Source organism: Lissotriton vulgaris, chromosome 9 (genome assembly GCF_964263255.1).
Source record: "Lissotriton vulgaris chromosome 9, aLisVul1.2, whole genome shotgun sequence".
Classification (NCBI taxonomy): Eukaryota; Metazoa; Chordata; class Amphibia; order Caudata; family Salamandridae; genus Lissotriton; species Lissotriton vulgaris.
Genome location: NC_141697.1, coordinates 1,062,005,594 through 1,062,293,951, shown reverse-complemented (window position 1 = coordinate 1,062,293,951; position 288,358 = coordinate 1,062,005,594). Strand labels below are relative to the sequence as shown.

Sequence of the window (288,358 nt, the reverse complement as noted above, 5' to 3'; positions counted from 1 at the left end):
CTCAACCTATAAGAACCTTGGGGTTTGGATCGACCATAAAGGAAGGCAGTCCACACACACCATAGCAATGCACAAGCTGGCACAATCCCTAGAGGTCGCCTTCTGTAGAGCAAGGAAATCTATGTGCTACCTGACCTCACAACTTTAATCCAAGCATTGGGGCCAAAATTCCTACCGTCCTTTTCCCATGGCGCTATTGTCTTTAAATACAAGATGTCAATTTGGCTGGACAGAGCACAATCTGCCTGCTTCCGTAAAGTTTTTCTTTTACCCTCGTCCACTTCGCATGTGCAAATCCGTAAGGAATTCAACTTGATGTCTCAAAAGTTGATACTTAAAGCACGATTCATAGCATACTGTCTAAAGGCCAAACAAGCACGGGAGAACTCATTCAAAAATTACATCTGGCTAATGATAATAAACCCGGGCCAATCTGGCATAATTATATTACGCATTCTATTGAATCATTGGAAGCCAGCTAAATATGGGCCGCCCCATACCGGCGGCAGCAAAACTCTTAATGTCAGGGGTCAACAATGCAACAAGCTTAAAAAACCTTAAGCATGGAAGCTGGGCTTTAAATCTATACAACAGCAGAGGGGCTTACCACACTATCTGTCATCTCCCATAAAGCCAATAATGAAGTGGCAACTGATGAGGCCACGATTCGGCTTGATCCCTCAATTGACATACAAGTATGGGCAAGGCTACAAAGAAATCTCATCCACACAGTGCTGTGCCCATGGGCGAGAAGAAACCTTAACTCGTATTATGTATTTGCGAGACACTGCGCCCTTTAAGAACCTATTGGCTTCGACCCATCTGGCACATTTTAAACATTCAGACCTGGTGGAATGCTTGAAGGGCTATTCAGCAGTTGTTGGCGCGCTTTTTGAAATTTCTAATGGCTGTAAAGGACATTTTGGCCTCCAAAAAACTCAAAGAATCACAAAGCTCATAAACCACGATCAGGTTTTTAATTCTTTTTAATGTAAAGGCTAAAAACTATTAATATCGAAGCTCATGCATTTTTATTCTGTATCTTAGTATTTGTGAGTGCAATGATTTTAATTAATTGTGCAAGGAGGTGGATTTGGCAAACTGTTACACACCAAAATATACTGCAGGACCGAACAAGCAAAGTGCCCGTTCAGACAGACCTGACTATGCAAGCAGTAGTTCTTTCTGAATGTATGCAGAGAAGCCGGGACCGAAACAATGCATGCTAATGCAGTGGTCACTGCCTTAGCTCTGGTGGGAAGAGCACGCAAATCTTCAGGGGTTGCTTCTTGGACAATGTGTTGCCGATTTTAATACAAAGCACAATCCATCTGGAGATGGCCCATTTCTGCAAGGCTTTCCCCTTCTTTGCTCCAACATCCCACAAAGAGTTGGTTGTCCACCCAGAATGCTTTCGTGCATTCAAGGTAAAACGAGAGCGCTTTTTTTGGGTGCAGTCAGTGGAGTCGCTCCTCTTCCTTAGATGAATATGACAAAGCATAAAAGGTAGGAAGGGTGATGGGTTGGCAGACATTAAGGGCTCGGACCACCTTTGGAAGGAAGCTCTGGTGAGAAGGACCAGCTTGTCTGGGAAGGTATTGAGGTAGGGAGGCTTAGACAACAAAGCCTGCCACTCAGTGACCATCCGGGTGGATGTTATGGCCACTAGGAAGGTAGTCTTGATGGTAAGGAACCAGAGAGGACAGTTGTGCAGTGGCTCAAAACGTGAGTACTAGAATGAGGTCCCACAGAGACATGATGAAGGGTAAAAGTGAGAACACGTGTTAAACACCTCTCAAAAACCTAGTTTCAACAGGGGATTTGAACAGGGATGGGTGATCTGGCAACCGCAAAAAGGCTGAGATGGCAAAAAGATAGCTTTTTAAGATGCCCAAAGCAGAGCCCTGCTGGGCAAGAGAAAGAATAAAAAGAAGGACCTGAGAAACGGGAACAGAAAGGGAGGTCAACCTGTTTTTCTGCACACCATGCTACAAACTTTCTCAAACAGAAGGCGTATACTGTTTTGGAGGAGAGACACTAGATTGCCAAGATAATATTGTAGTCTTTGGGTGGAAGGTTGAAAGCGGTCAACTGCTGCAGCTCCATCTCCATGCATGAAGGCTGAGTGGTGCCAAGTTTGTGCAGAGAACCCTCCCTACTGCTGCAACAGAAGATCCACCAGATGGGGTAGTCTGAGTGGAGGGCAGATGGCCATGCTGAATGGATCGGAATATCAAATTCTCTGAGCCCTTTCCGAAGCGATAAATATGACTTGGGCCTGGTCGTTTCTGATCTTCTTCAGAACACTGGGCAGGAAAGGTATAAGTGGAAAGGCATATAGGCGGCCTGAGATCCACTCCAGATGAAACGCTTCTCCAAGCGAGAACTGCCTTGGAAACTCCAGTGCACCAACCTGCTGACATTGCACGTTCTTGGCAGTGGTGAACAGATCTAATCAAGGTCCTCCCCACTGCTGAAACATAACTGCACTACCTCCAGATGGAAACACCATCTGATCTACTAGGCATCTTCTGCTGCTTTTGTCTGCCCTGGCGTTCAGAGACTCACTAGGTGTTGAACCACCAGCGATATGCCCGGACATTCCCGCCATGTCCAGCGGTACAGGGCCCCTCAAAACAGGGTCTAAAACTCCACCCCCTTCTGTTTGTTTTAATACCACGTGGTGGCTGTATAGTCTATGAACAGCTGCACTAGCCTTCCCTTGATTAAGGGTAGAAAGGCTTCCAACGCTAGCTGGATTACTCGGTGCAACAGTAGGTTGATGTGGAGTCTGGGTTCCACTGGAGATCAAAGACCTCTGATCACCACTTCTCCCAGATGACCGCCCAAACCCACAAGGGATGCATCTGTCAATACTGTAAGATCTGGTTAGGGAAGGGAGAGGGGTCTGCTGCTGACTCAATTGTGGCTTGTTAAACTACTGCAGATCTTTTGCGGGTCCCTCTGAGATCTGGACCATGTCGGAGAGATTCCCTGGATGCTGCGCCCACAGGTCCTTCAGGTCCCACTGCAGAGACCACATATGCTGGCGGGCATGCGTCAAAATCAAGAGGCCATGAGGCCCAGCAGCCTCAGTCCAACTCACCAAACCTCAGGATAGAGGCTGAAACATTAGTATCATAGCCTGAATTTCCTGGACTCACCGTTAAGGGGGATAAGCAAGGTAAGAAAGTAGGATCTGCTTTCATAGTTACCCACACTTTTTGCTGGTATCAGTGCGTTTTTTTGTTTTACTAGTCTGACTGGGATCCTGATAATGAGGGGGCCCCAGTCACTGTGCTACCTCCCTAAATGGACCATAGTAAGTACTGCTGTACATCCACAATTGGCTACTGGTGTACCCATGTAAGTCGCTAGTGTAGGGTGCTAAGGTACCCAGGGTATAGGTATACCAGGAGTCTCCCATGGGCTGCAGCATGCATTTTTGCCACCTGTGAGAGACCACTCAAACTGTGACTAAAGGCCTGACATTGCAACCTGCGGAGTTGGTGCTTGCACTCTTAACGAAAGATACGTTTCCTCATATCGGAGGTCACTACACTTAAAGTCGATAAGTCACCCCTATGGCAGGTCTTTCAGTCCTGAAGGCAGGGTTATTGTGAGGGTACCCCTCCATGAGCAGGACACACCTACAAACCCTGGAGTCGATTCTCTAGGCTGTGTAAGTGTTGTCAGCTGTTTTGATACATATAGTGGACAACAGTCATTATGAGATGTCTAACTATATAGTGACTAACACAAGGAGATGATGGACGGAGCGCTGACATTTCTCAGACACTCACCCCCAGTCACAGATCTGGGTTGAATCAATCATCGTTCTTTAGCTCACTTCGCCACAGTCCATCCGATCTGCCAAGCAAGGTCTTCACTTGAACGGAAATGAGCATCCTGGGACCCGTTTCAGGGTATCACCCCTCATTAGCCAGGCTAGCTTGAATCCAGTTGCAAAGTGAGCAAGGGACCTACATCTGGGTATATCCTGCCAACTTAGGGCGAAAAAGCAAACACAAGGTGATGATGGACGGAGACACTCCCCTCCAGTCACGGATCTCGGTTGAATCCATCATCCCACCACCACCCCAGCTCAGACCCAGCCATATGCATATCAGTCTTGATGCTGTGCCTCATGGGAACAGTCAAGCCCAAACTTCCAAGCCACTAATTTTATAGTGGCTGCCCCAAACCTGGTCATGTTTGGTATCATAAACAAAAGGATTCTATCAATGTGCACTTGGAAATAGTTTTTATTTTGTAATATTTATCTGGAGTTGTGAGGACGGCTCCCTTTGCTGGTGGAAAAGGCAAGCACTATGAGTATGGAAGGCGATGACAACAGGGGCATATGAAAACCCCCCTTTCCAACAGGAACAACATGCCAAGTCGCAACCAGACTGCTAGATGGATTTGTACAAACGAATTGGTACATTATCATTGCGCTGACCATTTTCTAATCACTTACACATTAGATCACCAGCGCAACTATCTTTATATGTTACTTTTAACAATTTGTTTCTTCAAAGACGTTTTTCTTGGCATTTGACACAGTAGAAAGACATTTCTGCTACGGAAGGTGCCGTTCTTGGCGGCCATTATGAGTAGCGTTCTAGTTTTTTCCTGATATCACAGTCGAGCAGTGGATGACTAAGCGCTAGGTAAAATTCAATAAATATGAAGTCCTCGCAAACGCTCCCATAACCCACGGAGCAGCACAAGGGAAGGATCGAGGCAAACACTCAGCAGCGGTAACGTAAGTTAGACTATGGCCAGAAGTCTTTAAAATATGGCCATCAATGCACCGTGAAAAAAAAACCAAAAACGAAGCCTCTGAAATGACTTTACTATGCGTTTTCTTTTCAGTGACTGCATGAAAACCTTTTGATGCTGGCTCATGGGGCACGCTAGATTTCGCATGCCAGTATGTATACTCGACATTTATATACAGTATGCGTGGAATAGATCGCTTTCTTTTTAAAAACCCTATTGCCATTAACAAGAACTTTTACTTCAAAAACAGACAATCGTTCTCAATTAAAGCAGTAACCCGATTTCGGGACTTGTTTCATTTCCTTACCTCCCGTTTGGGTGCGATGTATGAATGCAGTGTGGCACGTGTTTGTGTGTGGAATCTAAAGAGGTATAGTATATCAAAATCCTGAGAATTACCTGATAATAATTTATTGCACCATGGCTCATTATAGAAATTACGTATAGAATACGAGAAAAATATATCATGATATTTCTCCATATGTGATGCAACACAATGAGGTTACCATTGAGTAACGAAAGCAGAGATAGTAACGCACGCTAAAATGTGACTAAAATTAACATGTGAGCATTGAGAACTGTGTGTAGAGATACGTATACTAATGACTATATGCGTTTCTCCCCCCCCCCACCCACCCACCCCCTTTTTTTCCCTTTCTCTTACAGAGACCATAATAGGTCACCCCTTTTTTTGCTTTTAAACAAGGGCCGACTCAAGCCCAGGAGCAAAATAAAGTAGCCTATTTTTCCTGCTTTATTTTAGGACAATAGGCATACTATTTAGAGAGTTATTTGAGTATAAACAGTAGGGACCAATAGAGGTCCTGATGAGTAAGCAGTAGGGGACTGCTTATGAAACATGTCGACCTGGTAGAACATATCAATGCTCTACTATAACCCCTTTTTAATGTTCCCAGCCAGAGAAGCCAAAAAATCTTTGTTTTTCTACTAGCCAGGGAATTTCTAATGTTTAATTAACAGTCACATATTTAGGTCCCTACACTTCACCTTCACTGCTTTCACACCACACATAGCCTATCGTCACACAACAAAGTGCTCCTGCATAGGTCGTAGCACGCCCGCCCCGTAGAGGGACGGGAAGACCCCTATGATGAAGCATGACACTAAGGGATTCTTAGTGTGAGGGGTATTTTAAAACACATAGTGCTTGCCTTTGCCACCAGCAAAGGGAGCCGTCCTCACAAATCCAGATAAATATTACAAAATCAAATTAAAAACTATTTCCAAGTGCACTTTTTAAAAAAAATATTTATTTATAATTTTTTTCATACTAAGTAAGTAGGCATTCAGCAAGGCATTTCATTATTACTGCATATACTGGCAAAATCAATACAGTGGGGTAACGTTTGGAAGGACAGTCCCGTACATGTATAGTCAGGAAGAGGGGGATATTAAACCAAGGAGATGTGCAATCTTCATACATAAGACCAGCATTCATATAGAAAAGGTGGCACACCAGTAATATCATGAAACAGTAAATGCAATAAAGCAAGACAATCATCATCCTCCACAGTGTTAGATGATAACGTTATCCGACGACAGGTCCAGAACTATCGTGCAGTATCTCCTCCCCCAGGACCCTCCGGTGATCCTGCATCATGTTGGTCCCCACTACCCTCATTGTCTGCCTCTTGTTGTAGTGTGTATTTCTGGAGCGGTCCCCAGATATCCTTGGGCCTAAACTTTATAGGTTGTTATTCAGCATAAATTGTCTGTTGATCCTGACTATGTAACATATCCTGGAGCCACTTCTTGAATTTCGGGGCTTTTCCCCTCCCCCATCTGCATGTCAATCTCTGTTTGGCCAGTAAAAGAGCTGTGTCTATAAATTTCCTATGTGGTCTGGGTATGTGGGGAGTGTGTCCTAATAGAAACAGCAGTGGGTCCCTGGTCATCTCGATGGGCACCATTTTTCCCAAAGCCTCATGTATCAGTTCCCAGTAAGTTGAAACCTGTGGGCATAGCCAGGCGAGGTGGAAGAAGTCGGCCCCCGGTTGCCCACATCTCTCACATCGGTCAGAGCCCGTGAGGCCAAACAGATATTTCCTGGCAGGTGTATAGTAAACACGTTGGAGAAATTTATAATGGATGAATTTAAATCTACAGCTAGACGTGATGCGACCCGTCAGTGTGCAACAATACTCCCATGCATCATCAGGTATAACCTCTCCCAGGTCCTGTTCCCAGTAGCTGCGTGCCCTCCCACCATCCTCCAAGGAGTGTGCCCGCAGACTGCCATACAAGCCAGAAACCATATGTGCACCCTCGGAGCTATTAAGCAGTATGAGCAGCAGAGGAACGACCTCGGGTTCATCTGGGTATTCTACCAGTAGTTTTCTCATTCCCTCTCGAAGCCGTACATAATAAAAAACCTCCAGGGTGGTAGGGTCGGTGTCACCAAAAAATTATTCTTTAGTGCAGAATTTTCCATTATGAAATACATCCCCCCATGTGGATTTCTGTAGCTTCCTGCACATGTTTTGGAAGCCAGTCTCCTGTAGCACTACCAGCGGTGGGTGGTATGTCAGGGGCATGTGTGGTGCGTACAGTAAGGGGAGTCTGAGCCTGCAGAGTATTCTGCGCCACGCGTCTACCGTGCACGATACTGTGTTCGGGTGCATGTCCAGCACAGCAATCGTCCCATGTACTACGCCGGTTAGGGGAAGCGGGTGCGCTATCCAGTCCTCCACAGCCAGCTGTGGCATAAAGGGAGTAGGACGTAGACAGTGGTATAAGAAGTGTGCCTGGGCACTGAGATAGTAGGCCTCAACGTCAGGGATATCAAACCCTCCCTTAGCGTATGGTTGCGCCATCACACTCCATCTGAGTCTAGGTTGCCGCCCTCCCCAGACCAGTCTTATGAGCTCCGTTCTTAGCGTTTTGAAAAAGAAGCGTCCCGGATAGTAGGGGATGTTTAGGAAGAGATATAGAAAACGTGGGAGGACTACCATTTTGACCAGGGAGACGCGCCCCGCCATGGACAAGGGTAGCGCTATCCAGCGTGTCACGGTTTCTTGCAGCTTTGTGACCGCCGGGCCATAGTTTATACGCAACGTCTCTTCCCGGTCTCTGGACACCCGTACCCCCAGATATTTCAGGTCTTCATCGCACCACTCAATCGGGTAGTCCAATGGGAACTTGCTCACAGCAGGCGTAAATGGCAAAAATTGGGATTTGCACCAGTATTGACGTCTGAGATCCTGCCAAATACCAGGAACTCGCGCAACATCGCATTCAAATGAGTTTGTGGGTCCTTGACATAGAGCGTGACGTCATCTGCGTATAGTGACACAGATATCTGTCTCTGGAAGCATTGGAAAGCACTATTTTTGTGTATCTGCCTCAATCTGCAAGCCAAGGGCTCTTTTGCGATGGCGAACAGGAGATGGGAGAGTGGGCAACCCTGCCTGGTGCCTCTCGTAAGTGTTCTCATGTGACAGGTGGCCATTGATGAGGACCCTCGCTGTGGGCGCCGTGTAAAGCAGTTTCACCCATGCTTGAAACACTGGGGGGGGGGGGGGGGGGGGGGGGGGGGGGAATCCCATTCTCTGTAACACCGTGAATAAATGACACCACTCCACAGAATCGAAAGCTTTGGAAGCATCCAAAAACACCGCTGCCAGCGGGGTCTCCGGTGCTACAGTGTTGATTAGGGAGAATAGAGTTCCAAGATTATGGCTCGTAGCTCTCGTGGGCACAAACCCTGATTGGTCCGGAAGTATGATTTGGGTCATGAGCAGTGCTAGCCTATTGGCCAACACTTTAGCCAATATCTTTGCGTCACAGTTGATAAGTGATAGTGGTCGGTAGGAATCACACATTGAGGGCTCCTTCCCGGGATTCAGGAGGGAGGTAATAACCACTTCGCACATAGAACGAGGTAGAACTCCCACCTCTAGTGAATCCTCAAAGACGTTGCGTAGCACTGGTGCTATAATATCAATGTAGCACATGTAAAACTCGGCCGGGAGGCCATCTAAACCCGGCGCCTTTCCATTTTTCAGGGACATAATAGCATCTTTTATTTCATCGAGTTCAAAAGGGGCACCAGGAATTGCCTATCCACATCGCTAAGCCAGCAGAGGGCCACATCTCCCAGAAAGGGATCAAAGTCAACGTTATCACTGGCCTGGGAAGTGTAGAGCTCCTTATAATGTCTAGTAAAGGCCTCCACTATTTGAGCATTGCCCCTTAGCGTATCCCCTTGGCTATCAACTACCTCTAGCACAGTGTTGGTACCTCGGGTATTACGTACAATGGTGGCTAGCGTCTTTCCAGGCCTTTCCCCTTCCCCATATCGTCTGGCACTCCAGTATTTGTTACGAAAGCACGTCTCGCGCTCCGCCTCCGCTTCATATTCTGTCAACTTACTCCTAAACAAGGCTTGCGCTCCCTGACTGTCACCGCTCCGCATGCTGTGTTCCAAGTCTCTCAGTTCGGCCTCCAATCTGCTAATCGTCCGTTGAATGTCCCGCAAGACACCAAACCCCTTTGAAATACACCATCCACGCACCGTGACCTTAAAGGCCTCAGAGGTATATTGTACGCTTTCGACAGAGCCATAATTACGTGGGAAAAAGTCAGCAATGTTATTACGCAATTACTCCCTAAATATTAAGTCCAGAAGCGCCGTGGGTTGTAAACGCCAAGGCGGTCTGGGACGGTCCAGGCCAGGAATCTGTAGTGTAAATACCACAGGGCAGTGGTCCGAGTATGTGCGGGCTAAGTGTTTCACCCTGGATACAGTGCCTGCCAAGTGATGTGTCAGGAGACAATAGTCCAACCGCGCCCAGGTCCCTGTATGTGAGGTAAAGTGTGTACCTTCAAGCTTCCAGGGGTGTAAGTGTCTCCAGCTATCTACTAGCATGCCATCCAGCATTATGCCCTGCAGCACCTCTCTTGATTTAGGGTGATATTGTGCCATGCCATCCGCCCTGTCCATTGTAGGCACCATTGCCACATTAAAATCACCCCCCCCCCCCCCCCCCCCATATGACATGTGTGGACTCAATATCTAGTATTTTACCCCAAAGGAGTACAAAGAACTCAGGCGTATCCACATTGGGAGCATAGCAATTCACTATCGTAACTGTGGAGTCTCCAAGCCTGCCCCAAACTATTGCATATCGCCCGCTGCATCAGTGGTCTTACCCTGTAAAAGGAAGGGAACATTACGTTTAATCAATATTGCAACTCCCCGGGAGTACGAGGAATAGGACGAGAAGTATCTGCACCCTGCCCATCGGCTCGCTAATGAAGGAGTGGTATGTGGGGGAGTGTGTGTCTCCTGCAACACCACCAGTTGTGCACCATGTCTATCTAGGTATGCCAATACCGGTCTACATTTCCTTGGATTGTTGAGACCCCTAACGTTCCATGACAATATCGTTAACAATTTATTCAAATTATCTCCTTTGGTAACCATCAGTAAATTTCGTCTCCAATGTCTGTAAAGTCATCACTGTTGGGGATCATCCCAACCTCCCCATCCTTTCCCACCTTCTCGAGTTCTGCCTGCCTTGTGCCCTGACCATAACAGTCAACTATTCCCCTCTTTCCACTCATACCGAGAGGTAACCCCCCTCCCACTGAAGCATCCCCAACTTGCCAGTATGTGTATCCCTCCCTGCCACCCCCATGTTCTTCCCAACCCCAACAACTGCAACAGAGAAAAAATACCCCGTGGGGGAACACCCTCTAGGGGAACCTCCAAAGAGCATCACGACCCCTCTTTTCCCCTCTCGCCTTCGGACCTGTACCACCCCTAGGCGTCAGTCAAGGAGAGAGAGCGGTCCCCGGCATACATTACCACTGGACCTACTTAGAGCCTGTTGTCTTCTGCGCTCTGGGCTCTTTTGAAACGTAGACCAGTAATCGTGAGCGCCCTGGGAGTGTAGTACAATCCTAATTGTCAATGTCATAGCGCCATGGTAAATCAATCCATGTTATCCCCGACAATCCATTTGTGGGTGTCAATCTTCGTTGTCCATGCTTTGGTCCTGGTCTCGCTGTGCAGCATCTCGAGACGGTCCGCCCTTGTTTTCTCTCCGCCAAGACCGCAGGAAGTCCTCCACCTGTTGTGGGTTCATAAAGAAATATTGTTTAGCTTGGTGCGTTACTCGGAGTCGGGCGGGGTATAACAAAGCGTAGTCGATTTGTGCCTCACGCAGCTTTTTCTTCACCCCAAGGAATTTGCGCCGCTGTTCCTGCACCATTGGGGTAAAATCCAGGAATATGGAGAAGGAAACTCCATTATATGTCAGCTCTTGATAATAGGCCTGGGGGGGGGGGGGGCTCCGGGCTTTGGTCTGGGGCCCAAGGACCTATGCACCCTCTCAACTATAAATTGCGTAGAGAACTTGTCGGCACCTATAGAGGCAAGGAGCATCTTCTCGATATAGTCTTCCATACGTCCAGTGTCTGTGGATTCGGGAACGCCCGTGACGCGGATGTTGTTGCGTCGCCCCTGGGCTTCCAAATCCTCATTCTTAGCGGCAATATCTCGCAGTAGCTTGTCCACCCTTGCCAGCTGGGTGGAGTGGCCGGCCGTTATGTCATCCGTTTCAGAGATTCTCCTCTCAGCCTCTTTGATGCGATCCTCATGCTGGTCCACCTTATGTGCAAGCGCATCTAGTCTAGAGGACATCCGGTCCACCTTGTCCACCACGGTGGCAAATCCCTGCCGCATCTCCAGTAGGATTTGGCGCATGTCCAGCTCCGATGTATCCTCAGTTCCTCCCTGTGCATCCGAGCTCTCTGAGGTTCCCTTACCAGCCGGTGGTTTAGGCCCTTTCTTTGCCGCTTCGAAGGTGAGCTTAGGCTGCCGCGTATCCGGCTTCCCCATCTTTGCACAATAGTCAGGAACGGACCGAAGGGGCGTCTCGCACAGGTCAGGCTGCCGCCTGGTGTACAATATCCTCTACGATCATATCCTCCGTGACAATGAGCGTCAGAGGTTAGCCTGTGTGCCTATCCGGTGGCTGCACCACAATGCACGTTAGCAGGAGGTGGTATTCACAGCATATGCAGCTTTTTTTTGGGGACGTGTGTTCTTCACTGTCAGCAGTCAGCCACCACCTGCCCCCGCCAGGCCCCAGTATCAGTACCTCTGCGGTTGCTGTGTTACTCCAGTAGGCGCTTCACCACCTCAAATGTGGGCACCCCCGTCCTGGATTTAGTGAATAGGCCGTCGCCTTATTAGCACCTTCAGTCCTTTTGCTCACTGCCGCTGCAGCGGCTCCAGGGTCTCATGCAGTAAAGTCCGGGATATGCATGGCAGGGACATGCACACACGTGGACCTCGCAGGAGTCTGCCTCGTAGTTCAAGTATCCAATCAGGCCTTACAGTTCACTCAGTATTGTTGTCAGCAGCACTACGATCCGAGGCCCCAGCACAGTAGTCCTCGCCCCCGCAGGTCTGGAAACAAGACGTTTGCGTTGCGGCGCTGCAGTGAAACTCCAGCCCCCAGGCGCCGTCGGGCCGCAACAGTCCTCCGATTGTGTGCTTACGTTTATTTTCGCGCTCCGTAGAATGTGGGCATGAGGGGATGTACCTCTGATATTGCGGAACAGTGTCCGATAGCTCGCCGAGAGGAATACGCGCCGTCAGCCTTACTCAGTGCCGCATCCACCCGTAGCGACCTCTCTGTCTCTCTCAGGGCCTACTACCCTTGTGGTGAGCCGCGGTCTTTCCTGCTCTCTGTCGCCGCTCAGCGCCACTCTACGAGCTCCGGTCCCGGAGCCGGTCGGCACTTCAGCGCCTCCGCCCGCCGGCACACAGCGGCCGATCCTTCCCAAAATTCTAGCGAGTGTGCTTCAAGATATAAGGAAGCTTTGTAGCGCACAACAGCTCATTTTCGTCCCAGTTTGGCAGGATTGATGAAGGATATTGGATCCGGGGAGTAAGAGCCTCACCTAATGGCGGCCATTCCACTCGTGCGCCCTCTAGTGCCCCTATTTCCAAGTGCACATTGATAGAATCCTTTTGTTTATGTATACAGTTTAGGAGGGGGATTCTATCACCGTTACCTCTACACTTCCTCATTTGTTTATTTGATCATGTTTGGTATCAAACATTTCAGATTTACACCTAAACACTGATTCCAGTGTTGGACATATGACCCCCCCCCCCCCCTCCATCTACTGGGGGGGGGGGTCTCTTGGTGTACCCCCCTGTACTCCCAGTTAAAGCCATTCAGGGTTTGACAGCAAGCTAGGAATGCTGCTGACCACAGACACGATCCCGCTCTCCTGCTGCTGAGCCAAGTTCGAACAGGGAAAGGTAGAATAGGTTTCTTGTCACAGGGAGGTGTGGCCACTTCCCAGACAGGACTGAGTGTATGGGGCGGGGTTGGTAGCCCTTGCCAGGGCCACCAGACCGCTTTGAAGGGCACATTTGGTGTCCTACTTGCATACTTCAGTTTGAACCAGTTCAGGGAGCCCTTGGCTCACACTCCGGCACCATATTGGACAAAGGACATGGGAGTATCCTCCCCTCTGCCCAGCCCTTCCTCTTGGAGGGAACCCTGGGCTGTCCGAACCCCCTTCCTAGGGTATTTAAGGGCTTACCTGTGGGTAGATCCTCAGATTCGTTATGGGACAAGACTTAAGCTTGAAACCACGTCACTCTTCGATCGTCTGGATACTTGGATTTCGCCTGGAACCAAGAATGCATCAAGTAAGACTCCCGCTGCTCCTGGTCTCGCTGTTCTGCAAGTCTTCTTCGTTGTCTGTGTCTGCGCTTCTTCCAGGAACTTTAACAGGCCTGTGGGCATCAGGGACACCCAAAGTGATCTCCCTTGGAGTGAAGGAGTCACTCCCCTGCATCTGCAGGCACCACAGCGAAGATGACCATTCTGCTGTTCCTGATGTCCTACGGACTTCGAAAGGCTTAGTAATACATGTGTAGTTCTAAAACTCCCTCGAGACCTGACCGGTCCTCCTTGCAATTTTGAGGCCTGTATCCCTTGTTATAACAGCTGGGACCAAACCTCTGTGCACGGTGTCGACTTTCCGTTGTCAAGACTTGTTGGCTTTGCACACCAGAAATCTTCGGGCTACAAGAAGCTCCACACTCCAGCATTTCATCCGGCCAAGGACAGTGTCTTCACTGCATCCTCTGCACTATGGGCCTTCCTTCTTGGTGAGCTGCTAGAGGTCCTCTTTTAACTCTTTTGCCTTTGGCCTATGGGTCTTCCTGAGGGTCTTCTCCTGCTTCAGTAGGCTCCCCTGCTTGCTTGGGCTTGCTCTGACTCTCCTGCTTCTGGTGAGTCCCTTGGACCTTGCTGGTCCCAATGTTGCTCCTTCTTTGTTCTCTGAGCCAGTTGTGGCTACCAAGGCTTGTTGGTGCTCCTGCCGGACACCGACCACCTGATTCTTGACTTCCAACATAGGACAGCTTGTGCATTGCTCCTGGTCCTCACAGCTGCTTCAACAAGGGCACCGTCATCATTTCTGAACCGTCAGACATCGGTGGGCATTGCTCTTCCGTGCCTTCTGGTCACCTCCAAGTGGCATAGACTCTGTCCCCTCTGCTTAAATGTTCTTCACTTCACAAATCCACCCTTGGATTCCACCGGACCCCTGCACAGTCGCCTTCAATGGCATCTTTACGGAGGTCCGCCACTGCTCTACGGCAGTTTTCGGCATCACTTCACACGAATGCACCCGGCTTCCCTGGTGTAGGTATCTGGTTCCTGGGGTATCCACCTTCTGTCTTCCACGGGGTGCCTTCAGGGTCCACTGGGAAGGGTCATTTTTCTCCAAAACTGCATCAGCGACTTTCCTGTTGACTTCTATTGGACACACAGCTGTGTTTCCACTCTGCACATAGCCCCAGTGAGGTTTCTGGGTACTTAAATTGGGTGGTTCCTGGGGTCCCCAGCTGTTTGGTCTCCCCCTGGAGACCACTGTATTTGGTACTACTTACCTTATTGCAATTGAAGTAATATTGTGATTACTGTGTATTTGTGTATATATCTCCGGGTAGGCACTATACCAAAGTGTTAGTGTTGTGCAATAAATAGACATATTTTTATAAATACACTGAGGTTCTTTTTCATTCTAACCTACACTATGTGATTACACTGGTAAAACAAGCTGCTTACCACTCCTTCAAGATCGGCCTGAAGGCTGCTCTACACAGCTACCACTTTGAGAGCTTTCAAAAGGTTTTGAAAGACCACTAAAATCACCATAACAGTTGCCTGGATTAGTGCAAGGTTCTTCCCTTAAATAAGTGCTCAACATATACTAAGCCAGCCATCCTACAAGCATTAAACTGCAGAAGTCCAGAACAGCTCGAATGAAAGGGAGCGTCTGTAAGGGAGTAAGGTGTGACTTTGGCAAACTGGCAGTGAACCCCAGCGAGTGCAGGAGGTTCACCACAGTCTGGAGGTAGGAGACAACTACCTTTGGAGAGCCTGCCTTTAAAAGGGAGTTGTCGACAGATGGGAAGACTGGTACTATTTACCTTCGCAGATGAGGTGCAACCACCGACATCACCTTAGTGAACAGGATGTTGCGCTGGTAAGGCCAAAAGGTAGCACATATGTGCCTGTGGCCCACTGTGAATCACAGGTGACGCCTGTGGGCAGGCAAGAAGGGAATGTGGAAGTATGCATCCTGCAACTCCAACGCTACCAACTAGTTTCCCGGGTCGAAGGCAGACAGAGCTTGAGTGAGTGTGATCATTTTGAATTTCTCCTTTTAGGAAAAAAAATGGGAATGCCCAGGACCAGGATAGGACACAGGCATCTGTTGTTTTTGACCATCCGATATTGTCGGGAATAACAATCACAACCTCTCTATGGCTCCCTTGGCCAAGAGCCACCACTTCATGGTGGAGTATGGAGAGATGATCCTCCATCAGCCTGTTGCAAGTGGGTGGCATGGGTGGAGGGGTAATCATGAAGGGGAGGGAGTAGCCCCTTTGGACAATCTGATGTTATGGACTCCCAGTGGTGCAGCTGATGGTGTATTCTGTTTCCCACTGGCTGCCCATGGTGGTTGGACAACAAACCACAAAGGTTTGGAGGCTGCAGCTCCAGGTAGGGGGGGGAGCGGGGGGTAGGTGGACTGGCCTGACCTCAGGCTGCCTGATCCACAGAATCGGGATGTACCGAGTCCTGGGCCATGCAGGGGCCGAGGAGTTTGCATGCAGTGGTGACTGGGAGGGTAAAGATGTGGCTGGAAGACCGACTGGAGTTTGTGGGGAGCCAGGGAAAAGCGCAAGCACCTGGCCGTAGCTCTGCTATCCTAGAAGCATTCCAGCACTTTGTCCAGCCTGTCTCCAAAGAGATGGGAGCCATCAAAGAGCATGTCCATATGCGAAGCTTGGGCATCCCCTGAGGCCACAGACCAAGAAACAGCTCTGCCTAGCAAGTCGGTCGTCTACAGCACTCATTGGATTGTGAACTTCGTTGCATCTCTCCCGTCTGCCATAGCTTGGGAGAGTATGGCCCAGGCCTCCTCCGGGAGCCTGAGCAGCACCTGGGGCAACTAATCCCTAAGTGAATGGGAGTAACCGCACAAAAGGCATGCTGTGTTCACAGATCGCAGTGCCAGGCTGGAAGAAGAAATTATTTTCTTGCTTAAGATGTCCAGCCTCTTGAATTCCCTATCCTGGGGGGTGGTAGGGAATGCACCAGGATTTAAACGGGAAGTGGAGGCTTGAACTACCAAGCTCTTGGTGGTAGTGTGTTGAGTGAGGAAACAGGGGTTCCCTGGGGTGAGGCAAAGGCGGCGGGCAATTGTCTTGTTCCAGGATCAGGCTAAGGGACAGGACCTCTGCCGCCCTTCTCACCACTATAGCAAAAGAGGCTCTCTCCTCCATAGCCACGGTAGGAGGATTAGAGACCAAGTCAGTATGTGGGGAAGTGTCCAGTTCACTGGCGTATGAGAGTTCCTCACACCAGTCCATGTTGGGGTCTAGGGGTTGGTATTCTTCAGGGTCCAGTGGCCCCTTTTAATCTTCCCCCGGTCCAAGCCCATAAGAATAGGGCTCAGGTATGGTTTCAGTTGGCTTTAGGCGACGCCCTCCGGCTCCGTGTCGGAGTCAGGGATGAGAAAGGGGATGGCACCGCCGGCACAGGGAGTGTCGATATCAGGACCGGCATTGGGGAGGGTCAAGAAGGTATGACCTGTGCTGGTGCGGATCCATTCATGGATCCAAGTTGCCTGAGTGGTGCAGGGGCGGACCCACCAGTGGGGGCCCTTCCCAAACTCTAAGGTGTTCCAGTAGGGACAGTTGCCCAAATATGAAGTGCATGGCCTCAAAAAATTCTTGGAGCTGGGCGGGGGTCGCTCCAGCTCCTGCAAAATTCAGGGAAGCATGGAGACTGCCCAGGCTCAACCACGGAGAGAGGTCTCAAATGAGGACGCTCCCTCATCGGATGACTTTGAGGAATGATGTGAAGTCGAAGACCTCTAACTACTTCCTCTCTTTTTCTTGTGGGACTTACCGGAGTGTGATAACTCTGATGAAGATCAATGGCTCCCCCACCGATCCTTGGACTTTGCTCTTAATCAAGACTGCTGTAGCATCTCATGTAGAATGGCAAGAAGCTTGAGGAATAGCTCTCTCAAGGCCTTGGGGTTCATGACGCAACAATCAACGCAGATCTTAGCATTGTGGTCACACTCAATACACCAGAGAGAGACGAGTTGTGGGTCGGTCACTGACATTTGTCGGTGACAGGCGCCGCAGGGCTTGAAACCAGCCTTCCTTAGACATCCCTACCACACTAGGAGACCAATCTCAAAAACTTCGACAAAACATCGACAAAGCACAGTCATAAAATTACCAGGGGTAGCTCTCAGAAACTGCGCTGACTGGAGCGAAAAGAACAGAACAGAAATTCGTGAGCTGGGCTGGCACTTATAGAGGCACCTTGCATGTCACTTCCGGTGTTTTTATCTAGGAACTTGAATCAATATTGCTATTTTATGCCCTTGTACGGCTATAATCAATAATATCCCTATAATGGCATAAGAATCCGTTCCATATTTAAGTAAATAACCCTTGCAGTCCAAGGCACGGCAGAAGCTACTTCCTTGGATTCCTAGAAAGCACAACGAGTTCTTTCGACACACCAAACCTCCAGCAACCTGGGAAATCCCCATTTGCTTTGTTTTGATTTGTCAGAACTCCTGCGAACACTGTAAGAACGGCCAGTTCTTAGTGACATCTTTATTGACGTCTTATGTCCAACCTTACGTCAAACCCGACACCTTTCAGGTATAAATATACCAACGTTGCCTTAAGCAAACACACGGTGGTGTTGGAGCAGAGCAGCTATCTACTTGCCCGAGAGCCCAGCTAATGCGAGAGCCCACGGACGCTCCCCCTCTTCTTTGACGCGCTGAGAAAGACGCTGTCTTTTTCTCCAGCCGAGAAAATCCAGCTCTGGCGTTTCCAGCCTACCCTTGCGAGTTGCTGGAATATCGAGTCCTGAGGAAAGAGATACCAGACCTCCCACATTCTATTACCAAGGTACGGAGCTGACTAAACCCTTAAAGAGAATTCTTGAGTCAGATTCTTGGCAAAACCAACTTAACTTAAACTGCTACTTACTTACTCCTTCCCACGTATTAGGCTTAGGTCAGGTACACTGGGGTAGGCATATTTAGAAGCACCAGTTGAGTACGTTAGCCAATGTATATATGTATGTATAGATTTTATCCATTTTAAGTATCTTATGGCTAAGAAACCATATCAATGTTTTTACAGTATTATTTCATAATACTCCTTTTACTGTACGCACTTTCCTTTACATTAAGTATTGCAATTGTGGCAATTCATTTCTCTTGCATGAGAAGGTAGACTGCTCAATAAATTATACCTTTTATTGAAAACGCCCGTCTCTCTTCTCTGCACTCTGGTGAAACTAAGTACGCACATTGGACTGAGTGAAATAGCGGTCTATTGTTTTCACACGACTCTAGAGATATACTCTTATTCTGAGGGAGCAAAGTTGTCATGTTATATGGTTGTCGGAAGCTAATCCCTTCTTGTCTATTCAGGGAGGTTAAACTCCTCCTCGTTTATTCGAGAAAGTTTCTAGTGACCTCTGAGCTAGCTGGCAAACCTTAAGTCTAATATAGTCAGTAGAGACCTAGTCGACATCAGTCCTACGTCTACACTGCTGAATATATTATTCCAATGCGCAGAGCCTATTGGGAATATAGGAACTACACTACATGGCGCCCAACGTTTGGTAAGGCGATAAAACTAACGCAAGACGTTAGAGTAACTCCGTCGTGCTTTTTCACACAGAACCTTTTTCCCGTAAATACTCCAATAGACTTCTGGAGTGGGTGAAAGGTTAAAATCCGCCGGAACTTAGTAGGAAGAGATTCCTATGTATAGTTTTTGGTTTAGTAAACGTTGAAGGATACAGTGTTCAAAAATATTGTGCACCTAATCTTTGTTTTCTTGAAACTTGATCTGTAACAAAAACTGTTCCGCCAGTAAAATGGTGGACAGTGAAGACGAGAGGGAGGCAGCTAGAATAGCAGCTCAACTCATAGAGGAAGACACAAGTCTCCTACAGACTGACCCGAATGCTATACTCATTCCGGTCAACATAAGAAAAACTATAACTCTTAAACTTATAGAAAATGGACTGACATCACGAGGTGGTACAGTCATATTCGTGGTAGAGGCCCATGAATGTCGGCAGACAGAGGTATTCTATTCATGGTTAAACTTTCCAGCAGCAAACGCTGTAACACACAAATTCCACTATCACAAAATAGAGGAACCTCCAGATGAATACACTCCTTTCGAGGATGTTGAAATCCCACTAAATTACCAAGAGCACCTGCTCTGGTTTAAAGGCGCCCTAAAACATAATAATCACATCACCAGGCTCGGTCCACTAGGTAGACCAGGAGCAACGTGGCCGGTTCTAGCCAGCTACACACCACATCCAGAAATTGATAAGATGTCAAGCGAAGAACTCTTAGTTAAAATAAAAGAATAAACAAAGGCATATAGAGAGTTAGTTCAATTGGCAATGGAGGATATAACTTACCTCCAGAAACTGAAGGAAACAGATATAGCAGACCAACCAATTGAACTTGCCAGAATCATAGAAAAATCCTATGAAGAACTAGGTAGAGATAGTTTGGTGGGAAACCAGTAAAACCCCAACTAACTGAAAATCCTGAAAAGATATTTATTAAAAATAATCTAAACACTCTGAAGAAGAGCTGGGATGGAAATAAACAATCCACTCCCAAAGAAAAAAGATTCCAGTCCAGAGGACGGTCTCCTCGGCGGAGAGATAGATCTCCAGATCAAGGACACAAGTCTCCCCAGAGGGAGCCCTCTGAGAAAAGATACAACCTTAGAAATAGGGATAATTTGAAAAAACCTGATAGATATCAAGATATTGATACACGTCCTTCTCGATCTTTTCAGACTTCCTCGCAGAAATCGGAAAGAAGAGGACGGTCAGAACACAGGGAAGAGCACGTCAAGTCCAAAGACAAGGAACCTGCTCAAAGTAAAAAAATTAAAATTTTCCAAAAAAGAAGGTAGCCAGTATTAAAATAATCAAACATGCCGAGGATACTGAGGACACAGCTGAAAAACGGAGAGTGGGCCCAGACAATGCTAGACAGCGCAGCAGAAGTGACAATAGCTCGCAAGATCCTGATGAATCATCTGGAGACAGTGGACACGAATGAATATGTTCAGGTGGAAACTGCAGATACCAGAGTTAGCGAACCTCATAAAATATACGAAATAACATTGCGTATAGAGGGAGATAAGACTAGGAAAGTAAGGGGTCTGTTTTGGGATAACCTTTCAAAAGGCTATGACATCCTTCTAGCTGAGAAAGACTGGCCATCAGAGTTTGTCAGGGAGTGCCCTCATGGCGAAGAAATGATTATGCCTACCTTCTCAAATCATATTCCAATTCATAGTAAATACACATATGCAACAAAAAATGGGCAGTAGCTCAAGCACCTGCATTATATAAAAATCATGTAGGATGGGATGAGGACTCTCCTCCTCACAAAATCCAGTTAAAATGTCAACCAACTGCACAAAGGCAGTACCCAATTAAGCAAGAAGCTAAAAAACAAGTCGTGGAGAAATCAACTTGAATACCAAGGGGTGATTGAAACATGCACCTCTCAAATGAACAATCCTTTGTTTCCTGTCTCCAAACCAGACAATTCATATCGTCTAGTCTTGGACTACAGACACCTTAACTCATGTTGCAAGACATTTGCGGTATTAAATTCGCACAGTGCAGCACTAATGAATAACATCGTTCGCAAAAAATACAAAACCACATTAGACATCTCTAATGGATTCTTTTGTCAAAACATTGCACCCGAAAGCAGGTATTTAACCGCTTTCTCAATAATGGGGTCACAAAAAAATGTCTGTCGACTCCCACAGGGATTCAAGAATAGCCCAGGATTATTCTCAGCAAGGGTAACAGAGTTACTACAAATGTATGATGATGAGGCATTATCTTATGTCGATGACATCTATCTCACAGATGATGACCTGGATACTCACTTGAAAAGAGTGAACACCATAATACTTGGGTTTGCAGCAGAGGGTTACAAATTCAACTTTAAAAAGTCACGAATTGCCCATCTAACTGTCCTGTTTTCAGGATATGAAATATCAAGTGAAGGCAAAAGCCTAGCAGACAACTTCTTAGAGAAGTGCGCTGTACTCCAAGCACCAAAAACGCTGAAGAACTTACATTCTAAATTATGCAGAGAGGGTTAAACCTCTCTACGAATTAATAAAACCCGATTTTAAACCAATCAATTGGACTCCGAAACACAGAAATTTCGGGATCATTGCAAACAGACATGTTAGCTAAAACAAAATTACAAACTCGCGACAACACACGCAACCTTGTAATCCGAGTCATCCCAGGAAAATGCGGATTCACGTACCTGACCTCTAATGAGGGAGAAACTGTACCAATAGCTTACAAATCACATTTGTACACAGAAGCTGAAAAAACATTCAGTCTTACAGAAAATACTGTAAATGCGGTTCAGACTGCTGTAGCAAAAGAAAGAGCCCAAGCCCAAGGCAAAAGAATAACTGTTTATACAGCAGAATCAGCCTTTGAGGCGTTATTCAGCCCAGTTAATCAAAAAATGGTGGCACTAGATCCAAAATGGATACAGTGGGAAAATTCTCTTGCTGCAGAAGACGTGAAATACTATTTTGACCAGAACATGAAAAAAAAGAAAGATCTGAAATATGAAGAAGAATATCCTCTGCCAATCGAAATTCTGCCTCTCCAACAGTACTCTTGTATAATCTATACGGACAGATTTGTACAACATTACGATGTAGATAATAAATCCTACAATGCAGCGTGCGCGATTGTTAAAGGTCGCTGGCGCTGTGGTAAATTCAGACCAAAAATAACAAAATCTGAATCACTGAGAAACTGTTCGGCTCAACGAGCTGAAATCAGATCTTTAAAGATGGCGCTTGAAAATGCAGATTGTGAATTCCCGACACTAATAGTGAGCGATTCGCATTTCTGCGTCAGATCTTACAATAAAGAATTGCAGAACTGGGTTCAAAACGATTACAAAGATGACACAGGTGCCACAATAAAGCATAAGAAGCTTTGGGAACAGGTAGTTCTTTTGCAGAAAGAACTACGAAAGACTCACGTGATACATACACTGAGTCATCAACGTGATGGCGTTCACGTTGCAGGGAATTCATTGGCTAATACAGCCACAGCGGAAGCAGCGCAACCAGCTTCCGTAGCCACAAAAAAGCGTTCCGAAAAATACATAGACGGGGAAACCATGCTGGCGGTAAAAAAAAGTCTTCAAAAGGCGACTGTGCAGCACTACCCGTGAACTATCCACTCAATTATACATAGGTAATTGACGCAAACTCCGTTCCCTTTGCTCAAATCCCTGGAGTGGGGGATAGAGTAATTCCAAACACGAACAGGAGAGTCTTATTAATAGCAGACGTACACATGGGCGAAGGTCCGAGGCACAAACAGATGAAGGAATCTCTGAAAGAATTACAATCAGAATACTGGTGGCCGGGGATGAGCCTGCAACATTACAAATTTGCAAAGAGCTGTCCAAACTGCAACAGAAATCGCAGTAGCGAACCGACCGGAGTATTGCCATGGCCCTTCTTGTAGTTAGCATAAGGCTAACTATACGTAAAATCCAGCATAGCATTAATTTCCTTTTAAGACCAGATTCACTTAAAAATACAGACCCCAGCGCTCGGCTGATACCAGAACTGTTATAAAAGATTTGCGAGTCTTTATCGGCACATATGCAGTTGCCATGCTACATTCTGACCAGGGTCCTGCTTTTAGCTCTCGAGCTTATAAGGAGGCCATGACCAGCATGGGCATTGCGTTGCGGTACTCTTGTCCCTTCCATCCTGAGGGAAATGGGATTGTGGAAAGAAAAAACCGGGACATAAAGCAATCTATAACGGCAAGGATATTAGGTTCGGCTGATGGGTGGGTCCAATATTTAACAAGTGTCCAACGTAGTCTTAATAACCTGCCAAGAAATTCTCTAAAAGGTTTCAGCCCGTACAAACTATTGTTGGGAACTAGAATGTATATTCAGGACTTAGATAGTCAAACTTCAGTGGTAGAAAAGAAATGCTTTGATATCAAAGATCGTTTGGCTGTGTTACAGGACTTAAATGAAACAAGAAAAGACCTGAGCAACATGAAGTTAAAACAGCAGCCAACAGCCACTGAAGATAAACCACCTGTCCCAGCAAGGTCTGTCTGGATTCCAAAGATTGGGGATCTGGTCAGAGAGAAGATCGCGGTGAAGAAGGAATTTGGGCCTTCTTACAGAAAAGCAGTACCTGTCTTAGCTGTCAGCGGAACAAGATCAGTTGTACTACCGCCCCTTGCTGGTAAAAAGGAGAACCGAGTTCTATCCATCGACCTGGTAAAACCACAATCATGTGGCCAATAATAAGTAGTAGGCCCAGTGGACTCCCAAGAAATAGCAGAATACCACAATTTGCTACAATCCAAGAGGTTCAAACGGAGAGACTAATCACATTTGATAAACCTGCATTGAATAAAAAAGGACTATGCAACAAAGCCATGGAACTTGTGCCTCTTGAAACCCAAATTGAAACAGATCGTCAAGAAACACCTCTCTACAACGATGTAGCCTCAGACTATGCTAATGAAAGAAAAAATGAAAAAACAAAGGAAAATTGGGAAGCAATTCCAACAATTGACAGAACTGCATCTGGCTACTTCATCAATTTCGATAACTTTTCTGAAGATCTAAGCGAACCTGAAGAAACGCATGCAACAAAAACCTTCAAAGACAAATTAACTGAACTCTTTCATCAACTCAAAGAAACATATCTGATTTCTCCATGGATTGAATTTTGGATTGTGTTAGGTGTACTTTACCTCCTGCTTTGGCTCATCATGGTACTTTGTTTGGGAAAATTCATTGAGGGAAAATACAGTACAATGGACACAGCAAGCCAGAACATCAACTTGGTCCTAAAGCCACACCATTCATCTCACATAGAGAAAAGAGAACTATCATCAGTGAATGTCACAGCCAATCCAATACCCGGTGGGGTAGCGTGGGACAAAACGGATTACGAAATCTATGGCCCGGTTGAACTCTTGAAATATCCAAATCAGTTCAAGGTTTCTTTAAGTGACTTTGTAAAACCAAGTACATTCTCTGATGATTGGGACTTTGAAAGTATAAATAATATGTCAGATTTAGTAATGTCAGCAAAATTTACAGAACATGATTACTTACAAGGTTCGTCGAATTATGAACAAATGTATTGCTATAACCACTTTGCACATCACTATTTACATAAATCTGCTCAACCTAGAAATGTTTTAAAGTATAATCAATGGGAACATTGTGCAACTCCACCAAAAGGCAGTTCGAAAACATTTTATGAGAAATTCCCATACTTCTCAGGGTTTAACACGTTTTATTTTAAACTGTTGAATAAGACGGGGATAAAAACAATGTTGACAAATACTAAATTGATTTATTCTGAAACATTTTATGAAAAAATGATTACATTTGGTTTTGATTTCTGGAAAAATAACATTGAAACGAAAACCATCTGGGGTACAAAAAATTGGCAAGTCCAAGGTTTAGAAGCATTATTTAGAGCCTGCATGATCCCAGAACAAATAATATTTTTGAATGACACCATTCAACAGACTACTTGTCGTGGCCTAGCTAAGATTAAGGACTTAAACAAACCGTCTATTCCAAAGCCATTACCTGATAGTAATACCACTACAGATGTTGAGATAGACGTACACCATATTTTACACCAAAACAGAACACATCCTGATTGGAAAAAATGGTTGATCTGGCCAATTGACACAAATAACTGTCAAGATAGATTCCTGAACAAAATACAGGGGTTCAAAATGACCAGACTAGACCCTAGATACTCCCAGAGACAACATCCAGGGATAGTTACAACATACAGTGTAGGGAAACTATGCCTTGAATGGCTACAAACATCCACACTGGCTGAAATTAAGCAACACTTGACTTTACTTAAAGACGGTGCTGACTTGTGTGATTTCTTAATGGGACCACGCAAACAGCGTCAAAAACGTTTCATAGCGGCCGGTATATACGCTGCGTACAACAAAGCTTGGAAAGTAACTCAAATTGAGACGGCAGAGAAAATACGAGAAATTGATCGTATTAATTTGGAAAAATCACTTTCTGTTGCGGACAATGGGTTAATGACTCTGTCCTCCAGAATATATTCACTGGACAGTATTGTATCATCTGCTATCGATATATTAGATCAGGACTTACTAATGTTACAACACGGTCAGTCTCAATTACGTTCTATTGTACAGCTAGGCTGGACGTTGCAAAATCTGCGTTCAGGATACGTGCCATGGCGTTTGATAAACACAACGTCATTATTCTCTATCTTTAACCTTACTGATAAACAAATCAGTTTAGCACAAAAAGGAGTAGACTATACGATTCTGAGCATTGAAAAACTTGAGAGATTACCGTTGACAATGTCAGAAAGACCTGTCATTGAATGGATAATACACGGAATAATCAATTCCGATAACAACTTTCCAATTTAAAAATTGCCAAGAGTATATACCAGCAGGCCAGTATGAAAGGTTGGGTAAAGGGTACATTAAGTCATCATGGAAATTACCTTACACACACACATGTTATAGTGACAAGAAACAATGTATTTCTTAGTGGTAACAATTGTAAACGATCACTAAGCGGTATACTTCTGTGCCAAGGTATTAATTTGCATGGGGCCTGTGAGGGGACTTCAAATAACCTTTCATGCCACCAGCACGGCACACCTGCAACACAGATAGAGCCATTCTTTAGACAACTTTCTAACGGGAGTTACGTTCCTAATAACGGACCACAGCTGTTGTGGCATGGTGCCAGGGAAAGCCTATCTCGTAAGCGTTAGTTCCATGGTCACTTGCTATATGCAAGTATTGTATCCAAACGGCTATCCAGATATGGAGGTGACGATTTGGCCTTCTTTGAATATCTCTTGTATACGAATTGATACTTTAAGCAGAATGAAGTCTGTTCTTTTACAGACAACCGTGCCTTTAACGTCATCAAAAGAAACGTATAATCTTCAAGTTGCAAGGACAACAGCAGAGATACATACACTTTTATCAACTATTTGCCCCGTGCATTTCGTAGAAATGCTAAGCCAAATTCTAAATATTTCAAATACCAGTGGCATCGCACATGTATTTAAGACAATTTTTTCGGAACTGTGAACACCATTTGAAACAGTTCTGGGCATCTTTCCCAATTTTGTCCATTCTGTCTTTGGCGGTCTACCACTACTTTTGGGACTCTTAGCAGGAATTTTATTTTTGATCCTTCTGCTCTGATATGGCAAGCCAAATCGCAGACAAGACTCCAGCAACGATGGAAGAAACGATCCTAGCTATACGCTATCGGGACCGCATAACTAAAGTCCTTGGATCAGCCCGGCTAAGAGATTTGAATATGACCTGGTTTCTTTCATTCAGACCAATCTGCCAAAATTGCATCTTACCTGTGCTTCGATGTATGCTATGCAGAGAAGAATGAGTGTTGGACACCTGTCTTACACTACAATCAGCAGTACCAATGGATATCAATACTTTGCTAAGTCCTGTAACGGCTCATGCATCGTGTTGTCCCCAGCGGTGACCAATCCTGATGACGGCATTCGTTGAGACTTCACCACTACGATTAGGTGGCAGTGAAGTACGAGATGAGAGCAACATCAGCCAGGTACGACCTTCTGTGAGCATTGCTGATCCTGACATCGATGATAGCAATCATTCTCACGACTGCACTGTTGCGGCATTTTCAAACTTAGTCGAACTTTCACCTGAAGCTGTAGACTGCTTTTTTGAACATCTGTCTGAAATGATGTTCTCCCCTGAACAGAAAGAATAGCTTTTTACGCAACGAGCACAAAGCGTTCCCCTGAACTCTGAATTCGGCCTTCAGCTTTGATAAACAAAAGCTACTGAAAACATTTGGAACTACTTTCTCCCCTGAAAACGAAATTATTTTTTTTCAACTTCCAAAATATTTACCTTTTTTCTGGCACATGTACTGTGCTTAAAGTAGAACTATTCTTAAAGAACAGAGCTTCTATTTTTAGTAAATCTGGAGACAATATATTACCTCAGCCTCTAGCACATTTACAGCAACTGTATTTATATGTGATGGAATAGTCTCGACCTTCTTTTCTGTATTAAGAGACATTTCATGTGTAATTTTCGCAAATCGTTCAGCTAATATATATGCATCCTTTTTTACTGAATGATTACACTGCTTGATAAGCGTACAGTACCAATAATCTTTCGTGTATTTCGCAAACACCATTTCAAATGCAAAAATGTATTTTGGGGTGGGTTGGAATACACATGCACCTTTAAATGTTTACTATTGCTTAGTTTTAGTAATGATGGACATTAGATCGTGGAGTGGGTATTGTGTTTTTATCTAGGAACCTGAATCAATATTGCTATTTTATGCCCTTGTACGACTATAATCAATAATATCCCTATAATGGCATAAGAATCAGATCCATATTTAAGTAAATAGCCCTTGCAGTCCAAGGCAAGGCAGAAGCTACTTCCTTGCATTCCTAGAAAGCACAACGAGTTCTTTCGACACACCAAACCTCCAGCAACTTGGGAAATCCCCATTTGCTTTGTTTTGATTTGTCATGGAACTCCTGCGAGCACTGTAAGAACGGCTAGTTCTTAGTGACATCTTTATTGACATCTTATGTCCAACCTTACGTCAAACCCGGCACCTTTCAGGTATAATATACCAACGTTGCCTTAAGCAAACACACGGTGGTGTTGGAGCAGAGCAGCTATCTACTTGCCAGAGAGCCCAGCTGATGCGAGAGCCCACGGACGCTGCCCCTCCTCTTTGACGCGCTGAGAAAGACGCTGTCTTTTTCTCCAGCCGGGAAAATCCAGCTCCGGCGTTTCCAGCCTACCCTTGCGGGTTGCTGGAATATCGAGTCCTGAGGAAAGAGATACCAGACCTCCCACATTCTATTACCAAGGTACGGAGCTGACTAAACCCGTTAAGAGAATTCTTGAGTCAGATTCTTGGCAAAACAAACTTAACTTAAACTGCTACTTACTCCTTCCCATGTATTAGGCTTAGGTCAGGTACACTGGGGTAGGCGTATTTAGAAGCACCAGTTGAGTACGTTAGCCAATGTATATATGTATGTATAGATTTTATCCATTTTAAGTATCTTATGGCTAAGAAACCATATCAATGCTTTTACAGTATTATTTCATAATACTCCTTTTACTGTACGCACTTTCCTTTACATTAAGTATTGCAATTGTGGCAATTCATTTCTCTTGCATGAGAAGGTAGACTGCTCAATAAATTATACCTTTTATTGAAATCGCCCGTCTCTCTCTTCTATGCACTCTGGTGAAACTAAGTATGCACATTGGACTGAGTAAAATAGCTGTCTATTGTTTTCACACGACTCTAGAGATATACTCTTATTCTGAGGGAGCAAAGTGGTATATGGTTGTCGGAAGCTAATCCCTTCTTGTCTATCCAGGGAGGTTAAACTCCTCGTTTATTCGAGAAAGTTTCTAGTGACCTCTGAGCTAGCTGGCAAACCTTAAGTCTAATATAGTCAGTAGAGACCTAGTCGACCTCAGTCCTACGTCTACACTGCTGAATATATTATTCCAATGCGCAGAGCCTATTGGGAATATAGGAACTACACTACAGATGACTCCATGCGAAGCTGAATGACACCATTTACCAGTATCAAACACCTTGTCTTGATAAATCTGTACGGTTGCCAGTACAAGATTTATTGTACTTATTATCACTATCTAGTGTGCTGGCTGACTGATATCACCCCCTTAACGCCCCATAATTTAGTATTAAGGTGGCCCCTTGATACCAGCAACTCCGATTAGTCTGTCTACAAGGACAAGGATGAGCCAAAGACCTGAGAACTGTGCACCAGCACCTACCTTGGTGCAAAACCCTGCCCGACTGCATATCTCCTGATAATCACCAACAGCAACTTGTCAAAAGGTGGAACAGCCTCCCCAAACCCTTGGAGTTCTGCCCAGCACTCCCTAGACCCTGCAACATCTTGCTTGGAGGAGATACTCCCCTGCACCAGCAGACACAGACTGCAGCTGGCCGGTACACCGTTCTGTTGACCCCCTGGCTCACAGAGGGAGCAGCACCCCAGCAAGAGGTATTCGTGCTCCAAGAAGTTAGATCTGTTTTCCTGCCAAGTTGAAAGATGCCAGGACCCCCAGGAGCCGTCCTTCACCTATACCCAGGGTACCGAAGCCAGTGGCAAGCACCAAAGCTTGTGTTCAATCATGGCCGCCAACTTACCTGTCGAGGAACTACAAGAGAGGTTAGCTCGACACAGAGTGGCCCTGTGGTGTTTCTTTTCCCTCTCTTGCAGGAACATCCAAAACCGTGAGAGCCTCTAACTCACTGACCTGCGGGACAAAACACCAATGCACCTGACCTCCACAGTCCAGGCTCACCTAAAACAACGGTGTCTCTGTGGTCCCGAGACCCTCAAGAGGAGAACCCCCCCCTTCAGTTCTGCTGGACTGGTCCTCCCCGCCCAACCCATGCAGCCTTTTCTTAAAGGTACTTTACTCCACTGACTTTAGCATGTAGAGTTCGAGGCTACTACAGCTGAAAGCACCTCTGCACCCCGACACCCCAGAGCAGATAAACTTGAACTCTTGGTGCTTTTGTGAACCCCTACTTACCTTAAGAGCAGAAGAACAGTCCTGTAAGTGTGTCAATGCACTGAATGTTTCTCGCCTAGGATAACATTACCGCATTGGAGGCTCATGCCTCTGACAGCTATCATTTTCTACAGTTTTTACGGTAAGATTTGACAAGGTCTAAAGTACTTACCCGATCCCAATGATCTCGGGTCTAAAATTATATAAAAATATGTTATTTTTCTAAATTGGTCTCAAGTTTCTTCTTTAGTATGTGTCGCATTTATTGACTGTGTATACAACAAATGCTCAGCACTAGCCTAGGATAAGCCTAAAGAGCTCGCCCATAAAAACAACAAAAGAGAGCATTTGGGATTATTAATTTAAGCCCAGTAAATCAATAAGAGTTGTCAATACTTTCTACATAGTGTACCTCATTTTGGCGCACTACATATTAGGACAGCTAGCTACACTGGGTATGAGAACACTGTTCAAGTTGATCCCAGAGTGGATGGGGAGCGGGGTAGGGGTTATCCTAGAGGTTAAGAAATAGAGAATCTAGGAGTTTTTTTCTGTCCAGCCTCTGTGCTCTGGTGCATTATGAGTTTATCCACCTCAACCGCTGATACGTAGATAGAACTAGTATGCAGAGCATGGGTTATCTACAGCCACACCTTCTGCAAAACAATTGTAATTTCCAAGGTAACTACATCGTCCTACAAGATAGAACCTTTAAAATTCACTCCAAGTATAATCTAAAGTCCACAGATCTGGAACCGCGCAACCAGCACACAACTTTCTATGTTCAAATAAGTTATGAAGGGCTGACCTTCATCTAACCAGGATATTAAATTCATATATAACCCTCCTCGCTTGCACTAATCCTAATATCGTAACACTCAGAGGTTGGGCAGGAGACTGTAGTTCATGCAGATTATATAATAGTAATTCCATTAAACTGCCTGAGCCTCTTACACTTGCGTACGTAAGAAAATTGTGCTATGGGTCATGTCCATCACAAAGACCCGCAGCCCGGGGAAAGGGATACAGAGAAAAAGAAGACTAGGCTTTGGGAAGTAGATACGTTTTCAGTTTCAACCTAAAGCGCGATTCTGAGGGTTCCATCCTGAATTCCAGCGGAAGTTCATTCCAATATTTGCTGGCAAGGAACCTAAAGGATCTCCCACCCATCCGAACACGACGGATGCGGGGAACCATCATCTGCATGCTCCCCATGGATCTCAGCAAGCGCTTAGGACGGTATATGGACATCATCTTCTGTAAGTAGATGGGGCCACGGCCATAAGCAATGCAATGGGTGAGACAAGATTTTAAACCGAATGCGCTCACGCATGGGTAGCCAGTGCAAGGTATGAAGTGCCCGCTTACCCGATGACCTCCTAGGCATTTTTAGGACTAGCCTGGCCACCGCATTCTGGACGCATTGCAATTGGCTAAGGTCCTTTCTGCTGAGACCACCGAGCAGGGAGTTCCCATAATCAAGATGTGGGGTGACAAGGGCGTGGACTAGGGATTTCCTAGCTTTAAACGGAAGAAGATCCAAGATCTTACGAATTACCTTGAGTATGCCATAGCATTTCCCGACTACATTCCTCACATGTTGGGAATAAGAGAGGTTAGAGTCAAGAATAATCCCCAAGTTTTTCACAGTGGCAGATGGAAGAGGCACAGCACCCAAGTCCGCCGGCCACCAGGCCGAGGTCCAGACGGAAGGGGACGGGCAGATGATAAGGAGCTCCGTCTTATTGCCATTAAGGCGCAGACAGTTACCCTTCATCCAACTGTTGAGTGTTACAAGACAGGAGGAAAAGTTCTCTGCAGATAACGTGATCACCGGTTGGGTATCATCTGCATACGAGACAATATCCACCCCATAGGACTCCACTAGTCTTGCCATGGGCTCCATATATAAATTGAACAACGTAGGGCTTAATATGGAGCCCTGCGGAACCCCCTGTCTAAGCGATCTAGGTCTGGATTTAAATGGGGGGCAATGCACTTGAAATTTCCTATCCGCCAGAAAGGAGCTCATCCAATCAAGGGCTTGGCCCAGTACCCCGATCTCACTGAGGCGGGCAAGAAGACCAGAGTGCGACACGGTGTCAAAAGCCGCACTCAGGTCCAATAAAATTAACGCTGCAGTGTGACCATCATCAGCTTTACGGCGGAGCAATTCGGTGGAAAAGAGGAGAGCAGTTTCTGTGGAGTACTTCGCCCTAAAGCCAGATTGAGAGGGATGGAGAAGAGAATTATCCTCCACAAAGCTAACCAACTGGTTATTCACCAATTTCTCAACTACCTTAGCACAAAAAGGTAGAAGGGAAATGGGACGAAGGTTGGCCAGCTGAGTCATGCTCAGATGTATTTTCTTTTTAATCGGTACAACCTGGGCCAGCTTCCATTCCTCCAACACCCGGCTTTCTCAAAAAGATAAAGCGGCCAAATTACCAATGTGGTCACATAGGAGTTGAAGATGATTTCTAAGAATCTTAATAGGGGCCACGTCTATTGGAGATCCAGATTGGATGTCAGAAATAATTTTCAACAATTCTTCCTGTGGGGGAACCCTAAATTCCTCAAGGGTGCAGCTCGCCCTGGGTCCTTCACCGACGACCTTAACTGGGATATCTGATGGTGTATTCTGTAGAAAGGACTCATATATTTTTTCCACCTTGCATACAAAATACTCTGCTATATTTTCACATGTCTCTACGGTGGGGAGATCTTGAGGCATAATCGCCGAAAGGGAGGTGAGCTCCTTGTATATAAGAGAGCTCTCTCGATGAGTTGCTCGAGTTCTCAATCCACTCTTTAATATGGTTCCTCTTAGCCTTTCTGATCAATTTATGGTATGCTCTCAGGCCGTTTCTGTAAGACTCTATCAGCCAAGGCGTAGTTTTTTCGCCATTGGCGCTCAAGAGCCTTACAGCTGGCCTTAGCAGCACACAGCTCCTCATTGTACCATGGGGCCGATCGGGACCCATGTACCGGAGCTTTTTGGGTCCAGGGTGCCACCTTGTCTAAGGCCTTCGTTATCCAATCCTCAATCTTTCCAGGCTTCCCTGAGAGTATTATTCAAAGGAGGTATTTCCTGACTAAGGGCCGCACCAAATGACTCCTGTTTGAATTTTCTCCAGTTCCTACGTATGGGAAAAGGCAAACTTTTAGGTTTGTCTCCTCTATATAGGCCCTGAACACTGAACGGGACAAGATAATGGTCAGACCATATTATTTTCACTGGGGTAGATACTTTAATATCAGCCCAGTTTGTAAAGATGGGATCAAGCAAATGGCCAGCTTGGTGGGTGGGCCTTTCATCCAGCAGTGTAAACGTCATAGCTTTTAAAGAGCTGATGACAGATTGTGCTTCTGTGCAGCCGAGATCCTCAAAGTGTAAATTAAGGTCCCCTACTATGAGGAATCTATTGTACCTAAGGGAAGGCTGCATCACCGCTTTGAGGAGACTCCGTAAATTGTGAAGACCCCCTTGGTGGGCGATAAATAAGATAGCCCATAATAGTGCACTCCGGGGAGACTTTGATAGAGAAGAGTCCTGCCTCACAAGAGCTAATCGATACTTGCTGTAAAGAACAATCCAGGTCGATTTTATACACGATCGCTATGCCCCCACCTATCTGAAGACCTCTATCAATTCTAATGAGGCCATATGATGGTGGAAGGGCCTCCCGAATATCGGGGGCGGATGCTACATCAAGCCACGTTTCCGTAAGAAATAATACATCAGGGCGATGATCAACTAAGAGATCATAGATATTCAGACAGTGTTTTTTAAGTGAGCGGCAATTCAATAAGTACATGGAGAGTTGGTCAACCCCCTTCGACCCCGCCGGATCACTAATAGGGAGAGTATGACAGCCTCAACACATAAGAGATATACAGTCCGGTAACATACCCGAAGTACACTCAGCCTTGAGTAGGGGACGAAGCATGACTAGTTCTTCCCTCAGGTATCGTAGAGCAGCTACCTGATCCAGGTGGACAGAGACAGGGGGTTTGGCCCCTGGCCGCGATAGGAAGCGGACGGGGCACAGACGGGCTTGCCTTGTGCGCGCACTCGGCGCGCCAGCCCGCTGCGCGCGGACGCTGCCCCATCTGCCTGAAATAAGGGAGAGTACGTGGGAAACGCTAACCCCTAGCGCCGGAGATGCCGGAAGTAGTAGAATTCCTCGCCCTCCGCTCAAACGCCCACACTGGACGCAGCGGACCGGGGCGGGATCAAGGAGCAGGTAGGGTAAGGTTAAAAAATGTAAAGTTGCAAAGTGCGGACAGTGTTCTCAATTACAAACAGTTTAAAATTCAAATTTTCATCACACATCGAAATTTAAAAGAAAGGCACGGGCAGAACACACCGCGCTATCCCCCTAAACCCCCTTGTGCTGAGGCTTTACCCCAGAGTTCACACACGGAGGTAACTGTCTCTGCCACAGACAGCCAGCACCACTGAAAGGCAGCGCGATCAACTCCCCTAAATAAACAATGAGAGGGAGAAACTGGAACGCTAACCCCTAGCGCCGGAGATGCCGGAAGTAGTAGAATTCCTCGCCCTCCGCTCAAACAATTGCCACTATAAAAGCTGTTTTGATGGTAAGCAGCCGGAGGGGGCAATTGTGCAGAGGCGCAAATGGAGCGCATATTTGGAAGGTGAGAACCAAATTAAGGTCCCACTGAGGCATAATGAAAGGGAAAGGTGGGAACATATGTACAAGTCCTTGGAGGAACGTTTTAACAATGGGGGATTCAAACAATTAGGGTTGGTCAGGCAGCCGCAGAAAGGCAGACAGGGCTGAAAGGTACCCTTTTAGAGTCCCCAGAGCAGAACCCTGCAGGACAAAGGTTAAATAAAAAGCAAAACATAGAAAGGGAAGCTGAAAGAGGGTCGATAGAAACCCGGTTTGTTGCAGTATCACAAGGCAGTGGTTTTGTCCTTGAACACTTGCACTAGCTTCCCATTGATGGTAGGAAGGAAGGCTTCCAATGCCAAACGAACAGCTTGAAGCTCCAGCAAGTTGATGTGGAGTTCGGATTCGGCGAAGACCAGAGTCCTCTGATCTCAACCTCTCCCGAAGTGATGCATCTGTCACCACTGTGAGATCTGGCTGGGGAAGGGAGAGAGGTCTGCCGGTGTCTTGATTGGGGGTTTCTCAGCCACCACTGCAATTCCTGTGCTGTCCCTCTGAGATCTGGACCACATCGGAGAGATTCCCCCGATACTACACCCACTGGAATTTCAGGTCACACTGCAGAGCGCTACACCGTCTCTGTCTCTGTTAATTAGCCTGTCTCACTCTTGACCCTCTGATACCCTTTTGTGATTAATGTTAGGTGGGCATGTATTCAGAGCCGGTCATTAAATTGCCCATGGGTCCCCTTTACTGTATGTAGTTTGGACACACTGCAGAGCTTGCAAATGCCACCTGGAATGAGTCACTAAGAGGTTGACGGAGGCCATGAGGCCCAGCAGTGTCAGTCAGTCTCACCAAAATACACGATGGAGGCTGAAGCATCAATATCAGACTGAATACCCTGGACTCGCCGCTCGAGAGGATAAGCCCGCAACAACACTGTGCCCAAAACAGCTCAGATGAAAGGAAGCGTCTGAGAGGGAGTCCGGTGTAACTTCAACCCGTTGATAGTGAACCCCAGCTTATGCAGGAAGTCGCATTCTGGAGGTGGGAGATGACGTACTGGTGCGAGCCTACCTTCAACAGCCAGTCGTCGAGATAAGGAAAGACTGACATCCGTAATCTGCGCAGGTGAGCTGCGTCTGCCGCCATCACCTTGGTGAACACCCGAGGGGCGCTGGTAAGGTCAAAGGGAAGAATGGTGAACTGAAAATGCTCATGGCCTACCGTACACTGAAGGTAGCGCTGATGAGCAGGCAGGACGAGAATGTGGAAATAAACATCCTGCAAGACCAACGTTACTATCCAGTCTCCCAGGTCCAGGGCAGACAAGACCTGACCTAATGTGAGCATCTTGAACTTTTCCTTTTTGAGGAGGTAATTGAGGGCTCCAAGACCAAGGATAGGACAAAGGCCTTTGCCCTTTTTCAAGACCAGAAAGTAGTAGGAATAACAGCCACTGCTTCTTCTGGTGCCAGAACTCTCTCTATGAATCTCTTGGCCAAGAGTCATGATCCTCCCTCAGCCGGTCAAAAGATTGAGGCATGCGGGATCGGTAGACTCGAAGGGAAGGCAGAAGTCCATCCAGATTATCTGGAGGACACACCTGTATGACGTGATGGTCTGCCAGTGGCAAGGTGATGGCTGATCCTTCCACCAACTGGCCTCCCATGATTGAGAAGGGGAGGACTTGGAGGCAAAAACTGCAGGCGGAAGGGGGGTGAACATGACCGGACCTCTGGCTGGCCGACCGACCCATGGGGTGGGAACAAGCTGTGCGCTCGGCCATATGGAGGGTGTGGAGCTTGCACGGTCTTGTGGCTGGGATAGGGCAGGCATGGGGTAAAGCCCCTTCCGTAGCCACGAAAGGGGCAAAATATAGACTGAGGATGTGTGGCCACTGAGAGGCCCAATCACTTGGCCCTAGTCTGCGAGTCCTTAAAGCACTCCAGCGCCATGTCTACCCTGTCTACAAAGAGACCGTGCCATCAAAGGGAATGTCCATGAGAGTGGCCTGGACATCCCAGAAAAGCCAGAAGTTCTCAACCAGGCATAGCGTCGACCAGCCACCATCAAAATCGATATGCCCTGTGAGTCAGTTGTGACAAGACCACAACAAATGGCAAACTTTGCTGCATCTCTCCCATCGGACACTGCTTGGGAGAGGATGGCCTGGGTCTCCTTTGGTACCTGTGGCAACAGCTGCGCAACCGTTTCACACAGGGAGTGGAAATAATGGCCCATCGAGCATGCAGTGTTCACCGAACGCTATGAAAGGCTAGTGGAGGAAAAAATGTTCTTACCCCAAATATCCAGACTTTTGGATTGACTGTATGGGGGAGCAGAAGGGAATGTGCCATCCAAGGTAGAGGCTTGAACCATCAAGCTCTGTGGGGTAGAGATGGTAGTGAGGAAACTTCGGTAGCCCGGAGCAGGGAAGTGGGGGTGGGCAATTGTCCTATTCACAGGAGCCGCTGGGCTTCGACCTAGTTCCAAGTAGGACATCAAGCGCCTCATTAAAGGACACCAAGGGTTCCGAAGAGGAGACATCAGGCTGCAGGATCTCCATGAAGATAGTAGTCTTGACCACCAGAGAAGGAAGCTGAAGGTCCAGGACCTCAACCTCCCTTAGTAGCACCATAGCAAATGACGCTCCCTCCTCCATAGCCATGTTAGGGAGACAAAGCATGCCAGAATCTAGACAGGTGTCCAGTCCATTGGCATCCCCCAATTCCTCATACCAGTCCATTTCCTGATAAGGCTGGTCTTCTAAAGGGTCCAGCGACCACACCCAATCTTCTCCCACTCCTAGCACCTTAGAACAGGGCTCAGGAAAGGACCTAGGACCTGGAGGTTCTATTGGCGCTGTATCGGTCGACACAGTACCAGCTCTGGGTCGTTTAAGATCAGAATGGGGCTGGAGCTGCCATGGGGAACCAGCAGCACAGTGAGCATAGGCGTCGTGGAAGGTGGCAATGGCACAACTGATTACAGACAGTATCAACTGCCGACTAGGTCGGGCCGGAGCTGCCAGCACAAAACTCTATGGAGCCCCCTATTACGCCACGGGGTCCGAAGGCGGGTTGGAAGGGACAGGCTGCCCAAAAATGAGGCACATGGCCTCCTAGACCTCTGGGAGTTGGGTAGGGGTCGCTCTGGCTCCCAGAAAATCAAGGAAACGGCGAGCCGACCCAGTCTCCAAAGAACGAGGTCTAGAACGCCGAGACTCCTCCGGCGCGTTTGAGAGACGAGGAGAGGTCGAAGCGTGCTTCGACTTCTTGTGCCTCTTACCAGAGTGTCCTGATTTGGAGTGGGACGGAGAGGTCTTGTGACTCCCGGAGCGGCGCACAGACCTTCCTCTCGACTGGGATCACAAACAAGATCTCCAAGGAGTCACATGACTTGGGCCGAATGTCAGGCCGCAAGTAGCTTTAGGGACCGCTCCCAAAGCCTCGGGAGCCATGACCTGAAAATCAGAGCATGATTACGAGTCAAGGTCGAGCTCAAGGCACCACAGGAAAGCCAGGGGCGGGATCCGTCATCAACATGGCACGGTGACAGGTGTCACACGGTTTGAAACCTAGAAGTCTTTCTAGACAGAATGGAAAAGAACTACACACCAAAAAGGGGTCGACAAAAGTAAAAAAATGCCTGTCAGAAAGTGACATAGGGTAGCTCTCTTCACAGATCAGCGCTTGACTGGCGGGAAAAGAACTGAGCGCGCGCCATGGAGGTGTCTATAGAGGTGGCGTGGATGCCACTACAGCGCAGACAACAGATACGTCATGCGGAGCCAACCGGTGCGCAGGGGTATTGCTCGAAGAAAAATCTTCCAGATACAGTCAGACGCCTGGGAAATTCAAAGGTAAGGAATCTGCAGCTAGATGTCTCGATCAGATACATGGGTGTGCCAGGTTGCAGAATTCATAACAAACAGGTAGGGAACGAGAAGCATGGGCAACTTCTGGAAAAAGGTAGGAAGAAACTTCTGCAAAGACAATGGAAATTAGTGAGCTTATACGGGACATGGACTAGTGGTTAAACTGTAAAATTCGAATCAGATCAGTGTATTCATTTTACCTTCCCCGCTTCCCAAATTGTGTGTACCTGAAAGAAATGACTATCTCAACGACTCCAATGCTTTAACTTCCAAAATAAGGAGCACTGTATCTATAGATAGGAATATGCTACTTACCAGTATGCATCTGTTCTTGGCATGTAGGGCTGCTGACATTCATATCTGTGCATAGATCGCCGCCTAGTGTTGGGTCCGGATGATTGCACATTGTTGTCTTGGAAGAGTCTTCGAAGTATCACGAGATAGGTGGCTCCTCCCCCGGACTACAGTCCTCATGGGCATCCTCTCCATCCTCAGATTGTTTTTCGCCATTGTGGCAGGGATGGAGTATGATACAGTAAGTGATGACCATGCTAAGAATAATTCTGAGTGCTGCAGCTACGACAGGCACCGGGGAGGATGGAGGGCGATATGAATGTCAGCAGCCCTACATGCCAAGAACAGATGCATACTAGTAAGTAGCATATTCCGTTCGAGGCATGTGGGCTGCTGAATTCATATATGTGAATAGAATGTATAGCAGTCTCCCCCTTAGCGGTGGTTGCCCTTGCCAGCTGCAGCAGCCTGAAAATGAGTCCTGAGTACAGCCTGCCCTACAGCTGCTTGCTGTTTGGAGTGTACATCTACGCAGTAGTGTTTGGTAAATGTATTTATGGTAGTCCATGTGGCTGCTCTACATATGTCTTCTAGAGGAATGTTTCCCAGGAAAGCCATGGATGCCCCTAACTTGCGTGTGGAATGCGCTCTTGGGGGAACTGTTAAAGTGCGTTTAGCTTTTTGATAACAAATTTGTATGCACTTAACAATCCATCTGGCTATACCTGATTTTGAAATGGGGTTGCCTTTATGCTGTGGTGAAAAGGCAACAAACAGTTGTTTAGTTTTTCTGAAAGGTTTTGTCCTGTCTATATAGTACAGGAGAGCTCTTTTAACGTCCAGTGTATGTACAGCTCTTTCTGCCACTGAATCTGGATTTGGGAAGAACACTGGCAGTTCGATAGTTTGATTGATGTGAAACTGGGATACCACCTTTGGCATAAATTTAGGGTTTGTACGCAGTACTACTCTATTTGCATGAATTTGAACGGCTCCTGAATAGTTAGGGCTTGTAGCTCACTAACCCTTCTAAGTGATGTAATCGCCATTAGGAAAGCCACTTTCCACGTTAGGAACTGTATCTCACACGAGTGTAGAGGCTCAAAGCGTGGTCCCATCAGTCTGGTTAGAACCACGTTCAAGTTCCAGACAGGTGAAGGTGGGTGTCTTGGAGGAATCACTCGTTGGAGTCCCTCCATAAAAGCTTTAATAGCAGGAACTCTAAAGAGTGAAAGGTGTTGCCTGTTCTGAAGATAAGCCGCCACCGCAGCTAAGTGTATAAGTATGGAGCTATACGCTAGATTGCATCTATGTAAATGTAACAGGTAACATATGAGGTTTTGAGTAGATGCATCTAGCGGATTTATGTCAGTATTGGTACAATAGATGACAAATCGTTTCCACTTCGCCGCATAGCAAGCTCTGGTTGTAGGTCTTCTTGCCTCCTTGATAATGTTCATACAGTCAGGAGGCAAGTTCAGGTAACCAAACTCTATGACTTCAGGAGCCAGATCGCAAGGTTCAACTGTTGCGGATCTGGGTGCTGAATGTCTCCATGGCTCTGCGTTAAAAGCCTGGGTGTTAATCTCAGCCTTTGATGAGGCACCACGGAAAGTTCTAGGAAAGTGGTGTACCACGGTTGCCTCGCCCACGTTGGAGCAACTAGGATGAGTGTCATGGAGTGTTGTCGCAGTTTGCATGCCACTAGTGGTATGAGCGGGGCTGGTGGAAAAGCGTACGCAAACCTGCCTGACCAGTTCATCCATATCGCATTGCCCTGAGACTGTGGATGTGGAAACCTGGCGGCGAAGCTTTGGCATTTTGCGTTTTCCCTTGTGGCGAACAGGTCAATCTCTGGGTGACCCCACTGCTGGAAGTACGGTTGTAGCACTGAGGGATGTATCTCCCACTCGTGCATCTGGTGGCTGTGCCTGCTGAGCAGATCCGCCATCTGGTTGTCCCTGCCTGGAAGGTGTTCCGCCATGAGGAATATGTTCCTCTGAATGGCCCACTTCCACATGCTTTGCGCTAGATGTGACAACTGTGGAGAGTGTGTCCCTCCCTGATTCTGTATGTAGTACATGGCAGTCATGTTGTCCGTCCGGATCAACACTACTTTGTTGCACAGATGTACCTTGAACGCCTTTATTGCCATGAAGATTGCCATCAGTTCCAGCAGGTTGATGTGCATCTACCTTTGCTGTGTCGTCCATAGTCCCTGCACTGTGTAATGGAGGACATGCGCTCCCCAGCCCAGGAGATATGTGTCAGTTGTCAGCACGATTTGTGGTACAGGCTCTTGGAACGGTCGTCCCCTGCAAAGGTTTTGTGGGTTCCACCAATGCAGAGAGTGGTATGCACGACCGGTCACCAACACTAGGTCTTTAAACTGTCCTCGAGCCTGGTTCCACTGCCGTGCTAAGCATTCTTGAAGCGGACGCATGTGTAGCCTCGCGTGAGGGACTATGAAGATGCAGGAGGCCATCATGCCTATCAACTGCATAAACACCTGTGTGCTGGGAGCGAGTATTGGGGTCTGAATTTCTGAATCAGCAACTGAATACTGCTGATTCTTGCTGAGTTTGGCTGTGTCTATTGTTGCTCCTAGGTACTGTTGTACGTGAGCAGGTGGGAGATGAGACTTTGCGTAGTTTAATGAGAATCCGAGGCTGTGCAGGAGGTGAATAGTGTGCGACATGTGGCTGGCACATTGCTGGACCGACTTTGCCTGGATGAGCCAGTTGTCCAGATAGGGGTAAACGTGGACATGGTTTCTCCTTAGGTACGCCGCTACTGTCGCTAGGCACTTGGTAAACACCCTGGGGGCTGTTGTCACCCCGAAAGGTAGTACCTTGAACTGGTAGTGCCGATTTTGTATGGTAAACCTGAGATACTTCTTGTGTGCAGGATGTATTGGTATGTGGAAGTACGCGTCTTTTAGGTCTAGTGTTGCGAGGAAATCTCCCTGACTGAGCAATGGTAGAACCTGCTGTAAAGTGAGCATGTGAAAATGTTCTGACAAGATGTATTTGTTTAGGGGCCTGAGGTCCAGTATTGGCCTGAGAGACCCGTCCTTTTTGTGAATTAAGAAGTACAGCGAGTATACCCCTGTACCTTTTTCCTGTATAGGGACGAGTTCTATGGCCCCTTTTTGCAGCATGCTGATGACTTCTTGCTGCAATAAGTCTATGTGCTCTGCTGACTTAGGACGGTGTCTTGGGGGTATGTTGGGTGGAGTGGAGGTTAGCTCGAGACAATAGACGTACTGAATAAGTTGTCTCACCCACCTGTCTGTGGTAATGCTCTCCCAGACTGTCAGGAACTGTTGTAATCGCCCCCGACCGGTGTTACATGGTCCGGGGGTAGTGACAAGGCATCACTGTTTAGTATTGGCGGAGGATCTGGTGTTGTTATTCCCCCGTCCTCTGCCTTTGCTGCTGTTGCTGCTGTTGCCACGGTATCCACCTCTGTTATTTTTATTGTAGGTGGTTTGCGTGCTCCCTTTATTGTATGGAATTTGTTGTGATGCCTGGCCTCGTGTTGCTCCTCTGTTACTGGAGCGACGAAAGGAACCTCCTCTAAATTGTTGGGACTGCAAGGCACCCATGGACTTGGCTGTTTCTGTGTTTTTTTTTAAATCTTTTCTAAGATTGTGTCCACATCAGGACCAAAAAGATAATCTGGGTTCACAGGCTGATTTAGTAATGTGGTCTGAATCTCAGGTTTGAATCCAGAGATGCGCAACCAAGCATGCCTCCTGAGCATGACGCTTGTGTTGATGGCCCTGGCTGCAGTGTCTGCTGCGTCTAGCGCACACTTAATGGATGCGTTGGATATGAGTTTACCCTCCTGGATTAGCATCTCTGCTCCCTCCTTGTAGTCCTCAGGCAAATGTAGCAGTTGCTCTAGAGTGTCATAATGTGCCCTATCGTATCTGGCTAATAGGGCCTGTGTATTAGAAATCCTCCAGATATTAGCTGCTTGAGCAGCTACCCTTTTCCCAGAAGCTTCTAGTACTTTAGATTCTTTGTCTGGAGGAGGAGCATCACCCGTAGTTTGTGAGTTGGCGCGCTTACGAGTATTTGACACCACCAAAGAGTCTAATGGCAGCTGTCCCTTAATATATGTAGAGTCGACAGGCGCCGGTCTGTATTTCCATTCAATCCTGAGGTTAATAAACCTTGCCCTAATGGTTTCCTTGAAAATGTCCCCTGCGTGTTTAAGGACACCCTTTAGCATTGGCAAAGTTTTAACAGATTTCTCTGAAGTGGAGAAAGTGTCAAACAGGAAGTCCTCTTCAACTGGGTCAGCATGCATGTCCACATCATGATTTAGTGCTGCCCTTTCAATTAAAGCGTTGAACACAGCTGTATCTTCCGTTGGTGAAGTTTTCACAGGATAAGAGGGAGTATCAGGAATAGTCTGTGATTCCCCCTGGTCAGCAGGGTCTGTCCAGGCTTGAGTTTGGTGATCCTGATCATTGTCCGCAGGGTAATTATATTGTTCATCATCATCATACCCCATATCCTCATTAGTGGGTGTGGGTGAATATGCCGAAGTGTCCTGGCCATAGTACCTCACAGTCTCAAAAAGGACAGGTGATGTTGCAGAATCCCTTTTCTTTTTTAGTGGAATTTTGTATGATTCCAAAGTATTTTCTGATCTGATTTTCCTCTGATAAATAGTAAGTTTACGAGATTCCGAGTCAATATGTAACTTGGACTGGTCATCATATGAGGGCTCCTGGTACATAACGTCCTCTTCCAGAGGATGACTCCTTTTTCCCCAATGACACCTGTTTGGGGGTTTCAACCCCACGTCTCGGATAGAGCGCCTTGGGGCATGCAGTTGGTGGTAGTCCGAATTTTATCTGTGGCATAGTGTCTTTAGACAGACTGACCTTCTTCGGCGCCGGCGTCGATGTAGGCGCGACCGACTTAGCCTTTTCGCCAATAACTTCTTGGGCGTGCGCCGACTTCGGTGCTTGTGGTGTCAGAGGCGCACTCTTCTGCCTCGATGGCCTTCGAGGCGCTTTTGGCTTTCGACTCAAGGCCTTTGACAAGCTGTGGTCCGTTGACCTGATGCTTCAGATCGAGACCCTTGCGAGACTCGAGTCCCTTGTTTGTGTCGCCGTCCATCGACGTCTACTTTTTCGGTTCGACGTGCTTGGTTTTAATGGCGGACTTTAGCGCCCCGATCTTCGGTTTGACACTCTTTACTTTCGACCCCGCAGGTTCGTCGACACCTGATTTCTTCGTCGACTCCGATGGGTTTGAGGTTTTCGACCCGAAGACTGTTTTCAGCACTTTCGGTTTCGTTATTGGCTCGATGGCTTTCGGTTTCGGTTTGAGTAGTGGAACCGATGGCTCATGTGATGTTTTCTTAGCCGGGCCTTGACGCGGGGCTACAGAATGTTGTTCATGATCTCGGCTAAGGCCTTCTGGCGATGCCTCGACCTGAGCCTTTGAAAGTGTTTGAGTGTCTGTTTCGGGCCCCGTACCCATTGTTGGGCCTGTTTCATCGCTCGAGTCATCAACGGGTTCGATGGGGGGATACGTCGTCCCTTACCTCGGCGACGTTTTCATATTCAACGTAGTCTTAGTCTTCCTCATAATAGTTGGAGCCATGCTCCGAACCGGGATCCGACTGCTGTTCTGGATCCTCTGTGTCGACGACCTAATCGTCGTCTTCATCAAAGATGTTCATCGGGTCGGGCGCTGGCTTCGACATAGTTTGCCTCGCTGCGCGTCAGAGTCTAAGTGTCTTCTTCGACCTGAATCGAGCACAAGCTAGACAGTTGTTCTCGTCGTGCTCCGGTGATAAGCACTTGTTGCACACCAGGTGTACATCGATGTGCGGGTACTTAGAGTTACAGAGGGGGCATCGCTTGAACGGGCTCCGTTCCATCGACGATCAGGCCTCCGGTGTCGAAAAGGCCACGCGGCTCTCCTAGACGTCCTGCTCAAGAAAACTGGAACAAGAACTCGGCACCGATCAAAACAATACCGACGACCCCGAAGGCCTTTTGGCCTTTAGAAAGTTTTCGAACTTGAGTAAAGAAAAGTACATCCGAACCCAATGGCGGAAAAAAACAATCGGAGGATGGAGAGGATGCCCATGCGCACTGCAGTCCGGGGGAGGAGCCACCTATCTCATGATACTTCGAAGACTCTTCCAGGACAACAATGTGCAATCATCCGGACCCAACACTAGGCAGCGATCTATGCACAGATATGAATTCAGCAGCCCACATGCCTCGAACATTATATTCTTATTATATTATGTATTATAGAGAGAGGTCTGAAATTTCACATTTAACTCGAAAGCATGCACATAACATCAAAATGTTCAAAACATTTTAGAGAGTGCTCGCCTGATGACTGCAAAATGTATAATGGGACGGCACTAATAGACTTAAAGAACAAGGAGATTGTCGACAATGTGATAAGAGAAGAGAAGGGAAGCACTTAACAGGTTGGGCAAAGTGGCAGCAAAACGGAAAGTATGATGTTAGAGATGTAAGTGAACATTTGGCACATCACTTTGTAGGACATGCAGGTGTGATAACGTTGTAGATTTAAGTTCTGAAATGAAGGGCTAGTCCAGGTCTTGTAAAAATAAGTGATTGTCCTCCTTAAGTGTAGATTTAAAATTATAGTTGTGTGGCTACAAGGGGCGGATGAGAATGAAAAGTAATGCAAACACTGATGCCAGGTACAGTGTACTAAGCACTGAGTAGGTTTATCAAGAAAGAATAAAACAAAAAAGCACAATAAAAATCTAGCACCCCAGTTTTACGTTCAATAAATTGGATTGTTATGTGGATTCATTCTTACACATTATGGATTTGGCAGATCTTTTTAAACCGTTTTGTAAATTGTGTTTAAAACAAAAACAAACAATTCATGAATATCACACCAAGCTGTAACATACAGTTAAAGTCTTTATTAATAAATGCTTTAACCACTGAAGTGATAAGGATTTAAAAATAAAGCTGCATGCTTTAAAGTGCAATTACACTGAGAAAGTCACTAGGTAAAATGCAACTCTTGGACTGTGTGCACACCTTTGAAATCTGCTTATCTGGGTCACAGAACATTTCGACTTTATGTACTAAAACAGGGGTGGGTGGTTCGCTTCGGCACTCTCCCACACAAACGTAGAAATGTTTGCCATTCACTAATAGAGGTAATAAATGAACAGAGAACAATGTAAAGCTGAACAATGCATAATGTTCATGTACTCTCAACGGAGAAAGGACAGAAAGTCATGCCAACGGTGAAAGTAAGATAATATGCCTCCAAGCTACTGGCACAGACACACCCAATGAGTTCAAAGTTCTCATTTGAGTAAAGAAACTTAATACTATGAGGGCGTGAACTGCAATAATATGCAAAATGTCTGACATCTAAGAAGCCCCAAAGAAAGCCATATTGGTAATTTCATGGATACGTTTTCAAGTCTGTTTACACATTTTTCAAAATGAATTCTTTACATTTTTGCCTAACTGGCACCTTTGTGCAAATGATATTCATATTAAATAAAACTAACATATGTTTATTATATACACCGTTACCTGCAAAAGTTTTTAAATTAGGACACCGAGCTGTACATTTAAAAAAAACTCCTTAGAAGTAGATTCTGTTCTGATGCATAAAGCAGGGTCTCAAATACAAGGAGACACATGCTCGTGTTCCATCACAATGCGTTCAGGCTTTGACAGAAAAACTATTTCGTCAAATGTGAAAAGCCACCTTTGAATGGCATGTCACCGTTTTCCTCATGAATCTGGACCGGTACGAAAAACACTTGAAGAAACAATTTCAACAGAGTACATTGTGAAAAGTCATTCACAAAAAATCTAATTTGCAGCAACATTAGAACTACTGGGAGAAGTCAAGTGAGTTAGAGCACCCAGTAAGTGTTCATAATTTTGGAGTTTTCCGGGACGAAAATGTATTTCTGATTCAAGTGCTGAAATGAAGTTTGAACAGCACAGTCTGTGGTGTAGTGACATCAGCTACTGCAAGTTCCTGCCCGTCGGTGAGACCCAGTTCTGAAAGAAAAAGTAAAGCATGTTAGGTCTAACCCTTATAAATTCAGGCTGGTCATAAGTCTTTCAACTGAAGTCAGTTGCAAAATATTTGCTTTTCTAAGATATTCCTATCTTTGATGGCCATCCGGGGTACAGAACCAGACACACCATCCTTCCAGAAAGCCTGCAAATCACTTTCCATGTTGTAGTTCGATCAGCAGTGAGTGCAAATTGAACACATTGGTTGTAATGCTCTTTCAAGTGGATTTTCTATCTAAATGCAGATTCCTCACCTTAGAACAGCCGTCTCCCATGCGCCGCTAGGGAGTGCTATGTAGCTCCCGTCAGGTCTGTAACACCCCCCTTCCCTCCTCCCCCTGCCAGAAGTGATGCAGCTGAGCCACACATAAGCACCAACCCTGCATGCGAATGTTAATTTCTTTTTTTTCCCTTTCCGTACACTCGGACATGGAGTTTGAACAAATGTTAGTACCAGTGTACTTAATACTAATGTTAATACTCAAAAAGTCGATGTGAATAACGATCCATTCACGTACAAAAATGAAATGCCATCCTTATTGACAAATTAGCCTGATGTGAACTCCACTTCATCCCCAACTCAGAAATACGTGGTCAGACAGGCCCTGAGATCTAGGCCTGAAACACTGATTGACAGATCACAGGTGGGGTTTCATGTAGCCAGCAGACAAACGTGCGAACAGAAAATCCCAGGTCAACCCAACAGATAGGCACAGCGACACGACAATGGTACGGTGAGAATGTCCCCAATTAAGCACACATGGCCAGAGGGGTGCGCGCATATTCCCAAAACACAATAAAGTTAGTCACATGAAGTTAGGAACACTTAGCCAATCAGGAAAAAACACATGCAGTGATTACGCACTCCCCATGCCGGACATCTGGACACGTTATCTACTGGCTGCATTGTGTCGAGACCCACCTGGATTCCTCATCTAAAACATTAATTTATGGCTCCAAAGAGAACGGCCCGCATTCCTTCCAAAAAAAAAAAAAACTGGCAGGACCATTTTATTGCATCCAATGAACTGCATAAAAATCTTTGTTAGACCGATTGTAAACTGAGACGGTCCTCAGACACTATGCTTGTAACTGTTCTTCCGGCCACACTGTTTAATTGAAGATCCTGGCGGATATCAGAGCACTATACAATCAGTAAATGTTACTTATACAGTAAATAAGAGAAAATCCAAACATATGTACAAAGCATATTGTAAAAGCAGCATAGTAGGATGCTCTAACTTGGGACCATTTTAGAAGTTAGAGTGAGGCCACTGTGCAAAATGGGGATGTGAGGGGCCAGAGAGGAATTTGCAGATGGAGTATCCACCAGAAAAAATGTTACCAAAGTTAAGTAGCTTGAGATGAACACCACTAACCATTTATTACTCATGTTAGGAAAGACACCAAAGCAGAACCTCCCGAGGTGAAGGGTCTGAGTAGTGGACTTAGACAAAACCAGAGCCAGAGTGTTTGGTTATCTGGAGAGGTAGATTTGTTTTTTGTCTTAGCCCTTTAGCTCTCTAACGTGTTCCCACCTTAGCTGTGCGCTATGGAGTTTTTACAATATAGAAGCTACTAAAACTCTCTTTTCTTCTCTTGCATAATGGGCTTTCGTAGACCATAGTTCAAATCTTCTAGCACCAAGAACTTGAACAGTTATGTAAATAATTTATAAAACAACAGATAACCTCCAGCTACAGGATGTGTTGTTTGATCGCTCAACTGAGGAAATACTCAGTGATGCATCAGTGCAAAAAAGGCATGATCAGTGGCGGCTGGTGGGATCTGAAAGTAGTGAAGGGTAAAAGTCCGAAACAGTAACACACAGAACCTCACACAGAACACACAGGACCTTACACAGAGCACAACCGTAATACACAGGAAATCACACGTAACAAAGAACACAACAGCAACACACAGGACATCACACAGAACAACGGTTGGTTGTTGGGAGAATACTTGTCACAACACGCATCACACAAAACTGTCAGTTGAATGTTTTTGGAGCAGGCCCAACATCAAATATTTTAAACAAAAATCTCTTGAAAAGATTTTCAAGGTTGAACTCAGGTTGTGCCGACCCTTGTAATACTTTTATGATGCCGGTGCCCCAGGACCAGTAATGACAGTAATTATTCCGCCTTCCCAATGTAAACACTTTTATCGGTGCTCGGAAGATAAGGGCTATGACAGGAATAAAAAGCTGTTTTATCAGATGGGGCTGAAGTTTGGAAATGCTTTACTTTTTTGAGGAAACGAGGAAAATTAAAGCCCCCACTGCCCCAAGCCATGACTTAAAGTACCTTTGAAGGCAGCAACACGAGGGACGCTGAAACTCATCACTCAGGCTGCATCGTGCTCCGAGCTGATTCCCTAATATTGTGCTCCTAGTCTCCACGCACCACAGACAGATTTTCCTCCGCAAGCTGAAACACCAATATCACGGGAGCTGTGCCCCATCGCTACCGTTCACCTCAACCACCAGCATGAAAACAACGTCAAATTGGATCTTATTAAAAAAACACTGCATAGTGTCCCTACCTCCAGGCTCCATGCTGAAATTCATGTCTGAAATACACCTTTCTGCTCAGCATAAAGACCTGTTGATATGCAAGCCTCGGAAGTATTTTCCATATTGCTTGACAATATTCCAGGTGGAATGCCTGACGTCTGTATGCGTCTGCCTGACTTTTTTAGGGGAATTTGTTTCACAGGGCGATGCAAACTGAAGCCCCGCATGGTGCCAATCTTGATACTCTCGAAGCCACCAAGAGACTTGCATGAGCTTCGTGCCCCACCGGCAGCTGCCATTCTTGTCCATCTGGCGGCGGGACCGGCCTCCCATCAGAAGCACATGCCCCCCTGGAATCGCCCAACACCTCTGTGCTGACTGAGAGATGCCCAGCCTTGATCAGCCCCCACCTGCCCGCTCGTTCTTTCAGCCTGCACGCTCCCGCTCATTTCCGTTACACGTCTTGATATGTGTTTTACTTTAGGCATCTCCCAGTGATGTTAAGGCATCCCGTGCGTGTGCAGACCCAGCCCCGCAGGCTATTAACAAGAACTCGTAACCCACAATAAAATAGAAAACCAAGCGGATGCCATCGAAAATATAAACCTGTCTCCTCTCAAAGAAAAAAACAAATAAATCAAAAGAGTGGTGCGCACGCCTTTCCTGCCATATTCTTTGAATTATCGCGCACAAGTCTGGCCCAATAATTGAAAGCAATATGTCAGGAAATGCGCGTAAGACACCAATAGGCCAGGGGCAGAGCTATGCACCCGCCTCGGACCTATGGTATGCTCGCTATAAAACAAAAACACACGTGAAGGCCAATAGCAGATCGAAAAGGAAAAAACACACGCACGAGCGTGTGGAATTTGTGGAATTTACAGGTCCATTTTTAAAACGCCAGTAAAAGGGCTTTTCGCTTCGCGAGCCCTAAAAAGTACTACAGGACCAAACAAAGTGCCTTTCTGGCTGTCGATGCTTGCACAAGCGCCTATGCCTCAGCCTGGCAGTTAAGGACAGGCACACTACAAACCAACACAGTAGTAGCAGCCTTATCCCTGGTAGATTCAGCTCTCTGACCTTCTGGGTGCTGCTTCTTGGCCAGTGCAAAGCAGATCTTGATGCAGAGAACTATTCACCCAGACAGGGTCCTCTAATGCAGAACCATTTATTTCTCCTCAGAGAACCCAAAAAAAACAGGATTGCTCACACAGGGTTCCTTGGTACTATCAAGGTAAAAACTCAAAGCTCTTTTGAGGTCCAACCAACATAGCATCTCTTCCCGTTTTGATGGGTGGAAAGTTCCTTAACCCCTTGTATGCTGATGACGAACCCCAGCCGTCATGCACTACGGTGCTCGTGTGCTGATGACGGCTGGGGTTCGTCATGGCCCACCCCTGTTCTTTTGTTTACCGCACAGCGGCGGAAACGGGCCAGCAGCGAAGGGGTTAATGTAAGTTTAATTTATTTGAAAATAAGGATGGTGAAAACGCTGCTTGTTAATAGGGAGAAATGTCTCGGAAGTAGTAGGCCCAGGCTGCAAAATGTCTGAGAGGACAACTGTTTGGTCTTAACTGATGGTAGCTAGTGTTAAGGAAACTAGCTTCTTGTAAGTTCATGTAAAAGGCATCTGTGAAGTGAAGGGGACTGGGTTGTCCATGATCCCGAATCAGAGCCAAAAAGATAGTGCAGTTTCTGCTGGTCTGTACACCTTGGTAAAGGCAAGTCAGAGTCGGGTGTATGACGACCAGTTGCACTTTTGTAATCTCTTAACACATCTGTCGAAATCTACCTGAAGCCAGTTCAGTGCCCGATAGTCAGCACTGGTATCAGTACTGGGTCCTCTTCCTGCGCCAGTGGCATAGACAATGCAGATGTGGAAGAGACCAGAGCAGGTCCTGGAGAGGAGGTGGAAGCTTGTACTAGTGCCAGAATAAGGCCCAAGGTAGGTCTCACTGGGTCAGATGAGACAGAGGTCTGGATCTGCTGGGAGCAGTACCACTTGGGGCCCCTACAGTTTCTTAGGGCCCGAAGGCACTCAAGAGGTATATGAAAGCATGGCCTCCTTGAAGATTTAAATCTGCTGCGGCATCATCGATGGCTGGGAAACTTGAGGTACCAGATCAGCTGAGAGATCTGTTCCATGCCCAGAGATCTCAAAGGTGAGCGGCTCATATCATGATGCCCTTGCGACTTCTCTTGGGATTCAGAATGGCAAGATGGGGTTGAATATCGCTTTTATTTTTAGGTCGAGCCTATGGCAGAGCACATGCGCTTCATAGGAAATCGACCTCAGGGAATGACTTCAGCTTCTGTAGAAGCTTGTGCATTTACGCCCGTCCGCGCTAAGGACATGCTCAGCGCCAGGCATGCTGCTCCTTTAGGCCCGGGACTTGGGCCTGCTGCAGAGGGGGAGCCCAGATGGTACACCAGTAATGAACTTACTGTTACTGGTGAGAGGGGACGTGACAGAGGACCTTTACGCTGTCCAACATTACTTTCCCTGTGTCGGATTTTCTGAGGGGTGACACCATAGCTGGTGGGTTTTTGAATGCGAGGTCTCTCCCTAAACTCAGTGTTGATATTCAACTGGTGTTGTAGACTCACAAACTTGACTTCTTGTGTATGACTGAAACTTGGACTGCGCCGGGGTGCGAAGTTGATGCTGGGAATGCCTGCCCGCCAGGGTTTAAAATGCGCCACAAGCCCAGAACTAGTGGGAGGGGTGGGGGGGAGGAGCGGGGTGGGTGTGATTTTTAGAGACACAATTGACTTGAATGTCATCAACATTGAAGTGTGCAATGGCTGTGAATTATTTGGCTTCTCTCAAGAACTCACAGAGGCTTTTTTTAACGTGTATGAAACAAGTTACTTACCTGTAACTTTAGTTCTCCAGTATTGGTAACTTTCATAGATTCCCATTGCTTGTATCATTCCCCGTCGTCGGAATGGGAGCCTCGGTAATAATATATATATATATATATATATACCTAGGTAAATACACCCTAATAGGTGTAAAAAAGGTAAAAAATTAGGCCTAGGCCTCATTATCTTTTGCAGCCTATTGCTGTCATTATGTAAAAGGACCCAAAGTCCCCTTAGCAACCAATCAGATCAGCCTCACCCTGTAGAACCTTCCTGAGAAAGCTCAGAGCCTCAGATTTTCGTAGCCGTTGCTTTGCCACATAATCACCTAGCCCTAAAGTGAGCTTTCCCAGGGGAGGCGGGTGGGCGCATGGGAATCTATGAAAGTTACCAATACTGGAGAACTAAAGTTACAGGTAAGTAACTTGTTTCTTACTCCAGTATTGGAACTTTCATAGATTCCCATTGCTTGTATCAGAGTAGATAGCAGTTAGCATACCTCAAACATTTCGTGCACAGTTACAGAATCATTACAAACTAATGACATCACAGATTATAACAACCATAAAGCAGTAACAAAGCATAATAAACGAAATGTTTGAAAAAACAGGAGGAGGGAAGAGAGGAAAGCTCACCTCTTATTGGAAGAGATTTCTCAGGACTGCCTGTCCTACAGCCGAATCCTCCTTTGCAGCCGCCTCCAGGCAGTAATGTCTCGTGAAGGAGTGCGTACTGCTCCAGGTGGCTGCTCTGCAAATGTCCTTTATGGATACTCCAGCAAACAGCGCCGCTGATGCTGAGACTGACCTTGTGGAATGTGCCTTCACCTGTCCTTGTAAAGGTTTGCCTGCCGCCTGGTGGCAGAACCGGATCGCACTAGTTATCCATCTAGATATCCCTTGTTTTGACAAAGGAAATCCTTTCCTTGGGGCTCCGAAAGCCACAAACAGTTGGGGTGTCTTTCGAAATCCAGCTGTGCGTTGTAGATAGAATTTCAAACATCTCTGAACGTCCAGAGAATGAAGTGTCCTCTCAGCCTGGGTTGAAGGCCGAGGAAAAAAAGATTTCAAAATCACTGGCTCGTTAAGATGAAAGTCAGTCGGTACCTTCGGAATGAACTTGGGGTTCATCCGTAGGATAACTGTATCATTTTTGAACTGTAAGAAGGGTTCTTTGATGGTTAAAGCCTGAAGCTCTCCGACTCTCCTTGCAGAGGTGAGTGCCAAAAGAAGCGCCACTTTCCATGATAGGAACTTCAGGTCCGCTTTATGTACTGGCTCAAATGGCGGTCTCATTAGCTGGGCCAGGACCACATTCAAGTGCCACACCGGAGGTGGGGGCCTGACTGGCGGGAAAACTCTGAACAGTCCTTTCAAGAATTGTTTGATTACTCTCGCTGATAAAAGAGAGGGACCCGATCTTGTTCTCCTATATCTGGAAATAGCTGCCAAGTGGACCTTGATAGAAGCATGAGCCAGACCTGCTTGTGCCAATGAAAGAATATAAGGTAAAAGTTGATGCGGAGCTGACGAGAAAGGATGCACTTTCTCCCTCTGACACCACAAATGGAACCTCTTCCATTTCGCTCTATATGTCTTATTCGTGCTAGGGGCTCGTGCCTGTGCCAAGATGGTCCTGCATTCTTCTGGGAGGTTTAAATCCTTAAACTCTCTGTATTCAGGAGCCAAGCCGCCAACTGAAGCGAGCTCGGGTTCGGGTGAAGAACTTGGCCGTTGTACATAGAGAGCAGTGTCAGTTTGGGTTGCAGATGAATGGGCGGTGTCTCTGATAGAAGAAGCAACTCCGTGTACCAAAATTGGCGAGCCCAGGCAGGCGCTATTAGTATCATCCTGCACCTGTCCATCTTGAGTTTCTTGAGGACTCGAGGAATCAGGGGAAATGGCGGAAAGGCGTAAACAAACGCGCCTGACCAGGACATCGAAAGGGCATTCCCCAGTGACCCTCGATGGTGTTCCCTGCTTGCGTAACACCGGCATTTCTTGTTCCCCGGTGTTGCAAACAGGTCGATCGCTGGGGTCCCCCAACGGGAGAAGATGTCCTTGATCACTGCGTCCTCCAATTCCCACTCGTGCGAGACTGCTCTCAGGCGGCTTAGCGTATCTGCCTTCGTGTTGCATACTCCTGGAAGGTGTTCTGCTACGAGTGTGATGTTCTGCGCTATCGCCCATTCCCACAGTATTTGGGATTCCTGTGAAAGCAGTGGCGATCTTGTGGCTCCCTGCTTGTTGACGTAATGCATTGCGGTGGTGTTGTCCGTCCGCACCAGGATTGCTGAATCTGTAATCCTTGGGAGGAAAGCCAACATTGCCAGTCGAATAGCTCTTAGCTCCAGAACGTTGATATGTAGACGACGTTCTTCCGGAGTCCAGTGACCACTGACCTGGAGGTCTTGCATGACCGCCCCCCAACCTTGAAGAGAAGCGTCCGTGGTAATGACCTGAGGAGCCCTTGCCGCCTTGAAACTGAGTCCCACAGTGAGGTGAGATCTTCTCATCCACCATGAAACCGACCGTTTCATCCGCTGGGTTATCGTCACCCTGTCGTCGAACGAACCTTCCACTTGTCTCCACTGAAGGTCCAGCTCCTCCTGCAGGGGGCGCATTCGCAGCCTGCAATGCGGAATCAATTGAATACAGGATGAAATCGACCCTAGAAGAGATTTGTACATCCTGACCGTCATCCAACTTCTCCTTTGGCAACGGGTGGCTGACGATATGAGTTTCATCTGTCTCTCTTCCGATGGGAAGGCTTTGCACTCCTGAGTATTGAGTATCGCTCCCAAGAACTTCACCGTACTTGCAGGTTGAAGAACTGACTTTTCCTTGTTGAGCTGTAAACCCAGGTGAATAAAGAGGTTCAAGCACGTGTCCACTGCCTTTGATGCCTCCTGCACGCTTGGGGCCTTCAGCAGCCAGTCGTCTAAGTACGGGAATACTTCCAGCGACTGTCTCCTTAGAAATGCTGCTACCGGTGCCAGCACCTTTGTGAATATCCGAGGAGCGGACTTTAATCCAAATGGGAGCACCATGAACTGGAAGTGACTCTTGCCTACTGTAAAGCGAAGGAAACGTCTGTGAGCTGGATGGATCGGGATATGAAAATAGGCATCTTCCAGGTCTAATGTTGCCATGTAGTCGCCTGGGTTCAAGAGGCGCAATATATCCTGGAGTGAAATCATCCGAAACGATAGTTTCGTGAGATAGGTGTTGAGCTCCCTCAAGTCCAGGATAGGACGCCACTTTTGTTTTGTTTTTCGGATCAGAAAAAATCTGGAATAGAAACCTTCTCCCCTTTGTGATAGGGGAACACGCTGGATCGCCCCTTTTTGAAGCATTTGTTGAGCTTCCTCTTGAAGAAGGTTCAGATGGTTGGAAGTAGTGGCGTGGGGAGCTCTTGTAGGTGGAAAGTCCTGGAATTCTAGAGTATGCCCATTCCGGATGATATTTAATACCCACTGATCCGATGTAATCTCTTCCCAGCTGCTCAGATGTTGTGAAATCCTGCCGCCCACTGGAGATCCCAGAAGCGGAGGAACAGTTGGCAGAGTCGGGAGGCCGCTATTGACGCTTGCCAGCGTCCTTGCCCTGACGCCCCTGTCGTCCACGAGCGTTCTGGCGAGAGAAAGACTGGGATTGCGACTGCCGCTGATAGTATTGATTGCCGTACTGTGGCCTGTAAGACTGCGACTGCTGTGAATATCGCTGTTGCTGATAACCTCCTCTAGGTGAAGAGAAACCTCTTCCTCGTGCTCCACGGAAGGGTGTCTTTCTATATTGCAGGTTCCCCAGAGCCCTTGCTGTCTCCGTGTCCTTCTTTATACCCTGTAGGGTGTCGTCGACATGTTTCCCAAACAACATGTCCCCGTCGAAGGGCAAATCCAAAATCCTATTCTGGACCTCTGGCCGGAAGTATGTAGCTCTCAGCCATCCTTGTCGCCGAAGAACCGCTGCACTGCCTAGGGCACGGAAAGAGATGGTGGCGATGTCCATCGCGCAATCAATCATCTCTGAAGAGGAACGTTGTCCCTCTTCCAGAAGTTTCTGTGCTTCCGCCTTCTGGTCATCCGCTAGCAGATTCACATAGTGTGCCACATCACTCCACATCTGGCGGTCGTACCTTGCTAGGATCGCCAAGGCATTCGCCGCTCTGACCAGCAAGCTAGCCATTGACGAAAAACGCTTCCCAGCGTTGTCCAACCTTCTACCCTCCTTATCCGGCGGAGTCGTGAGGGTGGCCGAAGGATTCCGCGATTTCTTCTGTGCCGCCTGCGATATGACCGAGTCAGGTCTAGGTTGTCCAATCAAACAGGCGGGACTGTCATCCGGAGCTTTGTACTTCTTCTCCAAGCGCGGAAGAGTTGGAATGACCGTCGCTGGGGTCTGCATCACTTTCTTCCCTTCCTCCCATATGTGCTCCACAATGGGAATCGAGCGCACGGCCTTACGGTATGCCTCCTTGAAATCGTATAAAAAACAATCCGTAGATGTTGTAGGCATCGCTAACTTAAAACGCGCTGTGGCTCTTTCCATCAGGCTGAAGAAACCTCCTACATCAGCCGGAGGCGAGTCGACCGGGTCTGGCACTGGTGAAGCCGGATCCGGAGCTATATACTGGTTCCATTCACTGTCCTGGTCTTGATCTTGGTTTTGCCCCGTCTCATCCTCATCCGAGGTATCCACTTGGACTTGCGGAGGATATGCCCTCTCATGTTCTTCCTGTGCAGGCCGTACTGACTGTGCTGCCACCACCTGCGGTTGAACCTGTGCTTGACCTTCCACAGGTTGCGACCCTTTCTTGCTCCTATACTCCTCCAGCATCGCCCTTAAGTCTGTTAAAAGACTCATAGGCATCGTCACCATGCCCTGCTGTGGTTGGGTATCTTGGTATGCAACCTGTTCTTCATCCAACAAAAGTGGTGGAGGTAATGATGGTACTTTCCTTGGAGAAGTCATATCTGGGGTTATCCTCCTCCTTCTGCTGTTTTCTGGCGCCCCTGTCGTCAACGGCGTTGAAAACAAATCCACTGTTTCCTTGTTCTGAATCGTCGTCGACGGGACCGTCGACGAGAGTCCCTTCACCGTCAACGGCATCGTCGACGGAACCATCGTCGTCGCCGGGTCCACCGTCGACGGCATCGCCGACAGCACCGTCGACGGGTTCATCGTCGACGGGCTCGTCGACGGAGCTGTCGTCGTCGACGGGCTCGTCGTCCTCGTCGACGGGATCGTCGTCATCGAGATTGCCACCGTCGACGGAATAGTCATCGTCGACGGGATGGTCTTCGTCGACGTGGTGGTAACCGTCGACGTGGTCATCGTCGACGACGCCGTCGTCGTCGATCCGGTCTTCGTCAACGGAATCGACATCGAGGTCCTCGTCGACGCTCTCGTCGTCGTCCTCGTCGTCGTTGGTTGGCTCGTCGACGACTGAGGAGACAAAATCACCTCAGATGTTTTAGAGTCCTTTTTGACCCCTGTAGAGGCCTCTACAGTCGGTTTTTTGACGGACTTGGCTACTTTAACCTGGTGGGAAGGCCCAGCCGAGCCCTCATCCAGTTTAGCCTTTTGCACCTGCAGTGCCTGCCTTTCCCTCTCCTTTACACTCACGTGAGGAGATTCGATAGGCCCTGGCTTGCCAGACCTATCAGAGGTCACACGCACAGCCTTTAAGGGGGGTTCAGTTGAAGTGTCCACAGACGATCCGCCCCTCTTCAATGAAGTTTTCGAAGATGTTGATCTGGCATCTTCCTCATCACCAGAAATTACTTCATCCCTCCTTTCCAACTTCCTGAGCCACAGAAGCAGCCGTCCTTCACGATCACGGAGGGTTTTAACAGACATTCTCCTGCATATACTACACTTATCAACCTTATGGTCTGGGTATAGACAGTAAATACAGTCTTGATGTTGATCCTCTGTATAAAGTCGTTTTTTGCCACAAGTGGCACAAGACCTGAAAAGGCTCTTCTTTTCCTTATCAGCCATGACAAAGCTGAAAGAAATCCTCAAAGAAAAACTGTTTAAACAGTACCTCAAGTTGAAGTTAGAGCAGAGCTCTAAGGAGACTCCCTGTCACCAACGAAGCGGTAGAAAATCTGAGGCTCTGAGCTTTCTCAGGAAGGTTCTACAGGGTGAGGCTGATCTGATTGGTTGCTAAGGGGACTTTGGGTCCTTTTACATAATGACAGCAATAGGCTGCAAAAGATAATGAGGCCTAGGCCTAATTTTTTACCTTTTTTACACCTATTAGGGTGTATTTACCTAGGTATATATATATATATATTATTACCGAGGCTCCCATTCCGACGACGGGGAATGATACAAGCAATGGGAATCTATGAAAGTTCCAATACTGGAGTAACATCTGTTATAGACCTCCGGGGGTCTTTACGCTAGCCCAGCAGCAGGCACTATTGGGAATTGTTTTCCAATATGGCTGTCATTCATAGCCATCTGGTGATCCTTGGTGATTTTAACCTGTGGCTGAATGGCACTTTGAATACAGGATCCCTTAATATGATTCACTCGTGTGAGGCCCTTGGTCTCTCCCAGCGAATTCTACAGGCTACCCATACAGGAGGTCATCGACTGGATCTGATCTTCTCTGACACCAACTTCCTCACTGTTGGGGATGCGCTACCTATGGCCTGGACGTACCACTCTCTGATTAAGTTTTTTGTAAAGGCAGGCACGCCTATTGCAGGGACATCTGGTCAAGTAAGGGAGTATGTCAGCAGATCGAAATGGTGAACTACGCTGATGACACGCAGTTGATTCTTTCCTTGGAGGGAAATGAATCTACCTCTTTGGAGAAATTTCACAACTGCCTGCGAGCCACAGCGGAATGGTTGAAAGCCAACTCTTTGCAATTTAACACAGGAAAGACAGAGGTGTTATATTGCCCAAGGCCCAGGGCACAATCTCTTCTACCCAGCAACTTCTGGCCAATGGATTTTTCCCCACTGGTCCAGCCTGTGAAGGTAGTACGGAATCTGGGTGTGATGTTCAATAGTGACTTCGCCCTGGAGGCTCAGGTTTCAAAGGTGGCAGCTGGCTGCTTGACCATCATTCGCCTCCATTGAAAAATCCTGCCATTGTTACCGCCCCTTGCTCGGATAGAGGTGGTGCATTGTACCGTGCTCAGTAGGTTAGACTACTGCAACGCCTTGCTGCTGGAGTCCCCTAGCTATCTCATGGACAGACTCCAGAGACTCCAGTCTGCAGCTGCAAAATTAGCCCTGGGGTGGCCAACTAGATCTTCCTCCTATGGGGCTCTGGCTCAGCTGCATTGGCTCCCAGTGAGGCAGAGGGTGACATTTGAGTCCCTCTGTCTGACCTTTAACCGCATGCGCGCTAGCGGGTTTTCCCGGCGCTGAAATTTAAAAATCGCGGGTAACGTGACAAAGCCAGCTCGTCATGCGCGCAGCGCAGGTAACGCCCATGACGAGCTGGCTTTGTCACCAGCATCGAAGGGGTTAAAGCCCTTCACGGGTTAGGCCCTGCCTGCTTACAAAGGACGTTTTCATGGCATGTCCCGGCCTGCAGTCTACGATCCTCCTCGGCCAGGTTGGTGACCGTTCCGAGGTTTAGGAGTTCCAGAGCAGGAGGTCGATCGTTCAGTGTGGCCGCGGCCAAGCTCTGGAACTCTCTTCCCACTAAACTCAGGCAGGTCACCGGCCTTCTTGCTTTTAGAAGGCACTTGAAAACCTGGCTTTTCCCTAATCCTTAGCCTGTTATCAGCTGCCCCTTCCTTTTTCTTTTCTTTCGAGTCTGCCAGCGCTAGGATGCCTCTTGAGGTGATAGCGCGCTTTATAAGCGAAATAAATAAATAAATAAGTTGGTGCTCACACGCAATTTTGCGTCTGGGTTTAGTACACAATTGGCCAAAGGCGTGTGGAAGTCCCAGCTTCTTGGGAAATATTTTCTCCCAGAGCGTTTTGCTCTCGGGCGCCAGTAGTGGCGCGCAGGTTGCCATCTGTTTTGGGTCAGCTTTCACTTTCGCGGCAGCGGGCCCCGCTTGCTTTCATTATGGTCCCATTTATCACTTACTGCTTTGGCCATCTCCGGGCTGAGCTCTCACTCTTCCCCGAGCCTTATTTACTCTCTCCTCGCTAAGGCACACCGTGGCTGTTAACAGTGCTTGTCGGTAAAGAAGCCTCTTCCAATAGAAGTGGCGCCGCTCGTCCTCGGTGGGGAATGCTGGTAATAACTCATGGTCTTGTGGGATTGGATGCAGCTAAGTGACTGTAATTACCATCTGGTCGCACCAGTGTTCCGATATTCGTCTTTCTCGACATCGGTACCAGCTAAACAATGTAATGCGCAATAATAAGATTCACGCTGGTATTACATTTATCTGTGCAAAAGGTTGCAGTTGGGATCCTGATCTCCTTTCTTGTACACCAGCAAGAAGTTTCTTGTCCTCTTTGCCCGTTTCTCCTCTGTTTCTCTGACCTGTCCTGCTCGCGATTCTCTCATTTCAATTCTCTTTCACGCATTTGTTATTATTGTTGTCTGCTATTTGACTTTTTTCTCTGCCTTTGTGACAGTCTTTCTCGTTCTATATCTTTCCCTTGTCTGTCTCCGTCTCTCGCTCTCACTCTGCTGCTCGCCGCTTTCTTTCTGCATCGCCTGTCTCCCCCCCTCTCATAAAGTTGGTATAAAAAATAGATTTGTAGACCAGCCAGCAGGCTTTCAGTCACAGCCTTTGGTTTATGGTGCAATTAGACTGGAAATTGTCGTTTTCGTGGTTTAGACATTATCTGCCACAAAACAGCAATACTAAGGGGGGTAAGACTGGTGACCGGGTTAGAGTTTAACATATGCATGCACCAACGACCTGACCTAGTTTAAAAAAAAAAAAAAAAAAAAAAAAAAAAGAACTGAAAGCCCTGATGTATATTATGCAAATGAGCTCAGAGCAGGCAGGCCTTCACTGCAGTGTTTGCGTTAAGACATTATTTGGAAATCGTTTGAATACAGTCAATGACTTCAAGTACCATGCAGTTAAATTAAAAACAATACAATAGCTTTAGAAATGTCTCAGAGAGTGGATGCAACACCTGAACTAGGAGAGGCGTCATAGCCGACCTTAACCCAATTCACAGGAATGACGAAGGCAGCAGAAGTTCTCCACCTTTCACAAAGGGGAACCAGACACCGAGTAGCTTGGTGAAGGGCGATTCATTTACATGAAAAGGCCCATGGTATATCACAAATGTCTACTGCAGTTGACAGCACCCGCAGCTGCGGCCGTTACTGCGAATGGTAGCGCCAGCATTACCTACTACCGACCTTACGCACAAAAGAGGGACATTTTGGAATATTTTAGGGCACCCAAACTTGTAGAGATGGCCTAGATATCCTTGCATGTGCAGCATGGCTTAACACTTAAAAGGTACCAAAGGGGAGACCTATTGGCTATTCCAATGCTTGTTTGTGTGTGTGCTTGGACTTCGATTTTGACTTACCAGAGAACTTTGAGCGCGAAGATGATCTCTCACGGGAACGACTTGGGAGGGGGACCGAGCCTGTGACGAGGAGTGGGACTTTTGCTAAGGCAGAGACGGTGGTGCTTATAACAAGCAGCTCGCACAGTCACTTCTAGGGAGGACAGACCAATGCAAAGCAGCACAGTGCCACCTACTGGCGTGCGCGAGAGTCTGTACTTTGAAATATCGGTCTCACAAAATATGTACAATTTCTCCAGCGGATGTTAAATTGCCGCTTCGACATTCTGCAACGAGGTGTTGAACTGCTAATGATTTTTAACACCCGAACAGCTTATGCAGTGTGTGAACTTTACCAGTCATAAAACATAAGCTGTCCCATTTGCTACCCGCACTTATCCTATGCAATGTTCTGTTCCGACAAGTCTCAATTAACCATGCTAATCCTTGCACGCATCATCCTCTGAATTCAGAGGCTGTCATCACAACTCAGAGTGCCTTTCTTTCACATCATTTTTCACCGTGAACAGTGTTGTGTATGTTTAGGCAAAAGTGCTGTGTGTAGCACTAACATGGGGCCTTTCCATGTTTTCTGAGCACTCTGAAGCACCATAGTCATGCACAATGCTAAAGCCAAGCAGAACTTAGGCAGTCAGTGAATTTAGCACACAGATTAACCAGAGACAACATACTCTACTCCTGGTGCTCTACACTTCTGTAGCTACAAAGCGAACAACTGCCAGGTTTGATGTGCAGGTAAGCTACAATGAAGAATCGACGCACTCACGATGCGGACACGCTTCTGCTCACGTCCTACGAGTATAGAGGTCCGAACTGGCATGTAGGAGCATTTGTGTTGATGGCAATCCTTGGGAACTGTAAATCTCTTAGGCTGGATTTTTGGCTAAATATGAGCTATCGGCAAATCTAGCCACTCCACCTTTACCCCATTAACTCCCTGTCCTACAGTTATCAATTTGGGCCAAAACAAGATTTCAGGGTAACCCCTAAATTGCATAAATGACAAGTAAATAAATGAGAACCCTGCCTTTAACTGGTGTCTCTGGCCGACTAAGAGGATCTACTATTGGTACAGCTGCAGTTTCAAAGCACACACATTGAGAGTGGAACAGGGGATACTCTCCTGAGCAGCCAGCAGAGAAAAGAAACATGTTAAGTATATATACGGTGAAATTGACATTTAAGGTACTGGCTTACGTTTAAACGTGAACAGGAAGAGAGCTACGTAAATGGGAAGTTTTTGTTTTTTGTTGTTTTGTTTTTAACAGTTTCCATGCAGTTTCTTTTATTTCCTATTTGCTTTTTCTCACACAAATGCCCTCTTGGATGATCAGTATTCAGTCACTCATTCACATACTCCTACTATCACATTTTCTGGATTCAGGGAGGTCATTATAAAGAAGAGGCTTTTAGTAAACACATTTTTAGTTGCCTTACAATCTGTAATCAACCTGCTGATTGCTTGTGGCTCGAGTGTGGTAGCTTAGTGGACTAAAACATGTCCACTCAGCCTTCCGTCCTGAAATCGATAAAACAATTGGCTAATGAAACTTTTTTGTCTTTCAATAGCTACAAAAGACAACAGTGGGGAACACATACACTCTCTTCAAATACTCCTGCTATTGACCTTTACTTCAGTACACTGCATATGCTGTATATTGAAGGAAGCATGCATAACATTGATTTATGCAAATGATACCTGTTCACATTTCAGACAATCCCTGTGGAAGGGCTCCCAGGTTTTCAAGTCACTGCAGAACATCAGAAGTTGTCTAGTACGGTTCTAATGCAACCAAAGAAAGCCAGGTCCACAGTGTCTAGGTCCGTCAGCTAACCTCTAAGAACGCGGCCATTGTGGCCCAGGTACTGAATGGGGGTAGTCACTTTTGGATTCTACAAGTAGGGGAGGGCACACATTGCTTATGCTAGTGTTTTAAAGTATGAAATGGTTCCGCGCATATTTAGCATTGATAGTTAAGACTCCTAAGCAATTATGGGTTTATAAAAGAACAGAGAGAGCCTACACACTCTGGATTACTCAATGAGGACCAATGGACTAATGTAGACCTGGTGCAGGCCAGCAAGATAAAAAGGGTGGAAGGTGATACCGAGAAGGTCTACAAAACACCCATATAAAGAAATAATCCGAAGCCACTCAAACCTCCCTTCAGCACCCCAAGCTATCTCACAATTTAAAGTGTATTGTCTCCTGCCAGCATCAGGAACTAAGATGGAGTTCAACTTCCCAGATGCAGAACTACTCTCAACACATCAGAAATGTTTTTTTGATAGATTTTATTGGATCCTAAAGTTGATAAAAATATGAATATGGATTTGTAGTATGTATGGTCCGCCTAGATGGACTTGGAATCCAATGAACACCATTCAACTAAAGCTTCTTCAGCTTATTTCTTGAACCACCATTACAATCTCATGGGGTGACACAGTGAACCTCACGACCGGGGTAGCGTTTACTGCACTAAACAAAATAGTCCTGCTCTGAATTATTTGGAAGGGTCCCCATAACATAATTAGCAGTCAAGCTATTTTCATTGGGGTGAATGGAACCAATGCATTCACTCTTTCCTTTTTCCACATTTTAGTTAATCTTGGATTTACTCTTATATGCTCCATTTATATTCTGAATTTTGTATTGACACGCTACAACACTCACTGCCACGCCAGCTTGCTGCTCCATACGGGAACAGTCCACGGGGGACTGCCACGCTGCCCAAAGCGCCCGGGACTCCATTTCCCAGAGTCCCCGGGGGCGCCTACTTGCTGCATCATCTTTCTGCGCCGGGGGGGCACTTTAAATCTCCTGCAGGGCTCCCGCAGCGCGGGACGCTAACACTCACTGCCACGCCAGCCTCCTGCTCCATACGGGAACAGTCCACGGGGGACTGCCACGCTGCTCAAAGCGCCCGGACTCCATTTCCCAAAGTCCCCGGGGGCGCCTACTTGCTGCATCATCTTTCTGCGCCGGGAGGCGCTTTAAATCTCTTGATGGGCTCCCGCAGCTCGGGACGCGGGCCCGTCCTTGCCCATCATCGGCTGGGCTGGGCCACCCCTCTAACTTTTGGACTCTTGGGCTCCATATCCATTCGCTAAATATAAGGTACTGTGAGTTTTCTAAGCCACTTGGTTGGACCGCTGTTTGCACTTTTTTAGGTTTTGCCTCGCCAAAAAGATGCGCTCTGCGCATCTTTTTCGCGCAGGCGAAAACCTGATGAGAACTGTAGTGTGGCTTTGGGTCGGCCCTCGTCATTCATTGGCTGGCTCCATAAATGGAGCCTAGCCATTGGACGAGGGGCCTGTCCGTCAATGCCGGACCAGACACGGGGGCGTTCCCGACATTCTTTGGCTTTTGCCGACGTCACGCGACGTCAGGCGAAAGCCGGGAACGCCCCCGAATCTGTTCCGGCATTGCCGGCACTTCTGCGTCTCTCCTTCCCTGTTTCCCGCCCCGCGACTGGCCGGCCGGCCAATCCTAGCGCGGCCGGCCGGAAGTGCCCGCCCCCGGCAGCCCGGGGGAAGAAGGAAGACGGCAAAAAGTATGGCGGCGCCCGCGGGGCTCCCGTGGCCTGGAGGGAACCCCGGGAGATGCGGAGGACGTTGCCGGTCTCCCATGCCGAAGAGGGAGACCGGAGAAGTGCCAGAGAGATTGCCGCCGTCGACGTTGCCGGTCTCCCATGCCGAAGAGGGAGACCGGAGAAGTGCCGCCGTCGCAAGGTGCAGGTGAGTCGATTTGTTTTTTTTTTGTTCCTATGGATACCTGCACAAAACGGTACCAGTTCAAATCACTCCTCACTAGCTGTCGCCATCCCTCCTCGGTTCCGCGCACAAAGAGCATTACGCCAGCGCTACCTTCACTGCTTCAAAAGATTACGGCCCGTCTCAAAGTTACTGACGATGGAACTTCACTACTCCGCTTCACAGGCAGCGCAGCAGCCGCATCAAATTTACCCTCCACTTCACTCGTAGACCGTCATCACATCCCAGCATCAGCAGCAGGACGGAAATTCCATGGACGGTCGAATCAAATGCCGGTGCCGCTCCAACCATCGCTTGTTGCCATTTGTAAGAAAGTTGCGCTTTACCAGGTAAGGTTGGCAATGTTTAGTTTTTGTAATTTCAAGCTGAGCATTCGGAGCGGCATGGCGTTCAGCTTAACTCCATCTCAACCCGGACTAGTGGGGAGAGGCGGGTGAAAAGGTGAGCAGACTTCACTACTCCGCTTCACAGGCAGCGCAGCAGCCGCATCAAATTTACCCTCCACTTCACTCGTAGACCGTCATCACATCCCGGCATCAGCAGCAGGACGGAAATTCCATGGACGGTCGAATCAAATGCCGGTGCCGCTCCAACCATCGCTTGTTGCCATTTGTAAGAAAGTTGCGCTTTACCAGGTAAGGTTGTCAGTGTTTAGTTTTTGTAATTTCAAGCTGAGCATTCGGAGCGGCATGGCGTTCAGCTTAACTCCATCTCAACCCGGACTAGTGGGGAGAGGCGGGTGAAAAGGTGAGCAGAGGACCAGTGAGTGGAGCAGGGACGGCCTGCTGAGAGAAGCGCAGCCAGGAGGCAGTGTGGGAGCGGGGACAGACGGATGAAATGCAGAGCGGATACCAACGAGGAAGAGGCAGGACAGACGGATGCGAGTGAAAGCAGGGGTCCGGGGGGGGGGTCGAATGGTGAATGGATATAAAATACCAGCGTGGGGAGAGTGGCAGACGGGGGAAAGGTTCACGGGAGCTAGTGAGCAGGAGAGGGCACGGTGAAGAAGAAGAGCGCGGGGAGAGTAGATATGCGGATGAAAGGAGGAACGAGCAGGGAACACTGACGGGAGAGTAGACTGACTGACTGGGGACAGACTGGTTAAAAGAGAGCAGGAGCTAGTGAGTGAGAGGCGACAGGCGGGAGGTAGAGCGGGGATGTGTGAGCGGAGAGTGGTCGGCTGGTGAAAGGAGAGGACAAACTAGTAGGGCAGTTGCGGGCAGATGAGTGAAAGAGAGCATGGACTAATAAGAGAGGCGGAGGGCAGACGTATAAACGGGGTGCAGAGACGAATGAGCAAGAGATAGATTTTAGACTGATAAAAAAGGACAGTAGGAAGAGATAAAGGAGTGAGAATACGGATGAAATGGGGAGCAGGTACTAATGAGGGCGAGGGGACGGGCGAAGATGAATGAACAGGTGTAAAGGACAGCAGGGGCCAGTGAGGAAAGACTGAGGACAGGGAGAGGGCGAACTCATGAGAAAAGAAAGGTGAGCTATGTCTGGGAGTAGAAACGGTGGTGATGCTCAGCTCAAGTTATGGCACACACTGGATGCTGGTGTAACGCAGCCCCAGCGACGCGATGGAGTGGGGCGGGATATCCACTGAGTGCCCCTACGTGTCAGGGGCCCTCCATCAGTCCTCCGTGTGCCCCTGTTGCCTGCTTGTGCCTCCGTGTGCCCCTGTTGCCTGATTGTGCCTCCGTGTGCCCCTGTTGCCTGCTTGTGCCTCCGTGTGCCCCTGTTGCCTGCTTGTGCCTCCGTGTGCCCCTGTTGCCTGCTTGTGCCTCCGTGTGCCCCTGTTGCCTGCTTGTGCTGTGTGGCTGTGTGTGTGGGGTGCTTTGTGTGGCTGTGTGTGGGGTGCTTTGTGTGGCTGTATGTGTGGGGTGCTTTGTGTGGCTGTGTGTGTGGGGGGCTTTGTGTGGCTGTGTGTGTGGGGGGCTTTGTGTGGCTGTGTGTGTGGGGGGCTCTGTGTGGCTGTATGTGTGGGGTGCTTTGTGTGGCTGTGTGTGTGGGGGGCTTTGTGTGGCTGTGTGTGTGGGGGGCTCTGTGTGGCTGTGTGTGTGGGGGGCTCTGTGTGGCTGTGTGTGTGGGGGGCTCTGTGTGGGTGTGGGTGTGTGGGGAGGCTGTGTGTGTTTGTGTGTGTCATTTGCGAGAGATAAAGCTAGTGGCATTGTAAATGACAATGCCATTTATTTATGTTAAAAAAAAAAAAAATGTCAAGAGCAATGCCAATAGCTCTAACTTTAACAAAGGCAAAACCATTGCATTGTAAATGCTTGTTTGTGATGGCGCCACCAAATCCCCCTTTACGTACCCAGGGGAGAGTGCTTGTGCAGTCAAGCGGTCTGGACCAAAGTCCAATCCTCCTTCACCATTAGTGCCCACAGCAATTGACCTAATGCTCCAGAAGGAGATAGGAGTTGTTACAACCGAAATAGAAGGGACTGAAAGACGTCTCTCAATTACGCCCAATTGCTTTCTTTTGACGCCACCTGCTTAAACTGATCCAACAAACTTTTTAGAACAGAGCGATTGTCAAAAATGTGGTTCCATCTAATAATGAACATACTTCTATACCAAGTATTGAGTCTAGAACTGAGGGCACTACTGCTATGGCCCGTAAATCAAGGAAAAGAAAACAAGGCAGTAATGGGGGCCCTAAAGGGAAAAAAGCAAGGGGAGGGTCCGCCAGAGGTATTGTGAAGTCAACCAACTGTGGAACTCCTCCGACCAATTCCTCCAAGTCCCAGCTAGACCAGACCTATCCCCCCTGGGCCCAAGTTCTAATGGCTGATTTTTTAGCCCAGTGTAGAGAGATCGTGAAGGAAGAGATTGCCCCCATTCTTCAACACCTACAGAACCTTGCACTCATTAAGAATCTACCGTAAGCCCACCCTAACCAGGAATTCACTGCTAATGCTACATCTATCCTATATAACGATGGGCTTCCTATTACACAGGAATCACTTTCCAGTTGGGCATTGCAGCCATCTAAAGTCAGTAAGTTGCCCCAAGATCGAGCTCTCCTAAATCTTGAAGTTAGTAGTGTAAATGACATTGGAGGGACTCCAGTTCGTGGACAAGGGCCTGTCCGATTGCCATTCCAAAGTTTGCAGGAGAATAATCCCAATATTGTGAGGGCGCCCTCTATCCGCAATCCACCAATAGTCAGAAATGCAACCGTTATTGATATAAATGTCCTGTCATCTGCTGTAGAGAACGCAGAGGGAGATGGTTGTGTGACTCAACAATCCTGTCTTCCTATAATCAATCTCCCCCCTGAGGCTGTCCCCTATGTAGTTATTCTGGCAGGAATATCGGAACTTAAGAAAGGGCATAAAGAATCGCAGCTAGAACTACGCAATAAGATTCTGTTTTGGCTAGCTAAAAATAAGCAATTCCCATATGAAAAGGCAGGTGAGATTTTGATGGTAAGGAGGGTTGCTTGGGTGGGCCCCACACAAAAGTCCATCCGTGGGGATTGTGTGATTATTAATTTTAGACACCCAGAAATTACCCAAAGACTAGCATTTCAAGCCTCGTTCCCGATGGATCATCCCACGACTATCAGAGCCCTTACCCTAGATTTTTTTCTATCCATGTTCCTGGAGGGTGGGCATCTCTCAGTTTTCCAATGATTATGAAAGACTGGGTATGAATTCTTATATCACTCCTAATAGTTCCCATCAAAATCTTCCTCTCTTTAGTATCCCTGTATCTAATAGATATGCCCCACTGGAGGACGTAGATTGACTGGGAAGACTGGATGTATTAAATACAGGTAGATATTAAGCCTCCCGGATACATCCACCCATAATGGTCAGATCATTAGTATCTCTGGGACTGGAATCAACCTACATAATAGGGATACTCCAATAAATGTGGATGTAATAGGGCATGGTGCAACTTAAGGATTACATCAGTCATCTTTTGCTCTGCCTATAGGGCCACACAAGGAGAATGAAACTATCAATTCTGTTAGTGAAAATAATATTAGTCCTCCCATTGAACCAGCTACGGTTACAAGGATCTCAATTGATAATGGTGGAGGGCAGATGACATTTGATAATAAACTTACTATCCTGTCCTGGAACATGGCAGGGCTCTCTAATAATTTATCCTGCCCCGATTGGGGAATTTTTATAGATCAGTTTGAGGTCTGCCTGTTCCAGGAGACCTGGGCCAGGGAACATTTCTTTAGGCTGGGCTTTTTGTCAGTCAATAATCTGGCTTCGATTGGTGAGAGGGGTAGACCGTTTGGGGGTATGTCCATCCTGATTGGTTCGCACTTAGGATGCACAGTACGCACAAGTTACTTACCTTCGGTAACGATATATCTGTAAGAAACAGTAGTTAGTATTAGATTCCTTACCTTAGAATATCCCCAGGCGTCAGACTGGATCTAGAAACTTTTGCGTAGCAGTACCCTTGCGCGTCGGTAGGCGTCGTCTGCAGCTCCGAGTCAGTCGTCGGCACCATGATGATGTCGAAGTACTTAGACGCCGCCCTCGCGCGCTGACGTCAGATCTTATACACAGCTTTTCCGCGTCAGAAACGCAGAGCCATGATAAAAACCAACACTGGTGCCATGAAACAAGGGCCCTGAAAGGGGATGACCTTAACCCTAGATATCGGTTCGCAGAACGGGGAGGATGGGTGGGGCGGTATGGAATCTAATACTAACTACTGTTTCTTACAGATATATAGTTACCGAAGGTAAGTAACTTGTGCATCTGAAAGAAACAGATATTAGATTCCTTACCTTAGAATAGATACCCCAACAATACCAACCCCGGTGGTGGGTCTGCGAACCAATAATCGCACCAGAAAGTCCTAGAGGACGGAACGGCCAAAGAAGCCATCCCTCCGGACTTGGCTGTCCAGGCAGTAGTGTTGTGCGAACGTGTGCAGCGAGGCCCACGTAGCCGCCTGACAGATGTCCTGCAAGGGGACTCCCCAGCCCAGGGCAGTAGTAGCCGCCGTGGCCAAGTGGAATGGGCCCTCAGCCCAACAGGAGGCTCCTTGATGCACAACACAACCCACCGAGAGATGGTCCGTTTGTGCACCGCCCGTCCCTTCTTAGCACCCACGTAACCAACAAAGAGTTGGTCATCCACCCTGAACTGGCGTGTGCGATCCAGATAGAATGAAGATTCAGAAAAGGGGGTGGTGATGAACAGAGTGTCTGAATTAAGCAGACCACTCTTACCCAGTCCAAAGATCAGGGCTTGATCCATCACCGTTATTTATCTCATTGCACCATCCCAGCTCAGAACATGGCTATATGCAAATCAGTCTGTCCCTGGCCCAGTGCATCATGGGAACAGGGCAGACTAAACTACCAAGCCAATTCTTCACCAGAAAGGAGACAAGCTACCGGGGACCGGTTTCTGGCATTTCAGCCGTTTTCGGCCCAGCTTGCTTGAATCCTGATGGTGCAGTGAGAAAGGGACTCATGTCTGAGTATACCCTGCCACACCTATAGTGGCCAAAAACGATTCAGAAAAGGGGGTGGTGATGAACAGAGTGTCTGAATTAAGCAGACCACTCTTACCCAGTCCAAAGATCAGGGCTTGATCCATCACCGTTATTTATCTCACTGCACCATCCCAGCTCAGAACATGGCTATATGCAAATCAGTCTGTCCCTGGCCCAGTGCATCATGGGAACAGGGCAGACTAAACTACCAAGCCAATTCTTCACCAGAAAGGAGACAAGCTACCGGGGACCGGTTTCTGGCATTTCAGCCGTTTTCGGCCCAGCTTGCTTGAATCCTGATGGTGCAGTGAGAAAGGGACTCATGTCTGAGTATACCCTGCCACACCTATAGTGGCCAAAAACGATTCAGAAAAGGGGGTGGTGATGAACAGAGTGTCTGAATTAAGCAGACCACTCTTACCCAGTCCAAAGATCAGGGCTTGATCCAACACCGTTATTTATCTCACTGCACCATCCCAGCTCAGAACATGGCTTTATGCAAATCAGTCTGTCCCTGGCCCAGTGCATCATGGGAACAGGGCAGACTAAACTACCAAGCCAATTCTTCACCAGAAAGGAGACAAGCTACCGGGGACCGGTTTCTGGCATTTCAGCCGTCTTCGGCCCGGCTTGCAGATAGAATGAGAGCACATGTTTTGGTTCCAGACGGTGGTGCCGCTCTTCCTCTTTAGAGGAATGCGGAGGCGGAAAGAAGGCGGGCAAGTTGATGGACTGCCCGATGTGGAAGGCTGTGACTACCTTGGGCAGGAAAGAGGGTCTTGTCCGCAACACAACCATGTCCGGATGGACAGAAAGGAAAGGAGGCTTGGAGGAAAGAGCCTGGAGCTCACTCACTCTCCTGGCAGAGGTGATGGCAACCAGGAAAGCAGTCTTAAGAGTAAGAAGACTGAGAGGACAGTTATGAAGCGGCTCAAAAGGAGCGCACATCAGGTAAGTCAAGACCAGGTTCAAGTCCCACTGGGGCATCACGAAAGGAACAGGGGGAACATATGAGTGATGCCCTTCAAGAATCTATTAACAATCAGGGACTTGAACAAAGAAGGCTGATCAGGTAGCCTTAAGAAGGCTGAAAGGGCAGAATGTAAGCCCTTGATCGTGCCCAGAGCAGAGCCCTGTTGGGCAAGAGAAAGAAGGAAGAGGAGAACCTCAGAAAGAGGGGTAGAGAGTGGACCCACAGCCTTTGCTGTGCACCATGCCACAAATCTGTTCCACCTGCAGGCGTATACCAACTTTGTGGAGGGACACCTGGCTGCCAGAATCACATTACAAACTTCAGGAGGCAAGTAAAATGGCCTCAACTGTCGCCGCTCAATCTCCAAGCCTGGAGGTGGAGACTGGACAGGTTCGGGTGGAGGTCCGTCCCCTACTGCTGCGACAGAAGGTCCTCCTGAAGAGGCAGATGAATCGGGGGATCGACAGACATGCTGAGTAGCTCGGGATACCAGTATCTTCGTGCCCAGTCCGGAGCCACAAAGATGACTTGGGCCCGGTCGCGCCTGATCTCTCTGGGCAGAAGTGGTATCAGCGGAAAGACGTACAACAGACCGCAGCTCCACTCGTGACGAAAAGCGTCTCCGAGCGAGTGCCGCCTTGGAAATTCCAACTCGCAGAACTGATGACATTGCGCGTTCTCTTCGGTGGCGAATAGGTCTAACCAAGGCTCTCCAGACTGCTGAAAGAGGCCTTGCGCCACGTCAGAGTTCAGACGCCATTCGTGATCCATCATGCATCGACGGCTGAGTTCGTCCGCCCTGGCGTTCAGGGAACCTGCCAGGTGTTGAACCACCAGGGTCACGCCCTGATGTTCCAGCCACTGCCAGAGGCGCAGAGCCTCCTGGCATAGGATCCACGACCCCACCCCGCCCTGTTTGCTGGAGTACCACGTGGTATTGTCCTTGAACACCTGACCTACACTCCCCCGGACAGAGGGGAGGAATGCCTTCAGTGCAAGCCGGATCGCCCGCAGCTCCAGAAGGTTGATATGGAGCCGGGACTCCGCTGGAGACCAGAGACCTCTGATCTCTGCCTCTCCCATGTGACCCCCCAGCCCTGGAGGGACGCGTCCGTCACAACTACCTGCTCCGGTTGGGGTGGGGAGAGGGATCTGCCGCTGACCCAATCGCAGTCCGTGAGCCACCACTGCAACTGTCTTGCAGTGCCCTCCGAGATCAAGACATGGTCGGACAACTTGCCCTGATGCTGGGCCCACTGAAACTTCAGGTCCCACTGCAGAGCCTGCATCCGCCACCTGGCGTGATGCACCAGAAGGATGCAGGAGGCCATCGGCCCCAGAAGCCGCAGTTTCAACCTGACCGAGGCTCGTGATAATGGCTGAAAGATCGGAATCAGAGCCTGAATATCCGGAACCTGTTGTTCGGGAGGATAAACCCGAAACTGCGCAGAGTCTAGAACCGCTCGATGAAGAGGATCTTCTGAGAGGGACACAGGTGTGACTTCGGCACATTGATGGAGAACCCCAGCAGGTGCAGGAGGTCGGCCATAGTCTAAAGGTGGCTGACGACTGTCTGGGGTGAGCCCGACTTCAACAACCAGTCGTCGAGGTAGGGGGAAGACTGAAATCCCTAACCTGCGCAGATATGCTGCGACCACCGCCATCACTTACCGTGAACACTCGAGGGGCGCTGGTAAGGCCGAAGGGGAGCACGATAAACTGAAAGTGCTCGTGGCCTACCGTGAACCGTAGGTAACGCGGTGGGCCGGCAGAACAGGGATGTAGAAATAAGCGTCCTGCAAGTCCAATGCCACCATCGTCTCCCGGGTCCAGGGCAGCTAAGACCTGAGCCAAAGTCAGCATTTTTGAACTTCTCCTTCTGGAGGAAACTGTTGACGTTCCAAAGGTCCAAGATAGGGCGTAGGCCCCCTTTGCCCTTCTTGGGTTTCAGAAAGTAGTGGGAGTAACAACCACACCCTACTTCTGGCCCAGGAACGCGCTCGATGGCCAAGAGGGCCGTAACTTCCTCTTGTAGAAGTTTCAAGTGATCCCCCGACACACGGTGGTAGTGCGGTGGCATGGCTGGAGGGGTCGCCTCGAAGGGGAGAAAGTAGCCCCTTCGGATGAATTGCAGCACCCACATGTCCGATGTGACAGTGCGCCAGTGGAGGTGGTGATGGCGTACCCTGCCCCCCACTGGCATCACATGGGCCTGAAAAGCTCGGACTAGGTGGGTTTCGAGGCGGATGCTGCAGGGGCAGGTGTGGACTGGCCTCGCCGTTGTCCCCGACCGCCGCCACGGCAGTTTCCACGTCCGCCACCGCGCTGGATGTTAGTCTGCGGCCCGTGGCTGGCAGGACGTGTGGGGCGCCCCTTCCTTGGCCACGAAAAGGAGCGAAAGGCAACCGCTTGCTGGCGCAGGGTCGAGAGGCCCAAGGACTTGGCCGTAGCCCGGGAGTCCTTAAAGCGCTCAAACGCATGGTCTGCCTTGTTGGCAAAGAGGCGACGGCCATCAAGCGGCATGTCCATAAGAGTATTTTGGACATCTGCCGAAAAGTTGGCAGGCCTCAACCAGGCATGGCGACTAATCGCCACCGTCGTTGCCATCGCTCTGCCCAGTGAGTCCGTGGTATCCAGCCCACACTGGATGGAATACCGTGCTGCATCTCGACCCTCCACAAGGGCTTGGGCGAGTTTAGTCCGGACCCCCTCCGGACATTGTGGCAGCACGTCTGCGACCGTGTCCCACAGAGAGTGGGTGTAGCGGCCCAAGAGGCACGGGTGTTGATTGACCGCAACCCCAAACTTAGGGAGGAGAATACCTTTTTCCCGTATTGCTCGTACCTCTTGGATTCCCGTTCGGGGGGAGCCGTCGGGAATGTGGTCTGTGAGTTAGAGGCCTGGATAACCAGGCTCTCAGAGGTGGGGTGGGTGGACAGGAAGCAAGGGTCGCCGGGAGCCGGGCGGTGGCGCCTAGCCACGTTCCTATCTACAGGCAGACCTGTAACGGGCTTGGACCAAGTGCCCAGAAGAACGTCCGACAAGGCCTCAATAAACGGTAGCAGAGGCTCAGCCGAGCTTGCCTGCGGTTTAAGGACCTCAGTGAGGAGGTTAGTCCTCACGGCCGTGACGGGGAGCTCAAGGCCCAAGGCTTCGGCAGCCCACGTCAGCACCACACTATAGGCAGCCCCCTCCTCCGTAGCCACGGTAGGAGGGAAGACAAAACCAGTGTCGAGCGAAGTGTCAAGACCACTGGCCTCCCAAAGCTCACCTGCCCAGTCCTGAGAAGACTGGCACTCGCGTGCCAGAGGGTCCACGGACCCCTCCGAATCCCCGTCACCCATCACCTGGTACTCAGGTTCAAAAGATGGGGCCGGGTCGTAGAAATAGAAATCTCCAAGCAGCGTCGAATACGGCGCCGAGCAGTGCCGCTCTGACGCCGGACCCGAATCGAGGGTAGGACCGGGGATGGCGTCGTCCTGGGACGGCACTGGAGGCGACACCCTGGGGGCCGGGGCCGGCGAGGTCGTAAGGTCGACCCGCGACAACCCAGAACCGGCGGGGTACTGCGGCGCCGGGGCCGAAGCACCCGGCCAGTGAGGGGACCTAGTCGGGCCGCTTGGCCCGAAGGCGCCGTGGAACCAGACGGAGGAGCGAGTGACCTCATGGCCACGAGGAAGGCCTCGATCTCCTCCGGCGCCGCATTTTGCCCACGGACCGGGGGGGTGTGGAACAGGTCGCGACTCCTGCGGCTCCGGCAGAGCCGCGGGGGCGGTGTCACCCGAACCCCCGGCCGTGTCGCGCGATCGTTGGGGGGAGTCAGAAGAGCGATGTCGCCTCTTCGACTTCTTGTGCCTCTTACCTGAGGACTTCGAGCCCGAAGACTGACGACGACTCCCGGAACTGTGGTGACTCTGGCCCCGCGAACGGTCCCTCTACCTCCTTGCGGACCGGGACCTCGAGCGGCGCGGGGCTGACTGTCGGATCTCGAGTGTGCTTGCGGGACCGCTCCTGTCTAGCTTTTAACGTCAGGGCCCGGCAGTCGGAGCAGGACTTGTCGTCATGGTCGGGGCCCAGACAGTGAAGGCACCAGCGATGGGGGTCGGTAACCGACATCCGTCGGTTGCAGTCGTCGTAGGGTTTGAACCCGGGCATCCCTACCGGCACCGTCAGAGTAGATAGACTTCGAAAAAGGATCAAAAAGGATCGAAAAAGTTAGTAAAAAATTGACTAAAGGCACTACTTTTTCCTGAATCGGCGCTTGCTGGCGCGGAAAAAGCAGAACTGACGTCAGCGCGCGAGGGCAGCGTCTAAGTACTCCGACGACGTCATCACGACACCGACGACTGACACTGAGCCGCAGACGACGCCTAAGGGTACTGCTACGCAAAAGTTTCCAGATCCAGTCTGACGCCTGGGGATCTTCTAAGGTAAGGAATCTAATACTAACCTGTTTCCTTCAGATGCAACTAGATACCCCAACCCTAGATCTGCATTGTATTAGACTTTCCTTCTTGTCCAAATTTAGTGTGATCCTTATTAACGTCTATTCCCGTCCCACTAGAATGGGAAAAGAATCACCAACATTGGATATCTTAGATAATTTTATTTCAACAGTACAGGGGGAGAGCACTTTGATTGTCGCAGGGGATTTCAACTGCCAATATGAGCCACTGCCGGGCATCATAGAATCTATTACTAGCAAGGAGGATTCGCTTTGGTCCATTCCAGATCTTCAAATACCTCAGAATAAGGCATGGACACCACTAGCTCTTCAAATGAATTCCATCACTATGGCTCACTCTTTGAGAGCCTGTAATGGCCGTGCCCAATCTGACCTGGAGGGTAATGCTACTTTTAACCGCCCAGGTCAGTTTTCCCGCATAAATTACATCATGGTAGAGGTAAGGATTTGGACCAAGGTCATTGACTTTCTGGTTCTCCCACGTCACGATAGTGACCATAATGCTTCGGTACTTGACATAAGCCTTCCTGAAATGGGTTTAAATAAGGGGGACAGAGTGGATAACAGAGGGACACCCCTTCTTTCAAACAACAGAAGAAGGCTTAAATGGCCAACGGTGAAAAAGTCACCAGATAAAATGAGTTCCCTTTACCAAGTTGTCCATCAGGCGTTCTTTGAACTAAGTGGTCATATAGACCATGGGCAGGAAGTGTTCTTTAATCAAATTTACAATATACACACAGGTCTAGTGACTGCCCTCGATGAATTATTAAATCCACCAATGGTTAAACCCAGGAAGTATAGGAAGGCCTCTACATGGTTCGATTCCAACTGTAAGAAAGCCAAGGGGGAACTCCTGGACTCAATTAAAACCCTGAACAGACCACTAATAAAATGCAGGAGGTTAGAGTACATGAAAGTGCTAACCGAGGCCAAACAGAACTGGGAAAATAGCAAATGGGAAGCCATAAAAAACGCCCTGGGGAGTAGGGATATGAGGGAATTCTGGACAATAGTACGATCTGGCAGTAGGGATGGACAAAAGGCTGATGATCCAAATATCGCACCGGAGAGATGGGTTGAACACTATCAGATGCTTTATGCCCCTCCGGTAGAAGTTAATCCCTTTTATGATCCCTCTGCACAGCCTTTGTCACAGAATACCGATGAGGCATCAAATTGCTTCCCTGATAATCCTCCCTTAGTCTATACTAATGAAAAATTAGATACTAAAATAACATTGATGGAGGTCGAACTTGCTGTAAAAAGGCTCCCAGTAGGTAAGGCGCCTGGGCTCGATAAAATCCCTGGAGATCTTTACAAAGACCAAACAGAGATATGGGTGCCATATCTGTTTGTTGTTCAACGCTATACTTAAGGGTTCTAAATTACCGGATACCTGGGTGGGTGCTGAGATTATACCAGTGTTCAAGAAAGGATCTCCACTACTCCCGGCAAACTATCGTCCAATCAGCCTGATTGATGCAAGTCAAAAACTACTTGCACGTATCATTCTCGATCGGCTCCAGATTTGGATGGAGGAACAGCTGATCCTGAGCCCCTATCAGGCCGGTTTTAGGGAACAGACATCCACGGTCGACCAGTTACTAAGGCTCCAACTTTTGCATTGGAAAACTGTGAGAGTAGAGGGTGGCAGCCTCTTCTTCATTTTTGTTGACCTTAAAACGGCCTTCGACTTGGTACCCCGTCAAATACTTGGGCAGTATTGGAGGATATGGGGATCCCTGCATATCTTCTTAACATCATTAGGAGACTTCATTCTGATAATTTTGCCCAAGTTAGGAGTGGTAAATGGGGAGGCTTAACATCTAAATTCAATAGAGGAGTAAGACAGGGGTGTGTGTTGGCACCCACCCTATTCTGTCTCTTCGTCAATGCACTGATTGCCCACTTCAAGGGGGTCAAAGACATCGATGCCCCAAAACTAAAAAACGAACAGGTGGTGGCATTAATGTTTGCTGACGATACTCCCCAATTGTCAAAATCGCCAATGGGAATCCAATATGCCCTAGACAGCTTTGCCAATTTGTCATAAAAGGGGGTTGGAGATTAACTCACAAAAGACTAAATTTATGGTCTGCAATCCACCAAAGACCAGATGTGCTAATCGCTTTGGATAGGGTAACTTTTTTTTTTAATACTTGGGAATCACCCTTACCGATAGAATGGATTGGGGCCCACAACTTGCTAAGGCTAAACTTAGACTTGCTCAGACCACAGGTGGTATTTTAAAACTCCACAGGGAATCCACCTCTAAGCCAGTTGCTTCCATCATAGAAATATATAAAGCACAAGCACAGGGAGCAATTTTATATGGGCCGGAACTGTGGGGTCATCGTCCGGTAGAAGGTATCAGTAAGACTGAAAATCTTTTTTTAATATCACGGCTGGCTCTTCCAACTAGTACCCCTCTTATCCCTATGAGAATGGACATGGGTATTAGACCAATAGAAGAAAAAGTGTCTCTACTGCCCTTAACCTATTGGCGCAGACTCTGGGTAACCCCTGAGCTGATGCATTTTAGATCTGAAACTGAAGAGTAATTGGCCCTCCCTGGGACTGAGAAATTGTCCTGGTTTGCTTTTTATAAAAAAAGAAAGTAAGAATGAGTTTACCAGGTCTTTGCTCTAATCCTGCAGTAGCCTGTGCTGAGTTGTCGCACGCGCTGATTTGGTCAATTTGTATCGCATGAATAGAATCACGGATACCCTTAGTAATTCTGGCCTGGGTTCACTTACCCATCAGTTTTTTAATATAAAAGACGAATATAAAGTGGAGCCGTTCTTAGACGAGGTCCTACCCAGTGCAGAGAGAAAACCTTATTTGCAATTTAGATATGGCACACTCCCGCTTAGGGTCTTCTCCTATAAATGGTTGTCCAACAAGTCAGTAGAATGTCCAGCTTGTGGGGCCAAGGAAGAGACTGAGTCCCATGTTTTCTTCTTCTGCCCAAAGTATAAATCCCTACGGCAACGTTGGCTTGTCCAACTTTGCAGAAATCTGGGGTTTAGATATCATAATGAGGCCCTCCGAATACTTAAGTGTAACACCTCTACTCCTCTTGTATTCTCTGTTTCGTGCTTCATCGATGCTATGTGGCGCAGGAGAAGATCCTTTTTATAAAAAAAAAATTTTAATATATGTTTATCTCCCAGAAACTGAACAAGAATTGCAAACCTGTGTCCTTTTTGATGTTTCTTAAACTTTTAATATTTTTATATAATGAATGATAACTGGATTGTGCTCCTATTTTTAAGACGGTGTAAATATTAGTAATGATATTGATTGTATGTATGTATCTTTTATGGTCTATGACCGAAATAAAGATTATTTGACTGACTGACTGTAATGACAAGCTGGCATGCCGTCTACTTAACCCCATAGGATTCACTCCATGAAGGTTTTTCATGCAACTCTAGGTGAGTGGTTGCATGCAAAAGCCACTTATTTTAGAAAACACTCTAGCCTTTTTACTCATGCCCTCGCAAAACGGTTTGCCCATCACTCACGTCCTAATGAAGACACACCCAGATGGTTTTAAGTAACGGGGTCTTGGTTCGAAACGGCAGTGCTCTCAAAATTGCCTGTACTAAGTCCTAATCTTATTTGGACATCTAAGACAGTGTTCTACTTGCCCTAGTTTATAGGGATTTTGTATTCTGTTATACCAGACAGTCAGCACGTTGGCAGCTGAAGCCCTGCAAACTTCAACTTTTATTGTATTGTATGTATGCGGTCGCCTCATTTTTACTTTTCACGCTGCATGAGCACTTTCGTTATAATTTGCACAGTTTCATGTACTTGCCCCATAATACATGCATTTGAAGTCATTTTTTCTCTGGTTGTGTTTTCATTTTACTTTAAGTAATGTTTTCTGCCATTAAATATTTTCTGATGAAATTTCCTAGTTACTGACAGGACTATTTTGTTTACTATTTCTAAAAGTAGACATGCTATTCGATAGTGCAAAAAGTAGCATTGAGGAGGAAAGATTAGATAGTTAAAATAACAAGGAAGAATATCAACCAGGTAAAAAAAAGACGCCTTTAGCATGAAGGTGTAGTTGATCCGCAATACCAGTTGCATGCCTGTTTGAACTTTCTATGACATCAGACCTAGAATAGTAATAGATAACATGTACATTAGACATAATTTTGCAAGCTCTGAACTAGGCCTCTTTTCTTTTTTTACTTAGTTTTTTATTTTTATTTATGCACGCTTCTCTTAATTATGAATTCTCAAAATTATGGATGCTGTTAGTTACAAATAACTATTTTAGGTTTCTTCAGTACTTGATGAATAATAGAGGTTATTATGTAGGTTACCAGGCAAGACTGTCTGTCCACTATGTGACTCCACCCTACCATTCCTTCCAGTAATAGTAGAAGCTCGCTATTCGCTATCCAATGGCATCCTTCCAGATTTCTTACTATGACGTGCGAGGAAAGGCACCACTCTAAGCTTGCCTCTTTCTCAGTTTCCAGCATGTGTGTTTGCCACTTGCTCAAATTTGTGCAGCAAAATCTAATTCTGCAAACAAGTTAGATTATATAAAATGTCTCCATTATGGTTTACTCGCATGGGAATGCTTCAGTGGTTTCCAAACGTTAATCCACCACTGAAGATTTTCTTGACAGTGTGTCACTGTAGCTTCACTCACTGGAGTTTCCTCTTGTTTGATTTAGAGTCTGCTTTTTTGTTGTTTATCAATTATAGACACTGTGCTTGCAAGTTTACTTCATGTTTAAAGAAGAACATGCTACTTACCTTCAGTAACTCTTTCTTCTACAGGTGGCTTCTTACCTCCACAGATTGAGGTATTTTGTACTTGTTATATCTTAATAAAACATAATAAATACATTTTCTAAAAAAGCTCTTTCTCGTACAGACTATAGAGCCTCAGATTCTTCACCTTTTGAATATTTCCCTGGCATTGGAATGGATCAGGAAACAACTGGTTGTAATCAGTGTGCACATTCTTAGACTTGGGATCTCATTAATGGATGGATTCCAATCACAGAACAGAGAAGATGGGAGGGCAGATGATGAATATGTGGCTAGATAGAGTCTTTACCGAAGGTAAGTAACTTGTACCTTTGATAGAGCACTCTTGCTGCAGATTACTCATCTTTTAAATAGCTACCAAAGTAGTATCTAGTTGAAGGATGGTCCGTGACTAGACTCACACCAGAAAGTACTGCAGAACAGAGGCAAAATGCTTCTCTTGGCAGATACAGCTGTCCAGGCGACAATGCTTCGTAAACGTAAAGAGGGACGCCCATGTAGGTGCCTAGCAGATGTCAATGGCGGGGACTATGCATGCCAATGCCGTGGTAGAAGCGATTGGCCCGGGTACAAAGAGCACATAGTCCTTCCAGATGTTGCTTTTTGGCTAATGAGTAGCAAATCTTAAAGCAGAGAATAATCCAACCGGAGATGGTTCTCTTTTGCACAGCGTTGCCTTTTTTTCACTCCAGTGAACCCCACAAAGAGATGATTTTCCACATGATGTTCTCCAGTATGATCAATGTTGAAACAAACTGCTATTTGCGGTCCAAAGGGTATAGTCACCCCTCTTTCTTGAAGTGGTGAGGCAGAGCATAGACCACAGGCAAGTTGATTTTCTGACCAACGTGGAACAGTGTCACAGCTAAGAAAGATGCACATGATTAAAGATTAAGCTTGTTTGGGAAGGCTGTGGTGTATGGCTAGTTGACACAGAGAGTCATAATTTCCCTCACAAGCCACAGGAATGTTGCGGTGACTAAGAACACTGCCTTAAGGTTGAGAAGCTCAAAGAATAGCTATGAAGCAGCTTGAAGGCAGCGCACATTAGATATGCGAGGACCGGACTAAGGTCCCACTGTGGCATGACAGAGGGGCTATAGACAAAAATAATAAACCCTCAGATAACTTTGCATAAAGCGTGTTGGTGTCTGGTTCGCACAGAGCCACAAATCTGTCCCAACGACAGGAGTATACAGTCACTGCCAAGAGGCTATCAACCACCTACAGAGGAAGGTCAAAGTTGTTCAGCTGTCATTGCTCAATCTCCATGCTTGAAGGTGGAGGTAGGAAAGGCTAACTTGGGACCGGTCAATCCTTATCTTCTTGAGAACTCTGGCAGGAGTAGTATCAGCAGGAAGGCATATAAGATTCCCAAGTTCCACTTGAGGCAGAACGTGCCCCAGAGTAAGAAATGCCTCAAACTCTGATGAGCGAACATTGTGCTCTTAGTGGTGGTGAATAGATCAAACCAAGGGTCTTCTCACTCCCGTAAAAGACTTTGCTCCCACTCCAGGTAACGGTCACTTGTGATCTGCTAGTCACCAACAACTGAGCTCATCCGTCCTTGCTTTCACAATTCTGCCAGGTGGGTTGTTAGCAAAAAAATTATTTGGCGGTCCAGCCTTTTCCAGAGGGGTACGGCCGGTAATCTCGACACGGAGTCCGTGACTCCATCCGCCCTGTTTTTGCATTACCACATGGCAGTGGAGCAGTGAATGAGGACCTGAACAAGCCTTCCCTTGATGGTTGGGAAAGCCTTTCAACGACAAGCAGATGGTCCACAACTCCATAGGTTGAGATGGAGCAAGGACTCCACCGCAGACCAGAGGCTTCTGATTACCACTTCTCCCAGATGGCTGCCTTAAAAGGTAGAAGCGGCCTGCCCAGCTGGAGTACCTTTGTCAATATATTTCTCTTTATCTCCAAGGAAGGGAGCTGGAGGTTAAGGACTTGAGTCGCCCTGAGCAGTTCCAGGGCATAGGAAACAGATTCTTCAGTGGCTGGGCCAGGGTGGTGAGTGGAGACCTGCTTCAGGAGAGCTATCAAAGCCAATGGGCTCCTGCAAATTGTCATACTAATTATCCCCATGATCGGGCAGAAGAGAGGTGGCATGTCATCATAGAACTCTTCAATCAGTTTTGGGGGCAGACAGCCACAGAAACTCGGGTTTTGGTATGTGGGTGTTACAGATTATTTGTCTCATTAAAGGGTACATAATACTGTGATTGGGGTGCTTTCTCCGACACTCAATCTGAAGATATTTATAATATGTGTGCGTGTGAGATATTACATTTTCTTTACTATGTGGACAGGCTGTTCCGCAATGAGACTCTCATATAGCATATATAATTCATTACGAGATGGTGGAATTCTATATTCTGAGGGTCGGAAATATTCACATGACATTGATCGGTTTGTTAAAACTGAGTCCAATTATAGTGCACATTTCTGCATAGGTAATAAACGTGGGACTTGACTCTTCTCTGTACTAACTGCAGGCCATTAAACAATTTGAAGAGATAATGTGGAAGACTTTCTATATTACACCATATGGATAGAATATCAAACTACATAGTCATTATAAATAAATCACTGTACACAATTTAGAGGTGAGAATTTTTCTCTAAAGAAATTGCAGACGTACTGGTGAGAACTCTGCGGGTAGTTTGAATTGTAACTCAACGTAGCGCTCATGTATAGCCTGTATTGTCTTTGAAGGCCCTTATTATATATTGTGTGTACTGTGCATGTTTACAAATGTTTTGTTCACTAATGTTTTTATGTTTGTCCTGTGCTTATGTTTTTGTGTTATGAGTATTCTATTTAGTTGTCCTCTGAGGTTGATATCTTAAGATGTGTAATTTGAGTTTATTTATGTGTAGCCTATGCAATAGGGGGTATTTCCAGGACAAGATCCTTGTTAATGGAACTCATGTTTTAGATGTCATTAATTATTTACATATTGATATGTGTATCAGTCATTTGTAATGTGTGTGTATTTTGTAGGTCTATAATATTTTGTGGAGTGTCTTGTTTTATGTTATTTTTTATGTAATTGATTTCAGCCCTGATGAAGTTCCAGGTGTATATGGACCGAAAAACGTTGACTGAATTTTAAACTTTCCTATATCGAATAAAAATAATAAAGGAGATACTTTGAAATTCATACTGGAATTGAACTTTTTTCTGGTGCACCTCCTATTATCTTGTAAGCCACAGAAACTCTGGTTGTGCTGGAACCAGTTGTGGGATTGGCTACAAAATCGACTGACTCCGGAAGAGAGATTGAGAGGTGTAGGGCCACCATTGCAACTTCTCAGGTAAATGTGAGCCGTAAGAGGGGGCAGAGTCCAGCTTCATTTTTTATATTTCTTCTTCGACTAACCGTATGATTTAGATCTGGATGAAGACCGACCTCTAGAGCGTTTTGGTCTGCTTACTGGACTAAGAAAAGCAAAAGCTTTTGATTTGGACTATTCCCGCTAAGGAGTCTTCTTAGGTCTGGCGATGTAGTATCGCCTCTGTCAAGATTGCTTTTGGGCTCATCTATGTGCAGTCACTACAGGCCTTAGCGTTGTGATTTGACCCAAAGCACCACAAGTATACCCAATAGGGGTCTGTTAGACATTTGTTTGTCTTTTGGGGTGACATTCCCTTGCACACTGTAGGATTTTTGACAAATCTCAGAGGTAAAAAATCTCAGAGATGAGAGGGAGCGACAGATCTGCATCTGGAGGTCAGCACACCAGGATGGTGCTTTTTTATAAAGCCGCGCAGATCATCTCCGGTGTGAAACCGCGTCAGCGCAGAGCCGCACAGTGGCACCTACTGGCACGCCGAGGTACTACTGAAAAGTTTCTGGATCCATCGGACTCCTGGGGCATATTCAAAAAGTAACAAATCATTTGGTAGAAGTCTCTATCTGAAGAATGTTTTGTTGGACATTCTCAGTGACTTTGTAGCCCTGGTTAGATCTCGGCTGTCGAAAGCAGCGTGCATGCGCTGCTCTCGGCATCCGAAAGCTTCTTGAAATCAATACGGTTGAGGAAGGGGACTTGAAGCCCCACCCCCTCTTCCCATTGACTCGCGTCATAGCTTGGGTTCAACGCAGGCTTCTCATTTTAACGGTGGCTTCTTAGTCCCTCCTTGTTGCCGCCTTGTCTCCTTTTGGACCCACCCACCAGGATTGGATCTTTTACTGGCAGCAGAACACAGACTCCTTTAATTATTAGGTAAGCACTTTTTTCCCCATTCGTGTTATGTGTTGCAGTAACAATCGTTGGCGCTTGTCTTTCCTCTTGCGATGCCTTCCCCCACCACCATCAGTCCGTCTGAACATTTTATGCTAATGTCGGCACCCACTGGTGGCCTGCGCAGCAGCGCTTCAGGGACACAGCGCTGATTATTTATATATTTCTTAACTTTAACACTGAGCGCGGGGCCCGCTTCAAGGACACAGCGCTCAGTGTTAAAGTTAAGAAATATATAAAGAAACTGAGTGAAGTGTCCATGAAGCGGCGCCGCTCTGCTTTAAACTTAAGCATTTGCAATGCAAACTGACCTATTGCATTGCAAATACTTGTTCTTTTTCCAATAGGAGTGCCTATGTTTCCCCTATTCTCACATTTCATCATTTGTGTTGCATCAGGTACGGTAAGATTTTTATTTTTTTAACTGTTTGCTCCTTGTTTTCCTGTGTGTTTACCAGAACTTGCTTCCTGCTCTCTTGTAAAGCGCTCTGACATCTAGATACAATGTGTATAGAGGGTTTGGCATGCTGGGAATGAACACTGGAGGGCAGGCTGAGCTCCTTGTCTTACCACCAGGGCTAACATCCCACTCCCAGTGCGTGCTCACGTGGAACCGGTTCTTACAGGAGTCGAAGGTCTAATGTACCAGTGGCAAACAGGACAGCAGCTCCGCGGTTTATGGGCCTGCTACGTGACTGGCTGCATGACACGACTGCCCAGGATCACCGCAGAAACAATACGAGTCCCAAACTGCTGACTTGTGGGTTTCCTGGATAATCCGGCCCGGCTGGTTTCTCTTATCTGAGGCCGGGTTCTCTGGGACGAGCCTGGGGGAGGGGCAGGCCTAAGGTCAGACTGACCCGTAACCTCTTGTTTTGATCATTTCTCACCTTTTCTGATGCGGGTGGTCGAAGGGATCCCATTGGATAGCAGAGATGTGCGCTCCAATGGCCGCCCCACTCTCCAGCACACCCATGTACATTCCTTTCTAGTCACTCGCCCGCTTTCCATGTCTCCATCACCCTACCCCCTTTGTTTGTCTGGCTTTGCCCCTCTTAAATATGTCATGTCACTATTTCAAGTTCGTGGATTCATTCTACCTCCACTGGCCTCCTCCAAGGCCCCCCATCTTCTGAAATGTGTCTTGGGCAGTTTAGCGGCTGGCAGCCCCCACCCCACGACTGACAGCGCCGCAAATACTTGCTAATAACTGGCTTAAGGAGATAGTGTGGGGGACTAATGGAAATGCCCCTGGGGATAAGCTGCGAACATGTCATGAGGTGACACCCCAGTCCCTGTGACAGATCACACTGTGCGGGTCAGGGAGATCTCTTTTCTCAACGCCATGCAGACCATCTCCAGCCCCGCTACATACGAGGGATTCCTGGGTCCGGTGGAGAGCCCCCAGGGTCCTGGCTCTCAGCTGGGAGGCCCTGTGCACCTGCTGACTCCTTACTTCATAGACCGCATCCTCGGGCCATGAGTGTCGGACGAGTCGTCCCCAGAGGGACCCAAAAGGGAGTGCTGCTCTCGCGGGGTAAGTGGTATTCGTCTCATAGCAGGGGGGCTCCAGGGGCTTATTGTAGTGAATTAAACTTATTATTGAGACTGCACCCAAGAGGTATGAGCTCCCTGCAATAGCAGCCTTCTCCCAGTACGAGAGAAAAACACACAATGAAACATTAATTGTTATCATTCTTTTTTATTGCATGTATTAATATTATCGTATTATTATTAGAAACACTAATAACAATAATTTAACATTTAAATAGTTTTTTGTATAACACATCTGCCTCCTAAGGCGCTATATCAAATGCACTCTTCCAAGTACTGATTTTTTTTACGAGTATATAAAAAGCTCCAAGTTTCTCGACCTAGTAAACATGGTACGGTTATGTTGTGTCTCTTCCTGCTTGTGCAATAGGCTGTGCCACTTCAACTGGCCTCTTAATCTTTATTTGAGATTGTTTAGTTTCTTTTGCGCGCTGGGCTTGAGGGCAGTGTAAGCGCTCTGGGCCTGTGAAAGCCCATGAGGATCACATTATTTTCCCTGCAGTGCATGCAGTACTGCCCTTCCCTCGTGGGTTCTGAACAATGAGAGGAAAGAGCTGAGGTGGAAGAAGTGCTCTCCCTCTCCTCTCCCTGGCGGCTGCTGTGCTAATGAGCCCGTCTTGTGTGCCGGCTGGCATAAGTAAAGAGTGGCTCTGTGGCAGCCGTCCTGCTGCCCTGAATTTGCGGCGTCTCTATCCCCATGGAGACCAGGACGCGGGGGCTTGGAGGTTCTGACCTATGTGCTTTGTGCCTCCATCAGCCACTACAGGGCTGGCCTCGCTTCTCCAGTAAGGGAGAGCCAGCAGCAACACGGAGGGCCACAGCCCAGAGAGGAGCCCTGCGGGCTAGGTGTGGTGACCAGGGCTGAGGAGGAAGGGTAGGGAGATGCCCACTCAGCCCCCGGTGCTTGTGGAGTAGGGCTGAGCTTCACAGCGTATGTAGCAGTTGCACCGCTGGGTCACGGGCAGCTGCTTGATGTGAGGGGACCTAGGGTGGTCTTCCCGGTGACGGGCATGTATGCCCTTTCGTCCAGGTCCATACCTTGAGGGTGCATCCCTTCAGTGGTGGCCATCTCTCCTAGGCCTGCTGCAGCTGCACAGCACGTTCACTGGCAGCTGCATTTTTCTAAAGTTACACTCGCGGGGAGCTACGCCTGCCTGAGGGGGCCTTAATTGAACGTTGTCATTTGGGGTTTATTCAACGGCTGCCCCGATCCCCATCGGAAACTTGTCGCACTGATTGCAGTAACCACCGGGTAGGAAACAGGAATACTGTATTTCTTGTATTAGGAGCGCAGAGGCTGCTCCTTGTATGTTTAGATGAACCCAAGAGAGGAGTAAGGCCCCTTTGGACAGGACTTAGGTAGGGCGGTGTAATGAATCTTAGAAAAAAGATTTGCCAAAAGTCCTATTTTTCAATTAGAAAAATCACACTATATACTTTTTGTGATTTGTGTTATTTATTTACCCTTTATTTACTTATTTCTTTTTTTCACAAAAAGATATCCTCTTGTTTTTAGAGAATCACACAAAGTTTACACTTACATTTACTAAAAATCAAAATCACAAAAGACTAAGATCTACACACCATGAGACAAATCACATAATCACTACATAAAACATACAATATGTCACCAAGTTATTCAACATTAATTCAACCATATACATGTAATGTATATAAGCTCTCGCATACGCCACCAACTATTTGGGCATATGTGCACAACAAACCAATTTGGCGGATTTAAAAAAAACACCAATATTCGACATCAAACATTGACTCAGCCGATGCGTTTCAAGCCTCGTTTTCCTTACGGGCTTTCATCAGGGCTTCTTAATTCAAGAAGTTTGGACATATCTTTTATTGGTTCGTTGACCGCCAAATCACTTCATGTAAATAATTCCAGCTTTGTGCAGCAAGATGACACCTTAAACATTTTACAAAATACCTCTCTGCTTTTCTTCTTTTTCACGTCTGCATCAATCTAGTTTTTTGTGTATCTTATTTCAATCAGGGGCACGTTTATAGACCTCGACTATCTGCAGCACATCAATCTCTCCTTTAGTGAGGGATCAGGTATACCGACTTCACCTTTCGGGAGCACTTCCCGCGTGTTGATTCTAACCGCATTCTCTGCTTCACCTGACAAGCCGCTTGTCAGGTGAAGTGATTTGGCGGTCAACTAACCAATAAAAGATATGTCCATACTTCTTGAATTAAGAAGCCCTGATGAAAACCCGTAAAGAAAACAACAAGGCTTGAAACGGGTCGGCTGAGTCAATGTTTGATGTCGAATAGTTATGTTTTTTTATATCAGCCAAATTGGTTTGTTGTGCACATATGCCCAAATAGTTGGTGGTGTATGCGAGAGCTTATATACATTACATGTATATGGTTGAATTAATGTTGAATACCTTAGTGACATATCGTATGTTTTATGTAGTGATTATGTGATTTGTCTCATGGTTTGTAGATCTTGTCTTTTGTGATTTTGTGATTTTGATTGGTAGTAAATGTAAGTGTAAACTTTATGTGTGATTCTCTAAAAACAAGAGGATATCTTTTTGTGAAAAAAAGAAGAAGTAAAGAAAGGGTAAATAAATAACCCAAATCACGAAAAGTATATAGTGTGATTTTTCTAATTGAAAAATAGGACTTTTGGTAAATCTTTTTTCTAATATTCCTTGTGTGTTTAGGGCATAACTTACGTACTATGTACAAGTGGGAGTCATGTTGGCGCCTTAACTCGAGTTAGCAGTAGTTTTGCTGAGTCACGATTACTTCATATCTTGGTGAATACCACCCTAGCTAAGCAAACTGTCCACCAGTACGATGGAGACATTAGCTCCCTTGGACCATAACTGTGCACATGCCTGCTGAGTTAATGTTTAGGGTTGAATATAGCACCCAGAAGTCCCGAAAACCCCGATTTACGGCATTCATAATAGCTAGAAGATTAGATAATTAGGGCAAAGCAGGATGGTTCGCCAAGAATCACACAATTCGGCAACTTCAAGGAAGCCATGCTTAGAAGCCGATTCCTTTGATACTGTAGGGCATGTAATCTAAGATTACAGATACAGGCTGTTTGTGTATTTATCCCTATTTATTGTTTGTTGTAGCGCGGACAACACAAGTGCACAACAGAGAACGTTTTTATTGTAGAAGGAGAGTTTCTAAAATCGCGCGTAGACTAGTGTGGTGTGTGGTTAGATGAGGTTCAGATTACAGAACCCGTGCATTAAAGGCGAGGAGAGGGCAGTCTATCATAGTTTTGTAATATTTAACTACATGCTGGAAATTTCAGGTTAAATTTGCACAAAATCATACACTTTTTGGTGAAGTACCAAACTGGGATATGAGTCAAGTTCTGCATGCTCCAAGCCAAGTAAGTAAGGCACTAGATTTTCACACTCTGGATATCTCTCAATCGGTTTGGGACACATTGCAACACTGCTGCTCCTTTCAGAGAGCCTGTTAACGTCAGCAGAAGTAGTCCACGTCAGTTAAAGACATGGCAGTGCTGCCTTGTGATGCTATTTGGAGAAATTGCACTGACTGGCTTTTTTTAAAAAGCAGCAATGCTACCCAACATTAATAAGCAATAAAAATTCAATAGGTCTGACCTTTGATTAAGTTAAAGCCATTTGCTTTGCTATACAATACCATTAGCAAAGCAAATGGCTTTAACAATCAAAGGCGAAACCTATTGCATTTTCAATGCTTGTTTTTGTATGTTAGTAGTTATAGGATAGTCATCATGTTGCCCTATATTTCCACTGTACAGCCTTACAGTACAATCTCATTACTATATGTTCTAAAACAATGTTGAGCTTTATTCCTGGGTGCTCAAGCCACTTTTAGCGGATACAATTCTAGGTTTTCGTGCCTGTCACAACTGATCTGGGTCCACAAAAGTGACCTATAATCTAGAGACCTGCATTGTTCTTATGAACTGCTAAGACCCCTGAGGAGAAGGTGCCCCGAGCTTCATGTTGCAGATAATGTCCACAAATTAGCACAGTGAACACGTGACATAGGATGGTTCTAAAACTGCAAGCACATACTATAGGATGTCTAATCTAATAACTGATTCTGATCCTGAAACTCCAAGTACTCAGTCTTCTTTGGAACAGTACAATGCAAAACAAGAAACATCTCCTTTCAAATTTGGACGATTTGCTGAAGTACTGTCATAAAAATAAAGGCTTGCATCTGAATTCAGAAAAAAAAAGCTGGTAATTGAAAAATAAACATATAAATCTAAGGGAACTACAGTACGGGAAATGTTACTTGCCCTCGAGGCATCCATTTGTAGTGTTTAGTGTTGTAGATTCACCTGCTCTCCATACTCCTACCATCGAGGTTTCTGCCCAGAAATTCGAAATTTGCTTTCATCTGAATTAGTCTTTCGAGTCCAGAGGTATAGTGACTACTCCTTTGGCTAGCAATGTGCATGGGCTTCAGCTCCATTGTTAAGCTGCTGTTTTGCAGTGATGGAGCATTACATAGGGCATTTTGATGGCCGTGCGTTAAAGTGTATAGAAAGTTAAATATGTAAATGAAAGATTCCATAGCAATCGATCACTAGCTTCAGGGGAGGTAGGTGGGCACATTTGATCTACAGCACTACACACTATGTACAGATGCTTACATGATAAGCAACATTTTTCATTTGTAGTGTGTGACAGTAGATACATATGCTCTGCATAGAAGGTAAATAAGTTCTTAAGCAGTGGTCAGTCAGTGGAGGGTATAGATGCTTGAAATAAAGTCCTTAAGACCGTATGGCCAACTTAAGCTTGTTGTCAAGCTTAGGACATTCACACAGTAGAGTTTAGTAAAAGTGTGTGGAGCGGACCATGAAGCTGCCTTGCAAATGTCAGCTAAAGGGATTTTACTCAGGAAAGCTACAGTGGCCACTTTCTTACAGGTGAAATGTGGCCTGGAAAGTGCAAGCAATGTTCTTCTAGTTTTGAGGTAGCATGTTTGGTTGTGCTTGACACTATTTAGCTATACCCACTTTTGACAGAGGGAGAACCTTGGAAGGTTTAGCAAATGCAATGAAAAGAGTTTTGCAGAAAAACTTGGTCCTGTCAATCTAGTACATAGGGGCACATTTTATACCAGAGGTGTGAAGCACCCTTTCCGCTAAGAGTCTGGGTGAGGGAAACAGACCATTTGGTTGAGGTGAAAGGGGAATATTAACTGTGGGAGTGAAAGGGGAATATTAACTGTGGGAGGAATTTGTGGTTGGTCCTAATGTCAACTCTGTCATTAATGACCCGAAAAAAAGGCTCTTCTAATGTAAGGGTCTGAAGCTTGCAAACACGTCTTAGGGACGAAATAGTGACAAGGAAGGTGACCTTCCAAGAAAAACTGTAGTGGGCATGATTGAAGTGGTACTGAAGGAAGGCCCATAAGTCCGGTAAGAATGACATTAAGGTGCCAGACAAGGGCAGGAGGAACTCTTGGTGAGATGATCAGTTTGAGCCCATCCATGAAAGACTTGAGGACCGGGATCCTAAACCAAAAAAAAAAAAGTGCTCCCCCTTCTGCAACAGCAGCTATTTCTGCAGGTGACGGAGGTTTTAGACAAAATCCTAAACATCAGGTTTGTGAGAGTCCAAGCATTTAGAAATGTAATAGTGAATAAACATTTTCCACTTGGCAGCGCAACAGGCGTGTGTAGTGGGCTTGGGTGCATCTTTGAGAATGTCTATATATTCTTGTGGGACATTAAGGTAACCAAATTCTAGGACCTCAGGAGCAAAATTGCTTGGTTGAGCTTCCTGGGGTTTGGGTGTTTGATCTTGCCTTGATCCGGAGTAAAAAGGTCCAGCCTGTTGAGGAGATTATCACGGGGTATGGCATACATCTTGAGGAGGGTTGAGAATCAGGATTGTGTAGCACATGGGGGAGACACCAGGATGAGGGTAAGTGAGGTATGCTGAAGCTTTCTAACCACGTACGGAAGGAGTGGGAGTGGAGGAAAAGCTTATGCATAGATCCAAGACCAGTGATCTTGTGGCTTGTGCTGCTTCTCATTTGCTAGTGGTGGCAACCATAAGGCGATCTGGGAGGACATGCCCTCTAATGCACAATGGGTTGGAGGGAGGTTTGTATTTTTTTCAATACTGGATGTGACAACCAGGTATTTCACTGGCTCCTTGAACATCACCTTGAGCATGCCCTTCAAAATGGAAAGGGACTGGGACAAATGCTCCACCCTGGGGAGCGGATCTATCAAGTTGACGTCATCCTCAGGAGCGTGTGCATGTCTAACCTTTGGTAGGGTGGTGCACATTGGATGATCCAGTGGGGGGCAGACTGCACACAAATCCTCTCCAGCAGTTCTTGTCGACACAATGGCCCCAGGCGGAGGATCAATGGGAAGATCTAGTGTTGATACGGGCTAGACCTATTGCATTCTGCAGTGGTGGAATCACAACAACCTGTTGCAGTGCCGGCCCTTATGGACCCCTTTTCCGCAGCTGACCATCAACACAGATGCCTCACTCACAGGGCTTGTGCTCATTGGGAGAGAATCTCTAACTGACATACTCGAGGTCTAGGTGCCCTGGGGGCTCTATCAGTCTTCCCAGGAGTCATCAGTAGGATGTGGGTAGAGTGGTGCATCAAAGTATCCTACAGAAGAACAGGGACTGGGACTGCCTGTGGCTGAAATGAACGGAGGTTACCCCTGAGAGGAGCTAGGAGGAGGGGTTGTGGGTGGTGATGGCGCAGTAGGTTTGAACAGAGGTGGAGGGACAGTGGCCTTATCTGTGAGAGACTCCCTGGGAGTAGGAGTGTAGGGTGCTAAAGAAAGATCTGGTGCAAGGAGTATCCTTGAAGGCGAGCTTGTGTTTCTTGGACACTGCACTGGGGCAGATAGAAACCTTAAATGTCTTGAGGTGGATGACAATAGTCTTTTGTTGCTTTTTACCTTGTGCTGCAGTTGTTCTAAGATGTGGCTATAGTGAGCTGATGAAGTCACTGTAGAGGCAGATGGAGTTTTTAGCACAAGCACTGCTGGGGCACCGGCAAGACTTTCAGCTTTGAAGTGGGTTTGGGAGTTTCAGCACTATGGTGTTTCTTCGGACTCATGCACATTGCCAACTAAAGGAAGAGCCAATATACCTTGTGGCTCGATAAGACTTCTTTAAGAAAAATAAAGTCCGAGCCCAACAGTAGACTGCAAGTGAATGCAGAGCATGTGTGTCTATGGCCAAACATGCTGCAAACAATTATTTCTCCAATTGTTTTGAATTGTGAGTTGAGAATAATATGAACCCAACAAACAACTGTTCATTCAGGGTGGTCCAGCCAGTGTAGCCGTTCCTCCTCGGTGGATGGATGTGGAGGAGAAAAGAATACTAGGAGCATGATGGACTGCCCCACGTGGAAAGGTGTCAATGCTTGTAAGAAAAAGAACATACCAGTCAAAGAAATCAGCTTCTCAGGGGAAAAGATAGTTTCTGGGGGCAGATCTGACAAGACCTGCAGCACACTGTGATGCACAGTGAAAAGTGTTCATGTTAGTTGCACTTATAAAGCGCACTGTTACCCTGGGGTGTCCTGATGCTTACTCCCTGATTTAGACTTACTAGGTTCCTAGTGACCCATCTGGCATCTACTTGCTGAAAAGCCAGTTTTCCAAGGCCTTCCTAAAGGCCACTAAATTTGGGGTAGTTCAGATAGTCAGAGGTAGTTCATTCCAAGCTGCAATAGTTCTTATGAAGAAACTTCTGCCTGCCAAGTCATTTTTGGGTCTCGGCTAGAAGCGCGCTAAGTGCGTTCTCGCCAGAGACCATAGTCGTCGCGTGAGCTTGTAACGTAGACAGCTCACGGGCGCGTCCCAAGGCGCGCGTCGGAATGTCGGGCAGGCACGGAGCTCACATTCAAAGACTGCTTCGTAAGCAAGTAGTAAATTACAACTTTTATAATCTAGAAATTTACAAATGTAATGTTTCATTTTTGATGTTACTAACCCAACTCAGGTTGACCTAGATGCTCAAAGCGAACATAAAAGTCATACAAAAATGGATATGATCCTTACATATTGGAAATCACCTGATCGATCTTATTACCTCAAAAACCTTCACGAAAGAAAGCAGCATAAGAAAAAAGTGAGAATGCCTACCGCTAAGTTGGATAATAGCGCAATTGTTATTTACAGCCCTACTAACAGCAAAACTACAAACGCTTTATAAAACAAGAAGCTAGCAGTAGTCCTGCATACTAGACGCAGTTATTATTCACACAGCTCGGATGATGCACCTCTGATGCGCTCGCTAATACTCTTTACTAATAATTCTCTCCTACTCACTATCAACTTCTCACTCTACTACTTACTCTAAGTGTGGGTGCTAATGCAATAGGTCTCGCATATGCAAGCGATGAAGCTATTGGCAATGTAAATGACAATGCCATTTATTTATGATAAAAAAAAAAAAATGAGCAATGCCAATAGCTCTACCTTTAATGCTGCCGAGACCATTGCATTGTAAATGCTTGTTAAACCTGGGTACTACCAAGGATTTGGAAGATCCAAGTGTCCAGTTGGGTACATACCACTTGAACTTCTGAGTGAAGTTTGATGATCCCAGGTTATGTAGAGCCTTGTAAGCAATGCATAGTGCTTTAAATGTTACCCTGCTTTTCACTGGCAACCAATTAAGCTTTTGGATGACATTTCTCACAGAGGTAAACTTTGGTGTGTGTGTGTGAAAGTAATCTTGCAACCGCATTTTGTAACAACTACAGCATTTTCAGGTGTTGTTGCTGTAGATTCAGATACTGGCTGCTGCAATAGTCTAGCCTGGTCAGAAAGGCAGAAATTACGATTTTGGGGGTATTAGAAGGAATACAATCTAGGATCATCTTGTTCCTTCTGAGAATAAAGAAGGGAGATGATAAGGCGTTCCACTGACTCGAAAAGGAGAGCTTATTATCCACAATCACTCCTAAATGTTTCGCTTTATCCATCGGCCAAGATATGCAGCCTAGCTCTTCTGGCCACCAACTCTGGGACCAAAAAAGAGGGATCCTCTCCGAACAGTACCACCTCTGTTTTATTGGAATTACGTTTTAGGCAGTTTCTGCTCATCCATGTTCTGACCACTGCCATACAGTCATGGAATTTTTTGCAGATGGTACTAAGCTGATTTGTGACAATGACTACGATCTGAGTATCGTCAGCGTATGAAGTTAGAGCAAAGCCGAAATATTTAATTATCTGCTGATGGAAGAACCCTGGGGGTCTCCACACAGAAGATGAAGGTTAAGACTTGAAAGGTTCTTAGGCTACAAATTGCTTCCCATCTTCTAGGAAACATCCCATAAGATTGAGGGCTGACCCCTGAACACCTATGGCTTCTAACCGTTCCAAGATTGTGTGGTGGATGGTGTTGAAGGCCCTCAACAGGATCAGGTCTGCCGTACCTCCCACGTCAAATGCTACTCTGATTTCCTCCACAGATTTAATCAGTGCTGATTGTGTGCTATAGCCACCTCTAAAACCGTGTTGTGGGTCGTCCAGCATGGTATGCTCTGTGATGTACTCCGAGATTTGAAGATTCATGGCCTTCTCCAAACGTTTTGCGGGAAACAGAAGACAAGAATTAGGGCGAAAATTTTTAGTGTCATTGGGGTCGAGGTTAGGTTGCTTTAAAATTGGTAGAATAGAAGCAACTGTGCATATCTTGGGAAAACGGCCAGAGCGGAGAATCGGAATGAAGTCTGTAGTAAGGTTTTCTGCAACGACTTCCTGTGCCAGTTTTAAAACTGCCACTGGGCCGAAGGTAAACCCGATTTTGCCTTGGGAATAAGATCTCCCACTTGCCTGACGTCAAGGTCCGCTAATTTAGAAAAACAAGAATGTTCTTGGTTGGCTTTAGGTTCCCGCCAGTCTGGAGTGGCAACACCCTCCTGTGATATCCTAGGTTGGTAAACATCGTTAAAGATATTTTCTACTTTACCCTGAAAGTTTTCGCGAAATAATTGCACGGTTGCTGTGTGCATACAAATTTCGGTGTGTGAGGTGATGTAAAGGTCATGACTGTTTTAAACAGTTCTTTAGATTAATTCTTGGTGCTCTCGATTTTCTGGGTGAACTACCGTAGGAAGCTAGCTCTGTGTACATACTATACCAAAATGAGGTAGAGTGTGCACAGAGTCCAGTGGAACCCCAAAGGTAGGCAGAGGTAAAAGTAGATAGCACCTTACTCTCTATTTGTGGTAGTTTGGGCGAGCAGGAGGGCTTTATCAGAGGGTAGTGTTCAGCCTTTGTTGGACACACTCAATTAGCAAATGATGTCACACACTCAAAGACTGAACTCAGACCAATTTGATATGTATAAAAATATTATTTAGTTGTATTTATTCTCTAGAACCAAGCACGCCTGGTACAGGTAAGTGTAAATGGTACTTTTCAACGCTGGTTGAACAGTACAAGCAAGCTGAATGAAAATGTCTGTTACAGGTTTGTAAATCATTTCAATACAGTGTAAATTATGGTTACATTACTTTTGATTACTTTATGAATTACTTTTTCTATTCAGTGTGACAGGCCCAAATATCACACTGGGACATTTCCTAGAGAAAAGGTAAGTAAAACAGTTTTTTTTGTTATTTGCAGTTTTTTAAGTTCTCATACAAAACCAACTCCACACAGAACAATTTTCAAGAAAAGCAGTCAATGCAATCCCATGAAAACTAATTGAGTTATCGGTTTAAAGGTAAGTTAAAGGTGGTGGGAGTTGGTATTCTGGGGTTAGAACCAGGGTTCCCCCAGGGTCAAGGATGCACTGTTGAAACTCTCAGTCACTAGGGTGACTGGGTGCAGAGTGCTGAGGCCCAATGTTATCCAATGGGGGATGGGGGCCTCCGGTCAGTGGCTGCTCACAAGCAGGCCACAGGGTTGTGGGAGCGAAACTCCTAGTGTTAGGTTCAGAGCAAAGGGGGACCAGAGTTAGCACCCTAAGTACACCTGCAGCGTCACAGGGGCGGCTGGATGCAGGGTGCTGTTCTGGCGTTGGGTGCCCTGTTTTCAATGGGGATTCTCCGGTTTCAACAGACTGCAGGCTCGGGAAAGAAGATAGTCTAGAGGTGACCACCGGTTGGAGAGGTAAGTTGGGATGCCTGCGGATGCTGGACACTGTTGGTTGGGCCACCCAACACCGTGGGACGTCGGATGCAGGGTGTCTTTAGGCATCAGGTTTTCCTTCCCAACTCCGATCGCGGTCAAAGGGATCCTCCAGAGAGATGCTGCAGGCTTCACTTTGAGATTCGAGGCAGGTCAGAGATCACCAGATCTCAGGTCAGGATCACCAGGGAGACCTCCTCGTGGTGTTGGGCCACTAACTCGGGCCGTAGGCGTCGGGTGCAGACTCGCTGAATTGGCCGGAACCACAGTCTGTGGGTGAGCAAATCCGGTGCTCACGAGAAACAAATTCTTTGGCTTGGAAGGCAGGGCAAGTCCTTCTGGTTCCTGAGACTGCTGGCTGCAGGACACACAGGAATATCGCTGAAGCAGGTTTGAGGTGGGGACAGGTCAGTAGGGCTGAGGCCAAGTCAGTGGGCGTCCTCCTCCTCTTAGTTTCAGCATGGCTTTTCGGTCCTTCTCTCTTTTTGGTCAGGCCCCTAAAAGTTCTAGATTTACGGCAGTTACAGGAAAGTAAAGGCTGGGAACAATGGGGCCCTTTCTTGGCGTGGGTACCCCTATTATGTCGCTCTCCAGTGGGAGGGGGCATATGCCTCACTCTGGTTGGCTGGGTTCCCCCATCTGTAAGATGGCGGGGACTGAGAGTCGAGCTTCACCTCGCCTCCCCCATCCGAGGGGTGGGGTTGGCAAAGGTGGGCACACCTCCCTTCCTCACTTGGTTTTCCCGCTGATTCTCCTGCCCAAAGTAGGGTCAGACCGGTGGGGGCCAGTTGCTGGAAGCAGCCAAGGCCTGGGGAAGCTCACAAAGGTGGCAAAGGTTGAAGCCCCGCCTATCCTTTTAATTGGCCGTCATCCTAAATGCAAAATGCTGGCTTCTGATTGTAAATGAGGCTTCTTTGTTGCCGCCTTGTCTCCTTTTGGCCACACCCACCGGGAATTGATCTTTTACCGGCGGCGACACTCTTTCCCTCATTAGGCGGGACGCACTTTTTTTTCCCACATTCGGCTTTGGCAAAGCAGCCGCGTGTTTATTTTCCCATCGCGATTTCACTTAAAGTGAAAGCACTATGGGAAAATAAACATGCAGCTGCTTTTGCGGCATCGCGCTGGTTTGACCATCCATTCTGCTCCAAAGAAAAGAGGTACATTCTGCTCTTGAGAAAAGAGGTAATCAACTGCGTGTTTATTTTCCCATCGCGCTTTCACTTAAAGTGAAAGCACAATGGGAAAATAAACATGCGGCTGCCTTTGCTGTATCCCCACATTCGGCTTTGTCAAAGGCAGCCGCATGCTTATTTTCCATCCCGCTTTCACTTAAGTGAAAGCCTGATGGAAAATAAACAGCACCTGCCTGGCAAACGCTTGTTTCCTCCTGCAAATATGTCTGTGTCTGGGAAGAAAGAGTTTGATGTGAAGCAGATCCTGAGGCTGCTCTGGAGATGGTTCAGCGATCCCTCTCAGGGCTCCGCCGGCACTGGAGGCTGCCTGTAGCAGGAAAGATATGAACTCCGGTTCATAGCTGGCTAAGAAAACCATTCGTGGGACAGGAATGGACTGAAGAAAAACAATAGCCCCGCCCACAATATACTACCATCGGTGCCAGGGCCCACCCCTGTGCACCACCGGGCTGTGCAGTCGTGGCCCCTGCAGAACCTCAGAGCACATCCAGGCCAGAGTGGAGAACCCAAAGAGCAGCGCCGAGGAGCCGCTCGACAAGGAGGCACTAGACAAAAGCAAGCCCGACTCGCAGCTCATCACAGATGCGAATCCAGATGTGTCTGCTGAGAGGTAGGAGGCGTGCGAGGCTCCGCCGAGAAAGATATACTGCTTGCCGCCAAATAAATCCGCTTTCTGCCTAGTCCCCCATCGATTGCGCTTTATATATACAAAACAGAATGCAGTTAAATCAATACTCTTGTAGGAACCACAGATTACTGGCCATAAAACTCCATAATCTAGCACATTGTCCACAAAGATAGGACATTTGTGTATATTGTATTGCCTACTATTCTTTCTACATTTTAAAGCGTTGCATACCTCTAGTCGACTCACCTGCTTCACAGCACTTCGCTCAAGAAGCAGGTAAAACAAGGGGGCGAGCGAAAAAAAGGTGTGAAGTAAAACATGCAGTGAAATCCTTTACGTTACAGTGTTGTTCATGCAAAACTGCATTGAATATTTTAGCATTTGTTTATTGGTATTTGTTTATATTAATAAAGAGCTGCGTGACTCCATGTGACTTCTTCCGAGTGCTTCACTAAAGAAGGGGATTACACATGTAGGGGACTGGTGGGGGCTTTAGATAAAACATGCCATAAAGGCATTTTAAGATTCTGGAATTTTCAGATAGGACAGTATTATTCACTTATTTGAAATGTATATATCCGGGACGTAACGTAAAATGATACCCCACGCAGAACATGAAGAGAGGTCCCTGAGTTTCCCTAATCTCACAAATATTCATTAGCTGTGGGCGAAATGAATCCCTCTGATGGGTTTGGGGGCCCTTGAATGGTTGTCCCTCCTCATGCTGCAAAGGACTATATTATGCCCCTGTATTTCTCTATAGAGCTTCCTGTGTTCAGGTGCTAAACATAAGACAGTAACTCAAGTTGGAAAGTTTCAATTGGAGAGAAAGCATCCTAGGCTATGAGTACCAAAGCATCTTTCGCATACATTCTAGTTCACCTGTTACAAGTGCTACAACCAACACCCCATCGCCTGACCCGAATAGAAACCATCGGTCATTTTCCACTTCGATTTTCAAATTCTGGCAAAACGTACTTCATGAAAAAAGTATATATTTTATGTTTTTTTTGTCTCCCTCAAAAAGTCTCAAAGCTGTCAACATCCTCCCCTGTCCCTTAGCAAGCCACAGTGTGCTTCTCCAACCCCGGTTGAAGTTTTCCTTAACAAGCTGTGACAGCCCGGCTGCAGTCAGCTAGTCACAGCACAGCTCCTGGAGACTGCGGTCACTGTGCAGCAAGCGCACGCTAACACCCGCACCCTCCATCCATCCACCAGCATCAATCCCTCGCACGGCATTGTTCTTGTTCTTAAATGTTTATATTCTGTCACTAGAGCACGAAAGGGAAAGATGGGCGGCGCAGGTGCCGCGCTCAGGAGCTGGTGCGGTTATCGCGGGTGCTTGGCATCTCTCTTTTGGGCTGCAATTAACCTTGAGAACTGCAAAATGGAGCGTCTTGGCTGGACTTTAACCATGGGTGACGCTACAGTTGGAGTAGAAAGCAGTAGAAAGTAGGTATCTGGGTGGTGGGGGTTGGTTGGAGGGTGCATTGTCAGAGGGGGGGGGGGGGGGGGGGGGGGGGGGGTCACATTGCAAAGTATTGGCCGTAGTATATTTTCAAGATGGAGAAAGAAAAAAAAATAGAGAGGTGTAGGTCTTCAGAAATAAGCAAGAGTACCTATCATTCAGAAGGGTGGTTGCATATAAACTATACTTGATTTAGTCTTTAGACTAGGTATAAACGCTGTCATTAGTCATGATTTGTAAAGTGCTGCACATGTGTGCTGAAATTTATTTCTGGAGAAAACAACCAGTTCCCTTCAAGTCAGGATAACTGATATTTTAACAACCCCCCCACCCTCCCCTGCAACCCTTGAACCCTGCGCCCTTTGCAACACTGCAGTATGGGAAGTGGCACACATATGTCTTACTCTGAAATCTCTTTTCTGCTGTAGCCTATGAAGAGCATTTTTGAGATAAGCCTGGGCGTTAATGTTTGAATAGTACAGGACTTGGGTGCGAATAGTGGGAGATTTCTTTGGCATGTGGAAAATTCACTTCATGCCTTACCCTGAGAAGATAACACTGCAGGCTGCAGCATCGATTCCCTTTAACATGTTATTTACTGTTATCCTTGTTCGAGGTCCCGCCTGCCGACTGTTTCAGCTGGATCTTGTTGAAAGGCCTGTTTTGTACAATACAAACACATACTCGGGTCAGCCTACTGCTTCTCATGTTGAGAGTATGATCACTATTCTGAATCAGTGGCGTAGGTCTTCCCCGGTAGCACTTTTAGTGTTGTGTATCTCTCGGTCTTCTCTGTCAGTGACTCTGTGTGTTGGTGGTTTTGTATGTATGAGTGACACCACAGGTGTCAATGCAGTTCTATAATATGCCTAATAAATATATTAGCTTTCAACCACATTAATGCAAAGCATAACTAAACAAGCATTAAAAAATAGGTCTCGCCTTTCATTAAGTTAAAGACCTTTGCTTTGCTATACAATACCATTAGCAAAGCAAATGGCTTTAACTTAATCAAAGGCGAGACCTATTGCATTTTTAATGCTAGTTTCTTAAAGATATGCCCAATTAACCTGATCACACACCTTCTGTGCATCTAGCGAGAGAGAGTAACTAAATGTTCTTCTAAGTTGCTTTATCATTTACTTTAAGGGCTCATCTGGTATTGTCATCAATCTGTCTGTCCCTAATAAATTCAGCTTGGTGTTGTGAAATGAATCTAGGCCATATGTTTTTAATTGTGACTGCCAGGATCCTGATGGACATCTTGGCATCGCTATTTAAAAGGGCAATTGTTCTTTGTGAGCTACAGGACTACAGGTCTTTGCGGGGGGGTCAATATTAGGTGAAGAATTAACTCCATCAATCTTGGTGTGACTATTTGTTTTTAAGCAAATGAGTTAAAAACATTCGTCAGGAAAGGCGACAAAATATCAGCAAACTCAAGAACCCATATGGCCCAGGAACTATATTGTTCGGTAATGATTGGATAGCCTTTTTGACCTCCTCTACCAAAATCAATTATCCCAGTTCCTCTTTCAAATTGGGAACAATATTTAGAAACTGGATTAGCTATAGAAAGTACTCTTGCAAGGAAGAGTTGTTCTTTCCCACAGTGGGTAGTGTAAAATTGTGAATCCCTACAAACTACTATGGGAAAGATGCACTCTCCTCAGTGGGAAGCCCCAAGGCCGAATTTAGTTTGTATTTCAGTGATGTATCCAAACTACTGGTGTTGCAAAGGCCAGAATATAAACTGCCATCAGTGTAATGGTGTAGGAGCAAGCAATCTTTCTTCTCATCATGTTGAACAAGCTCAAGGTTTTGGAGAGTACCAGAATCAAATCTAAAAATGTTGTCCAAATTTGGCTAGAACTGATGCCAAGCTAAGAAAGTATTCTTCAACTGGAGGTTGGGTTTTATTGATTATGTAACAAGACATAGGGGTAGCCCAACTTGAAAATGGGTGTGGATCCTAGATCGGAGTAAGATTCAATGCTTCTGGAGCCATGGATGCTGCTAATGGCAGCCGGTGGGTGCAGCCAATGGCAGCCGATGTAGGCTTTAGGTGGAAACCTCTGGGTACAATCCGGCACCTAATTGGGCTGACTTCATGCAGGGTCAATCAGTGCCAAGAGGCTACTGGAGGAAACCCGTTCTGCGGTCTGGCATCCACCGGACCTACAGACTTACCAGATGGATCCAGGATTAGCTTGAAATTTTGCAGCATTAAACCTGCAATTTGCTGCAGGTGGTGATGGCCCCCCAGGGAACTCCAGGCTTATCAGATCCAGATTTTCACTTGGTTCGAGTCAGAGTTGAAAGCCAGAGTCAGGTTCTAGAAAGTAGGCTGTGAATTCCCCTTGGAACTGGAACATAGAAAAAGGTTTATATATTTTTCTTGTAGTTCCTTTTCAATGTGTCCCTCGACTTCAACACAAACAGGAGAGGCATTGGGAAGGGACAGCCCCCAATTCTTCTGGTCGGTGCCAACCGCTTCCTGCACTGTGGTGGTTTCCAGCTGCATCTTGGACCATTTGTCACAGGACTTGAAATCATGTTTGGTGTGGAGATACCAAAGTCAGACATGTCTGAGCTATAACTGCCATTTGTTTGCAACATAGTTTAAATCCTGTTTTATGTGTTACATACTGCCAAACGGTTTGGACAACAAATTTCATTAAATACAGCAATCAATAGTGGCATAGTCTAGATCCCTATCGAACAGCACAGAAAAAGAAGAATTGATGCCAGCACAGAGGGTAGGCACCTATACGCACTGGATGTCATCATGTCTGCAGGAGGGATAGAGTTCCAGAGGTGACTGATGGTACCACTGTACGTGGGCAGGGGCTATTGCAAAGAGTTTCCAAATCCATTCTGCATGGGGAGATTTACATGGGGAGGAATTGGCTATTAAAAGTAAATCCAAAAGAATTGTTTTGTGTGCACTACATAAGAGGTATCAAATGATCCCGAGAAAAAAGAATACATACATCTAAAGTCATCAGAACTGTGCCGTTGCAAATGTATTAAAAACGGTTAACAGTCCTGAATGGCATCAAAAACACTGACAACAAAATCTCAAATGACCAATAAATAGAGGACCCTTTCATCAGAGATTATGAGCTTACCATGATATAACCTTTATCAGCCAATGCCAAGTTATTTCTGCTCAGTGTCTATGGTGTCCAGCACACACAGGATCACAACTTTGCAGCTATAGGTTTGGTGAACGATAGAGCTTTGACTATGTTAACAGAAAACTATCTGGCTAAAGCAACATATCAATTTCAGCTGAAAGTCGGCTAATACTGAAGTTGGGTATCCTTCTTGTTACATTCTTACTGAACAATAGCATTTGCCTACCTTGATGCAGATCTCTCTTCCCAGTTGCTGGCACATGGCACCCAAGAACAAAGTGAACATTTTCCTGAGAAGCTATAGCTATATGATGCTCCTAAGACAGATGGCATCAAATAGGCAATCATGCTATCCCTACACAAATTAGGCGCTGATAAAGTACCAAATGCTTAAGATGCAGACCTGTGAAGGTCAGCCAAGAGAACATCTCAAACTTTATACACTTTGAAATTGATTGAAAGGCGCATTGGTTCATAAAAGAGATAAGTTAAAAGCTATGTAACACAAAGGAAAAAAACTAAAAGAAAAGAACGTCCTAGATGATGCTGCATAACAAATATACATCTCCAGAAATGTTCCAGTTTTCAATGAGTTGTAGGAGAAACATGCAAGGGCATGAGAGTTGTGGCTTAATACAACGTATTAGTAACACATTAGCCCTCTCTAAGCCACTCGCCTCAATACCTTAAAATGTATGTACACTTTCTGCAGAGCACCCTATTTCTTTTAGGAGTAGTCCTAGTCTTTCAGTAAAGTACCAATTTTAGCTAAAGACAGTTGTTGTTTGGAGTACAACAATTTTTAGCGTGTATGCAGAGATCGGTCATATCAGAAAAACGTTTTAATAAAACCCAGATGAGACTGTCTAAGTCACCACAGAGTATATACATACTTCCAAACCTTATAGTCACACTTGACAATGTCCCACCCAATTAAGTCTTACACATAACCCCCTCCAACAGACCAGAAACTGACACGAGACATGTAAAAAAAAAAAAAGAATGAAAACACCTAAATAGAGTATTTTAAAAATATAAACTGCTCCATTTTCTGCTTGCGGACATAAAGCTTTGGGTTTGTTTCACTTAAATTTTACCTTTCAATGTCTTGGAGAGATTTGGTCTTGTCCGTTCTTCAATTGAAACTACAGTCTGTAGACAGAAGTAGTTTGTTTAAGCTGAGGTCAAAATATATCATACACTCACAATATTTTGTTTTGAAAAAAAAAAAAAGATTACTCACAGGTAAATACAATGTTTTGTTCTTTCCTTCCAAGGTTGCTGTGATTGCTGGAGACTTCATTTGTCTAGTGAATGTGAATAAATAGAAAAACCAGATCTAAATAAACATGGCTACATGCAGAAAGAGAAAATTGCATAAAACAAGTAAGAAAAAATAATTGAAGTGTAAACATGAAACAGTTACTTAAACTAAACATAACCATCATAGGCTAACCACTAGATATCATCAGAAATAAGTGGGTACCCAAGAGCAACAACCTCCAATTGAAAACAACTGGTGCGCAAATATTTCTATTAGGACACCTTCCATGAGCACTAGTAACCTCTATAATGATGAAATAATCTTAGCACATATCAATGATGCATATTTTGTACATTGTATTCCCACTGCAAGGGGAATCAATAAAAAGTGAAAGAAAGAAACATTACAATACTAGCTAAGGGACAACTTAATGAACACATCATGGCAGCCTGGAAAGCACTGCTAGCGTAGGAAGCCTACTACTCTCATCGACTAGGTACAGGATTCAAGGCCTACATCTTTTCTGGAACTCAAGTTTTGAACTTACTATGGGAATGATGGCAAATCACGACTATCTTAGATATAGTAAACACTTAAGACTGTTCCAAAGAGTATTTGAGTGCCAGGTCCCTGCAGTTTTTCTATTTCCCAGAGTTTGCTGTTTTTTAGCAGTTAAACCTTTATTTTAATATTCGTGATGTGACTCACACAGTAAAAACAAAATTAACAAGGCATAACAGCGCTTGTTGTGATGATGGAATATAAGGGCAAGCAATTATGATCAATTCATTGACAGCAGAAATGACTAGCGCAAGTCTTAAAAACTCACAATGAATTATTTGTTGTTAAATAATCCAAGACGTCCTGCAATTTTGCAGATGGTGGAAACTGTATATTCTGGGGAAGTTGGCTGCATGCTGGACAATTATCCTAGGGAAAAAAACAAGTAAAACAGTGTTTGAGTTACAGTATTGTTTTGATTCTATGAGTAATACTTAAAAAGCGTACCAATGTAGTCCATAGTCGTAACTTATGTACAATTCAGTAACAATCAAATCACCAAATCCCTTCAAAAAGTAAAAAAAAACTTGTTTCACAACCATGAGCTCTGGACCAGAAACCATAAACATCACTTTTAAAGACAATGTCATATTTTTAGAGTTAAACTAAGGTAGGAGGAATAGTATTACAGGAATGGATAATTCCAAGGAAGATTCCAGGATTCTGCACCTATTTAAATCTATGAAAGAATAGGCAGTGTGATTAATTACATGGTTTAGTTCACTTGCAAATTAGGATGTGTGAGTGAGATGAGAAATCTAGACCCATAAAAAATAAAGAATTTTTTTATTTGAAGATTTGCAGGTTTCTCTTATTTGAACAGGGCATGGTTTAGTGCTGGAAGGTCAAATGTGTGGTTTTGCATTACAACCACTCAATGAAGGTCTGTGAATACTAGGGTATCAATTTAACAGCACCATTCAAAGAGGTAGAGCATTCTTCTGAATGAGGCGGCATATTTGTCTTTACCACCACAACGAGGACGCACCGTATTTTACTTGGCATTGTCTACTCTCCTATATAGAAGAGATAATCATTTCCCACACCACTCGAGATGGTTCATGTCTCATAAAACCTGAGGTAGTCTCTTTCATTTGCAAGCAGTTTCCAGGACTGTAATGTTCAATCCAAATGTTACTAAAATCGAACAAGAAAATCGATAACACACTATAGACATACCTAAATGCGATAACTTATCCTGATACCGGATAACTAGTAACACTAAACATATTATGATGTTTAAATAAATTCAATTAATACATGAGTACTCATTCTTTACCACAGCCTACATGATACTGTATTTTTAGCTGTCTTTAAAGTTAAATTCCTTGAGGAATTGAAATGATAGTGTTACTTGTCTACAACTGTAGTTCTGAAGGTTGCATCCATTACACTGTCAAATACTGTGTGTGATACCCCATCATAATAGTTGGGCTCAGAAATGCAAGTAGTTTCCCCTTTAAAGTTAAACCTTTTTGCTGCCGTACATGGCGTTAACTAAAATTGGACTGTCACTGGATAGTGACAGGTTCGCTTCCTGCCACTCTTCTCTATGGGACCTACTCAAATTATTCTTTTCGTCACTGGATTTGATCTGCAGGAGCAGAGTTATGACTAATGAATCTCTGGTTTCCGAGTATTCATCTGACAGATATGTTTGAAGGCAAAATGGGTATACAGCAGTTGCTGAAGTTACACATTTTCCATTCCTTAACACCTTGCTGTAAGTGTAGGTAGATTCCCTTCATGCGCCATGTCCATTCCCTTAACATGGTCATTTTACTGTCTTTTGGCATTTGATTATGACCAGGAAAAGAGTTTGAGAACATTAGGATACTCGTTCAGGGCAATCTTAAATGCTTAGAAATTCACATAAATAAATGTATGCAAGTGCTTTTGTTTTGCAGAACTCCTTGACACTATTTTTCATCCTCTCATACACAAACATTGTAATAAGCTGTAATTGCTAAGACCTTGAAGCAAAGTCAATCAGTGTCCTTATTTGGAAACATTTTAGTCTTAATTATTTTCTAACATGATTTTATTTTTAAAGGGAGCATTACACAGCAAAAGGGCAGTACATTAGATCATAAGAAGCTGAACATTCAGAAAGATTAGTAGTGCAGCTGAATAGTAATCAATGAGAAGAGGATCAAACTAAAGAACAAGCTACTGTCGGTAACTATCATTCAGGTGCACACTCTACAGAACTGCCGTTTTTATTCACCTTGTGAATAGTGCCCAATCATCAGACTGGATTTGCAAATTTTAGAGCAGGTCTCATGCAGCTCTGCACAGTCATTCCTCTCCAGAAGGAACAAGCAGAACCCCTCATAAGCACCAGTCATGCACGGTGACATCAGCGGTTATTCAGACTGTCCATGCCACCAGATTCAGAGCCCATCGAAATTGGCATAAACAGTATGCAGATCTCTAGATTGGGACTCTTTTTAGGTTTAAAGTATGTTATTCAGCATGACACACCAAGACAAATAAACAATATCATGGAGCAACTTGTTGTGGCCAGAGAACCCCGACCTTGGCAAAGAGCTATTAGGCGCAGTCCATATATGTTAATCTAACACGGCAGTAGAAAGAGTGCATTGTCCCAGTATGACACGACATTTCCATTACAAACACCCCCCAAACCCCAACTTCCAACTCCCCCAACCCAACCCCCCCCCCTCCCCACCCGTCGTCCAGTGCACAAGCCCCATCCAAAGCGTACATTAAAGCCGCTACTCACGGGGAAAGTGAGTCTCGTACCAATTCACTGGTCAGGCGCTGCCGGGCTCGTGAGCCGCATGAGGCGGAGGCATTTGGGACAGGTAAGGTCCCTAAACTCTGTGAGCAGTAAGGAATGAAATGGCTGCCAGAGTTCATGAAATTGCGCTATGTCCCCTGCCACCATGAGGGACAGTTTTTCCATACCCAGCACATGCCACAGTCTATGGAGCCAGCCCGTGATGGTGGGTTTTGTGACGGTGCGCCAATGTACCAAGATGTTCTGGACCGCGGAGCCTATTTGCCTACCTCTACGGGATCTGAGGGGATACATTAGTCCATTCGGAAGTCCCAGCAGGGTATATGCAGGGAAGCGCGGGAGCTCAATACCAAAATGAGAGTCTATTTCGTCCAGCACCTCCTTCCAATAGGTGTCCAAGAGAGGGCAATCCCATAAAATGTGCGTAAGTGTACCCCGGTGCCCGCACCCTCGCCAACATGTGTCCTCCTTACTACGGTCAAATTCGTGGATCCGCTCAGGTGTGTAGTACCAATAGGTGGAAACCTTGGTCAGTGTGTCAGTGAGGCCCATGTGATATGCCGAGTGGCGCGCCCTATAGGAAATGTGTTCCCACTCCCTGGGGCTTAACGTTCTCCCAAGCTCTCGCTCCCAGCATTCTCTCCCCGGGTTGTAGAAGTGTGTTGAAGGTTGTTGTAAAAACCTATAGATATCCGTGATCAGTTTCGAATCTGATGTACGTGACAGTAGCCATCTCTCGTACAGTGAGAAATGTCTATCCGCCGTCTCTTTCACCTGTGGTTGAAGAGCCCAGTGTCGGGCTTGCATATAGCGATGTCGCTCGGTCTCTGGGATGGAAAACTCTTGACGGAACTGTGTAAAGGGGGCAACCCCTTCAGGGCCATACATATGACACAGAGCTCTACACCCCGCCTGCCTCCAATGTGTAAATGCCCCCTTTTCCATTCCCGGGGCAAAGTCTGGGTTGTCCACTAACGGCGAGAGCGGCGACGGGAACGAGGTGAGGTCATACTTGATGCAAGTAGCATCCCAGACCCTCAGAGGCACCCTAGTGATAAAAGAGGCGTACAGATTCTTAGGTCGGTGAGACCAGTGCAAGAATGGTATCTCCTGCAGAGGTCTGCCCGCCACCGCCTGGTCCTGGAAGAGCCAATGTTTATCCGACTCCCATCTGCACCATTCTACGAAATACCGCAGCTGCGCTGCCTGAAAATATTTACGAAAGTCAGGGATTCCCAGGCCTCCCGCCTCAGGGGCCAGAAGTGAGAGGGCCCTGCGCATCCTGGGCTTTTTCCCTTGCCAAATGAAACGCGCCACCTCTGACTGCAGTTGCGGGATCCACCCGGCTGGTGGCTGGAGCGGCAAAGCCCTGAACAAGTAAAGAACCTGCGGTAAGATCGTCATTTTAATGGCTGCAATCCTACCCAACCTAGAGAGGATGCCGCGATTCCATCGACCTAATTCCTCCCTAATCTTTGCCCCCATAGCCGTGTAGTTAGCCGAAACCATAGCGGGTAACGTGGGGGCTATCTTAATCCCCAGGTAGGGTACCGCCTCTGACGACCAGAGCATGGGGAATCTATTCTGCAGGTACGTCCTAGTGACCGGCTCCAGGGAGATATCTAAGGCCACCGACTTCCCCATGTTCATCTTAAAGCCCGAGACCGCTCTGAAGGAGGCCAGCTCCTCTATGCAGGCCGGTAAGGCTGTCCGGGGTGTAGCTAACGAGAAGATGACATCGTCAGCATAGAGGCTGATAGCGTGCGTGAAGCCACCCATCCGTATCCCTGCCACAGCCGGGTTGTCTCGGACCCGTTGAGCAAACGGCTCCATGTATAAAGCAAAGAGCAAGGGTGAGAGCGGGCATCCCTGCCTAGTGCCCCTCTCGATGTTAAAGGCAGTAGAAGTGTATCCATTCACGCGGACCACAGCTGTCCGCTCCTTGTAGCAGTTGAGGATCATGGAGCGGAACTTTTCCCCTATGCCCGCCTTCACCAGGACCCGTTCCAGGAAGGGCCAATGCACTCGGTCGAACGCCTTCTCCGCGTCCACTGCCAGCATCATTCTTTCCCCCGGTATCCGGGAGGCTTTCACTAGCAGGTGGACCACCCGTTTTGTATTGTCGACCGTCTGCCTCCCCGGGACAAAGCCCGCCTGATCAGGGTCGATGAGACCGGGTAGGTGAGGCGCTAGTCGACTGGCCAAGATCCCTGTGTAGAGTTTTAAGTCTACGTTCAAAAGGGATATCGGTCTGTAGGACCCACAGTATTTCGGGTCCTTCCCTGGCTTAGGGATGACCGTAATGGAAGCTCGCAGGAGATCAGGCGGAATGGCCCCGGGTTCCGCAAATGAGTTAAAAAGGCGAGTAAGGACAGGGGCTAGCAATGTGCAGAACGTTTTATAAAAGAGCGCGGAGTACCCATCCGGGCCCGGCGCTTTGCCATGTTTAAGTCTAGCAATGGCCGACACCACCTCCTCTATTCTAATATCCCTATTCAGGTGTTCCGCCTGCAAAGGATCCAGGGAGGGCAAGGCGACCGAATCCAAATAGGAGGTTGTGGCTGCCTCGTCCGGTGGGTCACTGGTGTAAAGGTTCGCGTAAAAGCCACGGAACACGGCCGAGATACGAGCATCCTCCGTTTCCACCGTCCCTGCGGAGTCAGAAATCTCCCTCACGAGCTGACTCTGACGTGCAACTCGGAGCCTATTGGCCAACAACTTGCCACAACGGTCTCCCCCTGTATAGAAGGCGTGGTGCAGCCGAAGTGCCGCGTACTCCACCCGGTCCATATCCAGGGCTGCCAGAAGCTTTCTCGCTTCCTTGAGCTGTCGCCAGATCCTTGGTGCCCCCGTCCTGCGGTGTATCAATTCAAGCTCACGAACCCTATCAGTAAGTTCTTCCTTCTTGGCCGGTCGTTCCTTGTTTTCGGCTGCAGAGATCGCTAAAAATTCTCCCCTGAGGACTGCCTTCAGGGCCGCCCATTGTGTGGCCCGGGTGGTGTCAGCGTTATCATTGTGTGCCAGATAGTCTCAGAGCACCTCCTCAATACGGTCCACCACCACTTTCCTACGTAGCATGGTATCCTGGAGGCGCCATGTCTTCGGAGGATGAATTGCGGTGGGCAGACACAGCGTGGCCTCAACTGGGGCGTGGTCCGATAAAGATAACACCCCCATGTCCGCCTTCGAGACCATCGCCTGCACCGGAGACGTAACCAAAAGGTGGTCAAGCCTCGCATATGTCTTATGCGCGTGGGAATAATATGAGTAATCCCTGTCCGTGGGGTGCATACGACGCCAAAGGTCCAGAAGGTCTACCTCCGCCAGCCGTGCTTTACAGCAGGCCGAGAATTCCCCGACCTGCGGGGAGAGCTGCGCCGATCTGTCCACAGCAGAGTCGAAAACCATATTAAAATCTCCCCCGAGAATAATAGGTCTGTCTGGCGAGGCAGTGATATCCTCCACCGCTGACTGCAGGAAACATTCCTGTCTATCATTGGGGCTATAGAGGGATCCGATCGTGAACGTGAGTCCCCCATCCTGAACCTGTGTGCTAACAATCTGCCCTTCTGTTCAGTGAACTTATGGAGATGTTCCCCCTTAAAGTGTCTGGCCACCAGAATCGCCACCCCTGCTGTCTTGGTGGACCAAGAGGAGAAGAGTTGGATTGGGAACTTATGTGAGCGTAGTCTATGTGTGTCCTGCGGCAGCAGGTGCGTCTCCTGGAGGAGGCATATGTCCGCGTGAGTATTCTCCAGAAGGGAAAGCACTGCCCGCCTCTTGACGGGATTATTCAAACCCCGAACATTCAGGGTCATAACCTTAAAAGTGTAAGGAGGCATAATGGATGGTGTGTGTGAAAGCGTGGCCACTCTGTGCGGAGGCCGCGGAAGGTGTGTGCACCCACCCCGGTGTCAGAAGCAAAAAGGGAAAGAGGAAACAGTATGTGGTCACGTAACTTCCCCCGCTAGGCAACCTGCCATGTGTGGCAGACTCCAGTGTGTCCATGAGCTGCGCAGCACATTGTGCAACCTTTTCCCTTCTCTCCGCAAGGGCCCCGTGTCCCCATCTGGCCAAAACAAGGTGAATAAAGGCTGCTAAAGCAACAAGTACCTGCATGGTGCACTGGACGACCCCTTCTCCGTCACCCAACTCCCGGATCCCACCCTGAAACTCCCACACCCCAACTAGACCCCCCCACAACCCCCACCCCACCCCTCCGTCCCTCAAACTGTTCCAAAGGAACCATTGTCAAATTCCGGTCCATAACGGACAAGTCTGTGGAAAGTCACAAAAGTGGACGTCCAGCCACTACGCAGCCACCCGCTCCCCCCCCCCCTCCCCGGGCCCCCAAACCTGCAATTCCAAGAAAGTGATGTCGATCTCCCCCCGGAGCTCTTCTTAGGCAGTCAGCGTAACCTCACCGGTTGCCGTATTTCTGGCCACTCCTCTCACTGCGCTATCCATTTCCGCCCGGATAGTAGGCGAGTCCGGTCTTGCCGAAGAGGCTGAGCGCCGGCGGCCAGGGACCGACTGCCAGGCATCTCTGGTGACACGTCTACGGCGTGGGGTGGGCGTGTCCTCGTCAGTTGCAGTGATGCCCAGCACCCCGCAGGTGTCCTGAAGGGAGCGCAGCTGATGCAATGTACCATTCCATCGGAAGATAAGGCGAAACGGGTGGCCCCACGAATACTGAGTGTCATGCTCCCGTAGGAAGTCAGTTGCTATTTTAAAGGACTTGCGTTTCTGCAGCGTGACCACAGAAAGATCTTAGAAGAGGGCCACGCGATGACCCCTAAACTCCAGAGAGGGCTTGGTTCGGGCCTCGCGGAGGATCCTCTCCTTTAAGGGGTAATCCGGCAAGTAAGCCAAGAGGTCGGGGGGGGGGGGGGGGGGGGGGGGGAGGATCTGCGCCGCAGGCCCACTCTATGCGCCCTGTCTATTCTGACAAGAAAGTCGGTTGGCTCACCCAATATCTCCTTGAACAGGTCTCGTAGGTAGCCCGCAGCATCCTCCCCTTCTTCTCCGAGAGGCACACACAAGACCCGAATGTTGTTCCTCCGGGACCGGTTCTCAAGGTCCTCTGCGTGCGATTGAAGATCGATTTGTTGGTCCCGAAGCCGTATTAACTCTTGCTGGAGTTGCGTGATTTCTTCATCTCGGGCGTGTCCGGCCTCCTCTACGGATGTCACCCTCTCACCCAGGCCATCGACCTCCCTCCGCACTTCTCGAACCTCCCCCGCTACCTCTTGCTTCAATGTCTGAAAGTCCTCTCGTATGGAGCTGAAGAGTGATTCAAGAAAGGACCTGGTGACTGGCGGCTCTCCTCCACTCGCCCCCTGGGAGCTGCTCGATTGTCCTGGGGAATGCTGTCCCCGATCCTGCCTCGCAGTGCCCCTGCTCAGCATATCCGGTAGGGTACGATCGCCCTTCTTATTTCCTTTATTGCCGGCCATTCTGAGCGGTATACTGGACTCCTCGGCTGCCAGCAGAAACACTGGGTGGCCGCAGCCCCTTGCCACTCTCCCGGGCCACTAGCCAGCCGACCTGCACCGTTCTCTAGAGTCCCCTGTGCTCCTATGCCGTCGTCTGCAGTCTGCACACCCCACAATCCGGCTATCTCCTGAGTGTCTTGTTCCATGTTCCAGGCCTGTCCCGGACCTGACCGTCTCAACTGTGGGCAATGAAGGCGTGGCGTTCCACACAGCTCAATGCGCAACTCTTTCACCCCTCCGCACCACCACCTAAAATCGCCGATCACTTCCTGGGCCGCACCAATACCGTCCACAACCCCTCGGTGTGAGCGGGAACAGGGCGCCCTCGTTCCCGGTGCAGTCGTGTCCTGGGGGTCAGGCTAGGCCAGCCGCCTTCTCACCGTGCCACCGCACCTCTAATGGGCCCGGAGGGCCACTCGTCAGTCTGGGCCAGCAGGCACCCAGCCCCTCCTAGGCAATGTTGAGGGAGAGCCGGATGGGGCCTTCTCCACCCCAGCCCTCGAAGCCCGCTGTCCACAGGCAACTCCGGACCTGCAGGCCGCAGCCGTTGCGTCGCGTAGGTTCCCCCAGCCGGTATGCAACTCGGTTCCCAGCTGTCCGATCGGCCTGTCTCTTCGCTGCCTCGGTCGCGTATGAGCAAGGGGACAGAGCCGCAATCCCTTCCTGGGTCCACCAGCAGCCTCCGTCGGTCGAGTGCGTCTCCCAGCGCCTCCGGCCTCCCAGGCACCCACTGAGCAGGGAACTCGTCTCTGGTGCTTCCTTCCCTAGGGCGAGGGCCGCCACCGAACCAGTCCTCACTTCCCGGGATCCTCCAAACCTCCAGGCCAGGCCCGAGCAATCCACCTCAATACTCGGCACAAGCACGCAGGGGGGCAGTGCAGTCTTCACTGCGTATTCGACCCGCATCCGCACCGCTTCAAGCCCACCTCGGGGTGAGGCCGGGGGCATTGGCCGCAGCCGCGGCGTCGCGTGATTCCACCTTCCCAACGGCGGCCCAGTATGCGGCTGCCTTCTAGAGGCCTCTTCTTCCCCGTCGGGACCACTCGCTTCCACCGGGGCGTAATATGATTCCACCCCAGCACCTCCAGCGGGGTGATGCAGACCGAGGGTTCCTTCTAGCGTCACCTGGGTCCGCCGCGCGGGCCGCGACCCCGGCCTCACGTAGCGCCCGGTCCCGGGCCTGCACCTCCTGCCCTCCGCACCTCCGTTTCCAGGGATCAGCCAGTCGGGCCATTCGGGAACATCAGCTAGATCCGGCACGCGTCTCTCTCGTCTCCGGGTGGGTTCCGCAGCTGCAGGACACCTCTCCAGGCTCGGCCAACGCCACAGGGTGAACACGACTCCACCTCCGGCCTGTGCCTAAGGCCACCTCCGTTCTCGACACGGCGTCCGGGGCCCTCCGATCGCGGCCCCAAGCTTCTTTGTCTCTCGAGACCGAGACACAGGGGTCCCCCTCACCTTCCGCTGCCGCTTGATAGCAGCGTGGGGGGGAGATCAGCGAAATTTCAGCAGCTTAGGGGCCCAGGCTCGGAGGAGATAGCGGCAAGTGCGACCACTCACTCCGCCATCTTGGCCACGCCCCCTTGGGACTCTTTTTAGATGGAAAAAGTGTCTAGTTCACAGAACAGGGAGGTGGGTAAGGTTGGTGAGGAACATGCAATTAGAATTAGAAAAAGTATACACTAGAACGTTAGTTACCGAAGGTAAGTAACTAATTCTTCTGATGAATACTTCGAACTGCAGATTCCTCACCTCGTGAATAAATACCACAGTAGTACCTCCCAAGGTGATGGCTCTGTGAACTGGCTCATACCACAAAGTGCTGAAGGATTGATTAGGCAAAACACCCGTCTCAAATGACAGAACTTTCAAGACAGTAGTTTTTTGTGAACTTGTGTACCGACACCCACGTAGCTGCTTAACAGATCTCAAGGTCAGGCCCTATGGGCCTGACCTTGACATCTGCCAACTCAGTGGAAGCAGCTTTAGCCCTAGTGGGAAAAGTCCGTAAGCCTACTGGGGGCTTTTTCTTTGGCAGTGGGTATCAGCTCTTTAAGCAGAGAAAATCCATCCGGAGAGGGTTTGTTTTTGCACCGCTTTGCCCTTTTTTGCTCTAGAAACCCGAAGAGATGACTTAACTCAATTTTCCTTGTTATGAAGAATACAGAAACGTAATGCTCTTTTAGGGTCCAAAATCTGAAGTCTCTCTTCCTCCTTAGAGTGATGAGGCAGAGCAAAGAATGCTGAAAACATGGTAGATATGAAAAGGAGTGCCTGTTTTCAACAGAAATGAAGCTCTGGACCTCAGAACCATCTTATCGGGAAAGAAGGTAGTTTAAGGAGGATTGAAACAGAAGGACTGAAGTTTGCTTACTCATTTAGCCGAGCAATGAAATTGACGGTCTTTAATGTCAGAAGTCTCAAGGGGACAAGTGTGCAACAGCTCAAAATGGGTGCACCTCAAGGAAGTGAAGATTCAGTTCAAGTCCCACTGGGGCATCACAAAGGGTTATGGTAGATATACATTTTGCAAACCTTTCAAAAATGTAATCACAAATGCTGATCCGGCAACAGCAAGATAGCTGAGAGAGCGGATATATAGCCCTTAACTGTGCCCAAAGCAAGTCCTAGCTGGGGTAGGGCCAGAACAAACCCACAAACATCAGATGAAAGAGTACTTCTATGAAGGAGTCAGGTGTAACTTCTGCTTAATGATAGTGAACCCCAACAATGTTTGGAGGTTCACCGCTTTCTGGTGGTGGATGACGACTGGCGGAGGCAAGCTTGCCTTCAACAGTCAGTCGTCAAGGTAGGGGAAGACTGGTACCCTTGAGTTCCGAAAATGTGCTATGACCACTGCCATCGTCACCACCTTCATGAATCCCTGAGGGGCACTGGAGAGGCCAAACAGGAGCGCTGCGAAAAGAAAATGCTCCTGACCAACTGTTAACAGGAAGTAGTGTCTGTGGGACTGCAGGATGGACATGTGAAATTAAGCATCCTGCACGTCCAATGTCACTATCCAATCTCCAGGGTCTAGGGCAGCAGTACATGGGCTAGCATGAACATCTTGAATTTGTCCTAATGCAGGAGGGGAGACAGAGGGCAAAGATTTAAAATAGAACAAAGGCCGTTGTCTTTCTTTGTCACAAGGAAGTGGAGGGAGTAACATCCATTTCCTACTTCTGAGGCCAGAACCCTTTCTATGAACAATTTGGTCAAAAGGGCCTGCACTTCCTAGCTTAAGACAGACCGATGGTCCTCTGTCAGCTGCCCTGAAGGCGGAAAAAGTGCGCCACGGTAGAAAGCAATTGAAAAGCATCGCCCGGGTGGACAATTTGGAGGACCCACTTTTGATGGCCGTCACCCATGGCGGAAATACAGGATCCTGCCTCCGACAGGATGGCTATGGGCAAGAACACACTAAAGTGGTTTTCCGGCTGGGGCAGCTGAAGAGGGGAGGGACTGAGCTGCATGTTTTCCCTGCTGTCCTCATCTCTGAGAACCGATTCCTTTGCTACGATAGGTCTGAAAAGTCTATTGGTCTGGAGGAGGAGCCTGGCACTGACAAATTGTGAAACCTCTACTGTACCTATAGAGAGGGTGAAAATTGTTGATGGAATCACTTTGAGGGAGCAGAGAAATAAGAAAAAGGCTGGTGCTCGGCGCTCTTTGAAACGGTTCAGGGCACAGTACTGTTTATCACCAAAAAGGCGAGAGCTGTCAATGGTAAATCCATTACAAATTCCTAGACATCCCCAGAGAAGCCTGTAGACTGGGGCGGCTCCTCTGCAATGGCAGAGGAGTGTCACCCCACTGCTGAAATGCAGCAGAAAGAAGAAAAATAAAATGACAATAAAACTATGTTATTGTCATTATATTTTTTATTTCCAGTGTCGCGTAGTCTAGGGTGGGGCAGGGCCTTGAGGCAGCGTCAACAGTATGGGGAGGAGGCGTGGTAGGCACTGAAAGTCTGTTTGGCCGGCTGTCTTAGGACTACCAAACCGACATGCGTACTTCAATATCTCCAGGCTGTTCTTGGAGATATCTACAGTGCTCAGGGGCACAGGCTGCCCGTCCCTGCTGGAGCGTTAACCCGGCCCGCTCTGCCCAATCCCATTGCTTCTTACATGCTGGGAGTAAAAGCATGAGAGAAGCAATGGGATTGCGTGGGAAGCCTGTGCTCATGAGGACTGCAGTGCGGGGAGCAGAGGAGCCGCGAGGCACAGTGGTGGAGCAGAAGAACGCAGCAGATGGCAGGAAAAGGTAAGGCATCCCCCCCCTGCTGCCCCCTCCCCAACCTTAGACTAGCAGCAGCCACCGCTGCCTGTGTACTTTAGTCATGGAGCCATAGGGCCACACTGTTATCCATTGCACATCCCAAGCAATTAGCTGTATGCAGTCCTCATCTTATCTCAAATCTAGCCACATTGTGGCTGTCGTGAATAGTAAGGGATGCCACAAGGTTGTCTGGAAAAACTTGAGCCATGGTGTCCCAAAAGGCATGGAAGTAATGGCTAAGGAGACAGATGGCATTTACTGATCTTAGAGCAAGGCTCACAGAAGAAAAAATACGCTTGGCAAATAGGTCTATTCGTTTTGACTACTAATCTGGTGGAGTGGTAGAGAATGCATTGAGCTTCACTCTGCTGTTGGAAGCTTGTACCGCCAGTATTTCTGGAGTCAGGTGCTGTTTTAAGAAGGCATGGTCGTCAGGGGCAAGGCGAGGGTGCTAAGCGAACTATTAACAGGTAACCCTGAACAGGGGGTAGACCAGGTGCTCACAAGAGTGTCAGTAAGTGCTTCGCTGAATGGAAAATAATGGCTTTGTGGGAGCCTGGCCAGGTTGGTAAGCTTCCATCAGTTTTCACTTCCATGGTTGCCAATTGTAAATCCAGCACTTCAGCTGTCCATGGTATCACAACAGCAAATAAAGGTGCTTCCCTATGTGGCAGGACCTGGGGGAGAGACAAGGTCAGTAATAAGTGGGGTGTAAAGCTCATTGGTATCCTGAAGCTCCTCAAACCAGTTTCTCTCATATTGGGGAACATAAGTGTCCCAGTCATATTGTTATTTTAAGCTGTGCCAAAAAGATAGTACAAGGTCTGGGTCCTGGCGTGTGGCAATGGCAAGGTAACTGAATCAAAGGGTTTGCCAAGTGGCTGTGTACCAGTGGGCACCGGGTGTGACATCGGTCGAGGTTGTAGCAGCTTCAGCTTGGAGTAAGAAAGCGCTATAAGCTGTACATCCTCTTCCGACATCAATATGAGCTGAACTGACAAAGTGAACGGTGCCAGAACCGATACAGGTACCAGAGTTGGTGCTAGACAAGATACGGGTCCAAAAGACACTCACTGCAAAGAGTGGACCGGACCGTGAAACTTCGACTGGAAGCCCCTGCAAATTCCTGACTCAGGAAGGTATGTCAGATGGAGACCGATTTAGTACCAAATATATGCAAAATTACCTCCACAAAGGCTTCTACTTGCTGCATTGTTGCCAATGGTTCTGAAAACTCGGGGTGCATTAGGATTAAAGTCTGAAATGGCTCCGATGGAGATCGGAAGTGAGACCAGGAGGCATTGTTCACCCTTTCTGAAGTATGAGACTGGCAGGAGTGAACCGTTTCCTGTTTGGATTTTTTTTTCTTTAACCTACCCAAAGATTTTGACAGCAATGATGATCTGCTGTGGAAACTACTTTGGGACCTTACTTTTGAATTTGACCAGTTGCAGCGAGGAGGCGTTTTGAGTTTGGAGGTGTAGGCTTCTTCAGTTTTGCGGTGTAAAGTTATTCCTCATGGTCTCATATGACCTGTTATCTGGGTGGAATCACTTTAGGCATTGAAGCTGTGATGCGACCGTAGGCACACAAACTTTGTGAGGGCCTTGAAAGACATAATTATTACTATTAGCAGCATTTGTTAAGTGCATGGCCACCCAAATCAGGCTTCCCAGAGCTAGCGATCCCTGCTGAAACTATCCCCATTACATTTTGAACAAATAGGCGTCAATTGCTTTCTGAAACTGGAAAGATTGATATCAAATCTAAGACGGACTGGCAGAGAGTTCCATATTTTGGGGGCCAAGTAGGCGAAGGACCAACCACCACTTCTAGCTCTTGATCCTTGGAACAGTGAGAAGGCCTTGCTTGGTTGACCACAGTTCTCTGCTTACCTTGTAAGGTTTTATAAAATGCTGAAGAATCTGTGGGCTTGAATTATGTTTAGCACAGTGTGCTATGCATTACATGTTGAATTGGACTCTAACCTATCGACAGCCAGTGCGGGGTGGGAAGTGCTGGAAGAGTGGACTGGGATCTAGGTACACTCAGTAACAAACGGGCTGCCACATTCTGGATGACATGCAGCCTATTGATCATCAAGATGGACATCTGTTTACAGGTTTCCCTGCAAGGTTTGAAGCCTTTGGTTTTCCACACTGGAGAAATTTACACTAAATAAATGGGACCAGGGAGAAGCTCCAGATCTGCATCTAAAGGTAACGATAAAACCAAACTGTCAGCAAGCATGGATGGTGTCTATATATCCATAGTACAGGAGAACTGTTCAAAAGGTTTCGGGATCCAGTCTGATGCCTTAGGATCATTCATAAAGTGAGGAATTTGCAGTTGGAAGTCTCCATCAGAACAATATTTTTATTTATGCAGTGTAAGGTCCCAGCAGAATCTCAAACTCCTTTCTGTTTTTCTCTTTTAATACAAGAGGGGACAGTCACTTAGAAGCCTCAACAGGTACGATCACACAATTTGAAACCATTTGCTTATGCATATTCCGCACCTCTTGCCTAATCGAACATGTTACTTACCTTCGGTTACGCCTTATCTAGTAGGGACTATATCTAGCTGCAGATTCCTTAACTTTGAATTTCCCCAGGCGTGAGACTGATTCTGGAAGATTTTTGGTGAGCCGTACCCCTGCACGATGGTAGGTGGCGTCAGTAAGCTCCACGTGGGATCGTCCGCACTGGAAGTGACATCCATGTCACCTATATAGGCGCCAGTTTTGCGTGCTGACATCAGTTACTTTTCACGACTTTACATGCCAGAAGCGAGGAGTCATTAAGTGCACTGACACTGGTGTGTCCAAACCCTAAACATCTGTCCGCAGAGTGGGGAGGATGAGTGGATCGGTAAAGAATCTGCAACTAGATATCGTCTCTACCAGATAGAGACATCTAGCCGCAAATTACTTACCTCTGAATAGATAGAGACAATAACATACCTGGAGGTCGGTCTGAGGACAAATTCGAGTAAGAAGTCCTGCAGGAATGCCCGCCCCTGCAGACCCGACGGTCCAGGCAGTAATGCTTCATAAACGTGTCCAGGGGCGCCCATGTTGCTGCTTGAATGATGTCCTTGACTGGAACTCCAAGGGCTAACATAGTGGTTGTAACCTTAGCTTTGGTGGAATGAGCTCATAAGCCTTCAGGAGCCAGTGTGTAGCAGATCTTGATGCAGAGAATGACCCATCGAGAGATGGTCCGTTTCTGCACCACCTGACCTTTCTTTGCACCAACATACCCCACGAAGAGTTGGTCGTTCACCCAGAACTTTAGTGTGCGGTTAGCATAGTAAAACAATGCTCTTTTTGGGTCCAGATGTTGGAGTTGCTCCTCTTCTTTAGAGGGAGATGGAGGAACGTAGAAAGTGGGCACATTAAATGGTGTTACCACTTTTGGCAGGAAGGAGGCCCTAATGTGAAGCACAAGTGTGTCAGGAATGGATGCTTGGATGATAAAGCCTGCAACTCACTCACCGTCCAGGCCAACGTAACTGCCACAAGAAAGGCTGTTTTGATGGAGAGCAGCCTGAGGGAACAATTGTGTGACTGCTTGAAGGGAGCACACATCAGAATGTGAGAACCGAATTAAGGTCCCACTGAGGCATAATAAAAGGGAAAGGTAGAAACCTATATACAAGACATTTTAGAAATCCATTTACAATGGGAGATTTAAATAAGGAGGATTTGTCAGGCAGCCGCAAAAAGGCAGATTGGGCAAGGGTGAAAATAAAAAGTAAAATTATCAGAAAGGGAGGCGGAAAAAGGATCAACAGACTTTTCTGTACAATGTGATACAGTTTCTGTCACTAGGCGTATACTGTCTTGGTGGAGGGACGCATGGCTGCCAGAATAACATTACAAACTTTGGGAGGAAGGTCGAAGCTATCAACTGCCGCAGCTCAATCTCTGTGCAAGAAGGCGAAGAGTTATTCGGTTTGGGTGGAGGACCCTCTCCTGCTGCTGTGACAGACGATCCTCCCAAAGGGGCAGGCTGATCAGAGGATTGATGCTCATGTTCAGAAGCTAGGGTATCAGACTCTTCTTGCCCAGTCCAGAGCCACAAGGATAACTTGTGCCCGGTCGTTCCGAGCTTGATAACTCTGGGCAGGACTGGTATGGGCAGAAAGGCGTTTAGGAGGCTTGAGCTCCAGTCAAGGCAAAAAGCATCTCCAAGCGAGAGCCGCTTTGGAAACGCCAGCGTGCAAAACTGGCGACCTAGCGCGTTTTCAACAGAGGCTCTCCCCACTGCTGAAAGAGACCTTGTGCCACCTCTGGATGAAGACGCAATTCGGGAACCGCTAGGCATCAACAGCTGAGTTTGTTTGCCCTGGCGTTCAGGGAGCCTGCCAGATGTTGCTCCATCAGGGATAAGCCCTATTATTCCAGCCATGTCCAGAGAGACCGGGCCTCTTGACAATGGGTCCACAACCCCACCCTGTTTGTTGCAGTATCACATGGCAGTGGTGTTGTCCGTGAACACCTGCACTAGCCTTCCATTGATGGATGGTAGAAAGGCTTTCAATGGCAGTCTGACTCCAGCATATAGATGTGGAGTTTGGATTCCGCCGGAGACCAGAGTCCTCTGAACTCCTCCTCTCCCAGATAGACACCACGTCCCAGGAGTGATGCATCTGTCACTACTGCGAGATCTGGTTGGGGAAGGGAGAGGGGTCTGCTTCTGATTCAATCACGGTTCGTTAGCCACCACTGCAGGTCCTTTGCAGTTCCCTCAGAGATCAGGAGACCACGACGGAGAGATTTTTCTGATGCTGTGCCCACTGGAACTTCAGGTCCCACTGCAGAGCCTGGCATGTGTCACTAGCAGGATGCAGGGGACTGTGAGGCCCACCAGCCCCAGAGTCAGTCTCAGCGAAACCCAGGATCGAGGTTGAAACATCAGTATCATTTCCTGAATATACAGAACAGCTCTGATGAAAGGGAGCATCCGAGAGGGAGTCAGGTGTGCCTTCGGCATATTGATAGTGAACCCCAGCTAATGCAAGAGGTCCACTGTAGTCTGGAGACGACAGCCTGGGGCAAGATCGCCTTCAGGAGCCAGTCAAGATAGGAGAATGCTGCTGTTTGTGGATTTGTAAAGAACGTCGTCAGGACAATAGGCTTGTTTAGATGCAAATCCTATGGATATTATTCTCGAATTGGTTTTGAGAACCACACAATTTTCCTTGAACTTTAGAAAAGATTATTTAATTGTGAAGGCTTGCATCCTGATAACTATCCTTGGTAATGTATGGGCCAACAACAATTGCTATTTTCCATGTTAAAAACTTCAGAGGTTTGAATGTTGCCTTCATCAATTGGGCAAGCTGTGTTGCGCTGCCAAGATGGAGGAGGAGCATTAATTTGACCTTAATTTGAGGAGAGAGTCTGAAAAGGCATGTACAAAGATGTTTAATCACCCTATTAGACTACAAAGACGATGAACCAGACTGACTTCTATTTCTTGAGATTACTGCTGAATGCACCATAATGGAAGCATGGATCAAACCAGACTTTGCCAAAAAAAAGAGATGTGGGAATTTGCACTGGCAGTGCTGATATAGGGTGAATATTTGATTTCTGGCACCATAAACAGAAACGCTTCCATTTCAGTTTATACGGCTTAATAGTGGTATCAGCTCTGGCTTTTGCAAGAATTTCACTACAGTCTTGAGGGATGCTCATGCTCGCAAACTCTTTGTATTCAGAAGCCCACCCGATAAGTTTAAGTAGGTCGTTTCCAGATGAAGTACCTGGTTGTGGTTCACTGTTAAGTTGAGGTTTCAGCTGGATGAGAGTCCTTTCAATAGGAGCACCAGCTCTGTAATACAGTGCTGTCTGGGCCATCTTGGAGCAATCAGTATTATTTGGCACGGTTCCTTCTTCATTTTGCTGATAAGTCTTGGAATCAAGGGTATCAGTGGAAAAGTATAGGCAAAGATCCCTGACCATCTCATCGAAAAACGCATTCCCCCACTACCCTATTGTGGATGTCAACCTGGGCAAAATTGACATTTTCTATTCTCTTGCATGGCAAAAAGATCTAGTGCCAGCTTGCCCCATCAATGGAAGATCTTGTTCGAAAATCTCTGGTTGAGTTCCCATTCCTATCAGCTTCTGCTCAAAGTACCTACCAGAACACTGCTTGTCCCTGGAAGGTGGTCCACGCTTATTGTTATTTGCTGTTGTAGTGCCCATTTTCTGATTTCTTGAGCTTACTGCGACCGAGTCAGAGATCTTGTGCCCCCTTGTTTGTTTATATAGTGCATGCTGATAGTGCCTATGTGGATCAACACGGACGAGCCTTTTATCCTTGGCAAAAATTCCTGGAGACTTAGTGAAATGGCTTTGAGTTCTAGCAAATTTATATGGATTTTCATTTGTTGGGGAGACCATTTCCCACTTATTCTTAAGTCCTGTAGGTGGGTGCCCCTTCCCTCTAGGAAGCATCTATGGTAATAATAAATTCAGGTATCCGAGGTAGGAATATTAGTTCTGTCGACCGTTTACCAGCCTATGTCCACCAAGGTAGAGCCGCTGTCATGTTCGGAGTGATTCAGAGTATCTCGCCAAAAGACCTCTGCATTTGGGTCCATTGTTTGTTTAACTCTTCCTGTAAAGGCTGCATTATGAGGCTGCAAAACGGCACTTGGGGAATGGCAGAGGACATCATTCCTAGAAGGGATTTGTACATGCATACCGAAATAAACTTTCATTTCAGCAGCCTTTGCACCAGCAGTTGGAGTCTTATTCGCCATTCCTGTGATAAGAATGCCTGATCTCGAATTGTATCCAGAACTGCTACCAGGAAAGTTATTTTCGATAAAGGATTTTGTGAGGATTTCTGATGATTGATGTCAAGACCCAAGTTGTTGAACAGTGGTAGATAAGCTCTTGTTGCTTTTACTGCAGGAGAAGCAGTTTGTGCTTTTATCATCTAGTTATCGAAGTATGGAAATACAGGGAAACCTATCTGTCTTAAATGAACTGTCACCGGAGCAAAACATTTTGTAAAAATACAGGAAGCTGATTTGAGCGCAAAAGGGAGAACTCAGAGTAACGAGTGCCGAACACCCCGAATCTCAAGAACTTGTGAAGTTCTGGTTGACTGGGGATATGACCGTAGGCATCCTTTACCATGCAAAAAGATTGTATTCTAAGGAACTTGTTTAGCTTCCGAAGACCCAAAAAGGGTTGCCAATCTGGTTTCCTTTCTTATTACGAAGAATCAGGTAGCAAAGTCCATTCCTTTCTGGGAGTGGGCCACCGTCTCTGTTGCTCCATTAGGTAGCATAGTACGTACTTTTCGTTGGTGGAGGTACTCCCCTTGTGGAGTGTTTTGGTGGTCTCAGTGTGAATTATAAGGTATGACCGTGACCGTAGGTGATTAAGTCTAACACCTACTTGTCCGATGTTATATGTTTCCACTGGTGTCAAAATTTCTAGATTTTGCCCAAAGTGGTTGGTGGGATGGGAAGGGTGTAACCTTGGCTTTCAACCATCCCTTTCCAATGATACGCCCAACTGGAGGATCGAGCAGTAGGTTCAGATCTCACCTTTTCTGAGATGTTTTCCTTTTTCTCCTTGAGAGAGTGCTCCCCTGAGGTCCTGTTTTTGAAAACTCATGATGAGCCATTTTTAAGACCTTTTTTGGTGACTGATGACCTCTGGTCAAGCAACATTTCCCTGTTCCGTGACCTCACTTCAGTATGTGAGGAATTTGCACTATCCTCCTCAGATAACACAGCTTTCTTAGTTTATAATTTTTGAAGCCATAAAAGAAACCTCCCGCTCTATCTTAAAGAGTCTGAGACTAATAAGTATGGCTGATTTTACAATCCTTTACCTTGTGAGAAGGATCTAAGCAATGCATAAACTCATTACATGGTTCTTCTGAATGAAGTATTTATTCCACAAGGGCTGAAGAGTCGATTTATCCACGAGAAGCTGGAATAGCCTTGGACAGCGGGAAGGCTTTCAATGCCAGGGTAAATTGCTCACTACTCCAACAAGTTGATTTTGAGTCGAGTCCTCGGATCTCACCTTTTTTCAGATGACTGTACTAACCCAGCTGAGAAGCATGCGTCACCAAAGTCAGCTCTGAGTGGGGAAGGGAAAGTTCTCAGCCATTGGCTGGGTTGAGGTCCAGCAGCCTCCAATTCAGAACCATGGCTGACATCTAACAAGTTTTGTTAGTTCTGGACCTACCGCAACTTCAAATCCTACAGCAAAGTTTGCTTATGTTACTAACAAAGTGGGCAAGCAGGATGGATGAGCTGCACTCACTGAGATGAAACTTTGTGATCACAGCCTAAATGTCCTGGACTCTTGCAGCAAGGAAAGACCCTGAACTACAGCTCCTAATAAGTAAAGCCTTTGTGAAGGAGTAATGTGTGACTTTGACACACTGACCGAAAACCTCCAATGATAACACAAGGTTTGCAGGCGTCTGAAGATGGTCAATGACTAATTGTGGCAAGCCCGACATCAACATCCAGTTGTTGAGGTAGAGAAATCTGGTATCCTAAACTCCGAAGATGTGAAATGACTACCCCCATCACTTTCAGGACACCCAAAGGGTGCTGGTAAGGATTAAGGTGAGAAAGTCAAAATTATAATGCTCCTAGCCGCCTTTGAACTGCAGGTATTATCAGTGGAACTGCATTACAAACACATTAAAGTACACGTTTAGCAGGTCTAAGGCTACCATGTAGTCACCTGAACCCAGGGAAGACAGAAATTGGGCAAGAGTGCACATTTTGAATTTGTCCTTCCACAAAAAGGCATTCAAAGGGCAAATATTTTTTTTTATTTTTTTATTTTTAAAGGGGCAAAGGATTTGGTCCTTATTCAGTACAGGGAAACAGTGACACCCCATCCTACTTCTAAAGCCGACACCCACTTGATGGCCTCCGTTGTCCAGTAAAGCTTACAACTCTTACAGCAAGATGGATAGATGCACCTCTGAAAGTCACTCTGATGTGGTGGGGAAGTGGTTGGTTGGATGAAAAGAAATGGGAGGGCATAAACCTGCTGGATGCTCTGGAAGACCCATCTGTCAGATATGATGGACTGCCATGCTGCAGGAAATGTCTGTTCCTGCCTACCCATAGAGAGGTGGCATGCCGCCGAGGGCAAACAAAAGGGGTTTGGGGGCGGACGTCACAGGGGAAGGGAGATAAGAAGAATGCTGTCCCTGGTGAACTGCACAATGTCTACTTGGACCTTGTTGACAACCACAAAAAGTCTGGGGGGGGGGGGGGGGGGGGTGAATGTTGTGGTAGATCCTGGCATGGTTTATATGCCAACCATCTGAAGTAGCCCTGGAAGAGTCGAAACTGATCAGGGACCGGTCTGGCGGATGGAAATGAACATGTTGTAACCCTGCTTTCCTTAAAGTGTTCAAAGGCAGAATCAGCCTTTCGTCAAACAAATGGGACCTATCAAAAGGCATACCCAGGAGAGATGGCTGCACATCTCCATAAAAGCCTGTAGATTGCATTAATGCAGGACGATGGGCATCACACTAGTTTGCCCCAAGCAATCGGTAGTGTCCAGTCAGCCCAAATTAAGTATTAGGCTGCATCTTGACCTCACAATTACAGAATGCCTGTGCAAAATGATTAAATTGCTGATTAGGTTTCCCACAGTAAGAGAACTGAATAGGATCTCATTGGACTGGCATTGAAAATACACAATGGATATTTTGTTACAACAAAATGTACAGCAATGTGGCTGAGTTACTAAAAAGTAAATGTATACATTTCCTTTACTAACCTTTCTTTCTGCTTCAAACGTGTATGTATACAATCCATCTACATCATTGAAAACAAAGTAGTTGTTGAGGGGAATATACGCACTGCAAAGAAGAAGTTCATTAGTTTTGTCACAAATGAAAAGGGTAAAAGTAGAATTGTGGAAAAGTTAAGGTGTTACCTTGTAGCTATTTTAAATACTTCTGTGGCACATGCAGCTGCAAAGAAAAAATGAAGTTCATGAACAATGTCCTTAAATACTATGCATCACAAGTGTTTAGCATAAGAACACTGTTTTTTATTTAATGAAGTCATTCTACCAAAGAAAGGAAACTATTAGCAAACTTCTTACCATCATGTTTTTACTCTTTATCCTAAGCAATACCGATTAAATATTTTTGTGACTGGGTCTTTGCACGATTCTCTACTAGAGTTTTTTTGCACTTTGATTACTTTACTGCATATTTTTGTAAGCAGAATGTATGCCAAATTTTACCACAAATTAAAAAGCAGTGGTAGCCAAGCATCAGTTTACAGTATCAATTAGAATAATGAGGATTCTTCTCTTTTCAAAGTTTACATGCTACTAAGAGAACACCTGGAAAATAAGCGTATAAACTAACAATAATTTCGAAATCATATTTATAGCCTGATGAATGAACACGCAGTTCTCTTCTATGTGTAAGAGGCTGTCACAAGAGGGCAGTGAATTAATCATTTTCTTATCCCTCATAGCGAATACCAGTATGTTATAGTAAATCTCTCCAAGATAGGGTGCAGGCTGAACAATCATAAACAGCATAGATTTAAAGCTGCCTGACCTACAACAGAGTCAGCTTTGGTGTTGTGATTCAAACAACAATATTTAGTAAATGTGAACCAGTCTTCATGCAGCAGCCTTCCAGATTTCGGAAAGAGAAATGTTGCTCAACCAAGCTGCTTCTCTTGTAGAATGCGCTTTTGGTCTACAAGGAAAGGCTTGTTAGCCAATTGGCAGAGGTTCCCCGCACCAGAAAGACCAGATCGGGAGGCCGCTCTTTCTCCTTCCTCGCGGCCAAAGCATGGAACGCCTTTCCGCTCCACCTCAGACAGACTGATTGATTGAAACAAGCTTTATTTCGATATATAACACATATCTTAAAAAGCATTACAAAAACACATATATATTAAAAACACAGTAAAATGTAAAAACGTTTCATTTCATTATGTACATGGAGACGATATGGTGCACAGATACGAAGTAACCAGCTAGCTATTGGGGTACTATGAGTAGCTTCAATGATCGGGTACGCCATGCCCAGGCCAAGAATTTAGCAAGGCAGGTCAGACAGACATCGCTCCCCATCTTCGCAAGAAACCTCCAAACCTGGCTCTTCAACAGACCCCCTCCTTGATGGAATGGAACCTGCAACCCCCCCCCCCGACCCCTAGCGCCTTGAGACTCTTACGGGTGAGTAGTTGCGCTTTAACAAACTCCTGATTGATTGAATATAACAAGGAATAGTGGACACCATTCCTGTACAGAGGGGTCCATAATTGACAAATGTGTAGACTTCTGTATGTATTTACTGCTTTCTAAATACAATTTTAACAATGTTCTTTCATCTAATTAGCGTAGTGTTCTTTCAGCTTGGGTAGAATAGTAGCTGGAAAGTCCTGGCAGAGAGAGAGACTGATTTAAATGAAAGTCAGAAACCACTTCTGGAAGAAAATATGGGGGAGTTCTTAACACTACCCTAGTGTGATGAAAAACAGTATATGGTTTATCGCTGATCGAGCAGACAGCTCAATAACTTTTCTAGCAGAAGTAATAGCGACCAGAAACAAAACTCTTCCAGAAAAGATGCTATAAAGATGCCTTTTGGGTCGGCACGATTTTTCCAGATGCGAAGATAGGGTATGGTTATTTAGCAATGAAGGGGATTCTGCAGGCAACAAATGACGACGTTTCCACTTAACTCTAAGATGCTCTTATGGAAGGCCACTTCACTTCCTTGAGAATGTTCATGTATATCTGACGTAAACCTAGATGTCTATATTGCAGGACGGTGTGAGCCATGCAGCAAATGTAAGTTACTGTATGTTGGAATGATGCATCTTCCCCACCATTTTCAGTAGCAGATTCGGTCTCCATGGCAATTCTGCAGCCTGAACAGCGTGGTGGGATGCACTCTGCAGGACCACTGGGTGGATTACAAGCTCTCTATGGGGATAACAGGAGCAAAGAAGGGTAAGGCAATGCAGAAAGTAACTATTTCAAGGTGTATAGTGCTCTGCATCATAATCTGCTATGCACTGGCAAGAAGCTGCTCCCAGAGGGCTTGAGGGCTTCTTTCACCAGGGCCATGGCTGCTACTACTGCCCTGGCATAAGGGGTGTCTGCCTTCGACATCAGTCAGGATAAAGAGTGGGTGCCAGTATTCACATAGCACTGCCTCAATAGCTAAGTCCATCGGTAGAGACACTTTGCCCATTCAGTCTCGCAGGACGTTTTGGTCGGAGCCATTCCACAGACACACCAACGTGGGAGGTACTGGTTTGGTAGCTATTCACAAGTTGAAGAATCTGTGGTTAGAAGTATCCATCAGAAGAAAAAGTTGGATCTAAGCAGTGCTTTCGACAGAGTAAACTGAAGTAAATTATGAAAAACCCAGTTAGACCTGGCGCTTGATGATGGGGTTGACTTTTTAACGGCTCTACATTGTGCCTCGTAAGGTATGGACCAGGAGGGCGAATGCACCGACCCCTTTGATTTGCAACAAGGTGTGTCTATTGTTGTGTCCCGGCACCCATTTTGCTTTTCTTAATAAAAAGATGGTTTGAACACCAGTCTGCAATCTCCAGGGAAGGATATGCCCAAAATAAATTCCACGTCCGTATCGGCCCTGCATTTTCCAGACAATGCTCTCTTAATATCACACATGCACCCCAAATGGCTTGAAGATTCTAACTGATAATTTTGTTAGTTTCAAGATCTAAGTCCTCCATGAAGCCAACATTTCCAAAACCAAATATTTGATATGTGGTCCTAGAGTAGCTAAAACTGGCCCTTTCTGTGCTAAGGGAAGGTGTATTGAGCAGGTTGCTAGCTTTCCATACTTAGGAATGTTTGTTTTCAAATGTTCGTGGATGCCCTTTATATCTAATAGGTGTAAATGTTTTAAACACTCTGTTAAAGCTCTGTCTGACTTTGTAAAAAGAGTGGTCAACAAACCGATCCAGCCTCTTCTAGAAGTCTTTTTGCAAAAATGCCTACCGATCTTAATGTATGGTGTTGAAGTTTGGTGCTACCCTGAAGTTGACAAGTTACAGGAAGAGGAGAATCAATTCTGCCAGCGTTTGCTTGGCCTTTCCCCATGAGCTCCTCTTTTCTTCCTAGACAAGGAATGCAAATGCTACTTACCAGTATGCATCTGTTCTTGGCATGTAGGGCTGCTGACATTCATATCTGTGCATAGATCGCCGCCTAGTGTTGGGTCCGGATGATTGCACATTGTTGTCCTGGAAGAGTCTTCGAAGTATCACGAGATAGGTGGCTCCTCCCCTGGACTACAGTGCGCATGGGCATCGCCTCCATCCCCAGATTGTTTTTAGCCATTGGCAGAGATGGAGTGAATTATGTGAATGATGCCTATGCTGCGAGCAGATATATGAATATATATACATGTGTGAAGACTGCAGCTGCTACAGGCGCCGGGAGGAGGGTGGGCGATATGAATGTCAGCAGCCCTACATGCCAAGAACAGATGCATACTGGTAAGTAGCATTTGCAGTTCGAGGCATGTGGGCTGCTGAATTCATATCTGTGCATAGAATACATAGCAGTCCTCCCGTTATTGGCGGCCGCCCGTGCCAGCTGCAGCAGTCTGAAAAAGTGTCTTGAGAACAGCCTGACCAACAGCAGCCTGCTGTTTGGAGTGCACGTCTACACAGTAATGTTTAGTGAAAGTATGTGTGGTAGACCATGTGGCTGCTCTACAAATATCTTCTAAGGGAATGTTACCTAGGAAAGCCATAGAGGCCCCCAACTTTCTGGTGGAGTGGGCTCTGGGCGGAACTGTGAGAGTGCGTTTAGCTTTAGCGTAACAGATCTGAATGCATTTCACAATCCACCTAGCGATCCCCGCTTTGGAGATAGCGTTTCCCTTGTGGTGTGAGGCAAATGCAACGAAAAGTTGCTTGGTCTTACGAAAATCTTTTGTCCTGTCAACGTAGTACATTAAGGCCCTTTTAACATCAAGGGTGTGGAGCATCCGCTCCGCCAGCGATTCTGGGTTTTGAAAAAACACTGGCAACTCAATTGTCTGGTTCATATGGAATTGAGATACAACCTTGGGTAAGAATTTAGGGTTAGTGCGGAGCACCACCCTGTTAGCGTGTACTTGGAAGAAAGGTTCTTGGATGGTGAGCGCCTGCAACTCACTAGTAGCGATGTAATTGCTACTAAGAAAGCTACCTTCCAAGTCAGAAACTGAAGCTCACAAGAGTGCAGTGGCTCAAAGGGAGGACCCATCAGCCTTGTAAGAACCACATTGAGGTTCCATTCCGGAGCTGGTGGTGTCCGTGGTGGAATGACCCTTTTGATTCCTTCCAGAAAAGCCTTGATAGCAGGGACCTTAAAGAGTGATAGGTGTTGCCTATTCTGGAGGTATGCTGCCATCGCAGACATATGAATGCGGATGGAAGAATACGCCAAATTGCATTGGTACAGGTGGAACAGGTAGCAAATGATGTTTTGAATGGAAGCATCAAGCGGGTCAATGTCGTGGTTTACACAGTAAATGACAAACCGCTTCCATTTAGCCGCATAACAAGCTCTAGTAGTGGGCTTCCTTGCCTCCCGAATGATGTCCATGCAATCGGGGGGAAGATTGAGGTAGCCGAACTCTAGGACTTCAGGAGCCAGATCGCCAGGTTGAGCTGTTGCGGATCTGGGTGCTGAATGTCGCCATGGCTCTGCGTCAGAAGGCTGGGAGTGAGATGAAGCCTTTGATGCGGTACCACGGAGAGTTCCAGAAACGTGGTGTACCATGGTTGGCGAGCCCACGTTGGAGCAACCAGGATGAGAGTCATCGAGTGCTGCCTGAGTTTGCGTGCCACCAGCGGAATCAGAGGTGCTGGGGGAAAAGCGTACGCAAATCTGCCTGACCAGTTCATCCACATCGCATTGCCCTGCGATTGCGGGTGTGGGAACCTGGCGGCAAAGCTTTGGCATTTTGCGTTCTCCTTTGTGGCGAACAGGTCTATCTCTGGATGACCCCACCTTTGGAAGTACGGTTGGAGTACTGATGGATGTATCTCCCACTCGTGCATTTGATGTCTGTGCCTGCTGAGCAGGTCCGCCATTTGATTGTCCTTGCCTGGGAGATGTTCTGCCATGAGGAAAATGTTCCTCTGAATGGCCCACTTCCACATGCTCTGAGCCAGATGAGACAGCTGCGGAGAGTGTGTGCCCCCCTGTTTCTGAATGTAGTACATGGCTGTCATGTTGTCCGTCCGGATCAACATGACCTTGTTGCACAGATGTACTTTGAACGCCTTCAAGGCCATGAAGATTGCCATCAGTTCCAACACATTGATGTGCATCTTCTTTTGCTGTATTGTCCATAGTCCCTGCACTGTGTAGTGGAGTACATGCGCTCCCCAACCCTGGAGAGAAGCGTCCGTCGTCAGGACAATCTGTGGTACAGGCTCCTGGAACGGTCGGCCCTTGCAAAGGTTTTGTGGATTCCACCAATGCAGAGAGTTGTATGCCCGACCGCTCACCAACACTAGGTCTTTTAATTGCCCATGAGCCTGAGTCCACTGACGTGCTAAGCACTCCTGAAGCGGGCGCATATGTAGTCTCGCGTGCGGGACAATGGAGATGCAGGAGGCCATCATGCCGATCAACTGCATGAACACTCGTGCTGGAAGTGAGTGTTGAGGTCTGAATTTCTGAATCAGCGATTAAATGCTGTTGATCCTCACTGAATTTGGCTGTGCTGTAGCCAACAGAGTATTTATGGTCGCGCCCAGATACTGCCATATGTGAGCGGGCTGGAGATGGGACTTCGGGTAATTCAGTGAGAATCCCAGATCGTGCAGAAGGTGAATGGTTTGGGACATGTGGTCGGCGCACTGTCTGTGCGACTTTGCCTGAATGAGCCAGTCGTCCAGATAGGGGTATACGTGGATGTTCTGACGTCTTAGATGCGCCGCCACTGTCGCCAGGCACTTTGTGAAGACCCTTGGCGCCGTGGTGACCCCAAAGGGCAGAACCTTGAACTGGTAGTGCTGGCTTTGAATGGTGAACCTTAGATACTTTCTGTGTGAAGGATGCAGGGGAATGTGAAAATATGCATCCTTGAGGTCCAGAGTTGCCAGGAAGTCCCCTTGCTGAAGCAGTGGGAGAACCTGTTGTAGGGTAAGCATGTGAAAATGCTCTGACAGAATGTACATGTTGAGAGGTCTGAGGTCCAGGATGGGCCTGAGAGATCCGTCCTTTTTTGGGATTAGAAAGTACAGGGAGTAAACCCCTGTTCCCCTTTCCTGCAGTGGAACGAGCTCTATTGCCCCTTTTTGCAGCATGACCTGAACTTCTTGCTGCAACAAGTGCAAGTGCTCGCCGGACATAGGACGGTTTTTTGGAGGTATGTTTGGTGGGATGGAAGTGAGTTCCAGACAATAACCGTACTGAATAAGAGATTTGACCCACCTGTCCGTGGTGATGGACCTCCACACAGGCAGGAACTGCTGGAGTCTCTCCCCGACCGGTGTTGTGTGGTCGGGGGGCAGTGACAAGGCGTCACTGTTTGCTGGCGGTGGAGGACCTGGAGTTGTTATTTCCACGTCCTCTGCCCTTAACGTTGTTGCCACGGTATCCACCCCTACCTTTGTTGGTATATGAGGTTTGGATGTTAGTCTTATAGAATTGTGTGGATTGTGACGCTTGACCCCTTGAGGTGCCTCTGTTATTGGAGCGGCGAAAGGAACCACCCCGAAACTGCTGGGACTGAAGGGCACCCATAGATTTAGCGGTGTCAGTGTCCTTCTTCATCTTTTCGAGTGTGGCATCTACTTCAGGTCCAAACAGGTGGTCTGGATTCACTGTTTGGTTGAGGATGGTGGTCTGAATGTCTGGTTTAAAGCCTGATATTCTGAGCCATGCATGCCTGCGCAGCAGAACGCTAGTATTGATGGCTCGCGAGGCGGTATCAGCCACATCTAGAGCACACTTGATGGAGGCATTGGTAATGAGTTTACCCTCCTGAATCAGCATCTCCGCACCCTCCTTATACCGATCTGGCAAGTGCTGTAGAAGTGTTTCTAGGGTGTCATAGTGTGCCCTATCGTAGCGTGCAAGTAGCGCCTGCGTGTTTGATATGCGCCATATGTTGGCTGCCTGTGCAGCAATACGTTTCCCTGATGCCTCAAACACCTTTGATTCCTTGTCAGGGGGAGGAGCATCACCCGTGGTCTGTGAATTGGCTCGTTTTCGTGCGTTGGAGACAACCAAAGAGTCCAGTGGCAACTGTCCCTTGATGTATGTTGGGTCAGTGGGCGCTGCCTTGTATTTTTTATCAATGCGAGGATTGATGACTCTTGCCCGGGTGGGCTCCTTGAAAACCTCTGGCGCATGCTTTAGCACACCTTTGAGCATTGGCAATGTCTTGACAGTCTTTTCAGCCACTGAGAAAGTGTTAAAAGAAAATCGACATCCACTGGGTCGGCGTGGAGGTCGACATCATGGTTGGCCGCAGCTCTTTCAAAGCGTTGAAGGCTGCAGAGTCCTCCGTTGGCGAAGTTTTTGCAGCAAAAAGCTGCGGCTCGTGTCCAGACTGAGGGTCCTCGGGGTCGCCTCCCGCAGACCATGGCTCATGGACATCCTCCGGGTCAGAGTATGCTGGATAATTATACTCGTCCTCCTCGTCTCCGTCACCCTCCCCAGCGTTAGAGTGAGTGGGTGAGAGGTCCAGACCCTGTGGAGATGTCGGCTCCATAGGGGCAGATGCACCGGCAGAGTCCAACTTCTTTTTAAGGGGAATATGGAAATGTTCCAACGCAGGCTCCGGAGTGATTTTCCTCTTGAGGAGAGAGAGCTTGCCTGTGTTGGCGTCGATGATGACCTCTCGACGCTCCTCGTCTGCCAGTGGTTGATGCCGTGTCTCCGGCACCACCAATGATGCCTTCAGCGTTGAAACCAGCTTTAAAGGCACCCCGGCCCCCTGTTTCGGAGCGAAGGCCTTCGGCGCCGTTTTCGGCGGTAGCGTGAAGTGAATCGGCTTCTGCGCTTTTGCCGGCTTCTGTGGAGGCTTGTGCGGCACAGCGTCCTTTGGCTCGATGGCCGCGGCTTCGTCCCGAATCCGTTGCAGGGACTCCGAGACCTTTTTGGTGAGGGATGGGGAGGGCCGGATCGGCTCGAGCGAGTCCTCAGAGTCCTGATCTGGGTCGGCGACAAACGCAGCCGTCCTCGGAGCCGACGCGGCACCTGCCTTCGCCTTATCGACTGGGATTGGTGCAGTCACAGGCTTGGGGTCGTCCTGATGCTTCTTCGGGGCCTTCTTATGGTCATCGACCTTCTTGGGGTCGACGCGACTCTTTAAAGCGTCGACCAGCTTCGGCGTCGGGGGTCTTAGCCTTAGGCTTCGGCACCGTGGCCTTCGGATCGGCCATTTTGGCGTGGCTCTGAGGCTCGACAGCCATCTTGGATTTCTTCGGCGCCGAGGTCTCCGGCGCCTTTGACCCAACCAGTGCGACTTGCACTTTCGGTTTCGATCCTGATGGTGTTGACCCCGATGGCTTCACTTTCGGTTTCTGGACCGGGAGTGGCGCATCACCAATGTCCGTGGCTGGGCCAGGAGGCGGGGCCGTGGGACGAGTATTGAGGTCTTGGGTAAGGCCCGAAGGCGATACCTCGACCTGGGCCTTATGATGGGGATTGACCCCGGAGTCAGTCTGAGGATGCTCCTCCTCTGAGCTATCCTCCACGGTGGCAATGGCCCCGTCGTCGTCCCCTACCTCCTCGACGACTTCTTCGAACTCTTCGTCTCCCGCGTCGTAGTTTTCATCCTCCGACGCCGGGGTAGAGTCCGAAACCTGTAGGACGGTGTCGTCCTCAACATCTTCTTCAAAGATGTTGGCTGGTGGGGGTGCCGATAACTGGGCCTGCAGTCTTGCAGCCCGACGTAGCTTGAGAGTCTTCTTTGACCGGAACTTGGAGCAGGCCATGCACCTGGCCTCGTCGTGGTCCGGCGACAAGCATCTGTTGCACACTGGGTGCACGTCGAGGTGTGAATACTTTGAGGCACACACTGGGCACCTCTTAAACTGAGTTCGTTCCATGTTGAAGTAGTCTGGAGCGTCGTGTAGGCCATTCCGCGCCGACAGCACGCGGAAGGGCAGCAAGTGTTCGGAGCCGATGAATAAACCAACCCGAACGATAAACAATACCGACGCGAGTCCTAAAGACCTTTTGGTCTCAAATAAGGAAAGTTAAACAACTATCGATTCCGACAGAGGGAACCGAGACACATCCGAACCCAATGGCGGAAAAAAACAATCTGGGGATGGAGTCGATGCCCATGCGCACTGTAGTCCAGGGGAGGAGCCACCTATCTTGTGATACTTCGAAGACTCTTCCAGGACAACAATGTGCAATCATCCGGACCCAACACTAGGCGGCGATCTATGCACAGATATGAATTCAGCAGCCCACATGCCTCGAACATGATGAGAATATCACTGTACGGTCGTGAATAAAGAGTTTAAAAAATAAAAAATAAACTTACCTGCAAAGTAGTGACTAACTATCTAGTGATGCATTATCTAGTGCTCTCTGATGTTAAGGACTTAATCTAGTGGGGGGTTGGGTAATACCTTGCAGTGGTTACAGATGCACTAACTTGATTTCAAGTTATATTTAGATTGGTAGCACAGCTGCTGTTTGGATAATATAGATGCACTGTTCAAACAGGGAACCCCACTAAAGAGAGGCATCCAATGTATTCCTATTGTTTTTCATACCCAGAGTGACAGATTCAAACTTGTCATCTCCACTTACTCAGCAGCAGCACTGACGCTATGCTCACCCACATTTTATTAGTCATGATGTACTATTTTCATCGTTTCCTCTTTTCAATGGTATGATATTCATGTACAAAATTACTTCAAATATGAACACTTTAAAGTTATTCGTTAATACAATTTTTTAGGCTAAGCTTACTGAACAAACTGCTCAATGTATGCAGTAACAGTCAGATTTTCTGACATACCAGTGGCATGCCTCCAATTCTTTTGTGAAAATGAATTAAAATAAGTTAGTGGTTTTTAAAAAGTTGTCATGATAAAGTTAAGAGGAAATCTGTGGCACTGAAAGAGCAGGAATAATAGAGGACTACCAGCCTCTGAAACATTTTCCTTAGTAAATCCATTGAGCAGTTTATCAATATACAATGGGTATACATTATAATATGGATTCTCTGTGAACATCTATATATGTGGTCATATGGAACAGAAATGGATAAGTACAATCTACAGAAATGTTAACATGTATTCAATTCTATATGGCAGAGGTTTTAACAGTAATTTATTTCTATATGACTCTACGGTGGATATGTAGTCTGTGTGTGAACCTGCATGTGGATTAGCCAACATGTTTATGAAAGTGAGGGGCACAGAAAGAGCACAAAGAATATTGATCACAGGAGTGATCTGTGGTAAATCGACCCACTCAAAAACATAAGTCTTCACAATGTTTGTGGAAATACAACAAAATAAAAAAAGACAACTCGATGTGCCCGCGTTGCAGGAAGCTGAATCTCCTTGTGCTTTCATCCAAGACATCCGTTGTGTATGCCAGATGTTACTGAACTTGGAAATGATACAGACGGGTCTCTGCAAGATGGCGGCCTAGACGCTAGGCTGATTGCAGCACTCTACTGAGCTCCGATGATGTGAACTATCGGACTGCTTTTACTGACGGATTCTACACTGAAGGCTACATTGTTACGTTCCTTCCTAGCGTGTGTTAAGAAGAGCAAATAATGACGAAAGGAGATTCCTGAAGACTCTTGACTGCTTGGTAGAGCTTTTTAGGAAGAATACGCCGATTGCCGACACGCTGAAACCCCGGGCGCCATGGGGAAAAAGCACTGAATGAGACTGACTACGGCTACGCGGCTTTTTTTTCTAAACTGAAACTGACACTTCTGAAACGCCGAAAAAGATACAGTGGCAGGCTCCTGAGACAATGCGATAATGAGATACTGCTACAATGTGTTGAAAATCTTCCGGCACTTGGATACACTCACCCTCTGGTGGAATCCGGCTCCTCTACGCGGCGTCTCCAAGGAAACTGTAACAACACAATCAGCAGCACTACGGAGGGTGTGTCAGCTACGAGAAACAGCGCGGCAAAACGCCAGCTCAACTCTGTGTGGTTCGGTCTGGCGTTCAGGGAAACTGTTGCTGAGGGAAGCGCCGAGGGAAAAAGACACCGTGATGCCGCCAAAAAGTACTTCAGCTGCTGCGACCAGAGCCAGGATTGCAAAGGCAGCAAGGGTGCTTCGCAAAGAGGCAGAGAGACAGCAACGCGAGGGATTAATGGACGGCGAAGACCAGCTACAGGTAAAGACAGCAAGAGCCAAAAAACAAGTAGCTGCAACTGCTTCTCCCCAGGGTACTTCAAGGCAGGAAATTTTAGCGACTCGCAGGAGATTAAGCAGTACAGGGGGGAGGACTGTGCTTGATTTATTGCTTAAAAAGACCCCAAATCAAAATATTATACAACCTGAGACCGAGCACGAGACTGAGAATGAGCCTGAGCTTGAGCCTGTATCTACCCCAATAATGAATGGGGAGCAGAGTAATTCAGCTGTGGAACAGTTAAATGCTACTCCTGCCCCAGAAGAGGGAGTATCCAACCTCCTTATTACCCCTGAAAACTTAACAATTGCCACAACAGACTTTTTGCATATGGGAACTCCCGCTATCAATAACATTACAATTGTTGAGGTTTCCAATAGCAGCTTAATTAATGTACCTATAGAAGGAGTGGTAAACAAGGAGAAGCAACTTGAGGAGGGGCGGGCAATGTCTTCTTCAGGTCCTGGAGGCAATATACTAGGTGTACAAAATGAGCAGATTAATCCTACACCAGGAGCATTGCCTATGATAATCACTAATCACAGTGAGTCTAGCATAACTGTAATACCTTCAGGCTTAGTGGAATCAACGGTTTCGGAGGAGGTACCAGAAGGGCCCGAGACGTCCCTACATTTAATTTCTAAACAAATTACAACAATTAAGGAGGTTAACAATCCTCTTTCAAATTCCGCTCCACAACAACCTGCACAACCTGGACAACTACCAGAGGGGGAAAAAGATCTCACTGAGTTTTACTCTTTTTCTGATGAAACTGAAGAGGTTGGAGTCGACATATTAGGGGAATGGTCTGAAAGTTTTGAGTCAACGGAGGATGAGGAATCAGAAACATATATATTCCTCAGAAGATAGTTATGGTGAGGGGAGGCAGAAGCCGAACACTGTAAAGACTAAGACTAAACCTAAAGGTAATACAAGAACTGTACTTAAGAAAACAACAACAGGTCATCTTGATTACAATCAAGGTGCTTCCTCAGACATGCCAGACGACTCGGAGATAACCCCCTCTGCAGTAGAGACTATTCTACAAGCCATAGCAGCCCACAGGGAAGAGACTGCTCAGGATAGCAGAAGATCCCGCACAGCCTTGCGGAAAATGCAGGGGGTCGTAAAAAAACTATCTAAGACGTGCATACGTATTGGGGAGCGCGTAACTGAAATGGAAACAAGGGTAATGGCAGCAGAGAAGGACTCCTCTGAAAACCATGAGAAAATTAAGCTTCAGGAAACAGAATTGACGGATATTAAATGGAAGCTTGAAGATTTTGAAAATAGGCAGCGCCGCAATAATCTTCGCATCCTGGGGATACCAGAGAAAGTGGAGGGAGAAAATATACGAGCTTTCATTACTAAACTTTTCAGCGAAGCTATGCCTGAGCTACAGAACTGGAACTGGGAAGTTGAAATTCAACGGGCCCATCGAGTCCCCTTTAATCCACCGCCAAACCAGGATTATATCCAAGAGCAGTTTTAGTGTACTTTGGCAATTTTTTACTTAGACAAGCAGTGGCAGAGAAAGCGAGGCCAGATCGTAAAATAGCTTGTAATGGATTTTCTTTCTTCTCAAGACCTGACTTTTGCCATGCGACTGTTGAAAGACGATGGAGGCTGCGAATGTTGATTAAATCTTTCCAAGACAAAGGCGCTCTGGCCTTTTTGAATAACCCCGCTACTCTTAAGATTGTCCATCATGGCCAGACAAAGTTTTTCCAGTCAGAGATAAAAGCTAAAGCATACTTAGATGAAATATCTTAGATAAAATCTCCTTCATTTGGGACATAATGTTTGCTTGATGGGACATAATGCTTGATGGTTAGAATTAATAACCTACACACTACAATGAGATATGTTTCTTTCACCATTCCTCTTGATGTTTTAAGAATGTGCGATGGATGAGTTAGCGGATTAGCAGACCTAGGTATAGAATAGGGAATGTATGATAGGTTGAATATAGTTATGAGATATGATTTGATATGTGATGTAGAATCCCCCCTTTTTTTCCTTCTTCTCTTTTCTTTTTGCTTTATGACTTTTCTATTCTTTTGACAAGGTAGCTCAGTAGAAGTACAGCAATATCATCACACAGACTCTGGTTGAGTCTGATAGCCTCTGCAAGGGGGGAGGGCAGGGAGAAGGGGTGGGTCAGAGGGAGGGACAACGAAGAGGGAAGGGGAGGGAGGGGGAAGGGGAAGCAGAAAATGGAAAAAAATCAGGCGTAATAGCAGGTATAGACTTAACTATGGAAAATATAAAGCAGGACTTGTACATGGAATATGATTTGAGCAATATTAATCGACAAAACTACCAGATCAATAATGGGTAAGCTTAAAATACAAACTTGGAATATAGGAGGTTTACTGGCCAGAGATAAGCGAGCAAGACTTGAGGAATTACTAAAACTGTATCCTGTAGACATTTTATGCCTACAAGAAACCCATATCCCTTGGAATAAACGAGCGTTATTAAGATTGAAGGGATATAATTTAATAGTAGCTTCATCTCAAACAACAAACATAAGAGGGGCTGCAATATTGGTTAAGAACTGCCATGGACAAGGAACACGCTGTACATCTGATCCATATGGAAGATGGGCAATTGCTAAATTAGTAAGTGGAATCACGATATGTACTGTTTATGGTTCAAATCAGGATGATCCTAAAATTTTTGAAACTTTAGAAACAGAATTAGCTATGTGGCAAGGCCCGCTAATTTTTTGCGGCGATTTTAACATCTCGCTAACACCTCCCTTATCACCATATGTAACCACATCTAAGTATATAGGCCGGAAACCAAAGGTTTACCGTGCAGTAAGTAGTCTAATATGTAGCCTTGGGCTAACTGATATTTGGATGCAAAATAATCTAACAGACCCTGGCTATACGTATTACTCGTATCCCCCTCAAAAGTACGTACGAATAGATTATATTTTTACATCTAAAGAGTTAACATCTTCTTCCCATATAAACAAACTTCCAAAAACATTATCAGATCATAATCCCCTAATATTATCAATTGAGTATGATGCCAATTATACTCAAAAAACAACATGGTCCTTTGATAGGAAATTACTATGCAATCAAGAATATATCAATTACATTAAAACTTGGACTGAGGAATTTCAGTATGAATCGATTTAGTGCCTCAAGAAATACTGTTTGGGATACTTACAAAGCCGCTCTAAGGGGGGAAACTATTAGTTACCAATCTAAAATTAGGAATGAGGAAAAGAAAGAATACGAAATAAAAATAGTTGCTTTAGCTAAAGCTGAGGAGGAACATATTTGTAATATTAGGCAAAAACAAGATACGAGTCAGGTGATGATGCAGGTAGCAATACTAAAATCAGAATTAAACTCCAAATTAAGTCAGAAAGCTGCCGAGACATATCAGTCGCATAGAAAACAACTATATGAAAGCGGAGAGAAAGTGGGCAGACAATTGGCGCTCAGTACACGTCAGAAAACTACAAGAAGAGACATCGCTATGATAATAGAAAATGGGCAGACTTTTACTCACGCAACTGAAATTAACTCTCAGTTTCAGAGATATTATCAGAAGTTGTATACAGAGGATGCTAAGAGGTCTGAAGTAGATACAAAACATTTTTTAAACAATTTTCTTAGCAACCCTGAGGCTATGAAATTATTGGACGATGATACAAGAGAGGATCTGGAAAAAGAAATCACAATTACGGAAGTTAGTGCCGCATTATCATTATTAGCATCTGGCAAAGCAGCAGGTCCCGATAAGATACCGATTGAGCTATTTAAGTTACTTAGCCATCAATTATTACCGATTTTACATGACTTGTTTCTTGGAATACAATTTAATGGTATACCTCCAATTTCTTGGGAGGAAGCTAATATAATCGTCTTTCCGAAAAAGGGAAAATCTCCTGAACACCTTACCTCATATCGCCCTATATCTCTTATCAATTCGGACTCTAAATTATATGCAAAAATTCTAGCACTCAGACTCAGTGGGGTCATTGAACAGCTCGCTTCCCCATGGCAGCATGGCTTCATTCCTGGAAAGGGAACTACAGATCATATCCGTAGGGCAATTGCCTTATTTGATGCCATGACTGCCAGGGGGGAGCGAATGTCGATGATCCTACTTGATGCTGAGAAGGCTTTTGATCGTGTTACCTGGAAATTTCTCTGGGAAGTTATGACACGTAATAATTTTGGCCCCAAATTTATTAACTCAATTAAATCAATGTATCACCGCCCCAAAGCTAAAGTTTTGGCGGCTGGACTTTTTTCTGAATATATTAATATAACAAGAGGTACTAGGCAAGGTTGCCCATGCTCGTCTCTTTTATTTGCATTATATATCAATCCCCTTATTTTGAAACTATTTGAGAGTACTAATATTAAACCTGTTGCTAGCCATTATTTTGAAACAAAAATACTGGCCTACGCTGACGACATTGCGATTGTTACATCGAACCTACAGAGGCTATTCATGAAATAGAGGCAATTACTTCTGAATTTGGGCCTTATTCTGGATATTCTCTCAATAAAGGAAAGACTATTATAATAAGCACAGCAAACACAGTTTGTATGGATCCACGAAGAACCGAAAAAGCTACATATTTGGGCATTGAACTTTGTGCAAATACTAAGTTAGTCGCACAAATCAATTTTGATTCACTACTGAAAAAAATTAAGAATGATTTTGAAAGGGTTAATAGTCTTCATCTATCCATTATAGGAAGAGTCCGCTATGTTAAAATGAATACGTTGCCTAGATGCCTCTATTTATTTCGAGCAATACCACTAGCCATTAAACAAGAGACTTTAATGTTGATTAATTCATTTATATCTAAGTTTGTGTGGCAGAATGGGAAGATTAGGAGATCCATTGAGCTATTGTCTCTTCCTGTTGATAAAGGTGGCCTTGCCATACCTAACATGGTATTATATTACTGGGCAGCACAGTTAAAACAGCTTACACCTATGCTCAAAGGATATAGTGAAGAGAATCTAGAGGGCCGTGCTGAAATACCTTCAATTTATGAACTTTTGGTTGGCCAGGAGGCAAAAGGTTTACTATTGCGAAAAACTGAGACAAGAAACTATAAAGATTTTAAAGGAGAAATTATGACTAATGCTTGGAAAACTTGGAACAAAATCGCTAAATATACTCAAGTTGAGTGAGTTAATCGTTATACACCACTCTTACATTCTAATGCTATTCAGGGTCAGGATTCAGTTGGCTTTCTAAAACAATGGGCCAAGCTGGGAATTAAGACAATAGGCGATTTTTTAATAAATGACTATGATACAACTTTCCTAGCTTTAAAAATGAAATATAAATTACCGAACGGAGATTTTCTGAAGTTTGCACAGATATTTGCTACACTAAAAGCCAAGGAATCGCTAATCTGCTTACATAAATATGAAATTATTGAAGTAATACTTAGAGCAAACACCAGAATTGGAACCTTATACAATATTCTTTTAAGTATGAAGAATGATGATCTTGACAAAACCGAAAGAAAGTGGGTGCTAAAATTGAATAATCCAAATGTAGATCTAAACCAGGTATTAAATATGAGCCAAAAGTTATTGATGGCGAGTAATCTTAAGGCACAACTATATAAAACTGTCTTTGACCTTTATTTTACCCCCGCTAAATTATTTACATGGGGCAAATGGGAGAATGATTTATGCCCAAGATGCACTCAAGGGCCGGCAACCCTTACCCATATGTTCTATACTTGTCCTGATCTGATCTTAGTTAAAAATATGATAAATTCTTTTTGGGAAGAAATTTTTGGACATAAAATACCAGAATCCGAAACTTTATTTCTACTTGGCCATGACCATACCTTAAATTTGAAAAAATCTGAAGAAAGATTAGTTTTTATTGGCATGGCTGTATTTAGAATACTTCTATCTGCAAGATGGAAAGACGTAGATCCTCCAAGTTTTCAGATGTGGCTAGCACGCTTTTTAGCAGTTTACAGATATGAAATCGCAATATTTAATACAAGAGGGCTTCAATCTAAATTACGAGGAGATACACTATGGCGACCAATAACTGAATGGAAAAATGGTATTATGCCGAGTGGTATTGGATGATTGTTGAATATATCTATAATTGATCTTTGAGTTTATTTACAATGTATTATAATTTTATCTCCCCGATGTTATTTATGTTGCTCTCTGTAACCATTTTTTGAATTTCAAAACCTGCGATGTATTAATACTGCTGTATTATTTGAGTTCAGTTGAGTTGATGTATTACTGCTATGATATCCTACTTATTATGCCTGAAAAAAAAAAAAAAAAAAAGGAAATGATACAGACAAGAATGTGGGGTAATATCGTTAATGATGAAAGAACTACAAAACCTGTACATGATCTCAGTGTTGCGTCCTCTGTGCGGAATTGCATGAAAACCACTTTGAAATTATTATAATAGCTGATGAAATTGTTACTTTTCTACTGCCATTTTAATTTGCATTTTATGTCCATGTTATACATAACCTATTCTGTTCTCTCGATTCTGGCAGACTCTTTCATGCTTGGCACTGTTAAGCAAGGATTCACAGAGGAGTACCTCAGCGTCTAGAAAGACTACATTTCTTGTATCTCTTTTGAAGGTGTTCTTGCCCTCTTCTCAGGAGGAGCCTGTTGATTTTAATTTCAGTTTTTGTCATCTGTATCCTCATTTGAAGCAATGAATGAAAAAATCTAAAACAGTCATTCAAATTGGGGAGGAATTAGAACTATATGCTCACTGGTGGCGAGCATGCTGCTGCCTAAGATCACAATTTTGCATTTTGTTTTTCTGAATAAGCTTTTGCAGACTTCCTGAAATGTATAAGAATGGTTTGTGTTTGCTCTGCCATCTGGAACGCTTCAACTTTCAAGTTTTTAATTATGATCAAATAGTGGTTTACTTTTAGCTTTAAGTGCAACCATGTAATATAGGAAAATAAAATTCCAGATTTAGAAAAACAGCTATTACCCATATTTAGCCAAAGCGAAAAAAACATCAAGAATTGGGTTACTAATGTAAGTTACCAGGTCCATTATTCTACTGTTAAAATACTCTAGCACAATTCACTTGGGGCAAAACAAATCTAAAAACCATTGTTCAGTTTGTATGAAAAAAGGCATAGTTTTTAGATGAAATACAAAGTTAAATTCTTTAATCTAATAGGAAGGTTCTTACCTGCTATTACTGCATTTGTTGATGCTACAGCTGGGATAATTCGTTTTACCACTCCTGCAAATAAATTAAATAATAAAAACACAAATCGTGAAATAGAAATTCAAATTGTCATTTAAAAAAAGAAGAGGCTGGTAACAAAACCATAAAATTACTTGATTTTTCCATCCATTACTTGCTAGCCCTTTTTGGTCCCGCGTTACCCCTCACTGGAGGCAAATCTATATTAGACTACAAATCAGCACATAAAAATCAAAATTTTCACTTGAGAAAGGTTCTAGACATAAATGTATCAAAAGACCGTATGGGAAGTCGCTAAAGGATGTGAGGTAGAGCTCAATTTACTAGAAGCACTGAGAAACTTGGAGGGGATTACACAAATCAAATATTATACAAATTAAACACTTGATCCTAAGTATTTTATTTTTGTTGAGATTATGGATTAATAGAACAGCGTATGTATTTGCCCTGCTAGCTTATGCCATCACAGATTTTCAGGCTGTTTTAATCCTTCAAGCAAGCAAGATAATACTGGACCTGATAATAACACCAGAAAAAAATTGTCATGATGTGTAAGCCAATCTATAGCAGTAACCCTCGAACAGAAGGTAAAATGCCACTAAACTGGAAGGGTGCAATAAAACAGAAGGTAAAATGCCACTAAACTGGAAGTGTGCAATAATTAGACCTATCCACAAAAAGGGCAGTATGGGGGAACCCCAAAACTATAGACTGATAAACGTCTTGGACATAGGGGAAAAGGTATTCTCAAAACTAGTCTTAAATAGACTAAACAACTGGGTCGAAGAATATTCAATAGTACCAATTGAACAGGGAGGTTTTAGAGAGGGACATTTGACAATAGACCACTGCTTCTCTTTATGGGCAATGGCAAGGAAGTCAACGGAGCAGAACGGAAAGTTCTGCTGCTGCGTTGACTTCCGCGCTGCATTTGATAGGGGCTGTCTCTGGGAAACATTAATTAACGAAAATATCCCAAGAGATTTGCTGACTATACTAAAAGAATTACACCAAGGTAACTGGGCCCAAGTAATTAGGGACACAGAGGGCTCATTGACGCCAAAAACACCCATCGAAAACGGTCTGAGACAAGGCTGTGTACTGGCCCCACAGCTATTTTCCATATTTCTATCAGAATTACCAGCTTGGCTAGAGGTGAAGGGTAGTGCCAGCTCAAGAATGAATGGCAAAAAGGTGCCGTGTCTGTTATACGCGGATGATCTCGTAATAGTGGATCAAACAGAAATAGGCCTTCAAAGGAAGCTGAATTCTTTTAATGAATATTGTAAAAATAAATTTTTAACGGTAAATCTAGACAAGGCAAAAATCCTATGCTTTGGGAAAAAAGCGATTAAGTTTAATTGTTTTTTAGGGGATCTTAAATTAGAATCTGTAAATGAATACCGCTGCCTAGGGGTGTGGTTCGACAAAAGATTAAACTGGCAAACACACCTAGAAGCCCTAAAAGCGAAGGCACAAAGATCAATCGCTGGCTTAAAAATGTTTAATCGCGAGTATGGGGATAAGTCCCATTGACCACTACTAAAAACTTTCAGTGCAATGATTCCACCGCAAGTACTCTGTGGTGCAGAAATCCTTTATTTGAGCGGTAAGGGAGCCTGGGACCTAGAGGAAGGAAAATGCCTGAAAAATCTTTTATCCCTGCCCTCATCAGCAATGGTGCAAGCACTAAGAACAGAACTAGGCACAACTGCTTGGGGGGTACAATCACAAGCAGAAGTGATTAGATTTTGGAAACGCCTTGAAAATGAAAATGGACAAAAAGCAAAAAGTTGCACAATGGTGTCGGAAAGAGATACAACTAAGTAGCTTAAATTGGGCAAAGATGTGCAGGAAGAAAATGGTACAGGCCTGCGAGAACATGAAAGTGGACATATGCCGAGACTCCCTAATAGTAGAGTGTACAAAGAAGGAGTTAAAGCTCAATGGACAAGTAGCTACTAGAAATGTGGATAGGGAATACCTCGGCAAGAAAATATCGGTAGAGTTCATGATGAACTCATGGGCAAAGGAAAACTGGTTCCCCTACCTGGACTTCTTACCAAACCCGTGGTTTAGGAAAGAGATCCTAAGGCTGCGCATTGGGATTAACCTTTGGCTAACAAATAAAGAAGTTAAAACCAAAATGTTGGATCCTAACGGGTGTTGTAAATGTAGACTGGGCACAAAAGGGGACGCCTTGCACATTCTGCTAGACTGTATAAACATCTTAGAACAGCGTAAAGTCTGGCTGCGCCCTATATTTGTAAAATATGGTATAAAAACTCGGGCGCAAGCAATCGAGCTGATCACAGAATTACCTAGTATTGACATTGCAATTGCCCTAGGGAATTTCATAAAGGCAGTACAAAGTTTTATAATAAGTCAGAAATAATATTTTAAGATTGTATATTGTGGAATTTGAACCTTGTCTAGAGTTAGCTGTTTTTATTAATTTTAATAGGATAGGAACTAAATGAAGTAATCAATTATATGAGCACCCATTTTCTAACTTGTGTATCTAAGGAGAGATCATTTTATAACCAATGGTAGAAGATTTTAACTTTTAACTGGCTTGAGAGATCATTGGAGAATATTTTAAATTAATAATTAATTGCTATGTATTTGTTTAAAGATTACGATCTAAATAAACATACTTTTTGACTTTAAGTAACCCTCGTCAAAGATTCTGTATGCCTCAGCATACATCTCTATTTTCAATAAACCAGGCACCCGTGCACTCAATGCAACCAGTCCTATGCGAATATTTACTAACAAATCTTGCAAAAAGTTGCGTCAAAGACTGGAAATCTAACCAAAAATGGAGAAAAGGGAAATGTTGAACATTGCTGGAGATAAGCCAACTGATCTACTCAAACAAAGACAACTAAAATCAAACTAAATTAAGTATATCCTGCCTCAGCAGAGAGAGGTAGGTAGTTTTTTGGAAAAGTCAAAATGCTCTCACAAACATAAGCAATTGGGCAACTTCATGCCACACAAATGGATTCTATGTGGCTTGATGGCCATTCCGCACTGTCCGTTCTAAAACGGACTATATTTTTCATTATTTTAATTTCTAGCAATTTAATCTGTGGGTCAAAATGTACATGTTTAACTTTACATATTTGAATCATGCTCAGTCATTGAGTTGGGAGTCCCACAATAATTTCTTTCAAATATCAGTATGAACTTTAAATGTATCTGAAGTGTTATGAGCATAGTAAGTAAATTAGCACAAACACCACTGGATTCTATCCAAATCTCAGCTATAAAGTGTGCAGAACACCAGTCCCTCAGATCGGCACCATCTCTCAAATTTCATGCAACAGTTTTAAAGATATAGATGGTAAATGATCCTTAGCCCAAGAAGAAGTGAGCACCACATGGGCATCCAGGAAAGCTATCAGCCTTAGAGAACTGTATTTACAGCATTGTAACGTATTTGTTTCTACAGCAAAGCACCTTTAGCAGGATATCCTTGAATCAGAATAGCAAGCAGTACACTAGATTCCATAAGAGGTTCACTCCACAGAAATACATGTTAAAAGACCTCTTATTCACAGTTGCTTTCATTTCCTTCTCTAGGACGCCCATTGGGATAGACTGCCATACTTCTCTTTGAACCTTCAAATAATGTCTGTGCAGTGTGCTCATCAACGGAGGTCACTGGCCCTGTTGTAATTAGCTGTGATAAATGTGTTTGCAGCAAACTTACAAGTCTTGTGTTCACTGCATGATGGACATACTGGATCAGCTTTAGCATGGATGAAGCAAATTACTAGGGTGTCTGACTGACCTTGCTTAGTTGTCATGGGATTCATGGACGTTTGTCAGTATGGCTAGAATGTCAAATGTCATTGAATAGACAAACTGAAGAAAATGCGTTTTTGACCATACTGGGTAATATTTGTGACTTGCATCGGCCTGTGCTTTTAATATACTGTAATATATGCACATTCCACCTTCATCATACAACCACTGCACTGTGCCATCAGCAAAAGGAAAATATTACTGTCTGTGGTGTGTTGTACTGTAGATTCACATGCTTAGTATGAGTCCGCCATCTAGTGTTGGGCTCGGTAGTGGGCAAATAGTTTTTCTTTGAGACAAGAGGTTTGGTGACTCCTCTTGCTTGCAAATGCGCATGGTCCTAGACTCTGTTAGATTGTTTTCTGCTTGGCGGGTGAGGATTGAGTGTAAGGATGATGCATCCTAGTGAGAAAATAATGTAATATGTATATACTTGTAATTGTAATCCACACAGGTATCCAGGGAGGAGGGTGGGCGCATGTGAACCTACACCACTACATGCCACAAACAGATGCTCATTGAGTACTAAACATTTTCCGTTTGAGGCGTGTGTGGCTGTAGATACTCACTACGCCCCCTATATGATCACTTCCTTTGGGAAGTGGGCATTACCTTGTATCAGAGGTCCAACGTTTTCCATCACAAAGATGGCCACTTGTGAAAAGTTGTAACCCACCTCAGGTTGGGCCACCTCATAGGTGGTACTAGCCTGGAGGCGGGCACAGCAACCTGACCAGCTCAATTTCCTGCTTGTCCAGGTGCCAAAGGGGGACGGCCTCCTTTCCTGTGAGGGGTGCCAGATTTGCATTTCAAAGGTGGCAGCTCTTTTAAGCTTGCCGGCCTAGGAGTGCTAATCAGCAGGTCATCCTGTGGAAGGGTGTGCGACACCCTCCCGGCTTTTGTCTTTGACCCCCTGAGAGCAGAGGCTTGCATTCTAGGAGATCAGAAACTTGTCTCTGGTGGAAGACCCGCAGAGACCAGTCAGTCAACACACCAGCGGCTGGTATGTTTTCAGGGGGCACCTTTAAGGTGCCCTCTGAGCGTATGTATTACAAAATCCAACACTGGAATCAGTGTGGATTTATTAATACGAGAGGCTTGATTCAAAACATCCCGAACTTCAGCGAAGCCATCATGTAGCTGGGGAACTAGTTTTCACCAGTGTCCAGCATACATCTTAAAGGGGCTTCCCGATCACTTGCACTGGTAGTAATGGAACTGACCAGCAGAGGTGGCTTATCTGCTCATGAAGGTATGCCCTCACATGTAATATTAAGCACCCTGCCTTAGGGCTGTAATGCCTGCTGCAGGGGTGACTTACAAATACCACATGCAGTACTGGGGAACATGGCACACCAGGATGTGTGCCATGCTGTGTTTTCCCTTTTGTCTGTATCAAAACACGCAGCCTGCAATGGAAGCCTTCCATGTATTTGGTGAAGAGTCCCTTAGGGTGGCAAATCTGTGCTGCAATCCTTAGGGGCCCTCTATAGTACCTCAGGCCCTAGGTACCAGTGCTACCAATTACTAGGGGCATGCAACAGGTGTTGCCCATTGGGGGAACAATGGTACAGTTTTGGGGAAGATATCTGGCACTGGAGACCTGGTTAGAAGGAACCCAGTGCACTTCCAGTCAAAATCACGTCAAATACCGGGCAAAAAGTGGGGGTGACCAGGTCAAAAAGGGGCACTTTCCTACATGCAGGCACTAGGGTGATGATTTGAATGGTGAAGCCGGGTGCAGTGGCACAGGGGCCAAAAGGTCTAGGAAACCTACTGAACACCGATTATTGCTATATTTTACTACTAAACAGGCAGTCACAAGTACAGTTATCTTGCAGGCACTAGGGTCATGATTTAAATGGTGCTGCAGGTGCAGTGGCACAGGGGGCAAAAGCTCTAGGAAACCAATTGAACACTGCTTGCTTAGTTGTAAAATATAACAATAATCAGCCAGGAGTGCTTTTTGGTTCTTTTGTAACCATTGCACTTAAACACATAGCCAAAATCAAATCATCACGGTAATAAACGCTGTTACCTATTGGACTTTTCTGTCCACCTACAACTTATGTTACATTCAGCACATTTATATGGCACATTTTCACAGTTTTTGTATGGTCCTAAAATGCTTATGAATGTGGAAACACTAACACCTTGGCAAGTGCATTCTCCGATCTATAACATTAGCACTTCAGTCACTGTAAACACAATATAAATACTTAGCATATGACATTGAATACCAAGCTTTGGCAAAGCCAACAGGTCTCGCCTATGCTATATCGTTGGCTTTGTCAATTTTTTATAGCCATATTATACAGCAATGCTCGCTTCAGTGCAGCATAACAATTCTTTTCAAAAAGCGCCATAACGCGGACAAAGCTGGCAGTGTTTTTTACATTAATTTCAGCCATTTGCAACATAGCTAAAAAAAACATTAGCAAAGCCAATAAAGCTCACATAGGCAAGATCTATTGGCTTTGCCAATGCTTGTTGGTCAACTTTCAAGTGATTTACGACAGACACCGTGTTTAATTTCTGAGTTTATGAATAGAGTGCACTACAACAGTACTGCAACACATAGATCTTACCTTGTGTAAGTCTGTATGTGACTCCTCGAATATTAAACTGAGATGCACGTTCTAATGACTTCTGGAAAATCCACTGTATGTGTTCAGGATCATCGCCATCCAGGGGCACAGCCTCTAATGGGGAATTAAACACAACCTGATCACACCTTTAGAACTGTATCTCCCTGCAACTTATTTTTTTTTATATTTAATGAATTTTAGGACTGAAGATTTTCTAAATAAGAAAATGCATCTTACATGAGCTAGGACATTTAAATACATTATATAGAAGCCAATAATTCCAGCATAAAAACCTGTACCTAATACCCTCACTATATTTGAGCTGTGACATTACAATGATTATTACGGATTAGCATCCACTAAATAACACCTCTGGAAATAGATAACCAGTCATCCCTTAGACTGAATAAGTAACGACCAGTCTTTCAGAGCCATTTATTGAAGACATCAGCAACGAAGATGTCTTACGTGTATTTACGGAGTGATTTGCTGGAGTCCGTGGATGAAGGCAGTAAATATAGACCAGTAATGTCCTCATTATTTTAACAAAGAGACAGACAAAAAAGCTGAGATTAAAAATTACAAACTGTATGATAAGTTTGAAACTTATTACAAGTTGATACAGATTTTGTTTATACGCAGATGTGCATAGAGTAATATCCCATTACCACTGCTGGAACTGGCCAGGGGTCAACACTCATGAGAGATAAAGCCAAAAATTATGATAAATAAAATATTACACTCTTCGAATATGCATACATGGTCTTTGTCACAATTGTAATGGTTATGTTATTCAAAATAACAAAAAAGTTTTGAAAGTTTCCACCAGTCACCAACAATCTGATTCAATAGGAAAGCTACAAACCAGCCCAGAAACCTACATCTGATAGCCACAGGACACGTCTTCAAAGGATTTCTGTAGCTATGGGTTTGTACGAGAAAAACTGGTGCAAAGAGGGATACCCTGAAAGAGAGCTGTAAATCCTTTACGTAATGTGTGAAAATTATCAACTGAATTAATGCTTAAAACAAGGTATTAATCAGGGCCTCCATGGTTGACAGCACTGTGAAGAAAGTAAACTCATATAAAGGGACCGCATACTGGGGGAGAGAGGTAAGTCTGAAAGTCCATTCCAGAAAACTTTCCAGGGCACTTCCATGAAGAAAATCAAAAGTAAAAAGGCAGAGAGATTTACATAGTGGGGTGGTACAGCCATTTCATTTGTTCGTTAGAGCGTGTCTGGGTGGGCTGCATGTAAAGCTGGTAGCGGTGTCCAATATTGTAACTTCAGGAAAGTTCAGAACGAGGGATTGACCCGGGATATTTACCCTGCTGCCAAAATTTCAGCTTTTAACCACATCGCTGCTGTGGTTATTTTTCCCCTGTGCTGGATCCTCTCATTTCCCATTGTTCATGACGAGCTCAGCTCGTCATCAGCACACGACACCCGTGGGTGATGACGAGCTGAGCTCGTCATCAGCATCGAAAGGGTTAATACATTCTGATTGAGGACCAATGCCTTATATCAGAAGGAAACTGTTCTTTGATCTCCTGAATAATCAATAAGCTTTGAGAAAGCCCTGGTCCTGTTGACCACCCAGGGTGAAACACGTGTCGGCTGTTGCACCCTCAGAGTACAATATTCAACTACTTCTGGAATAATAGAGATGTAACTAATAAAGAATTTCTACAAGACAACGCAAGACAATTGCCTTTTCTAAAAAAACACCTGAACCTAAAAAGAAATCATTTGTGGGATGGAAATTATCCCTATTATTCCGTATTATTCAAGTATATGATCAAACCCTCACTGCACGGTCAACAAAATAACCTGCCCTTCTGCCACATGTGTGATGTGAATTAAGAGTATGAAGCGAGGTCTAGTACATGCAATCATCCATACAATCATTCAACCAACAGCATCTTCCATCACCCATCCTAGAACATTCGTCACCTTACAGTAATAATTTCCCCTTTTCTCGGTCACCTCAGTCTCAGCCCCACCTGTTGCTCCTAATCTGGCTGTTGATCAGCCTTTAAGAAAGATCAGAACCGGTAATTGAAATGTTTGCTCTCATACACAATACACTTAAATGTCGAATCCAACAAGTTAAGCTTTTATTTGGAAGTGATTGCTGGCCCGATGCATAGCTAGCTTTGTTAATGGAAGTGATCTAACTGCAGGATATGTCTCCTTGTAAATAGGAAACAAAACAAATCCTTACACATTACCTAATTTAATTGGGTCATCTCAAATGTAATTTTTTATAAGTACTGCTTTAAAACAGTAAATGCTGTATAGTGGTGGATGACACCGCAGAATTTAATTACCCCATTGAATCCCTTGCCTTAGGTTGAGTTGTTTACTATGTACTGTATAAATATTAATTTGAGGTGAATGTATCGAAAACAAGTGCTGAGTATTTAGTTAGCAGGGACATTAAATAAACTGTTCTTAATCAATAAGGTTGATAAGAAGAATACATACAATTTTTATATATTTGTGTTCTTTAATAAAGTTTCAGAACATATTCGTATCTCACCTCCAAAAGGTTGTTCTTTTGGCCACTGTAATATCCTGACATACTCAATACAATGTTCAGGCAGCCTTGGCATAGATGCTATAGTACACATAGGAAAATTAATCTGTAAAAGAAAAATGTTTAGTAAATGAAATACATGAGTTAGAATGTAAGGCTGGTGAATATCAGCGTACCAATTTACCTGAGGTGGATAGAGTTCAAGCGTGCATTCTACACAAGCTGTCATGCCAGGTAGAATAACTCTGGAATTTCCCTTAAATCCTTCAGTTCCACCGTCAATCAAAGGGACTATGCTACTAGGATCCAAAACGCCATCTTCATAGTTTAAAAGTGACATCTGTTAAAAACGGAAAAAAATAAATCTTTTTCTTTAAAGGTACCATGACCATTTTCCACTACTAACTTTCTTTTAAACATAATATACATCTTTATTGAGTTTGGGGTAAGAGTGCATTTGCCCCAATACATCAGCACATACTTAACAGCTCAACTGTTACTTAGTGTGCACAATAAGCTCGAACTCTTATGATCAGCTCCTTCCTGGAAAGTTTTAGGGTGATCCGTCAAGCAGGAGCGAGAAAATGTGTGTGTGTGTGGTGGGGGGGGGGGTGTTGTGAGGGGGGAGGGGGCGTAAAAATCGCGAAATCTCCATATATTATTTATACACTTTTTTGGAACGCAATCGCACAAAACGGCTTGACTGAATTACATCAAATTTGGCAAGAAGCTAGATGTTGGTTCCGAAAACATGCTCTTTATGATTGGGAGTAAATTCGTTCAGTAGTTTGAGAAATTAAGGTTCAAAATAATTATATATCTGGACAGTTGGGTTTGCGGGACTTTCACTAGAGTCCCACGAGCACAACTTAAAAAAATTAAGCGTTACGATTGGCCTAGTGGGCTTTTTGCCCTTGGGCCACCTCGCTTCTGTGGGAGTGAGCTCTCTTACTGGCTGGGTGCAACTTTTTTTGTGTTTTTTATACATCACAAACTCGACCCAAAGTTTTGGGAGCGCTTTATATGAGCCCAGTTACATTACACAGGACATACTTATTTTTTGTAGGCATGGGGAGATTCGATAATTTGGCCAGAATCACAGGATGTTGAGCAAATACCAAGACTTGAACCTGGTTCTCAAGCTTTAAAGTTAAAAGTTCTGGCCATTACACCACATTGTTTTATATTACTTGGGAGACGATCAAAGCAAATGTTGCGGCGGCCATTACAGGACTCTGTGACTTACTCCTCTGTCCTGAAAATGTTTTTTTTTTAATTTAAATATAGGGGGGCAGGGCGGTACTCCTGCAGATCAAGGGGAAAACAATGACAAAATGGCAGCGCTATTTGTTCTTTAATAAAATGACTCCAGGGTTTGATTTAAGTGTATATTGGGTGTGAATGGGGCGCCACTTCCGGAGCCATTTTTGGCCCTGGGTACCCCATCCCACAGGGCCCGGTGAATTTCTTGAGGTGGAAAGAGTGTGGGTATCCCCCTCCTGGAGCAGATTATGGCCTAGGGAACCCCATCCTCTGGTGACCCAGCATAATTATCAAAGAGAGCAAGCACACAAACCCCCTCCCCTCCCCCTGAGCAGATTGTGGCCTTGAGGACCCCATCCCTCAGCATAACTATGAAAGGGAAGTGGGGCATGGACCCCGCTCAAGCATATTACGGCCCCCGGGGGTCCCATCCCCGTGGCCCTGCATAATTATTAAATGGGAGATGGAGCCCATCACAACATCATGTTTGCTGAGCATTGTGGTTTCGTCTGGATAAAGAACCAAATCCAGTATCCATCTGTACAATGTTACTAAAGCCCCACAAGAGAACCAGTGCAACACCATTCAGCCAAAAGGGTCAGTGTAGGTAAGTGGATCATTAGGTAGTGTGGTTGCGAGACCTCACCATGTAATAATGTCACAATCTATATCAGGTCCAGTTAGGTTTCATTAAGTTACCCCTTAGCTCAGGCATGGGTAGCTGTGGCACAACTGTTAGGCTTAATCAAAGGAACAAGGACCAATTTATAAAAGAGTACAAAAATCTATCAAGGGAAATAAAGAGATCTTATTTTTCAAACGCAAGTAAAATTACTTTAACTAAAATCGTTGGTAGCTATATGGCTAAAATGCCTCTTAGAACTCTTTGATTATCCACAATTAGTTGCTAGTCACAAGGACCACTCGGGTCCTGGGGCCCTCTTAACTATCCCTCTCAGCAGTCTTAGGGCCCTCAGTGCGCTTTACTCTTTTTAACACGGTCCACTCAAAAAAGCAGTTCTAATGCAGGGATGCAGGATGCTTTAATATTGCAGAGTTGCAATGAGTGTTCCTGGGGCCACCCTGGTATCCAGGGGCGTCAGGGGTCTCTCTGGCCTCACCTCTCAGTCTCCAATGGGGAAGGGGTGGGAGCTGATGGGTGAAGTACAGTGCAGGTCCGGTCGCCACTGGTCAACTGGTCTCACAATTCCACTCGGGAGGGGGTGGGGGCAGTCGGGGACTTATTTCTTGAGGGCCATTTGATGCCCCATGACGAGTTTGTACGCACCAACTCGCTGCCTGACACCTTGTTTCTCACTCACGCGGCGACAGTGCATTTCATTCGTACTTGGTATACAGATCAAACACTCACAACTTTTCAATTACTGAGATCACTACATATTATGGGGCATGGCCGACACTTGGTGCGCTGGCTTTACTGAGGCTTGAGAGAACATTTGCATTTTCCACTATTACATCTTCGGGCAGAAGTGGGACATGACCTTGTTTTGGGAGCTGGAAGATAGAGAATGGGCCCAAATGCTAGAGCATCCCCGGTGAGTCTCTCGGAATTGCGGTTTAAAAACGATTCAGTTATTTGCACTACATAAAGCGTATTTTGCCCCAGCTACAACACGAAAAATGTTTCCCATGGCGGGCGCGGTAGGTCCACGGTGTAGGATGCATGAAGCTGATTTTAATCATATGATATGGTCCTGTCGGTGTTGCAGGGGTTTTGGTCCGTGGTAGTCCGGGGGTTGGAGGAGTTGACAGAGGGCGCGCCGTGGGACACAATCAAGGTCTGCCTTTTAGGATTATTCTCCCTCCCTAAGAAGGCTAAATTGCTGCGCAGATTTGCAGGGTTGGCTCTGATGTTGGCGAAACGTATGATTACACGACGTTGGAAGTCTACTTTAGCGCAGCGAGTGGGTGATTGGCGTGAAGAAGTGGGCAGATGGGCGGTGGCAGTAAGGGAGGCCTTACACCGTGAGGAATACAAGGGATGGCGAAAGCAGCCGATTTCGCTGGACTGGGCACACCTAGTGGAACAATTCAAGGCTTTGGAATGCGAACCACCTTAAACTCAATCCGGATAAAACAGAGTTGGTTTTGACTGGTATCAGTGGTAACCCTTGGTCCCCCTCGTTTTGGCCCCCTTCTCTAGGTTTACCCCCCACCCCATCACACTCAGTTAAAACCCTTGGCATTACACTCAATCATCATTTGACACTTCACTCCCACATTAGTTCTGTTGTTTCCTCCTGTTTCTTTACCCTGCGTATCATTAGGAAAATATCTCGGGTTTTTTCTCCCCCTGCACTTAAACTATTCCCATTGGCTATGGTCCTATCTATTCGATAATGGAAATTTCATTTATAACGGTGTCCCCGCTTACGCACTCCAACGCCTCCAACTGGTGCAGAACCAGGCAGCACGCCATGGTATATGGCCTATCCAAATCCCACCATTCCTCTCCCTTGCTTATTGCTCTACACTGGCTCCCTATCAAACAACGGGCCCTTTTCAAACTGGGATGCCCTACTTTTCAGGCCCGTGTGGGCACGGCTCCCGCCTTTATAAATTCGGCCATTACTAACTACTGCCCTTCTAGAGACCTGCGCTCATCCACCAAATCTCTTTTGGTAATCGCTCTTTTTAAGAAACAAAGATCGGGAGGTCAGAAATTTTCGGTCCTTCCTCCTACCTTCTGGAACGCACTCCCATCCCCTGTTAGACTTTCATCCTCCTATATGGAGTTTTGCGAGGCCCTTAAAACTTTTTTGTTTCAGCAAGCTTTCAGCTCCTAGCCTGCTGTGCCTTTCTTGCCCAGTAAAATAACCCCTAGCGCCAAGAAACTGCATAGTGTACGTACGCTCTACAAATTCTTTAAATTCAAATTCTTTAAATTTATGGAGGATGATGAGCCTTTGGGTTCGCAACACAGTAGGAGGGGCAGTGGTGTAGTCTTATAGGAGCTGGCGGATTCATGCTTATCCATGCTCTACCTGGGGGTCTCCCTTCTGCTCCTTTATCCCCGGCCCTGTTCCTTGCCCCCCCTCCCCCACTTGGGTTTCACCCTCTCCTTGCTCTCCTCGGTTTCTCTCCCCGCCCCTTCTCCTTCCACCCCTCCCCCCTTTCCCCTCCCCCCTCAGTGCTCGCCCCTTTCTGGGGTTCTCAGGCCTGATACGCACTGGACGCAAGAACATCAGTGAGGTGTGTACTCTGTATTGCAGCACTTAAGTTACTTGTTTGTTGGGGTATAGTTTGGGGAGGGTTATTGAGGGTGGAGGTGAAAAGGGTACGGCACATGACACCACATATTGGAGTTGTTACCTGACTGGATGTATGGTTTGTACATTTATACTGTAAGTCATGCTGTATTTACTATATGACGCATGTATACCATATCTTAGCTTGTGGCCGGGATCCGGACAGCATTGCTCCTATGCGAGGCCTTCATAACGCTTATGATTTACCGTATACACCTGTGTTTGTATTACTGCGTTCAATCTTACAATGAATACTTACAGAACTGGGTTCAAAACGGTTTCAAAGATGCAAAAGGTTGCACAATCAAGCATAAGTTGCTTTGGGAACAAGTAGTTCAATTACAGAAAGAACTACAAAAGACTCAAATGATCCATACACTGAGTCATCAGCGTGATGGCGTTCACGTTGAAGGGAATTCATTGGCTGATGAAGCAGCGAAGGCAGCTGTGCAAACAGCTGCCTTAGCTGCGATCACTCATTCCAAAACAAAAATAGACGGCGAAACAACGCTAGCTGTCAATGCCACAAGCAAAGGCAGCGGTGCAGCGTTACCTCAAAACTATCCACTCGAATATTCATACATAATTGTTGCCAACTCCGTCCCTTTTGCTCGAATCCCTGGAGTGGGGGATAGAGTAATACCAAACAGGAGACGTAGAGGAGCTTTGATACAAGAAGCACTTATGGGAGAGGGTCGGATACTTCAAGGGATCTCGAAATCCATTCTGGAATTAAAAGAGACGTACTGGTGGCCAGGGATGAATGCTCACATTCACAAGTTTGCAATTAATTGCCATGACTGCAACAGAGATCGCAGCAGAGAACGCCACCAGATACTGGACTACAGTGTAGCCAACCCAGTTCAGACACCATTGTTAGACAGCATTAGGCTTGCTACACGCAGACGTCGCTACGGACGAATGCGGTCCCACAACTATTAGGACAGATTCATTTAGATGTGGCCTCAGTGCTCGGCTGACGCCCGAACTGTTATAAAAGATTTGCGAGTCTTTATGGGCACATACGCAATTGGCACGCTACATTCTGACCAGGGCCCTGCGTTTAGCTCTCGAGCTTACAAGGAGGCCATGGCCAATTTGGGCGTTGCATTGCGGTATTCGAGTCCATTCCATCCTGGGCGGAATTCGGTTGTGGAAAGAAAAAACAGGGACATAAAGCAATCTATAACAGCTAGGGTATTAGGCTCGGGTGACAGGTGGGTCAAACATCTAATAAGTGTCCAACGTAGTTTAAACAATCTGCCTAGAAATTCTCTGGGTGGAATCCCTCCATATGAAATCCTTTGTGGTACCAGAATGCTTGTCCAGGACCTCGATCGTCACACTTCAGTGGTGGAACAAAAACCCATTGATATCTAAGACCGCTTGGCTGTTTTGCAGGACTTAAACGAGAAAAGAAGAAATCAAAGCAACACAATACAAAAGTCAACGACCACTGAAGGAGAATCACCCGTCCCAGCAAGGCCTGTCTGGATTCCAAAGATTGGGGATCTAGTCAGAGAAAAGAAGGAATTTGGGCCTTCTTACAGAAAATCAGTACCTGTACTAGCAATCCACGGATCAAAAACAGTGTTACTGCCGCCCCTTGCTGGAAGAAAAGAGAACAGGTTTGTATCCATCGACCTGGTCAAACAACATCATGTGGCCGATAATAAGTAGTAGGCCCAGTGGACTACAAAGATTTAGCAGAAGACCAAACCTTGCTACTATCCAAGAGGTTCAGACAGAGACTAATAACATTTGAAGACTCTGCAGCACAAAACTAAGGACTAAGCAATAAAGCAATGGAACTTGTGCCTCTTGAGACCCAAATTACAGTTCGTCAAGACACTCCTGTCTACAATGATGTTTGTTTCACCCAGCACGTTTTCTGATGATTGGGACTTTGAGACTGTTAATAATATGATGTCAGATTTAGAGATGTCTGCACAATTTACAAAACATGAATACTTAGAAGGTTCATCAGATTATGCACAAATGTGTTGTTATAATCATTATGGTCACCATTATTTGCACAAATCTGCAAACCCTAGAAATGTTTACACTTTAAATCAATGGGAACATTGTCCAACACCACCAAAAGGCAGCTCAAAAACATTCTATGAAAAATGTCAATACTTCTCAGGTTTCGATGGTAGGCCAAGCTCGACATCGTGATGGCCGCACGGTAGCTCGGCTCCGTCGGCCTCCCTGCCCAAACTCGACTATCCTGCCACACATCCTGCCCAAAAAGGATAACAATTTTTATACGAAGTTCTGCTGACACCTACCATCCATCTTGGTGGACCCGGCGCTCCGTGGGTCCGCAGCGGCGTCCTCCCGGGAAGTGCGGCCTCCTTGGGGTGGAGACCGGGGCTCGCCTTCAGCGAGTTGCCGGCGAGACTGTGTCGGCGGCGGCCTCGGGTGGAGGATTGGGGCCGGCCGGAAGATGCAGATGTGCGAAGAGCCCGGAGGCAACTGAACGCGCCTGGGACTACCGTCCGGTGTTCCAGAGGTGGTGTGCGGCAAGTTGTGTTTGGGGGACGCCGTGTTGGTAGCTCCCCCCTTGCTGCCTTGTCCGGCCATTCCGGACTTCATCGCTCGGTGGCGGAGAGTGATTCTAGCGGAGCGGTGGCGCTGGCGGATCCCCCTCTTTTGGTGGTTCTCATTTCTGCACCGCGGGTGCTGTTTGTGCGCTTGAGGGGGATCCCGTGGGAGCCCTGCAGGTGAGCCCACCCCTGGAGTTGGTTTCGAAGGGATGGCGCTGTATTCGCAAAATGGCGGCTGACGCCATGTCCTGTGGAACGCCCCGGGATGTTGATTCCTTGCCTCTGTACTACGCTGGGGCCTGCACTGGTGAGCGCGAACCCACGATTGGCGATGTCCTGCAAGCGCTGAAGATTTGGCAACTGACCTTGGCCCAGGATTCTTGTGTACAAGACAATGTGATGGCCGCCATTGCTCTCGGGTCGTCCCTTGGGGACGTGGATGGGCCCGAGGTGGTCGCTGATTGTTCCCCGCTTTCTGGTGGGGGTAGCGATGTTCCGATGCGTAAGCGGGTGGAACTGCTGGTGATCGTTGACACTGGTATACATGACTGCCGTAAACAGCTTCTGCATTGCCATCGGCGGAGGAGGTCCCATGGGTTGCTTCCATTGACTGTCCAGCGACTTCTCCACCGCCTTGTCTCATCGCCTTGTTTTATGCCCACTACATCGACGTACATCGTGGCGTTAGCTAAGAAAGGACTGGGGTTAGCCCGGTTCTTATTCCGGAGGACTACTATTCGGTGCACGGAGTTATGGACTGCACCAAATTGTGATAATTTGTCGATTCCTTAATATGTATGGATACCCGAAAATTTGCCAGTTTCGTTTTGGGCCACGCTAATGGTTTGTGAGGGCGGGGGCGGGGGCCGTGCTCCCTGTTACATGGTATCCTCTCCCCAAGCCTTCCTTTTTTTTCTTTCTCTTTCTTTTTCCCTATATTGTCTTATTCTATATTTCGGGTTCATAATTAGGGCGACAGGCACGCTGCTGGGGGTAGGCCGTAGCCTGCTGCAGGGGTGCAGGGTGGGGTGGGTGGATTAGGGTCTATTAGATAGTTGTTTGTTTCTATGGCTCTTTTGTGTCCTTTTCTTGGGTCTCCATGACTGAGCGTGATTCCCGCGGGGTGAGTTACTGGGGGGGAGGGTTTGGTATTATATATAATATGGTACTTTCGGCTCTGTTTATCCTGACTTAGCTGCCCCGCCCCTAAGCACGTTTGCTATTTGCATTATTGATCGCCATTACCGCCGTGGGGCGGGTACAGTAACGTGGAGTCCCCCTATTCCCTTTTTCTAGTATTTTTGTTTTCTTATTTTCCGGGTTGGGTTGTATAGTGATTGCAACTTTATCTGTCTCCCTGATGGTTTTTACTGTTATGGGAGTGCTGTTCTGTTTGTCTCTGGGCACATGGGGTTGCGAGTGGACACTACCAATGAAGAACTGCAAGGGCATCTATGGTTTGCATGCTTTGGACCTTTCTGATTACTGATCTGTGGATTTACTATTATGATGTAGTTGGTTTTGTTCCCCGCCATGTACACCAGGTCGCTTCTTATACAACTGATCCTTTATTCTCTCAATATATAAAAATTAACCTTCTCTGATCCTATGTCGAGTGGTTCCACTTAGTCAGTATCATGGACTCGCAGCGTTAGGTAGTATCGCTTAACCACTCCGTGCTTTTAATAGATAATGGTGCTATCCAGTTTGTTCCGTGGCCGGCCCCCGGGTTGTAGGCCCGTATTTGTATGCATCCATTTACACAAATAATGGTTTTCAAAAAATAAAAAAAAAAAATAAATACTTCTCAGGTTTCAATACCACAAATCCAGAAACGTTTTTCTTTAAAAATGTTAAGACAGGAATGAAAAGAATGTTAAAAAATACAAAGCAAATTTATTCAGCAGCCTTTTATGCCCAGCTGTCCTCATTAGGTTTTGACTTTTGGAGTGACAGCATAGAAACGAAAACTGTCTGGGGCTCAAAAGACTGGCAAGTGCAGGGAATAGAAGCTTTATTTCGAGCCTGCATTATTCCTGAGCAAATAATGTTTTTGAATGACACTGTTCAACAGACATCCTGCCTTGGCCTAGCCAAGATAAAAGACTTAAACCGTCTATACCTACACCTGATAGTAAAACTCTTCAGAGGGAGGGGGTCGACGTAAAATCAATTTTTCTTAAAAACAGAACTGATCCTGAGTGGAAAAAATGGTTAATCTGGCCCACAGAAACGAATAACTGTCAAGATAGAATCCTGAACAAGACAGAAGGGTTTACAGTAACTAGGCCAGATCCAAGATATGTACAGAGACAACATCCAGGGATAGTAACAACATACAGTGTAGGAAACCTATGCCTTGAGTGGCTACAAAAATCTACACTCACAGAGGTTAAACAACACTTATCTTCACTTAAAGATGGCGTTGATTTAAGGAATTTCTTACTAGGTCCTGCGAAACAACGTCAAAAACGTTTCATATACGCAGGCATATATGCCATTTATAAGGAAGCTTGGAAAGAGACACAGGCAGGGACTACTGAAAGAATACGAGAAATTGATCGTATTAATTTAGAGAAAGCACTCTCTGTAGTTGACAATGGGTTAACGACCCTGTCATCCAGAATTTATTCTTTGGACAGCATAGTATCCTCTGCCATTGACATAATGGAACAGGACTTGCTCATGCTACAGCATGGACAGTCACAATTGCGTTCTATAATGCTATTAGGCTGGACGTTGCATAATCTTCGTTCTGGATATGTGCCATGGCGTCTAATCAACACCACGTCATTATTTTCTGTATTTAACCTTACAGATAAACAAATCACTTTGGCACAGAAAGGAGCAGACTATACGGTGCTGAGCATTGAAAAACTGGAAAGATTACCATTCACTGTTTCAGAAAAGCCTGAAACAGAATGGATAATCCACAGGATAATCACTCTGCCCGTCAGAATTTTCAACTTTCGAAACTGTTTGAAACAGATACCCGTTGCCGTGTATGAAAGGTTGGGTAAGGAATACATAAAGTCAACCTGGGAATTACCATACACACACAGATGTTGGAGTGGGGAAAAAGAGGTATTTCTTAGTGGTACACAATGCAAAAGTGCACCAAGTGGTACACTCTTATGCCAGGGTATTAATTTACACGGGCCTGTGAAGGTTCTTCAAACAATTTATCCTGCCACCTGCAAGGTTCTCCGGCAGCAGTGATAGATCCAATTTTTAGGCCGCTTTCTAACGGGAGCTACATAATGTTGAATAATCACAGCTGTTGTGGAATGATGCCAGGAATAGCCTATCTCGTAACTGTGTCAGCCAGGGTGACGTGAAGTATTGTTTCCTAAAGCCAAGACAGACTGGGAGTTTTCGCTATGGCCTTCACTGAACATCTCTTCTATTCGAATTGATACTTTAAGCAGAATGAAAGCCTTTCTTTTACAAAAAACTGTGCCACTGACCTCGTCCAAAGAGACGTATGAACTGCAAGTTGCAAGGTCCTCTGCAGAGATACATGCCCTTTTATCCACAAACTGTCCAATACATTTCGTAGAAATGTTGGGTCGTATTTTAAACATGTCTGATACCAGCGGTATTGTACATGTATTTAAGACAGATTTTTCGGGACTGTTAGCACCTTTTGAAGCAGTTCTCTGCATTTTTCCAAACTTCCTGCACTCTTTTTTCGGCGACCTGCCTCTCATTTTGGGACTCCTAGCAGGAATACTATTCTTGTTCCTTCTGCATCGATATGGCAAGTCCGGTCAGCAACGACACCCAGATTACCATCGAGAACACTCTCCTGGCAATGAAGTGTTGTGAGCGCATGATACAGATCCTGGGCCTGGCTCGTTTAAGAGACCTGAATACCACGTGGTTCCTATCATTTCGACCAATCTGGCAAGATTTCATCTTACCTATTCTACGATGCCTGCTAAGTGGAGAAGAATGCGTGTTGGACATTTGTCTAACATTTCCATCAGCACTGCCAACGGATGTTGATACCCTGCTTGGTTCGGTAACGGCCCATGCATAGTGTTGTCCCTAGCGGCTACCAATCCCGATGACGGCGTTCAGTGAGATCTCACAGACGCAATCTGCTGACGGTGAGATGCGTGGATCGACAGGCACACAGGTACCACCTTCATCTCCATCTCGGAAAAACATTGCTAACGTGACTAACGCGGACGGCGATGTTTCACATTTTTGTGCTATCAGTTTACTTAATGAAGTGGTCCAACTTTCACCTACTGTGGTAGACTACTTCTTTGCCAGCTTAGAAGATTTGATGTTTTCTCCAAACATCGAGAATGATTTTTGTAGTTAGCACACAGCTTTCTATAGGACTGTAATCGACCTTCACTTTTCAAAACAAAACTTCCAACTTATAGAACTCTATTTTTCTACGATTTGACTTTTTCAAAATTCAACTTTTTGGCACAAAGTAATCTGCTTAAAGTAGAATTATTTTTAGAGAACAAGAATTCTTTGAAACACTTCCAAATGACAATATTTCACCTTGTCTACATCCTAAACAGTTTATACTCCGTCATGGAATAGTCTCGACTTTTCTTCTGTATTTAAGAGCCATTTCATAAATGTTATTTCATGACTCATTCTGATAAGCATATTCCAATGTCACAATACATGCTTTGAATGAAAATATTGATTTTTTAAATGCGTACAGCACATATGCTCATCTTTCGTGTACAACTATTTCAAATGCATTTTATGTATTTTGGGAGGGATTTTTCACACATCATGCTTTAGGTATGTTTAAAAATGCTTAGAATTTAGTAATATCGAACATAATAAAGTGGAGTGGGTGTTGTGGAGCATTTTAGGATCCAAGCGTAATTTTCCGATTTATGACCTTATATAGGTATAATTCACATTGCCCTTATTTAGGCATAGAAATCCAGCCCATATTTAGACATAATCCATCCAGTCCAAATACAGACATGGCTACTTCCACTAGTTCCAAAAAGCCACAACGATTTCTTGGAAAACTCTGCTTCAGCAGTCAGGGACATCCCCTTACTTGAATATTGATTTGTCCTAGAAATCATGGCGTTTTCAAAGAACTACCATTCCCTTGGGGTTCTTTGGTAACATTATATCCGACTTTACGTCAAATTAGGCACCTTCAAGGTATAAATATTCCTACACTTGCCCTAGCAAAGACACAGTGGTTCGGAGCAGCTTGACTATCTACTTGCCCGACGCAGCTTGCTACAGCAAGTGCTGAAGAAAGCCGACCCTCTAGCTGACGCACTGACAGAGAAGCTGCCTTTCTCTCGCTGAGAATCCAGCTCTAGTGTTTCCAAACTCTCTTTGCGGGGTGTTGGGAAATCGAGTCCGGAGACAGAAATATCAGACCTCCTCCAATCTAAAACCAAGGTACGGAGCTGATTAGACCCTAAGAGAAATCTTGGTTAGATTCTTGGCAAAGAATTAAACCTATGCTACACCACACTTACTTCTTCCTTCGTACTAGACTTAGGTTAGGTACATTTGCGGTAGGCGTATTTTAGAAGCACCTGTTGAGTACTTTTTTGCCTTTGTTATTTATGTATGTATTTATCTGTGGTCTAGGAACCATACAATGCTTTTACAGTATTATTTCATAATACTCTTCTTACTGTACGCATTAACTTTGCAACCAGTATTACGATTGTAGAAGTTCATTTAACCTGTCCGAGAAAGAAGACTGTTCAATAAACCTTTTATTGAAAATGCCAGTCTTTCTATTTCTCTGCACCTCTGTTGAAACGAAGCATGCACGATTGACTGAGTAAAATATCTATCTATCTATTGTTTCCACGACTCTGAAGATCAGTTTTATTCTTGGGGAAACAAAGTTGTCATGTTTATGCAGTTGTCAGAAACGAATCCCTTCTTGAGTATTCGAGAAAGTTTCTAGTGACCTCTGAGCTAGCTGGCACTCACAATTAAGTCTAATATATTCGATAGAGACCTAGTCGACAAAGTCCTACGTCAAATCTATAGGATAGGTTATTCCAATGCGCAGAGCCTATTGGGAATATAGGAACTACACTACAGGGTATGGGATAAAATCAAGAGCAAGACCTCTTTCGATTCAGCAAGGTCACGGTCAGCCAATCAGTAAACAAAAATCCCAAACTAACGACATTCTGTTAACTATGGCTAGTTTACTATTACCCGTTTTTATCTCTTATCTCCTACACTGTACTTGTGTTTTATTCATTAGAATTTATTAGAGACAGCGTAACTCAAAAGAATATCCAGGCCACAAGGTAACCCAACTGGTGGCTTCCCACTTAGAGCTCAACCTTGAAAAGTTCATAGAAACAGGATTTAATTAATCAAGGTAGCAAACAAACAGAGCTACAAAACAGATTAAACCCAGTCTATGGTATTCATAGGTAAAGGGGATTCTCATGCCACAGGTAGTGTTAGGTGCAGAATTTCGATAAAGTACATTATTGAAGAAAAGTAGTAGTCAATACCAAATAACAAACTAACAATGCAGTGGCAATGCATCCGTGCACTGCACATGGCGAGCCAGTCTAACTATAAAACCTATGATAACTGGATGGAACAGCACCTTGTGAGGCATTTAGAACGAAACCAGTTATTGTCACAACTCTGCAGACTGACAATTATGTGGCCTTGCCTTCAGTGCAACATTAGACCAGTCTGTCTCTGGTTAGAAAGCCTCGCACAACCTACCTCACTCTAAATCTAATGTTAAGCACTGGCTAAACCTGTAATTCTAAGTCAGTACCCAGCCCCATCATTGCCCTTGCCAGAGCAAGAAAAGTTCCCATTTAATAATACAACCCCCCCCCCCCCAGCTTTTATTGGAGGCTAGTTCACATGAAAATATATTCATACATATGCATAAACAAAGCTTTGAGGATGAAAGAAGGGTTCCACTTTTTAAAATTGTGCTGCACTCTGATCAACTGAACGTTTATGATTGTCAATCAAATTCTCATAATGAAGAGCAAATTAATCATTGAAAAATCAGACTGAAAATGAATGTCAGAAACTGAGCACATCATATAACTCTGGCGACATGCTGTTCTCCTAATTAGAGCAAAACAAGAACTAAGCAATACATAGGGACAATCTGGATTGCAAAATAATTGATAGACGTTTCATAGGAAAACAGTACATCACCTCTCTGGTGTCAAAGTGGAAAGCTGTACAGAAGGTATTGCATTTAGATATTGTATGAGCAGTAAGCAAGTAAACAGAACTTATTGTTTCAAAATATACCCAACAGGAAAGTGAGCAATTATGAAGGCTAGTTTTTGGTTGAGATTCCTCTGACCATTCTGCAGAGAAAAATGGCAAACTCCAAATACACTTATTTTCCAGGCAAAATTACATTGGTGAGCATCATCACCAATTAATATCAATTGCAGAAAGCATGAAAAAAATTAATGCAAAATCCTCGTATGTGCCGATTTAACTGGACAACAGACTAGAATAGCTCCTACGATAACAATGCAAGTATTGTAATCTACAAAAATATACAAATGTGCAACGTACCCTTCAATCAGACTGAGGCATCTTTAGAAAAGTATATTTTTTGCTGTAAAACAAGTCATCGGCATATTCAAATGATTTACAATCACTCTCCTTGTTATAACAATATATAACTTACCAACATGCCATTTATCCATCTTCTTGCAATTATGGAATCCAGCCCACATACGATAATATGAAATTCTAAAAGAGATAAATAGCTTTTATAACATTTATGTTACCATCTGTGATTTTACAGCAGCAATGTTTTTCTTGAATTAAAAATAAATACCACCACATAATCTATGGCTGTACTTACGCCGATAAAAGGTATCATCAAAATCTTGTATCTTTTTAAAATGTCTGAACACAAACAAAGTAAAGGAATAAAGAGAACTCTTGAAAGCTGTGAATGGATAAGAAGAACAGGTTTCCATGCCTTGGTCTACTATAAAGCAATGAAGCACTTGTGTTTTCAGCGATGTAATTCTGGATGTAAACAGTATAATGTCATTTATTTATTTACTTTATTTGTAAAGCGCACTGTCAGCTAACAGGCATCCTGGCGCTAGCAGACTCAGAGTACAGTATAAACGAGTGTCCGAAGCAAACAGCCAACTAAATCTTGGGAAACAGCCAGGATGCCATGAAGATCATTTATGCGGTCATTTGCAAATATAGATAATAAAGGCTGCTCCACTCAATAACAATGCTTATCCTCATAGGCACTAATAGTCTCTACTCCGAGGCGGAAAGCAGTGGTAGATTTAAAAGAACGTCTTTCAAAATTCCCGTATTTAAAATTTTCCCAACTTGTCATCAGTCAGGCAGTGGTGCCTGTCCAGAACGTCTTGCCACTAACTTGTGTCAAGTTGAAATACTGTCTCAGCAAATGGGACAATCTTACATAAATACTGAAACTAACAGGGTAGGATGCACACAATTAGGGCACTTCAAGAATATTCCAAGTCCATCTTAAATCTCCTTTTGATTGAGCATTTCACATCATTTCGGAGCATTTCTTTGATCAGAAAATGCACAGCTGACATGCTTCTTTCTATGAATAAAGCCTTTAACAAGGCAACTATTGTTCATTTAAAAAGTCTGCTGTGAACCTTTGTGAAACGTAGAATAATTGAAGAATGACGAATTGTAAGTCCTTTATTTAAATTCTAGAGCAATACTATTGCATTTCAGAAGTGCTGCCCTTTATGGTTAAAGACTTATGCGTTGTAGGCTGGCAGCAGTACCACTTTCAACATACATACATCCCAGCAATGGGGACACAGAAAAATAAAAACATACTTTGACTGCTCGCTATAGGAACATACAAAACTGATTATTTGCAGCCTCGTTTTTAGGTCTCGCCTAGCGACGCAGCGCATGCGCTGCGTCACTTGCAAGATCTATTGTCGTCGTCTTCGCTTCTGAAGCGGGGTGGAAGTCCACCCATGCTTCTGGTTGGTGAGGGTCCAAAATCCATGATTTTCATTGGAAGGGAGGCATGTTTTGTTGCTTCCCTGTCTCCTGCGCGCCGTGCCTGCACGGACAGGAGATGTGCACGCGTACAGCTCGCGGCGTTTCAGCACAACGCACGCATGGTGTGCTTTCACTTTCCTTCCCTCTCCCCGTCGGTTCCAGATCATTTTGGAAGCTCCCAGGGACCCTGCACAGTGTCAGCAGTCTCGGAGTTTGCTCACTTTGCTGTGATTCTGGGCAAGTCACTAATCCCAGTCTCTTCCACCTTATTGTCTGTCTGTCTGTGTGTGTATGGCTTAGTTTTTCTTTTATAAATATCTGCGGAACTTCTGTATTGAACAGGTTTTGTTTCAAATCAGCCGGTCTTATGTGTGCAAACCAATTCCGTGAAGGATGCAGCGTATATTTAAATGCGACAGAATAAAGAGGTGTTAACTCTAGAATGCAAGACTCTTAGATGCGAGATGTTAACTGCAACTTTGATGCATTCCCGCTCCTGTTGCATTGCAGAGAAAGCTCTTATAATAAAGTGTTGAAAAAAACATAAAATAAGGCATCTGCAGGTGAGCGCTCTTAAGCACCAAGCTGCCATCATATCAACCACTAAGGTGCTTATTTACATCAAGATACTATTTAGCACTACGTGTGTGTTGTAAAGGCAGGATTTTATATAGTTTCAATTATTATTGCACCACTACGTTCTTTTTTGCACCAGCAAATATAAATGCCTTTTCCATTAAAATGAAATTGCTATTTCAAAAAGAAATGCAGGAAAACAGCGCACCCTTCCACATATAACCTCTCCTTGGAAGTAGTAAGTGCTATATAAATGCAATTAAATGTATGTAATAGGGTAATACCAGTTCGTAATGGAGTACTACCCGCACGATTTATGTACTCTGCCCTAAAACACACGTTTTAATGGAAAAAGTACTGCAGTCTTTTTTTCTAATCCACAAATCAGAATTTCTTGTATTTTAGCGATTAAACTGTGGCTCAATTACACCAAGTTCAGCCAGAGGCTCATGTGTGAGGAATTATTCACCTGTGGACAAACAATCAAAAGCTTTATAAAAGAAAATGACTCGTACAACTCACTAAAAGACCCTGCTACTCGCAGGAATGGTATTTCTGCCTAGGGCGCGTGACATGGTAATTAGCTTGGTCCGTTTTGTTTTTTAAAATCTTGCATGACAAAAAAAAACATTTGAAATGCAAATGGTCCCGCATTGCTGAATGTTTGCGCTATTGCTGTTGCATTATTATTAACAACACCAATAGCTCAACATTTTAGTCATGCGAGACCTCTTGCATTGCAAATGCTTGTTAATTCTCAATAGGAAAAGGCTTCAGCCGCCTCCAAAAAACTCTCTACGCCCGCTGTGACATGCGGGTGACAGCAGATCAAATCCAACCCTACATGCTTTCTGCCAGGAGGAAAAAGCACAGGGTGGCTCAATGCTATCCTTGAAGCTCAATGCCATCAGCAGTCTCTAAGCTTGCTGAGTGGATGAAGCCTCCCCTGGTCAACGAATTAGGGCAGTAACCCTCCTTTGGGCAGAAAGGGATGGCACCCTATTTTCTGCACCCTTCATAGCCAGCAGTTTGTGGGAGGGCTGGCAACAAGTACTGCATGCAAGAGTTTAGTAGGAACCAAGAGAATTTTCCTCCAACAGCAAGCACACACAGTTTTTTCTCCTCAAGTTGAATTAATCCATTCACATTTTGTTTCAGCCCGGAGTTAGAGTTAAAAGGACTGTTGCTGTTTTTTTACCTTTGTGATTTGCAAACTGAGAGAACCCTGTAGTACACAAAGACAATCAGATTTGATATTGTCTTTTAAATCCAAATGTTAACCAGTTCATCTACAAAACTGCAATATATGGTTAGTTATAATACTTTTAAAAAAATCACTGCACAGACACCAATCTACAAAGTCTTTCCAGATTGGACCTAGTAATTCTTTCGGGCAAGTTCACAGCAATTAATTCTCGTCTAGTCTATTGGACCACAAGGAGTAATCACAAATTATGGAATACCACCTTTTTCAACCTTTGCCCAATCTTTTAACAAATCTACAAAATCAAAGCTGCACAAATCTGTGCAGGGTTTTCAAACAGGGTCACTGCGCTTTTCTTCACCTGGTGTCTTCGACCACAAATAGAAGTGGCTATCAAACTCTTCTCAATTGCGTGTTTCGTGGAACAATGAAAGTTAACTAATTATAAAGATCACTGAAAAAAAGTAATGCAACTGGTGAAAGGCTATACTTGAACGAAGGAGTGCAATCCTTTGCTTAAAAACTGGGATAATAGAAAAACCCACTGCATTCTATTTTATTAGAAAAATACGTGGGTATTTTGAAGCAGGTTAACATTCTTTGAACAGATATAGAAACCCTTTTAAGTTTTAGAGTACATAACAGAAAAATAGGATGCTTGTTGGTGCAAAGAAAATGTGCTACAGGCTTTGAATCGCCATAACCTAGATATGGAGTAAACATATAAAGATGACTAAAATGAAAAAGGAGAAAAAAAACACATTGACAGAAACATTTTATTAGCTTCATGGCACTGTAGTGACCCGCTTTGGGTGGATGTGCATTTGATTAGGTAAAACGCCACTCACTCACAGTGAACAATAGAAAATAGCTGAAGCAGGCTGAACCACCACTGCTCCATTGTGTATGCTGTGGTGGGAGGAAGAACAACGTCAAGGACAGTGAAACGGACTACAAAGAGAGACTTCATATGCAAGTGCATATATATATTTTTATTTATACTTCTTTAAAATTCATGAGAATGAAGAGTCAGCTCAAGCCGTCTCTACGCCACACTTAATTTACACAGCTTGCGCCAAGTTAAATGATGTTCATTTATATTTCAGTGAACAGTTAAAGGGGGTAGGGGAAGTGGGGGGCGAGGGGGGGGGGGGGGATTGCAAACACAAGAAAATAATATTCCAGTGCGTGCTTACACATCCATTAACATATAAAGACTGTATGGTTTGATAACTTTTCATGTCACCAGGCACTGTGTCCCAAATTTTAGTTCCACATTCATAACTTGACAAACGTTAAGACCACCAGGAAAAAGCTATGCATGGTTCATGAAACAGATGAAAGAAGATCTTTTCCTTTAAAACACAATATGTTTCAACTTGTGATTGCTGTTACAATCTGCTTTCTCAATATCACATATTTAAAATATTTTATAGATTGAAAAAACACTTTAATTTTATCTGTATTGTGAACAGCAACTCAAAAAAGGTTTGGGAGATACCCTAGTACTTGGAAAAGGGATAGGTATAGATACTGAAACAAACACAAAGTTCCCTTCTCCTTCTACTCTGAGAACAAGAGGATTGGATCCTCTAATTAGGTTAGTTAGTTTGATTAAACACAGCCATACACTAGAATATAATAAGACAAAATTTACCAGGTTGCTAGATTTACAGACAAATATACAAAATCATACATGAAAAATGAATTTCCAAATAAACAGATTCAAAGGAATGTACTAATCAATTATATTTTATTCAAAAACATGTTTTATACAATTAATATTGACAAAGTTAAAAACCATTAAAATCATATACTAATCATGTTTTTTAAAAGAAAAACACTATGTGCAATGAATACATGAAGAACTGTCGACATAGCGTTTCAGTGCTAAGGTGGGTCGTCACCTTCAGGACAATAGTTCAATATTTATAAATCTATTGATATATGTAGAAACTTTTATTTACTTTTTTTGGACAGGTTTCTCTTCTGGTTTTCTCAGTCTCAAAAGAGCCGGATTATACACTATAATTTTCTTTAGTAGGCCTTGATTTTATTTTATCTCTCACCCTCCTATATTTATGAATTCCTTCAAGGATTAATGCGATACCTTCATCAATCATACTTTGATAGGACCATTCGCAAATAACTTTTATACTGTCAGGTCCATCTTGAATCAAAATATTTATCTCAAAATAAAATCTTGTTTGTTAAATCCATCGAGACTCGAATTTGCAGGCCAGCAAGACGGGCGCTTGATTTTTTAGCTCTACACCTGAAGAAACTCTGGACCAGAATTAAAATTAACTGGAACCAGCACCCCTAAATAAGGAAAAAGAGGGTGGATTTAACAAACAAGATTTTATTTTGAGATTAATATTTTGACAAAAATAAAAAGAGTAATCAATAGCACATCAGGACACACTAGGGATAAAAAAGATAGAGCAATAATACAATAATGTAGTCTCAAATCCAGGGTAGGATGTCCAGTAGTGTCAGGCTAGTATCATCCGGGACAACGTGGATAAAACCTTTCTGGGCAAGATAGGCTGGGGAATTGGTGTAAAGAGCCTTGTGTGTGATGCAAGCTAGCTTAAGTTTGATTCTGGCTTCGAGAGGGAGCCAGTTTAGAGCTTTGAGGTGTGGAGAGATGTTTAATTTCTTTGAGCCGGTTAGGAGTCTGGCGGTGGCGTTAAGGCAGGCTTTCAATGGTGCCAGAGAGTTCTTGAGTAGACCTGCGAGGGTAGAGCAACCATATTAGAGTCTGGAGATGACTAATGCCTGGGTTGCCAATTTTTAGGTCGGGTGTCAAAGAAAGGTCTCAGGTGTCTTGGGTAGTTCAGGTGAAATCTTGCAGTTTTGGCCATCGAGTTGATATGGGAACGCATATTAAAGCTACAGTTTAGGGATATTCCAAGGGATTTAGCAGAGTCCACAATGGTAGGAGGGCAGTTTAGCGCTGCGATAGCCTTAATCCATTCCTGAATGTCTGGATTGGTTTTTGGTGGGGAGATGAGAAGAAATTCTGTGTTTTTAGCATTTAGTTTGAGCTGGTTAGAGGTGAGCCAGTGAACGGTCAGTCTAGGCCTCATTCAGGGAGCAAATGTCATCAGGAGAAGAGATTTTAATGCAGATTTGGATGTCGTCAGCATACATGTGGTAGGCGATGTTGGCGGTGCGTAGCACAACTGTGAGAGGTTCAAGGTAGAGATTGAAGATGGTTGGGGACAAGGTTAATCCTAAGGGGGGGGGGGGGGGGGGGGGGGGACACCAACCGTAATCGGAGAGGGAGCGGATAAGTTACCGTTGATTAGGATGGTCTGTGAGCTATTCTGGAGGAAGGACTTAAACCATTCAAAAACGATGATGTCCAGTTCCAACCTGAATTTGAGGCGTTCAAGGAGAGTTTCGTAGTTGACCATATCGAAGGCTGAGGATAGGTCCAGGAGGATTAGAAGACAGGTTTTACCTTGGTCAAGGGCTTGGAGGGCATTATCCACGATGTGGAGGATGGTGGTTTCCCTGCTGTGTCCAGGTCTGAACCCGGATTGGAAGTCATCAAGTAGGTGCAAGTTGGTGATGTGTTGGCTCAACTCCTGTTGTACATATTTCTCCAGGACTTTCGATAGTAGTGGGATGTAGGATATTGGTCTATAGTTGTTCCGGGAAGCGGGATCGAGCGTACTTTTTTTAAAGATGGGGATAACTTGGCCCACTTTAAGCAAATCAGGTATGGAACCCTGTAGAAGGGATGCGTTAATTATAGCAGTCCAAGAGGGGATGATCGCTTGCGAGATGGCGGCTAGGCAGTTGGAGGGGAGAGGATCACTGTAGTGATTGTTCGGGTTTAAGGAGGATAGGAATTTCGAGATAGAGTGTTCATCATAGACTTTAAAGATGGACCAGTGCGCTAGATTTTTAGGTGAAGGCTGGGAGGGCAGCGTGGAAAGGCGTGGTAGAGCCGGTATTTGAGAATGCGTTGCAGAATTAAGTTAGTTTCCTAAGGCCATGACTGTCACAGAAGAAGGAGGAGGAGGAAAATTCCTCACATGATATTAGCGATTTAGGGTTTTCTTTAGAGGTTTTAGCCAGTTTGTTGGATTGGTGTTTGACCAAATTGAAAAGCTAACGAGGTCTGTTCTTGGCTTTCACCAGTTCTTTTCTGAAAAAGTCTTTTTTTGAGTCAAGGATTTTCCCGTTGTAAGCATTTCTGGCATGGCAGAGAAGTTTTAGATGGGCTGCCGACGGGTGCTGTTTCCAGTTACGTTCTGTCTGCCGGAGGGATCTCCTCACATTGTTGAGGGATCCGTTGAACCAGGGGTTTCTGTCTTTGATCTGAATTCTTTTTAGTTTTAGAGGAGCAAGAAGGGGGGCGGTCAGTCTCGCAGCGGACAGCTAATTTCTAGTGATCAAGGTTCTTGGTGTCTCTAACCCAACGTTTGGGAATCACGGGTTCTGGTGTCCAGGTCTGGATGGAGCCTGGCCGGAGGGATGTGATGCCGTGGTGGTCAGACCAGTCACAGGGGTCTATAGAGATAAGTTTGTATGTGGATTCCTTAGCGATGATCCAGTCTAGAGTGGCGTCTTTCGAGTGAGTTGGGAGTGATCAGGCTTGGGTAAGGTCATGGTCGGCCAAGAAGTCTCTGATGGCGTTGACCTAAGGGTCCTTAATCAAACTAACTAATCAAATTAGAGGATCCAATCCTCTTGTTCTCAGAGTAGAAGGGAACTTAGTGTTTGTTTCAGTAATATGAACAGCATCCATAATGTATGATCTAGCAGGAGCCGACAGTGGATCAGTTTTAATTCAGCACGCATTTTAAAATGATAGTTTCTAAAGCTGCGTTGTCCATCAGACTAAAAATTTTAAATTTGAATACTCACTTCATGACTCCCTTTTCAGCTCCTAAAACCTTCACATCCAAAACCCATAAACACACAAAGGAAGGGAGACAAAAAAATGTTGAGCAGCAGCACGTAGTCCAGCTTAAAGGGCTGTTTTTAGGCTTCACCTGCACAGTGCTTGCAAAATCTAATTTATTAAAAAAACAAAATCTTAAAAGGGGATTAGAACCAATAAAAGGGGATAAAAACCAATTCATTAGAACACACCCAGTACTTACCTGAACTTACCATTGGCTCATTCCAAAGTCACTCTAAATTTACATGCTTCTCATTGTTCAGCATGTCATCACTTCCTACCTAGCTTGTCCATGCCATGGAGTTTAGCCAAAGTACAGCTTACGGTCACTGGCTAGTGGCCAGTATCCTTCCCCTGTCTACACACCCTGAAGGCACTTTTTAAATTTCCTTTTTAATTTGCCATCAAGTACTCCAAGTGAGTGCATCTGTAAGCTGTTGTCTCTCCTCGTCCGCGCTCTTCCCACATTGTTCCTGCCAGATCTGTTTAGAGCTTGTTAATACTTCTTTTAATTGGTTATGAATTTAATGATCACAGGGTCACTGATGGGGCAATCACTGTCAGGCACATGGTACAGCAGATCCTGATTCACACCGGAACTTTTTGCCACTCTATCAGGAGTACTCACGGTGTAAATACTGCAATGTAGTCTGGGTTTTAGTTTGTTTCTTTCTTTTATTTTTACCGCCCGAGATCTTCTGCTTCCTGGTTGGAAAGTATTAGAATCAGCAAACAGTACATTTGTAGCCCTGGTGGTGTAAAGCAAGGAGGAGGAAATAGGGGCAGAAACAAGTGTTTAATGTTTCAATTTCCCTTGTTGAATCCTGTGACTGTTTTATATGCCTGTTTATAGCAAAACGTGTTTTTACCGTGTCTGTAAAACCGGATATTGACGTGGAGTACTAAAGCGGTTAGAATTAGTTGTATAGACATTTGGTTATTATTTTTTTCGACTTTGTGCCTGAAAATGTGCGTATAGCTGGGCACGATCTTCCCAGACTAAGTTGCCTGTAGAAGGTGACCTACTCTCCAGCATTTAGTCCAAGTTTTAAGTGTGTAAATACAGCCACGTACTCCATTCACAAATATAAGCCCAGGCAGTTTAGGTCAGTTTATGTGCCCAAAAAATGTAAAGCGCCTCCATACCGACCCAAACCAGTGTGTTGAAGTGTCTTGAGATGTAGGTAGTCTAGCCCCACCCCCCTTGATCGCTTGCAGCAAACGGGAGTGTGGCCCTCTTCCCTCTTTGCATTTGCCCAAATCTCGCTTTAGAATACCAAATTCATGGAGTGACTGACATTCCTGGGGGTGGGTGAGGGCCGTGGATAATAGAGCAGGCTTCCAAACTGACCCTCTTTTTGCGGGTAAGCCACAAACTCTTCCTTTTGGTAAATGCACAACTTCTAGGAGTGTATACAGATCTAACAGGCCCAGTGGATATTTTTTCTGCGCCTCTCAATAAACATAACAATGCATTCATTATGGTCATTGTGTTTGCAAAGTGGCACTAGCCTGCAAAATTTAACGATGACAAAGACAATACATTTCGTATAGGCGAAACCTATTGGCTTTCCTATTGCTCGTTTCAATCATGGCTTTAAAGGGTTTAGCGCAGGGGCGGGACGACCACCCCAGGGAAATTTTGTGACCGGAGGACACTACAGCTGAATTGTGCCCTACTCCAGGATGCAAAAAAATATTCACCTATGCCTCCAGACTCTGAGTTAAACAACACTTTGATGTGGATAAACAATAGTTTATTAGTTTACCCTTGACATTGGTTTATGTCTTTGACTTCTGCTTTAGTTAGCAACAATTCTTTTCATTGTTTCTTAAACGACAGACATGAGATCACCATCAACCTCATATCCAGCCATATACAATTCAAACAGTGATTTGTGCATATATACAGTGCAAAAAGAATAATAATAATCACAATCAAACACAATTAAGGAAGAATATTCAAAATCATGACATGGACAAAGATTGTCATAAACAAAAATCGGAGAATAAACAGTTCACAAGAACCAATCACAATTAGGAAGCGAGCGAGAGTAAGCAGTTTTGTGTGAAAGTTCTGCTCTCCACTCATCTCAAACACAATCAATATGTGCTATTCACGAGAGAAAGTTCAATTTGTGCAACAGTCGTATTGTCCCTTAGTGATAGCGAAAATGCCGACACGTTTCAAATCCTGGAATTTGTTTGCAGAGTTTTCATCAGGGCGCTGTGATTGTGGTCCATAGGAAACTATTTATGGGAAAAGAGAAGGACGATTTTAATGAAGTTGTTACCTCTAGCCATTTTTGACGGAAAAGGGCACGCGTGGACTTGCGGGTTACCTTATTATTTTGGTGCCATGGGTCCTGGTGGAATTGAAGGATCGTCTATGCCACGTGGAGTTTGGGCTGCAACAGAGTACACCGTGTAAGGGTCATGCGGTAAAAGAAAATTGTTGGATGGCGGGGAACTACAGGGAAGTAGAAAATTACCTTTAGATGAAGCCGTCCTTCGGCGGGTGTGCCGGAAACTGAGCTTTTAATTCTCCATGCTAGCGTAGTATATCTGGAAATGGGAAAATTTAAAAGGAGGATTGGGGAGAGTCAATGTGGCCGTGGCCGCATATAAAAAAGACTGAGTATATCGCCGGGGGACTTACTTGTGTGCGGGAGCGCATTGGCAGGCTCGCCGGTAATGGATGCTTTTTCGATGTGGATCTACGGAGCAAAGAGGGAACGGATATCAATTATCTCATTAGATTCAACAGACATTGCGTCCTGTGGACGGGTTGCGGGGCTTGAATCTTACCGTTAAGTAGCGCGAAGGGCTCTGCTGTTTGACCTTGCTTGGAAACGGCACACTGTTAGTGTTTGCGGCTGTCCTGTGCCGAGCCGAGTTCCTGTAGCAAGAACCATGTGGTGTCCGCTCGTCCAATCAGGGACAAGGCCACTTCTGGTGCATTGTGGGAGTTGAAGTGCAGAATCGGATTTAGGCCCGATTGATTTCACTAAGGGAGTTGAGGCCCGTATTGACGCTATCGAATTTTAGAATTAAATATGCCTCTTTGCGGAGTAGCATGGTTTCTACATCTGGATAGCGCTTTGGGTCAATCCAGACCAGTGCTGTCCATTTGATGTCATTTTCAGTATGGTTGTTCAGAAAGTGTTCCACCATTGGCGCGGATATGACTCTTTTCTTGATGCGAGAACGGTGTTGGGTAATTCTCGCATTGATGGGTTGATTTGTTTTCCCAATGTAAACTCTGTTGCATGGACAAACCACTGCATAGACGATATTTCGGGTTTTGCAATTTGTGAACACCTCGTGTTTCCACTTGGTGCCATGATTGATAAAGGTGTCGCCCTCTAATGTGGTGGAGCATGATACACAGTTACCACATTTGTGGTGCCCACGAAGAGGTTTCAGGTTCCACTGAGCTATGAGGTCACTTCTCGGTGGAGGAATGTAGCTATCTGCTTTGATGAGATGTTGACCAATGCTCATATTTTTCCGCATTGCAAAGATGGGTTTTGGAAGGGGGTACTCAAGGGATTCCAATAAGTGCCAATTATTACGGATGATATTTTTGAATTGGTTTGTGTGTTGACCAAACGTGGTCACACACACCAGTTTGTCCAATTCCTTCTTTTGTTTTGGCTGTAGAAGTGTATTCCTAGGGGTGTATTGTGCCCTATTCTTGGAATGTTTGAGCAATTTTTTGGGGTACCCTCTTTCAACCATCTCATTGCAAAATCTGGTTGCGTGTGAATCAAAGTCTTTAAGGTCGCTACAATTGCGTCGAATCCGTAATAGTTGGCCGTAGGGCAAATTGTCCTTAAGGCATTGCGGATGCGAGCTGGTATAATGAAGGATCGTATTCCTATCAGTTTTTTTCTTGTGCAAAGAGGTCGTCAACTTAGACTCACTGGTGCCTACTGTGACGTCAAGGAAGATCATTTCTTTTGGACTTGAGTTCAACGTGAATTGGATGTCAGGGTGCCTAGAGTTGAGCCATACGTGGAATTGGTCAAGTTCCGTCTGGCTCCCCTGCCACAGGAGCCAGACGTCATCAATGTATCTCAATGAGTTGTGTGAAAAAATTGTTCTCAAACTTGAAGGGGTCTTTCTCGTTGTTCAAGATACAACTCAATGACTTGTATCTTGAACAACGAGAAAGACCCCACCGGGTGCCTTCTTCGTTCATCCTCACATTGGCTGAAATTACTCTACGGAGCAACTACTTCAAGTTTGAGAACAATTTTTTCACACAAATCAAAGGGACGGCCATGGGCTGTCCATATGCGCCGGAGCTGGCGGTGTTGTACATGGCCCAATATGAGGAGAGATTTATTTACAGCAATAATCCCTTTTCACACCACATCACTCAATGGCTGAGATACATTGATGACGTCTGGCTCCTGTGGCAGGGGAGCCAGACGGAACTTGACCAATTCCACGTATGGCTCAACTCTAGGCACACTGACATCCAATTCACGTTGAACTCAAGTCCAAAAGAAATGATCTTCCTTGACGTCACAGTAGGCACCAGTGAGTCTAAGTTGACGACCTCTTTGCACAAGAAAAAAACTGATAGGAATACGATCCTTCATTATACCAGCTTGCATCCGCAATGCCTTAAGGACAATTTGCCCTACGGCCAACTATTACGGATTCGACGCAATTGTAGCGACCTTAAAGACTTTGATTCACACGCAACCAGATTTTGCAATGAGATGGTTGAAAGAGGGTACCCCAAAAAATTGCTCAAACATTCCAAGAATAGGGCACAATACACCGCTAGGAATACACTTCTACAGCCAAAACAAAAGAAGGAATTGGACAAACTGGTGTGTGTGACCACGTTTGGTCAACACACAAACCAATTCAAAAATATCATCCGTAATAATTGGCACTCATTGGAATCCCTTGAGTACCCCCTTCCAAAACCCATCTTTGCAATGCGGAAAAATATGAGCATTGGTCAACATCTCATCAAAGCAGATAGCTACATTCCTCCACCGAGAAGTGACCTCATAGCTCAGTGGAACCTGAAACCTCTTCGTGGGCACCACAAATGTGGTAACTGTGTATCATGCTCCACCACATTAGAGGGCGACACCTTTATCAATCATGGCACCAAGTGGAAACACGAGGTGTTCACAAATTGCAAAACCCGAAATATCGTCTATGCAGTGGTTTGTCCATGCAACAGAGTTTACATTGGGAAAACAAATCAACCCATCAATGCGAGAATTACCCAACACCGTTCTCGCATCAAGAAAAAAGTCATATCCGCGCCAATGGTGGAACACTTTCTGAACAACAACCATACTGAAAATGACATCAAATGGACAGCACTGGTCTGGATTGACCCAAAGCGCTATCCAGATGTAGAAACCATGCTACTCCGCAAAGAGGCATATTTAATTCTAAAATTCGATAGCGTCAATACGGGCCTCAACTCCCTTAGTGAAATCAATCGGGCCTAAATCCGATTCTGCACTTCAACTCCCACAATGCACCAGAAGTGGCCTTGTCCCTGATTGGACGAGCGGACACCACATGGTTCTTGCTACAGGAACTCGGCTCGGCACAGGACAGCCTCAAACACTAACAGTGTGCCGGTTCCAAGCAAGGTCAAACAGCAGAGCCCTTCGCGCTACTTAACAGTAAGATTCAAGCCCCGCAACCCGTCCACAGGACGCAATGTCTGTTGAATCTAATGAGATAATTGATACCCGTTCCCTCTTTGCTCCGTAGATCCACATCGAAAAAGCATCCATTACCGGCGAGCCTGCCAATGCGCTCCCGCACACAAGTAAGTTCCCCGGCGATATACTCAGTCTTTTTTATATGCGGCCACGGCCACATTGACTTACCCCAATCCTCCTTTTAAATTTTCCCATTTCCAGATATACTACGCTAGCATGGAGAATTAAAAGCTCCGTTTCCGGCACACCCGCCGAAGGACGGCTTCATCTAAAGGTAATTTTCTACTTCCCTGTAGTTCCCCGCCATCCAACAATTTTCTTTTACCGCATGACCCTTACACGGTGTACTCTGTTGCAGCCCAAACTCCACGTGGCATAGACGATCCTTCAATTCCACCAGGACCCATGGCACCAAAATAATAAGGTAACCCGCAAGTCCACGCGTGCCCTTTTCCGTCAAAAATGGCTAGAGGTAACAACTTCATTAAAATCGTCCTTCTCTTTTCCCATAAATAGTTTCCCATGGACCACAATCACAGCGCCCTGATGAAAACTCTGCAAACAAATTCCAGGATTTGAAACGTGTCGGCATTTTCGCTATCACTAAGGGACAATACGACTGTTGCACAAATTGAACTTTCTCTCGTGAATAGCACATATTGATTGTGTTTGAGATGAGTGGAGAGTAGAACTTTCACACAAAACTGCTTACTCTCGCTCGCTTCCTAATTGTGATTGGTTCTTGTGAACTGTTTATTCTCCGATTTTTGTTTATGACAATCTTTGTCCATGTCATGATTTTGAATATTCTTCCTTAATTGTGTTTGATTGTGATTATTATTATTCTTTTTGCACTGTATATATGCACAAATCACTGTTTGAATTGTATATGGCTGGATATGAGGTTGATGGTGATCTCATGTCTGTCGTTTAAGAAACAATGAAAAGAATTGTTGCTAACTAAAGCAGAAGTCAAAGACATAAACCAATGTCAAGGGTAAACTAATAAACTATTGTTTATCCACATCAAAGTGTTGTTTAACTCAGAGTCTGGAGGCATAGGTGAATATTTTTTTGTACTCTAGTGTGGCCCTACCTACCCTCCCTCCCATTGGGCCCAACCACCTTTTTGTGTCTACTCCAGGATGCGGCAGCACAAGATAGCCTTGATGTGGCAGCTCAAGAAACCTCTATCACCACCTGGCGCGCTCAGAACACAGAATGATTGGAACACAGAGGTCCTCGGTGATTGTCAATTAGCTCATTAAGGATTGAATCCATTAGATGTCACTCATGTGCTTATACTTTGCTCGAAAACAATTACAGAAACGGGTCTGAGGACTGTCTCAAAAGTACAATCACTCTGAATGAGAATGTATACAGTTTTGGGATGTCAAAGTGCTTCCGACAATCCTTTTTTGGAAAAAGATTGCTGGTCTTGTCTGTGGAGTCATAAATAAAACCCCTGATATCAACTGCAAGTGGACTTCGACATTGCATGGTCACAATGGCGGCCAGTGAGTAACATGTCCGGCATGAGGGGCGTGTGATAACAGCGTGCACTTTGTGTGCTGTATCCTGATTCGCTATGTGTTCCTAACTTCGTGTGCCATCAGACTAAGATGTTTTGGGAATTAGCGCACTCCTCTGGCCGTGTGTGTTATTTTGGGGCCAATCTCCCTAAATCATTGTGGTGTCCCTGAGCTTCTCTGGGGTATTTACCTGAGTTTCCTGTTAGCGAGTTTGTCTTCCCGCTATGTGCCATCCTACTCGTGATATGTCAATCAGCAACCTCAGACCTAGGTCACAGACAGGCGCGTAGCTAGGAGAGTGCGCGGGGGGCATCATATTTGGGGCGGCGGCCGCGCGGCACTGGTGGCCCGTTGCGGCGGGGTTTATAATTTATTTTTGGACACTCACTGAAACTACTGTCAATGACAGTAGTGTCAGTGTCTCCGATTAAATTATAAACGCCACCGCAACGGGCCACCAGTGCCGCGCCCGCGGCCCCGTTTGAAGTGCGCGGGACATTTAAACCGGCCGGAGCACCAAAGACGTCATCACTCATCAGCCCACAGAAGAAGCGCGAGAAGGAAGGAAGCGCGTCCACCGACGAGGTCAGGGCGGGGCTACGCACTTAGCGCCTCCTGGATTGAGGAGGTACAACAGAAAGCGGCACCCATAGTGGTAGCAGGGTTATGCCGAGTGTGTTATTGTGTCTTCAGCGCCATGGGCAGGTAAGAAAAACTTTAAAATACTAGGAGCAGCCTACGAGGGCTATTTTGTGAAGTAACACGCAGGAAAGTTATGACATGTATTCCATTTGGCAAAAAAAATCAATGACCCTCGCCTGACAGAGTGACTCTCTCACTCAGGGTCAATCAGTCAGACAGATGCATGGCTGCACGGTACGATCAGCATGAGAGGCATGGGCGCTGCAGGAGATTGCACGCGGTTTTGTTGTGCGCCCGCAACCCGGTACCCCCTGCAGCAAGACTGAAGTTTACAGCAAGTACTTTATGGTCAGTAGCAGCCTGCCACTAACTTTATAGTAGTCATGTTGTTCCAATACCTTCATGTCACAGTACAGCAGCACACACGCAGTCTGTAGATCTGAACATTATTTCAGTAAAATCCCAACTTCATGGCTGCTCTGTCTCGTCATCCTTTTGAGGTTTCTGATCATCTGTCATGAGGCAGTGCGCAACTGACTCTCTTGTTATAGTGCATGGCGCAACAGACCCCGGTTCGATCGGCTGCTGAGCTATTATTGATCTTTATCCTACAGCTCTGAGTGTCTTTTCCAAATAGTGTTCAGTCGGCCAGGCTGTGACCTAGACTATTGTGTGCCTGAGACAACTTCTCCTGAGGCTATGCCGCCCCCCCCCCCAACCCCCACCCCCCCAACAGTGCGATCAGGTAAAAAGGCCACTAGGTCAGTGGCCTTGAATTTAGTTTAAATAGTTGCTTGTAGGTCAGATGTGTGTAATTTCTCATATTTGTTTCCCTAGTCTTCCTTCACTGCTTGAATATTGCTCATGAGAAAGTGCCACTCAGTTGTTGAAATGTCACTCCTATTTACACAAAAATTATGAACATGTCACACTTAGCAATCTTAAACCTTGGCAGCTATGTATCAGTGGCAAGCCATTCAATCCGCGTGACCTGCGTTGCCGCGCGGAGATAAACCGCAGATGAGCGAGAGCTGCTGAATTCATTAGCAGACAGTACAAGCGGTAGCGAGACAGCGTGCTTAAGAGCTGCATGAAGAGTGGTGATCGACAGAATGGCAATATAACGCAAGCGCAGCCATTCACCACTGTCAAAGACTTCCATTCAAAATGAAAATTGAATATGCTACTTACCAGTATGCATCTGTTCTTGGCATGTAGGGCTGCTAACATTCACATCTAGTGCATAGATCGCCGCCTAGTGTTGGGTCCGGATGATTGCACATTGTTGTCCTGGAAGAGTCTTCGAAGTATCACGAGATAGGTGGCTCCTCCCCTGGACTACAGTGCGCATGGGCATCGACTCCATCCCCAGATTGTTTTTAACCATTGTGTCAGAGATGGAGTGAAATAGTGTAAATGATGTCCATGCTAATGATTGAATGCAATAATGCTCTGCAGCCGCTACGGGCGCCGGGGAGGAGGGCGGGCGATGTGAATGTTAGCAGCCCTACATGCCAAGAACAGATGCATACTGGTAAGTAGCATATTCAGTTCGAGGCATGTGGGCTGCTAAATTCACATCTAGTGCATAGAATACATAGCAGTCCCTCCATTAACGGCGGCCGCCCGTGCCAGCTGCAGAAGTTTGAAAAAGAGTTCTAAGAACAGCCTGTCCTACAGCTGCCTGCTGCTTGGAATGTACATCTACACAATAATGTTTAGTAAACGTATGTGGTGTAATCCATGTGGCTGCTCTACAAATATCTTCCAAAGGGATATTACCCAGGAAAGCCATGGAGGCCCACAACTTCCGCGTTGAGTGGGCCCTGGGGGGAACCGTCAAAGTGCGCTTAGCCTTGTGGTAGCAAATCTGTATACACTTAACGATCCACCTGGCAATTCCAGCCTTGGAAATGGGGTTGCCTTTGTGCTGAGCTGAGAAGGCAACAAACAATTGTTGTGTTTTCCTAAAGTCTTTGGTCCTGTCAATGTAGTACATCAACGCTCGTTTGACATCAAGCGTGTGAAGCATTCTTTCAGCCACAGTCTGAGGGTTCTGAAAGAATGTGGGCAGTTCAATGGTCTGATTGACATGAAACTGTGACACCACTTTAGGGAGAAACTTAGGATTAGTGCGCAGCACCACCCTATTAGGATGAACCTGAATGAATGGCTCTTGTATTGTGAGCGCCTGTAGCTCACTAACACGCCGTAGAGACGTGATGGCAATGAGAAAGGCGACTTTCCATGTCATGAACTGAATCTCACAGGAATGTAGGGGCTCAAACGGCGGTCCCATCAATCTGGTGAGGACCACGTTGAGGTTCCACACAGGAGCCGGTGGGGACCTGGGGGGAATAACCCGCTTCAGCCCCTAATGGAAAGCCTTAATGGCAGGCACCCTGAAAACAGAGAGGTGCTGCCTGTTTTGGAGATAGGCCGCTATGGCGGATAAGTGTATCCGAATGGAAGCATACGCCAAATTGCATTTGTAAAGATGCAACAAATAGCAAATAATATCAGGAATGGATGCATCCAGCGGGTTGATATGATGTTTTGTACAGTAAACGACAAACCGCTTCCATTTAGCTGCATAGCAAGCTCTGGTAGTGGGCTTTCTTGCTTCTCGGATAATGTCCATGCATTCCGGGGGCAAACCAAGATAGCCAAACTCTAGGACTTCAGGAGCCAGATCGCCAGGTTGAGCTGTTGCGGATCTGGATGCTGAATGTCGCCATGGTTCTGCGTCAAGAGCCTGGGCGTGAGGCGCAGTCTTCGATGCGGTACCACGGAGTGCTCCAGAAACGTGGTGTACCACGGCTGGCGCGCCCACGTTGGAGCAACCAGGACGAGCGTCATCGAGTGCTGCTTCAGCTTTCTCGCCACCAGCGGTATGAGAGGGGCTGGGGGAAAAGCGTACGCAAATCTGCCTGACCAGTTCATCCATATCGCATTGCCCTGCGACTGCGGGTGTGGGAACCTGGCGGCGAAGCTTTGGCATTTTGCGTTCTCCTTTGTCGCGAACAGGTCTATCTCTGGATGACCCCACTCTTCGAAGTACGGGTGGAGTACTGATGGATGTAACTCCCACTCGTGCAGTTGGTGGCTGTGCCTGCTGAGCAGATCCGCCATCTGATTGTCCTTGCCCGGGAGGTGCTCCACCATGAGGAAGATGTTCCTCTGAATGGCCCACTTCCACATGCTCTGAGCCAGATGAGACAGCTGCGGAGAGTGTGTTCCTCCCTGTTTCTGGATATAGTACATTGCAGTCATGTTGTCCGTCCGGATCAACACAACCTTGTTGCACAGATGCACCTTGAAGGACTTCAGTGCCATGAAGATCGCCATCAGTTCCAAGTAGTTGATGTGCATCCTCCTCCGTTGTGCCGACCACAGTCCCTGCACCGTGTAATGGAGCACATGCGCTCCCCACCCCTGCAGAGACGCGTCCGTCGTCAGGATAATCTGTGGTACAGGCTCTTGGAACGGTCGGCCCTTGCAAAGGTTGTGTGGAGTCCACCAATGCAGAGAGTTGTATGCCCGACCGGTGACCAACACTAGGTCTTTCAACTGTCCTTGAGCCTGAGTCCACTGGTGCGCCAAGCACTCCTGGAGAGGACGCATGTGCAACCTCGCGTGCGGGACAATGAAGATGCAGGAGGCCATCATGCCTATCAACTGCAGAAACACTCTCGCCGGAAGCGAGTGTCGTGGTCTGAACCTCTGAATCAGTGACTGGATGCTGTTGATCCTCACTGGATTCGGCTGAGCTGTAGCAGTCTGAGTATTGATTGTCGCGCCCAAGTACTGCCGCACAAGGGCTGGCTGAAGGTGCGACTTTGGATAATTGAGCGAGAACCCCAGACTGTGAAGAAGGTGAATAGTGCTGGACATATCTGCGGCGCACTGCTGAGCCGACTTGGCCTGAACCAGCCAGTCGTCCAGATATGGGTAGACATGTATGTTCTGTCTCCTGAGATGCGCCGCCACGGTCGCCAGACACTTCGTGAACACCCTGGGGGCAGTGGTCACTCCGAAGGGCAGTACTTTGAACTGGTAATGCCTGTTTTGAATGGTGAACCGGAGGTATTTTTTGTGGGATGGATGGAGTGGTATGTGAAAGTAAGAGTCCTTGAGATCCAAGGTCACGAGGAAGTCTCCCTGTTCTAACAGTGGAAGGACCTGCTGCAGTGTCAACATGTGGAAGTGTTCTGAAAGAATGTACATGTTGAGCGGGCGTAGGTCGAGGATGGGCCTGAGCGAACCGTCCTTCTTTGGTACCAAGAAGTACAGGGAATAGACCCCTGTGCCTTGTTCTTCTTCCGGCACGAGCTCTATAGCGCCTTTTTGCAGCATAACCAGAACCTCCTGCTGCAATAAGTGCAAGTGCTCTGCCGACATAGGACGGTGTCTTGGGGGAATATTGGGAGGAGGTGATGTGAGCTCCAGATAATAACCGAATTGGATAAGTTGCCGCACCCACCTGTCTGTGGTGATGGACTTCCAGACGGGCAGGAACTGCTGGAGTCTCCCCCCGACAGGTGTCAGATGGTCGGGGGGCAGTGACAGGGAGTCACTGTTTGTTAGCGGCAGAGGAACGGCCGCTGTTGTTGCCTCTGCCTCTGCCCTTGGAGTTGTTTCCTCTGTAACCACCTCTCTTTTGCGGTGAGTACGAGGATTGTGCACCACCCCTGGTAAATTGCGTCTGCTGTGCCAAGTGTCCTCTGGCAACACCCCGATTGCCTGAGCGACGAAAAGTGCTGCTCCGAAATGGCTGAGACTGAAGCGCACCCATGGATTTCACCGTCTCAGTATCCATCTTAATCTTCTCAAGAGTGGAGTCCACCTCTGGTCCAAACAGACTGTCCGGATTGACAGGCTGGTTAAGGATAGTTGTTTGTATGTCAGGCTTGAAACCAGAGATGCGGAGCCAGGCCTGGCGTCTCAGCATCACACTAGTGTTGATGGACCTTGCCGCGGTATCAGCAACGTCCAGTGCACACTTAATAGCAGCGTTGGAGATGAGCTTGCCCTCCTGGATGAGCATCTCCGCGCCCTCTTTGAACTCATCAGGGAGGTGTTGCAGAAGCTGCTCTAATGTGTCGTAGTGTGCTCTGTCGTATCTGGCCAACAGGGCCTGTGTGTTGGAGATGCGCCATATGTTGGCTGCCTGCGCTGCCACCCTTTTCCCCGATGCCTCTAGCACTTTAGACTCTTTGTCTGGGGGAGGAGCTTCACCCGTCTGAGAGTTCGCCCTCTTGCGAGCATTGGAGACCACCAAAGAGTCCAGAGGCAACTGGCCCCGAATGAAAGCAGGGTCCCCAGGTGCCGGCCTGTACTTCTTCTCAATCCTAGGGTTCACCACTCGTGCCCTAGTAGTGTCCTTGAAAATGTCAGTGGCATGTTTCAGCATACCCTTAAGCATAGGGAGAATCTTGACAGACTTTTCGGCAGTAGAGAAAGTGTCGAACAGGAAGTCCACCTCTACTGGGTCTGCATGCATAGGTACACTGTGATTAGCAGCAGCCCTTTCAATCAGGGCATTGAACGCCGTTGAATCCTCTGTGGGAGAAGTCTTAGGCCCATAGGCTTGCGGGTCAGGGATATTCTGGTCGTCCCCCTGATCCCCAGATGGCCCCCAGGAGTCTCGCAGTTCATCAGGGTCATTGCCTTCAGGAAAGGTATACTGTTCCTCCTGCTCACCCTCTGCAACATCTGAACCAGTGGGTGAAGGCTCCGGGCTCGCGACTGGTTGGTAAAGAGGCTCCACCAGTTGAGGAGACCCTGAGAGCGGCTTCTTCTTCTTTAATGGGATCACAAACGGCTCCAGAGGCTGAGAAGTGATCTTCCTCTTCTTGAGCGTCAACCTCCCCGTGTCGGCATCGATGTAATGCTCCGACTCGTCATCCGAGGGAGCCCGTCGACCCGAATCGCCACTCAGTTGAGTGTGCCCGCCTTCCATCGAGTCCGCGGGCACCGACCTGGGCGCAAAAGCCTTAGGCACCACCTTCGGAGGCAGGGTGAAGTGAATCGGCATCGAGGCCTGCTTCTTCGACACCACCGGAGTAGATTCAGAGGGGGCTCCCGGGGTCGACACCGACTCCCTACTACGAATCCGCTTGAGGGAGTCCTGCACCTGCTTCGTAAAGGAAGCGGACGGCTTCGTCGATCCGACTGACGCCCTCGATCCGCCCCCCGGCGAAGACTGGAGCGCGGTCGACACCTTCTTGGGCTTGGGAGTTGTCAAACCGTCCCCAGCGCCACCCGAGGTCTTCGGGTCGGCCATCGACTTCTTCGGCACTGGGGCCTCCAACGTCGCCGACGCGGCCCGCTTGACAGTAGTCGGCACCGAGGCCCTTCCCGAGCCCGAGGGCACAGACACCTTAGGGCCCTTAGCCGCATCCACAGTCTTTCGCGGCTTGGAGGCGTGCGAAGACGACGGTGTCGATGACGTAGCTGACGTCTTCGAAGACGACGGCGCCGATGACGCAGCCGCCGTCTTTTGTGTCGATGAAGCATCGTCCCCCTTGGGCGTGACCGGTCCGGAAGGTTTCACTTTCGGTTTCTTCGATGGAGGCTCCGTAGAGGTGTCCACCACTTTCGGTTTCAGTTTCGGTAACAACGGTCCCGTAGGGGCGTCCGTAGCCGGGCCGACAGGCGGGGCGGAGGGACGAGGCATATGGTCGTGGGTAAGGCCTTGAGGCGATCCCGTGACCGGAGCCGGAATAAAAGTCTTTTCGGGGCATAGCTCAACCTCCGAGCTATCTTCCACGGCCCCAAACGGTTCTTCGTCGTCCCCCACCTCCTCGATGTTTTCTCCGAGGACGTGGTACCCGACTTCCTTTCCGTAGTCGGCCTCGACCTCGGCCGATGCCGGCGAAATCTGCAGATTAAGCTCCTGCTCCTCTGCATCAGGGTCTCCAAAGATGTCCTCTGGCGCCGGAGCCGATCGGTGGGCCTCAAGACGTGCCACGCGCCGAGACTTGATGGTCTTCTTCGATCGGAATCGGGAACAGGCCATACAGTTGGCCTCGTCGTGGTCCGGCGAAAGACACTTGTTGCACACGGGGTGCACGTCGATGTGTGGGTACTTGGAACCACACACTGGGCAGAACTTGAACGGACTCCGTTCCATCGCAGTATCGTCGGGGTCTTGCTGCGTCGACAGGGCCTCGATGATCGAAGAGTCACCGACTCCACGAAAACCCACTTGAAGAGTAGGAATGAACACGAGACCGAACGCGAACAATACCGACGAGTGACTAAAAGCCTTTTGGCCTTAAAACTGTTTTATATCGATTCCGAACAGGAGGCGTCGAAATCACATCCGAACCCAATGGCGGAAAAAAAACAATCTGGGGATGGAGTCGATGCCCATGCGCACTGTAGTCCAGGGGAGGAGCCACCTATCTCGTGATACTTCGAAGACTCTTCCAGGACAACAATGTGCAATCATCCGGACCCAACACTAGGCGGCGATCTATGCACTAGATGTGAATTTAGCAGCCCACATGCCTCGAACCCAAGGTTACCACGTTGGATGCTTCCATCACTAACAGATTATAGTCAGCATGAGCTGGGCTTCAAGTTTCCCCTATGTACACCCAACTAGCGCCCCGCTTCATACCTGGGTCTGGAATACCCTCCCTGGAAATAATCACTACAAGGCACAAGCAAAGAGGCAGTGCAGACTTCATTCACACAAGTCTCTTGAATCATAAGCAACAGCAATGGAAACTTCCATCACTGAAAGAACAGGCAGAACTTGTGGGCCCACAGTCCAGTTCCCTTCACTTACAGAAAAGGTATGTAGCATGGATACCACCCTTATACCTTTCCTGGGAGACTGCCTTGTGCAATCCAGGGTCAAGTATTTCAAGTTTGCTGTATCTGCAAAGCTAGGAGACGATCAATCTTCCCTCACATAAAGAGCATGTGCACTACCAACAATTGAATTAGCAAACAACTGTTTTTTGTATTCATTTTTAAATTACACAAACAGCGCCGCAATGTGGCAGATGTCATAGGAACTGTTGTTGGCAATTAAGGGCCGGTGTCTACCACCGAAAACAAGAGGCTCAAATTAAGCACTGAGTCCACCTCTCTCCTGGGCCTTGAAAGCATGTGTAGTGCTGCAAGGAATAACGGAAGAGAGGCCCACCACCCCTGTGCTTCGCAGTTCTGGGCCATGGTTGCAAAACCCAGAGGAGGGGCCCCTTCTCCCCTGAGCCTTTCAGCCTTGCAGCCACAGACGTAGCTGTGAGACCTGTCCGCATTTGGCAGGTTTGGCCTGCAACTAGGGATACCTTCCACGTCCCACTCAAAGACAAAAAGTGATGCCCATTATCCTGCATTTTGGTTTAACCATTTGAAAAGACAAGCAACTCTCTCTCTCTCTTTCAGATGCTGATGAGCTCTGAAAGAGATCCTTGTCAGTGGCAGAAAGGAAGGCGTTGCAGCACAGGAGGGGGTCGTGCTCCATGCAGGGTCAAAAGCACCTTCCATTATTTTGATAAAAATAGCCCTGAATTAGTAAACTAAACCCATTTTTTCCCCCTTCAGTTTTTAGATAGAGCAAACTCACAACAAAGGTATTTGAGTGCTTTATATGAGCACCGATTACATTTCACAAGGACATATTCCTTTTTTTAGGCAGGGAGAGATTACGTGGAATTGCCCAGGATCACAGGATGTTGACCCTGATTTTTCAAATCCAAAGTCGGCAGCTCTGACGTAAAGCTACATCTTCTCCCCTCCTGTCCCTATGCTCCGAACCTGCCCGGTGTGTACGCTCTTATTATACATGAAGCCTGTTTCAAAGTGCTGCCATATTGTCAAATCAGTAGACGAGGAACAGGAAAAAAGTATTTTTCCAGAATCAAACAGTTGGTTACATTAGTAGAACCAGGACTGCACTGCACTACACCATGGTTACGAGGCCTAAAGGATTGGAAGCTCCTACTCTGCATCTCGTAGCCATAGTGTAGGAAGTGCAATAGGACCATGGTCTAGTGGCGGTATGGATCCAATGTACCCAGATTATGGTTGTATTTTACTGTCCAGTCAATGACCAGAGGGTAGTGGGAAGAAACAATTTACCTTGCTTGCACGATGGCCCATGGCAGCATTGCTACACAACTGGTCCCACTCTCTTGCGCCTCATAGCATGACCCAGTTCTGCGAGGATCAAGAGAGTCATCCTCTCCTCTGGACCTCATATCCATGGTCCAGTGCTCTGAGGCCTACCAAAGCAGAGTGGAACGATGCAAGATTGTTCTTCATTTTAAATGTTTGTCCTGGATCCTACTGCAAGCTCCTGTTGGATGCCAAATTTCTAACTTTTTTTGCTTTCCAAGGGACTGATGTAAGCATGCAAGATAATCAATAGTGGGTGCAAAACAAATAGATTAGCTGGGAATCCTGGAAGCAGCTCATCCCAGTAGTAAGCAACAACACTGACTCTGGGACCAATCACTATGCAGAGTTGGCCAGCATGACAACTGGGAGGAAGGACGTGTACCACAGAACTCATCTAATCTGTTTCCATGTGGTATAGAAGTTTAATATAAATACACTTATTTTTATTAGTTATAATATTTATGTTTTTATTGTTTTACTGATATCCACACCAAGAAAATTGCTTCTTGCAAAGACACTCAAAAATAGTCAATTGATTGGACTTCCTGTGATGTAATTTCCTGTGATTTGACGTGGATGCAAATTAGAAGGGGCCCACACATTATCTTCTACCCGGGGTCCCAAAACCCTAGAGCCGGCTTTCCTCAAACACATTGCAAAGACAGTCAGAGAAGCAGTCCGAAGTGAAACATGTACAGCACAATTTGTAGAATTACCATCTTGCTTAATTGACAAGAGAAGAAAAAAAAAAAAAAAAAAAAAAAAAAAGGACAGCAGTAGTGCAGGCTTTTCACCCAAATACAGTTGCAGAAGCACAAATGTACAAAGAAAAGCCCACTTTTGAGATCTCCACTGCAGAGATGTATAAAATATAGGTCTGACGTAACCTTCCAGGTGAGTGATATTTATTGTTGCCGTTCCTGGTGCTATTGTGTTGAGCCAACCTCTAGAGTATGAAAGGTCTGGAGGCAGCTGTTGTGCAGGAATAGCCTTTTACCATATCCTATTCTTGGTTCCTTTGAGGTGTAATCCCTTTCAGGATAGTAGGTGGCGTTTGTTGTTTGGAGACAGAGGTTCAGTTAGTACTGCAGTCATAGCCTTTTGCCATGTCATATTCTTTGTTTCTTTCAGATGCGACTCCCAACTATTTGGCAGGTGGTGTGTGTGTCCTGCTGTTTTGTCCACAAAAGGCTGATGAGGGCATAGTGTGAAGTCTTCAGTTCCTTGTGTCTTAGTGTTTCGTCTCTGGGCAGGAGAATCCCAGGGTTTGAATAAGGGAGTGAAACCACAATTCAGTGTTGCAGGACTTTTCACTGAACCCTGGTAGGCAACAGAAATAATGCAGGGTGTAGCCTTGGACTGTGTCATGTATGCACATGTAAATTGCATGATCGAGGTAACCATTAGCGGCGATACTACGTGTCTCTCGGACCTCTTTCAAGTGCTAGTCGTCCTTTCTCCCCCCTCCCCTAAGGGGCGGCAATCTGAGGGATAGCCCCGGGCGCCACAAGCTCTAGCTACCCCACTGAAACAGACCAGAGTTGGGAGCGGAGCTCCAGATCTGCATAGGAATGTATGGAATGAAAGAAACAGACATCGGTGAGCAGGGGTGGTACTTATATGCGCATTTGCTTCCTCTTTTCCAGCGCAGTGCTGAGTTAGTATGGAGCCAGGGTGTGTCACAAAGAAGAACGCAGGAGCATTGCTAAGGAGAAAGTTTTCCTGATCCAGTCTGCTGCCTGGGGAATATTCCAACGTGAGAAATCTGCAGTTAGAAGTATCCATCAGAAATGTTATGTGGTTACAAGTGCTCAACACACTGAAGAGTTTACCAGGGCACAGACAGGAGGGGTGGGTTTCCAAATACAGGCCGCAAGGAATCACGATCTCAGCAGTCAACAGGAAGCTCTGAAAACTACCACAAACAGAAAAATGCAGAAATAGCCTACCTTTTGATTTATTAGAAATCAAATTGAAAGGCAGGTTCAATGTGTAGTGATGGTTATTGATAGATATCAATTCAGATGTAGTGATTCCTAAGGTCACAACAGGTGTGACCCAAGAACATTTTAGAGAACCCAGTACAATTCCGATGTCTCCAAGTCTTCATAATTATCCTTTCTTTGACATCCCCTAAAAAGGGACTAGGCAAGTGTGCCCTCAATGATAATTGGCACTAGAACATTTACATCCAGCTCAGCCGAGATAGGTTGAAGTGTCCCTTGGAATTTCCATCCTACAGTTTGAGACTCAACCCTGTAGTCACCCCAAAAGCTATTGTATACTTGCCCATAAATCACAACATCACAATGAACAAAAGTGATACTGTAGTTTGGAGTGCAAAGATAATCTCATGAAGTGACACTTGCTAAAAAGCTTCAAGTGGAATTTCTTCGTTAAACAATGTTTAAGTCATTATGACTGCTGAGGGGATGAAATAGGGTCTAACGAAAGGCCCAGCAACATGGGATTGGGCTATGGATGTGTAAAACTATGGGTTGCAGGTGGATTGCGTGTGTATGAGTGATTACTAAATCTGAATTGAATAGTCATGACTGTGTTCATCCTTCATGCTCACAATATGCATGATTACTAATACAGTTAAATGTGTCTGTCTACTAAACCCGAATTGAATCTTTACATTAGTCAGTTGTTCTAAGAATGAGTTTTCAGTGCCCACTGTTGAGGACAGGACTATCTGGGTTTGCTAACATAGCGTCAGTCTCTTCTCCAGGGGGGCCATTGCATCCAAGACCGATTTTATTATGGAGGCGTTCACCGCATCACAGAACTCATCTATGACGGGGAAGTATGAGACTTTTTCCTCCTACACATAATTGTCTCCATAATCCTCCATGAGATTTGTGAGATATGTTACTCGGCAGTGTAAAAATCTGAATACAGCCATCCACCAGGTAAGAGGGAATAGGCACTGTGGGGGTTAGGCCCCAGGAGTATAATGTAGCTGGCTACAGACTTTGTAAGGTTTACAATATAGGAGAGGGGCAATGCAGCAGGCCACCAGCCTTAAAGGGCCTAGAATGACAGACTGCAGACCTTGTAATATATCAAATATATGGTGAATAGGGGTAATGACGTGGGTCACAGGCCGTGTGAGGCCTTCAAGAAGATAAAGGATTGTGGGCCCCAGCAGGCAACTCGCTCTCAGTATTATACGGGCACTTTATGTAGAAATGGCAGCCTGGGCAGTGTTTGCCCTCATGTAGGAGTCACTGCTCCTGAAATATTCTTACCCCACAAGGTGTTCTGGCTCCAGGCTGACAGGAGGCCACTCAGCTATTTGCTACCGCAGATGGAGGCGCTCAGCAATGTAGGCCAACCGACATGCGCTTCACGGCAGACCGAGAATGAGCATCTGAAATGAGACTCGTAAGGAGCCCTCTAGCAGCTGGCTAACTGCCGCGCACCCCTGCCCGAAGCCCTCAAGAATGAGAGAAAGTGATTTGGTGAGCGGCCCGGAGGAGCGGTGAGGCATTCCCGTGGCAGCTTATTCACACGAGGCCTAAGCGCCTCACTTCAAAGAAACAAAGCAGAATGGTGCACAACAAACCGCAATAAAACAAAAGGGGACCGGAGTCCAGATACTTAACTGACAGGGACTCAGAGCAGCGAAGAAAGAGGGCAAAAAGAGGAAGGACGACGCCTTTAAGAGACACTTGAAAAGCCTGATTGGTTATGGACTTGTTTTCTTATGCAACTTAACTTTCCCTGGGGTTTTGAGGAATTAAGTTTCTGTTAACATATTGATGTAGCTGCTGTCTGAATAAAACGAAGGAAGTATAGCATAATCCTCACCTCCGAGTCCTTAACAGAATTTAAACTTTCCGTTACGATAGCTAGGAAATGTTTAATTACAGTGAAAACTTTCAACAGTATATTTGAGATTAATGGTAACCTGTGAACTAAAGTTGTAACATTGACATGTCAACCAGAATGCTTCACTAAATTTGGAGAAATCTGGCCTGAACATAGACAAAAGGACATTGAAATGAAAGCTAACTAAAGCCAATACATAATGAAATTTTCACACACAAGTAACAGCAGAATATAATTCAGCCACAGGCTAAGAAAAGTATTCTATTTAAATCTAATGGAACGCAAAAGTCTTCCAACCACACACCCACAATGTGCAGTGTGCTACCACAGTGGACAAGAGCTTCAGTTCCCCACATAGGTATATTGTAGCATAATATTTGTACAATGCTAACAACCGCTAAGTGCAATTATAAATGTACTGCTTTGCGGAATTCAAACATTCAAGGTATTTACAAACATTCCCAGGAATGCTCACAGAGAGCAGTGCTTTTAAAAAAAGAAAAAAAAGAAAAGAACACAACCAGAAACTGCATGCAGTTGAAACTTGTTAACTTATTATGTAAAATGCTTGTAAGCAGGGTTCGCGGATAATATGCGAATTGTTCAGATAGCCATTTGGGTTTCGAAAATACAAACATCTACCCTAAAGCCAGGAAGAGTTAGGTGTTTGATAAAGACTACACTCAAACTGGAGCACAAGAGGATGTAAACATGGCAAGGAAAATGATGAATGGCAGGGACTTTTCCAAGCCATGATTGTGAGATGCACACACGCAGTGTCACTACAATGGGCAAGTTTCTGCTCACAGATTGAATTACAGACTAAATTTTACAGATCGAAAGTCCTCTACCATCTCAAAAATGAGAAGAAGCCCGAGCATCTGCTATATAAGCTCAAATACATCTGTTCCATGAAGAAAATTAGGAGTTTCACAATTTTTTAGCTTGCAGTCTTCAAAAACTACAACATAGAACGAAAGGCAATACAATAATGAAACAGCATATTTCTGGAATATCTACAAAGATACTGGTGGCGTGTGTGAAGATTGTGATACAGATCCATACAAATTAAGCAGCAATGTAGAAATACCTACCCTAGATGTCAGAAAACCACAAAAACACAATATACAGTATCCATGATCTCTTCAAGCAAGAAAATGCCATTTGATTCACTAACTTGGCAAGTATTTCAGTGAAAGGAAGAAACTTAAGTCTGCTATGTCATGGACTAAAAGGGGCATGAATGTCATATGCAATATCTGGGCTTTTTATGATGGGTATCTAAACTATACTGGGGGAATGGAAATCTTTGGCAATTAATGTCTTAACAAAAAAAATGTTAAATAACTTTTCTTGTTCAAAAGGATACGGAACAACATTACAATCAGTTATTCTATTGTTAATAAACTCAGCAGCAACGTCCGCCTTGGGTCTGCCCACATCTTTGGCTCTGCAAAATAAAGAATAATGAAACTTTAACAAGACTTCTACCAACAGTTAAGATGGTATCACAATTTTAATATTAACAGATTTAGGATACATTTTAATTTCAAATTATGCATATTGGGGGTCAATTGTGCAAACATCCAAAGAGTTCTATTTGCTGGAAGGTAGATGCCAATGGGCAAAAAGTGGAATATCAGAAATAGATATTAATGTTAGTATGTTGTACAAAGACAACAATAATGCACAGACCAAACAAAAAGTATCCCATAGTGTCTGTAGAGTATTGTATGCATTTTCAGAAAGAAAATTCAGTTTCAGGATTTCCTTTTTTGAAAATAAAAAACACAATAAGTTTGGTACACAGCTCTGTCATGTTGAGAGAGGCTTTGCACCAAACTTCTCAAGACATTGACAGGAACCGCTGTGACGGAGGTTCCTGCTGATGAAGCGAGTTTCAGAAATGAATTATGTTTTGTCTCGCGAAGTTAAACTTCCATAATAACTAATTGTATCAATAAGTTTATGCATGAAATGACCTAAATCGACCTAGATTAAAATACATTCACGACAAACGGGACTAATTCATATGCTCTATGTTGCATTTGCAAGTACGTTGAAAAATAATAAACTAACCTTGTCTATTGATTTTGTCAACAATTGCGGCTGTTTAATTAATGGCATGTGCCTATTTTAATGTGCTTTTGTCTACGTCGTGTCTTATATGTGGCAAAGGCTCGTGGAGAATCCTGTTGACCTAAAAAGAAGATGGTAAGTAAAAACGCTGCTTATATGTGCTTAAAGCTAGATAACAAACTAATGGATTAACTTTAGCAAAGGGGGTGGGTAAAAGAATAGTTTTCATTACTCGAATTAATTAAAGTTTTGTGTTTGTTTAAATATTAGTTCTCGAACGGGCCTGAAAGAAAATGGCTGGCAGTGCTGAAGGAAAATATGAAACTTGACCACAGTGAAGCCTTCACTCACGTGCAGGAAGAGGAACTCTTTTGCTGATTAAATAAAGAATAAATTAGAAGCGTTATGGTCAAGACGAATGTGTTCTTGTCGAAAGGATCAAGGACAAAAAGTCTGGAAAGCCTGCCAAGAGTAGGAAGTGAACTTTGCATTCGGACAATTGTTGCTCTTTTGAGGAAGCTAGAAGGATGGTAAATCTAAGAACAATAAGGGCTTATGATGTGCCCTGGACCTGGTCAGAAATGAATGACCTAACCATGGACTGACGTGAAACAGCCAATTAGAAGCATGTTTTTTTTTTTAAGGAATGCAGAATTAGTAACTTTTAGATAGAGAAAAGGTATAAAACCTGACCTCATGAGAGGAGGGTGGCTGGCTCGTTCCTGATTCCTGAAGGGCGTGATGTGCGGTCGGACTCTTTGACACACGTAAGGATAGCTGATTTAATGACTTTTTCTTTTAGGTTTAAATGAGTTTAGTCAGGGAAATAGAATTTAGGGAATGAGACCTTTACTGCTTTATTTCTTTACAAGCTGATCTGTTTTGAAATGTCAGTTTAATATGCCTTTACCTTGATTAAAAAATGTCTTCAAATTGCTAATAAAAAGATTTCTAATTCTAAAATGCTCACTGTTTGATAATAAAATAAATAAATTAGATTTTGAAATGACAAGCTGGTCTTGTTTATTCTTAGTCTAGTTACCATCAGTTGATCCATTTACCTCAGTGACTTAATTAGATGTTTCCTATATATTTTTAATGATAAAGATGAATGATAAACTGCAGTTGTATATAAGGTGCAAGTAGTTTGTGTATAGATCCGACTAATTAGGTCACATGATTCAGTTGCCCAATATTTGTCTCGGTTATTTATGGGCCTTGTGAGAATTTATGATTAATGATGAGTATCTTGGTGTTGGGTAGTAATGTTGGACAGATTTTCTGTAGGGGCGCTGGATCACGGCCAATGCTTTAGAAATGATCGCCAGCTTGGCGGTTTTATCAAAAATTGGCGGGTGGCATCTCAGTCAGGGTGACTGATTGATTTACTCTGTCTCCCCGAAGAAGAATCAGGCTGCGTGCCAACTCTTAAATCAGGCCCCAGGTCTTAATTTGGAAAATAATGTCAACGTGTTATAGTTCCAATGTACAGGACGTGAGGCCTACGTTTATTGCTCTCGGTTTCTATAATGTTCTGTAGGCAAAAACAAATTATGTATGAAATTGAAGGCTCTATTTTTAACATGGGAAATATTTGGCAGATTAGTCCGTTCTTAAAAAATAAAATAAAGAAGCTTTTAAATAATATTCACCCCAGTATCTCTCAATTCTTTTTAGTTAAGTGAAAGAATTTGTTTAAGTTGCTCTCCTAAGATAAGAAAATGTATTCAGGGACATTGATGTATCAAAAGCTGGTAAAAAATTAGGTGTATACCTGCTCTACTACTACGGCTATAAACATGTGCAGGTACATGCAAAAGAGAAAATTGCTCAACAACAAAACCATGTTCATGCTTCTATAAATCCACTCCACAGCTTTTCAACAGCAGTCAGGCAAACAGGCACACATCAATGAACCAACATTACGTATATGCTTCAACTAAAACACACTCCGCCTTTGACAGTCTCACACCTATAAAGTCTACTTTGTTGTGCGTGACAAACTGAACAGCAATGAGACACAGTCGAGAGACATCTGCACAGTACTCAGCAGTCTCTGCCAATACAGAACTTGGAGGGTTATTACATGAAGTTGTGGATTTTATGTTTACAGTCCACCAACTTATAGGATGAAATGGCACATGTTTTTGATAACTTGTGACGAAGGTTTGACACAGTTATTATAGCGCTCCCTTCCTTGAGGCTCTATTAGAGACTACAAAGGGTCTCACAGAATACCAAGTGTTGATCAGTTAGTGAAGGGGGTTAGGTTTGGAACAAACCCATTTTTTCAGGCCTGATAAATGCCACAGATCCTTTTGGGCACTTAAAAAAACACCTTTCGCTCGCCCTCCTTGTTAATTCATGTGAGATGATACACAAGGCCATACATTTTTACTAGTAATCAGGATTGAATTATTAAGGAGAATAGGAAAGGGATTAACAAGTTCTATTGACGAAAAAAATATTTTTCAGATATTAGAATATTCGTAAGATTGAACCTGGGCGTACCAGTCAGTATTCATAACAAATAAAATTATCACTAAGACCAATCGCCTACATTTTAAAAATGTACAACCAAAGGACATTAACATACATATTCAGAGGCTGAAACAAATTAGGAGAAGGGAGGCAGGCAACGACGGGAGGTGGGGGGAAGGGGACCGCCCACGTCGGAAAGGGGTGGGACCGCCCACGTCCAAAGAGGGGGTGGGACCGCCCACGTCCAAAGAGGGGGTGGGACCGCCCACGTCCAAAGAGGGGGTGGGACCGCCCTGCGTCCAAAGAGGGGGTGAGACCGGCCTGCGGGCAGAAAGGGGTGAGACCGGCCTGCGGGCAGAAAGGGGTGAGACCGGCCTGCGGGCAGAAAGGGGTGAGACCGGCCTGCGGGCAGAAAGGGGTGAGACCGGCCTGCGGGCAGAAAGGGGTGAGACCGGCCTGCGGGCAGAAAGGGGTGAGACCGGCAGCGGGCAGAAAGGGGTGAGACCGGCAGCGGGCAGAAAGGGGTGTGAGACCGGCAGCGGGCAGAAAGGGGTGTGAGACCGGCAGCGGGCAGAAAGGGGTGTGAGACCGGCAGCGGGCAGAAAAGGGTGAGACCGGCAGCGGGCAGAAAGGGGTGAGACCGGCAGCGGGCAGAAAAGGGTGAGACCGGCAACGGGGTGAGACCGGCAGCGGGCAGAAAAGGGTGAGACCGGCAACGTCAGAAAGGGGTGAGACCGGCAACGTCAGAAAGGGGTGAGACCGGCAACGTCAGAAAGGGGTGAGACCGGCAACGTCAGAAAGGGGGTGAGACCGGCAACGTCAGAAAGGGGGTGAGACCGGCAACGTCAGAAAGGGGGTGAGACCGGCAACGTCAGAAAGGGGGTGAGACCGGCAACGTCAGAAAGGGGGTGAGACCGGCAACGTCAGAAAGGGGGTGAGACCGGCAACGTCAGAAAGGGGGTGAGACCGGCAACGTCAGAAAGGGGGTGAGACCGGCAACGTCAGAAAGGGGGTGAGACCGGCAACGTCAGAAAGGGGGTGAGACCGGCAACGTCAGAAAGGGGGTGAGACCGGCAACGTCAGAAAGGGGGTGAGACCGGCAACGTCAGAAAGGGGGTGAGACCGGCAACGTCAGAAAGGGGGTGAGACCGGCAACGTCAGAAAGGGGGTGAGACCGGCAACGTCAGAAAGGGGGTGAGACCGGCAACGTCAGAAAGGGGGTGAGACCGGCAACGTCAGAAAGGGGGTGAGACCGGCAACGTCAGAAAGGGAGTGAGACCGGCAACGTCAGAAAGGGGGTGAGACCGGCAACGTCAGAAAGGGGTGAGACCGGCAACGTCAGAAAGGGGTGAGACCAGCAACGTCAGAAAGGGGTGAGACCAGCAACGTCAGAAAGGGGTGAGACCAGCAACAACAGAAGGGGGAGGGAAGCAGGGGGGCTGGTCAGGCAACAACAGCGGGGCGCCAGGAGACAAAGGCGGTGGGGAGGCGCCAGGCACCAACGGGAGGGGGAGACATCAATGGGAGGGGGAGGCGCCAGGCACCAACGGGAGGGGGAGACACCAATGGGAGGGGGAGGGGCCAGGCACCAACGGGAGAGGAAGGCGCCAGGCACACCAACGGGAGAGGAAGGCGCCAGGCACACCAACGGGAGAGGAAGGCGCCAGGCACACCAACGGGAGAGGAAGGCGCCAGGCACACCAACGGGAGGGGAAGGCGCCAGGCACACCAACGGGAGGGGAAGGCGCCAGGCACACCAACGGGAGGGGAAGGCGCCAGGCACACCAACGGGAGGGGAAGGCGCCAGGCACACCAACGGGAGGGGAAGGCGCCAGGCACACCAACGGGAGGGGAAGGCGCCAGGCACACCAACGGGAGGGGAAGGCGCCAGGCACACCAACGGGAGGGGAAGGCGCCAGGCACACCAACGGGAGGGGAAGGCGCCAGGCACACCAACGGGAGGGGAAGGCGCCAGGCACACCAACGGGAGAGGAAGGCGCCAGGCACACCAACGGAAGTAGGGGGGGGAATGCCAGGCACCAACGGAGGGGGGGGGGGGACACGCCAGGCACCAACGGAAGAGGGGGGGGACGCCAGGCACCAACGGAAGAGGGGGGGGACGCCAGGCACCAACAGAAGAGGGGGGGGGGACGCCAGGCACCAACAGAAGAGGGGGGGGGGGCGCCAGGCACCAACAGAAGAGGGGGGGGGGACGCCAGGCACCAAAGGCAGGGGGGGGGACGCCAGGCACCAACGGAAGAGGGGGGGGGACGCCAGGCACCAACGGAAGAGGGGGGGGGACGCCAGGCACCAACAGAAGAGGGGGGGACGCCAGGCACCAACAGAAGAGGGGGGGGACGCCAGGCACCAACAGAAGGGGGGGGGGACGCCAGGCACCAACAGAAGGGGGGGGGGACGCCAGGCACCAACAGAAGAGGGGGGGGGACGCCAGGCACCAACAGAAGAGGGGGGGGGGGACGCCAGGCACCAACAGAAGAGGGGGGGGGGACGCCAGGCACCAACAGAAGAGGGGGGGGGCACACCAGGCACCAACAGAAGAGGGGGGGGGGGACGCCAGGCACCAACAGAAGAGGGGGGGGGGGGGACGCCAGGCACCAAAGGCAGGGGGGGGGACGCCAGGCACCAACGGAAGGGGGGGGCGCCAGGCACCAACGGAAGGGGGGGGCGCCAGGCACCAACGGAAGAGGGGGGGGACGCCAGGCACCAACGGAAGAGGGGGGGGGACGCCAGGCACCAACAGAAGAGGGGGGGGACGCCAGGCACCAACAGAAGGGGGGGGGGACGCCAGGCACCAACAGAAGGGGGGGGGGACGCCAGGCACCAACAGAAGAGGGGGGGGGACGCCAGGCACCAACAGAAGAGGGGGGGGGACGCCAGGCACCAACAGAAGAGGGGGGGGGGACGCCAGGCACCAACAGAAGAGGGGGGGGGACGCCAGGCACCAACAGAAGAGGGGGGGGGACGCCAGGCACCAACAGAAGAGGGGGGGGGACGCCAGGCACCAAAGGCAGGGGGGGGTGACAGGCACCAACAGAAAGGGGGGGTGACAGGCACCAACAGAAAGGGGGGGTGACAGGCACCAACAGAAAGGGGGGGTGACAGGCACCAACAGAAAGGGGGGGTGACAGGCACCAACAGAAAGGGGGGGTGACAGGCACCAACAGAAAGGGGGGGTGACAGGCACCAACAGAAAGGGGGGGTGACAGGCACCAACAGAAAGGGGGGGTGACAGGCACCAACAGAAAGGGGGGGTGACAGGCACCAACAGAAAGGGGGGGTGACAGGCACCAACAGAAAGGGGGGGTGACAGGCACCAACAGAAAGGGGGGGTGACAGGCACCAACAGAAAGGGGGGGTGACAGGCACCAACAGAAAGGGGGGGTGACAGGCACCAACAGAAAGGGGGGGTGACAGGCACCAACAGAAAGGGGGGGTGACAGGCACCAACAGAAAGGGGGGGTGACAGGCACCAACAGAAAGGGGGGGTGACAGGCACCAACAGAAAGGGGGGGTGACAGGCACCAACAGAAAGGGGGGGTGACAGGCACCAACAGAAAGGGGGGTGACAGGCACCAACAGAAAGGGGGGGTGACAGGCACCAACAGAAAGGGGGGGTGACAGGCACCAACAGAAAGGGGGGGGTGACAGGCACCAACAGAAAGGGGGGGTGACAGGCACCAACAGAAAGGGGGGGTGACAGGCACCAACAGAAAGGGGGGGTGACAGGCACCAACAGAAAGGGGGGGTGACAGGCACCAACAGAAAGGGGGGGTGACAGGCACCAACAGAAAGGGGGGGTGACAGGCACCAACAGAAAGGGGGGGTGACAGGCACCAACAGAAAGGGGGGGGTGACAGGCACCAACAGAAAGGGGGGGTGACAGGCACCAACGGAAAGGGGGGGTGACAGGCACCAACGGAAAGGGGGGGACGCCAGGCACCAACGGAAAGGGGGGGACGCCAGGCACCAACGGAAGGGGTGGAGGGGGGTCAGGCAACAACGGCAGGGGTGGAGGGGGGGTCAGGCAACAACGGCAGGGGTGGAGGGGGGGTCAGGCAACAACGCCAGGGGTGGAGGGGGGGTCAGGCAACAACGCCAGGGGTGGAGGGGGGTCAGGCAACAACGCCAGGGGTGGAGGGGGGTCAGGCAACAACGCCAGGGGTGGAGGGGGGTCAGGCAACAACGCCAGGGGTGGGGGTTCCAGGCAACAACGCCAGGGGTGGGGGTTCCAGGCAACAACGCCAGGGGTGGGGGTTCCAGGCAACAACGCCAGGGGTGGGGGTTCCAGGCAACAACGCCAGGGGTGGGGGTTCCAGGCAACAACGCCAGGGGTGGGGGTTCCAGGCAACAACGCCAGGGGTGGGGGTTCCAGGCAACAACGCCAGGGGTGGGGGTTCCAGGCAACAACGCCAGGGGTGGGAGGGGGCAGGCAACAAAGCTAGGGGTGGTGGGTGGTCAGGCAACAATGCCCTTCGGGGTCAGGCAACAATGCCCTTCGGGGTCAGGCAACAACGCCAGGGATGGGGGGGGGGGGGGGGGTCAGGCACGAACGGAAGGGGTAGGTGTGGGGGGCCAGGCACCAATGGCAGGGGTGGGGGGGCCCAACAACAGGGGTGTGCCAGGCACCACTAACGACAAGGGTGGGGGGGCAGGCACCAACAGCAAAAGTGGGGGGGGGCAGGCACCAACAGCAAAGGTGGGGGGTGTTCAGGCTCCAGGGGACAGGGGCCGTCAACAACAGCAGGGGGTCAGTTGGGGAGCCAGGCAACAAACAGAGGGGGGGGCAGGCAACAAACGGAAGGGGGGGCAGGCAACAAACAGAATGGGGGGGGGCCAGGCAACCAACATAAGGGGGGGCCAGGCAACCAACGCAAAAGGGGGGCAAGGCAACAACGCAAAAGGGGGGCAAGGCAACAACGCAAAAGGGGGGCAAGGCAACAACGCAAAAGGGGGGCAAGGCAACAACGCAAAAGGGGGGCAAGGCAACAACGCAAAAGGGGGGCAAGGCAACACCAAAAGGGGGGCAAGGCAACACCAAAAGGGGGGCAAGGCAACACCAAAAGGGGGGCAAGGCAACACCAAAAGGGGGGCAAGGCAACACCAAAAGGGGGGCAAGGCAACAACAAAAGGGGGGCAAGGCAACAACAAAAGGGGGGCAAGGCAACAACAAAAGGGGAGGCAAGGCAACAACGGAAGGGGAGGCAAGGCAACAACGGAAGGGGAGGCAAGGCAGGAAGGGGAGGCAAGGCAGGAAGGGGAGGCAAGGCAACAACGGAAGGGGAGGCAAGGCAACAACGGAAGGGGAGGCAAGGCAACAACGGAAGGGGAGGCAAGGCAACAACGGAAGGGGAGGCAAGGCAACAACGGAAGGGGAGGCAAGGCAACAACGGAAGGGGAGGCAAGGCAACAACGGAAGGGGAGGCAAGGCAACAACGGAAGGGGAGGCAAGGCAACAACGGAAGGGGAGGCAAGGCAACAACGGAAGGGGAGGCAAGGCAACAACGGAAGGGGAGGCAAGGCAACAACGGAAGGGGAGGCAAGGCAACAACGGAAGGGGAGGCAAGGCAACAACGGAAGGGGAGGCAAGGCAACAAAAGAAAGGGGGCAAGGCAACAAAAGAAAGGGGGCAAGGCAACAAAAGAAAGGGGGCAAGGCAACAAAAGAAAGGGGGCAAGGCAACAAAAGAAAGGGGGCAAGGCAACAAAAGAAAGGGGGCAAGGCAACAAAAGAAAGGGGGCAAGGCAACAAAAGAAAGGGGGCAAGGCAACATCTGAAATAGGCTAAAACATCTGTTTTTGGGATAGTGCATTCACTGTCTGAAGGGAAACCCCTCTAAAGGGGCAAAAAGAGTGGGGATAATGCCTTCCAGTTGTGTACAGACCGAGGGAGCACTCAGTGGCTCTACTCTTTGAAGCACTAGCAGACGGAGTCAGTCTTCTCACTGAAGAGGCCAGACCCATCCAAAGGCATATCTATGAACGATACCTAACATCTCCCAAGAAGCCAATGCATCTCATCCATGCTCTGCGCCAGAGCACCACACTAGTGCCAACCGCTCTGTCTAAACGGTTGGTTATGTCCAGGCCTGACTGTATGATGTACTTAGCCACATCTAGGCACTCTTGAAAGGTCTGTGCAAAAGTGGCATGAACTTTTTCTAACTCTGCTGGTAATATCTAAGCGATAAGTCCAATAATGCATGGGAGCACATTCCCAGCAAATTGTTGGCGTTGAGTGGCCCAAGGGAGAGCTAGCGGAAAAAAACATCTCATTCAAAATGCTTCAGTTCTTTTGGACTAATTCTTGGGGCTTGGGTGTTGACGTAGGATAAGAATTGGAGTTAACCCTGCTTGTGGGCTCCCAGTAGTAGGGTGCTGCATTGAGGAGGCAGGGTCACCCGAGTGGGTATCTAATGACTTGCCACCCGTACAGGTGGACAGGAGCAGGGTTTGATGGCCATGAGGTTGTCAGTAAGGGCCTCATTGAAAAGCAGTATGGTATCAAATGAGGACTGCTCGGGTTGTAACGCTTCCGTGAGGATGTTTTCTTTTACCTCAACAGAAGGAAATTGCAAGTCTAAAACTTAAGCCACCCGTCAAATAACCACGGCAAATGAACCAGGCGGAAGGATTAGCGGGAGCAAATCTGCCCCCTGTCAGGGCAAGTGTCCTGTCCTCTGTCCTTTTGTAGGTCCATATGGAAAGTGTCAGTTTACAATCACCAACATCGTGAAAAGTTGGTTGGCTCTGGTCAGAGTCTGATCCATACAGTTGCACTGGTTGGTGGCTACTAGAGTCAGAATATATAGGGGCCAGGCATGTTGAAACTGTACAGGAAAGTGTCTTGCTAGGAACTCCCTAGCCCTTACCCTATGCCGTTATAACGCCACTGTTTTTCCCTTTCCCGACAGAATAACCTTCCAGCCCTCTGAGCTTTGTAATGCCTCCCTGTGACCCGTCTAACCTGTCGGCCCCACTTCTCTCTGATCAGCCTTAGAATTCACCCACCGGACAAGACTTTGACTGTATCTCTCCTGCAGGTGAGAAACCCTCCGCGATCTTGATCCTCTGTAGCCTTGTCTAACCATTTCATGTCAGATGCCGTATATATCTTTTTAATAAAGTGCAATTTATCGTTATGTCACTTTATTTTTTTTTTATATCATGTCCTCTTCCTCCACCCTAGTTTAACCCAACCATCCTTCGTGTTTATATTTTGTTCCCGACACTGGGACTTAAAAACATAGGACCGCTCTCTTTCCTCAGTTCCCTTCTTCACGAGGGAGGCGCTGAGTGCCGGTCCCCACGAGGGAAGCGCTGATCTTTCACCAACCTAGGAATCTGCTGATATTAACCTTAAGGTACGGGAGATAGTCTGTTTTTATTACTCCGTTACACGGAGCTCCGTTTTGATCAAAATGTATGGTGAGCCCCGTGCCCTTGCCTCACTACCAAGATCTTGGACCCATTCTGAATGCTCACCAACAGGGCAATCATTCAACTTTACCACCTTAAATACCAAACATCAGGATAAATCGGTTAACATCATGCCCCATATAGTAATCTGGAGCTATACTCTCCTGAACTGTTATGCAACTCTAATCCCCTAAAACGTTTAAGTTATCTTCCTACGCCCCAATAGGCGACTAGCTGATACAATGTGAAATGGAATATGACTAATTAAGCCATTTTAAAATTGTAAGACATAGCTCTTTCTCCCTTTATCCATCTATGAAGGTGATCCAAGCCGGACATTACATAGAATCCTCCATATGTGCGAATCAAGACCCCTACCTGAATAAGATAGATTTGAACTCTATGTACCCCCTTCTCAGCTAAGGACCTCGTCTTTGCAGGTACTTCTTTTCAGCAGAAATTTGAAACCCGATGACAACAGAGGGTATAGAGTGATCCAAATGGACTGTTAGGTCTTATTTTTAGAACCTTGAAGAAGATAACTGCGCCTGGAAAGATTTGCTCTATTATCCTTATCCATCCTTGAGCCTTGGTTACCTGTAAGTATTCTCTTAGCCTAGGTGACCCCCTTATATGAATTGACTAGCTAGATCGGAACAGGTGGTTATTCTAATCTTCAGCCGGGTTGAACCTTAATGAATTGCCCTACAGACTTCCTTGATCCGAAAACCTGGTATATCCTTGAGTATAGTGCTAAGATATACTCAGAACTTACCTATTCTTAATCCCCAAGCAATTGCTCTCTAGTGTACGAGTAGTATGGAGTAACTGTGCTAGAATGTTTGAGTAAGCTTTGAATTTTTTGAATGTGGATTCTCTTACCTTCACCACTGGTCTATCTTTGGACCGCTTGCTCCTCCATTGTGAGAGGCATGATCCTGGGAGTGTATTTATATGTTTTCAGAGCCTCGACATCCACTGTGAAACTAGTCATCCATCGATTGATTTATAAAATCAATTATATAGCATATTGTTAATAACATTTATTAAATTAAATAGTTTTGTGACACTAAGAAATGTTTTTTATCCACAGACTGTTTCTCCTCCCCTGGTTGTACCCGCCCGCCCTGACGAAGGTGCTCTACACCGAAACGCTCGTTGGCGTTACATCGAAGAAAGGCAGTACTTTAGTCCCACTGGACTATAGTTCCTTACATCTTCCTGCCTTCTTACCCTACACCCGAGTCTTTGCACCCCCAAATATCATCTTTATGGTGTAGGCTTTGTCGTGTGTATCCATGAGAGAAGTGCAAAAATGATTGTAAATGTGACTGATTGATTCCCTGGATACATGAGTGTATGTGGATGATTCCCCCCATTTGTTGCCTGGGAGTGTGTGAAACACTAGTAATTGTTGAACTCTTTATTATGAAATATTGATGAACTTATTGTTCTTTCTATTAATTTTATCAACAGAATCACTTGTATATATTTATTGAATGCCCCGCATTGATGAAATGTCAGATCTAATAAAAACACAAAAATGTTTATAAAAAAATATATGGACTGACCTTATGCTTTCTGATGTCTATGGCTCGGATACATGTTTAATGTCACCCTGTGTATAATCGTTGTGGATCCCTTAGGGGACCTCTTTGAAGTACCTAGGCAGGGTCTTTGTTGTTCTATTTATACAGGAAACTGTCTTCAGCCAAGGTCAAGGCAGACTCGAGTAAGACAGAAAATCACTGGTGTTGACGTGGCAGGTACTGGCATTGATTAGGATACCAGCCATAGAGTCGAAGCAGATCAGGAGGCTCAGTCATCGCGGAGGCTGGACTCGTGGCAGTAACCCGACTGGAGGACTCTGCGGATCCATGAGAGACACAGGCACACCAGAGAGGAGGAAGGGTGTCAAAGATGTGGAGCATGGCCTCTTTAAATGCCTCAATCTATTGCGAATCACTAACTGACCTCAGAGTTTGGGATGCATTTGAATTAGCTACAGAATCGGGTCCTTTACAGGGAACTGGGATGGAGATCACTGGGGCACCTTGACGGCCTTGCAATTTCTAAGATAGACAGTGGTGGGGCTTGGACGTCTTGTATTTTTTCCTTAACCGAAGACTGGGCCCTGTAAGTGGGAACAGGTTTAGGACTGAGTGGAAGCATCTCTTACGCAACTTCCTTCATTACTCGGCAAAGTACATCTTGACTTTGCATTCCCAGATCGCCTTCGGGTGCATCAGGGTACACTGCTGTCACGATGTGGGTGTCATGGTCCAACCCAAACACCAGAGACATACCTCATAGGAATCTGTCACAGCCATTTGTTTGTGACAGCCCTTACAAGGGATAAACGTAATTGTTGGTGAAGAGGACATGCTCCCTTGCACACTGGAAGGAATTTTGAAGGGAAAAGCACGCCAAATGACAAGAGGAAGTAGGAGCTACCTCAAGATTAGCGTATGAAGGTGCAGAAAGGAAGTAATGGACATCAGTGAACTGGGGTAGTGCTTACGTTTGGCTTCAGTTGTCACTTAAAAGGCTGAGTAGATGAGAAGCCACACAACTCCATCCACCATCATACAGTAGCTATGGTGAGAAATCTTCCTGATCCAGCCTGGGAATATTCTAAAGAAGATGAATCTGTGGTTAGAAGTATCCATCAGTAAGATATATTCCTGTATTTGAAGTGAACGGCAAAGATTGCTAACTAATTATTTGCTAAAGAAACGCTTATCCTTTAATGCAGGGTTTTCCATAATGTGCAGTGTCAAACTAGAAAGGGGCACGACGACTTTGACAACAAACAAGGAGACTGTAAATATTTCGAGGGCTGGCTGCAGAGAGAGGGGGTTGAAGCTGAACGTGAAAGTTTAGAGCCATCCCTTTTACATAAATATTTTTTTTAAATGCACTAAAACCATTTGAATGCAAATAGAACAAAACACCCAGTCACAGGGCTTAGAAACAAGTTTTGCTTAATTAACCTGGTCCTTGTGGACTCGCATCTGCCATTTCCTCCGCGAAGGGGGTGGAAAGAAACAGGCGGTTGAAAAGTTTGCTGCACCTTGGCGAGAGGCCATTAATAGCTTCATTGGCACTTCAGCAAGCCCCTTGTGCTGCCCCATAATCTTCGGTACAAAAGGGGGTGGTGATGGACGGCAGAAGTGCAATTTAACAAGCACTGAAAAATATTATTGTGAGAGGTGTATTTTATGAGGGAATGGGTGAAAAATAGCAATATGTCTGCTTAAGAGGAAGAATATGACCCCTACTACCCCCCCCCCCCCCCCCCCCAGGGATACGAAGGAAAGGAAATGTTGCATACTCTGGATGGGCAATGAGGTGGTGCCTGGTTGTTAATATCCATATTCATACTGTTAGAGAATCGCTCCACAGGAGATACTTTTTCTTTGCTGCCCGAAATGGTCATGTGAATCAACATAAAACACCTGAGCCATCAGGCTAATAGCTAGGAACACCCAAGAGAGATTTTGAGAAAGGGGGTAGGGTGATTTGAATCTATGAACTTGCTTAGGGTTGAGGAATAACATGGAACAATCAAACAGTAAAATGTACATCTGGTGAAATTAACAAAGCGCTAGAAGAGTGCTAAAAACTGTGTACTAAATTGTTATGGCCTTTGCGCCTCAGTTGGTGGTCTTGCTCTTAAAAACGTACTTGGCCAAAAGAATATTTAGTGGTTTAAAAACAGCTTTACTGCTTTTCCATTAGTAGCGTAACATTTGGAGTTGGCTTGGTATTGGGGAGAAAAGACCCAATGTCAGGTAAGGGTTTCCCTTCCAAGGATGTTGTGTACTTCCGTGGATTTGGCACAATGTGCTGGGGCATTCCAAGGATAACTTATCGTACTACAGTGTCTGGTGCACTTATGTGCAATATTAGGTGTGATAAAGTGCCTCTTTTGACATGGTTAGCCTCCACTTTGTGCCTGGTACTGAAGTGGTTTTGATTGTAGTGCACAGGGCCCCTGCCAACCAGGTCCATTGAGCCAGCGCTTCTTCCCTAAAAACGGTTCCAGAATTGGCCCATCAGCCCCCTGTAAGTTCGTAGTAAATGGTACCTGGATACCAAGGGCATTGGGACTAAAGAGGGTCCCCTAGGGACTCCTCACCTAGGCCATGCAGACTGCCACTGCAGCATGCATGGCCTTGTGCAGACAAAATGACAAAGTCAACATGGCACACTGCTTGTGTGTCATGCCAGCTAGCACTGCCTAAGATATAGGCAGCCTTCTAGCAGGCCTTACAAGCCCTAAGGCAGGGTGCACTATATCCCAGATGTGGGCATATCTGCACATGCAGATATGCTTCTTCAGTACTAGGATCTATTCCTTAATATTTTAAGTGCCAGGGAAGCCATAGAGAGTATATGGGCTGGAAACTCGACAACTCAAGTTCCCCAGCATCACAATGGTGTCACTGAAACCAGAGTGCTCCAACCACTCTCTGGGACCAGAAACAATGCACATCTTGGGGGGGAGGTGTCACACCTCCTCGCCCAGGATGGGTCATTGCTCAAAGGGGAAGCTTCAAAGGCCTGTTACCTTTGTAATGTGACCCACAGCCTCTGCTACTAGCAGCAGATGGCAGCCCCCAGTTTCCACCCTCACTTTGGGCGGGAAAACTTAAGAGGATAGGGCCCCTGTCAACTCAACCCCTAAGGTGGGGAAGGCGAGGTGAGGCACATCTTTCAGTCCCTGCCATTTTGAAGATGGGGAGACCCCTCCAATCAGGACTGGGACTAAGCCCTCCTCCACAGGAGAGTGGGATAATAGAGGGTGTAGTCACCCCAGGTGAGGTTCCCATTGACCCAACCTGTTATTCCCTTAAAATGCCTCCTAAATCTAGAGTTTAGGAGGCTCCCACATACCTTGAAGTTGGATCTGTTACGACCTAAGAAGAAAGAAGACATCCCTGTAGCCGACCCTGCAGAGAAGCCTGAAGACAACTGCTTTAGCCCCAGCGCTCCCGGCATATCTCCAGCTTTGAAGAACCTGCAACAAAAAGACGACCTATATTGCAGCCGGAGACTTCAGAAAACCCTTGCAGGGCTGCTGCCCTTTGAAAAAGACTCCAATCTCCTGTGGACAGTGGACCTGTCCAGAAGAAATCAACTCCAAGGACTTCTGTGCATCTGAAATGGTAAGACCTGACCACTCTGCGCCAGAGGCCTATGGCCTGGGTCCAGGTGGCTCACCGGTCCAGTGAAGATCCCCCCAGCAATCCTAACATCGAATCCAGCATTGGCTGACCACTCTCGACCTCCACGCCACCACCTGCATTGTGAATCCGAAGGGTCCCCTTACTGCAACCGTCCGGTAAGAAAATAATGGGACAGCCAAATGCACCCCCGCACTTGCAGCACATGGGGAGCTTGACCAGCGTTGCCCCTGTGAACCCCTCCCACCCCCAAACTTACCTCTGTGGTCGCTGGTTTTCTGCCTGCACCTTCCAATTCAACGCCTGCAGCCTGTTTAAAAAAAAGAATATCCATAGGAGTGCACTGGAAGCCCAGCACTGCATTTGCACCCTGCACCCAGCTGCCCCCTGTGCCGCTGGTGGTGTAGCTTTGGTGCTTCCTGTTGGCAGACACCAACCTTCCAGTCCTGGGTTTTCATTTAACTCCCTAACAGTATGACAACATGATTCCATTTGCAGACCTTGCCTTATTTTGTTTCGGATGTAACCAATTAAAGTTTTTTACTAAGCAACTGTTATATTTTTATTTGGTTACACCTATGCTAATATCTTCATCGGCTACATCCTAAAATATTTTCAGGGAGAAAAATAGAAGTACTTCCAAGGCCGACTTACATCTGCACACCCACCCACCCAAAACAATGTAACATAATGGGAAGCAGAGTGTCAAAAAAGTTTGGGAATCACTGCTTTAACGCCCTGAATCCCAGAGTTAAGCACATTTAACCCTAGCATACAATATCCATGGTTGGTCAGACCACCACATCATCACCTTCTTCATCAACGAAAAGGTCAAACTTAACCCGGCGCAACCTGCCAAAACCAAGATTTGGAAGAGGGACCTGAAGAACCTTAACCCAAAGTCCTGGCCTGCCCACACAGGCAGTCTCCTTCTTCCCCCGACGGACGTCTCTGATGTGCATTCTTTGACCAACCTCTACCTAGACTCCATCTCTACAATAATCAATGAAGCCGCACCCTTGCAATTGAAGAGAGTCTCCACCAAGAACTTGAACCCATGGTACGATGGCAGACTCAATGAAGACAGACGTGTGATGCGCTTAGCTGAGCGCTCGTGGAGATCGGACCCCTCAGCACTGAACCTTAGAACGCTTAAGAGAAAGAGAAACGCTTACTTCAGAAAAATCAAACGCTCGAAATTAGTATTCTTTAGCCAACAGCTGGATCAAGCTAAAAACCGACCAAAAAAAACAGTTCGAGTTAGTCAAAAACCAAACCAAAACGCAACCTCCACAACCCAACAACTTAAAGGCTATCCCAAGTTGCGAAGACTTCTCTGCTTTCTTCAAGCAAAAGAACGACACTATAAGAAGCGATCTCATCAAGGATGTAAGTCGATTCTCCGGCTTCATATGCATAACTAACACTCATGCTAAAAACAACGCTTCATGGACGTCCTTCGACACCTATTCCAAAGAATCAATTCACAAGCTGCTGGTCACCTTGAAACCCGCCAATCATCACACAGACCCCCTACCTGCCAATGCTGTTAAAGTCCTCACCCCCCTGTTCATCCCACTCTGGACTAAAATCATCAACTGTTCACTGCAACAAGGGCTCATCCCAGACTCCCTCAAGATTGGGCAAGTCACGCCTATACTCAAGAAACCCACAGCTGACCCGGCCGACCTAAACAACTATCGTCCTATCACCACTCTAGCAAAACTGTTAGAAAAATGCGTACAATCCCAACTGACAAAACACATTGAGCAGTTTGACCTCCTCAACTCTCACCAATCCAGATTCAGAGCAAAGCATAGCACGGAAACGGCCATGACACACATAATGGATGATGCCCTCCAAATCCTTGATCGCAATGAGTCTTGCCTCCTCATCCTTCTTGACCTCTCTTCAGCATTTGATACGGTCAAACACGAGAATCTACTGGAGCTCCTAAATACCAGAATGGGCATATCTGGGACGGTTCTCAAATGGTTCACGTCCTTTCTGCACAACCGGTCTCAGAGGTTCAAGAGCAACAACGCACTGTCCTCGCCTGTGCCAGTAACACTGGGCGTCCCGCAAGGTTCCTCCCTATCCCCCACATTGTTCAACCTCGTCATGGAACCACTCACCACCTTGCTTCAATCTTCTAAGGTACATTTCCATATGTACGCCGATGACACTCAGCTCTACCTCAAGCGTCTATCCCCTGAAGACATCAAACTGTTGAATGCCACACTAAGAAACACCCAAGCTTGGCTGGCCGACAATCACCTCAAACTAAATGCCCTGAAAACGGAGTTCCTTCTGATCTCTCCTCCTGCGAAAAAGGCCATCACCCAAACCTGGCTCAATCATCTAACCGCACTCAATGTCCAGCCCACCATCGTGGACTCAGCGAAATCCCTTGGCATCACACTGGACTGCAATCTCGACATGCAGCAGCATATTAGCATAGCAACTAAAGGCGCCAACTTCCAAATCAACACTCTGAGAAAACTCAAACCCTTCCTACCACCCAAGGACTTCCAAACTGTGGTACAAGCCTTAGTCATTCCTCGCATAGACTACGGAATTGTGGCTCTCAGCGGGCTCCCCCTGACAACAACGGCTCCCCTAAGAGCTTCCCTGAACGCGGCTGCGAAACTCATCACTGGCTCAAGAAAACATTCGCATATATCCCCTGACTTAAAAGCCCTGAACTGGCTGCCTATTGAAGCCAGAATTCAGTTGAAAATTGCCTGTATGACACTCGGCCGTACACCACAAGGCACCCAACTACCTCTCTCATAAGCTGACCATATCATGAGGCTCAAGATCCAACAGAAGCACAAACACTCTCCTCCTGAAACCACGGAGATTCCGGAAGGAAAAAAACATACAAACGCTCCTTCTCTGGAATGGCACCTAGGATCTGGAATGCACTCCCGCCAGAAACCAGGCTTATCCCGTCCACTATTCTCTTCAAGAAAGAGGTGAAGGCCATCCTTATGGCTAAATACACCTGAACACTATTGATACTGGAACAATGACAGTATTTGGCTCTTACATTATCGGCTGTCTGAATACTTATCTATGTTAGTCCATTGTTTGTCTGCTTCTGGATCTAATTCATTGCACAGATGCTATACTATTGATTTCCAACTTGTTTATTGGGTTGTACACTAGGACTTGAGTGCCTCAATTACCTGCAACGCACCCACTACTGACTACTACTCTGCTTTCAACATTGTGTTAACTCACCCTCTGGGGTGCTATGATCTTATCCGTTTAGACATTGTACTACTTCCATATTATTATTGTTTCTTGATTGTTATTACTCTGTATACTCTTGTATGATTGATATCCTATTTTTGCAACTCACTGTCTACGGAATCTCATATTGATTCAAGAGTCTTGATTATCCTACCTACTGTTTCTGTAAAGCGCTCTGATATCTGCAAAGATCTTGTTCGCGCTATATAAAACTTTAAAAATAAAATAAATAAATAAATCCAGCATATATTGCATTGTGAAAAATGGAAGATGTTCGAAAGCTGTGCTCACCAGAACTATAGGGATGAAGATTTATGTTCACCAATGAACAGTGGTATTACTGCTGTGCGCAGACTAGAGAGATCTCCCTAAAGAGCGGCCACAGGCTGATACATATTAAATACCAACATACACTTTATTGTTCCACAAATACATTGGGGATCTTTGGTTTAGAAGGGATTAATGAATGTGTCTGATGCCACCTGGCAGACTAACTTTATGTACCTAGCATGAATGTGCCCGGTGATATAATACTGGTGCCAGGTTATTCAGATAGAATTCACAATGATTACCGTGGCTTTGGCCCCATCCCTTAATTAGCATTATGGGCTAGTTAGAGATTACCAGGCCCAACGAGACTTTTCACTGCTGTAGCACTTCTACCGACTACCTGTGATGGCAGAATTAGAAACAGGCCCAAACAACGAATCAGGGATGTAAAGTGTGGATACGGAAAGAGTACCGCTCAGACTGAGATTCCTCTGGTGACGAGTTGCATAGCAAATTGATATACTCAACTGTGCAAAAGGCTCACATTGTGATGCTAAAATATTAGTGCACATTAATGGATATAGGATCAAGCTGAAGGATTTTTAAAAGCAGCATATCATTGGATGGCTGCATCAAAGACTTGGATGGTCTGACGCTTTTTCCAATTTTGACACAGAATAACAAAATCAACATGTTTGCCTTCCCTTTCATACGCTAGTTGTATTTTGCAAAAATATACAATACAGGTTTATCTGGCTGCCTATGTTTATTAGGTTATGCTATATTATTTGCAAAGTGCCTTTGTAGCTCAGTAGCCACTTTAAAGCATTAACTAGGCAACAGAAAGCACCACTTCATTGCAGACTAGAAACAGACAGCTGAAATGAAGTTGAATTGAGTGGACTTTAGGTCTACTTTCTTGAGGAAACATTGTGTTGAAACAGACAGCAATTTGCAGTCTTCAAAATAACCTGAGGAACTGAAAGCATGCGTTAATTTTCTGCTACAGACCGGATGGAAATTGACCAGGCTGTAGCATTCTAGTTACATGCTGCATGGAAGGCTACAAGATCTGACAAAAGCCGGAGTTGTGTTATTAACGGTCACAGCATGCTATGATGCAATTGATCCCGCCAGGATTATGTCAGCATTACCATATAGAAAAGCTTACATACATTAGTCCACCAAGAGTGCGTAGGTCACCCAGTCAGAAAAAGAGGTCAGAAACACGTATAAGGAACCTGTGCTATTTCTAACTAGCATGGCCACACAACTAATGCATCACTGAATCACACTGGGTTGGATCTTCAATTTCCTGGAAGTCTAACTTACTTCGGCATGCTAAGCGACATTCATCCTTGTACACAAGACCCAAACTTTGGACCCATGTCGTTAAACTGGGGCAGAATTCCCATAAGATGAGTATCTGATATTGACTTCTGCACTTTATTATATTAATTAATGTGATCAGCAATTAGGCTCAGGATCGGCCCTGGCTGGACACCTACCTTGTTGTCCTTCCCCCTTTACATGCAAGAATAGCTGTCATTTTCTGGCTCTACAGATTGCCGATTCTAACTTGCATCTGTGCTTTAATTGTGGCATTAGCACGGTTTGAGGCTGTAGTGTGATTAAGTGTTCTGATCGACTGATGTCCCAAATTGTTCCTCTCATATTTATTTATTATAGTAATGCGCACAAGAATGGCAGTGTCCGGTCTTTCAGCCTGGAGACCACTATCTCCTAATTTCAAAGTCTAGTTGATGTTCTCTTCTTGTTCTATTGGTAGCCATTTTTAATCCGCACTCACATTTTGTTCCATGCACTTGTACCGTCCAATATGTGTCATAATTAACTGAAGTTATTTTAAGTTGTCTTATATGCATGGATTTTATGGGAAATATTCTTTTAATTGATGTGACATAGTTGCTGACACGATAAAGGTTACTTACTGTAAAAATGGTGACCTTTGTAGTTTTCTACTGAGTGAGCCTTGCTCATGGCCAAATAACTTAAAAAAACAAAAAACTCTGAAATAATGTTGGCTTGCATGAAGCCATTGAAACAATGAATGTTATAAGACAGGAACAAGGACTTTGGCCACCAACATAGAGAAACACAATTGTTCCAAACGGCAACCTAGCTGACTGCATGACTAGAGATAATCTGGCCAATTCACATGGGGGTAAGACCAGCATGAGAAGGGTTTTCCTGCATGAAAGAAGAACTATCCTAAAGTACCAAAACATACCAAAAAGTGCACTTTAAGTCCAAAAACTCTGCATGGTGCCACCCAAAAAAGTAAACATATACTTATTGAATTGTGCTGTTTGGCTCTCTTACAGGGGGGCCTACATTGAAACCTACAATGCCGACGTAGAGAGGATGCTCTTAATCTGATCACAAGCATTTTCTCTTCAACAAGAGAGATGTAGAGACCCATCTCAATTCTGATCATTGGGTATTATTTTAAGAAAAAAACTAACTAGATCCTAGAAAAACAGAGTATGGGGATGTAGCTTGGGACACCAATGGCAGGACAGAGAATCTTTCAGCCATCATGAAAAACACTTCAATGCTATTCTGGAAGGTTTTGTAAAGGAGGTTGTACTGAGAAGCAGGTTATTTCTTGCTACACCTTACAAAACTGACAAACCTACTGTTCTGCTTCTACAATTAAATGCATATTTTACTATTAATAAATAATCTGTCTGTTTTGTTGGACCACAACTACCAACGAAGTTTTAAGGGAAATTTCATTGCATTTTCAAAAAGAAATCCACATATGTTCCAAAACATTTACCTGTATATAATAAGTGTCAGGCCCCTCTTTTTATTGTCATTCAGCATTTGGGCTTCCCCCCCTTTGTAACCAGTGACATGAAAAGGAAATATGGCAGCCATGGAACATGTCTGATACAGTACCTGGATCACAGTGACAATACGTGAAGTCCCTATGCCCGACAGACAGACGGCGGTTATAATTACTAGAGTTTAAAAAACTTTATTTTTTCACTCATAGCCAGAGGAAATGTAAAATTATGTCCTAGGAGGATTAGTGGGTTGGAGGCATTTTATTTGAAATCTAGTGTTGCCACATTAAAAACACATCGGTACTAATCGGAGATTCTACTGCGAAGAAACAAAAATACCTGAATAAGAACTGTCTGTTTAAGTTAGAAACATCAATGGTATCCATATCGATAACATGGATTTGCCTGAAGCCAGATAATGCCTGCAAAAACAAAAACGTAGAGATAGAAAAATAAGTTGAAGTTTAACTGAACAACGGCAAACAGTTTATAGTTCTCAATACGATGTTAAAATCTCGAAAACAAGCAAAAGGCAGCTCCAAAAGAAGGAGCAAGGAGTTGGAGGCAGTCAACTTGAAGCTTAAGGAACCTAAGAAACAACCCAATACCAGCAGAGAAAATTCAAAGATAGGATGACAAAATGTATTGTTTTTGAAATGCTTAAACTGGAAGAAAGACTGGGAGGGAGGGTTGTGTGGAGGCAGAGTGAGCTGGGCCATAAAGAGTGTGACTGCGATAGGAGAGCTCCGATGTGCAGTGAGGACAATGGTATGGAAAAGAGAATGCTAGGATGAGATTGGAAAGTTTCGTTGTCAGCTGACAAGTGACCACAAGCAGCAGATGAACCGCTTTACATAACAGGAATGCAGCGACCTATGAATATACAGACAACACACATCCAGGAAACCATTCATGAAACAGACCTCTTAAGTGTGCAGGTTCACACATAATGGATATCTACCACACCAGCTATGCAAACTTCTCCCGATACCCGTCATGAGCATGAAATTCCATCCCAGGTGCAATCTTGTCATACACCCTGCCTTTACCAATTCATAGACAGAAGGTAGACTGAATACCCATCCGACGAAGACCCAACCCAAACATCTCGATCCCTCTCTTGCTCTCCTCCATCTTCTGGTCATATTTACCTGCTCAATTCATCTCTACATCCTTTTCTCACTGGCGCATTCATCCTTGTTTGTACAGAAATCATTTGCTGTATAGCTAAGATTGTAATCTATAAGTTCGGCATGTAGGCCCATGCCAGAAGTGTTCACCCATTGGGTCACGCGATGCCACACGTTAGTCACGGTCATAAAATGCCCATATCTTTTCATCTGAAAACTACTGGCAAGAGTAAGCACAGGTGCTCCTGCCACCACATGCCCAGTTGCTGAGGCCCTGCAGCTGCTATGGTCATTAAATGCCAAAGGCAATTGTAAATTAGAAGGTAATAGGTGTATACGCAATCATATGCACAGATGTTGCAATCATGCAGCTGCAATTGCCATTAGAAGCCAAAGGTAATAGTAAATGAGAAGGTAATAGGTGTATACTAAATCATTCGCACAGATATTGCAATTTAATGAAGGAGAATGCTATTATACGCTTAGAAACTGAACATTTTTCTGAGCAATGCCAACATCAGCCAAATATTGCTAAAACATAGCCAGGTGCATATTGTAAAGCTAGCAAAAGTGCACAGCTTACTGATAGTATGTAACGTATGAATGCCCTAGTAGCAGATATTTTGAACCATGAAGCGGATATATACATCTGAATGAGTCACCTTTGTGAGGGGCCTCTTATGTGCTGCACTAAGGAAACGGCAATTGAGGTTGTATATGCATTGATGTTTTATGGTAATGCTGGTCTGAAAATTCAATAAAATTTGTTTTAAAAAAAAAAAAAAAAAAAACAGCCAGGTGCATAAATCATATGCTTGGTTGCGCCAAACTACATTCTGTAGCAAGTGCATGTACTACCACATATGCACTATAAAACATACATGCACTAACGTGCACAAGAAAAATCAGAGGCACAGACAAATTTGGAGTGCTAGACTAATAAGAGGCTGGTGTCTTTGAAAGGTTGTGGGCATGTTCCAATGATGTTATACCTTTTTTCTAGTGTACTCAACCTACTGCAAATCGACTTAAACATTAAGCAGCCCTTCGCAAGGCATTCACCCTGCATACGTTTTAAACAGCTTCCTCGGTGGAGCATAAGTGGCAACAGATCTTTGATTTATTTCAAAGTACGACAGATTTTGTTTTGTGTATAATCTCCTCTCTTAGTGAAGTCAAGCAGGACTAATGGCTATATGCTCCATATACTATGTGTGTGTACAACGAGGGAAAGCAATGACAGGGGAATGGTCAGTGAGCGCCCTTAGAAGATGTGCAATGGAACTAATCCAGCCTGCCACATCCCTAGTACCCAGCCAAAAATCTATTCTAGATGAGGATCTATATAGCAGAATGAAACCTGAATTCTCTGGCTACAAGACAACAGATTCACAAAAGGGTTAATAGTTCATACTGGCGCATTAATATTAAGCAACAAAGCTCTCGACTGATTTTGCTTTTTTAGCCCCACTTCCCATAATATATAGTTCATATTGTAAAGTAAGGTTAAATTCACCGGCCCATATAATTAACTGTGGGGATGAAACGGATTTCGTCATTACATTAGTGAGAAGTTCAGGACTGTTATAATTTGAATGTGATATGTACTGTAATTGCATTTACATAGCGCTTAATACCCCTGACTAGGTGTTGAAGCACTTTTTAGGTGAGTAGCACGCTACTACATAACCCATAAAAGGATTGGTGGTGAATTGTGAAATATTAACCCCATGGCTGCTAGGCGTTTTCCCGTCCTGCGCTGGGTTTTATTGTTTTACATTATTTTATGACGAGCTGGCCTTGTCATCCGCGCACGGCAGGTAAGCGCCATGACGAGCCCAGCTCGTCATTAGCCTCGAAGGGGTTAAGTAATTTGAGCGGTGGGTATGTTAGTTTGTTGTTTGGATTGAGAAGGATAGTGGAGGGATAGAAAAGGGTAAAGGTTTGCATTTATTTAGCGCTTGCTAACCCGGATGCGGTGTTAAGAGCTATGAGGTGAGTAGCACGCTACTCTGGAAACCAAACCCAAATAGGAGGTACACAAGTATCCCCTGAAAAATTACATATTGTCCCTCCTGAACTGAAATATTGTCAAGATGTTTGGAAGGCAACTTTTTGATTGGAATATTTAGCCCCCTAGAGTAAGCGGGGGAAAATGTGATTAGCTAAGAGAAAGGCTGCAGGGACGCACTCAAGCAAGGTGTGTCTTTGTTGATCAACTCCCTCAGTCGGTGTCATCATCTTAAGTGCCAAAGATCTTTGCACACTAATGCCTATCATGCCAATATTTCGTACTTTGTTGTTGTTGCCGTTACCACCTAACCCGATGTCAAGACCACCTTCTCAATGACATTCCCCCATAAAACTCCCATGGCTGCAGTGCCCAGAAGGCACAACGCAACCAACAACAGCCAAAGAGGTCATCCACGTGGCTCAAAACTTGGGGTGGCCAGAGCAGTAATAAATTCAATTTTTAGCCCATGGAGAAAATCCAACTAGTCCCCATCAGGTCCTCATACATGGGCTGGCTAGCTGGAGACTACCATCTTCCTAAGCCTAGATCTCAGGCAGATTACACTGCTGGCTGTCAGAGGAACGCTGCACAAGTAGGCATCCAAGTATTCAATCGTTACTGCACTCTGTTTGGAGGCACCTTGCAAAGTTTTTTAGGTTTTCTTTTACTAGTGAATAACTAAGCTCTTCAGAGTCAAAAGTGCTGAAAAAAGGTTTCATCTGAATGGGATAGTCACGTGGTTACTAACCCTTTTAAATTACAGCTTGTCTTTAATACCCACATCATTCAAATAATTTTGAGAAAAACCGTATAAGGCAATATGATCTATGAACCCTAAACACTGTCATAATGTACCAGAGTTAAGAGGTTGTAATACTGAAATGCAGAAACTATTATATAAATCTTAGTTTATGAAGACTTACAATTCTGGAACCACAAAAAACATGCTGAGCTATGTCCATGAAATATCAATATTAAACATCCAGCTGCTTTCGAAGTAGCATTTCTAATAACTAGAACAATACAATACAAAACATGCAACAAAATATTACAATGCAATGAATTGTGCTTGAAGACATTAATTAGGTCTAGTTACCAAATTTTTTAGTAGTTCACATCCCAATCCTCCGGCCCCAATGACAAGAACTTTGCAGGACTCTAATAAAAATTGGAGAGACTGAAAAAAGAAAAATGTATTACAATTCTAAATAAATGAGCATCACAAATGCAATGAAATACAATCTGTTCCTGAACAATTATAAAAGCGTTTAAAAACATTGAGTAATACATTTTGGAAAGACTGCATCCTGGGTGGAGGTGGTAGTAGGTGCAGTTTTCAACAAGCATTCTCCACTTGACTGGGTCAGTGTTGAATGAGGAGGAGACGAACAAGTCACTTACTTTCGGAAACGCTTTTTCTGGTAGATACAGTATCTGCCTGTGGATTCCTCACCTTGTGAATGTCCCATTGCGTCAGCAACATTCGGAAATTCTTTCGTAGCTTCGCGCCGACGTGGACTACGTTATAGAGGAGGCACGGCATCGCGCGCGATTCCGCTGACGTCACCGACACCATATTAGGCCCACGCCGGCGTGATGACATCAGTTCCGCCCTTTTTTCCGTGCCTTCGAGGCACACGGACGGACCGATGACAGTAGATATATACACAATCAAGAGTATTTGTAAAACGCGCTACTCACCCGCTAGGGTCTCAAGGCGCTGGGGGAAGGGGGGGGGGGGGGGGGCTGCTACTGCTCGAAAAGCCAGGTCTGGAGTTGCTTCCTGAAGGAGAGATGGTTCTGGGTGATTCGTAGGTGGGTGGGGAGGGTGTTCCAGGTCTTAGCCGCCAGGTAGGTGAAGGATCTTCCTCCGGTGGTGGTTCTGCGGTTCCGTGGGTCGGTGGCGAGGCTGGCGGAGCGGAGCTGGCGGGTTGGCGTGTAGAACGTGAGCCGGTTGTTGAGGTATTCGGGTCCTAAGTCGTGGAGAGCCTTGTGTGCGTGGATGAGGAGTCTGAACGGGATCCTTTTGCTGACGGGGAGCCAGTGCAGGTCCCTCAGGTGGGCGGAGATGTGGCTGTGTCGGGGGATGTCCAAGACGAGTCGTGCTGAGGCGTTCTGGATGCACTTGAGTCTTTTCTGTAGTTTGGCGGTGGTCCCAGCGTAGAGGGCGTTCCCGTAGTCCAGACGGCTGGTGACGAGGGCCTGGGTGACCGCTTTCCTGTTTCCAGTTGGGATCCAGCGGAAGATTTTACGGAGCATGCGGAGAGTGTTGAAGGAGGAGGAGGAGGTAACGGCGTTAACTTGCTTGGCCAACGTGAGGGAGGAGTCAAGGATGAAGCCCAGGTTGCGTGCATGGTCCGTGGGCTTGGATGGGGTGCCCAGAGCAGGGGGCCACCAGGAGTCGTCCCAGGCAGAGATGGATGGGCCGAGGATGAGGACTTCCGTCTTGTCTGAGTTCAGTTTCAGGCGGCTGAGCTTCTTCCAGTCTGCGATGTCTTTCATTCCGTCCTGGAAGCTGGCTCTGGCGGAGGTGGGGTTGTTGGTGAGGGAGAGGATCAGTTGGGTATCGTCGGCATAGGAGATGATGTTGAGGGTGTGCTTGCGTGTGATGGCTGCGAGGGTCCTCATGTAGACGTTGAAGAGGGTGGGGCTGAGCGGGGGGCCTTGAGGTACGCCGCAGATGATCTTGGTGGCTTCTGCAAGGAAGGGCGGGAGACGGACTCTTTGGGTTCTTTCTGAGAGGAAGGAGGTGTTCCATTCCAGGGCCTTTCCTTGGATCCAGCGTGGCGGAGGCGGGTTGTCAGGGTGCGGTGGCAGACAGTGTCGAACGCAGCCGAAAGGTCGAGCAGGATGAGGGCGGCGGTTTCTCCGTTGTCCAGCAGGGTCCGGATGTCGTTGGTGGCCGCGACGAGGGATGTCTCGGTGCTGTGGTTCGCTCAGAATCCGGACTGCGATGGGTCGAGGGAGCCGTTCGTCTCCAGGAAGGCTGTCAGCTGTTTATTGACGGTTTTCTCGATGACTTTTGCAGGGAAAGGGAGGAGCGAGATGGGGTGGAAGTTCTTAAGGTCTGAGGGGTCTGCGGTGGGTTTCTTCAGGAGGGCGCTGATCTCTGCGTATTTCCAGCTCTCCGGGAAGGTGGCGGATATGAAGGAGTTGTTGATGATGTCCCGAAGTTTGGGTGCGATGATGAGTCGGCTTTGTTGAAGATGTGGTGTGGGCAGGGATCTTCCGTGCTGACCGGAGTCCAGGCGCACATGGTGGTGGTGGGGGGGTGTAGGTTCGGTGGTGGGTTACGTGTTCTGAGCGCCGAAGCGGTCGTGTATGTCGACGATCTTACGGTGAAAAAAGGTGGCAGAGAGTTGCAGAGGTCTTGAGAAGGCGTAATGTCGTTGCTGGCGTTGGGGTTGGAGAGCTCTTTCACGACGTTGAAGAGTTCCTTGCTGTTGTGGGTGTTGTTGTCCAGTTGTTCTCTGAAGGATGACCTTTTGGTGGTGCGGATCAGCTGGTGGTGTTTGCGGGTGGCGTTTGAGGGCTGTCATGTTGTCCGTTGACTGGTTGTGGCGCCAGGCTTTCTCGAGGTCACGGCAGGATTTCTTGGAGTCTTTGAGATCGTTGGTGAACCACGCGGCTTTCTTGCTGTTGAGGTTGCTGGGAGGGTTTTTCAGTGGAGCGAGGGTGTCGGCGCAGTCGGTGATCCACTGTGAGGTTGCGGGCTCCTTCGTTGGGGTCCTTGGTGTTGGTGGGAGGGTTTAGGCGCAAGGAGCTGGTGAGTTGGTCGGTGGTGATCTTGCTCCAGCATCTTCGGGGTGTTTGTTGAGGTCGGTGGTGGGTCGTTGAAGTTGAAGTGTACGCAGCTGTGGTCGGTCCAGTGGAGCTCGGTGGTGTGGCTGAAGGAGATGTGGTTGCTGGAGGAGAAGACAGGGTCGAGCGTGTGGCCGGCGTAATGGGTGGGGGTGTTGACCAGTTGCTTGAATCCGAGGTTGGCGAGGTTGTCTAGTAGGGCGGTGGTGTTGTTGTCCTGGTCGTTCTCCAGGTGGAAATTGAGGTCTCCTAGGAGGATGTAGTTGGGGGAGGTGAGGGCGAGTGGGCTGATGAAGTCTGCTATGGCCTCGCTGAAGTGTGAGCGTGGTCCCGGGAGTCTGTAGATGAGGGTTCCTCTGAGGGTGGTCTTGGGGTTGGTGTGAATCTGGAAGTGCAGGTGCTCTGCGGTGGCGCGGGTGTCGTCGGTGTTGGTCGTGATGCAGATAGTGTTTCTGGGGGAGATGGCGATGCCTCCTCCGGTCTGGTTGACGCGGTCCCTCCGGATGATCTTATAGCCGTCCGGGATGGCAATGGTGATGTCGGGGGCTGAGGAGGCGTTCATCCAGTTTTCCGTGAAGAAGGTGACGTCTGGTGCCGTTTTGCCCAGGAGGTCCCATAGTTAGACGGCGTGTCTGTGGATGGAGCGGGTGTTGAGCAGGATGCACTTGAGGTGGTTGTTGTTGGCGGCTGTTTTGGCTGGCGGCGGTGCAGGACCGAGTGCAGGTGAAGTAGCAGGCATGGCAGGTGAAGGCTCCGTGGGTGCGTTTCGGGGTGGCTTGGTAGCAGGCTGGATGTCGGCCGGTGTTGAGTGCGTGGAGGGTGGCGGCGTCGTAGCTCAGTCGGGTTGGCTGGCTCAGGAGGGGTCCAGGAGTTCTGGCGCTGGGCACGGTCCAGGCGCGGACGGGCGTAGAGGGCGTGCCTTTGGTGCGCCCGCTGCGTGTACCCCGCCATTTGTGGCGAAGTGGGAGGGAGGAGCAGCTGGGAGGCGGGAGCGGGGCGGCGAATGGGGAGCGGGAGACAGGAGAAGGGGGTGGGGCCGCAGGAGAGCAGCAGAGGGGAGGTTGGAAAGAGCGGGAAAGCGGAGCGGGGGAGAGCGAGGGCAAGCCTGGGCAAGCCTGGGGAGCGAGGGCAAGCCTGGGGAGCGATGACAAGCCTGGGGAGCAGAGGCCCTAAGGAGAGGCGGCAGCAAGAGGGCCAAGCGGGCAGCTGCAGGCAGAATCCAGGCACAGGGGGGCCGTGCGGTAGTAAAGTGACCGGGTCAAGGGTATACACAGTACACAAATACCAAGATAATACACACACAGTGTGAAGCCAATGCAGGAAAACATTAAATAAAACTTTTCCTTGGATTATGATTATGAATATAATTATATAATATATATATATATATATACATATATACATACATATATATATATATATATATATATATATATATATATATATATATACATACATACACACACATTACATTATAATTACTCAGGCATAGAAGAGTGGGCAACGGGGAGGCGGGTGGGTCAGTGAGGAATCCACAGGCAGATACTGTATCTACCAGAAAAAGCGTTACCGAAGGTAAGTAACTTGCTCTTCTGATAGATACATCTGCCAGTGGATTCCTCACCTGGTGAATAGATTCCCACAGCAGTCCCCACTACCGGAGGGTGTCCACTCTGCTATACCAAGAAATCTTGGAGGACAGAGCGCGCAAAGTGGCCGTCCCTCCTCACCTCGGAATCCAAGCAGTAATGCTTCGCGAAAGTGTGGAGGGAGGCCCAAGTCGCGGCTCTGCAAATGTACTCTACAGGCACACCTCTAGAAAGAGCAGACTTGGCTCTGGTAGAATGAGCCCTTATACCCTCTGGAGGTTCCTTACCCGTCAGGGAGTAGCAGATCTTGATGCATAAAATTATCCATCTTGAGAGCGGGCGCTTGAGCACAGCCTTCCCCTTCCTGCAGCAAGCAAATCCAACGAACAGCTGGTCATCCGACCTGAACTCTCTTGTCCTGTCCAGGAAAAAGCTCACAGCCCTCTCAGGGTCCAGGCGGTGAAGTCTCTCCTCCTCCTTGGAAGGGTGAGGGGGAGGATAAAAGGTAAGGAGGGTAATGGACTGCCCCAGGTGGAAAGGAGTTACCACCTTCGGCTAAAAAGCAGCCCTGGTCCTGAGAACCATTCGATCAGCATGAATGGATAAAAACAGAAGCTTTGAACTAAGAGCTTGAAGCTCTCTTACCCTCCTTGCCGAGGTAATTGCTACCAGAAAAACAGTCTTGAAAGACAAAAGCCTCAAGGGACACTTGTGTAACAGCTAAAAGAGCGAGCCCATCAGGAAAGTAAGTACAGGTTCAAGTCCCACTGAGGCACAATAAAAGGAATAGGAGGAAATTTATTGGTAAGGCCCTTAATGAACTGTAAAACGATAGGTGACTTAAACAAAGAGGGCTGGTCCGGCAAACAAAGGAAAGCCGACAAATAACCCTTAATAGTTGCCACCGCAAAACCCTGCTGGGCCAAGGAAAGAGCAAATTGAAGAATACTGGACAAACAAGCCCTTAAAGGGTCAATGGACTTCTCCCCACACCAAGCAACAAACTTAGACCATCTATCGGAATAAATTGACTTAGAGGAGTCACGCCTGGCTGACAAAATGACATCCACCACATCATGTGGGAGAGAAAAGGAACTCGGGTTGCCCCGTTCAATCTCCAGGCATTAAGGTGTAAGGTCTGGAGGTGGGGGTGTAGAACCTGCCCCTCCATCTGGGAGAGGAGATCTACTCTGTGAGGGAGACGAAGCGGCGGGCACAAGGAGAGGTGGAGAAGATCTGTGTACCACACCCTTCTTGGCCAATTCGGGGCGATCAATATAACTTGGGCCCGGTCTTGGCGAATCTTCCTCAGAACTTGAGGAATCAAGGGTATGGGAGGAAACGCGAAAAGGAGTTGTGAGTCCCAACTTAACTGAAACGCGTCCCCTAAGGCTCCCTGCATCGGAAACTGGAGGCTGCAGAATGACGGGCAGTGAGCATTCTCGTGAGTGGCGAACAGATCCACCAGGAGTTCCCCAAGTCCGAAACACCTGAAGAACTACCTCTGGATGGAGCCTCCACTCGTGGTCGGCTGAGAACTGCCGACTGAGACTGTCTGCACGTACGTTCAGAACTCCGGCCAGATGATTTGCCATTAGACAAATCCGTTGGTCCTGAACCCAGGACCAGAGACTCAGAGCCTCTCTGCATAGACACTGCGACCCTACTCCTCCCTGCTTGTTGACATACCACATCGCGGTCGTGTTGTCCGTCAGGACTTGAACTGACTGACCGCGAAGGGAAGGGAGGAAGGCCTTGAGTGCCAGACGTATCGCCCGCAACTCTAGAAGGTTGATGTGAAGCAACCTTTCCTCTGGAGACTAAAGACCTTTTATCTCCAGATCCCCCAGAGGAGCACGCCACCCTAGAGTGGATGCATCCATTATCACTGGGGCCACAGATGGAGGTAGATCAAAAGGCTTTCCTTGTGACAGATTGCCTTCCACACTCCACCAAGTCAGATCCGCTACAGTTTCTCTGGAGATCCTCACTGACTCCCTGAGATCTCCGTTGTGGAGGTACCACTGGAGTGCCCTCATGTGCCAGCGTGCATGGTTGACCAGCAGAATGCAAGAAGCCATCAGATCGAGCAAGCGAGGGACCTTCAGGACTGGAACGACCGCTCCATTGAAAAACAAATGAATCATTTCCTGTATGTCGCAAATCCTTTGAGGAGGAGGGAATGCATGGCATACAGTAGTGTCCAGTACCGCACCTATGAACAGGTTGCGCTGGGAGGGCACCAGGTGAGATTAGGGTACATTTATCGAAAAACCCAACCTGTGCAACAACTGAGTTGTCTCCTGCAGGTGATGGAGCACCTTCTCCGCCGACTCTGCCTTGATCAGCCAGTCGCCCAGATACGGGAATACAGGTATCCCCGACCTCCTGAGATGTGCTGCCACCACTGCCATCACCTTGGTGAAGACTCGAGGCGCAGTAGTAAGACCAAGCGGAAGGACCGTAAACTGGTAGTGTTGTGACCCAAGCGTGAAACGGAGATACTTTCTGTGCGACTTCAAGATGGGAATATGAAAATATGCATCCTGCAAATCGATTGACACCATCCAGTCTTCTTCCATCAGTGCCTGAAGAACCTGAGCAAGGGTGAGCATCTTGAACGTCTCCTGCTTCAGGTACAAGTTCAAGATCCTGAGATCCAGGATTGGCCGAAGCCTGCCATCCTTCTTGGGGGATCAGAAAATACCGGGAGTAGCATCCCTGACCCCTTTCCTACTCCGGAACCACCTCTATCGCACCTTTTCTGAACAGCGCCAGGACTTCTTCCTGCAGGAGAAGCAGGTGGTCCTCCGAATAATAACCCTGGCAAGGAGGGTAATTTGGGGGAAACTCCCGAAAGGGAAGAGCATACCCATTCTCCACAAGATTGAGAACCCAAAGATCCGATGTAATCAATTCCCAATCTCGTAGGAAATGGGTAAGCCGACCCCCCCACTGGGCCCGCATGATCCGGAATGGCGGATCTAGGGCTGCTTTGCTGCGTTGGCAGGGGGCTGGGAAGGGGAAGAGGATGAAGATGAAGAGGAGGAGGAGGCGACTTGACGACCTCTGGGACGAGCTCTCCATCTACCCCTGTATGCCTTATACAGTGTGTTTTGCTGCTGCTGCGGCTGCTGCTGAGTTGACTTGTAGGAACGAAAAGAAGATCTGCCAAACCCTCTAAAGCGTTTCCCCACGGTGCCCCTGGTCTGAAGGCCCAACGACTTAGCTGTCGCCCTGCTGTCCTTAAAACGTTCTAAAGCAGCGTCTGCCTTTTTGCCAAACAAACCAGACCCGTCGAATGGTAGATCCATTAATGCAGACTGGACATCTGTTGAAAACTCAGATGATTTAAGCCATGCAGCTCTCCTCGTAGCCACCGAAGAGCCCATGACCCTCGCCACAGAGTCTGCTATGTCCAAACCACTCTGGATCACCTGCCATGCTGCAGCCTGAGTGTCCGAGATTACCTCCTGGAAGTCTTTTCTATCATCCTCGGGTATCTTTGGCACCAACTGTTTTACAGTATCCATAATGCCCCATCAGGCAGGTCGCGTTTGTGGACTTAAACGCCATGCTGGCGGAGGAGAAAACCTTTTTAGCAGCCTGATCCTGTTTCCTCGACTCTTTTTCTGCTGGAACCTGTGGAAAAGCTCCCGTTGATCTCTTGGAACAGGCAGCCTAGCCTGCACCACCAAACTCTCAGGCAGAGGGTGTGTGGACAAAAATTCCGGGTCATTAGGAGGAACTCTATATCGCTTGGCAACAGCGCTAGATATTGCAGGAGCTGATAAAGGTTTCTTCCAAACTTCTAAAATTGGCTCTGCTAGGTCATCATTAAATGGCAACATTGGCTCAATCACTGAAGATGGTGTATGGAGGACCTCTGTGAGAATATTTGACTTAAACTCAGCAGTAGGCAGAGTAATGTTCAGTAAGTCTGCTGCCTTCCTTATCACGACATGGTATGGAGCCACATCCTTAGAGGGTGCATCCAACACTGAGGCTATATCCCACTAAGGAGAAAGTTCCAGGCCACTAGCCACCCTCAGGTCATCAAATGGGTCCTCAGACTCCTGCAACTCACCCTCTTCCATATCTTCCTCACGAAACCTTTCTTCCTCCATAAGCCTCTGGGCTTCACGCCTTGACCTGTGCTTCATATACGATGCCGACGGATCCACTGTCGACTCAGTCAGAGCCGGTGCCGGCGCCGATCCCGACGTCGGACGAGTTCGTTCCACACGAGGTCGTTCAGGGTTCGGCATCGGAGTTGAAGGAATCGGAGTTGAAGGAATCGGCGTCGATGGAATCGGCGTCGATGGAATCGGCGTCAATGGAATCGGCGTCAATGGAATCGCCGGCGTCGGAAAATGCCAATGCGGCGCTGGCAGGTGCATAGGTCTGGGGAACACCCAGACTAAACGCCATGGGACCAGAGGGACCTGCAGGAGCCCCAGTGGGGTACATAGCCCTGGAGTATATTCCGAACATAGCATTCAGGAATTGCATCGGTTTCTGACCTGGAGCCGGGAAGGCTGGGTACGAACCCTCGGGCCGCTCTTGAGGGCTCAGAGTCGATACAACGTCGACCTCCTCTTCGGGCTGGGGCACCGGAGTCGACGGACTCGCAGGCAACGGAGCCTCTCCCTCACCAACCACCTCCTCCTCACCTTCATCCTCCCGACCTGAAGGATGAGACGGAACCGGAGATGGATTTTGTATCTGCCTCGGTGAACCTGGCGAATTCTCATGCGACACTTCACCCTCGGCGTCCTGCTCTTCCGAAGCCGAAGACACCACTTCCTTCTCCACCAGCTTCACCTGTGACTTCGGCTTTGAACCGGAGTCCTTCCTCAAGTGACGTCGGGAATCATGGGTTCTCTTATGTTTCTTCTTTGAAGATCTCGAAGCATGGGCCGAGGAAGAGTCCGAGCGCGACCTCGAACGAGACCTTGACCTCTATCGCAGAGTTCGCGACCTCGAACTTTTCTTCTCCTTTCGACTTTTAAGTTTTGCCACAAGAAGCTTGGTTTCTCTCTCCCGAAGGGCCTTTGGTGTCATCTTCTTACAAGACGGGCAGTCTTCGAAGTCATGGTCGGAGCTAAGACACCATACGCAGCATTCATGTGGATCCGTTATGGACATGGTTTTGCCACATTCCCCACAAGCTTTAAACCCGGTCTTCTTCGAAGACATGTCGAGAGAGAAGACAATGAAACGCAATTAAATAACAAAGTAACAAGGTTACTGCAATAGCTACGGACGATCCCTAGAAAACAGTTAGCGTCGACGACGCGGAAAAAAGGGAACTGATGTCATCACGCCGGTGTGGGCCTAATATGGTGTCGGTGACGTCAGCGGAGTCGCGCGCGATGCCGTGCCTCAATGACGTCGGCGCGAAGCTACGAAACAATTTCCAAATGTTGCTGACGCAAGGGGATATTCACAAGGTGAGGAATCCATGGGCAGATGAATCAAAAAGGAGGAGTTGGATCAAGGAGAGCAAAAAGCTCATTTCGCCAACCTCTGTATACCCGCTCTCTGAACATTTAAGATAGTACTCTCGGCTGGACCCAGTTGTGGATGTGAACTGTGAGAAGCTGTAATGGACATTACATTACTGAATGTTGCAATTTCACCAACCACTACAGGGAAACAAGCATTTGCAATGCAATAGGTCTCGCATTAGGAGTGTGAGCTATTGGTATTGTAAATGACAATTTTTTTTTAATATGTGTTGGCTTTGAAAATATATAAATTAATAGCATTGTTATTCACAAAGCCAATAGCTTACACTTTCCTAATGCGAGTCCTATTGGCTATGGCAATGTTTGTTGGTAGCAAGCAAGGACAGTGCTGTTGTGGTGCTGAGTGATGATGTGGTTGGGCTGAGTGATGTGGCGGTGCCCCCAGAGTGATGTGGCGGTGCCCCCAGAGTGATGCGGCGGTGCACCCAGAGTGATGCGTGCGGCAGTGCGAGGCGGGCGGCAGTGCGAGGCGCCCGGCTGTGCGAGGCGCCCGGCAGTGTGAGACGCGCCCGGCAGTGTGAAACGTGCCCGGCAGTGTGAGACGCGCCCGGCAGTGTGAGACGCGCCCGGCAGTGTGAGGCGGCGCAGCAGTGTGAGGCGGCGCAGCAGTGTGAGGCGGGGATGTTAAAGAGTCAGACATAAGTGGGCCGGAACAGAAAGAGTCAAATAAAAATGAGACCAAGAGAGATGAACTAGAGAGAAAGAAAAAATGAAAAAAAATTAAATAAAGGCTACGGTGAGGCGACTTGTAGAAAGAAGCGCAAAACTCCAGAATTCGAAGGGGATGAAACGGAGAGTGACATTAGAAAGAGGCAGAGGAAATGAGACAGGATGGAGCGAGGTTCAAGGCAGAGTAATAGGAAAGATAGGAAGGGAGAGAGACAAGAGGCACACAGCAAAAGAGAAATGAGGGTGAAGTAAATAGTGTGTAGACTGAAAGGAAAGAGGGAGGGAGAGAAGGTCGCAAAAGAAAGACTGACAGTGAAACAGAGGAGGAAACTGAGGAGTCAGAGCGGGCACAGAGAGAAGAAAGACCTATGGAAAAGGGCAGACTGCGATAGGAGGGAAGGGTAATTGAGAGCTTGAAAGCAAACGGTTAGCGAGAGACGGTGGAATGCAGGCAGAGGATACACAGGAAGGGAGGAGAATCCGGAAGAGAGAGTCGAGAGAATAGAGACGGGGAATGGGGCAGACGTGGGACAGGGAAGAAAGAGGCTGAAGGAGCTACAAATAAAATAAAACAAATGTGCTGTTTGTAGGTTTCTCCTGCTTTAACAGTTATAGTGTTTGCATGAAGTTTAAAACGGATATAGTTACAGGGTATTATGATGCTGTTTAAGCCTAGGTATTAAAAAATACTAGTTAGAATTGTACCATAGACGCATTTAAAAAATGAGTGCTGTTGCTAAAACGGAAGAAAGACAAAGCGTTACGAAGATTTCAAAAGCCACACACGTAAACAAAGCCCTGCAGGCTAAAAAGTGAATGCCACAAAAAGTTACTCAAAGGCATGTACTAATAACAAGCAGTTACTGCGAAATCAAATAACAAGCAAGGAAGAGATTTTATAACATGGAGACAGCAACAAAGAGCGTGGGGGTGACTGTTTTTATTTTTTTATGTTTTTGGCGAGGGATTCCAACTAAGTAAGAAATGCATTATTTCCAAACTGTTTTTGGTGAGGGCTTCTGACTAAATAAGAAACGCATTGTTTCCAAACCTTCAGGGAGGGAAAGTGAGTGCATGTGTGGAGTGGTAGGGGGTGCGTTGGGGCAGACAAGCATGGAAGAGATTTTATAACACTGAGACAGCAACAAAGAGCGTGGGGTGGCGTGTTGTTATTTTTTTATGTGTTTGGCAAGGGCTTCCAACTAAATAAGAAAACGCATGGTTTCCAAACTGTTTTTGGTGAGGGCTTCCAACTAAATAAGAAACGCATTGTTTGAAAACCTTCATGGAATCAACCCGAAATGTTGTATGTATCGATCCGATATGGATTGGGAAATGGGCCAGGGAGGGAATGTGTGTTCATGTCTGAGCTGCGGTGCATTCAGGAAAAAACAAGCTCTCGGCATTGCTGTGGCGGGGGAGCGGGAGCGGAGGCATGCCTTTAAAGTCTGATGCAGAGGCTCAGACAAATGGCGATTGGTGGTGTGCGAGCGGCTTCCTTTCAAATCTGATGGGGGGTGGGCGGGGGAGCAAATGGCAAGCTCTCGCCAGCAATGCGCAAGCGCATTGGCAGGCGAGACCTAAAAAAGATGATCTGTCAGGAAAGAATACTAGTTTCCACTGTAGTAATTAAGTTTTCTTTGTGTGCTTAATCACACAGTATGAATGCACCCGCTTACTTCACTGCCTCCCTAATCATCAAAAGGAAATATCTGTGACAAAAATAACAGAAAACAAAATGGTTGTGCATCAGTTTATAGAACTATGTTACTTCAGAGGATGTTCACACAATGACAAACGTCCGTTGTGAGTGGAACAAAAGCCATCAGGAAGGTTATGGATCAACACCTGCCAAAATATCATCTTAGATTTAAGAGTAGGGGCAGTGTCTGTATGTTTCTAATCATCGATACAAACAGTAAGTTTTATTTTTATCGATGGAAGGTTTCTACAAACAATTTGGGAAGCAACAGCCTTTCCACATGCAAGCACGAGTCTATATTGAATAAACTTAATAATCAAGAGCAGAAACTAAAATGGAAACATTAATAAGTAGCATGACGTACTATAAAGTAACATTGTACAACAGTCTAAATGATAAACTGCAAATTGAAAAGATGCATTAACCTTAATGTTATATGGATAAGTTAATAGATCTAGTATATTTTAATAATTTAATGAAATAACAAATGTATGCAGTAAATATATAGAACAATGGCACCGCCATACAACTTAAATGAGAATATTTAAACCAAATGTTTCTCACTTCAGTGCTGGGTTCGAAATCAGGATGTGTGAAAGGTCCTGATCGCTCGAGGAATTTCTTAACATGGTTCCAGCGACCTTCCCAGTCTCCTGAGTCCCCACACCCACCATCAACAGCCATTCTGCACAGAATACAATACATTTAGCTGCAAAATCTGTAGTAAAATTGAAGTTAACATTCAGTATTCTTCACCAACTGTGACTTCAGCCATAAGAAAAGAACCACATCACAGACCCAAATATAATACAATGAAAACAGTCAAAGAATATTCCATCATACTGAATGAGTAAGAGGTGTGCTCGTAAACATACACATTTAATTACAGTGAGATTTAAAATGCTTTATAACTGCATTACTTTCCCTTATTGTACAATGTTTCAATTACATTTACCAGAGAGTGTATAAGAAATGTTTTACATGTTTCATTTAAAATAGTCTAATACTGACTCTTTACAACAGAGCAACAACTAAGGCATCTTTGGATGCAATATGCATAGGTCAAAGATGACCCAAGTTAAAAAAACAACTAATTCTTTCTAAATTGCACTCATGTTACACCCCAAATAGCACTGACCACAATGTTGTAAATACATGTTCTTGTATTGAGCAATTTATTTGCTCATTCTCAGCTGAAGGGTTATGATTTCTCTCAATTTTCCATCTTATATTACAAATCTTGTTTTATATCCTGAAGTAGTGGTTACCAAATCAGTAAAGTAATGACACTGGTATTAAAAAAATACATAGGCCTCAGGTTTGAATTTTACAAATTTCTGAAATATTAAAACAGTAATTACCCATCGTGTATTTTTAACCGACTAGCTTCAGGGAGCTACCATAAAGCATGGAGTAGCTTGGAAAACAGAGGGTCTTGTGAAGAGTTTTTCAATAATGTCTTGGAAGTCAGCAAACAATGATTTGGGATGATGTAAAAGCTTAGAACGTCACTTGGATCTAAACCAACCGGCCCCAGGTTCTGAGGGGTAGGCATATACAGTCCATAGGGCAGGGTGCAGTGCATTTCAAAAGTTGAACATGTACTTTTCAGTTTCATATGGCCTGGTAGCGTAAAATTTGTTTTTAACAACCTCAAATCCTATCTCTATAACAATGGAACCCTCAGGCCTACTCTTCAGTACACCGCACGACTTGGGGGTACTACAGAAGGACGCCCTGCTGCCTGAGACCTGCCTTGTCTGTAGGGAAGTAAACTGGACATGTATACTTTATCCCAGGCTGAAGTGACTCAAGGGGTCCGCTGACTGACTTCTGGTTCTGGTCTATAGGGATACAACAAGCTCCAGAGGTCTCCCTGCAACTGCCCAGCTGACTTGCTTTCCTGGAGCTGCCTAGACCTGCAGCTATCTACTGGAATATGTTCCTGAGCCCCAAGAGGTGCCCTTCAGGGCCTGGGCCCTTTGTGTGGAATCAGTTGAGCTCGACCTAAAAGAAAAAGAGAACCCTCACGTTCTGGGCTGTTTGGGACTGGGGCCATTTGCTCCAAGATCTTGCCAACCTGTTAACATGAAGTACTGGTGGACCCAACACATGACTTCACAGCAACCGTCCACGAAGACTGATAATGCAAAACCTGCACTTCTGACTTACAGCACCGACAGCTTGCGGTGTCCACAAACACAAATCTCCAGCAACGACTGTCCACGACAACCGGCCTACTCTTCACGCTTACGTGACGATCATCCTTGGCACTCTCTACCAAGAACTGGGCTCCTAGTGCTAGACTGTAGAAAGTACCTTTTTAAGCTGGACTCACCTGGTCCCTGTATCCGGCCAGCACCTGGCCTGAAACTGTGATTTTCACCCAGTCTCATCCAACCAGATAACCGCAAGTGGTGCTTTGTGCTTTTAGGCACCATACTTACCTTTAATCTTTGAAATTGAATATCGCAAGGTTCTAATGATCTCTGTTTTGCTCTCAAATAATTTAGCAATTTTTAACTCTATCTTTCTAAATTGGTTTGGTATTTTTCTTGTCTTGTATAAATACCTTACACATTGTCCATAAGTTAAGCCGAACTGCTTTTGTGCCAAGCTGCCAGAGGGTTAATTAAACAGAGGTTACTTTAGTGACTTATGGAGGATGGTTTCATCCCCCTCAACCAACACCACAATTTTTCACAGAATGCCTTTCCACTTAATTTTACAAACCTTTCTAAAACAATATCAGCAATATGCCCTAGTGCATTGCCTCAAACAGACTACATACATCCAGAACTAGCAGAGGACAAAAGATGGCACTTAGAGCTATTGTTTTAAAGAAGATTTGGAGAAGTGTGGCTCAATGATTAGAGCGGCAGACCCTGATGCAGAAGTCAAGCCCGGGACCAGGGTTCAATTCCCCGCCTCGGCGGGTCTTGGGCTCAAAATTCCACGGACCTGATAATTCTCGCCTCGGTGCCTATTCCAATTATGGAGTCCCACTCTGCAACTCTGGGCAATAGCTTGCTTAATCTCCACAACGGCCCCCACAACGCTAAGGATGCCTGGCCTCCACCTTGGGGGTGCCCAGGAGTGGACGCCTCACAGGGAAAAGCCAGGATGGGTTCCACAGCGGTATTCGTACAAGCGCCTTGAGACCCTTGCGGGTGAGTACTGCGCTATACAAGTATCAATTTACAATTTAAAGATAAAATAGAATAGTGACCTTCCACTCCGTTTTACAACAACACTATTCGATATAGTGCACTAGATCTTATAACAATACATTGTTTACAGAAATGCAATCCAAACCTGGGTTCAATCTGATGCAGTGGAAGGATTGAAGCAATTGTAGCAATGCAATGGCAGGTCATAGTGAAAACATTAGTGCAATGGTAGGTCTTGGTCAGAGAGGGTGCACCATTTTTCTAGACAGCTGCTGAAAACTGCAGCCAACACGGAGGTGATGGTGGCTGTATGCAGCTGATAATCCAGTGAGGTCACTGTGCAGAAGTGGGCACGCAAAAGGTAAGCCCATCTGCTCCAGTCAGTGCCTGGACAGCACCCAGCACCAGGAGCCTTGGTCTGCCCCTAACCACCAGTATACATACTGCCGCACTCCGCCACACTCTCAACGCCACACTGCTGCCACATCAAACAACACGCAAGTAGCATTGACATGCACCTCCTAAAAATTCTCATGTACTCTCTCACACTCTACATCAACCACTCCCAGACCAGCAGCACCCACTAGCTCCCACAACACAAACCAGGCACTTACTCCTGCTCACAGAGACCAACCACCACCACACATACAACATGCCACACTTTCATGCCTGCTCCTGAACTTCCACTAGCTCACCAAATATGCCACAGAGATATGGGAACTAATGAACAATCACGACCTCACCAAAACATGGCTAAAACCAACCTCTGAACTGGATATCGCTACAACCATCCCTGCTGGCGAACAAGATTGCCAGGTAAGACCGTCAGCACAAGCCTGGAGTTTGGGTCGCCAACATATTCAAAGATAACATCAGCTGCACAACCTACCTGAACACCCCAACATCTACATCTACAAGATACCCATCACATGGTGGGGAGGCTGACAGAGTGGATGCCGCTCTGGTGGGGCCATCTGTTGCTGCTGGTGACTGCGCTGGAAGGCTTTTGGAAATGGGACCCAATAGGGATCTCCACTCTGGGCGATGTCTTGAGCCGGACAGTCCTCAAGTCCTTTCAGACTCTGCAAGTTGAAAACCAACTCCATTGTAGACCGTTTCATCGCTATCTTCAGCTCTGCCATGCGCTAACCCCATACATTGTAGCCCTGTCTGACCTCCCTGAATTTAACCCTTTGCACAGTAAATTTATTATGGGACAGCTGGGAAACCACAAGATTGCAAAGATATACCAGATGCTTTTCCCTAATTATCCGGACAAATTCCTTGCTCTACGACAGGCGTGGGAGGCTAATTAGGGAGCTCAGTAAAACAAGGATTGGACAGATGCTTTGTGGGGCCATTGTGAAGCAGCCATTGTAGCTAGACTTGGGCTGATCCCGTTTAAATATCGCAATAGGGAATATTTCACCCATGGACAGCTGTTGTGGATGGGGGTGAACGCCTCCCCAACATGTCCTCAATATGCACAGGGATGGAACATTTTAACACACTGTATGGGGCTTCCATGCATTGGACCAGGTCGGGCGCTCGGTGATATCCTGGTTGACTGAGGTCTTGAACTGGCCAGTTTTGATGGACCACATCCTGGATACACTGGACGGCAATAGATACATGCTGTCATTACTGTTTCTGGGTCTGACTCTGGCAAAATAGACATAACAAAAGAATGCATGGCTAAGGCCCCTGGTGGTGTGGAAGAATTAGATAGATTAGTGTACGAGTGTGGAGTATAAGGCTCTGGGCTGTCCACAGAAATGGCCCACGATATGGCCGGTGTACGCTGAATACAGGGGTACTGAGTTGGAACCAGTCTGTTCTATGTGGGAAAAGGTTAATGATGAAATCTGTCCGATTATGAGATTAGATGGGGTAGGGTGGGAATGGACTAGATCTGGTCACTGGACTTGCTCTGTATCATATTGCTAGAATGTGGATGAGGGAAAGGGTGGGGCAGTATGTGCATGTAGTTATTTTAGTAGTTTTATATAGCGCTAGCCTGACAAGAGGGTATCGGAGGGCTTTACAGAGTAAACATTGCAAAGATAAACTAGACAAGAGAAAGAGGTCAAAATAATGCATGGCGATGTTGAGGGGTCAGGTTCGTAGTCTCGCTGACATGATGATGGAGCGGTAGTTAAGAGTCTGTTACCCCACTCTGAGTGCTCCTATCGACTCCCTGTGGCAAAATTGAGGAACAGGATTTTGAGTTGGCTTTTGAATTTTACAAAGGAGGGAATGGTTCTGATGTGGGGGGGGAATGGAGTTCCAGATTTTGGGTGTGCCTCCGGCGAAGGAACGAGTCGCAGTTTTTATTTTTCGAGTTTTTGGAGGGATGAGAAGGAGGGAGTTTGAGCTTCTGAGGTTCCTGGGCTGACCGGCTTTTTTGAGTTTGGCCGCCAGGTATTCGGGTTTGCCGGTATGTAGGGCTTTATGAGTGAGGCGCGCTACTCTGAAGCCGACCTTCATTTCAGCTGGATCCACTTAAGTTCACAGTGTGCAGGAGAGATTAGGTCAAATTTCTTGATTCCAGTGACCATTCTGGCTGCCGCATTCAGAGTTGTTTTGATGGGAGCTAGGTGTGACTTTGCAATTCCTGAGAGGACTCCGTTCCCATAGTCCAGCCTTGACAGTACCGGTATTTGAGTGGCCTGTTTGAGATCACCAGGCGGAATGAAGGGTTTTATTTTGTTCAGGAGTTTAAGGTTAAGGAAGGCGCTCTTAGCCGAATTCTTGATGTGTCTGGTCATGTTTAGCTTCGGGTCCAGTGTGACGCCTAGAGAGTTGACAGAGTCAGCTAGGGTTACTAGATTCCCGTTGAACGCATCAACGGTTTTTAGCCATTCAGCAATTTGAGGGTTCTCCTCCTTGTTTGAAATTGGAAGTATATCGGTTTTGTCAGGGTTTAGTTTAAGATGATTCGCAGACAGCCAGTGTTGGACATCATTCAGTAAGTCATGGAGTCTTTGAATGTCACTGAAGGAGGAGATTTCCAGATGTATCAGAGTGTCGTCCGGATAAAGATGGAAGCGGATGTTGGACGCTCTGAGTAATTTGGTGAGGGGTACCATGTAGATGTTAAAGAGTTGCAGGGAGAGCACTGAGCCTTGAGGGACTCCCTTGTTGATAGGGTGAGAGTCAGAAGCAAAGTTATTGATTTTTATTTTTTGAGCGCGATTGTGTAAAAATGAGGGAAACCATTGGAGGACCTCTTCAAGACCGGCCCTTTTTTGGAGAGCCCTAATGAGGAGTTTGTGGTCTAATGTGTCAAATGCTGCCGATAGGTCAAGGAGAATTAGGAGGCAGCATTGATCAGAGTCTAGTGAGTGGTGGATATCGTCTATGATGTTGAGGATCGGGGTTTCTGTGCTGAAGTCAGATTGGTGGGAGTCCAAGAGGTTGATGTTATCCAGGTGTTGGGTAAGCTGTTGGAGTACGCACTTTTCTATGATTTTGGAAAGAAGGGGAAGGTTAGATACAGGTCTAAAGTTATTCAAATCAGTTGTGACAAGGCCAGGTTTTTTCTACAGGGGTGTGGCTTGACCTACTTTAAGGCAGTCTGGAAAGTCTCCATTTGCCATGGAGCGGTTTATTATTGTACACTTAAGCGGTGCTAGGGAGTGCTTCAGTTTTTTGGTTAGTAAGGGTGGAATGGGGTCAAGGACATGGGAGGAGGGTTTGGAAGTGGAGATCAGTGTGATTATCTCATGTTCTTCGATGGGGCGGAAACTTAGCTAAGAAATGGAGGAGGGGCAGGGAGCGACAACGACCACCCCTGGTGTGGGGCTCTTGGTGGGTCGAGTGTTAATGGTTTCCAGAGAGAGTTCGATCTTAGTGATCTTGTCGTTAAAGAATTTGGCGAAGTTGTCACAAAGTTTGTTGGACGCCTGAATTGAGGAGGCCACAGGGTTGGGGGTTTGTTGCCTAATGATGCTGTAGCGCTCTCTCGGTCTATTTTTTGCGCTTTCCAGCGCAGAGCAAAAAAACGTGGATTTCTTGTTTTTGATGCGATTGTTGTATTCCCTGCGGGCTGTTTTGAGTTGATCGGAGAGGAGGAAGGGTTCTTCCTCCAGCTTCTTTCTATGGCTCTTAATTTTATGTGTTTCTTTCTTACATTTTATTTTTCTTTATATGCTAGCCTTTCAGGCTGTGCTCGTCTTCCAAAATCAATAAAATTGGTTAAAATAAAAAAAGATACAGATCACCGTCAAGTTCTTCCTGGATGGACCCCTTGTATACAGCCCATCAGGACCACGCATCAAGTTCACCAGCAACATAAAGGACTTAAGTGTACCCGTCATCATCATGCCAGGACCTTCACCCCCTTGGAAACCTTAAATTTGACCTAGAAGCCCACCCCGACCAAAACACCTCTGAAGTTTGCCCTTCTAGAAATTCCAGAAATCTTGACCTCACTCTGCATGTTATTGAACCCACCCACACTGCCAGACACCAATTGGACTAAATTTTCTCCTCAATCAGCAATAGCACAGTCGACAAGCCAGCAACTATGACCAGGATAGGCAAAGCCATTATCGATTTCAGCATACACATCACACACCACCACAGCTCTACCACAATCTGAACCACCCAGCACAGCTTCACAGAAGAGCAGTGTGATTCCGCCCTCTCTGCACACAGGCCTGAGCACACAAGCTAGTAGTAGAAAGCCAGCAAGATCCTCAAAAATCACTGCAAGCGCCTACACTCTGGCTCCTCTCAAGAGTAGCCCAATGGCAACAGCCCAACCACAGGCCAGCTGGTATAGAAAGGAACTCAAGTTGATAAAATGCCAATGCAAGCAACTGGAGAGCAAATGGAGAATAAGTTAAGCATTAACAGATAAAGACATCTTCAAATCGGTCCTAAAAGGTTACCACCAGCAGATACGGAACACTAAGTTCACAGCTCTTGCAGCTAAAATCTGCAAGCAAATCATTGCCATAATCAAGGTTTTCATTGTGCCTCCAGCAACATCACCCCTTTCAAGTCCTTTGTAACAAGCTATTGGAATTCTTCTGTAACAAAATCAACTCATATACGTCCACTCTGACCCTCAATCAGACCCCGTTACCATTGCAAATCAACTTCTCATCACAGCTGAAGAAAGAACCCTGACCTATGGCTTGCCGTCGCTACTGTCAAAAAAATTGCTACCATAAGGACCATCTACTTGGGGGCCCCATCTTATCCTTGCCCCCCACGCCTACACCAAAGGACTCCTTCCGATTCTCAATGCCTCCACCAACTCAGCCTCATTCCCGGACACCTGGAAACATGCCACCACCACGCCCCAGTTCAAAAAACCATCTGCTGACCCAGCTCCATCCCATTATACGAGGAAAATGTCTCATTTTAGAATCATAAATTGGCCAGAGGAGTTAAGCTAATGGATCTTGAAACCACAGGTAGCTACTGGGCGTTTGTTGTCGTTTCATGTTATTGATTATTCTTGGTGGTAAACTGAGGTGGTGCTTACTCCAACACCTTTTGCAACTATATTATAGAAATAGGATTCTGGAGGTGGTAATGTGTGACAAGAGCTTTTCTCTACATTTCTTGTGGGACATTTTGAAGTGGTGTGATGTGTTCTGTTAAACTTATGCTGCTGTGATTCTGCGCTGCAATATTGCAATGTGATATTATTGGGTTGCATTGTAGTTGTTGTGTTCTGTTGTGGCTGTTTTAATCTGATGTGATCCATTATGTTTTAATTGTGTGAGGTTACCTTTTGTGTGTTTTTCTTATTTTTTATTTACTTAAGATATGTCAATAAATGCATTGACATTTCCAGCCAAAAGTAGCCAAGCATTGAAAGTTCATGTGGCAAACAGCCATTTACAACCATCTAAGGTGGTAAAATAACACTGCTCCAGCTCTTCAACTACCTAAGACCAAAACTGTGGCAGAGATCGTGTGTTAGTGTAGCTTTATGTTGTATTCCCTTTACTTGCCTTTTGCTGTATCGCTTTAAGATCCACATTCTATATTTCTGATGTCATATGGTGCTTTGCTTTGTCTGTATTCTTCCTTGTCAGTTAGCTCCCTGGCTTTCTGATGGGAACACCAGTTATTCTCTGTAGTACTCCATACATATACTTTATCCATTTCTACCTGGTTATCCACCTCTCTACTTCAATTGCAACACTTTCCCAGTGCTCACTGTTTGTGAGAGCACACAGAGACTCAAAAGAAGCATTTGCCCAGATTTCAGGAAATCTGGAAGAATTGTCTCTTACTGCAGGAATCAAAGTCCATGGCAAACTGTGTTCCAATAAATGTTTTGATATGAATGCCTACCCTTACTGTTCAAAAGAACAAGCAATGCGGGGAAAAAAAACACACACACACGCTCAACAGGCTAGCTAAATGCATAGGCTATTCCACAGCTAAAAAGAAGTAGTAAAGGTATTACCTGTTCCATTGAGAATGGGTTGATGGTATGTTTAAATGACCTAGACACATGATTGCCTTATGGCAAAAACCTAAATATATTAGAATTTGCTTGTAAGCTCTGCAACTTAACAGAGGGCTTGATGATCCACACTCCATTGTAACAGAATACATTAGGCTTGTGTATAAAATCAAGGTTAAGCCTCTGTCGCAATACAACAATAGGCAGGCCCAGGCTTAAACTCAGTAACAAAGGCAGTGTAAAGAAAACCGTAGAAGAGCATTCTCAACTAATAGTTGGGTTACAAAACTAGTTGTTTGGCGGCAAAGAGGTAAGTTTAGGGGGGAAATGAGGTTGCACAGGAAGTCTCCAAGCGTTAATATTAATGATTTCTTGTTTTTGCATAGCAATTCTGACCTATCAAAACGTGGTCATTAACAGGTTACTATTAACCTATGTAAGGTTAGGTCTGGGATAAAATTAAGTCTGACAAGAGTTCATATCCAATTTACAAAATTAAGTGGCGAAGGACAAGTAATACAGAGCACATTCACTAGCTGGAAGAAACGCGTGCGAGTTCCCCTTATTTAGGTGGATAGAGAACAAGCATTTACAATGCAATGGTCTCTGCATTATTAAAGGTAGAGCTATTGGCATTGCGAATGACTGTTTTTTGTTTTTTAAATCATAAATAAATGGCATTTTCCGACCTCCGACACCTCAACCCTGACCCACACACAGGTCCTCACACTGTTTCATTCCCTAGCCAAAATGCCTTGCCCGACACAATTACATTTAGCGGTAGCTCACAAGTGCTATATATTCAGTTTGCGACTCACGTGAGCGGTGACGCCCTATGCCCCTGCACATCCTCTGCTGGGTACTCCCAGAGATGGAGGGATTATAACTGCGGCTGCGCTGGACAGATGGGAACAGGCCGGGATAGAAACGATGGCCGAGCTATACACAGATGGCGCCCTGCTCCCATTTGATAGACTGGTGGCGACCACGGACCTACCCGCAGGGCAGTTCCTGTTACACACATCCTTGATACACGCGTACACAAAAGCCTGGGGAGACATGACAGAGGAACCGCAGACGCACTTGTTGGTGCAATATTTACATGTCATGGGTAATGGATCCCATGTGATCCATTGGTTGGCACAAGCACTATTGTCGCATACGGCTTGCACCCTCCACCCACTACGAGACAAATGGGCAGTGGATCGGAGTAGAGAATGGACAGACAAGGAATGGGAGAGAATATTGGAGGGACCCACTAATATTCTGCGTAACTCGCGCTTTAAGATCATCCAATTCTATATAATACACAGAGCGTATTTGTGACCGGACAGAATTAACCAATATTTCTCAATTGGCACATCCGCATGCCCGCGCTGCTTACTAGCAAATGCGGACATTCTGCATATGCTCTGGACCTGTCCCAGACTGCAGACATATTGGCACAGCATAACAACGCTGTTAACGAAGGGGGCTGGCGTGGAACTACCACACACATTGGAGGCATGTTTGCTTGGCTTATTTAAAAGAACGAAACACACTAAAGTACACACTAGGTTATGGGATCTAGGACTTGGAACCGCCAAGAGACTTATCACCAAACATTGGAAGGACAGGGACCCGCCGCAAGTTCAGCATTGGTGCCCCTCCTTTACTAACTGGGCGGCAGCGGAAAATACAACCCTTCACAGGGAGGAGACAGCGAGACTGAGGGCCATTCCAATAGCGCAGCCTTGGGATGACATCTTACGGTCCTTTCACCAGGCGTGTCTCGAACAGGGCATTACATAGGCGCCTGTTTTGTTGGGCGCTATCGGAGTGACAGACTAGGAGTGGGGCAGCGCACCCAGGGGAAGTGATCTGGCCCCAATGGGTAGTAGCATGTCACACACATGACGCAAGATACCAATTGCATGCACGCAACGGATGGAACCGACCCGCCCCCTACACGCAGAGCCGACTGCCGATACTCAGCCATGACCACACTGACGATAAATCAACCCACCCCCACATTGCAACCCCCATACCTAGGAGCAATAACGTACATTCATGGATGCATATGAACACATTACCTGCCCGCCCACTAATTAAGACCTTCCCCAGAATAATGCTCTTATTTTCTTCCCCCCTTTTATTATTCTTGACCCTTTTTTCGTTATTTAATTTGTTTATTTGTTCCCCCACCAGTTGACCAAGTAAAAGGTGTCCTAACGAGCCCTTTACAGGACACTATAGTTAAACTGTTTGTAAACCAACGCGTTGACAGTAATGAGTTTGTTCCTTAACTGGTTCACAATGCCCGCACCCACAATTGAGGGGCCACTCTGCGTAGTGGGTCTTCTAGACATGGCACGAGAAAAGCGGAACTGCCACTTTATGAGCAAGCAAGAAGAAGAAACTATCATGAAAAGAGTACTGATCAACACATGGCCACCTATCTAAGAAAAGTGGGACATTGTCAGGGACATTTTTGTTTTATTTGAAAGCAGATGCTACTGCATCATTCTTGGACAAAATTAGAACAAATGCAGTTTGGAACCCGAAGGGATCCCATAATCCAATAAATATTTGTGTACGGTAGAGCCCAAACAAACCCCAAAGCAGTTGAATATCCACCCTGTGGGAGGGCAATGTGTAGTTAACATGGGCATTTATTATTTTTTCTCCAATCTCTCATCATATTCCTTTCCTCATGCCCGCATTTGGGCATCAATAACTAAATTAGAAACTACAGATCGTAGGACTACAACATAAGGTGTACTCTGACCTTCTCTTGTTTCATGTGGGGCGATTAAATTGCGAAATGAGGCAATGAACAGCCAGTCACCCAAGACATTTTTTACATTATTTTGTTTTTGGAACTTGCCTAGGCAGCGCTTGCGCTGTCTCTTGGAGACATGCTGTATTCAGGATATGTGCATAAAGATCCCCCTACTTCCGCCCCATCTTTTTCACTGGCTCCTGTGCCTGTCCTTTGTAAATGGTGGCTTTTCATTGGTCATTAGGCATTGTAGTTCCTCCTTAGTACCACCTGGTATCTTCTTGTCACGTCCCATGAGGACACCCCCTGTTCAATGTGTTGTTACGCCCTAGGTTACAGCCTCAAGGCACTATTTTCCTAAAGGCCTTCAGACAGGACACTCACTTGGTCCTAAGCTAGATTGGCAGTGGTTACGTTACTCGCTAGCACATCTCACATTTATATTAGACCTTCTATAAATTTACCTTCATCAGCTCCACATAGAGTACAACCTAATCCAGAATTAATATAATAATTATTTTATCACATTTCAAAACTACTAATTGTATATATGGACATAGCGATTTGAATGCACTTGTGGTACTGTCTTGCATGAAATGTGTTATGGGTAGGGTAGATTTACCATAACTTCTGCAGGGTGCAGTACAGTATGTGACCAAACTTTTCTGATGCCACTAGGGACCTCTAGGAAGAGCTTGCGGTACTGCACCTAGACAAGCAGTGCTGGTGCCTTGCTCACTAGGGACCTCTGGGATCAGCTTGCGGTACTGCAATAGACAAGCAGTGCTGGTGCCTTGCTCACTAGGGATCTCTAGGAGCAGCTTGCGTTACTGCACCTAGACATGCAGTGCTGGTGCCTTGCTCACTAGGGAGCTCTAGGAGCAGCTTGCAGTACTGCCCTGAGACATACAATGCTGGTTCCTGGCTCAGTACGCAACCATTTGCAATATACTAGGTCTCGCATTACTGAAAGTATGAGCTATTGGCGTAGCATTATTATTTGCAAAGGCAATACCTCATACTACCAGTAATGCGAGACCAATTGCATAGCAAATGCTTGTTATATCTTGAAGTTAATTATATGGTGTCTTTTGTAGGACTGTTCATACATGAGAAGATTTGAACAAATAAGCTACACATTATCTGCAGTTTACAAGACACAAAACTACCACACGTTTATGTGAAGTAAACGCCCATAACAACATTTTGTTTCTGCAAAAATTATTGTTATATTGAAAAAAAGAGCTGGCACTCTAGTATTACAGGTAAGAAAAAAAGCAAGCTGTAATGCCTATTAATGTGGTCTTCCTAACTAAACAGAAATCCGTATGTAAAATCGGAATTTTAAAAAGGCAGCGGATGTTAGGCAACGTATGTGTACATTTGTCATGATAAGCCCACTGTGCAACAAAGACAATCAATGCAATCAACCAAATTAGTGCAAGCATTGCATGTTCCAATGGTCTAGTAAATTCTGTTTAAAACTGTTAGAGACACAACTACTGGAACTATAATGCAAGATGCATAGCCGAGGCACCAAATGGGGGGGGGGGGGGGGGGGGGGTGCTACTAGCAAATACCCAGAAGACTAAGTAGCAGCACCACACATGCGGAAGCTTAATTAATTAACCCATTTCCGTAGGTCAAAGGAGTAGTCAGCAGTGCAGGCACAATCACCGAGTTTGTACAGTGTGATCACTGCCACCACATCTGACTGTAGCAACATTACTGGCAGCGTAGCTTATAGCCATCCTGGTTTTCCAACACAAGTACTTGCACCATAACAAAGAGGCTATGATGCAGGAACCATAACGAACGGAGGGTGTGTTTACAGTAGACATCTATCAAAAAAATTTCACACAATAAACATTAAAATCTGTAAACGGGGCAACTGATATAGAAAAATGTTGAAGCTATGAGAGAACAAAACAAATCAGCTCTCTTAAAGTAATACCTTAGCTGGCTAATGTAAAAGCCTATGCAACAAGTGACGGTTTTCTGGTATATGTTAATGTACTGTTGCCTGAAATCCTTTCTGACCTTAACAACGTTAACAGGGAACTAATGTGCCTTTGTTCTGCATGTCAGGAGCTGGCAAGTGCGGTTGAGAGATGTCCACGGTCCATTGAGGTCCTAAATCAACGATGCTGTTCATCAGATGTAATGTGCGCCGTCGGAAACCTCTTATTCCGTATATATGATGGAAAGGCTGATATGTGCTACCGATCTTTTTCTAGCACTACTTTGAGACAAACATGTTCTTTGACCTACTTTTGGCAGACTCACCAATACATTTTAGTATAGCATATTTCACGTGTCCCCCCAACCCCACATCATTAGTTGCATGTGGACAAATGTGGTGAGTCTTATCTTGCCACTCCATGGTATTATGAAACACTGGGTTTCAGCATAAGATGCTGGGACAGACCACCTGAAGTCAACAGCCCATATCTAAACAGACAATGGCAACCTAATGGGCCCTATCTCCAGGTAGAAGAGCGTGAGTGTCGAGGAGTAGCAAATGATTAACTGAATTCACACTCCTTGAATACCTTGGCGGTAGCCTGCGTCACAGACATGCAATCTATACCACATCCCTCTAGAACAGTATCTAGCACAACTGAGAGCTGCTTCGGGGTCCCTTCTTCAAAACCTTAGACCTCTTATCCAAGACTGGATTATGTTCAATCCATACCAGTTGCCAGACTGTGTAGTCTCCATCCTTTCAACACCTGGTTTCTATCCGCTCCAGGCAGGCAAATTATGTTTTCCTTTGGTTGCGACCTCCAGTAACTCCTATTAACCAAGATGTGTCTACAAGGTCTATGTTCTGGTCATCAATGTATGGTATACCAATAAAAAGGTGCTCTTTTGCCTTGGCTGGTGGTGGGCTCCAACCCCGAAACCATGTAGTACCTTCTAATTAGCTCGATCTACATTTCAAACCCTCTTCAGCTCCTGTCGCCCAGTTAATTTGTTAAATCTATTCTCTGCCCACAGTCCGACTGCTTTGCAGCTGTGAAACCTCTGTCTTTACACAGTTGTGTCTTGTAGCCATTTTCCGTTATCCCCACATCTAAGTCCTTATAGTCCATTCCCTCTCGCCTACCATGTTTAAGTCATTCTCCTTTCCTCATCTTTAGCCCTCTGCAGCTCCACGACCGCGGCTTGGTTGTTTGTGCTTTGGTATATGGTTGGAGGTGTGTAGTATCTCCGTCCAGTTTTTGGTCTTCGCTCACCCAAGCTTTGGTGGTGGACTAAAACCACTTACTCCAGGCTGGTGTGTTGACTATATCCTTCCTCTCCATTGGCGACAGCGTTGCCACAATAGAGCCGGCCCCCATTTGGTGCATCATCTATATTATTCCTCTTCTTAGCTTGTGTGTAATCAACACCGTTCGAAAAGATGTGCTACCTTTGCCCTTTCTCCTCCCACCTGTCAGTGTGTGGTCTTTCACCTTTTCCCATTCGCCACGATGGTGTATTGCCCATGCCTGCCTCTACCTTAGCAGTTGTGTTGTAGATATCCTCCCTTCACCCTGGCTGGTTGATAATCTCCAGCCGCTTAGCTTGTGTTTCTATGAACAATCCCGTCTGGTGTGTGTCCTGTATCATCGCCAAAAACCACTTAGGATGATGGTACTCCGTATATACTTCTCAGTTCTCCCCCAGTGTAGTGTACGGTCTGTTTTTAAACAAATAAAAACTCTTCCCGAAAACAGTATGTCATACTGTATTCTACAGACAATTGTGCTGTCAGGCCCGGTTCTACAGTGGCGGCGGGTGGGCCAGGCCCACCCAATCATGGCAGAAGAGGACACGGAGAATGCACCTGCTAAATGCTTCATCAATCTCAACGTCAGAAGTCGAAATGTTGATTTCACGGTCTTTGAAATTGAGTTTTGGGGTTAGAGGTGGGCGAGCAAACAAACAAACTAACAGGTAGAGCCGAGCTCAGGGTTGGCTCTTAGAGCCCATGCACAATCCGAGCCCTGAAAATGTTTGCTATGTAAAACATACAACAAATATTACGTAAAATATGATACACTTTTTAAAATTTTGATGAGAATGTATTTCTTTAACACAAGGAAACTTTGACATAAATATGTCACAATATAGCGCTGCACTAAGGGGGCGTGGCCAAGAGCGCAATGTAAGAGGACGTGCCCGGGTAGAGCTCCGAGCGAGGCTCCCCTTCCACGGGCGATTTCTCCTTCAATTCCGGTGCATTCGGGCCCAAACTCGGACCGAGTGCACCCGGGGACCTGCCCTGCCATCCCTGAAAATTTCAGGAGGATCGGAGCACCGGACCCCCCCGACCGTCAGCTGCTGCTGCACCTGCCCGCCCAGGGCTCACTTCCGGTCGGCGGCCCCATCTACCCAAGACCGGGGATCCGGCCCAACGAGGTAGGCCGCAACACGTGTGCACTCCCCGGCGCGATCCGGAGGGGAAGGATACCGCGCCGCAACGCCGGCCGCCCACCAGCGCTCCAGCCGTGCAGGAGCCCCAGATTCAGCTGCAAGGCATCCAACCCTGGCCCACGGCAGGCGGTGAAATCGGCCCGCCCTGCCGACCGACCCTGGAGGCATCCTGCCAGGCCCTGCGAGCACCGGAGAGAGGGACCACTCGGACACCTGGGGGTCCATTTGATCAGCGTTGCCCCTGGCTCCCGGCAGACCACAGCGAAAACTGACCCGCTCTGCCCCCTGGACCCTCACACTCGCCCGCCGCCTTGTCGCTGGCCCAGCGAGGGGGACGAGACGGTACCACAGCGCCCGGTACCCCCGGTGAACCCACGGCACGGGGATCCCAGAGACCACAAGCAGGCACGCCACACTGACCCGCGGCGCCCTGCACTGCTGACCCGCCCTGCCTGCCGGCGCTGGGGACTTCCCGCCAAAACTAGCGGGAGCCGGAGGACTATCGCACTCTACTGCTTGGTGACCCGCACTATCGACGTCGCCCCTGGGCCTGAATGATCGGCAACGGTAGCTGGGTGGCCCCACCTCCTGGACACCGGAACCCACCCGCTGTACAGATACAGCCGCTGGTCAACGTCGGACCCATCCAGTGCTGAAGAGCCTGGCCCACGCGACACACAGACCGTGACCACGTCGAGACAGCCCATCTAACAATCGGCCTTACACCAGGGGACCTGCCCAGGCCCACGCGGGTGAGAACCCAGAACAGCTCCGCATTCTCCACCTCAGCTAATCCAGCACCGAGCTCCACGGTGCCCCACGCAACGTCAGGTGGCATCCAGGATCCCGCACACCGCCCGGCACGGGCTGAGCGGACGGCCTGACCAGGAGAGGCTAGTACGCACGGGCCCCAACAGCGTTCGCCGTGAAAGCTTGCCTGACCGGCTGCCTACCCGTGACAACCACCCACATGTCAGGGGGGACCAGAGCGAAGACCGGCACCGGTGGGACACTGAGCAAAGGAAAGATGGTGAAGAACACAGAGGCTGACCAAACCGCCTCCAAACTGGACACTATGCTGGCGGCCATGGAACGCCTGGAGGAATCCATGCAGCTCACCCGTACGTCACTGGAGAACAGGATCGATAAAGTGGCTGTGGACTTAACGCTCCTTCGAGCGGACCACAAGAAACTGTCTGACCGCACCACGGCCTTGGAGCAAACAATGGCGGAGACCACACCCAAGCTGACGCAGACAGATAAGCACGTCCGTGACCTACTCAACCGGGTGGAATTCCTCGAGGATAGAGCGGAGGATGCTGAAGGTCGGGCCAGAAGAAACAATGTACGCATAGTGGGCCTGCCGGAACGATGGGAACGGAGGGAGACTGCGGAACATATGGAGATCTGGCTCAGAGAGCTCCTACCAGAAGGCACCCTGTCACCGCATTTTGTGGTGGAAAGAGCGCACAGAGTACCGTCCCGTCCACCCCCGGAGGGCTCCAGCCCGAGGCCAATGCTCATGCGGGTGCTGAATTACCGTGACCGGGACGCCATTCTCCGCGAAACGCGGAAACTGTCGGACATACAGGTGGACAACGCCAAGGTGATGTTCTTCCCTGATTACACCATTCAGGTCCAGCGCCGGCGTCAATCGTTCCTCGAGGTGAAACAACGGCTCAGGCGCCTGGCTCTCAAGTACTCCTTGCTGTTCCCAGCACGTCTCAGAGTGGTGGCGCAGGACAAAACCCACTTCTTCGATACTCCAGAGGCAGCGGCGGCCTGGCTGGATTCAGGAGTGGATGCCAACTACGTACCTGCGCCGAAATCGAGGTACCCGCAGGCGGAGACAACGACACGTCTCGAGGCCCGGGTCGCCGACCACAGACGCAGAAATTGGACCCACCCCAGAGCAAATACTGATTGAACATCGAGAGGCCATCCGGAGAACGGCTGAGATCAGTGGTTCACAATCGCCCATCCTGATCTCCAACGCAAGCCCAAGATCACGCGGGAGCGAGGACGACGATTTCATGTACGGACTGCCAGATGACTCAAACACTGAGGGCTTGCCGGATGTCACACCCCAAACATCGGATCTGATAGCATAAACAACCCTCCTCAACCTAGCCCTGGCCTGGGCGTTGCGATTGGCATCCTGGGACAGTTTGGTCACTTTTAAGGCTGACCTGTCCGGGAGTCCACAACAGCACTTCTGAGACCCACGGCAGCTACATACAGCCCCATCTCCGTGATCTGAGCTCCACTCCTGATCCCCCCACCTACCGGCCCGGCACGGCCCGCCGTGACACCGAGAGAGGGGTTGGAGCGGTCCCATTGACACGTCACTGGGAGCAAGCATCTGGTGGGGTGGACGGACCCCTAGAGGTGAGTGGCCCCCCCTGTGGAAGTAGCAGATGGGATCCCCCCCCCAGGGGTGGACTATCCGAGACCAGCGACATTGGGAACCATGACTTGTCTGCGGACACTGCCACTGACATTTGGTGCCCCTAGACATACTGCCCGTGGAGGGGAGCTGCCACAGCTCTCTTGGCGACTTGAACTCACTTGCTTTACTCACGTGCTGAACTTAGTCATCCCCCCATTGAACTCACGGATTGATTAAGCTCGATAGAGCGTTTGGGCGGTGACTCGTTCTGTCGTTGCCCTTTTGGTATTATGTTTCTGTTAAAGTTCTTCCTTTTGAGACTAGTGTGGCCATTGCAATGCTACAACGTGCATCCCTGGGACTGTGGGAGTGGGCAAGGGGTAACAATAGCCACTGTCCGCGGCCGCTGTGTGTGTGTGGGTGGGGTGGGCTGGGGGTTGGGGGGGGGGCGGCTGGGTGCTTGAGCGCGATGCATACTGTGATGGCTACGATTAAATTTTGTACCTGGAATGTCAGGGGCATGCACACACCCTCGCGTAGATACCAGGTGTACTCATACCTTAGGCGACATCAGGTCCAGATTGCACTACTGCAGGAGACACACCTAGTCGCCGCTGAGGTGGCCGCACTTCGCCGTAGGTGGAGGGGGCAGATATACGCCACGACCTTTTCAGCGTTCGCGCGGGGGACCCTGATCTGGGTCAGACCTGGGGTTCCATTCGCACTAACACACAGCAATATCGACACCGAGGGACGCTACGTCTTCATACAGGGTAGACTAGACGGACAGCAAATTGTCATAGCCTCCATATACGCACCCAATGTGGAACAGGGGAAATTCTTCACGCGCTTGTCGGCAGTAATTGCGCCCTGGCCAGACGTACCCTTGATGGTGGGCGGGGATTACAACTGCGTACTAGATGTTTCCCTTGACCGCTCGTCCCCCCCAGCAGCGATCGCCCCAGCGCAAGCGACTTCCAGGGCCCTCACCGATTGGGCGACGCAATGGAACCTGCACGACGCCTGGCGAGTCAGGAATCCCACCACCCGGGTGTATTCCTATTACTCGGGAGCCCATTCTCTGCATGTTAGGTTGGACCGATACATGCTGTCCCGCGACCTGATTTCCTCTGTGACTGACGCTGACTATCTGGGACGGACGCACTCGGACCATAACCCGCACACACTGGTCTATGGATGGCGGCGCCCACGTCCGCCCGTACCCACATGGCGCTTACAGCCGGACCTCCTACTCGACCCGCCATTCCGGGAGGAGATGTCCAGGAGAATCATTCAATATTTTGAAGACAACACCGACTCGACCTCCTCCCCGAGACTTGAGTGGGACGCCTTCAAGGCGGTCACCCGGGGAGGCTGCCTCAGTGTTCAGGCGGGCCTACGAGGCCAGGTGGAGAGGGACCTGATAAGGGTGGAGGAGGCGCTACTGGATAAAGAACGGGAGGCGACGGGAGGCGATGATTCCCAGCTGATCTCGACCAGGGCAGATCACGCTGCGTTGATGGAGCGCCTAAAGAACATTAACTTCGCGGCCCACTCCGCGCGCACTCACAACGCGGGGGACAAACCTGGCAGACTGCTATCGTGGCTGATACGGCAGGACACGCAGTCTGCGCCGGTCCTGTCGATCCGTACGCCCCAAGGCGTCGAGGTCTACACCCAGACACAGATCCACGAGGCGTTCGCGTCACATTACAAGTCCCTGTATAACACACGGCTGCAGGCCACCGTGGTGGAGATCGTGGACTATCTGACGACCCTGCAGCTCCCAACAGCTACTGCTGCCCACCAGGCGGAGCTGGGTGCTGCAATTACCGGTGAGGAACTACGGGACGTGATTTTCTCCCTTTCCAATGGCAAAGCGCCGGGCCCTGACGGGCTCCCGGCAGAGTTCTACAAAGCCTACTCACTGGTGCTAATACCAGAACTGCTGAGAATGTATAAGGCGGCATTGGAAGATGCTGAGCTCCCAGCGTCCCTAAACGAAGCTAACGTGGTCTCTCCGCTGAAACCAGGTAGGGAGGCGACCGAACTTGGCTCATACAGACCATTGGCACTCCTCAACACCGATTATAAAATATTAGCCGCGACGCTCGCCCGGAGACTTGCACCGCTGGTCCCCACGCTGGTGCACGCTGATCAAAATGGCTTTGTGCCCACCCGGAGCACGTCCTACAATCTACGCCGGTTTTTTAAGATCCAACGGTATGCAACCCCTACCTGGCCGCGTTCAGGGTGCATCGTGCTCGATCTGGAAAAAGCGTTCGACTCGGTGGAATGGCCGTATCTCCTCCGAGTCCTTGAGAAATACGAACTAGGCGAAGCCTATATCCAGATGGTGGGGCTCCTCTATCAGGCGCCCGAAGTGCGTGTCCGGACTGGGCGGTTGTTTTCCGACAGGATCCGCATTGGGCGGGGTACCAGACAGGGCTGCCCCCTCTCCCCCATGATATTCGCCCTGGCGATGGAGCCATTGGCGGAACTGCTCCGCACCTCCGGCGCCACATGGGGCATCCCACTAGCGGACGGCATACACTCGGTGTCTCTATATGCCGATGATCTACTACTGTATGTCAGAGATCTCACATGCATACCTGAGGCAATCGCGGACATCTTCCGTACATTCGGAGATATGTCGGGGCTCCGCGTTAACTGGGCCAAATCGGGAACCTACGCATTCAGTAGCGAGATGCCGCAATGTGAGGTGCGCATGATGGGGGAGACGCTCCGATGGCACCCGACGGTATTCAGGTACCTAGGGATCTTGATATATCGAGACCCCGTGGATCTCCTGGAGGGTAACCTGGTGAGGGCTATATCCTCACTCACGGCCCAGGTCACGTTCTGGAACTCCCTCCCGCTGAATGTGCCGGCCAGAGTGGCACTGACCAAAATGATAATGCTCCCCCGGCTCCTCTATTATTATGCTAACCTGCCAGTGTATGTGACAGCGCGCATATTCAGAGGGCTGGAAACTCTCACCAGGCGCCTTATTTGGAACAAAGGGAGACCACGGGTAGCGTTAAAGACTCTATATGCGGCCACGGACGCTGGAGGCTTAGCCGTCCCCAACCAGGAGTTATATTACTTAGCAGCCCAGCTACAATGGGTCGCTTACTGGCTGAGCGGCAAGAACCTGATAGACACGGCCACGGCTGATACCACTCTGTCCCCCGTGCAGGTGCTCACACTCTTCCACCCCCTAACGCAGGGGCGACACCCCACACAAGTCCATGTGGCGATCGCGAAGCGGTGCTTTGCGCGGGCCCTCAGACTTACCAAAGGTACAGTGCCCTACGCTCCGAACCTGCCACTACTGGGAACTCCCTTGGGCACTAGCATATTTTCCTCGACTGCGCTACGCAGCTGGACGGCGGCAGACCTGGACGACCTGAGCGGCCTATATAGCGACGGAGTGCTGCTGCCCTTCGAGACCCTGACCGCAGACACCGAGCTGCCAGTGGGTCAATTCCTGGCACACGCCGGACTCCTACATGAACTGACGAAGGCATGGGGTGACATGAGCCAAGAACCGCCCACTCATCTTCTCATCCAGTACCTGCACGTGATGGGCAATGGGTCTCATATAGTGCACTGGCTGGCACAGGCACTACACACCCATACTCAATTCTCCTCCCAAAGGCTGAGGGGGAAGTGGACGACCGACCGAGGCTCCGACTGGACGGACAAACAATGGACCGCAATATTAGCGGGCGCTAGAAATGTTCCCCGAAACGCGCGATTTAAAACCATCCAATATTATATCATTCATCGAGCGTATTTGTCTCCTGACAAACTGAATCGCTACTTCGGACTCACTTCGTCGGCATGTCCCAGATGTGGCCTCCTAGACTCGGACTTCCTGCACGCACTCTGGAACTGCGCCCACCTCGCCTCGTACTGGTCAGCGGTCACTGACACGCTGACGGCGGCCTCGGGCGAAACTCTCCCCAAGACGTGGGAAGTATGCTTACTGGGGCTCTACAGGAGAACCAAGCAGACCAAGCTGCGGGCACGCTTTTGGGACTTAGGCCTCATTACGGCTAAACGCCTCATTACGAAACGGTGGAAAAACGCCAACCCACCGCGCCCTGCAGACTGGCGTCGCTCTTTTGGCAACTGGGCCAGTGCGGAGAGTGTGTCACTACACAGAGAGGAGACCACTGGCCTACGGAAATACCCGATCGCCCAAGACTGGGACGCTACCCTGATCGCGTACCACAGGGCATGCACCCGGGCCGGTATAGAATGCCAACCTGACGCGGAATAGAAGGGGCCCTGTCGCTTGCTGTCCATATAGGTCACGGAATTTGCCCCCCCCCACTACCGCGTCCCCCCCATCCCCCCCCCGCTGCCGCGCCCCCCCTCCCCCCCTCATTCCCCCCCCGCCGCCAGCCCCGACTACCGAGCTCTTGCACACCGAGCGATGTCCCCTGCCGCCCCCCCGCCGCTGCCCTTCCCCCCGCTGCCTCCTCCCCCCCGCCTCCACCCCCGCGGCCGCAGCGACACCACATCCTCGATCACCCCCGCCCCTGCGCAGCCCGTACAGGGTGCACCACACACGGCTAGGATTCAAGACACACTACCACACGCACATGCACTAGTCCAGCAGTTGTTGAAATGTTTCTCCCTCCCCCTCCTCTTTTAATTCCCAGTTATACCTTTTGGTTGACACAGAGACTGTTGATTTTGTACACGCGCCAATGCTCGACACCCCCCTCCCTGTTTCCGTATCATACAATGGCAACTGGGTGTTTTCATGTACAGGCAGCGGAAGCCCAGCGATCCATGTGACGACGGGGGATATGATCCTGCTCCAGCTCGCTACTGTACTGAACAGGGAACATAACTCAATGCAATGACTGTCGGATTTCTTACAGCACCCTGGTCCTAGCGCAGTGCCATGAGCCGCAAGCGCTGCGGCACGAGACATTTCCTAGCACCGCTGCTTGTGAACTAATGCATTACCACTGGCTACTGTTTATTTTCACTCGTATTTAATTGCCATGTCATTCTGTACTGACAGCCGAGTACCGCTTGTAGTAGTGGTTTATTGTTATGACACTGTGTGACTGCTGTTTAACTCATCTGTGAAACTGAATAAAGTTTGGGACCATTGGTCTTCAAAAAAAAAAAAAAAAATAGCGCTGCACTAAGAAGCACTTATTAAAAGTGTTAGTTCTTAAACATGAGCTTATAGTCCGTCTTTCCAGTCTTGTTCTCACACTGGTGAGAGTGCTATTAGTGAACCAGCAGGCAAGAGTGTTGTCACGTGGACCCTGTATGTGGCCCACATTATTATAGAGCAACATTCGTCTATTAAATGAACACTATAGGTGTTGTATAGTTGGTTTTCTGATTCATGTTTTTGAAAGTGCTTTTATGTGCAAGTATGAGTTTTGGTGAAATAAAATATTTGCCCAAGCTCACACAATTTAAGTGGAGATGCTGCAATTTATCCAGGTTGTAGGTTTTCATCAGCCGCTAAATTGCTATTTGTCTCTCCTATGTTGATTCTTTGTTTTTACCTCCCAGGTTTTCTGCAATTTAAATAAAGTGTTAACTCTACCTGGAGATATTGAAGCGCTCACACGAACACTAGTTACATTATTATACAAGGTCACATTCATTTCTTTTAGGCACTTGAGATTTGCCCAGAATCACATTGTGTTGAGCCAACGCCATGACTCAAACCTATCTGGTCCAGTTCCAAAGTTGCAACCTCTAGCTGTAACGCCACATCCTGTGTAGATTGAGGGCGGCAGGCAGAACGTACATGATAGCTCGGCTCAGTATTAAACAGGCACTTGGGAATAGTGGAACTTGCACTTATACATTTCAAACATTTTCTTGTACATTCATGAAATGTTTACACAAGTCAATATTAGGTCTCACAGTTGGGCGCAAACCTACACAAACAGTTCGCCAGACTCGCTCATACCTTGCTTGATTGTAATTTGTTTCCCCTCCCACCTTGCCTCCCACAAACCCGTCTGCGGCCAGTTTGTCCTGTTTCTGCTCGAGAGTTCGACTTTCCTTCTCTTCTGCCTAGAATATTAGTGTCTGTCATTCCAGTCCACGCCCACTACCGGTACGCCCTCACCTCATCTGGTGCACTTGTATACATTCTGGATCCCTAAGCTCTAATGCCATGTTTATCCGTTAGCTCTGCTCGCACCTGCAAAGTACCGTCTCTCCCCAACTTCCCATCATGATTTAGACCCCCATTCCACTAGCTCTGTAAAATAAAGTGTTTCGTCATTTCCTATGCTCCTGAAACACGTATTTCTCCTTAACTACAGCCCGCAATCCCATTCATTGTCTACGGTAAATGTATATGGCCCGTCCCCTTGCATTCCCTGGCCGGCTCAGGGGTAGCTGAAAACTCATTCCCAACCTCACAAATGCCACTTCCCAGCACTAACTTGTCGCTTGTCTGTTCCTCTATTCTCCTTCTTTTCTTCTCCCTAAAGAAAGAGAGAATAAAAGAAGTTTCAATCAGGCGCTGCTACAGCGGTTGCGGAAGCAAGAAGCGAGCGGCGCGCGCGCACATACTCACGGCTCCACAGCATCCGCCATATTTCCCTCTCCCCGTCGGCGGCCCACAATGCCACAGTGCAGCGACCTGCGCTTTCCAGCCGCATAACTCTATGGCCATGTCAATTCCGAATGAGAAGTCGGAATAGCGCCAGAAAAACCGATTTAACCACTGACTCAATGTTGATATATAGACATAGAAAAAGCACTATCATTTTATTGGAATGTGCACACTAAAGTAGCTTGGCATCGGCGACCTCTTCATTTGAAATTATTCTTCAGAAGTTATTACATTATCCGCGGTCGACAAGCAACCTTAAAACGTTAATACCAGGGGATAGTTACAAACTACATTATAGTATCTTTGATAGAAGTTATACACAATGCGAAACACTAAACAATTTAATAAAACTGCAGGTAATATTTGTTTAAAAAATTTGGTTATAGTTGCTATTTTCAACTTGTCCGTCATGTTCTTCTACAATTAATGTACTAACGCTTGCATTAATTAAGTTTGAGCTATTGGCATTGTGAAATATTGGAACACCAATTGCAACAAATGTCTATAAATTGTAGGCCAAAAAAATGTGTATTTATTTTTTTAGCAATGGTGGCATGCTGCGCTTTAGATGAATATGTTTAAAAGTAAAGTGCGCCATACTGCGATTGCTACAATAATTAAATGTGGATGCGTTAACAATTGACGGCTGGTGGTGTGTATGCCTGGTGAAAGTGTGCACTGATGGCTGGTGGTGTGTGTGTGCCTGTTGAAAGCGTGCACTGACGCCTGGAGGTATGTGTGCATGGTGGCAAAGAGTGCACTGACGGCTGGTGGTGTGTGTGTCTGGAAGCATGCACTGAAGGCTGATGGTGTGTGTGCCTGGTGGAAGCGTGCACTGACGGCTGGTGGTGTGTGTGTCTGGTGAAAGCGTGCACTGATGATGGAGCAAGGATTCGCACGTATAGCGCCTTGCTCGTATGCAAAACCCTTATCTAAATGGCATAAATAATATTAACACCATTGTTCGTCATTTGTAAAGTGTTTTCCCCTACACGCGGGTGTCCCTAGGATGCTTGCTTGTTTGTCTTTTCAAGTACTAACGAAGCTTGCACTGAAAATGGCTGCTTTGCCGCAATTCAGTCTGCGCATGCGTCGGTCATACCCATGTGATGTGACGCACTCGCATTCTGGAGGGATTCTGTGCTCATGCGCATTGATGCTAAATATGGCCGCTTGTCTCTCACCACGCTCTCTGCTTACTGCAGCAGCTTTTAGCCTATCTATTCTTTTGCATTAATCCCTAATGCTATAGTTATTATAAAAGTAAGGGTTGGTTATCTCTTATCGTGGTATACAGTGCGATCATTTTTATGTATGATTCTAATTTGTTTTCGCTTACTTTTCATGTACCGCGTCTTTGTGGGCTGGGTAATCATGAGCGGAGCCATACTTGAAGCTCTGCTGGGCACTGTCACGTGACCGGAGAAAGTTCCATCTGCGCAGAAGCTAAGCCTAGCCAGCTGGCACCTGAAGCTCAATGCGCTTGGGAACGACGCTGGGAATACGGCGCCTCACCTTGGAAATCGCAATATTGTTGCTACCTATTGAAAACTGTTCTGTACTGCTGTATTCTATGCATGGGAACGTGAACCTGAGGGGCGGGTATTCAAAATTGCATATTTATCATGTGAAACTGAATTCTAGGAGGTGGTAAAGACCACACCACCTCTCCTGACCAATCACAATATGGGAAACTGTCACTTGCAACATTAGGGGGTGGTCTGAGGGTCCCCAAAATTGTATAATTATCCTCGTTTAGCTTATGAAAATTGTCCGACTTGTCCGAGTAGCAGACCTGTCACTGACCCTACGATCTCAATAGGTGCTCATTCTGAAAGTGCTGCGGAGCACTTTGTCCATACTTTCCACAAACTCCCAAGGGGTGGAAAATCCTAAGTGCTGGCGAAGCACTTTGCTGGGGAATTCGAAATCCAATCAGGGTTTCTGGCGGATTACTTGCAGGAGGGGGTAACGCAGGCGTTGCTGTCCGAAGCTGTGGGTGTTGGTCGTACCCTGGGAGGCCCAGTCCTTGATCCGAACCTGAGGGGTATCCTGTCCTTATTCTCCGTGAGCTGTACCTGCTCACAGTCTGGCATTCCTTTTCTGAGGGTCCCTGTCCCCGTCTTCCCAACTGACCCGTGGCCAGGGTTGGTCTTCAGTCTGAATTAGGTAAATATAGATTGTGGGTTTGCGTATCTTTTTATCTCTTTCTTTCTCTCTCTCTCTCTGATCTATTAAAGCATTCTTACCTATGTTATTGCCTTATTGCCATTGAACTTATATGTGCCTGAATTTTAGTTGGTTCCTTCTCTCCCCTTTCCTTTAGAAATTCATTGATTTTATAATCCATAGCATGTTCCCGTTTTTCCCTTTCCTTTAGTGGATTGCAGTGAAAATAGCAAGAATAGTTCAATACTTACGTTAAGTACATGTTCTAGGTCCCATTCCCATCCTATGTTCTAGTGTAAAGTTGCAGTGAATAGTATGTGCTAAACTTCTCCCTGTAGTTTCCCATATATTCTAAATGGTCATATTGTTTGTGCAAAGTTATCTTTTGGTATTGATTTTGATGTTTGATATATTACTCTGTGTATCGCTTATTATTTTGGCTTCTTCACTTTGAATTCTTATATAAAAACTAGAACTTAATCAGGTGTCTGTGGTCATTTTACAAAAAACTGTGGAAAGTATATTGTGGATTTTATGGTGTATTGGATGTTAGGCCTGTCTACTTTTCCTTAACAGCTCCAGGTCCGTCAAAGAATTGCGCCTGTGGTAAGTCGGGTGCATGGTAAGCAGAGGTAAATCCAAACTTGATTACTCCTAGCAGCGTGCAGGAGGAGAAATCCTCACCCAGTTTCACCCAAACGAAATTAATGTGTTCTTCACGCCAAGGGCCCAGTGCGTGTTAGAGAATTGGTATCCCGGGTGACCTGGGGAAAACTGCGCGCTCTAGCAGTAATTTCTGGCTAGCAGAGGATGGTTTGGACTAGTTAGATTAGGTAGACAGGATAGTCATAAACAAACCGTGAATACAAAAACGTGCTGCTGATTGTTACTGTATTTTTACAATATTTTTGAAATGTGTTTTTATATGTAAATGTTCATGAATTGCATTGTTGTCATAAATACTGCATGTTGAATTAACCCAGAATTGTTTGTAAATGTTCAGTGTAGTCTGAATCCCCGGGGAAGTATTTTAGCTAACGGTGAGTAGAATCCGGTTAGCTGTTGAAGTCACTAAGTTTGAATAATTAGTGCAGGGTTAAGGATAACTGGAAGCACTAATTAGGACCTTTGTTTCTGGAGTGAATGATAGCTACGAGTCCGTTATAAAACTTTCATTGCGATATCACCTAGTAAGGGTCGCATACGGAAGGAGTAGTAGGGTCTCCGAGGCTTGTCTGGTAAGTAAAATAGTTCGCTGGTGAAATCCTGGCTCAGTGCATATCCCCGACTAAGGTGGATGAGCCAGAAGAATAACGGGTTCTATGTTACTAGTGTGAAGGGACAGGCAAAGAAGTCTATCCAGAGTGAATGAAAAGTAGACAGAAGTGGTTTACTAGTAGCGAAAGAAAAGTCTTTTCTCTTTTTAGAACACTCAGACATAGTGGCAAACGTTGCGTGTTATTAACTAAAACTTGCACTCGCACTTTAGAGAGAGTAAAAAGTTTCCGTTACCTTGTGAAGGCGGGAGTCAGTCGGAGAGCTGCTCTGACGTCACTCCGTGCCGCGCTGGTATTGGTCAGGACCGCGGGCGTGTAGCGGAGCTGAATTTGTGAAGGAGGGGTGAGTGCCGAAACGGGAGACTCTGCCTTCCGAAAAGGCCGCGCACCCATTGGTTGACTGTAGTTGTATTCTCTGACCTGATTGGGTGGCGTGAAATAAAAATCGCGCTAGCATTGGAAGTACAAAAGTAAACAAAATTGATCAAGCCGAGTTCAAAGAGAATCCCGAAGATTATATGTGGTATCCAGATTTTATACCTCATCCCAAATACCTAGGATTTTATAAGGATCAGCTTAGACGAGGTAGACCGCACATGATGTATGGAATAAAGAGAAAATTGTCATTTTCGGATAAAGTAAAGAATTTTTTCAAAACTGACAAGCCCATTAGAACGAGAGAAGGTGTACTCATTCCCCCGCCAAATACCCCTGCCTCTTTTATGTTGTTTGATAAAGGGTATCACACTTGTGTCTGGCTAGAAAATTGGGCAAAGTATACTATAGATGACGGAGTCCTGGCATTCCCTGTTGAAGGTACATTTAATGGTCGGATCCTGTTTAACTTAAGGACCCGCATGAATGAATTACACCCTAGACCTAGGTTGACCCAGTACGAAGCTTTGGAGGAATGGGAAATTGAGGCTGCAGAGCGAGATAAACCCCGAATGGATAAAGGAGTGAGTAAGTGGTATCCCAGACTTCCCACGCCGACCAAAGAGCAGAAAATGAAACAGTGGAGGCAGTCTATGTTAACTGAAGGACTGTTTCCCATGATGGGAGTATTAGAGGAGAAGAAAGGAAAATGTAAAGCAAAAACCCATCACCTAGCACCTATGGGGGATGTAGAAGATGAACACCTGGAAGACTTGTTAATGAAGGATCCACCTCCCTATGTAGCAGAATCAGATTCGATGCATTCTCAAAGCTCTGTTACCACTTACCCCCGGAGTAGGAGGGAAAGTGATACAGACAGGATAGCTACAAGCAGTAAACCTAGTGGAAGGGATGAGTTTTGCATACCTAAGTCCACAGTCCCGAATTATCAGCCATTCGGGGAAAGTCCCCCTCGATTGGTTACCCCGACTGCCCCGAGTATTTATCCATCCTTAGTACCCCAGGTATTACATGGCAATACTGTTGAAAGGGGGTTGCAGGAAAAAGAGAGAGAAGTCCTCTGTAAACAACGAGAGGATTTAGCCAGAACCATTGCACAGATGCATCCCCATCCTGAGGCCTTGACCATTCCGGTAACTATTGGTCCTGCTATCCCAATGTATAAAAATGACTTGATTAGTCCCCTTCCTCCTGTCATCACCCCAATACTGCCTACTCCTAGCTGCCAGACCCCGAGGAAAGAAGTATTCATAGATGAGGATCAGGAAAGTGAGTGTGAATCTGGAAGTTTAATGGATTTGCCCATAAGGGAATCGAGGGCCAGTGTAATAGGGACAAGGAGTCAGCCCAGACAAAAGGAAGTGGTGATTGAAAGTGCATCTGGAATTAGGAACGCCTCTTTAGTTTCCCCTGAAGAATTAGACCGGTGGACAAAGGAGATAGAGAAAGAGACCACTTCTCAACCTAAAACATTGGAAATATATAAACTAAGAATAGAAATAGAAGAAATGATGGCTGGGAACGTGGGAGTTGAGCGCCTGAGCTCGTATAATGAAGAAGAGTTACTATTCATCAGTAAAAATCTTACCCGGAGTGCTAGGGTGCTCCACGAAAAGATAATGGATGCCGCTACAGAGATGGGAGTTGATGTTAGTCGCTCCAAAGTTCTTCAGAAACCTTACAGAGTAGACTTCACAGACAAAGACTTAGAAAGCCTGAATGTGATGGGGAAACAGATCCAAGTAAAGGAATTATTAAAACTCCTGCAGAAATGGGGCGAAGTGGGGAAGTGGAGAACAAGGTGGGCAAAGAAAAAGGAAGGCAGCAGGGCTGGGTCAGTAACCTCAGAATTTGTATTAAAGGAAGTAACCCCAACAGAAAAGTTGTGTCCCATGAGGGAGGTCCCGGGAGGAAAATATGTCCATGTCCCTTGGTCCAGACAAGACATTGTGTCATTTACAAATGACTTCCCAAAATTACGTGAGAAACCAGTTGACTGGTACCGACAGGTAGAGCGGTTCATAAAGGTTCAGAAATGCCTGTTGAAAGACCTGGATGGGTTTTTCGACATTGTGGTCCCTGTAGATCTGTGGACCGACTGTAAAATTGAAATTGATTGGCCCAGTGAGGAATTTCCAAGAGATGAGAAAACAGGTGCGCCTGCACCTGAAGTAATGAGGAAATATGATCAAGTCATACAATATCTCAAGAAAAAGGTTCCCGCCAAAGAGACAGATTGGACCCGAATAGATAGAACAACCCAAGAACGTGATGAGACAGTGCATTCATTTTACGAAAGGTTACTACAGGTATTCAAAACTTACAGTGGTATTGATAATGTGGACATGAAAGACATGACCCATTTCAGTTACAGATTTGTGCTAGGATTAAGGCCTGAAATATCACAGTGGATTCGAGATAACAAAATCAGTTGGCAGGGAAAGCCCATAGATGATGTCCTGAAATATGCAAAATACTGCGAAGATGAGATCGAAAATAAAAAGAAAGCCCTCAAGGAGAAAGTGATGTGGGCACAGGTGAAATTAGCTGAACAGCAAGAAAAACAGTTAAGTAAAATGACTTCTGATAATAATGTTCAGAATACCAATTCTGGGGGGGGAGGAAAGCCCAGACCTAAAATGAGTCGTGAGGAGGCCATGAAAAAGTTTCCGTGCCATGGGTGCGGCCAGATGGGGCATTGGAGAGACGAGTGTCCACACCTACAGGCTGGTAATGCCCCTGTAAATGGTTTAAATCCACAGGTGCCGAAAGAGGGGACAAGGAAAACACAGCAACAGGTAAAATTACCTCCAGTACCTCGCGCTCCTAGACAGAATTTTAAGAGTCAGGGTCAGCAGAATGAGAGGGCGGAAGTATGGGAGGTTGAGAGTGAAAGAAATGCGGTCATTCCACAGTACCTGCTAAGTGATACCTTCCTTTGTGAGGATCAAGATTGACGGGGCCTGAGAGGGGAGGATGAGGAGTGCGTACTTGGCGCCTCCTTACCGGTAGACCAGACTGGACCATACATTGAAGGAAAGGTTGAAGGCAGAGATGTCACCTTTCTGTTGGACACTGGTGCTACCAGATCTACTGTAAGAACAGTGGATGTTCCTAACCTACCCCTCTCGGGAGAAGCGATCCAAGTAGTGGGCGTATCAAATCAGATAATAAGTACCCCTGTAACTGAACCAATGGAAATTTCTATAGGGAATTTCAAGGAAATGCACAGATTTGTGGTCTGTGATTCCAGTCCTGTAAACCTACTGGGACGTGATTTGTTGTGCAAGATGCGTTGTACCATTTACTGCACACCAAATGGCGTTGAAATTCAGACCCCCGATGAAGATGGCCTGTACAAACTAATGTTGGTCAGACAAGATGCTGATATCAAGCCTTTGACAATTGAGGATTTACCTGAGGAACTCCAGCTAAGAGTAGTACCTGAAGTGTGGGATTTCACGGGAAAGGATGTAGGCCTGATGGCAAATGTGGACCCGGTTAAGATAACAATCAAAACAAATGCTGTATACCCCAAAACAAGACAGTACAAAATGAGTGCAGAAGTGAAGGCAGGAGTAGCGACTGAAATAACGAGACTGCTAGAAGCAGAAATAATTGAAGAAGTGTTGAGCAGCCCCTGTAATTCGCCTATCATTGGGATCAAAAAGCCTAGTGGGAAGTACAGGGTAGTGCAAGATCTGCGCAAGGTAAACCAAATTGTCGTACCTTGCTGTCCTATTGTACCCAACCCTGCAGTCATTCTCTACCAGATTCCCTGGAATGCAGAATGGTTCACTGTCATTGATCTGTGCCACGCATTCTTTTCCATCCCATTGCACCCTGAAAGCAAATTCCTTTTCAGTTTTGAATTCGACAGCCATATCTATGTCTGGAATCGTGTCCCCCAGGGGTACACTGAAAGTCCATCGATTTTCAACCAGATACTGAAAAAGTGCCTTGAATCCCTAGTGCTGCCAAGAGAGTCTGTTTTGGTGCAGTACATAGATGACCTGTTAGTGGCATCTAAAACCCAGTCTGACTGTGTCACTGACACAATTGCCTTGCTGAATCACCTAGGAAAGGGAGGACATAAAGTGTCGCCTGACAAATTGCAGTTTTGTAAAAACTCAGTGAAGTATCTGGGGCACCAGATAGAAAAAGGAATCAGGAAAGTAACTACCGAAAGAATCAAAATAATTAGAGCAATGGAACTGCCCAAAACTCAGAAAGAAGTGAGAATGTTCTTGGGAGTTGTGGGTTACTGCAGGCAATGGATTGCAGGATTTGCGGCTCTAGCCCGACCCCTGATAAATATGACAAAGAAAGGAGTGGAGGACCCCGTCCATTGGGACAGTGAAAGCATGAATGCTTGGGTAACTCTGAGAAACTGTCTGTGTACCGCACCTGCATTGGGTATGCCTGAGTACAATAGACCTTTTGAACTGTTCTGTGACACTAGAGAAAATTGTGCTCTTTCAGTCCTAACCCAGGAGCACGGATCAGTCAGAAGGCCGGTCGCCTACTTTTCGGCCACCCTAGATCCAGTGGCGGCTGGACTGCCTGTCTGCTTAAAAGCCGTTGCTGCTACTTGCGTCAGTCTGGAACAGAGCGAGAGCATTGTCATGGGACATCCCGTCACTGTCTATGTTCCTCACTCTGTTATCATCCTACTGACTAGAACTAGGACCCAGTACCTCACACCTAGTCGGCTGACTAAGTATGAGAGAATTTTGATTGGTGCTGAAAATATAACTATCTCCCGGTGCAATGTCCTAAATCCTGCGACACTGTTACCTGTCCCTCTGGATGCAGAATCGGATGAGGGTGGGGAACATAATTGCATTGATCTGACTGAATATAGCACCAAGCCCCATCCTGACATTCGTGAAATAGCACTACGGGAAGGGGATAAAACAATGTTTGTGGATGGCTCGTGTTTGAGACATGAGAGTGGGAGTCTGAGTGCTGCCTATGCTGTGGTTACTCTGACAGGAGTCATCGAGGCATCTTACATGCGCGAGGTGAAATCTGCACAAGTGGCGGAGCTTATAGCGTTAACTCGAGCATGCAAGAGGGGAAAAAACAAAAGAATTACTGTTTACACCGACAGTCAGTACTGTTTCGGGGTTGTTCATGACTTCGGCCAATTGTGGTTGCAAAGAGAATTCATGACTTCCTCTGGCACACCTATCCGAAATGGGAAAGTAGTGCATAACTTACTGGAAGCTATCCAATTGCCCAAAGAATTGGCTGTGGTCAAGTGTGCGGCTCACAGGTCTGGAAATGACGACGTGACTGCCGGTAATAGGTACGCTGACAAAATTGCACAGTTTTGTGCCCGACACCAGATGTCCCTACAAATTGCCCGGTGGGATGGAACCAGCTGCCAACTTATGTTGTTTGATAATGTGTCAACGTGGGAAGAATTAAGAGAGATACAACAAGCCACAGACAGGCAAGAAAAAGGCAGGTGGGCCGCAAAGGAATGCGAGTTGCGAGAAGATGGTGTGGTGGTAAATCCGGATGGGGTGCCTGTACTGCCTGATAGCTTGATCGACCCCATGGTCAGAATGATACATGAGCCAACACATATGGGAAGAGATGCGATGTGTCGGGTGTTTGAACAAGTGTTCTGCAATTCAGGGTTCAGGGACCAGGCGGAAAGGTTTTGCCAGAGGTGCCTAGTGTGTCAGCAATTCAATGCAGGAAAGAAGACTGTAGTGAAACAGAGTACTATTGGAAAGGCAGTAGGTCCCTTCGTAAGAATACAGGCAGACTTCATAACCATGCCCAGATGCAACGGATACAGATATGTTTTAGTCATAGTTTGTCTATTCTCTAGGTGGGTGGAAGCATATCCAGCTAAGAAAAATGACGCTATCACCACAGCCAAGCTATTGCTCAGGGAGTTGATACCTAGGTATGGGATCCCAGAGACAATCGAAACGGACCAAGGTGGGCATTTTGCCAACGATGTCCTATTGGAACTCTGTAGAGCATTCAAAATGAAGCAAAGATTGCACTGCGCCTACCACCCAGAGGCTTCTGGGGTAGTGGAACAAATAAATGGCACTCTGAAGTCCAGACTGGGAAAAATGTGTGATTCCACAAAAATGAACTGGATAGAAGCTTTACCCCTGGTACTGATGAGTTTGAGAAGTATCCCAAATCGAAAGACTGGCCTGAGTCCCCATGAAGTGTTGATGGGAAGAGTGATGCGCCAGGCATGGGTACCCGGAAACAAACTGCTAAGCATTTCTGATGATATGGTGCTAGAATACTGCAAGCAGTTGGGTGACCAAGTGCGTTCTCTCTCTCAGCAGATTGGAGAGACTGAAGACGAGTGGCCAAAGACTCCAGCACACAACCTGCAGCCAGGAGACTGGGTGGTGTTAAAGAAACACACCCGGAGCAGCTGCTTGAAGCCAAGGTGGGGAAAGCGACGACAAGTGATCCTCGTCACTACCACTGCTGTGAAGTGCGCTGGTGTACCGAAGTGGATCCACGCCAGCCACACAAAGCGGGTATCTGGAGAAAACGCGACTGGAGCTGAAGGCAGCACAGCTGAAGAGACCTCTGAGGAAGAGAGTCCGGAGCTAGCTGACATCGAACTGCCGAGCACAAGTCAAGACGTTGAATGGTATCCCGCCGACGAACCGGTTCATGATCCAATACGAACCCGGAAATATTCTTACTTAGACAGTGAGTGGGATAGTCCAGGTGAGTCAGAAATAGAAGAAGCAGGTCAGGTCAACGAAAGCCATAACCCACCTGATCAGGAAGTAGGCCAAGTAGGGTCAGATCAGGACATCGACACTCCTCCTGAAACTCCCGAGAAGGGAGAGGGACAGTTAGAAATTAGGGCTGACGTTCATGCAGAAGAAAGCGAAGAGGTCGAAGAGCATGAACAGGAACAGATAGAACTAGATCAAAGTGCTCAGACAACGGAAACAACAGTAAAAAAAAGTAAGAAGAAAGTGCGATTTGAATCTGAGCAGGAACAGATTAGCGACCAGGCAGAAGAAATAGACGAAAGACCTGGAACTAGTCAGACAGGCAGGACAACAGAAGTGCCACAACAAAAAGTGAAAAGAGTGCACGGAGAAGGAGAAGTCTCCTCAACCACTGGGAGGCACGGAGGAAGAAATACACCTCGATACGTCAAGAGACTAAGGCTCAGACTAAAGACAGTCGAAGAGAACGATAAAGACCGAAAAAAGGCTTTAAGTGAAAGGAGTGCAGCCCAAGGCAAATCGCTGAGAAAGAGCGACAGAATAAAGAAACAGAACCGACTGTATCGGAGCCCTGAGTGGACGTACTTTGTGTTGGAAGAAATTGACGAGCCTCACCACAGTGGCAACAGTGACCACGAGTCCATTGCTGATCGGAGTTCGGACGAAGACCCTCCTTAAGAGAGCCGAAGTGAGCCTTTGGTGCAGAGAAACGAAGAGGGGTAGCAAAAGCCACCTGTAAGCTAAATATGTCTGATCCGAGTGTCTCTGGGAGATCCCGCTGTGGGTGTCTCAAAACCTGTTGTAAGATATGCTTGTGTAGTGTAGCTATGCTAATAGTAATGTGGATAGGACTAACAGTTTTTCTACCTTTTATGATAAGTAAGAATCCTAACTTGTCCCCTACTGAACCCGAAGCAGTAGATGTAGGGGTCGTACCGACTGCAGAAACACCACGAAGACTAGAGAGACGCGACAAAAGAGTAGGACTGACACACACACGACCTGATTTAGAAGCACCAGATGAGGATGGACTACATTTTCACAAAATGAAGAACAGGACGCACTTAAATGTTTTTGCTAACTTGTTAGTGCATTATGTAGAAGCTATGGAAATAGAGGACTGTTATGTCTGCATGAAGCTGCCAACTTCAGTGGCTGAAGGCGTGACATACCACCACCTACCTTTGACCTATGGAATATCCTGTAGTATACTGGCTAGCTTGTTCTATAGAAGCACCTTGCAGTACTATTATTCAAATGATGACGTAGTATTTTCTGAACTTCCTGTTAGAGGACATTTGAACCGTGTACATACTACAAGTGACGTGACCCGCTATATGGGAGAATATTTCCTGACTATAGGTAACATAGACTTAGATCAAGCAAGGGAAGACAATCTGACCTGTTCACTGCAAGAGCAGGAAAAGATGTTTATAAAGATGGCAGACAGAAGGAGAGAAAAGTTTCAGAAGAAGGCAAATGACGAGAAGGATAGAATCCCTAAGTGGGCTGAGCACATGAATTACACCTCAGAAGGCGAAGCCAGTCCTGCCTTGTTGCTGGATTTTGAAAGAAAGGGGAAACTTTGTATCCATAGGGAAAAGACAGAGTACTATAACAATGTATTCATCGGTTCCAGCGAGTGTGAACATAATTATAAGGTAATTGGAGGTTGGGGTTTCAAAAATGGGTCAGAACCTGTGTTTCCCGGAATATATTATATATGTGGGAACAAGGCTTATTTCAAATTGCCGGATCACTGGTATGGGAGCTGCTACTTTGGCATTGTTTTCCCGAAAATATACCATGTGAACAATGCAGCTGGAAGCGATGATGAAACTAATGGCTTAGTGCGTAGTAGACGCGAAAGTGTAGGCGAAATTGTAGGTGATATTTTTAGTGCACTGATACCTGGAATGGGGGTAGTTCTGAACACCCATAGAATCTGCAAATTGTCTACAGTAGTGGACCGGTTATCAACGGACACTGCTGCTGGTTTCCTGCTGGTCAATACTGAAATGGTTGCGATCAGATCAATGGTTTTACAAAACCGTCTTGCCCTTGACACCCTATTAGCAAAAGAGGGCGGAGTCTGTAGAATGCTGAAAGCGCAACATTGTTGCACCTACATTCCTGACAAGAGTATCGAATTAAAACAATATGTGAGGAACATAACTAATTTGGAAAAGGAACTCAAACCATTGGAGGTTGACAGTGCCTGGACGAGACTGACTGGAGGTCTCTCCTCAATAGGTAGTTGGTTTACTAATCTAGGTAGAAATATTTTGTGGAAAATACTGATGCCAATAGTCATAATAGGTGTGATTGTATTGATCATTTTTATCTGCTGCAAATGTCAGAAGTGTAAGAAGAAATATACAGTCAATCCGAGGGGGGTGAAAAGAAACATTGATGAATTAGAATTAGAAGAGCTGAAAAGTGCAATTTATAAAAAGGCGAAAAATCACCACTCTCATAGGGAAGCTGAAAGAAAACTAAACAATAAGTTTATTGAAATCGAAATGGACGATATGAATGAATGAGAAAAGTTGGCATCTGTTTCCTTCATGTAGTGATGATAGTAAATATCATCAAAGAGGGGATTGATGGAGCAAGGATTCGCACGTATAGCGCCTTGCTCGTATGCAAAACCCTTATCTAAATGGCATAAATAATATTAACACCATTGTTCGTCATTTGTAAAGTGTTTTCCCCTACACGCGGGTGTCCCTAGGATGCTTGCTTGTTTGTCTTTTCAAGTACTAACGAAGCTTGCACTGAAAATGGCTGCTTTGCCGCAATTCAGTCTGCGCATGCGTCGGTCATACCCATGTGATGTGACGCACTCGCATTCTGGAGGGATTCTGTGCTCATGCGCATTGATGCTAAATATGGCCGCTTGTCTCTCACCACGCTCTCTGCTTACTGCAGCAGCTTTTAGCCTATCTATTCTTTTGCATTAATCCCTAATGCTATAGTTATTATAAAAGTAAGGGTTGGTTATCTCTTATCGTGGTATACAGTGCGATCATTTTTATGTATGATTCTAATTTGTTTTCGCTTACTTTTCATGTACCGCGTCTTTGTGGGCTGGGTAATCATGAGCGGAGCCATACTTGAAGCTCTGCTGGGCACTGTCACGTGACCGGAGAAAGTTCCATCTGCGCAGAAGCTAAGCCTAGCCAGCTGGCACCTGAAGCTCAATGCGCTTGGGAACGACGCTGGGAATACGGCGCCTCACCTTGGAAATCGCAATATTGTTGCTACCTATTGAAAACTGTTCTGTACTGCTGTATTCTATGCATGGGAACGTGAACCTGAGGGGCGGGTATTCAAAATTGCATATTTATCATGTGAAACTGAATTCTAGGAGGTGGTAAAGACCACACCACCTCTCCTGACCAATCACAATATGGGAAACTGTCACTTGCAACATTAGGGGGTGGTCTGAGGGTCCCCAAAATTGTATAATTATCCTCGTTTAGCTTATGAAAATTGTCCGACTTGTCCGAGTAGCAGACCTGTCACTGACCCTACGATCTCAATAGGTGCTCATTCTGAAAGTGCTGCGGAGCACTTTGTCCATACTTTCCACAAACTCCCAAGGGGTGGAAAATCCTAAGTGCTGGCGAAGCACTTTGCTGGGGAATTCGAAATCCAATCAGGGTTTCTGGCGGATTACTTGCAGGAGGGGGTAACGCAGGCGTTGCTGTCCGAAGCTGTGGGTGTTGGTCGTACCCTGGGAGGCCCAGTCCTTGATCCGAACCTGAGGGGTATCCTGTCCTTATTCTCCGTGAGCTGTACCTGCTCACAGTCTGGCATTCCTTTTCTGAGGGTCCCTGTCCCCGTCTTCCCAACTGACCCGTGGCCAGGGTTGGTCTTCAGTCTGAATTAGGTAAATATAGATTGTGGGTTTGCGTATCTTTTTATCTCTTTCTTTCTCTCTCTCTCTCTGATCTATTAAAGCATTCTTACCTATGTTATTGCCTTATTGCCATTGAACTTATATGTGCCTGAATTTTAGTTGGTTCCTTCTCTCCCCTTTCCTTTAGAAATTCATTGATTTTATAATCCATAGCATGTTCCCGTTTTTCCCTTTCCTTTAGTGGATTGCAGTGAAAATAGCAAGAATAGTTCAATACTTACGTTAAGTACATGTTCTAGGTCCCATTCCCATCCTATGTTCTAGTGTAAAGTTGCAGTGAATAGTATGTGCTAAACTTCTCCCTGTAGTTTCCCATATATTCTAAATGGTCATATTGTTTGTGCAAAGTTATCTTTTGGTATTGATTTTGATGTTTGATATATTACTCTGTGTATCGCTTATTATTTTGGCTTCTTCACTTTGAATTCTTATATAAAAACTAGAACTTAATCAGGTGTCTGTGGTCATTTTACAAAAAACTGTGGAAAGTATATTGTGGATTTTATGGTGTATTGGATGTTAGGCCTGTCTACTTTTCCTTAACAGCTCCAGGTCCGTCAAAGAATTGCGCCTGTGGTAAGTCGGGTGCATGGTAAGCAGAGGTAAATCCAAACTTGATTACTCCTAGCAGCGTGCAGGAGGAGAAATCCTCACCCAGTTTCACCCAAACGAAATTAATGTGTTCTTCACGCCAAGGGCCCAGTGCGTGTTAGAGAATTGGTATCCCGGGTGACCTGGGGAAAACTGCGCGCTCTAGCACTGATCGCTGGTGTTGTGTGTGTGCCTGTTGAAAGCGTGCACTGATGGCTGGTGGTGTGTGTGCCTGGTGGCAAAGCGTGCACTGACTGCTGGTGGTGTGTGTGTCTGGAAGCGTGCACTGAAGGCTGGTGGTGTGTGTGCCAGGTGGAAAAGCCTGCACTGACATGTTTTTTTTTTTTTAACATTTTTATTTGCATTTTTTCATAACTGAACAATACAATCATGTAATCAGCAGTTCGCACATCCATGTCTCCCTCCCACCACCCTCCCCACATTACATTCAGTACATATGTGATTTTGATCTGACCAAATGCCCAAGGTGCCGTGGTATAAGTGTCCCTGTTTTTTAGGCACAGGCATACTCGGGAAGGGTTCGTACCGATTGTCAAATATTTACTTTTCAAGACTCCCTCATAGCCCCCCATCCAAGCCATGGTGGCGTCTCCATTGTCTCCAGACCTTACGGAACTTCTTCGGGCATCCCCTTGCTTTGTAAGTGACCCTCTCAGCGGCCATATATAGGTCTAACCCTCTCCTCCATTCATCCAACCCCGGTGAGTGTGGTGCGCCCCAGTACTTAGCTATGTCTCTTTTAGCTACCACCAGCGCCAGTACCAGGAAGATCAGTAGAGGTCGCGCTAGGTCTACGTCGTTAGTCATACCCAAGAGTGCCAACCTGGGCTCCGGTTGGAGAGGGATCTCCAGCACCCCACTCAACTCCTTGAAAACCTCACCCCAGTATACCTGTATCTTGCTACACGTCCATATGATGTGGTAAAAGTCCCCCTCCATGTCTCTGCATCTAAGGCACCTTGTGTCTTCCGTCCTCCCCATTTTGTGTAGTCGCACCCTGTCATAGTAGGTTCTGTGTAGCACGTTAAATTGAATAAGGAGCAGCCTGGATTTAATCGCCACCTCTCGGGGATGCATCAGCACAATGTCCCAATCTATATCCTCCATGTCTCCCACCTCATTCTCCCATGTTTGTCTGAGCTTGGCCAGGTCCCCCAGCATGTTATTCGTCAAAGTCTTATATGTGAGTGAGACCGGTTTTTCCTGGATGCGCTCCTGTAGGAGGTGTCCCTCTAACTGTGCGTACTCCGGAAGTTCGGCTGCCTGAATGTTCTGGGCCCGCCAAGCATGTCTCAGCTGCGCGTACTTAAAGAACTGTGTGCGTTGCAGCCCGAAATCTGATCTCAGGGCCATAAAAGATTTCAGTTCCCCCCTCTGCACTGACATGTTTAAAAGTAAAGTGCGCCATACTGCGATTGCTACAATAGTTAATTGTGGATGTGTTAACAATTGATGCTTGCACTGATGGCTGGTGGTGTGTGTGCCTGTAGAAATTGTGCACTGATGGCTGGTGGTGTATGTGCCTGGTGGAAGCGTGCACTGACGGCTGGTGGTGTGTGTGCCTGGTGAAAGCGTGCACTGACGGCTGGTGGTATTGGGACTATTCCCAAGCTAAAGTGCTGCTTGGGGAATTGGCCTGAAGTGGTTGCCTTACTGCCAAAGGAAGGAGAAAGGAACTTTGTAACTTTGCTTTCAACTTGTGAAGGATCCCCAAGGGCTTGGAAAAGAGCTTGCCTCCTGCTGAAGTCTCAGGGATAACAGACTTCTCCCCCCAGCTCCCCAGAGTTCTTTTGGAAGTGCCTGCTTTGGGCCTTCTAAAGAAGTGCGTGTCGCAAGGAGCTGGAAGCGCGACTCAACGAGAAGATGCTTTTCGCCGTCGCTGTGCCTGCCGTCGCAACTCCGGAGAAAGGAGGGTGTCGCCACTGGAACTGTCGCACTGCACCGCATCGGAGAGAAGCGTGCCGCAACGAAGAGGAAGCGTGTCGCCGTCGCTGCTGCTGCCGTCGCAACTCCGAAGAAGAAGGGTGTCGCCGCTGTGGTTGTTGCACTGCACCGCATCAGGAGAGGAGTCTCGCAACGAGGTCGGAGCGTGTCACCATTGCAACTCCAGAGAAGGAGGGTGTCACCGCTGGAACTGTTGCATTGCACCGCATCGACCAAGAGAACCTAGCATCCCCGAGAAGCGCGGCGCATTCGGAGCTGCTGCCGTCACATCTTGGATGTCTCCGCTGTAGTTGTCGCATCGAGCGGAAGCTTCACGCATCGTGGAGAAGAGCGTCGGCGCTGGAGCTGTAGCCGTCGCATCGTAAGGGTGTCGCAGCTGCAGTCCACGCATCAAACCAAGAGTTTCTCGCATCCCCGAGAAGCGCGCCGCATCTCGAAGATCTTCACGTCTTTATTTCTTTGCACCTGACTTTGCCGCATTTCCCATCGCTGTGACATTGCTTGTCGTGGAAGTGCAACGCAACTTAAGGTACATTGATGCAGAGTGTCGCATCTAAGAACTGAACTGAACTAAGCTTAATCTACCATCTTAAAGTAATCATAGTGTGTATTTTTGTTGTTTATGGTCTTGTGGTAACTCTATATAAAGTCTACTTATTTTTTATATAAAACCTGTGTGGTGTCCATTTGTAGTGTTGTCACTGGGTTACTGTATATGGTACTGCTTAACTAACAATGCCTCGGAAATAAGCCTTGACTGCTCGCGCCACGGAACCTAGAGGGTGAGCAAGGGTTATTTTAGGTGTGTAATCCCCTTTCTCTGACTTGAGGAGAGGGTCCCTGTTTGTCACAAGTACCTACCTGTGCCAACCAGAGACCCTCAAATCTAACAGGCCCCCATAACATTTTGTCAACATAAGGTATCCATGCCGAATTTGCGTCCTTTTCTTCCAATATCCTGAGGATTCAAGAGGTACCCAGGTTTAAAATGTTATGTATGGCACCAGTGATCATGCGAATGATGGCACTTCATCACGAGCATGGTCATGCGTGTTATTTTCATTTAAAGACCTGTTGTTTGGCCATGAGTTTCATACCTGTGTTCTCTCTCCTTGGTCTCCACGGCCGCACAGCAGTTGTAGTTGAGGATTTATGGAGACAAGATCGCAGCCAGAGGGGTTGCTCCTTTTTCTGAATAAAGCTCCTGAAACTTACCTCATGGATGTGAGAGTGTCTTTGTTACGTTTCGCGATGATCGGCTACAAGCAGGAGCTCGCTGTAGCATCCCTTTTACAAAACGGACCCACACTTCTTCCCGTCGTCTTCTCCCTACGTCAGCTGCCTCAACCTCCGCACCTGTTTAATTAGTTTCACTGAGGACTCCGATGACCCACAAGGCCTCACAGAACCCTTTGCAGGCATCGTGAGTCTTTTCTGGATTTTGGGGAAATTGTCCTTGGCTCTCGTCATTACTGCCGTCACGCGGCAGCCATTTCGGATTGGTCAAACCGACTGTAGTGAGGTTCTTAAATGAATCCAGGAGATAGTTGTATAGGTTTCTGTATCTTTTATTCTCCAGAAGTACACAGCACCAACCCAACAGGCCAACCTACATCTGAGGTCTTCCAACAACTGACAGACCTTGAACCATCAGCTGGAACCCTTAGTACATTCTAATGCTAATCAGAGCTAAATAGAGTAACCATGGAAATAGAATACAACACATCTTCCCCACTAACACAATAAAACAAAAAAAACATAAATAAACAAATACAATTTAAATTGGCCTGCAAAAGGAAAACAAACACTCCCTTATTGCAGCACGTAATCCTTAAGATAGTAGGGGGCACGTCATTTTCTTTTACCCTCCCTAGATGAAGTTGCCACAAAAGGATTAACATAAGTAGTAACAACATTATTGTCCTGTAAAAAGTTAAAATTATCAAGATTAACATTGGAAGCAGAACAATTTTCATTTAGAACATCATGTGAAACCGTGGCGTCACCACCACCCGATTGTTGAATATGCAATCTGGTAGCGATGAACCAGAATAAGTACAAGGGGTTTCTATGACATCATTTCCATGAACATTGTTTTTCACAAGAACCACATTCCTCTTACTCCACCATTTGCCATTTTCAACCAAAACTGCATGTTTGGAAATCTTAACAGAAATTCATGTACAAGTTCATCCATTTGTAAAATTAAACAAAAGGCTTAAGAGTCATACAAATTTATAGAATTATAACAATATAAAATTCTCAATCTAGGAGAGTGCCCCAAATTCTATTGAACTTAGTCAGTGAGCGTATTCCCCTAAGATTTGCTAAGGCTAGCTCCATAGCGTGTATTTCTATTACTAAGATCCACCATTTCCAAACCGTCGGTGGTTCTGGGTCAATCCAGGCCCTAGCCAGAGTTAATTTTGCACATGAGAAAAGTATAGTGATTAGAGATGATTGTGGGGATAAAGAGGTGTTAAGGTCTAGTAGGACCGAGGCAGCCGTAGTGGTGGGATATGGAATATTTTTTAGTCTCAGTACACTCAATATGTCGCCCCAAAAGTTCTTTAGTTTGGGGCAAGAGTACAAGATATGAGCTAAATTAGCTGCTTCCAGCGAACATTTGGGGCATTTGGTACGGCTACTGAAGGAGGGGTTTGATGACCATTTGGTAATTCTTTCTGGTGTGTAATATAACATGCAGGTCGTTCTGTATTGTTGTAGCCGAAGGCTGGATGATCGTACAAGATTATTTATATTAGTAAGAGAGTGCTCTATCTGGTTAGGAGTAATATTTAGGTTTAGCTGGGTACTCCATCTCGCCGCCAGTTTGTCGCTGTCGTTGGTTCTAAAGAGGCTGAGTATTTTATAAGATTGGCTGATAACTGATTTGTTCTTATTTGAATAGAGGCAAGTCCAGATATCGCAATCAGAAATATTTTGTATCTTTTTATAATTGATCAGATAATCATGGATTTGCATATATTTGAACCTTGAAGATTCCGGTAGGTCGTATAGCTGCTTAAGTGTATTGAGTTCTAAAAACCCCTGCGAGCCGTAAAGATCCTCCAGCGTCTTAATCCCAAAAGAAGCCCAACTATTAGTGATAGAATCTGTAAAGATAGCCAGGAGACCTGGGTTGCCCCACAGCGGAAGTTTTGAGTGATAAAAATTTGTTTTGCAATGTTTTAATATATTATTCCAAATCCTAGCAATGTCTCTGGCGGTCTTGAACTTTACCCTTTTGTAGTAGTTCGGGTCATTGATTCTAAACAGAAAGAATGAGGAGTCTTGTTTCAGCATAAAAGAATGAAAAAAAAGGGGAGTTCTATCTCCGTGTAGTACTGAGCGTATACGAGTAAAAAATGAGGACCAAAAATATAGTTTGAAGTCTGGGACATTCAGCCCTCCTTTATTTAAATTATTTTTCATTATTTTTAATGACCTTCTGGCCCTTTTGTAGCCCCAAATAAAACTGCTCAGAAGCCCGTCTAGATGCTGAAAAAATGTATTGTTAAGTGACAGCGGGATGGAACGAAATAGGTATACAAATTTTGGCAGAACTTTCATTTTGATAAGGTTAATTCTACTAATCATATTTAAGGGCAGTTTGTTCCATTTTTTCAAGATAAGAGTAGTTTTTTTAGTCAAGTCGTTATAGTTTATATTGTTAATGTTTTGTAGTCTGGCTGTTAGTTTAACCCCAAGATATGTGGCCTCTTTGCAGATCTCAGGTATAGGGACAGATGGGGAGTAATTCGATATGACTTGCGTCTTCTGAGCATTAAGCTTGTAACCTGACACCTTCCCAAATTTCTCGGCCTCGAGGTAAATTCCTTTTAGTGCTTTGGCAATGTCCATGGTATATACGGCGATGTCATCAGCGTAGGCTGTCATTTTCAGCTCCTGTGAGCTGAAATTGAATGGGATAATCAAATTTTGAAGGTGGAGTGCAAGTAAAAAAGGTTCAAGTGAGAGGGCAAATAAAAGAGGTGAGAGAGGACAACCTTGCCGAGTCCCGCGCATTATAGGGAATTCTGATGAGGTCAGGCCCCCGTAGCTAATGCAAGCGGTGGGTTTGTCATAGAGTGCTTTTATACCCTTCAAAAAATTTCCCCCAAGACCCATTTTAGATAGTGCTCGCCAGAGATAGGTCCACCCCACTCGGTCAAAAGCCTTTTCGGCGTCTAATAATATCATGCCGAGTGGAGTGGACTTAACCTCCGCGATATCAAACGCTGTGATTGCCATATTTACGTGCGCGGTTGTATCTCGCCCTAAGATAAAGCCATGTTGTTGTTGATTGACAATTTTGGGCATAAAAGGGGCTAATCTATTTGCCATGATCTTAGCGAATATTTTCGCATCAGTGTTGATCAGAGAGATGGGTCGGTATGACCCTCTCTCTTACTTATTTTTCCCTTTTTAAAAAAAAAAAACTATTTTTGTCCTGTTCCAGGATTTAGGAGCCGTTCCGTTTGGTCCAATCGATTGCATTACTTCCAATAATAGCTGTTCTAATTCTTGGCCGCAGATTTTATAGAGTTCCAGAGGTATTGTGTCCTCTCCTGCCGCTTTCCCTATAGGTAGCGAGTTAATAGCCTGTTGTAGTTCATTCAGTGATATGGCATTAGAGAGTGCACCCAAGCCTAATAGGTTCCCTGTACTCACTGGATGTTCTTCTACATATTCCTCGATTGATTCTATATCGGCAGGATTTTCTGGGGTATATAGGCTTCTGTAATATTCAGCGAATTGATTAAGTATATCTTGTGGCTGATTATATATTTTGTTCCCTTGTCCTCGGATTTTAGAGATTAAGGTATCTGCTCTATCTTCTGCTACTTTATATGCTAAGACTTTGCCAATTTTGTCCCCACCCTCATATTGGGCTATTTTGAATTTTTGGATCCTAGTGCTGTTTTTCCTAATAAGGTTAGATTTTATATCAGTTTTCAATGTGCTAAGTTTTAGGTTAATTTCCATTACTGCTGCGGGGTTATGCTGTAATGCATTAACAAGTAAATCTTCCAATTTGGTTATACTATTTAGTAGTGTAAGCTTGTGCTGCTTCTGTTCTGCATTTTGCCTGAAGACGTAGGCTTGAGTGAGCCCTCTAATACTTGCCTTGCAAGAGTCCCATACCATGCAGCACCCGGTTGAGTTTCTATTAATGGTTATGTATTCATTGAGATGAGTTTTGAGCTGTTTCACA

General features: G+C 46.5%; 1 protein-coding gene across 5 annotated transcripts; it reads right to left on the bottom strand.

The window, feature by feature from the left end:
• Window positions 1-45,860: 45,860 nt before the first annotated feature.
• Window positions 45,861-266,158, bottom strand: UBA3 (ubiquitin like modifier activating enzyme 3). 5 transcript variants are annotated; one of them, XM_086939034.1, is made up of 18 exons: window positions 266,042-266,158; window positions 265,908-265,949; window positions 240,854-240,974; window positions 228,094-228,174; window positions 224,193-224,275; window positions 201,697-201,777; window positions 171,607-171,650; window positions 171,427-171,491; window positions 156,867-157,022; window positions 156,686-156,788; window positions 154,142-154,255; window positions 147,723-147,776; window positions 129,073-129,109; window positions 128,914-128,995; window positions 106,846-106,946; window positions 105,996-106,059; window positions 105,850-105,904; window positions 45,861-46,986 (listed from the first exon to the last, which is right to left on the bottom strand). In XM_086939034.1, the coding sequence occupies exons 1-18, from the start codon at window positions 266,059-266,061 to the stop codon at window positions 46,898-46,900; spliced, it is 1,392 nt and encodes a 463-aa protein (XP_086795160.1). In that variant the 5' UTR covers window positions 266,062-266,158; the 3' UTR covers window positions 45,861-46,897. The 5 variants fall into 5 exon arrangements, with proteins under 5 accessions (XP_086795160.1, XP_086795159.1, XP_086795162.1 ...); XM_086939033.1 differs by having other exon boundaries at window positions 266,038-266,149; XM_086939036.1 differs by having other exon boundaries at window positions 240,854-241,007; window positions 265,904-265,949; window positions 266,042-266,068.
• Between the last annotated feature and the right edge of the window lie 22,200 nt (window positions 266,159-288,358).

Coding starts and splice junctions, on each gene's coding strand:
- UBA3 (XM_086939033.1), bottom strand. CDS start 266,126: ATGCGGCTGGAAAGCGCAGGTCGCTGCACTGTGGCATTGTGGGCCGCC. Junction 157,023..171,426: donor GATGGATAAATGGCATGTTG/GTAAGTTATATA, acceptor CGTTTTTAACAG/ATGTCACTTTTAAACTATGA. Junction 105,905..105,995: donor ACAAAACATTGTATTTACCT/GTGAGTAATCTT, acceptor TTCTGTCTACAG/ACTGTAGTTTCAATTGAAGA.